Source organism: Dromaius novaehollandiae, chromosome 5, assembly GCF_036370855.1.
Source record: "Dromaius novaehollandiae isolate bDroNov1 chromosome 5, bDroNov1.hap1, whole genome shotgun sequence".
Taxonomy (NCBI): Eukaryota; Metazoa; Chordata; class Aves; order Casuariiformes; family Dromaiidae; genus Dromaius; species Dromaius novaehollandiae.
In genome coordinates this window covers 5,223,335-5,508,555 of record NC_088102.1, presented here as the reverse complement: position 1 = coordinate 5,508,555, position 285,221 = coordinate 5,223,335, and the positions used below count along the sequence as shown (strand labels likewise).

General features: G+C 46.6%; 7 protein-coding genes, 1 long non-coding RNA gene and 1 other non-coding gene across 27 annotated transcripts; 4 read left to right on the top strand and 5 right to left on the bottom strand.

The window, feature by feature from the left end:
- Positions 1-56,090: 56,090 nt before the first annotated feature.
- KTN1 (kinectin 1) lies at positions 56,091-134,311 on the bottom strand. 12 transcript variants are annotated; one of them, XM_064511870.1, is made up of 44 exons: positions 134,181-134,311; positions 111,617-112,179; positions 109,864-110,001; positions 107,201-107,368; positions 104,591-104,721; positions 102,043-102,159; positions 99,376-99,516; positions 97,254-97,360; positions 95,512-95,644; positions 94,362-94,449; positions 93,890-94,056; positions 93,196-93,264; positions 91,633-91,670; positions 90,944-91,034; positions 90,610-90,678; positions 89,819-89,856; positions 89,606-89,696; positions 86,769-86,837; positions 85,456-85,490; positions 85,232-85,322; positions 84,273-84,341; positions 83,177-83,214; positions 82,429-82,519; positions 82,200-82,268; positions 80,538-80,575; positions 79,733-79,823; positions 79,556-79,633; positions 78,672-78,709; positions 77,547-77,637; positions 77,363-77,431; positions 76,903-76,940; positions 75,907-75,997; positions 73,725-73,811; positions 71,831-71,920; positions 70,664-70,747; positions 70,127-70,216; positions 69,945-70,037; positions 68,524-68,595; positions 67,885-67,968; positions 67,603-67,686; positions 65,164-65,247; positions 63,219-63,311; positions 57,739-57,862; positions 56,091-56,603 (listed from the first exon to the last, which is right to left on the bottom strand). In XM_064511870.1, the coding sequence occupies exons 2-44, from the start codon at positions 112,137-112,139 to the stop codon at positions 56,599-56,601; spliced, it is 4,095 nt and encodes a 1,364-aa protein (XP_064367940.1). In that variant the 5' UTR covers positions 112,140-112,179; positions 134,181-134,311; the 3' UTR covers positions 56,091-56,598. The 12 variants fall into 12 exon arrangements, with proteins under 12 accessions (XP_064367940.1, XP_064367941.1, XP_064367948.1 ...); XM_064511871.1 differs by having other exon boundaries at positions 70,664-70,744; XM_064511878.1 differs by having other exon boundaries at positions 111,722-112,179.
- Positions 134,312-145,864: 11,553 nt separating this feature from the next.
- Positions 145,865-156,949, top strand: TBPL2 (TATA-box binding protein like 2). The gene is made up of 7 exons (XM_026100037.2): positions 145,865-145,954; positions 149,074-149,480; positions 150,510-150,597; positions 151,334-151,425; positions 152,693-152,860; positions 154,470-154,564; positions 156,429-156,949. Exons 1-7 carry the CDS (start codon positions 145,904-145,906, stop codon positions 156,527-156,529), a joined length of 1,002 nt encoding a protein of 333 aa, XP_025955822.1. The 5' UTR covers positions 145,865-145,903; the 3' UTR covers positions 156,530-156,949.
- Positions 146,014-146,085, bottom strand: TRNAG-UCC (transfer RNA glycine (anticodon UCC)). The gene has a single exon. It is a non-coding gene; the product is annotated as a tRNA-Gly (tRNA).
- Positions 156,950-159,130: 2,181 nt separating the features above from the next.
- ATG14 (autophagy related 14) lies at positions 159,131-179,580 on the top strand. The gene is made up of 10 exons (XM_026100040.2): positions 159,131-159,407; positions 165,364-165,426; positions 165,556-165,598; positions 166,000-166,081; positions 170,609-170,846; positions 171,244-171,473; positions 171,918-172,035; positions 173,210-173,300; positions 173,413-173,498; positions 176,442-179,580. The coding sequence occupies exons 1-10, from the start codon at positions 159,142-159,144 to the stop codon at positions 176,746-176,748; spliced, it is 1,524 nt and encodes a 507-aa protein (XP_025955825.2). The 5' UTR covers positions 159,131-159,141; the 3' UTR covers positions 176,749-179,580.
- Positions 179,581-182,987: 3,407 nt separating this feature from the next.
- FBXO34 (F-box protein 34) lies at positions 182,988-219,806 on the bottom strand. 5 transcript variants are annotated; one of them, XM_064511865.1, is made up of 4 exons: positions 219,665-219,806; positions 207,858-207,936; positions 194,532-194,727; positions 182,988-185,801 (listed from the first exon to the last, which is right to left on the bottom strand). In XM_064511865.1, the coding sequence occupies exons 3-4, from the start codon at positions 194,606-194,608 to the stop codon at positions 183,617-183,619; spliced, it is 2,262 nt and encodes a 753-aa protein (XP_064367935.1). In that variant the 5' UTR covers positions 194,609-194,727; positions 207,858-207,936; positions 219,665-219,806; the 3' UTR covers positions 182,988-183,616. The 5 variants fall into 5 exon arrangements, with proteins under 5 accessions (XP_064367935.1, XP_064367936.1, XP_064367938.1 ...); XM_064511866.1 differs by lacking the exon at positions 219,665-219,806 and adding an exon at positions 208,212-208,231; XM_064511868.1 differs by lacking the exon at positions 194,532-194,727.
- A 4,844-nt stretch (positions 219,807-224,650) lies between these two features.
- Positions 224,651-248,489, top strand: DLGAP5 (DLG associated protein 5). 4 transcript variants are annotated; one of them, XM_064511863.1, is made up of 19 exons: positions 224,651-224,785; positions 227,581-227,831; positions 229,119-229,327; positions 229,915-230,010; positions 230,475-230,559; positions 233,093-233,194; positions 234,373-234,443; positions 236,319-236,629; positions 237,061-237,182; positions 237,330-237,396; positions 237,796-237,881; positions 238,483-238,643; positions 240,284-240,376; positions 241,480-241,699; positions 242,814-243,048; positions 243,388-243,445; positions 245,448-245,619; positions 246,015-246,064; positions 247,178-248,489. In XM_064511863.1, the coding sequence occupies exons 2-19, from the start codon at positions 227,591-227,593 to the stop codon at positions 247,298-247,300; spliced, it is 2,502 nt and encodes an 833-aa protein (XP_064367933.1). In that variant the 5' UTR covers positions 224,651-224,785; positions 227,581-227,590; the 3' UTR covers positions 247,301-248,489. The 4 variants fall into 4 exon arrangements, with proteins under 4 accessions (XP_064367933.1, XP_025955792.2, XP_064367932.1 ...); XM_026100007.2 differs by having other exon boundaries at positions 237,267-237,396; XM_064511862.1 differs by having other exon boundaries at positions 224,744-224,817; positions 237,267-237,396.
- Positions 248,490-249,663: 1,174 nt separating this feature from the next.
- On the bottom strand, positions 249,664-252,250 carry LGALS3 (galectin 3). The gene is made up of 6 exons (XM_064511864.1): positions 252,149-252,250; positions 251,916-251,937; positions 251,468-251,758; positions 251,119-251,207; positions 250,847-251,015; positions 249,664-249,939 (listed from the first exon to the last, which is right to left on the bottom strand). The coding sequence occupies exons 2-6, from the start codon at positions 251,931-251,933 to the stop codon at positions 249,784-249,786; spliced, it is 723 nt and encodes a 240-aa protein (XP_064367934.1). The 5' UTR covers positions 251,934-251,937; positions 252,149-252,250; the 3' UTR covers positions 249,664-249,783.
- Positions 252,251-252,378: 128 nt separating this feature from the next.
- On the top strand, positions 252,379-254,241 carry LOC135328431 (uncharacterized). The gene is made up of 2 exons (XR_010389271.1): positions 252,379-253,171; positions 253,374-254,241. It is a non-coding gene; the product is annotated as an uncharacterized LOC135328431 (long non-coding RNA).
- A 5,109-nt stretch (positions 254,242-259,350) lies between these two features.
- MAPK1IP1L (mitogen-activated protein kinase 1 interacting protein 1 like) lies at positions 259,351-270,913 on the bottom strand. Its single transcript, XM_026100032.2, has 4 exons — positions 270,733-270,913; positions 263,886-263,913; positions 262,629-263,342; positions 259,351-262,163 (listed from the first exon to the last, which is right to left on the bottom strand). Exons 2-4 carry the CDS (start codon positions 263,907-263,909, stop codon positions 262,152-262,154), a joined length of 750 nt encoding a protein of 249 aa, XP_025955817.1. The 5' UTR covers positions 263,910-263,913; positions 270,733-270,913; the 3' UTR covers positions 259,351-262,151.
- Positions 270,914-285,221: the final 14,308 nt, after the last annotated feature.

The following is a 285,221-nucleotide window of genomic DNA, read 5'->3' as shown; positions in this document are numbered from 1 at the left end:
GCAGCGTTCCCACTCCGGTATAATCCTCTATTTAGCTGATGTGCTGGTGGCAACCTCGTCACCACCCTGTCTATGCACTGATATTGTTGCTAGCACAAATCCACGCTGATAGCAATATTTAGGATAGCATCACCGCCCTGGGTCAGCGCCTGCTGCTCCCTGGATATTCCCTGCTGCCTCGGGCCCTGCTCTGCCTCCACATCCCTCCCTATACAGCTAATAAAAATTACACCACTTGCTTCAAATTGGTCAAAAAGATGTAAAAGCCCGGGCTGATGCTCCCTTGGGTCTTGCTGGGTTGGGGTGGCTCATGTCAGAGAAAAGCCCCGGCCCACAAGAGAAGGCAGCTCTGGAGAAGAAATGTATTTTTGCTAGCTGTAGTTCAAGTTTCTATAGCTACCAGAAGCGAGCTGTGGCAGGCGGTGCTGCTGCACCCCTCCCCGCGCACCGTTTTCGAGTGGGAAAGAAGGAAATGTGACTCATCGGTGAGGCTTTCTGCATCCCCGTGTTTGAGCATCTCTCCCCCTCTCACCTCCGCGCCCCGTTTCTGGGTGGGACGAGCGCACGCTTGGCCGCGCTGGCGGTGCCTCTCAAAGCTCGGCGCTCAGATTGCGGGGCCAGCTGCAGCACGGCTTTCCTGCGGAGCTGCGAGTGGCTGTGGCCAACGGCCCTGAAACCAGCCACGAAGCGAGGTGACAGGCTGAGCGGGGGCTGCTGCCAGGCAAGAGTCAGTCCCCACCGCCTGGACATCTCCCATTCCCGGGTGCCAGCACCTAGCCCTGCCAAGGGTCCCCCTCGAAGGATCCTGCAGAAACACAGACCCTGCTCCGCTTATCCTCCCCTTCCCTGTCTCCTTCAGTCCTTCAGCGATGTAAAATGGCCTTGGAAATCATGACAGCAACCCTGCAACCACCACAGGACATGCAGCCTCCTGCTCCTTTGGCTTCTGACTATCCCCCAAGCTCTCAAGAGCTGATCCCTAGCAAGATACCTCCACACTTACCCCAAGCCACTGCCTGAACCCTCTGTGCTCGGCGGCTGGCTTGCGCTGGGCTGGATCCTCAGCAGTAACCAAAAACTTGGGCAGAAACAGGAATTCAGGCACCAAGCTCCAAGTGCCGTAACTTGCCTTTGAGGCTGCAATGTGGGGCATGTCATGAGCATCCCCAGCTGTGCTGGGGATACATTATCTACACATACATATATGTTTGTAGTGGATATACTTGAAATATCTCGCCTATCTCCTTTCTGATTTTGAGGAACTCCAGCCCTCAAAATGGGAGGAAAAGGAACAGCAGCTAGAGAAAAGATTCACCAAGATCCAGCTCTTCTTGTCTCCTCCCTGTGCTACCTAATTCCTCTTTCAACCCTCCAAAAGCAAAAAGCACTGCTCCAGGCCCATTTCTAGCACAGCCCTGCTTTTAACCACGAACCACCTCTGCATGTGGGTGCTTGCACCTACGGGGTGCTGCTATGACAGACTTCACCTTCCCTTTTCAAACGAAGAGCCAGTCTTTTGAACGTTTTGGGGAGTCATGCATGGCCTCTTATATGCTGTGCCTAAATTGGTTAAGGGGGACAGCGGGGTACTCGGACACAAGATGATAAATAGGGTGTAAGGACCATTTCCTCAAAGGAGTCCAAAAGTATCCGAGTCCTAGCAGTAGCAGAACGCATTTTGCTCCATCATGGAGATGTTTCTGGAGGCGTTATCTATATGCAAGGCGTTTCTTCTCCTTCTGCCAAGCGTTGGGACTCAGCAGGCCGGAGCAATGCACTCACATCATTGTTAGCTTACGCCTTCTTGCAACGATTCAGTCATCTTTCCACACAGCACACACATATGTGCATAGACGGCTGTTCCCTGAATGCATAATGAAACAGTGAGATGTGAGGCTCAGAAGGTCAGAGGTTGCGTTCATGCAAACATCCTGAAGTTCAAATATTTTCCCAAAGCTTGTCTGAACTTTATGTGACCTTCCTTGGTCTGGAAATGTGAGGCAGCCAGTGTTCCTTGAGCGATTACCAGCACTTCAGGAATCTAGCAAAGTCCACAGCATCACCAGCGGAAAACGCTTTTCCTAGACGATTTAGTCCTTGGCTTCAGCTGCTGACCAGGACTAATAGGGCTCGGCTGTGGGTCACGGTTAAATGCCAGACGATGCTTTGGACAGCTTCCAGACGGTCTCCAACGGTGTGGACGTGGCCTTCAGATGTTCCTCCACCCACTCCCTCCATGCTCCCTGCTCCAGCCCTTGAGACCCAAGACCCAGGAACTGGGGGGGGGGGGGGGGGGGGGGTTTCCCTCACTGAGCAAAAGCCGCCTCCTCTAAATTCAGAGTTGCCAGCTCTAAGGCAGGGACGACCATCACCACGATGCTGGAGGAACGCTTGGAAATGACAAATGCACACCATTACCTGTAACACTGTTATTCTGCAATTTCTGAGATGTCCTGCCCTGATTTAAGGCCCAATCTGCTAAATGCTGTGCACACATATAGTAAAGGACGGTGGCACACTCTTATCTTTATTATAAAATCTGTCTCCTTCCCGCAGCAGGGATATGAGTCAGATGCTGAGCCTGAACACAGAATTTTGCAGATATTCCCAGCATAACAAACTACCCAGAACCAATAATGAACACAGGGATCTTGGTAGACATTTTGCTATCTGCTCATTGAGATACAAGATATTGCATGAAACTAAAATCACTCTGCTTCTTTAACATATCTCAGAAACAACACAAAGCCATCTGAGGTCAGTGTTTTAGTTACAAGGTGCTTTACAACCCGCAATATTTCTGCTGTTGTTTCTAGCAACCAATTTGCTACTTTTGCCATTGTCTGAAATGTCCAAAGATTAACAGCCTCTCTCCTGGGTCTACAAAATCTCCTTTTACCACTGAAACTAATTATGCTGTTAACCACTAATGCTGCTGAAGGAGAGCTAATGAGTCGCTAGACAGTGGGCGTTTTATCTCCCATGTACAAAAAGCTACAGTAACACAATATGCAGGACCAACCGAAAACTTCCGCAGCAGCGGCAGGCTGCCTTGCAAGACAGAAAACCGAGGAGCAGGAAAAGTGACTGCTCCAAGGCGCTTCTCCCTGTCCCCATCACCTCCATTGCTCCGAAAAAAAACCATGGAGATGTAAACGAAAGGATGCCCCGTTACCTTTACACCCCCAGTGTGTTGTCAGCCTTAACGAGTTAATATTGTTAAATCCTTCAACAATCTTCAGCTGGGAAATAGCGTAAGAAAGGCGCTTTCAGAGACGGCCCTCCCAAGCCGGCATTTCGATATTCCCCTTTCCTCCGACCATCTGCTGGCTGTCCACGTTTCCCCAGGAGACGTGTCCTGCATCTTGCAACGCTGCCATTATTGCTGTTTTTATTACTACCATCATCACCATTTCTTAATATTAATATCACAGAAGTGCCTTGGAGCTCTGTCATGCTCCCTGACCCCTTCGTGTTTCATATTGCACAAACACGTCAGCAGAGAGATTCTGCACCGGCCATTGATCCTGTTGAGATCTGTCCTTGCCCCAGCCACCCTCTAGTACAAAGTGAGTGAATTCAGGCCTTGGTTCTATCCAAAAACATCTCTTTCTAAAGGACTCATGGGCTGAGCAACTACAACACACAGCAAACTAGACGAGAAGCAGAGCCTGGAAGAAGGGAGTATGCTGTGTCCTCCACGAGAATGAGACTGGGGACATCGAGGCTCCCTTTGAAGCAATCAAGAGAAAAAACACTCATAATTTGTTTCGTCCTGAAATGGATATCTCCAGTGGGCCAGGCCAGTTCACCCCATTGCAATGGTTGTCTGCGCTTTAGACACCTCTCGTGGGGTGAGAAGCCTCCTTCCGGGCCAAGGCCAGGTGATATGGCCTAGGATAGATGGTCAGAGCCAGAAAAATAGACAACTCCTAATGCTAAAATGATGCCTCCTCTCTGCTTGGAGAGGGATTATGAGGAAACAGGTGGAATTTTTTGAAATTTCTTCTCTCCTTTATATAAACATCGAGCCTGAAGAGACAGAAGAGCCAGCCCTTTTGGATGCACTTAATGAACAGCCATCATATTGCTCGTTACTCTGCTGCCCAGAGCCACAGTGGCCTCAGCTGACCTGAGAGCTCTGCCAGCTACAGCTCCTGCTGCCAGCGATAGCTCTTGCAAGGAGATACAGGAAAAAGCATTTGTTTCTGCATCCAGCATAAGGATCCTCAGTTTCTGCTTTGTGAGAAGTCAGCAGCAGCCTGTCCCTGCACTCCCAAATCGCACAGACTGGGGCTACTCACTTCTTCAGACAGCCAGGCCCTTTCCTTGACCAGAAACACTCCCTGCTGTGCTTCCACTACCAAAATGGCCTGGGTTTCTTACTCCCACCCCAGTGCACACCACGATCCAGAGAGAGACTGCACGGACATTGGCTGGAACAGGATCAAGCACAGCCCCAGAACTGGGTTTTCTTGAGTTACAGGACCTGATCCTTGATGGTACCAACCACAAGATGAGTCAGGACTCCCAGCTTTCTTTTCTTCCTCCAACCATAAATGACTCATCAGGGTCCTTGTTCATCATTTTGTCCGCAGGGATGCTAATGCTATCCATTATCATACGAATATTATAGGAATTAGGTTAACACTGCACAGTGGAGCTCAGCCATGAATAACAACCACAGGTATTGGCAACACTGCAGATATTGTCAATACATACATTTTATGTTGAACCTTCCTTCCCAAGGGGCAGATTCAAATTCCACCTCATCCCCACCAGCGAGCACACACTTCTGGGAGCAGACCCCGAGCTGGGGTATCCTGCCAAGGCACCCCGGCACAGCCACTTGCAGGGAGGGACACCTAAAACTCAGTGGAGGTGTCACCAATTGAGTCTGTGGTCACTACAGCAATGTGATGTTAATACTTAGGTCATGTCTCAGCTCATGGTCGCAATGGCTAGTGTCCACCTAGCAAGGTGGTGCCTCAAGGTCCCCTTCGTCTACAAGATAGAGAGGGGCTTCTTCCATGGGCACATCTTAAGGAGCACAGAGTCACCTACATAGCGCCCTAGGAAACAACCAGGCCTGAAACCAAGGGCAAAACGGGATCCCCATTGAATCCAATGGAAACAAATTTTCCGGGACCTCGGTGAAGCCAGGGTTTGGCCCTGGGATTAGGAGCCAAGGCGGTTGTGTCCTCGCGGTGGGCAAAGCGGACTGTGGGAGATGGCCAGACTCCGAAGGACGCACAAGCACGCAGGGATGCACGGACATGCCGGCAAGCTCTCGGGCTCCTTTTCCATTCGCAAGCATGCTGAATTTGCATTCACACCTACCGGTTATCCAGAATCCCGCCTGCCCAAAGCAGCAGGCAATTTTACTGCATATCACCAGTTTTCGACCTACATATTCATGGTGTAAATTACACTCAGCAAAAGCAGCATTGTCACCACCATTGTCACCATGAAACAGTCACCACTTGTCTGACTCCCTGCCCAGTTCACATAACTCCTTCCAATCCTCTGCGGCTAACTTTCTATACCATGCAGCCTTTCCTGGCTCTTCTTGTTTTGAGCGCAAGAATATTTTTATATTGCATTCTTTGATGTATCGTTCAAAGGCTTCAGCGACCGTGTTTCAGTTTTTGTAACCTTTCCTGAACACTGCGGACTGCTCTTGTTTACATCTGGGACTTGCAATTGCACAACGATTCCTTTATAAATGTGTTAGTTCCCCGCTCTGGTGCAGAATTCATGCCTTGAAACTGTGTCTCTCCACATATTAGTACACATTTTCTGTGCCTCCCATGGCCAGACAGCAGCTCTCGACTTCCCGGGGAGAAATTGCTGTCTTGAAAACATCCCTTGCATTGTTATGATCAGTTTTGAACAAAGAATGAAGTATATAATGCCACCAAGGCAGGAAAAAAGAGGTCAAAATGCTTCAGAAACCAGCACAACCCTGGAAAGCTTCTGCAGGTGGAATGGGGAGTGTGTGCGAGGGAGAGGAGACTTGAGGGGGAAGTGTTTTCCCCCTGTTTCTGCCTTCTCCCTTGACTTTCATGTGCACATAGTGTAACTGAAGGGTGCTTCATCTCGGGGATCATCCCATCGACACGGGATGATAAGAAGTGCCTGGGAGCCAGAGGTCAGAGCAGGCAGAGCCTAGGAGGGCTGGAGCCCAAAGCTGAACCTCAAGTTACATGTTTGGGAGATATTTTTGTGTGCAGACACAAGGCAAATCCAAGCACTTCAAGGAGTTCAGGAATAAGTACCATTACCCATGTAGACCTGCCAACCCCAAATGCACCTTTGGAGTTTCATACTTGCTACCTGAGGGCTCTAGTTTAGGTCATGCACCACTGCAGAGGTCTCTTGAGGTTCCTCAGCTTCCAAGAGGCTGTATCTGACCCAGGAGAAAGAAAATAGCTTTCCTGTATGAGGCAAGAGACCCCCTTATGGGCTGTTGTCTAATTCTCTTCCGTCCTCTCACCCTGGTCCTGAGCTATTAGGTTTCCATCTCCTTCATAGACCACAGGGATCCATATCTTCTAGGCAAGGTTTTGGTGCGGGCGTGACTCTCACGCTGCTGTGTCACCTGGGGCACTGGCAGCTCTGTGCTCCCGCAAAGCTCCAGCTCACGGAGTACGTCGATGCGCAGAGCAGACCCCGGGGCTGAGCTGCTCCCATCAGGACAGCAGCCGCAGAGAGGTCCTCGCACGGAAAGGGCGGGAGGAGGAGAAGGGGGAGACCAGGGGTTAAATATTCCGACAATTCATCTCCGACATCAAATCCCTTCCAGGATGAGAAGCCAAAAATCATTTCAAACCAGCAGCTGTAAAGGTCATGAGGGAAATTGCGGTGTTGAAATAATTTCTTAGGCGTAGCAGAGGAGCACACTCGGAGGAGCAGGTCAGCTGGCACGTCTTCACCCCCATCTGACCTAACAAGAACATCTCTCGCCGCGCTGGGGTCAAGGCCACCAGCTGCGACACCCTTGCACTTCGCACAGTTGTGCATCATCACCAGGAGCAAACTGGACATAATTCGAGTGCCAGGCTGGCGTTCGCAGCCAGCAGACTCTCGCTGCAACATTGCAGGGAGAAGCTGCCTCTCCTTTAAAGCATTTCCAAATGTGGTAGACTTTGATGCCTCCACGCAAATATTTTTCTGTTCAAACAACAGCAGCTGGAAAAGGGCTGCTTCTGAGAATTGGGACAATGTTATTTGTTAAGCCTGTTTGCTCTCCGTATCGTCTCTGTTTTCTACAGTGACAATAAATGCACAGGACCAGAGGTTCCTGACTGGATTCAGATTGCTTAAGAGTATATGGCTGGGGAGTAAACCCTTCATGCAGACCTGATCATGTAGGCCTTGCTCCAAAGCAATTGCAATTTGCTCTTTCCCTTTCCCCGTGCCTCTGTTTCTTTCTTTCCCAAGCCTCCGGAGCCAAGTTTTGGCCCTTCCCGTCTCTCGGGCTGGGTTCCTCCCTGTTGTATTGACTTTCCCATCGTATCTCACATTTAGCACATTCCTTCCAGGCCCGGCAGCTTGCTTGCAAGACGCAACATTTTTCAGACCACTACCACGCTCCATAAATCAGCCGTTATGGTGAATATTCGGTGGCCTCACACCTCCTCCAACTCCAGCCGGGCCGCTGGTTTGCAGGGGGAGTCTCCCAGAGGCCCAGGCGGGATGGCAGAGAGCATCCCCAGCGATTCGCCTGCATTTCTTATGCCCTGAATTCCTCTCCTGCACGCACGCTCTGGGATGTATCCCCGTGTCCCTCGCTCAGCCGGCGCTACAAGAGCAGTAAGACAGAGCCGTTGCTGCCAAACCCGTACTGAGGGCTGTGTGAGGAGGCCTTCCCAAAGAAGAGCAGCCCTCGGTCTTCCTTGACCTCCCTCCAAAGCGGTGCCTGCAACGTGCCGACAAAACCCAGCGCTGTGACTCCGAAGGGAAGAGACCCACCATAAGTCACTTCTTGGGGCTCCGCCGTGGCTGCGCTTGGCTGTCAGGTTGCCTGAGCCGGGGTCAGAAAATGCTCCTTTCTACAAATAAGTGTCTGTTTTCATCTCGTTGCCGCCGTGGCAAGCTCGAACTTCCCTAACGGAGGCATCACTGCCATTTCCGCTAGCAATGACCGCCCGGCTGCTGCCGCGCTTGGCTCACGCGGGGCCCCGCGCGCCGTGCGGGGAGGCAGCGCAGCAGCAAGGCAGCGGGGACTAACCCAGCAAAACCTGCTCGGGGGTCGGCAGGGGACAGGCGAGGGGGCAGAGGCGGGTGCCAGCCCGGGAGAGCCCCTTTTCAGCGGGAGCCGTGAATGCCGCCTGTGTCACGGCTCACGCGGGCGCCGTTAGCGCTGGGCTCGGCGTCCTCCCGGGACCGGCAGCTGCTGCAGCCGTGCAAAACGACTTACAGCCGTGCAAAACGGACACGCTCGGATTAATGAACTAACGTTCAAACAAATTGGTTTCAGCTACTTCTGGAAAATACTCTGAAGTTTTCTTATTACCACTTCAGGCCTGATGAATTACAGCCGCATTCCCCACTCAGCCGGCTATTAAGAATTTGGGCTGCTTTCCAAAGAAACAAGGTGCGTATGCGGCTGGGTCTCCCGCCTGTGTGTGTGTCTGTCAACCCACTGCAAGCGTATCTGACAGAGAGGAGGATGTCTCAAATTAATGGGGCATTAATCAGATGTAAATGCAGGTAAAAGGAATTTCCTATTCTTATTTGCACAACACATAATCTTTTTTCAGGACTTGGTCTCGAGCCCTGAGCAGTTGAGCATCTCACTTTAATTTATCAAATAAAAGAGTTCCCTACTTTTTCATTGCTGATGGCAGCAATATATTACTTTTCTACTTGTCCATGGAAGTGGGCAGAAGAGAAGACCCTCAGGTGGGATGAGCCTCGGCATGGGGACAGCTACAGCATCAGCTGCGTCTTGCCTGTGGTGGGACAGCACAAATCTCTGCAAGTGAAGGACATTCCTGCAGGGAAAGGCACATGCAGCATCTTTGCACCAGGAGACACTGGAGAACATGATCCAATTGACAGGGCAAAGTAATCCAGGCACTACAAGTTGATGGACTCACTTGGCTTTTGCTCCTGACATTTTAAACCAACAATTGGTTTGTGAGGGCACTGGAGAAACGAAGGGAGAGAAAGGCAATTTCCAAGTAGGCTGGGATCGTATAGGGGATTGCTGCTGCTGTTACTATTACTATTATTGTCCTCTTCCCTCTGAGACTTGGGCTTCGCCATTAGCCACCCTGCAAAGCAAGTGAGCCCCGTGCTGGAGGGTGACGGCAGCTGGGCACTTTGGATAATCTGCCGCTTGTTTAGGCACTTACACAAGAGCCGAAAGCTCCTGAAATGTCAGCGAGCACCAAGCACTTGAAAATTCGGCCCTGCAATGTCCTGGAAATCTTGCTGATTACATTAGACATTGTATGAACAAGGGAAACTACAGCCACCGTGGCCTCGGGCGACTCCCAGCCTTGTGCAACAGCAAGAAGCAAGCAGCAAAGCCGGGCAGGGTGGAGGGAAGCCGCGCAGGTGTAGGTGGGTGCCAAAGTGAGCAGTCTCCTTCATCATGTAAATAAGAAGCCAGCGCCTTCCCCACCAACACCACTCCTGCCAGACCGGAGTGATTTCCAGTGGCAGAACAGGGTTTCAGTAAGGGATGGAGAGGAAGAGAGCAGTGCTATGAACTTTGCTGAGAAGCCTTGTGTGGTGCAAGGTTAACCTTAGAGGTGGTCTGGGCACAGGAGCAAGGCTGGGATGGCTAAGCTGGGTTGCAGGTTCAACCTCAGAGTAGGGTCTTTCCACCAGAAGAGCAGGGAGGGGATGTTTGGAAAGAAGCAACTGATGGGTTTGTGCAGCATTTTGAGAGGCCAAGGGGAGCAGCACGAGGATGGGGTGGACAGGAGGGGAGCAGGACCGATACTGCCAGCAGGCTCCTGGCCGGCGAAGGGGAAGAGTCCAAAGAGGAGTGAGAAGAAGTCTCACCATATGTCCTGTCACCGGACAGGACATTGTGGAGCTGCTCCTCCATTGATAGCTACAGCGAAGAGCACTAGAAAGCAATTTGGATCCCAGTAACCAGCATGGGGGATACACAACTCTCTGCACAGTTGTTCTCCTCCAAGGTGGGATTGGAGGCAGCCGGCTTGTCCTTGAGGTCTGGTTGCCCATTTTGCACCAACGCTCACCAGTGACAATTTTGCAGCAGCATTTCACACCCCCTTTCCATGGGCTTAACCAGCAGCACGAGATGCAAGTCACTGCTGATCCCTTCCCTGGGTCACACTGGACAACTGAAGTCTCTGCTAAGACCAGAGCGGGAATTGAATTCGGGCCTGCCAAGTTCTTACTTCGTACCCTAACCGCTGCTTTTCCTCCTTGTTCCCCTTTCATCTGGCACCAGGATCAAACCACAGCTGGCTCCATGCGCTGACACAGTTTCAGGCCGAGCAGCGGAGCAGAGATCCCGCATGGGGTTTGTGGCCCTGCCCTGCTCCAGGCGTCTTCTCACTTTCCCCTTTTACCGTCTCCCACAAACAGTCACAGCTCCTACCCCGACCCTGAGTCTTACTGTTTGGGAAAACTGAAGCACAAGCAGAAACTCCTTGTATGCCGAAGATGCTGCAATCCAGCTGGCAAGTCCCACTTTCCCAGAGTTTCTTCGTGTGAGATGGAACTGAAGCCTCCCCACTGCAGAGAGGAAAATCCTCTGCCTTTTCTTTACAAAGAGAAAACTGGCATTTGCTGGATGAAAGCCCTTGGCAGTGCAGAGGTTGTTCCTGCTAGTCGGAAGAGCCACAACTTCTCAGTCCTCCAGTCATCGCTTTTCAAAGCTTTTCTGCTGAGCGGGCTGAGCTGGGGACACTGCACGCAGATTAGACTACAGCAGGTAGCAGGTACGGTTACAGTGCAGCATTTCAGCAGGATCGGCATCACGTTCCCCCAAGGGTTTCTGGTTTCCCTCTGCTCTTGTTGCACGGCATCCCTTGTTCAACCAGGCTCACGCCTGGTGTGGCTCTGCTAGGCCAAACTCATTGCCTGCCCTCCCAGCCGGCAGCAGGAAGGCAGGGACAGCTCACCATGTTTCCCAAGCAAAGGCCATCAAAATCGATGCATTCCAGTGTAGTAATTTTGATAAATGAACATTCTCCAATGTAACGCAGCCTTGAAAATTTATAAGTGGTCCTTCCCTTCTCCTTATTCCTGGGTCTCTTTCTTACCACTGTGTGAGCTCCTGTTTTCCTGTATCTTCAGATCAAGCTCCCATCTTAGGCAAAGGGAAGGGACCTCCCTATAGCTTCACCCACCAAGGACCAAGCATGCATCCTCGTCACTACCCGAATCTCTCCACCACACTTGTGTCATTAGAGATAAACAAGATAATCACCTGATTCCAGAGAAAAGCCATTTTTTTCCCCTGCTTTGCCACAAAAACCAAGAGGCTGCAGCTCCCGGAGCAGCCCCTGAACTTCTGGAACTGAGCAGAGGGGCTTCCCTAGCGGTAGCTCATGTTACATCCCAATGAACGGAAATGCCTGGGTCTGGTTTTTACATCGTAAAAGAGTGCAGAGGTATGTTCACGGAGCCAGTGCCAGCCCAGGAGAGCTTTTGGTTCAAACAGCCAAAGAGCAGAATGGGGAACAGAAGTGCTGGAAGGGAGATGGGCTCGTTCCAAGTCACCCCGCAGCTCGGTTCAGCTCAGCCTGGAGAAATGGAGCCAGGTCTCCCGACTCCCAGCCCAGAGGCTCGTTTCTGGTTAGTGCTTCTTCTGAATTTTCTCTCTTTGTGGGCTGCATGGCCAACGGCATAACTGTTGACTTCACCCCTCTGCAGGACACTGGCGATTTGAGTTCTGACACGCTTTCGGGACGGAGGTCCTCCCCAGGGCAGACACAGTGGGCTTGCTGTCTCTTGAAGAGTTATATTTGCTCTTTCTTTGCTGTTTTCCTTAACCTAAAATAAGTTGTCCCAGACTGAAAAAAGGGAGCATGTTTTGCTCCCGGTGTCTGGATAAACATATCACTTCCCAAGCCCTAAATAGAGCTGATGGGATGAGGCCACTGGGAGCTCATCAAGATGCCACGGTGTCAAAGGCTAACGAGAAAAGCAGAGGTGATGGGGCTCTATTTGTGTCCTTTGTCAGCCCTGCCAAAGCAACAAGAGAGGACCGCGTGGCCCTACCCCACGCTGCAGGGCTTGAAAAATCAACTTTCCATCTTGCTCTTGATCTCCCCCCGTGCTTCTCGTTACGAATGTGTGGCTGTAATTAGCGTAGAGCCCTCGCAGAGCCCCTCCTTGTGAACAGCTGCTGGCTGGAGCTGTCTATTTTTTCCCACCCCAAAACAGCATTCGTGTGGGAACCTGTCATTCGATGAGAGCTGAACTACATCGCGGTGAGGAGGCTCCATGCTCCTCCTGCCCCAGAAACCAGGGGGAGGTCCAGGAAGGTCAGTTTTTGCTCCAAATGGAAAGCAGTGATCTGTTTTGGCCTTCTGGGGGTGGAGGAGGTTAGTGCTTTTTGCTTGGTTAGGTTTTCTTCAACGTTAGGTTACCTCCCTCCAAAGCAAATGAAATCCTTGAATTTCAGCACAGCTAGTACTGAAATTACATCTTGCCTGGTTTTGGATCAGTTCGAGAATCAGAGAGAGAGAACAGGCTGGAAATCTCGCAGAGACCCTTCTAGAAACATCCAGAGGACGAGACCGGAGGAGGTGACCTCAATCAGCTCTCACGGGTGGGCAGGCAGAAGAGAAGCCCATTTGGCCTGGTTCAGCATCTCAGAAAAGGTGAAGAGGAGCCACCTGCACCATCCTCCGCAGGGGGACTGGCACCGCTACCGAGGCACATGTCTGCCCTGAGCGCGCTAGAGATGCTTCTTCGCTCGTACCCCGTCAGCTGGACGTGCTGCCCACCTTCTCCTAATGATACCGGCACTAACGAGGTGCGTCCCTCCGGTTTCTCCTATGCGCAAAGAGCCCTTTTCGCTTGTGCCAGGGAACAGTAGCAAAAGCACATTTCGCTCGGTCTGGGCAGCATGGCACATAGAGAGTCAGCTGAAATTTTGGCACAGGTCCTTCCTCAGCAGTGGGCGTCTCCAGGCATCCGAGCGGGATGGGAACATTTGCACACGCTGCTTGTTCTCAGCTGGGGAGCGCAGGAAAGATGCTCTCCTTGGGCTGCAGCCATCTCACAAAATGGATCAGCTCTTTTTTGTGAAATTCTGCATCCAGGTTTGCCTTTCCTTCCTTCTCCCTCCTCCAAAACGTGACACAGTGCATGGGTCCCTCTCTTCACTTCGCAAAGCTAGCCGTGCTCAACAGCAACAGCAGACCCGTCCACTATTTCGTTTACAATTTTGCTTGTGCAATCAACAATGTCGACGTAGCAAATACAGCTTCACCACCATGAACAACTTAGGGGGCAGAGCAGAAAGAAACCCTCCTCTGTGAATCAAGGTTTGATTCACCCATTAAACCGATCCTGCAATGTCTCACTTCTGTGCTCTTTCCAGGTAACTCTATATTTTGGTTGCTTTCTTATGCTTTTGGCCTCATATCAACATTGCATCATGCAAAACCAGGAAACGACGAGACCTTATCATGTATCACTTGAAAGTTTGCAGGATTCAAGGGACAATTTAGCAAACTGGAATATTTTGCACTTCAAAGCAAGGTTGTTTTCATCAAAAGATCAGAGCGTATTATACAAAGCAGTTCAATACATCATCCCTTCTCTCCAAATGTGAAAAGCGAGGCAAAAAAACCTGAGTCACTCACACAAGCAGCCTGTGGAGGAGCAGAGCAGAAAGGTCTCTCAAATCACGGTGTAACAGTCTAAGCGCTAGGCCAGGATACAGCCGCAAACTCAACCTTTTAATCACCATTTGTCTTCAGCTTACGTGAACAGCCGTCCTTCGCAGGCAAAAAAAGCACCTTTGCAAAATGCACAGAGCACAACACAACCAAAAAAGAAAAAGAAAAAAGAAAAAAAATCTGGTCTCCTCCTGCCTTTGTGAGCCCGATTTTGTCACCCCCACGCGCCCGCTGGGCTGGGGGGGCCGAGATGACCTGGCAGCCACCCGGAGACCTTGTGTCACCTTGCGGTGACAATTAATGACCAGGTGCCACCGAGGGGCTGAGCTGGCCGACAGGACAAGCCAGCGCCGGGCAGGAGAGCGGCCGTACGGACCCCAGAGCTGCCGCGGCTCCTCGTCCACGAGGAGAGGAGCTTTTTCTCTGTAACCTGACGATGAAAGAAGACAGCACGGATTGAATCGGGCAGGGGTTAAAGAGCCTGCCACGCTGCTGCTGAATTGCCGCTTATTTACTGTCAGGGTTTAAATAACTCATTTCGGGCTGGATGTGATGGATGCCAGAGTCTAACGCTGCGTAGCGCATAGGGACCCCAGGCTGCGATGGGGACTGGGGCAGCTCTGCTGCAGCCAGGACCAGAAACCGCTCTTCAGCTTGCAGCTGAGCCCACGCGTAACATCCACAGGCAGCAGGATCCTTCCCCAAAATGTCAAAGATATCTTCAGAGAGGGCAAAGTGACCCAGCCCAGCCTTGCTGGTGCTGCACCGGGGCAACAAGAAGGAGCCTGGGAGGAGGCACAGCCGGTGGCAGTGCCAAAAAGGACCCTGAGGAGAAGAAGTTGGGATGAAAGGAGATATATCCAGGAGAAATAGCACTGGGAGAGACACCAGAAAAGCAATGGGCCATGCCTCGGCCGCGCTGTCAGCTCACACAGCGATTCCTCCCCTTCCTCTCCTACCTCTCTCCCTTGGAGGAGCCATGTGAAATCCACAGCTTTTGCTACAGATACTGCAAAAACATCTGCAGTGCAACATCTGCGCTACACGATAAATCAGGTATCTGGTTGTCGCCACAGAAGTATCTAGAGGGCCATTAACTGGGCCCCAGCCACGCGAGGCACAAAGTGAGACTGGCCCCTGCGCTGAGGACCTTGCTGCAGAGGAGACGGAGGAAGGAAGGACCATGACCTCCATTTTCCAGATGGAAACCAGAGGGGCAGCAAGATTATGTGACCTTAATCACTCAATAGCAGAGATAGGAGCCCATGACGGATACAGGAATAACAGCAGCTGCTGCATCTTGGGTGAAGACCTGAATCACCCCACGTTCCTCTTTCCTGCTCTTCCCGCAGCCCTCTTCCATGGGGCACCGCGCGTTCTTGTGGTTGCTAAAGCCCCGTGATGCTGTCTGAAAACAAAGTGATCTTTTACTGGGGCATTTGCTTCTCACAGCTGCAGGTTTAAACTCCTGCTTTCGCATCCTTTGAAGGCAAGGCTGTACAAGCAGAGCGGTACGTCCGTGATCATTAATGAGTTTCCAAGAGGTGTTCTAATTTCTCCGCTTTGCTTTTCACAGCCTGGATGAGAAAAAGGCTTATGTGAGCAAATCTAAAATTAATCACCTGAGTGTCTTTCCAGGTAACAAGGGCAACCGCGAATCATTGTCTGTGCAAGACGCACAGACCCTCGGAGAGTGTACATCTCCTCGCTTCTGCTGCCCTTTCCCTGGGGTCATTGCTCCAGGACCAGAGCAATCCTCACTTTCTTATAGCAGATATTAGAGGCAGAAACTGGGCAGCTTCTCGCATGGATAGGCAGAAATATTGCAAATATTAATATAATTCTACCTCTGAAGCAGGTTTCGAATGGCAGAGCCATTCCCTCCACTCTGCTCTGTCCCCTTTCTTCCCTGCCCACTGCTCTGTCGTGAAGCAGTGACAATTCCCACCCAGCCCAGCTCTCCCCAAATGGTCCCAGAGCCAGAAGTGAGGAACAGGATCTGAACAGAAACGTGATTTTTAGATTACCACCAGGCCACCAAACATGGTTTCTGCAACCAGTTAGAAGGTTTAAACACGATAGACCTTGCTTTTTAGGGTGCACAAGGCTGGGATCTGACACAGAATGAAAATGCATATTCATAAGTGCCGCACACATTCAGACTGAGTCAAAAAGCTGAGCTCGGATGGCAAAGAAAATGAGACAGAGAAAAGTCAAGCATCCCTTAAAAGGCAAGCAGGCTGGCTGTCAGATGACTCTGACGGCGAGCTCAAAGCCAAAGATTTCGTCTATGGAGAAGACCATAGGTGGAAAGCAGCCTTGGTGTGAGAGCCCTGCCTTAGCCCCAGCTGACAGAGACTTGTCTTCTAGGTACTCTGCACCACTGATCCCTCTGGGAATGAGTGAGGAATAAAGGGGTGTAGTAATGGCTACATTTCACCCAGATACTGCCCTGAAAAACTGTAGAAAACCTGATCTACAGCCACATACCTGCAGCAATAGCAGGATTTGCCTGCCAAGAGCATGGTCCGAATCTGGGCAGGAATTCACAGTATCCTGGCTCCCACACTACTGAGCACCGGTCCAGGTTAACGTGCACTTTGACAAAAGGGGGAGAAGGTCCCTTTGCTACAACCTATGTCTTTTGTTGCTCTGAGGACACCTTTTCTGGAGGCTTCTTTCCTTTTCATCCAGCCCCTTCACACTGGCACTGTGTTTTCCTCCTGCCAAGTTTCCCAGAAATGCAAATCTGTGCAGCATGTTAACAGATCTTGCAAATCATCCTGCCCACTTCACCCCACATAACTAGAAGAAATCAGAGTTCGTTTTTTGCATATCACTAAAAGACACATTTGTGGGATAAGGGCAATCACCTTGCCATTCCTGGAGCTTCTTTCACCTGTCTCTGAGGCCCTACAGCCTTTTCGGCCCGCTTTGCAAAGTTTCCCTTGCCTTTCTTGCTTTGTTGCCATAAAACAGGCAAATCAGCTTTGCTCAGACTTCTCAGAGCAGCTCAACTCCAGGCTGAGAAAAACATCCATCAAATCCGGGCCCAAAATCCAAGGAGCTGACAGAGTTATAAGCAGAAGGGGAATACTCCTCCAAGTCCAACTATGTGCATATGTATGCACTCCGTGTAACGTGTGTGCCGTACTGGGGAATAACTTCACATTAACACTACTTCCATCTGGGAACAATGACGTGCTGCCCAGACGTCGGTTACGCCAGCCTGGCCAGGTCCCAGTTCCAACAGGAGCCACCGTCTCGCGGATCACAGAAACACCAGCAGGAGACGGAGCAGTTTGCATCAGGAGCATCAGGAGATGGAGCAGTTTGCATCAGGAGCATCAGGAGACGGAGCAGTTTGCATCAGGAGCATCAGGAGATGGAGCAGTTTGCATCAGGAGCATCGGGAGACAGAGCAGTTTGCATCAGGAGCATCAGGAGACGGAGCAGTTTGCATCAGGAGACGGAGCAGTTTGCATCAGGAGCATCAGGAGACGGAGCAGTTTGCCCATGATCACCTAAGAAGCATTTGCCAAAATCCACAATCTCTCCAGTGCCCCAGGCTTGTGCCGTAACCGCTTGCAATTCCCCCATCTGCAAAACGAGAGCCTGTAAGAGGTGCAGCAATGCCTCTGCAGACTGCATGGTTGATGAACTTTAGCTCATGTTATAGGATATTACTCTTCATTTGTTCTACATACGCCTTCAGCTCCAAGAGTTCACCACTCTTCTGCATGACATGGGCTATATGGGGTGCCATCACGCCTCGAGAGATGCTGCAGTCTGGACAAACAGGAGGAAATTCCTGGTGGCGGAGCACACCGAGCACGAATCCCCATCAGGGACAGGGTGAAGCCTCTGAGCCAGGCTCAGGCCCCAGCCGGGGCTCAGGGATGAGAAAGACCAAAGGCAGCTCCAGCGCCCACGTGCCGGCAGAGGCAGGCAGCCATGCAGCTGTGGGTGGCTGTTCTCACGGCTGCCCTGGGCCTCTCTCACTTCACGTCCCACCTTCTTAAATGACGCAGGAGACGCGCTGCGGGTAGCAGAGGATGGAGACATGGGTTTCCCACCCAGGCTCTCCGGTGCTTGATTTTCCCATGAGGAAACTTCCCCAGCTGAAGACTCCTTCCCATCCTCCCCCTTTCTGGGGTAGCTCGCTCTTTATTTCTGCAGCTCATATTCTCTACTCATAAACAAAACCACATGTTCGCCCTGGCTCGGGGCTGCCGTCTCCTTGTGTGGCAGTTGTCCACCCCACCGCGCACCCCGCTAGGAACATAGCGCTCGGTCCCCACGGGCGCCAGCAGCCGCCTGCAAGCACCGAGCAAAATTGCTTGGTGCTTCTAAGCCCATACTGATGTTTATATAATGGCTGCTCTTGTTTTAAAAAGGCAGCAGCGCAGAGCAGGTTCTGACTGAGCAGCACTGATCACACAGGAGATAGGCTCCGATGTCTAGCAGGCTCGATGATGTTTTCCTGGAAAAATAGCAAGATGCCATCCAATGAAATGCTTTTACTTGTTGATACAGTGACAGACACTAAGGTCAGGATCTGAGATCTCCTAAGTTTTGCTTTTGGGTCCTCCTCTGTGCTTCCAGATTGGTAGGTGTAGCATCTCCAGCCTGGCACCTCCCTGACATCTGTCCACCCTGTGCTGTCCCCAGCCTGATGACCAGTGGTACATTCTCCAGTAGACATGTCCCAAGGGCCAGAGCTGCTGCTTCTGCACCAGTCGCCCCTGGGGTATATCACCCATAACCCTCCTGGCAGGGACAGCAAGGTCTATGCAGTGGCTTCGTAAAGACTGCCTTGGTGCTGCACGCAGTGGGATTGAACACACATGGGTCTCCAGCAACCTGGCTTTTGCGCCTGCAGAGATTCATTTTCTCCCAGGATCAACCTCAGAGACCCTCCTGCCAGACATGTCCTCCTGGAGATGCTACTGCTGTGCCACATGGCAAGATTACCCCAGACGACAAGGCTATTCACACAGCCTGCTCTCACGCCCTTGCAATACGAGGCTTCACCCCTTCTAAGACCATCTCCCTGATCCCGTCTGTACTGCCTGGAGTGAGCTCTGTGAAGGCACCTTCCAGGCTTTCCAAGACTCCAGCCTCTCCTCCTGGCACATCCTCATCTGTTGCTGGAGGTGGGTCAGGCAGGGCTGGGCAGTTCCTGGTCACCTCCTGCCAGCGGCTGTTTTGAACCACTCCCTTAGCTCTCCATTAACCAGAGCCACTAATTGCTTTACAAACACTGTGGGAGCAACAAAAACACTACGGGAACAATGTCTGCTGCACCATCCACCCACTCTGTGGGACTCTCCTTGCACAGTCCTGCGGGGAGCATTTCACAGCGCACATTGGGGCTGTCACCACAGTTCTGCATTTGTCTTTTAGGAATGTTGTCCCCAGGACACCTCCTCCTCTCCAGCCCCAGTTGCACAGCACACACAACTGTCTGTTTAGACCGTCTTCACCAGCTATGAGCCGCGTCCATGCCTGGCATCCCGCTTTTCTATTCAATCCACTCTCAAATTCTCTCCTTTTTTCTGTTATCAGCTTACTCTCTATGAAGAGGTTGGAGGGGTTCCAGCCCAGATCGGGAAGGCTTTCTGAGGCCAGCAAACCAGTCCGAGGACTGCTGAATGGGGCTGGATGGGGCTGGTGTCCCTTTGCCTTTGGCATTCCCCCTTTTGTGGAGTTGAACAGAGATCAGCTTCCAAGCAGTGCCTCAAATGTCTCCATTAGAGGTTGCTTAAAGACCCAGCCTGGCCTTACGCGGCCCCTGCCAGCTACCCAAGCAAAGTCTGCCAGGAAGAGCACTGTGGATTCAGTTTGTTTTGTCTGAACCAATAAGTCGGAGAACAGAGAGATCAGATTAAAACATTCCATTTTTGAGGCCTATTTCTCATAAATGCTTAAAGCCCCTTTTCCTCCAGCCTAACCCAATCCAACACATTTGTTACTAGACTTAGATCCAGCAGAGAGTTTTATTTTCAGTGCCAACAGCAAATTTTTATGACCACAAAATAAACTTTGAAATACGATATGTTTAGATAAGCGATGGGAATGCTAAGAGACTCTCGGAGAATTGAATCAAGAGGTGTGAACAGTTCTGCTTAAAGGACATTCAAGAGTAATGACAACAGGGCTGTGCTGCAAGTTCCAGGAGGAAATATGCTGTAGGCAACAGTCAGCAGACCGTAATAGCGGTGGCTGAATTACAGCTCTGCAAAGCTGGGCTATAATGGAGCAAGAAGAGATGCATTATGCTCAGCGGAGCCCTGCATGAAGGACGAGGTCCCAAGGAGCTCAGGCCCCAAAGGCATGCCCCAAATTTGCCTCCCAAGGGCTTGCTCCAGAGGTGCCAAGTGATACAACCAGCTGCATCGTGGCTGCTTCCTGCCAAGGCAGGAGAGAAATCTTTTTCCCCTGCACAGCTGTGTCAAAGCAGCTTTACGGGGCCCGCTGCCCTTTTTTTTTTCTGAGTATTGCTCTAAAGTATTTCAGTGCTTCCAGAGGACGTGCTCAACCTACTGCCAGCATTCGACCTGCTCACCACTCCTGCCAGCGTCCGTACCACCAAGGTGCTCAGTGCTTGCGTAGGATCAGTTCTGGGTGAAGAACAGTTGTCTGAAGGTAAAAGCGAGGAACTGAGATGCTTTCTGTTCCTGGATGTCTACAGAGCACGTGCACCATGTGGCCAACGTGGAATAGATAAAATATATCTCAATTGGTGTCAACGGAGGGTACATGTGCAGAGCAGCTCTATCCATGGTCACTCTATCCAGGGCTCCTCAAAAGTCAAGCTGGCACCAGCCTCAAACTTCACCTCTATACGTGCTATGTAGCTTGATCATACCTGCTTTACAGTGACTGTGCTCACAGTCTCGAGACCCGTCCAGGACATACAGCAGCCCTTGGGGGAAGACGAGTTCTCACCACTAATACTGAGCACCACAAATACTAAAGATTATGGCTGTGCAGATAGAAATGCTCAAAATCTGCCAAGATAAGATTTCCGGGTGGAAACTGGAAGACAAACAGTTCCTATCATCCCAAGTCGGGAAATGGCCTGGCCCCGTGGTGACCTGGCCTCAGGCATACTTTCTGACTGCTCGTGGCTGAATTGCAGCCACAGGAGAGACCCAAGCCCAAGTCGTCCATTTGTAGGCCCCAGGGAGCAGAGGACGCTTCAGCTCGTGTCTTCAATCATGCCAGACCTGTCCGCCCCTCTCTGCGCTTTCTTCCCGTGGGGATTCAGGGTCACAGTCTTTATCTTTGAAACACGCCATGGTCTGGCTCCAGACCACCTGAGCAAGCCAGTAACGAGCTAAATTGGTTGCCGATGGCGTTTTCTGCAGGAGGGGCAGAGCTCAGCTGTGCATTAGCGCTGCTCTCTCCGGGGTGTCGTTGCAGAAGGGGAACGGGCTCCTCCAGGAGCCATCGCAGACCTCCCCATCGCGTGCAGAGGGCATTTCGCTTGCCGCGGGAGCACAAAACAACACGTTCTCAAATTAATGGAGACAAAGCAACGCAAGTGGCTGTTCGTCTTGCCTGGGAGGAGAGGATAACAAGGCGAACACCTAGCAGATGCTGGCCACCTGGCTCTGCTCACGGCTGGAAGGCGCTCAGATGCTGCGGCGAGCGGCTTTGGGCACCAGCCTGCAGAGGCATCAGCAAAACAAGACCTGGGCTTGGCAAAATTCCCACCGAATTCACAGAAGGACGTCCTGGTTATGCAGGGCTGGGCATGGTCCCTGCAGGGTGACCAACCCAAGCAAGACCGCATGCAAAAATCACGGTTAATACTTCAATTAAAGCCCCTGGTCCTGGAGTCAGGCGAAGAAGCTGGGGCCTCCACTCTTCATTTCACAGCCATTTCTAGCCCCTCGAGCCTGAGTTTAAGCCGGAGGCACAGTGTCTTACATATTTTAACAAGTCAATATTTGAAGTCAGCCCTGTGCTTCTGACTGCTTCCAGCTAGTCGTAATGTCTCCCCATGGGAGCAGAGCTGGTCGCCCGCCCGGGAAGAGGTTCAGCTCGGCTGCCCCATCTTCTCGCCCCGATGGTCTCCAGGTGCTTCGTAAGGCAGCTGTTATTTTTAGGTTAGTGCTATTTTTGATTGTGCGAGATTCCTTGAGAAGGAGCACGTGTGTGTGTGTTTGTGTGCGTGTGTGTTTGTGTGCCAGCACGTGGCACGGGGACAGAGCACCCATCCTGCTCCGGGAACGAGATCCCAATTTCCCGAGCCGTGTGTCAACTTTCGCTCCCAAGTTTCAAAGGAACAAACTTGAAGCCTGGGACTTCTCTCTATTTTTATCACGTTCCCTCACTCCCAGCAAGAACCAGACAAACAACCCCAAGAAACGCCTCAAAAAGTCTGGAGGACAAAAATAAATGCCCAGACTGTGGTTAGAGGGGCCGAGCTTGGCGAAGCCAGCTTGGGCTGGAAAACAAGCGTGCTGTTTGCTTTTAAAATAACTCCTCTGCCCAGGCAAGAAGCAGCGCTGGCCAGCGGGCCCCCAGCAGCGCGGCTCGGCGAGGCCGGGAGAGCAGGGCAGGTCTGAACAACCCCGGCCTCAGCGTGCCGGGCAGAGAAACTCCCTTGGCCCGGGGAGCCGCATGAAACAGCTCCTTCCTCCCCCTTTCTGCCTCTCCTCTGCCTCCGCCCTTCAGCCAAGCCTGCATCTGGATGCACCAGAAATAGTCGCGGAAATCCTGGTTTTGCCCAACTTCAGCCACCCATGGGCCGGGCTGGAGGGGGCAAAGCAGGACACGTGGCTTTGTGGTAACGTAACCCATAAGGCCTGGGTTTAGTCCACTGCCCCTCGCCACTGAGTTTCGGTGTAACCCTGGGCATGTCCCTTCACCCTCCCGAGCCTCGGCCCCGCTCCTGCAGCACGGAGAGCAGCACCATCCCTGTCCCTCGCTCTTTGCTCGTCTTCCTGGTTGTTAAAATTCTGTGGGACAAGAATGAATAAATGTAAACGAGCACTGAAATAACTAAAATGGAGGCCCCGGTGCGATGAAGTACCTGCCAAATCCTTCGCCAAACACGGGTTTGATCTAGAGCCGGTCTTCTGAGCTTGAAAGGGGCCTTGAATAGGGTCAGGGCCAGCTGTATCAGGGAAGTTGCTGCCTACCCTTATATATTATTTTGGCTAGGACCTGAGATCACGTAGAGATCTTCATAAGAGCGCCCAGAGGCCGCCTCTGGGTCCGTGTCACACCTCAGCGAGCTCTGGCAGCAGAGCAAAATCCACCTGCTCTTGGTCTCCTGCACGTAAATCAGCAGCCTGCCTAAACGCTTTTGTATTCCTGGCGGTTCTTAAGAAATTCATGCAACCCTTAGTAGTCAAAATAATGAGATTGTCTCCTAACGTGAGATTTCCTTTGCAGGATAAAGTACACCTAAGGGCTGCTGATGTAATTCTCCCGCGCTAAGCTGATTAAATGCTGAGGAGTTAGAGCCTTTCATAATTTTATTACATTAGAATCCAGAGATGAAGTGAACAGAAATGACCAGACACCGAAGGAGGCAGAAATTTGTGTCTGCAGATTTTAAAGCCCGTAAATCACATTCGGCCAATATAGCTAGGCGTCTGCGAGGACAAATCTAATATTAGTGTGTCCGTCTGTTGGACAATATGGATAAACTTTTGCTATCGGTGTTGTGCAACATGAAAGGAGAATCACAGCCAAGGCCACAAGTAAATGTCATCGTGTCCCAAAGATTCATGCCACCCTTTTGAGGAAGACCAGCAACCATAAGTCCTGCTTAACAGCTGCCCGCGGGCTGCTATTACCACTACTAATTATTTGTGTGGAGAGACGAAGGAGGATTCAGCGTAGCAAACCCATCACCCCTGCAAAATGAAGGAGAAACTAGCAGAAGGCTTCAGGGTGCAGGTACTGGTGCAGCTTTGACTCTGGGGCATCTGGATGAGTTTGGCCAAAAAAATCATCGGGTCTTCGTGCACGCCCTCAGTTCGTAATTTTGGCTACGTTGGCTAATTGCGGAGGCCACGGCAGGGTGATTTGTGCAGCCGCCAGCAAAGCGCCCGCTGTGCACGCCGCAACCTCGCGCGCGATGCGAAATCGGAGGGATATTCACCCACCGATGGGGGACATTTTTCTCTGGGCACTGCTGTCAGCGCAACGCTCGAATACTCAGAGGAGGGTCCTGCAAAGGTCAAATTGAAATTTGCCTGCCTGTCTGAACAAATATTTGGGAACGATTTTCCCCATTATTCTCGAAGCTTTGCATACGGCCCACGCGGTCGGAAACCGTGGTCATCTTAAAATGTCGGCGGGGACTGCAACTGCTTAAAAGCAGCCAGAGAGGAATAAAGAAGCTGTCTATTCAAATGCATTTTCTGCAAACAAAAGTTTATTTGCTATATATAGATAAATGCTGTCAGCGGGCTAATTTGGAGGCATTGTTGATTACCCATTGTAATGAGGCCTATTACATAATTAAAAGAGTTTTCTCCTAACTGCATTTTCCTGCTAATTAACATTTTATGCCATCTACAATGGACACTCTGGGCTGCATCAAAGACATTATTATGCAATTTTATCCTAAGAGCAGTCTATGAATTATTAATTAATATTAAATCTGTTGATTAAAGGGTAATTTGTAAGTAAGCCAGTCATAGCTTGGAACAGGCTTTGCCCATACGTATTCCCCTGAAATATGCTCCAAAATAACATGGACTAAACAAAAGGTAGAAGATTGCAAGGGTGAGACATAGGAGAGTGGGATGATTTATTTATGAGAACCTCTGATGTTTTTCCTGAAATTCCAGTTGTTGGCATTTTAATTAAATACCTTCTTCTAAAAGGCTCTGTCAAGTCCCAGCAGGATTCAGGAAGTGAAAGCAATATATTCCTGGTTCTTTGAGTAAAACAACAGAAATGTAGCATGCAAATTTACCACAACCTGGAAGTTCAGATCAAAAGAAAAATCCCGAGGCTGGGAATGACGTAGCCGAACCCAGCAGGTGCTGGCAGAGATCAGAGGATATTTAAAGAAGTGCCTTTGCTGGAGCATCACCCTAAAAAGGAAAAGGAAAAAAATAATCAAGAGCGATGTATGAACACGGGTGGCCCCGAGCACCCAAAAAAAGGACCAAAATAGAAAAATGGAGTGAGTCACCCTGAAAAGCCGAGCTCGGGGCTCCTGCTGGGACCAGGCACCGTGCAGGACGGGAGCGCCGCGCTGCCCAGCCACCGTGAAATCGGGACTCATTAATCACACGCGCCAGGACACGGCACCGTCACGGGTTTCCAAGGCGGACGCGCGGCCCGCTGCCCCCACGCCAGCCCCAGCATCTGCTGCAGCCCGTTTCTCCGAGGCAGCCGTGCTTCGATCGGCTGCAGCTCATCCCGGGGGCAGGAATATAATAATAGCAATAGCAATAGCAATAGTAATAGCAATAGCAATAATAGTAATAAAACAGCTTAATTACAGCAGGGGAAGGGGAGCGGGCAGCCCGTGGGGCCACGGCGTTTGCAGCGTGGCTCAGCCCCGATGCCTCGCCGGCGCTCGCGAGCTGTCTCACGCACAAAGTGAGCAGAGCGGCGCGCGGCTCGGATGAGAAAAATAGCCAAATAGGTCAAAAATAGAAAAATAGGTCAAACGAGCAGGCACATTGCAGGGCTGGTGCGCCGTGCTGACAAGGACAGCCGTGCACCGCGGGTGTGAATTCGTGATGCTCTAAGGGCCGTGGATGTTGTGGACAGATGTCCTGGCTGGAAAGGGGGTTTCTGAAGGATAACGGGGGATCCACGACATCCGTCTCGTGCAAGCGACTCGGCGCATCCCCACCCCACAGCGGTGCAAAGCTCCTGGGTGCTGGTTCAAGCAGGTCCTCCCGCCCCGGCGGTTGAGGTCTTCTCCTCCCTCGTTGCAACAACGCTGCTGGGACCAGCTCAGCCTCCGCAAGCCAGAGCGCGCGCCCAGCCCGGCTCGTTAACCCCTCTGTGCCATGGAGCAGTGACGAACCCACCGCCCAAGTAGTCATTGCCCTCCCTCCAAGAGAAGTACACAGAGAAAATAATAGCTGGAAATCATAAGCCCTTGGATACAGCAGTAATTAATGACAGCAGCTAACGACAGAGACTTGTAGGAAGGCACAGCTCTGTTTGCATTAGCCTTTTTCATAATGCTTTTCTCATTTTGACTTCTCCAATTATTCTGGAAGACATAATGAAGAGCAGTAATGCAGAAATTAAGGCAGACAGTTCCCTAAGCTTATGGCTTGTGCAGGATCTGCGAGGCTTTTCTTTACAAGGCTCCAGGCAATTTTGAAGGAGACGGACTAGAGCGAAGGGATGATAGCATCGTCGCTTTGCACCGTGCGTAGTTCTCTCACCTTTAGCAAGGCGTTTTGCACCTTGAGTTACCTGACAGGTCACTCCCACCTGTGAAAACCTCAGGGCAGAAGGTATCAGTGATGCCCGTTCCCCCAGGTCTGGATGGGTTTCTTTGGTCCCCAGCACCTGCAGTCCTGCTGTACCACAAAAACAAGCAGATGCTTCCCAAAACCGAAGGGGGATTCCTGTACGCTTCCCGAATGCCGCACCAATATCTGTGGTTTCTTCATGGGAACTGTGATATTTGGAGCTGTTCTCAAAGCCATGGCACCTGGAGTCACGTCAATATGCTATCTTCCTTTTTTAAGACACTTCTGGCCATCAGGAGTGCAGAGCAAAGCATGAAAACATGAGTTGAATCACCCAAAAGCTCCAACAGTAGAAAAAGAAGAGCACCTTGATTGCTATTTTTTTTTTAAGATTTTAAAAGCAGTTTCTCAACCGGCTATTTCTGCTCTATAACCACAAGAAAGTAGAAAGTACCGCGGTCGCCCATTCACCACTCGATGGAACTCCGGCCTCAGTATTTCCTCTCCTCTCTGTACTCGCAGTGAAACAACCCCATTTATTTTTAATGATACCAGCCATGAAAACGCAGATGACAGACTCCTCTCCCATCTTGGTAAGTTCTTGCAGTGGTTAAAAGTCATGCCGTATTTCCTGCTTCTGACAGACGATGCCGTGGACTTTTTGACCTGGGCCATTGGCAGAAAGCCAGACCATCATACAAACTACAGTATTTTTTTTTTAAGAATAAATGTTTCACATACGAAAGCCTATAAATATCCGAGCAATTTACTGGAGATTTACCACTCTCCATTTGTCTGCTCTCAGTGCTGGTGCTCAAAGTTCAGCCCAGAGCCAAATTAATACACAGCGGTAGCTTTGCATGTCAATTAGAGGGAGAAGGTTATTCTCTGGCCTGACCTCTGAGATCAAGTGCTAATGCACTACAGAAAAATGCAGTGATTTATCATCCAAACTCCGGCAAAGTCCACTTTTTCCTAGGAGGAGGGCTTGCAATAACTTACTCCATACTATCAGTCAATCACTTCTTGGCAGCCCTCTCAGGGGCTTTCGTGGTGATACGTCCAAGCGCTGCAGGACCAGGCAGAGCGTTCAGCCTCAGATGCTGAGTCAACACATGTTGTTATTCATTTTATTGTGGTGGCTTGGCATCCCGGGCGTGGAGCAAGCCCCAGCCATGGTAGGGGCTGTATGGAGCAGAAGACCTCGCCCCGGGGGCTTGGTGACTGGAGAATATGTTGGACTTCGATGATGGTACAATAAATGCTCCCATTCTTCCTACAGCTGGGTGGGCCAAGGAAGAGTGAACCGATGAAGAATTGCAGCTGCAAGTGGTCAAAAGGCAATTTTTTAAGCCATTTCCCTGCTTCGTGCCATGAGTATTGGAAATTGCAGTCTTTAATCTGTCTTTCTCAGGACACCACTGCTTCAGGAAGTCCTACATGCCCACCCCACAGGCAGGACCTCAGGCCCAAGCCTCATTGCGTTTGGACGGGAGGTGGTCCAGGTCTCAGGATGCATCATCACATGCCAGCCCCAGGACTCGAGCAGAGCTCGTGGTGCCCACAGGCCAAGGATCCCAAAAAACTTCTGTGTTGGGGCCCTCTGGATGATCTGGCGTAATGCTGAGGCACCAAGGTTAGACCTGAGCTCCAGCCACCGTGCCAGGCACTTCCACTCCCCTGGACCTCAGACCTGCCAGAACCAGGAATAGGACCCCAGAGAGTCCTCAGAGGATGCCACCAGTCCCAGTTCACCCAGGACCTGGTTACGATGCTGAGGGTATGGCAGCCAGGTTGAAATGCAGCCACTGCCCGAGCAGAGCCCTGCTCACCTCCTGGGGGTCCCAGCCAGGCTGGGTGAGACACAGGATGTCTCTGTCTGTCCGTGGGACATGTTCAGAGCATCCACCATCCTCATGGGAGGCAGCATCAAGTGATCCCCAGGGTCAATGAGATGGAGCTGTGTTCCCAGAAAATGAGCTACCCCGCAGGGGCATGAAAAGAAAGGAGAGGGGATCCGTCACCAGTGTCCCCTCCTCTTTGTCCCTCAGCACCAAACCCTGATCTAGCCCATTGCTAACTTTGCTTTGCTTTCCTGCTCTTTCCCTCCTTTCTTCCTCCTTTCCTAGAAGGACACTTCTAGGCCGGGAACAGAGGAAGAGCTAGAAGGCTCGAGAGCTTCACCTAGACTCAACAAACACCCACCACAGTGCCCAACACTGATAGCAGCACGGCATCCCATCTCCGTTGTAACGTGAGCTGGGAAAGAGGCCAAAAGCTTGGAAAATACTTTCAAATACCTGCCGCATGGTGCGGTCTGTGAATTCCCAGAGTAAAACAAATGTGCTCGTCAGCGAGGCTCTGCTGGAGTGCAGGGGTACGCGGTGGCAGGAGGCGATTTAACTGGGGGGGAAGGACCTTTTCCAAAGAGGGAGAGGGTCCCTAACGCTCCTGTAGCTGGTGGCCACACGCCCCTCCAAGTGCTGTGCCAGGGTGGCCCAGAGCCTTGTTTGCCTTTTTTCTCCAATTGCATATTCATCTGCTTAGTTTGTAAATCCCTGGGGCCTCGTTTGTCCAATTAGTGTTTGCTGAGTCTCTTGCTACTGGCAAATAATAGGCTCTTCCATGCACTATTGCATTACCCAAAAGAAAATTACTTGGCAGCTAAGAACTGAGGCTGCTTAGTGCCACGAGGAATTGGAAGGAGAAGACACATCTCCTGGGCTGTAACTGACCCTGACACAAGCCCTCCTGGGCCAGGAGTGCTCAAACCAGGTGGCCCCTGGGGGGGGACGCGAGGTCATTTCAGGGCTGGTTTGATGCTCTGGGGACTTGGATTTGAGAAAGACCTGTTCAATGCACCTGGATCCAACAGTTTCATGAAGAAGCTACTTTAATTTCACTCCACTTCACCATCCCACTGCAGAGCCTGTAACGTCCTTCAGTCCCTCAGCGGGATTTTTTCTTTGCTCCTCACTGCAAATCACTGTTGGTGGAAATTATTCTGGGCCCTCCCCTCCGGCCAGACCTTTTGCAGAAGAATAAATCATTTGAGTGGGTTCAAAAAGACTCCCAAGCATTCAAAGAATGAGGACATGTTCTTGGCAAAAAAAAAAAAAAAAAAGTTCTCTTTTTTTTCCCCTGCTCCTTCTACTGGGGCTGTTAATCACCCAGTGCGAAGGCTGTTACCAACAACAACAACCATTCCCTTCCAACCCACCCAAAACGCAGCTATTCCCTGCCCGCTGGCTGCAACATTAGCACAAGACAGGCAAAAATCAAATCACATCCCATGCGCTGCAACAGACTTGGAAAATTTGGCGTTCGGGCACCTAACGCAGCAGTGGGGCACCCACACCTTGTTGGAGACCCTGCATCTTTGTGGGTTAGGGGGGAAAAAGAGGGGGCAAAAATTCAGCATCCGGATAGAAGGGTAAAGAGAGTTTTATAACTGCTGAAATGACCCATGCTGTGATGCAGCAGGACCGCAGAGCTCAGGTTTTCTATTCTCCCCCAGTGGATTTTATGCCTGACATTTGGGCTAGACACATATATATTGCGTGACAGAGGTTTGCGAGCGATCTGACCTGTGCTAATTCCTTACCCCCAGCTGGGAGGGTGCTACCCACCAGAAATCAATCCATCTTGCCTCAATTTCTTATCTGGTTGCGTGCGGTTCCTTAGGAAAAGGCGAGCGTGTCCTTCCCTGATTTATCATACAACTTTAATAAGGGCGTTTTATATTTTAGGTCATATCCTTTCATGAGTCTCATTATTTTAGATGGTTTTATAGTAACAAAAACGTGCCGTAAAAGTGTCTTTCTCCAGTGGAGTCAATTAGCCCTTCAGTTTAAGCCCCCCTCATGACTTGGGAACAACGATTTTTGTTTGTCAGCGTTGAATAAGACACTAAGATGACAATCTAAGTGCCTTAAAAATGTGTCTAAAGTAATTGCAGCTGCATTTGGAGTCTATTGAGCGTGGCTGTAATGTCTGTCATCCCCCCAGGAGAGTTTCGGGTATGCCATCGATTTACAGCGTGCCAAACCGAGCCCGTGGAGAAGGCTTTGCGCCGTAATTCTGCTCTCCCCACTCGCTTCCCTTGGCCTGACTTCTGCTTTACACGAGGTAAAGGAGACCAGAATCAGGCCTGGTGCAGGACTATCCATCTCTGGTCCGGCTTAGGATCGGCAAATTCAGAGTTTCATCAAAGACTTCAAGGGGCCTCGGGCCTTAGTTCTTCTCCAGCTAATAGAGTCATTAGAACTGGAACTAAGCCAGAACCAGAAATATTTACCCATATTCCAAAATAACCTGAATCAGAACCAGGTTCCTAAAACCCAGAGTTCAAATTAAAGCAGAGATTAGTCCGAGTATAAACGCCGGGTTCAAACCCATCTATGGCTTAGGGACAGGTGGGCACAAGAGCTAACCTCTACGTTGTGGCACCCTGGTTGTATGAAATTAAGGCCTAAAGTCAAACCGTCTTTATTTGGCCTTTATAGAGGACCAAGGACTTCCTTTTTCCAGAATCACTCCCGTATCTGTCCTTCTCTAAACAGACCAGGCACTGCAGACTAAAAATAAAACAAAAATGAAATTCATGTCCCCACTGACCTAGGGGAAAAATCAGCAAATCCTTGACCTGTGCTGTTTGACAGAGTCCAGATATTAGGACTCAGCCTTTTACCTTTACTTATCTTCTGCTTAAAATCGTGCATCCCTGGTGTTTCTCTACCTGCATGAACGTGCAGGTGAGCAGCACTGAGTTTAGTAGACCTTACTGCCTCATCTTAAACTGGTTAAGTTTAAATCTCTGCTTCCAAATTTGGAGCTTCTTGTTACAAGAAGACTATTTAATGACTTGGAGAAAACACGGTTTTGATATGACAGAGGTGTTCTCCATCACATTTGCCTCCCCGCCACAGCACGGGATGAGCCCTGACTGCTGTTTCGTGCTGGTGGATCACTGAGCACGAGATATCTGACCCAATAGCTCTCAAAGTGGTTGGGACACTAATGAAGAGAGGGAAAAAAACCCACATCCTCCCTTGAAGGGAGCTGCCTTAGGGAGCACCGGAGGGGCTGGAGGACCCGGAGAGCCTCCAGAGAAGCAACCCAACCTGGGTGCACCCCGGGAGGAAGTCCATGGACAGAGGTCCCAGCCCAGCACCGAGCTGCGGTCCTTCCCGGGCACTCCAGCCAGGAGATTTCACCACTCGGACGGGATCAGAGGCTGGCCTTCGCCACGAGGAACCCACTTGCGAGCTCGTCTCCCTTTTTCCTTTTGTTTAACCCAGAAAGAAACAGAGACCCAGCTGCAAATGATATGTTTCCGCGACTGACTGGACCCCAGGCCGAGGCTGGGTGCACAAGGGTGGTTTGCATTTGCAACCCTTGCAGGAGGGTTAGCGTGGACACGATGAGCCCAGCGAAGATGGATCTCTCCCAGCTCAGAAATATTGGGTCTCCTCCATCCCACACATTCAAACATCCCCCTGAAAGTGGGAGATTAAGTCTGCAAGGAGATGCATTTGCTCCATCAAGTTTTAAGGTTCACATCTTGTCTCTCTCCCCTACAAGCACAAAGACTGGAAATCTGCGTTTCTTCTTGAAGAAACCAAATGAGGATACAGTCTCCCACTTTAATTTAAAAGCAGCCGAGCTGATAATAGAAATAATTTTTCCTCAGCTTGACACGACTTTCCCTGCCCTGGGTTGGAGCCCTCTACCCCAGGCTACATTAACCTCGGCAAGGTTACAGCTATCATCCTTTCTCCCAGTTGGGCTCTTTCCATCTTCGGCAACAGGGAACTGTAAAGCTGAGGTCAGAGAGGAGTTAAGCAGGGATTTATGGGCTGAATTTGCCTGCTAAAAAGGCAGCTGGAGGAGCATCAAGCATAAAAACTGTTTTAATGCACTTTTTTTAAAAAAACCCGGGGTATTTCATTGGGGGTCTCGGCACTGTGAGGGACCTGCCGTGTTTGCGCTGCGGGCACTGGGAGAAAAACCATCCTTGAGCTGGGGAAGCCATCAGAAACAGCCGGTTATCTGCATTTCTACCCTGCCTCTGTGGCATTGGTGTGCAGGGAGCCAGCGCTGCACAACGAGACTAAGGCAGCCCGCACCCGGCACTGGGAAATGCCCTGCTATTGCTTTTGCAGACAGAAAGGAAATATCACGGTTTATTCCTTTAGTTGCATTTTAGCGAAAATAGGCAATAAAATATCCCTCATACAAACATGCGGGGTGTGAATATATTCACTCACAAATACTCTCTCCAGCGAAAAGCAAGATGTTGCACATTCAGCATCGCACCGGCAATTATTCACCATGAGCCTAAGCGAGGCTCTTGTGAGTCACGACTCTATTGACGAGTCATTTTTTGCTATATTTTGCAAATATTTGCTCTCGAGCAATAATGCCACTTCTGTTGCGCCTCCAGCCCGGCTCCTTTGTGGCAAGAGTCTCTTTGTGAGCGGCGAGACATCTGCTAAATCGAGCCGCACAAAAGCCCTCGGCAAGCAGCGGCGCACGCAGGGCAGCCGCAGCGAGCGATGCTCCCGCCAGCCGCCCCCGTCCTCCGGAAGAGTTAAAAGCCGCAGCTTTTAATTAGGGGGGTTAAATGCCGTCGTCCTCCCAGACAGCGTTACGGCCAGGCTCGGCTTTTGAAAGCGAGCGGGCGGCTGAGCGGGTCCGTCCGAGCTGGGTCTAATTGCTGATTGACGTCACGAGCCTGTAATTTATTCCAGGCACAGCTCCCGGGGTGGCAGGCACCGTTTTAGCCCGAATCCACACCAAAAATGCCCGGGGAAGAAGCGGCGCCGTGCACTCGCCGGGCTTTTATGCATAATGCATGTTTCCGAATCGCGCTCTCGGCTCCGAGCTCGCCGGAGGATCGGCTGCAACGATGATTCACGGCTAAATCAGCTGTCAGCTCGCTGCTCCACGGGAAAGGCTGAGGGGTTTTTTTTTTTCCCTATGGACCGGGAAAATAGCAGCTCCCCCTTGCTGCCCACTTATCCTTCAGACCCAGAACCCATAAATGTGGGCCCTGACCCCAAATCAGGCCCAAATTGGACCTGTTTCTGCCGGCGCGGAGCCTCTCGCGGGGCCGGGGCCAGGTCCAGCACACGCCGGCACGTCCCCCCGTCTGTGGCAAATTGGGTTAAGAAGCAAAAATCACTTCATTTGTGCCAGGAACAGAGAGTGCCTGTTCCCAACGCCGCGTTAAAACGCTTAGCCTAATGCCGTAACAGGTTTTTCAAACATTTCTGGCTCCGGTCTAGTATTTTAATAACACAGATAATATTTATCATGTGGTTAGGGATGTTTGGGCTAGAACAAGCCATAACTCAAGCTGGCAGAAACCCCAGAAGCCGAATAACTCCTCTCATTTGCTCATTAGCCGACTTCCCCGCTCGCGCCAGCCGTTCCCGGCGAGGGGAAGCGGGAAGCGCTCTGCAACCGGCCGAGGCACCGCATGCCCCGTGAGGTCAAGGAGGCTGAAGGCCAGATTTTTTAAGCCATTTCGGGGCGTACGGCGTTAAATAGGTTCCCATGAGGATTTGCACCTTGCTGCAGGGAATTACACAGCAGGGAGGCAGGGGAAAGCGGCACCGAGCATCCCGGGGGATTAAGGGACGGCGCCGGGTTAGGAGAGGCCGCCGGCACGGAGCAGGGCTCTAGACCACTTACACTGCCGATATCTTGCCAAAAAGCCGTATATTCATCAATCCTTCATTAAGACAACTATTTCCGCTAGACAGCCCCGTACGAAACGTCAGGCAGCTCCGGTGCTTGTTTGCACACGCGGCTCGCGGAGGGGAAGGGACGGGGAAAGCGGCGTCTGCACAAACAGGACGTGCGCTCCGGGGGAGCACGTGCCTCCACCGCCCCGAGCGGCAGGAAAGGGGGGGTCCTGCCGCCCCGTATTTTCCACTCGGCGATAGAAATAGGTGGACAAAGCCGCAGGCTGCTCTTTTCCTGTTACGTGCACAAAGTTTTAGGTGGGTTTCTTTTTTTCCGTTTGTCTTGGATGTTCAAAGTCTAGTTGGTTGATTCGGGCTCTGAGTGTGCAAAACCTATTTGCTGCCTTTTTTTACACCGGTCTCAGTACGTGCAAAGTGTATAAACCTGCTTGTGCACGTGCACGAGCCCAGGAAGATTTTTGCACTGCTGGAAATGTGTGCGATGGTCAGAAAGGCTTCCCACCAACAAGATCAGCGTAGCTCCACGTGGCGAAGCAAATAAAATACAAAACCAGCAGCTAAAGACCTAGCTCGTATCAGCAACGACGTGCGCACCACTTTTTCTGTATCATTAGTTAGGGATTTACCCGCAGTGCTTAAGAGGCACCAAGCGGCTACGTGTAAAACCATTCACTCGGCTTCTTCACCCGCTCTTCAAAGCGCTGCCGGGGCCCTGAGCCTAAAGCAGAGACTAGAAGGAGCCCAGAGCCCCGCTAAGGCTGCAGATGAACCAGGGTGAGAGCTCAGGTCTCCTGCAGGTCTTGCAGCACCTCAGCCGTATCGGGCTGCTCAGGAGACCGGTGTTTCCATGCACGGCACAATTAAGCGATAAGGCAATAAGGAGAACGTGCTTATTAGCAGATAATCACACCCCGGGGACGCTGCCGGCTGTAGCCCACCCAGAGGGACCCAAATCCCTCCGGAAGGTGATTAACGGCTGATGAGGAGGCCTGCTGGCATTTCCCTTTTCGCGGGTAGAGACCTGAGCTAGGAGGGCACGGGGAGGGGATTTGGGGGGCTGAGCACTGACGGATTTGGTGTTTGACCTCCCGTTTCGCCACGTGCACGATGCACGGGAAATAACGTCGCCTCCCGGCACAGCACAAACACGCAGTGACCCCGTTGTTAAGCTCCTGCCTGTTTTATAAAAGCAGAGGCATTCCACAATGGATTATGGGGCTTTAATAAACATGTAGCCTACAGTGTCTAGGCTGGGATTTAATACCGCAGGAGAAGGAGGGGCAGGAGGTCGAATACCAAGAGGCAGAGCTGCAGCTACTGCAAAATTGGCTTTGGTGGAGCCGTGCTGATTTATCACAGTTGAAAATCTGGCCTGAGGTGGGAAGGAGCATCCAACGGAGAGGCAGGCGCTTGGATGGAAAACCTTCTTCACTAGAAGGTGGTGCAGCAGGGGCCCAGGGAGGCTGCGGTATCTCCCTCCCTTGAGGTTTTCAAGGTATGGCTGAGCTGAGCTAGTCCCAGCAAAAGTCCCATTTTGAGTAGCAGGTTGGATCGGGGACCCCCTTGGAAGTCCCTCCCCACCAGCTCTGGTACCTTCCATGATGGGAAGCCTGTGGTTCACTCTTGAAGGATACAAAGCCATGTGGCTTCCTCCTTGTTAGCTTGGACGTTCTCCAGAGGTCCCAGCACACCAGTGCAATGGGGTGGCCTTTGGGGCAGGGACCCCTCAGGAACTGTGACCGCCGATCCTTGAACCTACTGCAACACAAATTATCATTAATAACAAACCCAACAGCAAGCTGATGAAGAGCGCAACATGCATCAGTGGGTCTGGGGTCCCTTGGGCCAGGCAACCCCCAAGAGCAAGGCAGAGCCCAGAAGAGCTCGCTGCAGCCCGGGTTTGCAGGTGCTTCGCGTCTGCAGCTAGGGAACAGCTTCGGAAAAGCTCCTCGCTCAGCAGGGCCCAGTCCGGCTCCGCTGGCCCGTCTCACAGCAGCATTTCCCACCCTCTGGGCTGCGCGTTTTGGAAGGCTGCACTCTCGAGCGAGTGCCCAAGGCTGCAATATTGAAAGGAATCCGGAGCAGCTTTGAATTTCAATGGGATCTGAACCCCAGCTCCCTCAGGTGCCTTTCCAAACCCCCGTCCTGCACGGGAGCGGCACTGGCTGGGACACAAACAGCCCTAGGAGAAGAGCACCGCTGTCTCGCCAGCTCCACGCACGCCTCTTACGTAAGGGTGCTGGCTGCTCAGCTGCAGCAGCATCAAAGTCTCTCGCTCCCCGGACAGCCAGCTGGCAGCAGCGAGTGCCAGGATGCAAGCCAGGCAATCGGGAAGCTCAAAAATATCCGAGCACTCCCGCAATTCCCTAAGGTCCCAGGCCTTCTCCAAAACTCACGCTTCCGAGGTAGAGCAAAACAGTTGGTTTTCTAATAACAAGCGAGATGAGGAGGGCAAATCCCTAAGCGTGGCCTTGAACAGCAGGACAGACCTACCCACCCTTATGCCATGGATCAACGTACCCATGAATCAGTGACCTGCTACAGCTAATTACCGTTTGTTATTTGCACTTACCAAGAACCTCAAGGCCAGATGAGAAGGCTGCATATCGTACAGATACCAAGCACAGCCTGCCTGGAAGAGCTCATAAGCCTGTAACTAGAAGCAAAAGGAGGAGAGGGATAAGCAGGGCCAGGGGAAAGACCAGACACTGAGACAACTCAAGTCGAGTGGGCCGGCAAAGATCTCAGGAGCCAGGAGCCCACCACGACCAGGGAGCATGTGCAAGAGGAGACCTCCATGGGCCAGTTCTTGCATCATTAACCCAAACCCTTTAATCAGGAGCTTGTACGAAGCGTTTTCCACCCTTCAGAGAGGCCAGAGCTGACCCAAGGAGGGCACCAAGGATGACTACCGGCCCCTGCAAGGCTGACATCAGCTTTCTTGCAAAGATTTTCCTCTTTCCTCACTGCAAGCAACCTCCTGGATGACAGACACACATCACAACATGTCCCTGGCCTGTTCCCTTGCCCATGCTCACTTAGCCCAGCAGCCCCCGGGGAGGATGAATTTCCATCAGGGCTTTCAAGTCTTGCTGACGGTTATTGGTTACTGCCGTATCAGCCATCAAAGTTCCCATGAAAACAGTGAATAAGACACAAATTGCAAATTAGGCTTTAATTAGAAGCTGGCACCTGCTTTCTGACCAAGAAATACAATGAAGACGTCTATATGTTGCTATGGCAGTCCAGAAACATAGATTTCTGTTTCAGGACCCTTTGAAGACAAATTTACTCAACACTATAAACTTGTATGCCAAAGTGATTAACACTTTAATGCTAATATCAAGCCGGACCAGTTACACACATTTTATTCATTAGAAGGCATCATTTTTCAGCTGTGTCTTATCAGTATGCAAATGCGATTTTTGACTCGGTCCTTGTCTGCTCCCAAAAGCGCAGCCAAAGTGAATGCAATTAATACGATTTACATTCCAATGTGACACGCGAGGCTGTGCCGGGCTCGATAAGGCAACCCAGATGGGAGCCGGGCTCCCGGCGCGGCCTGCCGCCAGCCCTCTCCCTCCTCCCGGCCCCGCTCGCTCGCCGGCCGAGGCCTGAACAAAGATGCCGATGGGATCGAAGCGGTGCGGAGGGTGGAAAAAACAGGGAGACAGCTCAGGGTGCTTGGGCTAACCCCTCGCCCAGCACCACGGCAAGGTGATGTGCTTGAACTCTGGAGAAGTCATTTTAAATCCTTCTTTTTGCCCGGTGCCCAGGCAAAGCCCAGAGCGTGCTCGCAGCTCTTCCCCGGAGCTTAACGGCTTCCCCTTCCCGATCCGGCCCCTTCTGCAAGCCGCCGGCTGCGAGGGGTCACTGGTGCAAGGAGGGGAGCGGCCAAGAGGCTGAGTTTGGCCAGCGCAGCGGGCACCGGCATGCAGGTTGCACGCGGGGGGCAGAGCGGGTCTGTCCCATCTCGTCTCTGCGGGACCCCCTGGTGCAGCCCGGCCCCTCCAAGGAGGACACCAGGCCCCCAGGACTTGTCAGAGGAGGCATCTCTGCACGGACCTCGCGCCCAGTCCTTCCCCTGCAATGGCCTTTGCACAGGAGCTCCTGTCACCAGGAGTCAACACCTCAAAAATCCCTCCAGATTTTCCCTGATTTAGGCCTGAATCATGATCCTATTGACACTGGGGTCAGTCTGGAGGAAGCCTGCTGCTTTCGGCACGGACACTGCTCTGGGCACCATCCATGGACTTCAGCAGAGATGCTGCAGATCCCCCGTACCATCTCAGATGCTGCTCAGGTGGAGAAGGACACTTTTTCTGCCATCCTAAAGCTGCGCAGCAGCCCTGCACCCAGCCTTTTTATGCAGAAGCCTGATGTTTGCGGTATCACTTGGGGGGTTTTGGCTTTTTCTTTTTTTTTTTTTTAATTATTATTACAGGCCCATGCACACCAACTGCTCTTGACATCTGTGGCCAGAGCTGGCTTCAGAGCAGGGAACCACAGGCAATCCCTCCCCTAGCAGAGGGCTTGTTCACATTTTGTCAGTGCTCGGGCAAAATGAGAGTGGGATTTGGTCTCAGAGTCATCACAACACCCCTAAACTGGGCTCAGAACCTGCTCTTAAGACAACCCGTGATCATTCGCTCGAAGGAGCGAGCAATGTGTGGTGTACGCAGCAGCACATGCCTAAGAGCCTGGAGGAGAGAAAGAGCCTTTTCCCAAGGTGACTGAAAACCAAATAGTTTTTCCTGCCCCTGCTCTTGCCAGGACACTGCACAGATATTGCACGTCATGGATGTTCAGCCCTCCAAGCTCAGCCCAAGAGGGTCCAGGGACAAGGAAGCCGTGCCAGGCACCCACTTCTTGGAAGCAAACTCCTCGGAGCAAGCTGGGAAGCCTTCGGCTGGGTGGGAGGCCAAAAGCCACCATCCCCTTGCTCGTGAGTCCAATTTGTGCGCCGTGCAATAAATTCTCTGGCGAGGGAATGAGCCCGGGGTAATATTTCCAAAGCAGGCAGTATTTATGGCTTTGTTTATGCAACGCTGCTTGTATTCAGGTAAATCACCGATGTCTCCCCTGACCTTTGAAATAAATACGAGGGAGAGGTCTCCGTCTTTGGGACGGGCTATGCCAGCAGGAGCTGATTTACAGCCGGGCTGGGGCAGGAGTGCCGCAGGCCACGCACACCACCACCTGCCCCCAGAGACCCCCCGGCGTCCGCAGCGCTGCTTTTCCCCCCGCACACCTGGGGATGAGCTCGGAGCACTGAATTACCCCCAAATTTTGCCTCAGTCCTGTTGCCGGCCCGGAGATTTGCTCACCCAACGGGGATGCTGGTGCTGGAGCATCACCCCAACGCACGCCCCTGAAACAGCCAAGGAGGTGGGAGCTTCTAATGGCCTCACTATGCATCTGCTTTTTATCCCAAGCTGCAGGGAAATGGGTGCTTTTGCTGCAGCGTTTGAGCTCACGCCTAGTCGCCATTAGCCAACCTGCTCGTGCCTCCCCAAGGGCTTCCCCACCACCGAGGACTGATCTCGGCTCCATCCGATTCCCAGGCACGGATGCACGTCCGACGCAGCCCTGGAGCTGGGGCCCGCCGGCCCCAACGGGGAGCTGTCGGCAGCCTCGCGTGCCGCTCCGCAGCCAGCGAGCGGTTTATCATCACACCTGCAAGCCACGGCAACCTTTTTCTGCAAATAGAAACTTTCTGCAAAAATTATTCACCTTAACACTCCGGTTGCGGAGGGAAGCAAAGGGAGGAAAACATGTTTCTACAGCGAGCAGGAGATGAAATGCAAGAGGAGACGAACTCAGCCTGGCAGCGGTCCCCGAGACCCCAAACACAAAGTCAATTGTTGATAAAAATCTTCCTCTGTGAAGTTCAAAGAACAGGCACTAAGCTAAGCTCAAACTGTTGCCGGGCCTTAACGAAGCCCGGTTCAGCCTGAGCAGAACTGCCTGCTTATTCATGCAAATTCGCTGTAACCAGCTTACGCACATTATCCAGTGTAGGGACCTGAAAATAAACAAACCCGTTGCCTGTGGGAGATGAGGAGAGGAAACTCAGACCCTTGTATCAGCAGCTAAGGTGCTTCTAAAGATCAAGAGGGGAGAGCAGATAAATTATGACTGAATTAAGGCTCCTCTGCCGGTAGCCGTCCCCGAGACTCAAACACGACACGTAGACCAGCATCCGGAGGAGCGGCCCTAAACCGAGAGCATCCAGCACAGCATCGACCAGCCCCTTCCCGAGCCCTAATCAATACTGGCTGTTGCTATCTGGAAACGCTCGTTTATCTGCAACAGGCGGATAACAAGGGGGTTGTCTGGGCGGCTGGCTGAAAGAAACACCTCCTCGGGCCAGGGCGTTAACAGCCCCCGCGGTGCTGACATCCATGTGAATTTTCATTCCTCATTCCCGCACCACGGTGATTTTTAGGTACAAAAGGTCAACGGGTTGCGTTGTCTCGCGGAGGTGTTCATAAACCACCGCCGGCCAGAGCACGCAGGGGCACGACTGTCTCTCTTACAGATGAAGGGCTTGTTTTAAAGGTATTGGGTGACTTGGGTCCAATGACCCTCACCCAAGCGTCCCCCTAAACACAGGCTGCAGGACAGCACGACAGCAGCACGCTCGCCCTTTGGGGGCAGAAATGACCTCCCTGCTCCAGGGACATCCATAATTCTTACGTTTTCATTTTGACGATTGTCTCCGGAAAACAAGCTCCGCATTTTGGTTTGCTGGAAGCTCCAGGTCTCGCATGGAGACCCAGTTTGTCCCATAACCTGGGAGAAACCAGCCCGCAGGACACGGCGCTCGCGGGGCAGCATCTTTCCCCGACGTGATGAGCCGAACCCAGAGATCTACGCTGCAGCTTGCCGCGAGCGTCCTCCTCCGGCTGTTGGTGGCAGCAGGGCAGGAGATACCTGTGAGAGCAAATGGAGTCACACCAAGTGGCCCGTGCAAGACCCACGGGTTAGCTGGGTTTTCCATTACCACGGGGTAAATCCAGAATTACTCCGCGAAACCACAATGACAACAGTGTGCGTCTGCAATCTTATAACCACCGACAGAGTTTGGTGTCGCTGGCAAAACCACGGGAGGAAAGAGCAGCCCAAGGATCTGGCCAGGCATGGGGAAAGGACAGGAAGGGAGCGAGGGACAGGCCACGGTGGCCGGGCTACCTTCAGCTGGGGCAAGGAGAAGGAGCCAATTCAAAGACCGTCCCCACTTGATTTGTTCAGAGCAAATACACACCAGGCTCCGAAACCAGGGCCGGGGCGCTGCTGGAGCCCGCGGTGAGCCCGTTCGCCGGGATGCACCTCGGGGACGTGCCACGTTCGTGCAGATAGATGAGCAACATTAACTCCGGCGTAGGAGGAGGAGGAGAGGCCGCAAAAGTGATTATTTTGTAGCTTCAGGAAAGAGGAATACCTTTGGAAACGTATTATTTTTCCGTTTGTTATTTTCCTATTTAACAAGCCTACTGCAGGAACATAAATACCAACTTCCTTTCCCTTATCAGCTGGGGAAAAAAAAATAACACGCTTTTGACCCCAGTTAACTCCTTAGCGCAGCAGGGGCATTTCACGCGCGTTAACGGCCTCCCCATGGGGTCAGGCGGTTGCGGCTCTTCCCAGGGGTATCTATTTCAGACAAAAAAAAATCCCCGCTGTCACAAAACAACAGCCAAAAGAAAAAACGGGGATTGCTTTTAACTAAACGCGTTAAATTATTGGGTGCCGTGAAAGCACATAAAAGCTATATATCCTCCGGAGCAGCTTTGCGGCCCCAATAACTCAAAACCGGCTCGCTGCTCCAAGCGAAATTGTTCCAGCTCGTTGTGGCCAGGCGGATCAGCGCCTTCGGAGCCGGACGCGGCTCGCTGGAAAGGCTCGCGCAGAGCAGGGCTGCCAGAGACGTCTGCCTGGAAACGGGAGGCTTTGAGATCTCGGCCTCAGGCACAAAGCGAGTCCCCAAACCTTCTGCAAGGAGGGTTTTTCCCGGAGGATTTTTGTTCAGGTCGGAGCTCAGAGCCAAGCCAGGGATCCCTCCTGCACGGGTGGTCTCTGATGACCATCCCAATCCCTCCAGGGTCTGGATTTCGCTGGCTCCAGGGTTAGTTCGTTCCCTCCTTGAATGGAAAATCACAGGGTAGGACATAGCACAGAGCAAAGTACATCAGCGTCGCAGCTCCGTTTCTTTGGAGTTTTGGCAAAATGAGGGCATTAGTGCAAAACTCATGGTGCTTTAAAACGTCACGCCGATCCCTGGAGACTGTTTCATGGTATTTGTGCAGCCACTGTAGGCAACCAGGAGTGGGGACTGAAGGGTGGGAGCAGCACCGTGGAGTGACTTTTGGGCAGTCACCTGATCCCAGGAGCCAGAATTTTATGGGGGGGGGGGGGGAAGCCAACACCCTACCTTATATCAAAAGAGCAACACATCCGTCACAGCACTGACTTCAGTGCTCGTACCAGGTCACGGCTGCTGAATTGCACATCTGCTTCCATAAAATGTGAATGAGGGGGAAAAAAGTGCTTATGGAAAAGTGTCAGCTTGAAAAGGCTAATGTCTCACTGCGAGCGGTTTTATAACCAACACGGAGAGCGGAATAGGCAAGGAAAATCCTTGTTAGTGCCTTGTAAGAAAAAGCTAGAGACGTTATTATTCACTCGGGAATCTCTGCCATGAGGCCATCCACCACTTTCCTCTTGTTTCACGGACACTAGGAGCAATGGCAGTGTAGCACTGCCTACAGCTCGACCCAAATCCATTCCTGTCTGCCAGGCACCACAAAAACATCCTGAAAACTGCAGGACTGGGACTTCTGCTATCTAAAAACAGGAAGGGCTAAGGGTGACAGTGATAAGCTCGTGGAAGAGATCAGGCAGATCAGCAAGACAGCCAGGACTCAAACTGAGACCTTCCTTTGCGAGACGGTGGTACATCACTGGGGCAGGTTGCCCAGGGTGGTGGTGGGATCTTCTCCATCCATGGTGGCTTGAGGTTTTCAAGACTTCGTCGAACAGATCTGTGGATGACCTGAGCTAGCGCTGGTCACGGTCCCGCTCCAAGGTTGGACAAAACCTCCGGAGGTCTTTTCCAACCAACACTTCCATGGTCCCATGACAGAGAGTGCAGCCCCTCAACACTAAGCTACTCTGGAGCTTTTCTCCCCTGCCCTGGACGCTACTGCTGCATTTTATGATGCAGATCACAAGACAGCAACCAGGGTGAGCTTGGACTGCTTCACAGCCTCACCCCAAATCCTGTCATCCGCGGCTGCACCCAGACCCACAAGACAAGCCAGATCCTGAAGGGACCCAAGCAGGTCCCGCGAGGAATTTCTCACAGCCGTGGCCAGGCTCCAGCTCCTCTAACAGAAAGAAAGGACCGGCTGCAAAGTGTATCTGTGTGGATATAACCCTAGAAAGCCAGAGTTAATTAAGCCTCTCACTTAGCTAAGCTTTTAATTGCAGAGCGGCTCAACGCAGAAGAGTCACAGGTGGGAAACGCAGAGATTTCCCCAGCAACAACCCGCCGCCGCTCGATCCTCGCTCCCTGGCTTGCCCACGGCAGCACAGGAGCAGCCGGCCTGGCCAGCAGCTGGGGGATTTGCACATCGCTCCAGAAAGATTTAGCGTAATCGCACTGCCTAGACCCAAATCCCAGCCTGCTCACCAGAGAGCCCAAAGCAGCAAAGGCGGCAGCTTCTGTACAGCAGCCAAGCGGAGCTGGGCCCAGAACCCGGGTTTTGGACCCAGAACCCGGGTTTTGGACCCAGAACCCAACAAAACCACCTTCTCCAGCCCCCCAGCTCATGTGAAACCCTGCAATTGGCTTGCAACTCCGACTTCTTGCAGTGGTTCCTACTGGCCTCACTCAGGCAGGGGAAACCAAGGTCATGGGTGAGACCAAAGGTCTGTAGGCACAGATCCAACCTCTGCCAGTGCCCGAAAACTTGGCCCCAAAGGAAGAATGAGAAGCTAATGGCAATATTCCCCCAAACGCTTTCCCACCTGCACCACAAATCACTGCCCCACACTCTCTGCTGTGCCCAAATTCCCCATTTTTGCCCCCAGGCTGAGCTCCATGCTCCTTCCCGCCCCGGCAGGGATGCCGCACAGCGAGCGAGGGGCACGTGCTCCTCGGGCTGCGTCACGCTGAACGGAAACGCACGGGCCCGTCCTTCCACCCTCTCATTTCTAGGTGCCGGCTCGCGGTCCAACACTCTGCTGATAGACCAGCTCACAGCAGCGGGCTCCCGCCTCGCTTCTGGCTGAAACACCACTTGCAGAAAGGTCATTTTGACCTTCCCCCCTCCCTTCAACTTCCTTCCCTGCTTTCCATCCAGAAATAAAAACAACAGCAGCTCTCTTTAGTGGCAGAGAACAAAAGAGCTGTAAAATTAGGCGGCTGGCCTGAAAAGCGGCCGTCTGTGTCGCGGAGGAGCTCGGCGATGCCCCTGCTTCCCTTTGGGAGCGTTCTTGTAAAACCCCATCACTCCTCGCCCGGAGACACAAAACAACTGTGCTCAGGCCCCTGTTGAAGGAATAATATCTTTGCTGCCATGCGAGCACTTTGCCATTAATGCTTTATTGCCTTTAAAGCACTTTACAGCCTCCCTTTCTCCTCCTCTCTTTCATTTTGCAGCTTTGAAGCGCGCACACAAGAATGGGAGAGTTTTTGGCAAATCTGCCTTCCCCCCTCGGTCCCCCCAGCCCGGAGCTGCCGGAGGGCTGAGCCTTCGCGCCGGCTCGGCAGGAAAGGAGCCCGCTCAGCCCTGCACAGGACGAGGTCTTTAACAGATGAAAGCCAACTCCTGGAGAAACCGCTCCTCGGATGTGCAGCATTTCCCCGGTCGAATTCAGCCCTTCCAGCTGAAAAGTCGCAGCGTCCCCCCATTTTCTGAGAAGGCAATAAAATGCAAATATGCCTTAATTAAGCAATAACATCAACCAAGCAGACGGCTGTCATGGGCCAACGCCAACCCTGATGCTCCCTAAACACCGCAGAGAGGAGCAAGGTAGTTATTTCCAGAGGCAGAAGACATCAATCCTCTATCGCAATGCCATAATTTCTATTACACCTTGCGACTGGTGGAGATTTAATCATTTTGGGTGATGGATGGAGGTGCACAAGGGTGCCAATTGCATCAGTGACCCCCCGAAGCGGGGCTGCTCCACAGAGCACAAGCCGCGGTTTCCTTGGCCGACGAGAGACGGGACCGTCTCATCCGCACCGGCACGTTTTGACGGCACACGGGGAGCTCAGCAAGCCCGGCTCTGCCTGGAGAAAGGTTTCTCTTCACCGCAGTCGTTGACGGCGGCGGCACAACGCGCTCTCCGAACGGGGCAGGCACGGAAGCTGGAGACGAGCCGCTGGCCGCCCGCTCTTGCACAATGAAACCGTCTTAATGCCGAACAAGGGGCATCTCACACGCAGCCAGCTGCTGTCCGGCCTCCGACAGGGTTGAGCTCCCTCCACGCCGCCTTGCCCGAGGCGATGGAGAGCGGCGGGTCGGAGCCCGAGGGGACATCACATCCCGCGGCAGAGCCAGGTTCAAAAGCCCCATTAGATATCCGTCTAGAGGACACAGCACAACCAGCACATGGGGCTGCTCACCAAGCTTCCAGCTGGACAAAGTTAATGGCCAACTTCTCTTCTTTACCTCGTTAGAGAGGGGAAGGGCGTTGCACGCTTCGCAGGAGGGGCAGGAACACGCCAGTGCAGGAATCGGCTGCTGCAGAGCACTGTTAACGATCAAGTTTGGGAGCCGGGGGACAATCAAGCCCATTGAAAAGCCGACAGGGGTTTCAAAGCGTTTCCTACGACCCATGTGACGGGCAAATTGTTCGGAGCAGACTGCTCTTAATTCAGCTGCCCGTCGCCATGGTGACGGGATAACACCCCTCCTATTCAGGGAGGCCACACAAGCTGCCTACTATTCGCTACAATAGGCTTTTTAGCCCCAGCTACACTCCAGAAACAGGGAAAAAACCCAGGGAGGAATATCGAAGCCGACCTTCCCCAACGCAACGGAGCCGGAGGAAGAGCCGTGCTGCACGGACGGAGGGAGTCGTGGCGGGTGGATGGGAGCAGAGGCCCAACGGTGGAAGAAGGCAGCTCCACGGCACGTAACAGCTCCCCTAAAGGAAGGGCTTCAGAGCAAAGGTGGGAGGCGCTGGCCCACGTCCTGTGAACGTTTAGGATGTCCATGAGGAGGGACAAAACGGGAGAAAGGACGAGGCAGAAGCAGCCGAAGGGCCCTGTTACGGCAGGCACTGGGGACGCGACGCTGAGGACAGAAGAGAGAGTTTTGGCTAAGCGCCGAATGGAAAAAGCAACACAGAGGAGAAACGTCATCTTCCCGTGACATTTGGGGAAATTTCTAATGAACTTTCTCTGTACGTAACCAGGGTTACACCAAAGAAACACCTGAAAAAGTCATTGGTTCCTCCTGTATTCAATGCTACTTGTAGCACTGATCTGTTCATTCATGTCAAAGGAAAAACAGCAACCAAGAGCATCAGCTATTCTCCCTAAGCGAGGGAACAACTGGGCTCGCTGGAGCTGTGCGACTCGTGTTTCTCTCAAGCCACCAGTATTTCAGAGAATTCAGAGCACCTTGCAGGAAGGCAAACGTCCCTCTTCATTTGCTTTCCCAGTGTGCACGGATGGACAGAGACCCACCTCGTTTCCCTTCTCCAAGTCCAAAACAGTGTATGGCTACCTAAAGCTGCCAACAGCCTCTTCTTCTAGCTCATACCCTGCTCCAAACTCCCCCGTCCTCAGAGACTCTCCTTCTCCCCACAAAAACCTCGTATGAAAACCAGTTGTCCTGAAGACACGAGAGCAGAAGCTCGGCTTCTCCCAAAACCAAGCGCCATCAAACCAGAGGCAACGTCACACACCACGGAGCAGCTCTTTCCCTGCAAGTGGCTTTGGTGGCTCTTTAACAGCAACGAACACCAAGTCTGGTGACTTTTCATAAGCTTCACCCAAAACCTATCATCTCTGGGACCTCTGATCAAGAGAGGCTTACACAAGCCATGAGAAGATGGCCTACCTGATCTCTCAGATGGTCGCTATTCTGCGAGACTTTCCCCGGCCCTTGTGAGCAGAAAGCAGGCGAAACGGTTGCACTAAATCTGAACTAAGGTTTGTTTCCCGGAGCAGCTAAGCCAGGCCACACGTTTGTGGAACAAATGTTTGGGAATTTAAGTGCTTTGTCAGAGCTCAGCATTTGGGGTTACACACACAGGGCAGAAGGTTAGGTGGGATTTAAGGATAAATCCCTACAAACGCATCTCAACGGCAGGGTTTTAACGCGTGGAGCTCCTCGCCCCAGGACGCTGGAAGTCGCGCGGGCTCGAGGGGAGGCTGGATTCGCTCGTGCAAGGTCACTAAGCGCGCAGGAACCAGGCGTCTCCGAAAGCAGCTGGTGCTTTGAGCGGCAGGAGCAGATAACGCGCTTAGACAGCTTTATTGTTTCCCCGGAGAAGCGAGGAAGAAAACCACCTCCTTGCGTGGGAGCGGCGCCCGAGGGGGAGAAAGGACCTGCGAGACGGTGACTCATCCCCGTCGCCTCCTCCTCCTCCTCCAGCGCCCCGAGGACGAGGACGCCGGGAGAGGAGGCCACCCTTCCCGATCAGGCCCGGAGGAGGAGAACGGGAGACGCGGTCAGGGCCGGCGCGGGGATGGCAGCTGCAGAGGCCACGCACGGTGCCCCGACTGCTCCCGGCACGGCTTTTCCCCAAAACGCGATAGAAGCAGCCCTGAAGTCACTTAGGCCGGACCTAGACAGGCCTCTCAGGTGCGGGAGGCAGGAGGCTCTAGCAAAGGCAGCATCTCGCTCGCCGCCGCCTCCTCCGGTAGCTAAGCAACTTAAAGCCAGATATAAAGCAAAGCGAATCATGCAAACCCACTTAAACGGGCAGGACGGCGGCGATTGGCCCCGCCATCGCTCCGTGCAGCACGTAAATGCTTCAACCGCACAACAAAAATTAATTAAGAGGCTCTTTGCTCCGCGCCGGCCCCGCAGCTCCGGGAGAGAGTTTGCTCCGGGAACTCTTTCTTCTCTCCAGCAACAAACAATTTTTAAAGCCTTCCCCCCCCAGCACACCGCATCTTCACGAGGCAGCAGCAACAAGACGACTCACGGGCTTCACGTTAAAGGGGATTTTTTTTGTAGCATAAGAATGATGAAAGCGGGAGAAAATAAACAAGTGGGAAACACGAAATAAAACAGGGATGCAGCAGCTCAAAGCCTCCGCGGCTGCTGATCTCTGCAAGCTCAGCCGCTTTAATCCGACCCATCCTCTCGTTTTCGCAGCCTGCCCGTCGCCGCAGCCCCAACGCGCCGTATGTTCGTTGTGCAACCGGCGACCAAGTGGCAACGGGACGTTTTAATCAGATTTTAACAGATATTTTAGCCTATGCAACCAAGCGAGAGAGGAAACCGCAGAAAGGCAGGTTTGACGTCCCCCACTTCAGATTTACGACGCGAGCGAGCGGCGTTAGCTCTGCTCCGGCTTACCCGGCGAGGCGACGCCGGGCTCATCCAACGCGCCGGCTGGCTTGTAATGAGCGGATTAGCGCAGAATACACATGCGCCCCTCCAAAAGAGGGTATTTATTAAAAATACATCAATATATCCCTGTTGTCGCGCGCACGCAGCTTATTAACGAGATGCCCCCTCCGGAGGCGGCTTTTGTCGGCAGCGAGCCGGCAGAGCCGCAGCGATAAAAAGCAGCGCCCAGAATTAAAAGCGGCTCTTGCATTAACAGCGGTTGCTGCAAACGTTACGTGCTGCTGCCTGAGAGGCCCGGAGAGCCAAGACGACTGCAAACACCCATCCCAAAACATGCGTATCGGCAGCAAGAGATGAGCTGTGACACCCCTCTGCTTAAGCAAAGGACGAGAAAAAAATTGTACTGCGATTTACCCATCCCTGGGGCAAACGTTAACCTTAAATTAGGAACCTGATGTCACTTATGAGTTAATTTTTTTTATTATTTTTTTTTTTAAACCAGGTCAGAGCTGCAGTCAGAACAAGACGTGCTTAGGACATGGCAATGGGGGGACTCTGCTCCGGTTTCGGTCCTGTAGGACTCATGCTTTTACCCCGCTGCGAGGCTTGACGTGACTTCAGCTTCCAAAACCAGCTAGAGATCGTGGCTGTGCAGCTCCAGAAATGGAGGTTTTCCAAAAAACCTCAAATACGGCAAGATTTACGATAAACTTGCCACGACCAGCAACAACAGGAATCCAAGAGCAAAAACTTGGGGACTAGTTTTGCCTCCTCTTCCAGCCTTTACATCGTCTCCAGCTCCCCGAGTATCTGGCAGTAGCTAATGTATCTGCTTTTAAAATACACCTGGGTGCTACGAAGGTCTCCAGAGGACGTGTTTTGAGGCACGCGGGCAGAAAGCCAGGCTGGGGAGCACCTCCCCATGCAGTGCACGGCAGTGCCAAAGCCAAGCACCGGCCCCACCACCCCAAATTCTCCACCAAAATTACCCCCAAACCCAGCTTCCCTCGGCTGCTGGCCAGTTTCACCCCCATTTTACAGGTGGGGAAAGCTGAGGCCACCTCGCAGTGGGGAAAGGGACGCAGCTTGAGCAGAGGCGTTTGCTGGAGGTCCCTGTTCAATCATCGAACATGGTGGTGACCGATGGCTTGTCCAGGAGGTCGCCAGGATGCTCAGGAGCCTGCGCCTGGCCTTAATGAAGTGACATGGAGGGCCCCGGCACGCAGGACCTTGCAAGAGTGATTGCATAAAACCAGGACAACAAACTGCTTCCAGCCCTGTCTAGCGACTCCCTGAAGGCTGGTGGTCCCTGTAGGGCTCGCTCTGCTCCACGAGACCCAGCAAACCCACAGCTTTCTCCCAAATTCTCACTTCATGCAGAGAAAAGCATCTTTGGACCAACCATTTACAGAGAGCAGAAAGGAGAAGAATAAACACAGCAACCAAAATAGCAACCAGCAGCAGGATCGTGGCGTTTTCCCAGTTTGCAGCCAGAAAAAGGGCATCACTGGCAACCCTGGTGCAGCTCCCAGTGCTATTCACGGCTCCCCAGGTACAGAGGATCATGGCCAGCTTGTCACATCTGGAAACATGTCCCTCAAGCCCCCCTTCCCACCTCAAACTTGCACCTTTTCTTTTTTATGCACCACATTTATACTAGTTCCACAACTTGGGGAGCAGCAAAGTTTCCCGTCCTGCACAGATGGGATCTGCCGCTTGGGTTGAGCGGTGCGAAAGCAAGCAAATCCCCTGCAAAACATCTCGTGCAAATCCTCCGCAAAACCTCCCCGAGCGAGGCTGCGGGGGAGCGGCGCTGGTAATCGCACCCGTGCCACGTCCTGGGCCAGTTCACCACCACGTCCATTGAATTAATAATGCTCAGCCAGGACCGGCGCTGCTAATGTGAGCCCGCTCACTCAGCTCTTTAAATATTTATCCGTTTTAAAGAAGAATATGCAAACGCCTGGTGCGGCTCAGGTTGTTCTCAATGCGGTTGGATGAGGACGAGCCTATTTGCTCAAGCAAGAGATCAGATCTCCAAGGACATCCCTGGACGGCATTAATGTACAACAGAAAAATGGCTGGCTCTAATATACACGCCTTGAAAGGGTCTCTCACTATTGCTTTCCCTGCTCAAAAGCAAGGGGTTTTTACCCAAAAATCCCACTCAGGGCTGGGGGGGATGCTCAGGGCCCTGTCCCACAGCTTTGGGTACCACAGCAGGATAAACTGGAGCACAGCGATGTTTGACGGTCATTTGGTGACTACAGGTGCTGGGCAGCCTGCAAAGTGCCAGAGCCCAGCAGGTCCCCTCAGCCCATGCAAGCTGGATGCAAACTCTAGCAATTAATCAGATGCAACTTATTAATCTCACCCCCAACTCTGCAATCACTGCAAAAGAAGGGGTGGGGTGGGGGGAATTTGTGCCACGGCCTCAGCACCACAGCCCAGGCCCCGCTCCCCATGATTTAAATCAGCTCCCTCCAACGCCGCAGAGCTAGAGCTGGCTTCCCGGAGAGTCCCAAGATGTATTTTCAGGTGCAACTTCTCCAAAAACAGAGGAAGTTGCAAAGAGCCACCGAGGAGCCCCAAGGCCCCTGTGCAGATGGTGCTGGTGGTGCAAGAGCCGAAAGCTTGACCCGTAGCCCTTCTCGGGGCAGGGATGGTGGTGGACGGCTCCGGTGGTGGGGACGGCCCATTGCCACCCACCAGGACCACAATAACCAGCAGCTGCAGCCCCGTGATGGCTATTAGCAGGGGCACATCCATCATCTCAGCAAGTGCTGGAGAAGGAAAAAGAGAAATGAGAAAAATGCTCAGTGCTAATGGTTTGGGTTGTTGGGCAAAACTGTTTCTAAGCCATTATAAAGTGTCATTACGGATTTTTAGGAGGGGAGATATTTTAGTTTCTTTCTTAGAAAGAACATTAGACAGGAGGGAAAAATATATTTTTTTTTCTTCCTCCTCCAAGTGAAAGTTTGAAAAATAACCCTGCAAGAAAACCTAAATGACCTCCCAAACCCTTCATTTACGATTGCTTTCGGTTGACCTAAATGAGCAAGTAAAGGAGTCTAACCCTGATGTAAAAAACACAAGGGCAAGTCCTTCAGTCCTGGCTTTGGGAAGGACCTGGGCAGCCCAAGCCAAAAATCCACCTGGTTTAGTGCTATGGGCTTGAACCAGAGCCTCGCACCCCTTGGCCAGCTGGCTGCAAGCTCAGATGAATTATATCAACCCAAAAACCCAACAGCATCACAAACAACATGCCCAAGACAACCTGCACGTCAGCTGGCAAATCTATTCTTGGTCTCTCTCAGAGAGGTAGGAAACTCCTCGAGGCTTTCACTGACCCATTTGCTACGCTTGAGTTCGCAGAGGGCAACATTCAGGTGAAGCTTTGACTGGCCAAGGTGATCTTCCAGGTCTTTAGTCCTGCCACCACGACTGGCAGAGCTCTGGCCAAAAATAGCATGACTGATGCCTTCAGGAGGCAAGTCTGGGACAGAACATGCCCTACCTGGATCTCTTGAAAGACATTTGGCAAAACCGACATTGCTCCAGGAGCACGACAGAAGAGGCCACCTCTGAGACAAGGCATGGAGACGTGTGGACGCAGACCAGGGAGGAGAGGTGAGGAGCAACACGGTCTCGGCCCCCGCAGCAACAGCAATGTCGAGCCCTGTCCCAGACTGACTACGAAGAACGAGGCACTGGGGAAACCACAGCAGTGAGCAACGGCCCGTGACGGGAGGCATGGACACCTCTGGGACTGCCTGACTGCAGAGGCACTGGGAGGACATAGCAATTGCACTCAGAAGTAGTCCTCTCTACAAGCAAGTTTTCTACGCATCTATAAAAAAATGCGCTGAATATGAGCCATGAGATGGTGGTTTGGGTCTGTGGGTGACAACAGGACTGGGATGGGGGTGGTCATGCTCTTTTTCCCATCCCTCACTCACCACCTGAGCCTCAGATGACCATGTGAGCAGCCTTTGCCGATTGCTCCCCACCAGGGCCACCGGTCACCCTAGGATGCAACGGCAGAGCCGAGGAGGCACCAAGGGGAACCAGAGTGGGACCCACAGTACCTCCTCCAGCCCTGCTAAGCCAGAGCAAGAAAGGTTTCCAAAATAGGTTTTCAGAGGGAAGCACCAAGAGGTACCCAGATCTCTTCCACACCCTGCACACTGCCTTTTGGCAGATACAAACTCCACGGTCAAGCTGTCCATTTAACACGAGTTCCCTGTTCAGTCCAAGGGTGATACGACTTTTACAACAAATACAGACTTTCTCCTGCAAGACCTCCTCTTCCCTCTGGCCAGACCACAGGTGTGCTCTGCAGCTGCAGAGCAGAACGCACCAGAGAAAGATGTTCAACCAAACAAAGCTCAGTTGAGTAGACCAAAGGGTCCAGGCAGAGAAAAAAAAGCTCCTTCACAGCTCAGGCTGTCAGCACCTACCTTGGAGTTGAACTCCATCCCTGCCCTTGCATCCTGGGTAAGGTCAGCCAACGGGTTGAAGCCAAGCAGGCAGAAATGGCAATTCCTCATCTTTTGGATGCTCCCTTAGAGGCTCACAGCTGGCCAGTGGCAGCTTTCCCTGCTCACAGCTTCAACCAAGACGTGCAGAAGAGCCTTGAGAGACGCTGCCAGCAATGCTACGCCTGCACAAACTGACCGAGTCCCCACAGCACCCAAGGAGGAGGGCAGAGCCCTTCCAAAAACAGCTCACCTGTGCTGGAGCAAATAATACAAGGAAATTCATGGCTGACGAAACGGCACTGCGAGTGCAGCCAAAAAGGGCCAAGGTCACTCACTGAGTAAGGAGAACGAAGGGACTCCCCATGGCATGAACCACCACCGCTGCAGTACCCAGAGCAGCAGAGGCCATGGGAAGAACACACCAGTGTCACTACAAATGGTTTTTATAGCAAAACTGTTTGAACTGTTTGAGGTTGAATTAAAATTGCATGAGATAAATAATTACTGCAATTACCATTAAAAAAAAAAAAAAAAAAAAAAAGAGTGGTCACTAGCTCAGAAAACCCAACAGTAGCTACCGAAGATGAACAACTTTTGTAAAGCTTACTGCTAACGTCTGCTGGATACAGCTGAAAAAGTGTGTGTGGGGGGTCACGGTTAAGGATGGAGCAGCAGCAGTGTGACTTCTGGAAGCCACGAGAGTAAAAAGACAGCTCAAAAGCTTCCCATGCATTTCTCGTCTCCGTTTTTAGAGAGGCTGATTAAGGACAGTAAGAAAGGGATGTCATTTGTACATGAATTAAGCTCGGAAACACTTGATAGCCAGCACCAGGTTGGAAAATGTTTAGCACTGCAATGCATGCAGTGTACAGTGCACAGCTTCTTCTAGGGCAAATCGTTCTGGCGTTTCAATTAAAATCCATTGCTGGCATCCAAACATCCACATTTGGTTTTTTTCCAACAAAAGCTTCTCTGTATCCATTAGCTATTGTCTCCCTCTAGTGCGGGCACAGACTAAACACGGCGCTTCAGGGCCTGCAGCGTTTGCAGCACACCGAACCTCTGCTCCGCAGCTCCCCTCTCCACTGTCGGCAGCTCCTGGGGATGGATGGAGACAGACGGGCTGAAACACCAACTGCTGGGAACAGGGGCTTGCACCAGGCTGTGTAAGCATGACAAACATCAGCACTACCTTTGCATTATCCAGTTGAGGTTGGTTTTTTTTTTCCTTTTTGGTCATTGCATTTTACCTTAGAAGATGCCCAGAACAACACTGATTTCTTACTGATGAAATCACCAAGCTGAAGCTGTCCTAATTTGAGAGAGAATTACCATCAACTGCATTTTAATCCAAGGCTGGAGAGGACACTGAGACCATACATGAGCCAGCCTGCCCACAGGTCCTGGGGAACCATCCTAACCTTCCCTCACCCCTTCAGAAAGGGGAGCAGAGCTTGCTCAGTTGGTGTTTTGGGGGGATCTTCTTACAGCTGCCTTTAACACCTCTGAGAAGACAGCCAAATGTTTGCATCTCCTAAAGCAAACAAACAAAAAAACACCCTGCGCTGCACTGAGATTCAAAATAAAGGTCTCGTGCCCTCTCCTGGGAGGACTTCTGCCAAGAGAGAAGTGAATGACACTGCAGTTCTTAAGCCTTTAAACTAGGCACTGCAGCAGTACCTTCACCTCTGCTCTGCAGCTTTACTAAGTGAAACAGCTCTGAAGAGGAAGCTTCTCGCTGGGGCAGTCACAGGGACTCTCCAGACAGGCAGGACTGGAACCAGAGCAACACAACACCCAACCCACAGTGCCCAAACCAAGCTCGCCTAAGCATATGGAATAAACAGTTTCAAAACAATCAAAACCACATGTATCTATTGAGGTGTTACTCACCAAAACACAGACTTTTGCAGATGGCGTATCAGAGGACATGCATCCAACCATAACCTGGGCAAGCGTGGAGACCCTCCAGGGCTTGGGTTTTCTTGAGATCTAGTTGTAGGGGGTGTCCCTGGCACTAGAAACACCTGCTATTTCAAAGTACCTATAAAACACAGGCTAAAGTCATTTGAGTTTTACTCAGTGAAATAACATCTGCAAGGAATACAATAGTTTACTGACTACAGTTGAAGTCTCAGTAAAGTGTGGCTGTTGTAGAGAACCACAGGTTTTCTGTCCCTGTTCTCAGCTATTTCATAGTTTGCAACAGGACTGCCATCGTCCGGGAAACGACCAAGTCCACGCAAGGAAGAAATTTCTCAGACTTCTGTCTGGTCAAGGGGGCTGGGTGCTGAAAGCACAAAAAGTTCACAAAAAAAATCCCGCAAAGGCAGGAGCGTGAAAAGCTCAGACTGAGCAGTTTGAACCATTTCTAACCTCTACAATTAATTGTGGCCCCCAACTGTTTTGTTGCCTTCCTCTCAAACAACACTCGAGGATGTGATTATCAAGAACTCAGCAAGAACACCTCACTGAGCCAGAGATCCTCGCACAGAACTGGAGGACTCCAACACGCACACTTAAACCCAAAGCGGGGAAGGGCCAACACCTCTCCCTGCCTTGTCCCATCAGACACCTTGCCCAGGTTTGCTCCCAGCAAAGCACCTGGTACCAAGGGAGCATCCAAAATCCCCACACGCACCTTCCATTGCAGACTCCCATCCAGGAGGCAGGTCCAAGGGCAAGCAGAGATATCCCGCACACTGACAACAGCCAGGTGGGTTTAATCAGACACTTCCACCACAAGTGCTGGCTTAAAAACTTTGCAGACTGTATGGCAAACTGCTTTATACTCACTGATTTTGCCAAAGAAAATACACGATGCAGAACCACAAAGAGTTTGCACGATGGTTTGCTGCTGTTTTGTTTTCTTTTTAAACCTTAGCACCTTTTCTCTACAAACTTCAGAGCAAGACTTCCTTTGAAGCCCCACAGTTTGCCTCTTTTCAAGCTCACGCCTTCCCAGCCCCTGCCCAGAGGCACATACACTAAGCGAGGCTTGACACTTGTTTCAGGGAGGGGAAAGGTGGAAATCTCAGCTGAGGAGTCCTCACAAACTTCAATTAAAAGAACAGAGCGGAAACACTTTGAATAATAGCATCCCTTTATTTGCTGACACCATTACAAAAACTGATTACATTAGCAACAAAAAAAAAAAAAAAAAAAAAAAAAAAAGGAGTGTTTACTTGAGGTTGAAGTCAGAGGCAGCTAATCCCAAAATGTATTTAAGTAAAACAGTGTACAACATCAGTATTAAAATGTTATATTCCATTGGTGACTTTACCACATTGGAGTTTTCTGAACAAGTTTTATTGAGCAAAATAAAAGATTACATGTTTACTGTCTCTCCAGGAATGTAAAGGTCTAATTATCCAAACAGTTTTTTTTTTTTTTATTATAAAACTAAACTCTGGAGGTGTCTACAGAGTTGGTTTTTTCTTTAAATCAGTAGTCTAACAAGGATTAGAAAAGACAAAACTCTGTTCAGTGTTTCTGACGAAGTAGAAAGGGTGAAAACATAAATAAGGCTTTAATTTGGCAAAATATAATACAATGCCTTCTGCTATCCTCAAATTAATGATTCCCCCGTGACTTCATTCTGGAAGAGAAACACAAAACGCCACGTAAGCCGAGCGGTTTCGGAAGTTTTGTTCAAGCAAACCCGTCCGCAGCCAGCGCGCCGGTTCTGCGGCTCATCCCAGCAGCTTCGTTAGCGTCGGTGCCGGGACGAAGCCCAGAGGGACGAGCAGGGAGGCGGAGGTCTATCTGACCGGAGGCTAAAAGCCACAGCCTCCCCGAGGCAGAGGCCAAGACACGGCGGCCCCGTCCTCCCACGCGCACGACAGGCAGCACCAAGCCCTTCCCACGGGACCGGCCTCACCCCATGCTGGCCTGCAAGAGCCACACTGTGCTACAGAGGCAGGAGCATGAAAAATTTCTAAATTAGGGGGAAAAAAACCACAAGTATCCATCCCTACTACATAAGAGGGAGTTTTGGCACTTTTTGTAGCAGCACATTTGCTGCCAAGCCTTTGCTGCCTCTCATACCGAGCAGCTCATGACCCACCCTACGCTCGTCTAGGAGGGGCTCGCTCAGCGCACACCAGCTTTGTGGGAAAGTTCTGGTGTCTCAAGTTTTATCCAACTGCCGGTTAACTCTGGGTCATTCCAGAAGTTAACAGCATGAGGCAGTGAACCACAAAAGCCCGCATTTCAAAGTTGGCCGTATATTAAAATAAAAGCCTTGTTCGTGTGCCTGTAATTGGATCAAGAGCTCATGCCAGACTGATGCTTTAGATATTCATATCCCCGTGACCATGGCAAGCCGTCACGGCAAACTCGGTGAAAGCCCAGTGGGTTATTTTATACTCTCCATCCCAAAGCAACTGGAGCATGGAAGCACAGACATTTTGCCCGTGTAACTGGAAAGAGGGAAACAAGGCACAGGCACTATGAGAAGAAAATGTCAGGAGCCTTTTGAGTGAAGAGGCAAGCAGCAGGGATAAAGAGTTTTCTGTCCAGACAGACAGGGACACAGGGAAGGGAGATTAGTCCCAGCTAACCGAAGTAGGTATCCAGAGAGAAACATCTCCGGTGCCCACTAGAGGCTTTTGATCCATTCCACATAGGAAGTTTCAGATTTCAACAACTGACATGTTAAATCCAAACAGGGTCCCCCCCATCCCTCCTGACAAACCCACCCGCTCAGCTAGGCACCCAACGGCTGTTCCTACCTACTAGCTGGTAGTGTTCTCGTCCCTTTGACAGCATTTGGCTTACTGACACAAGCAGCTTCTTGAGATGACCTACATCCTGGTTAAGATTCACCGCCACATTTAGTCTTTTATCAGTCAATTCCTGGAAGGAGGAAAAAAAAAGTCATTAAAAACTCATTTACAATCTAATTATCAAGAAAGTCTATAATTAGATTCTCCATATAAAATTACAGCTTCTTGCACAGATGGGAACAATTCTTGTAAATCAGAGGGTTATAGTCACATTTAAAGAGAATGCTGTTCAAAGTCAAGAAGCCATTTCCTGCGCCAAGGAATTACCTGTGCCTGCTGAGCACCAGCAAGAGCATCACTGGCTCCGTCTCCCTGCCCAGGACTCCGCTTACCCACTGGTCCCAGGACTTGTGCTCCCAGCCGCAGCTCATCTGGCCTCAGCAGGTGGTTTCAAAGTGCTACCACGCATCCCCACAAGCCTTACTGAAAACCCACGCTGACCAGAGAGCATGCTTAATTTAACAGGCCTGCAAAGCACGGCAGTGGTGCGCCCCGGAGGTGGGATGACTTCTGACACCCCGCAGCTGCAACAACAAGGCTGCCGGACCACCAAAGACTTGGTCTGTACGAGGAGCTGTGCAGGACCCGACAGGCAGCTTGGAGGATAAGTGGATGTTATTTTTTGGGCAGATTTGCCAATACTACACACGTGCATCACTGGTTGAAATCAGCAGAAGAGATGGCTGGCTGGTGTCCATACGGATTTTCTGCCCCATGTCCTATCAAGCAGCTGGAAGCCTAACAAGGCACCGGTGCCTCTCTTAATAGGTTTGTTGCGCTCCATGGCATCAGGTCCTCAGCAGCACGTAGTGCTACACCCCAAGCATGAGGCAGCTCCAGCTGGGAATCCTGACAAAACCTCTCAGAAGCGCCTGAGAGCAGCAGCACTCGCCACCCACGCCGGCTCGGGGCACCTGCGTGCAGGCTGCTGCCTGCCAGCTCTCCCGAGGGTTCCTGCTCTCAGCCCCAGTAAAGTCCCCATTTCCCAAGCGTACGGTGACACATGGGCTTGCATAAAAAGACTTCAAAGTAGTTTAAGCACCAATCGACATTGGGAACTAGAGAAGGAAGCTAGGAAGAGTCAGAAAATTAGTTTCTTGCTCTGTGAACTCAAAACACTGATTTTTTTTTTATATATCTTAAACACAAAGTACTTTTTCAGGAGTTCAACAGTTCTGTAAGAATAGGGAAGTGCTACAACCCCAAATGGACTCTTCCCTGCCTTCCTCCCCCAAAGTCTGTCTTGCCGAAGTAACAGTGACATAATCCCCATTTTACTACCTTTATCAACTCCTTTACAGACGTACAAAGGGCTCCACATCTGAAGCAAGCATTACTATTCCTTATTCAATTCATAAGGCAGACATGCAGATATACCTAAGAGAACCTCCCCTGCAAGAATTCACCAGCTAAAAATAAGCAAGTTGACCTTGGTGGCCGCAATACAGAACTACTCAATTCTCCACGCGAACACCAAGAGGCATTTGCAAGCACCCGGCATCAGCCAACCCTGTCCAGCCGACATCAGTTTTTACAATTAACTTCTGTGGCAACAGAACTAGACTGATGCATCGCACTGTTGCAGATCTCTCCCTAGAGTTTAAGGAAAATTAGAGCAAGTTCAGCGAGGGCCACTTCCAGACCGCCCATTCGGCGAGCGTCGCGGCTAGACCTGCCTGTAACGCGGGGAGCGCAGTAAATCAAACTCAGCCACCTGCAGCAATACAGGAGCTATTCTGGGCTCAGGCAGGAGAACAAAGCAATACATGGCAAAGCTCTTACACGAGTGTGACTGGTAAACAATTTTTCTACTGTAAAAATCATTAGGTATCTGTATGGGAGTAGCTTTAACCTGTTTTACCCATATTAAAGTAGAGCATCAGGTCCAACTCTGTCAAGATGGAGAATTCACTTACAGATCTCAGGGGGACAGATGAAAGTAGAAAGGCAAATCCAGCGAGCATCCGAGCGAAGAAATGAATCGCAGCATTGACCAATGCCGCTGGAGACAGCGGTGCACGTGCATTGGTGCAAGAACCATCACGAGCAGAAGGAGCCTTTCAATTCACCCTCAGGCCTCCCATCCAGAAAGAGCTCTCCTCTCCTTTATTTAGCTCTCTGCTTCCTCCCCTGTATTTTATTTCAATATCAATCAGCGTTCACTTGTGAACTATAAACATACGCCCAACCCCACTGGGGCCAAATCCTGCCCAGCTCAGGATGGGTTTGGGCTCAAAACCACCCCACCCCAACCGCAGGCTCTCCGTGACTCAGGGAAGGGCACGTCTCAGGGACAGGTAGAGCCCGCGGCAGGGAGGGAGAGAGGGAGGATGACGAGCAGGAAACACCCTGCTAGCACAAGCCCCAGCAGCCAAGACTTTGGGGCCAGGGAAGCCACTTTTGCCCTCTGTGGTTAAGCTTCCAGAAGTTTAAGCACACTCCCTAAAAATCCCACGGACAACCAGAGCTGTGGGTACACCTGCAGTTCGGATCTCCCTCCCGACAAGCACTGAACCGCCACGTTCATCTCCAGCAGGCTTCACATGACGTAGGGCACTTGGTTTCCAGCGATGGAGTGTTTTACATAGGGATTTGGGGAAAAAAAAAAAAAGCATTAGACTGCATATAAACCTCAACATAAGTTTACTGCCTAGGAAAGCTGCTGAATATAAATGACTTCCTTAAAGCTCACTAAAAGGCACCTTCAGTATCATTTAGCTCCATAAGTGACAAGGAAGCTGATTAGAAAAACCAAAATGATCTATTTCTAAGTAGAGAGAAAAGCAGTCTAAGAAAATATCCAGAACGTGTCTGAGGGTTTTTGCAGGCATCATTCCTCAGTTTTGTGGGCTGGTTCCTGCACCCACAAGGACAAATATGCTCATTTTCAAGCAAGCATTTTCAGCTCCTTTTTAAAAAGGGAAGAGACTGTTGCTAGGTAAAAGTGGCTGAAAGACTTTCTTTTTTAGTCTGAGAGCTATTTTAAGCTGGGTTCTTAGGCTTCTGGGGAGACAGCTCTTTAAAAAAAAAAAAAAAAAAGAAAAAAGAGGAAGCGAGAAGGGAAGACGACAAAGACATGTTCTAATTTTAGTCTCTGGCAATGGATACCTATTTAGAGCAGTGTTTAGACGACTTCTACTAATGAAGATTTAATTACAGGTTTCTTGGGACTTTATTTTTCCCCATTCCTCTTAAGAGAAGAGGAACCGACGTTCTGGAGGAAGCCTGGTTGCTGTCCCAACATGCCCATGCAGCTACAGCAGAGCAATACCTACACCAGGGGGGTTGTGCAAGCTGTTACAGCTAAAGCAATTAAATCAGAGTAACATCCTTAGGCCACAGCAGGGCACATCTAAGGACACCTGGCTTAGGAGTGCTCACCAGGTGTTGCCAACCAGGAAGCGCCACAGCCGTCGGTACAGGAACAACTTTGATAAGCAACAGCCATCCAGCACAAGCAGGCAGCTCGTAGCACCACGCTCCTGCTATTTGCAACTACAGTAGTTGTTGCAGGCCAAAATTTCTACCCTGCACGTCTGCAGACACAGCCAGCGTGTTAATATAAGCCTGCACCGCTGTCACATTTGCAGAGCTTACGAGATGCATCCAGTGCATGTTTGCAAGTGACATTGATCCCAAGAGGCTGAGCAGTGCTCCAAGAGGAGGGCGCATGGGCAGGATGGGGGGTCTCCCAGGTCAGCTTGTACTACCAGCCCTGCACCAGGTCCAGTCGAGGTGGGAGAGCATCTCAAAGCCTCCTTAAGCCTGCCTTTCCTGCTCCCTGCTCGGTCCCTAGCATCAAGCCAAAACGGAGGTCAGCACAAGGGCATAGCAGAGGGCGAGCAGGTCAGCTTTGGCTTTAGGAGGGCTCTTGCTCTCCCATCTGCTGCAGGCAGGGACACGGAGCACCCAAGGGTCACTCACCATCACCAGCCAGTCTCCTGCCGGCAGCACAAGGGAGGGCTCGGCAAATCGAACGTCCTCTCCGGGAAACCAGCTCACAGAGCTGAAACATGAGTGGTCTCAGAGGCCCAGCTGCATCTCCAGCTCTTGGCATGGTCAGCCCACAACACAACAGCCAAACAGCATCCCTGACTGATCACTCCCCAGAAAAGCCATTTCATTTCTGCTAATGACTACAAAGGCAAAAGCTTTTCTACAGTGCTCCTTAGAGAACTCCAAGCCTCCTCTCGCAGCTGATGAAGCTACTTATTTTCAGCAGCTAAAAGGACTTGATATAAATTATTTGTCCTACAAGCAAGTGCTCCTCTCCCCCTCGGACTACAGCATTTCCTTCCACTCTATCCATCAGAAGAAAATGGGTAATGAGTTCCATTGACACCACTTAGCTGTATCAAATGTGCTGGGAAGACATCTGTTTTAGCCTTCTACTTCTCAACTGCTTTCTGGAAAGCTGTTTTGAAGCTGGTGTCAAAGCTCTTGTTTCCAGAGACAGGGAAGCCCAGTTTCTGAACCCAGGACTCAGCGGCTCATACAGGTGGTGCCTTGTTTTTTTTTTGTTTTGTTTTGTTTTTTTTTTTTAGGGCCCACACTCAAAGAACTGGCTACACAAGCAGTTCAGCAATCATCCACGCAAGCAGTAACCCACAGGCCCCAGAGGCGAGTTACCTGTGAAGGTGTAAGCAGACCATGCCAGACAGAGTCCACCCAACTCCAGACCCCACAAGTGCAACCCCTTTACTGGAGGATATCAAAAACACCCTTGGTCTGCAGAGTCAGCCACCCACAGGACGAGGCACTGCTCACATTTGTGGCTTGCTAAAGCTCAGACTAATAAGATTTTGCTGCTGGACCAGGTCAAGGTCAGCACAAATTCCTAGGAGCCAGGGCCAGCTGAAGCTGAATTCGAGCACCTACCTATGGCTAACAACAAGCTCTTGTCCTCACTGCAGAGGACCAGAAGGTTCACTATTTTGACAACAGACTGCATGGCCTACAATACCAAGGCACTCCGAGACAGCCATATTCCTCTGGCATTAGACATCAGCAAGTAAGCTCATTTAGTAATCAGCAGATTTATTTTTAGCCTCCTTTAATGAGCAAATAAGTCTGGGGCTCTTCCCCACTACTCTCCCCACTTTTGCCTAAACCAAACCAACAATCCTTTGGAAGCCCAGGTCTCGGGTACAGAATCTCTTCCCTTCCTTCTTGCAAACTTGAGACACGGGACAGAGGTCACGATGCAGATGACGGCAGAACTCCCAGTGCTTAGAAAGACATCCACATCCCCAGCATACAGCTCCAAAACATCACACTGATGAGCTGTGAACTAGGAAACTTCATCAAGCCTTAATTTACTGTCAACAGCACAAGTCCTGTTCCTTTGTTGGAGCTCACTTTCCGAAGTTCACAATTCGCATGAGATTTGCATTGCCCCCAGGGATGGACTCCGAGGAAATACTCACCGACTCTGTGCAAACATCACTGTTCTCAATAACATTGGCATCCCCAGCAGCTTTTCCAATTTCTCTCTCAAGAGATGCCAAAGACTCCTGGGCCTGTAGGGGGAACACAGAGAAGGCAACAACTAGCAAAGGCTGAAAAGCAAACCCCTGTCTCTCCATGAGCGCTAGAGACACAGGAAATCATTGTTCTGGAGGAAATCTGTTTTATGCCAGACTCACTCAGGGGACCAACACATTTTCGGAGATTGACATGTCTCCTTATAATCAGCATGTTGCATGTCAGCCTGCCTGTGTTTGAAAGCAATTCTAGGGGGATGCTTTAATAGTCTCACATCAAGTCATTAGGTAAAAATTGTGCAGCAATTTTTTTTTCATGTTAAGAGTGTAGCACAGGCAGGTCTCCAAAATCCTGATTGTAAATCTGCATTTATACAGATCTGCACGAACAAGGGACATCAGCACAGCTCACTTCAGAGCAGTTGAAGGTTGACATATGAGCAAAGTGTTGTAAATACCTTATCCCAACAGGTCTCCTTTCATCTCTTCACCCTCTCACAGTGTTTCTGTGGCCATTTGTCCCTGTCCCAGCACAAGGGCTGCCTCCTACCCCAGCCACAGCTCCCCCCAGCATCTGCTCTTTCCAGTCCTGCAGGAACCCAACCTGACCTCCTCCCCTCCCTTCTTTCTGCCATCTTTCCTTCCCGAGCCACATAGCTGAATTTCTGGCTCAGCTTCTGCTTTCGATGGAAGCAGTTCAGCCTTGGGGATCACCTCTCAGAAAGCACTGCAAGGTAGATTCCCTCCAGCTTGCAGTTTGGCCAGATCAACCCTTGCTTCGCCTCCATCCTCTGCCTCCAGTCACAAGCCATATGTTATTGCTTTCCAAGCCCTTTTCAGCTATTCTCGCCTTCCTTAAGGGGAGACTCACTGACCATCCTCCATCCCTTGCTTCGTGCCCTCTGCAAACCCCCAAACAAGCTTTGGGGCGTCTCACAACGATGCTTCGTTAAACCTCCTTCCTCCTGCGCTCTGACACAGGAGCCCAATCTTCACAAGCAGGCACATTGCCAGGGCACCAAGACCAGCACTGATCCAGTCACCCAGCCCATTCGTCCACCACTGACAGGTCTTACAGTAACCGAGAGACAGGCTAGCTCTAGAAGGTATCTAAGAGTTGCTGTTAAAACCAACGCACTAGCAACCCATCTTAGTAAAACTAACCCAACTAAACCCATTCTTTGCATGTTGCTTCCAAGCTTTATGCACTACACTCATGGCCAAGAAAACGGCATCACAGAAGGAACAAGGAGGCCAGGCCACAGCTAATCCACAGGTCATTCTTGTCTCCATTTTTCAACCCTCCCATGAGAGGTTTGTTTCACTGAGATCAGTCATACTTTAAATTTTCCCTTTAAGCAGCCACTGAGGAACAGCAGAGGTAACCCACCTGCCTGCCTCATCGAGGTTGTGCAGAGCTAACTGTAAAGATTTGCAGTGTCCCAGGTTATAGCCAGTTTGTAACCACTTGCAAGCAGGCTGACAGCTGGCAACCACTGATTCGAAACTGGATTTAAATGCAGTGGCATGGGGATTGTGGGATGCGTTTTTTTGTTCAGTTGGGTTTCTTTATTCAAAGAATGATCCATCAGCCCCAAGTCGTCACTTATTTCTATTGGCAGAAAATTATCACGAACAAGAGATGCTTTCAAGCAGGATAATTAAACAGAGCTGTTCGTTGTGTTTTATCATTTCAGCAGACACACAGGTATCTTGCATCAGCTCTTATATCCACAGTCCCAGGCACCTGGGGAACCAATAAGTGGAGCAAAAACCCCACAGGGCAGGCAGGCAGCTCAAACTGCTGGAACCACATTCTCCAGCACTGCTAAACTACAAATCGTGACAGCTTCTACAATATGTGACTGTTAAAAAAAACTGTGCTTACCTTGGGCAAGTCACCAGCTACCTTCTGCCTCTCATTTTGATCAATTTTGAGTTTTGATAGTGTTTCATTTAACTGTGTTTTCAGCTGCAAAATAGTAAAAAAGAAAATCAGTTCCCCCCCCCGGCTCTAATCCGTCTCCCTTGGGGATTAACCCAGTGCACACTGACTGCAGAGGGAGTACGATCACTAACAATTACACACACTGGATTAGTCAACATGTATGATGAGGTTTACAAGGACAGTCAAGGAAGAGAGACTCCATCTGTAAAGATAAACGTAAAGAATGGAAACTACAGAAAAAAAGACAGGGTTAGCACCAACTTGATTACAAGTGTTTTCAACTTTTAAATTATATTGCCAAAAAGAATATTAGCAATACTGAATACCCTTAAGCCTCTCTAGCATTCCTATAAGTCAGTCCAGATTTCAACTTAATTCACAACAAATATGCAAAAATGTAAACTGTCATCTTCCTAATTCAGGCTAAATAGTCACTTTACTGCTGAATAAACTAAAAACTCTACTTGTCATCTTAATAAAGCACCACTTATTACAACAGTGTTGACTTAACCAGTCTGTTAATATCACATCAAGGAATGAATCACTGACAGGGGTATATTAGATTGTCAATTGTGTTTAGACTCAATCCAAAAAGTGAAACTATTTCAGTCTAGAGGGATGAATCCTTTGTACTGGCTGCCCTTAAAATACAGCCTTCCACAGAAAGGATATAAACATTTTTTTAAGAATATTTCAATTGCTCTTCAACACAGCACACAGAATCGGCCACAGCACTTAAGGTTTGAGCCTCAAATAGGAGCACTAACAAGAAACTTGAGTGCCAATTTTGTTGGATTTGTGACTCTGAAGTGCGCTGTGCTAATGTTCACTATTCCTGCTGTCAATCTTCTTGGGAACCAGCAGGGGATTAAAGACGTGAACAATAGGCTACTCAGAGCCCTGAATTCTCACTAATTCCAAACCCCTGCATTATATTGGTCTCAGACTTGGAAGGTTTCCCCCTTTGCAGCACCTGGACCAGTGCATGCTGATTTTCTACAGTTCGGGGAAGCACTGTTGGGCTCCTCTGCAGCTTCATCTTCTCTCCCTGGTTCACCTTATAAATTAGTGGGAAATTTTGAAATCACATCATTTCTCTTCCTCAGCCTCCTGCCTATTACAAAAACACTCACATAAAGTGGACAGCATTCCCAAGCTGTCTGCATGAAGCTTGTTTACCACTTCCTCATGCTTCAGCCAGCACAGCATCATCAGATTGCAGAGTCAAGCTGCCCTGCTAGGGAGCTCAGCTTTTTAAGCTCTTGTTGTTACAGACATAATAGATTGTTGCCTCTTATATTCAAGAGGTTGGCGTTTGCTGATTAACTCTAAGATATGCGTTCAATTCCCATTTCCCTTGCTTTCAAAACAAGAGGCTTCAGTTGCTGAGGCAGGATGCTAATCAATGCTATACTAGGCTTGCCAAGCATACTGAAAAACAGTCACAATCTACTTAAGTTCAAATCAACTATTTTAATGCAGTTACACTAGTGGTGGTACCCTGGCGAGACCAGCAGTTCAGCCAGCAGTGACAAGCTGACCCATCAGCTACCCTAAAATCCACCAGCAAAGACGTGGTGGCAGGAAGAACTTTCCCCGATTCTGGCTCAAAAGCATGAAGAAAGCTCGACTCAATACAAGCAGAGGAAAGATCAGACTGCTGCTGCTGTGGCCTCAAGAAAACACGTTACTTTGGAAACAAATGAGAATTGAAAGGACTCAAACTGTAAAATCATGCATCTTTGGGGCTGGAGGTCTGGCATCACTTAATTCAACTCCTTCTTGAGAAACTTGCTTTAGGAACATTAAACGCTAAAGAGCATATCCAGCCAAAACACACCCTACATGGTGCATGCCACAACCCAGAACAGTTGTTCTGCCACATCAGGACACCAACTGCTCAGTGGCTGGATGCTCAGAAGAAACCTAACATTGTTTTGGCCAATTTCTGTACATACAAAGGAGCACGGAAGAGGGTCTCCACTGTCAGGCTTACATGGACACCACAGTTGCATCCTCGAAAGCTTTGGGAAGACAACCAGAGGATAATCCTCAAATTAAACTGATGAGAGCACAACTTCTATTGCTCCAAAAGACATTATATTTGCAGCTACACATCTACACTGTGTAAAACATTGATTCTCAAGAAGTTTCAGATATGAAAGTCCTAAAGACTTTGGACAAAGTCTCAAGAACCAGACATGCTATTGTTAGGAGCAGAGAGAGACAAATTGTAAAAGTCAGACTACATAAATGATTGCAATGGACAAAAATATCAAGCCGAAGAGGTTAGCAGAACAGACAGGATTCGGAATAAGTCTCCGCTTCGTAAGTATGCTGGGAGCCTAGTTTGTGCCCAGCGGAGAACAAGCTTCTTACCAAATTTAACTCTTCATTCTGTCTTACTGCTTCAGAATATGAATCATCAAGTTTTTTCTGCAATTCAGTCAACAGATCTTTGAGCTGAAATGAAGTTTAGAGTTTTAGGATTTGTCTCCTTAGGATGCCCACTTTTCTTCTGCTCAGTTATTAATGTGTCGCTCTACCCTAAGGTCACAAGCATACAAACTCCTCAGCCACAGAGGCTAAGCACTTGATTAGTTTGTCAGCTGACTGGTAACCAAACAAAAGAAAAAGGACAGTCTGGTCCATTATGTTTACCTCTCTGACTTCTGAAACATAAGTAGATCGTTCTATTTCTGCCTTTTCTAGTTCACTTTCCAAATGTTCTCTCTCTTTTTTAAGCTAGAAACAGAAAAACAGAGTTAAAACAGACATTTTCAGAGTCTCTACCTTACAGTATTGTTTCCTAATTTATTATTAGCTGCAAGTTTCTATCAAATACTCCATGACATTTAGAGAGCATTTCAAACCTGGCAATTGCACAACACAGATTTAAACTGTTACACTTCAAAAGTAACTTGATGATTTTTGAATATAAAAGAATCAAGCCCAAGATGATCAAAAAGCAGATGTGTCAAAGTAAACTGCTTGGCCTCCCAAACAAAAGGTCCCGCTTCCCAGAGCCTCAGCATCCAGTGGACAAGTAGTGAAGTGTTAAAAAGAAAAAAAAAAAAAAAAAAAAAAAAAAAAAAAAAAAGAAAAAACGTTAAAAAGGCGACACTTCTCAGGGCTCAACTTTATCCATCTTCTTCTTGAAAAATAGCAGCCAAAAAGTGCCAATTAAACTACAACACAAGCTGCACTACATGCAAGAGAGGGGTCCCAATAGGTTCAAATTTAGAACACAAGCTTAAACCATGCTTTAAAGTTTCAAAGGGAAGAATCGTCTGCACGTACAGTTTCAACTTCTTTGATTTCTTCCTTTAACCTCTCTACCTCGTGCTCCAAAGGAACGACCGAAGAGCGTAACTGCAGTTTTCAAGAAAGATAAATACATCATTTAATGAGATCGGTCTAAGGCAAACTCTCCGCATGCACATGTACCTGCTTCTATGGTTTAAAAACATTAAGGATGATGAAATCACAGTGACTGCAAATAAAACAAGACACTCAAGTAATTCAGTATATTGAGTCTCCATCATAACATATTTGCACCTTTTCTGTCTTTCCCCCAACATAAGGAGTCCTCTGACAGATATTTGGAGCTAGATGACAAGTATTTGGGATACAAGGACTAAGCTAGTTGTCTGTTATTCGCAGTAAGGGAAGTATCCTTCATAGTCACTTTATAGTGAAGATAGTCTGCGTTTATGAACTATACATAGCTAAACCCAGCATATTTAGCCACATTAGAGACTGCGTAAGTGCAGCAGATGGTAGCATATGTATAGTTCAGGAGCTGACAGCCTGTTATAAGCCCCTCAAAACAAAAGTTTTTTAATTCATCTACATGTTTGTTTCAGGCTCATACCCTGGCACTCAAATTTGCAAAGCAGAGGTAGCTAAGAAATTTCTTTCAAAAAAAAAAAAAAAAAAAAAAAAAAAAAAAATCAGTTTGACCTACTTTAACTCTAGATCAGGAAAGAAAGATAAAAGGCTTTTCTCCTGCCACCATCACTAACAGAGCCTTCCCAAAAAAAAAAAGCGCTGCAGGCGATTTCAAGTGTAATTAGTTGACCATAAAGTTGACCATAATGGATTTTAAGTGCTATTTTAACATCTTCAAAAAACTGCTTATGGTTATAGGATATTTAAACCTTAGTGCAAACAGTCTGTTTCTCTTCATAAACAGACTTTTTAAGAAAGAGGTGGCTAACAAATACAGTTTGAGCTGCCAGGATCAGAAACATTCATACTCCTGGGCACATTAATGGATCGTGCATATTTTCCCGGCTCTTGGGCTTCCTATTCCACCCGGCATTACTGTTACTATGCACTATTTCGTTCCTTCGCTTCCTGCATCACCTGCAAAGGAGTGGGCCAAGGCCTTAATAGACCAGTTAAAGACCTCACACCCATGCTGTTCGTTCTTGCTGCTCTGAAGATGGCAACTGGAATTACCCACAAATCCAAAGACACCAACAATTCCCCCACTTAGTCTTTTTAATAGAAAGATGTCTCTCAAAAGTAAATAAATAAATCACTGCGTAGTGTGAAACTAAGTGTCACAGCACTAGGAGTCCAACTGTCACAGAAAGGGATATTATACCCACTGCCGACTTCACCTTTCTCATCTGCTAGCCTTTGCAGCGCTCAAACACCCTCTGACTTCAAGTGAAATTGCCCGGCCACCCCAAAAGATAAATCTTCAGAAATACCTGCTTAAGTTCCTTTTGTGATTCTTCAACTTTTATTTTCCATTTACTCTCTTCCTCTTCCACGCTCCTCTGTAGCCTTTGTAAGATCCCCTCCTAAGAAGAGGGGGCAGTTTGAACACTTAGAGCACAGGAAAGGCAGCCTGCAACTTCACAAGGCACACGCGACCACGCATGCCGCTTACCGTCTCTGCCAGAACCGACTTGTACTTCTCACAGTCCAGTTGCAACAGCGCGTTCATCCCGTCAGCCTCCTTCAACTTCTGCTCCATAGCCTGCCAAAGGAGAAAAGACCAGCAAAGTCACATCTCAGCTGTCAGACTTGAGCTCTACTCTTTAGCTTTTTGTCACAAGCAAGCTGTTATGATTTACATTGGCAGGTCTTTCCATCCTGCACAAAGACACCAATATCAAGTGCAACTTTTCACTACCCAGTCGCAGCCGTCACGCAAGTTACTGTAGTAACTTGCCGAGTTGCCTGAAAACAAACCATTTACTTGGAAAGGGACCAGGGATTTTTGTTTCATTAACATTTTCGCAACTCCACAAGGTCCTTTGAGGAGTTTCAAAAACATTCCTTACTCACAACATGCAAATATTTATAAAACAGTTTTCTTATCGCCTGCTAACTCATTTGAGCCTCACAACAGAGAGCACGCTTTGCAAGATTTATAGCATGAAATACACCATGCACAAGGAAGCTCTCCACTGCTTGCGCTTACCTTGACCTCCTCGGATCCCGAGGCCCCTCGCAGATATTCTTTAGCCATCTTTTCAAACCCACATATCCATTCGCTATGACTCTGCTGAGAAATACACTGTTAGAGCTACAAGCAACCTCAATAAATTCATCTTCAGGACATCTGTCTCCCAACTGCAGGATTACGGAAGAGTGTTTCAGCACTCAAATTCCCACGAGCTATTGCACAGCCCGACAGGAGCTGTTCATCTAGTCCCGCGCACAGCCGAGCCAAGCTGACAGTCCACGGGCAGCAATCCAGGAATACAAAGTACAGGGGAGAGACAGCTCGGGGGGGCTCGGAGCTGCTGAAATACGACTGGGTCAGAGGTCTACCTGCAAGCGTCGGGGCTCTACAACAAGTATTTGAAGACTTAAATGTTTTCGAAATCCATGAATAGTTAAAGCGGACTCTTTCAAGGGGATTCTAGGGACTCCACTAGGAAGATAGACTGATAAACAAAAGTCATTTTTTAGAGACCTTCTGGTTCATCATGACACTAACTTCAGAACAGTGAGAGTATTTTTGAGCATTCAAAAACTCTTTATGGCACACATTGAGTCAACCACAGAGCTGGTTTTCTAGCCTCAGCTCACGTCATTCGCACAATCTAAACCAGGCAGACGCAGGTTTCCTTCGCAAGCACTGAAAGCCACCGAGAATACAAAACTGGATGTCAGTGATTTTCACAGAGACTTTGGGAACAAAATAAACACTTCTGAGTTATACTAATTGTCCTAGAGGCAGCACAGCCCCTCTAGAAAGGGCGTTCAGCAGTCTGGGAAGCTGGATTCCCATTGCACCTAGACAGTGAATAAACATGCAGTAGACTATCTGCTCTTGAAAGTTTACTGTCTTAGAGACAAGATAACACAGGCACATGAAACAGATGTTGGTGAGGAAAAAAAACAAGATAACGATAAGACGGTGGGGGGAGTTTCTTTGGTTTGCTTCAACACTTCTAAACGTAATTGTCTGTACTCAGAGCGAAGCTCTTTGCTGCCAGTAAGTACATTTAGCACCAGCAGAACGCAGTCATTTCCCACGGTAAATGCCGTGGGGCAAAAGGGACCGTGGTTTAGCGCTCAGGATTGCCTAGCACAAGAGGAGCGGAGCCCCTCCGTCAGCCCGGACAGCCGCTTCTCTTACCACGTTAGAAGGAAGAGACACTTTAGGGAAGAGCTTCTGGAGAAGTTCTCGCGTCTCCATCTCAGCAGCTTCCAGATGCTGCTGCCTCTCCTAAACCAAGAGAATGGCTCACATGAAACTGGGAAACTCACTCCCCAGACCTGGCAAAACCCTCTTCTAGGCCTGAAGTTTAACCCAGAAAAAATCATTTTTGAGTGAGAAAGGCTCCACAGTCTCTAAAATTACCAGTAACTTGCTTCAAAAATTGACATTAAATTGCTTCAGAATTTGGCCTTCACGTTTCTCATGCTTTTAAGCTATTATCCATGAAGCTCTCCTCCGCGCTAGCCTCTTCCTCCAGAATTTATACCATCATTCAATTGTTCATAACACAAACTAACCAGTGCTGCGTAACCGTAACCATAGATCACACCAACCCTTCCACTCAAATAATAAGCTGAGCAGTATCTCAAAAACAAGTAGCATGATTAGCATTTAAAGAATCCATACTTGTTCTAAACAACTTTATGGTGGAAAAAAAAATTCACTATAAATTAACATTAAAGTCGAAAGGAAAATTTGTGTCAATGCACATTTGAACCAGGCCAAGAAAGCAATACTGCATCTTCTAAATATTACTTTTAAGTACTTAACAGGGAGACCCTTACATCCTCCTTCCCCAAGCTTGGATGGAATGGGTGATAATTATTAGAGCTGTGTGACAATCTCCAGGTTTTCTTTGTTTAGTTTGTTCTGCAAACTAAAAAAATCCACAGAGCCAAGAGACACCACAGATCTCTAGTTACTTTGAAATTTATTTAGCATTAGAAGACAACCAGCCACAGGAGGTTTGCTTGCTGCGCTTGCGGCAGATAGGTTTATTTGGCTATACAACCCTCCTTACGCTCAGGCTCCCAGTTAAGTTTAAATATAGAAAGCTGGGACCCCTATGCATAAGGCAGCCTTCCCGATACATCCCTCACTAGTATGTGGTTTTCTTTTTATTTAATGCCAGTGTTATTGAGCCTTGCTGCTCTGAGTTCCTCTGCTGTAAGAGCGCGTGGTGGCATTAGTAGGTTGAGATCCAGAGACAGAAACAGACAGGAGACATCAGGCTGCGAAACTGTGCCAAGTGCGTTAGTTTTCGGCAATTCAGGACCCGCCAGCAAGCGGCCGTTTAATCAAAACCTTTAGACTGCAAGGGAGAGCAGACAAGCATTTAAGACACAGCAAAAGCAGTTGCACAAATTCTCCGAACGCCGGGCTGAGCCAAGAGCGGAGACGTCTCGGAAACACCGACACGTAATCCCAGAGCAGCGCTCGTCTGCTTCTGGCTACCTGACTTGTGTTTTACAGTTATTTTGATGCTTTTTGAATTCTGCACAACGGCAATTAACACCAGATCAGCCTCGTAACAGATACGGGCGCTTTGCGGAATAATTCACTCCCCGCATCATTTCAACCCCTGGGCTGACAGGCCCTGTCGAGCTTCAGATACTTCCAAGGAGGGAATTCACAGCTGCACTGAGAAGTTCCCAGGTTTTTAAATAATGATCTCCTCCCAATTCTTGATGGGTCCACTAAATTGATCCAGGCACAGAGAAAGCCCAGTAGAGGAAAGCAGGCTGCCCACCAGCACAGCTCTTTTCCTAGAGCTCCCCACAAAGAAAAGTGATTCACGACAGCTCTAACAATTATGCAAACAGAAATCAAATCAGCAGGCCCACAAATTAAGGAAAAATAAAAGAAACCTAAAGACGACAGGAAGAAGCAGAGGTGACAGTATATGAATGATCACTCAGAACAGACTATATTTAAATTGCAGTAAAAGTTAAATGCCTCCATTCGATTTAAAAAACCAGCTGCAGATCTGCTTCTAGCTTAACGCATCATTTCTAGCGGTTAACATTACAACCTTGGCAGTCTTGTTCACTTTGTCCTGCAGCAATTTTTCAGTTGATGCCAATGCTTCCATTGCTTTCCAGTTTTTCTCCCGAAGGTCCTAATCATTTTTAGAAAGAATGATTTCAGTTCAGCCAATATTCAAACTGTTTCCGCTTTTACTTCAGAGATATATTCTGCATTACATTCCATCATTTGCATTTAAATGCTGGTTACTGCAAGATGATTTTGCTGGGTAAGATGACGTACACTAGCAAAAACAAGTGTGATGCTCGAGAGTTCAAATGAAAGAGGGAAAGTGCCAATTTCTGCCCAACCGTCCCCCGTATCCAAAACCGATCCGAGCGTTACTGAACTGCAGAGCGTATCGTTACCGTGCTAGCAACCCCACACTTTGACTGCACTTGTAAGAAGAAAGAGGGAAGTGTTCAAAAGTAGTGAGGAACACAGACACCAAACCACAGATTACACAACAGAGTGTTAGGCATGTTGCATTGCAGAACCTAGAATGGACCCGAATACGCATGGAAGTGTACACATTTATGCCTCGATCCTGCAACTGGATCTAACCGGGTAGATCCTTATGCCTCAGCACAGACCTGCTAAGCCAGGGCTGACTGTGGAAATACAAAGTTCAAGGGCCTCGGTTTGCAGCGTTTACCCCGCGTTCACCGCGCCGGGATAAAGCGCTGGTCCCTCGGCAGCGCCCGCCTGGAAGGCTTTGGGATTGCACCAGTGACGAGCACGTCCCAGACGTGCGTGGGAGCGACGGAGGACCGTGCTGTGCTCCCGTGTCTTTCTTGGCAAGGTCATCAAACGTGTACGCCACAAGATGTCATCATGCAAGCTCACGGTCATTTGCCTGGGAGCCTTAAGGCTGAAAACTCTTTAAAAAAAAAAAGGAAATGCCCCACAGCTGTTATCTAGGAAGGGTGGCTGGACTTGTGCGGTGGAGATAACAGTACTTGGGACTTCGATTTTTTTTTCCCCCCTCTGACCCTCAGAGCAGTCAGCCTCAGTAAAGGACTACTTTTAAAAGGCTGCATCTTTTTTATTCACCGCACAAAGCATCCAAATCCAAGCATATACCTACACCAAGTTTTGCTTCATCACTTCTTTTTACCTGCCTAACCTATGAGCTATTCCACTGAATAGGAAAAAAAAAAAATGGATAAAAATCACCATGTGGAAAGCTGGGCTTTACAGGCATGTTCTGCCTTTAGCAGCAACCAGATTTCTGCCTGCGCGATGAAGGGCACTTAAACCTTGCAGTTCCCCAGGAAACGAGCCCATGGGAAGCACACATACATTCTGCCTTCCCAGCTCATCAATCTTCCGAGACTACATAGCCCCTTTCCCTCTACTTTACTTCGGCTCTTAAGCTACATTACTTGCTCAAAAGCCAAGAGCAACACACACAATATTTTCCTTCTGTGTTTCTTACACACCAGACCATTTTTTTTTTTTTAAATCAATATGGCTTATTGTGTGGTATTTGCTGGGTTTTGTAAGCTATCAAGAAGAGAAAAAAAATGAGCTAAAAAAACCCTGTATTTTAACAACCTTCTTTTAAATGATTTAAGGATGCCATTCTCTCGCCCAGCACAGGTAATGTATTCTGGGGAGGTAATTTCACAGCTCTGTGTCGGAAGATACATATTTTGCTCCCACCTGCACACAACCCATATTGCACTATCAGTGGCTGCCATAAAAGGAACATTTACTGTCCTCATCCCTTTCCTGAAAGGGCCTAATCCTGATTTTCATAATGCAAAGAGCCAGACCTGAGACCCTGGAATGTAACACCTCCTCCCATGCCTGCACACTGCGCATAACTGAGATCAAGCCCCTTTCATCCACCCACCCTCCCTCAAATCCCCCCTGCTTCCCTAGGGAAAGGACATGTTTCTGAGTGGGGCTAACAAGGCTGGATCTACGCCGCGAGGTGTATCCTCCAGCAAGTCTCCTCCCTCTCACCAGTTCAGCAACCAGTGAAAAAGCTGGTAAAACTTGGAGCAGTAAGTAGGGGATAGTTATTTACTCCCCAGGTAGAGAGCAGAGTGTTCAGGGCACACCATGTGTGGCAGGCAGTTGTCAGGTAAGTGTTTTCTTAGAAAAATGCTGTAGGCATCTAGCACTGCTGTGCATACAGAACTTGGGGTTTTTTTTTTTTTGGGGGGGGGGGGGGTCCTTACGTTGTTCTTTTTCCTCTGTTGCTCGAAAGCATTTCTCTGAGAGGCGAGCTCGCTTTGGAGACTGGTGATTTCTTTCTCCTTCCCTGCAATACTGAATTACCAAAAAGAATCACAAACAAATCAGGAGACATTTAGGACGTTACCGGAGAAGCAATAACACCCTCCCTTCACATTCGCTCACACGCTTTCTCTTCTAGCAATATACCCTGCTCGAAGAACTGCTCTCGCTGACCTGACAGTGCTGCTTGCTTCCCGCTGCTCTGAGCTGCGGGCTGCCAGAACGAAGCCTGTTGTAAACCCGCTGTTTGCTTACAACGGGCATCTGCACGCATTTATCGAGGCCATGGAAACGCACCGCATCCGATAAGTCAGCCAGTCCAAACTGGTATAAAGTCACAAGACGAGCACTGCTCACTGGATGAGAGCATTCCTTTTCTAGCACCTAGCCCACAATATGTAAGTCACTTTTAACTTAAAAATAGTTCAGTCAGCCAAAATGCATGACAGTGGCAATTTGTGTAGCACAGCGTAAGCTGCCATGGCATAAGCTTCCACGCAGTTCTTTAGAGCAGCTCAGCTCTGCGCTGTGCCCCACTTTGACTCCCAAGGCTTTCCCTGGGAAGAGATTTCCACCAGACGGTTTTGCGATATGCACAAAAATCCTCTGCTAGCCTGTGGTTCTAAGAAAAAAGCCTGTCAGTTTGGCTTGAAACCCTAACATCTTACTCTCCAGACAAACAGCCGAGCTGACATGCATCTAGAATTAAATCCCTCATGGCTTGCTTAGGCTGTGACTGCAACATACAGAGCAAGCACTGTTTGCAGAAGACCACAACTGAGGGTTATCAGCATGAGCAGAATCTCTATATTCAGGTTTTATTAGGTATCAAAGTTCTTTTTCTCCCCCCCCCTCCTTTTTTTAATTCATTTAAATTTTCCAAGCAATAAGTAAAATGAGGGGTTCATCTATCACATTCAACTTCTGGCACTACTTACACTTGCAGAAGCTCCTCGCTTTGGGCAGCCAGAGATGCCTACAAACAGATCGGAAACTCGTTAGGAGCACATCAGCAAAGAGCGATGCAGAGGCGTGAACTGCCTGGTTAGTCAGCCACTGCTGCAACCTTAAGTGCAGCACTCTTGCCCTTCCAGGGAATCCTGCCTAACCTCCTTTGGCCAGAAAACCCTGACTGCGATGCACTGACTCTAAAGATAGGGGTGCAAAGCCAGAGGGGAACACAACAAGCATAAGAAATAACATAAGGCTGCAAATCCACGCACTAAAGGGAAGCAGGAACAGATATCCAACAGTCAGGAAAGCTGCCTTAATGCAATTCAACCCTGAGGTTACTGCTGGATTTGCACAGGCAATACAACTACCGGTCTTCCAGGCATCCATAAAAGCTACTGCCAACCCTTTAACCTCACTCAGTCACACTGCAATTGGAAGCTGTACCTGTTTGCAGCTCTCCTGTTCTAATCCTTGAATTTGAACTTTAAATGATTCGTTTTCCTTTTCCAGGTCCTATTTAAAGAAAAGGGGCAATATGTTTATATATTATTAAAATATTTTTATTAAAAAGAACACATAACATGTACACTCCTACTTGCAACAGAAGACAATTCTATCGAAACTTTACCTGCAACCGTTTTACTTGGCTTGCAATTTCTCTCTCCTTTTCTTCTAATACAGCTTTCAACTTCTTCATTTGTTGTTCTTCCTCTTTCAACCTGCAGAATTAGTTTAGGAAATAGACAAAAATTAAAATAAGAATTGATGCTAAGAAAAGGGACAGATGCTCTAGCTGGCACAGAGTTTTCAGCAGCAGCAAGCAGCTAAACTTTGTATGGTGTATATACAATAATCAGCCACATGGAGAGCGCACACATTGGAAAAGCAGCCATCACGCTATGGCTCGAAACCAAGAAAACTAACCAAAATACGCGTCAGCTGCAGGAACATGTACTGCAAACACTTACCTGCTAAGAACTGGCCTGAGGCAAGCTAGGCATTTCACATCTCAGTTAGCAAAGGCCTTTAGCCATGACTGAGCTCAGCAGCATCCCAAGCAGAGGTGGGAGAGGAGCAACCGATCTCCTGAGCAAGTCCTCTAAACCAGCTTGCTCTGAAGCCCATGCCAGGGACACAATGTCCCAAAGGTGAGACTACCTGAGGTATCGCATACTGGCTATACAGGGCAGGCAGCATGTTACGATAGCTATGTTGGAGACAGAGCCCTTTTTGGCACAATCATATGCACCTTTCTCTGGTTTAGAGCAGTCAGATGCTCAGACAGAGCAGAGTCAAAACCAGAGGAAAGCATGGCAACACTTTGTCACAAAACGGGAGCCGGAGAACTGGCTATTGCGTCTCAGACTGAAAACAGCAAGCTGTGCCTGTTCATTGCTTTACCAACTCCACCATGCTGTATGTGCCCGGGGCACTCAAACCCACACTCTAAACAAGAAGGAGGAAATATCACTAAACACAAAAAGGAGCAGCAATTTCACTAGTTAGTGGAGTCCTGGGCAATTGTTTCCTCTCGCAAAGTGTACGAACGCTACTACGCAGCAAGCGCCAGACTGCAATTACACACAGCAGCAGACACGCTGGTTGGTATACGTCCATCAGCACTAACAGTTTACTTTAGCAAAGCCCATAAAATTCTTGAAACCAAAGTCATGCATTCCAATATAAGAAAAATGCCAGCACTGAACACATGTTATCAGCAGGCGTTTGAGAAACCGCAGCTAAGCGTACTCACAGGCTCTCCAGGTCCTGGACTTGGGATGCAGCAGGTACCTGACAAACAAAGAATTCCCAGCCTCACTTGATGGCACAGTAAAGCCGTCAAATTAACAACTCTTTGCATGATCAGGCATATCACACAGGTTGAAAGACAGCTTTCCAAAGAAAGACCAAAATTTTGGCATCACAAAATTCTGCATTGCTCCAAGAATATCTAAACGCATGACAGGTTTTAATATATGACTCACACTACGTATCCTAAACCTTGTGCCAGCCAGTCTCTCTCCCTCCCACCTTTCCCCAGGACATATACTTCCCTAGACATTCACTCAAAGTAAGAATGCAACTCTGCTTCTCCCCTCTTTCGTTGAGAGGATTCCTAGGTGAGCTAAAATACCACCCGATAGGAAAAATTCCTCCACAAAGTAACAAGCAACCGCAAGGATGTCCAGTTGCTTGTTTTCAAGTCCAGTGCAGAAAATCCAGAGCCAAAATATTCCAGGCAGTTGCAAATTTCTCAACAGGTCAAGGAAGGAATCATAGCAACAGCCTTGACCACACACAGGGAAGCAGCTATGCTCAGGACCAGCAGGAAGTCCCCCAGGGTCTATGGTCCTACAGGGACACGGCGGCAGTCTGGCATGGAGGTACCCAGGACACAGCTACGACTCTGTCTATGAGCTTCAAAGCTGTCAGGCCACTGAAGCCACTCATTAACGAGTTGAACTAATGGGCTCTTTGCCCTGTAAACTATTAGTCTAGTCAAGTAGGATTTAAAAATTGTGCTGGAGGTTGAAACCAATGCAATGCCTTTGAGAGGGCTGGGGGATAAATAAGTAACATCTTCCAGTTCAGTTAAGCAGCCCTATTTCCGAATCACATCTGCTCTGCAGGCCATACCTGTTGGAGCTGTTGCAGGTTCTGTTGTTCTAACTCCTGAACTTTACTGGTTAATTGTGCAATTGTATCTTGCTGACCCTTTGGATAAAAAAAGGGAGTTTAGGAGTGTAACCTTTCTGCATTCAGAAATACTGCAGCAGAACTTTTATTTCCCTTCAGAATAGCAAGGAAGTTTACCTGCAGCCATTCTCCTTTCTTGACAATCTCTTTTTCCTTCTCTTCCAATAAGGCCTCCATGGTTTTCACCTGCTTTTCCTTCCCCTTCAACCTGTACCATTACAAAGACATAGGACACACAGAATAAGCCCCACTCTTATCCATTTGAAAAAAAACAAAGAAAAAAAAAAACAGATCCTATGCTTCAGCACATGCAATAAACAAAAGCAGCCTGTGTGATCAAAGGCACAACCATAATTCACCTGCTAAAAATCAATGTGTGAACACTCCCACTTCAATCTGGGTTAGCAGGAGCCTGAAAGACCCCCCCCCCCCCTTAATCAGTGGTACTGCTCGTTAAATGAAAGCAGATGATTTCTGCTCCAACACATACTGCAGCAATTCCACACGCGTGTGCTCTCCTTAGCTAAAAATATTTCCTCTCCATTCTCCACGCAGGGACGATGGGGGACTGACAACCACGCTGACTCAATCCCCACTTATCTACCCAGCTACATTACAAAGTGATCTGCCCATCGTGCCTTGCCTACATGCTTCCATCCCGACTTGAATTCAATCCCTCATAGGTTGAGTGGGGCCCCTGAGGCCACGCAGCACTTAACCTTGTTTGCTGTCTCAAAAGACAGGACCAGAGGGGCGATGGTGTAGGTAGCAAGGATGTATGTCCACCAGGAAAACTGCTAATCACCTGGCTACTTGGCACAAACTAGAGACATCAGGCAGGAACATTTTAACCTGCAACAGACTGGAGCAGGGCAGGGAGGGGTCCACAGGGCAGATCAGACACGTTCACAACTGTACTTACAGCGTCTGAAGTTCTTTGACTTGGGAAGTGATTGACACCTAAAGAAAACAAGCAGTACTTCAGTTCGAGATCCATATCAATTCTAAGAACTGCTTTAGGGAAAAATAGAAAGAGAGGCAATTGGAGATTATGACAACAGGCACTATCTGCTACAGCAGTCTGAGCATAAACACCCATTTTTTGAGGGAAAGTTAATTATGCAGAAACGTATCTCCGCTGTTTACTCTCTCCCTCCATTTAAAACATTTCTTCCCCGGCAGGAAGGAGAACAAGACACGAGCATATGAGCAGAGCCACCGGAGCACCGCTCCGGCACGAGAGACGAAGTGAAAAGCGGAGACGAACGACAGCCACCTCGCGAGCCAAACGGAGCTCAGCTCAGAGACCATCTCTAGCCCTTGCACAAGGAACAGCTTTTTAGATGCTCTCTCTGCAATGGCAATGCTCCCTTTTAAGAAGGGACGTGAATGAGAGAAACAAGATTTAAAGGGGAACATTTCCTTTGAACTCTCTGTAAAAGCCTGACAGAAGCCACAGACGAGCTAGCTGCGATTACAGCAGATCTCAGCAGTGTAGACACTGGCTGTCCAGAACGGCTCTGTTAGTTTACTCTTGCTTCACAGCGTGGCAGGAACTTCAAACGTTCCCAATAGCCTCTAGTTTGCTCGCAGAAGACCAAGGAGCACATGCACACCACTTCTGGAGCAAGATGCAAGATCCCTCAAATGCAGCTTTTCAGAGACTGCAACTCCAAACTGCGTTTTGTTGCGAGCTCTGTGTCAGTTCCAGGGAAGGAAAATAAAATAAAACTAATTCCTCCAGTTCCTGGGAATCTGCTTTAGAGGAAAAGCCCAAGACAGAAACACATCCTCTGAAGCGCTGCCTAAAAAGGACAAAAGCTTTAACACTAAGGAGAGAAGAAAATCAGTGGCATGTTGGAACATAACTAGAAAAAAAGAAAAAAGTGCAGACAAAAAAGAAGAAAGAAAACCACACACACAAACAAGCAAGCAAGCTTCCTGACAGCACAGGGGATTAAGCTGCTCGCGCAATAGGCTCCCTCAGCAAATGTGGGGTCCCGCTGTTTCAGATGCTAGACAGTGGGCATGCTGCAAAACCCAGCACGCCTCCGCTCTGCATTCCTGACAGCTAGGGTAAAACCTCGCCCTGCCAAGACAGGCTTTCTTTGGACATGGGAGAGTGAACGGTCTTAGGTTTACCCGGAAACCGAATGCAATTTGAGCCAGTGGTATTGTTCTGGAAGAGAAACACCAACAAAAGGGGAAGCACCTTCAGCACTGGAGAGTTCGAAGGTGCCAGCCCCGCGGGATGCCCCAGGGTTTCCACGCTGACTACAGGGCACTATGCGATGTGCCCAGCCAGGGCCAATGCTGCAGCGCTTTAAGCGACAGCAATTCTTGCCAAGTCTTTCAAACTAAGAGTCCCAAACTTGGGCATCCAGGGGAAGGAGGTTTCTGAAGGACAGCAATAATTATACTACGTATTTGCAGTTTTATATCCAATTACAGTGTAGCTGTACTACTAAAAAGTTCCCTTATCCAAGGACATTCACCTGCAAAAAAAAACATACTAGAACAGAAACGAGTGAGCAGCGCAACCAAGGCAAGGCTGTTTCACGCTTCTGGCACTAAGTTATTTTACCTGTTTTTCCATCTCAAGCTGGGAATTTCCTACTTCTTCTTTCAGAGCCTCTATTTCCTGTGTCAAAGCCTTTTCAATGACAAAACAGACAGGATTGGACAATGGAAACAAAAACACCACAAAAATGGATGCTACAAATTTGTTATTATAGAATGCAGTGCAGTAACAAATAAATGGTAGTCAATGGCATAGACACGGAAAGGAAACAAGGTATTGCTCAGATGAGTACCTGAACAGTTTTCTCCTTGCTTGCAACTTTAAGGATTTCAGCTTGCAGGAGCTCTTCCACTGATTTTATTTTTCCATCCTTCTCATGGATTCTTAATAAGAGCAGAGGAACCTCATTAGCTGGCTGAACAAATGTGCTACCTAGGAGTTAATACACTAGCTTTGGTTCTGCTATCACCTGCAGGTTCCTCTGGGAACCACAGCAAGACTCCCATTACTGTAGGTACCATCACTCACTAATTCCAAGACCAGATGCAAAAAAAACAAGAGGAACATGCTAAGTAGATAACTTAATTTGTATTTTAAGACAGAAAAAGAAAAAAAAATAGTATCTGTGATCCCTGGAATGATATGCACTTAACTTCAGCCTTCACTAGGCATTCCAGCAAAATATGGATTATTAGCTTGAAATCTATACATACACACACAGAAATACAGTAAACAAGCTCACTTCTTTTACAGTGCCTACTGAAGAAAAAGAATTATCTGACAGTTCAGTGTGATTCCTTGTCTAGTCAAATTTGGGCTTATAAGCGTAATAGCTTGGCAGAAAAACCACTGGATTTTGAAAAGGTATTGATCTGACTTGATGCATTTCCAAAGAGCTGACTCTTCCTGTCTCTCACACACTTCATCCACTTAAAAGCAAATCATAAGTCATTTCAGGGAAGCAAAGCACCTGTAGGCATGGAATAAGGAGACAGGCAGAAGTAACAACAGTTAGAAATGAAATTAGTGCGGTAGCTTACACTTTCTGGAGTTCTTCCACCAGTGACTGGAAAGGAACCTGCACAAAAGAAATCTTTAACTTACAAAAACAGAAGACAGCACTACAAACAATTTACAAGTGTTAAGGGGCAAGGAATAGAGAGCTCAGGCTCTTTAGCGGTGGGTAAAGTCCATGTAGGAGACCCAAGATTTTACCTATTTGGCAGCTTATACAAAACTAGCTGGTGTCTCGAATTCCTGGCAAACCAACAGCACCGAGCCTGCAGCAAACTCCAGGAAAACAAACAAAAATCCATACCACCTTTATTGGGAGAGGCTGAGGTTCAAGGCCAGCATTCAATCAACTACCTTTACCACACAACAGGCTTGAAAGTGTTAACAGTCAGGTCGTCACAACCTTAGGGGCTATTCCCTTAATCTCTGAGAAAAAGTGAACTGAAGTTCTTGAACTATGAACCAGCTGGCCACTGCAAGTGGGTTTTCCCCCCCCTCTTTGAACGGGCTATAAAGACATTGAGATGGGCATTGCACACTTCTCCACTTCAGCCATTCTAAGAATATATATTTATACAGGTTCTCCTCTCCCAAAAATGGTTTTCTAGCAACTAAGTGCTCTCCTGAGCTGTCCAAGCAGAGCTGGGTGTCACACAAGGCACTTTAATAGACACAGAGCGCATGTCCAACAATAATACTGCGATAGTGTCACTGTAGACAGGGACACAAATAAAAGAGGGCCAAATCACACCTGCATGGCTATGAGGTAACATCAGAAAGCTCAAGGATGCACAGAAAGCTGATGTTGCATCAGCTTGAGTACCAGCCATGCTTGTTACTTCTGCAAAAAGGCAGCTCACAGCCATTTCAGTGTGTGGCAGGTTAAAGCCAACCCAGAATCTCAGCTGACCTGGAACCTTTAGATCCACCCCATTTGACAGCTATGCTAAGAAAGTAATTGACAGAAGTAGCAGCTTCTAGAGCAATGCTGGAAGAAAACGGGATGCTTTGCCAACAGGCTTCAAAGACATCTTCACCTTTTTCCCTCGACTTTTGCAACGGCAGCAAAATTCTTTTAGATGTAGTTTAGGTGTAATAAAAGTTTTAGATGAAAAATACTACCTGCTCTGATTGCTGAGTTTGCAGACTTTGAAGTTCTTTTCTCAAGGATGAATTTTCCGTTCGCAGTGCCTTTGAAAACAGACAGACAGATAATGAAAGACTCATTTATGGGCGTGGGGGAAGAAGTGTTAAGCTTGATAAAAAAAATCATTTCCCTTAGAACAAGTATTCAAAAGCCTGGAAATAAACACCCTCAGCAGCAGTTGGAGCCAAATTATTCAACAGAATAGTTATTCTAATGGAAGAGCTCTGACTATCCCTGCAGACACCTTGAAGTAGACTTGAATCTACAAGTAGCTGAAGTGCAGAGAAGCATCAGGCTGATGCGCTCACATCTGCGGCTCTCTAGCATCCAGGCTGCTGCATTTCCTGGCATTTTGCTAGTATACAACTTCTCTCCACCTTGCACACAGGGACATTAGGCAAAGAGCACTCTGCCTTGGCTACTTTCTGTTAGATGGGATGCAGCACTCTGGCAAAACTCAGATGAAAGCAGATAGGGATTTTTGTCACTAGTTTTCGAGATTTCTCATTGCTTCAAATAGATCATGGCTTCAAACAGAGCAAGAGAAAAACATCTGCACTAGTCCAGAAGTGTCACCAGTTTATAGTTCAGTTAACCCTTCAAATTACCAACCAAGCAGGAAGATGCCGAAGACCCATACTGCCAAGTTATCACACAACCTTTAGTAGCTTTATTTCAAGAGAAACCAGGTAAAAATCCTAGTAATATCTTCTCTAGACTAAGCAGACAGAAGCAGTGACTGGACACCATTAATGCTTATGCTTAGTCTATGTTACTGAAGTGTTTTTAATCTCATGTCCAGGACATGACTTTTCCTATTCAAAGGGAATGATCTCAGGTTGCACTAAGAGCGCCCAAAGACGCACTCTGCACAAGAATGCTTAATCTCCATTTCCCCATAAAAAATAAAATAAAATAATGTGAGAGATTTTACCTTCAACTCCTCCTCTTTATTAGCCACCTGTATGAGTCCTGTCTCAAGCAGCTCTTCAACCGTTTTGATTTTATCATCCTTCTCTCTCATGCTGAGGAATCAAAGGCAAATACAACAAAAAACTGAGTTAACATTTGAAGGCATTTCAGCTATCAACAGTAACCTTGCTGCCAGAGTCAGGTCTCTATTTTAGCCTCTATTTCAGAAAAAAAAAAGTTTCTTACCTTCTTTCCATCTGCTCTAACACGTCTTTGTTTGCCTGTTAAAAAATATATAAGTTGATCATTAACTGGTTTGGAATTTTAAGAGTAGGAAGGACAAGACAACATCTTCCCCAGAAGCTTAGTTACTTAATTACACTAACCCAGAAGGGAAAACAGAATAGAGAGAAAATGTTCTCAGAGCATGGGTCTCTAATACAGATCTTGGAAAAACGTGAATCCCTCAGGAGAGGCACAGATCCAGCCCAAATGCCTCTCCAATTCTGCACTGATGGACTACAGGAGTTGCTGTGGGACACAGGATCTCAGTGATCCTCAGCAGCGGTAAGAATGCCAAGCACTGTGCAGCATCTAATCCCTAGCAGCCAGTTCAAGAACTAAAAAATCTGCCTCCTTGGAGCATTTACTGTTTCAGACAGGAAGCCAAACATGCCAGACCCAGGGGAGTAAGGCTGCAAGTCTGGTTATCCACCAGAAGAAAGGGAGCTGCTCCAGACAGGGAGCTGCTCACTGGCAGGTAGCAGCACAAAACTGAAAATGAAACAATTTTCCTTGTCCTGCAAGTCTTCCCCCACCCAGAGAGCCAGGAGGTTTTCTCATTCCACAGTAGTATGAAGTCAGAGGTGTTCAAAGTTGTCCCAGGCAACACTTGCAAGGGAGATGGGGCAGAACAGCACAGCTGTGAGCCTGTAACATCCTGGGTGAATACCAGTCAGACTCGCTGCAGCACGCATACCACAGGGAAAACATGGAAGAGGAGAAGACACACATTGTAAATAGTCTTCCCATTTTATGGTTCTGTTCTTTGGCTCCCATCATTATTACCTACTGGGTTTGAGCACTCATCCTGGGATGGATGAAAACCAGCAAAATAAAGCTCTTACTCTGGTCTCCCCACACCTCACTAAGAGCCCTCTCCACTGGGAGAGCTGGCTGTTCATGGAGTCTTCTATTCAAAAACATTGCCATCAAAACTGAGAAGGATCCCAGAAAGAAGCTCTTGCTCTTAATAACCCAGCATTCATCCCTGGGCGGGGGGGAAATTCACATTTTGTTTGAACAGTCCTGGCCAGGTCTAGAAGGCAGCCACAACTGCCCGATTCAGACCTTCCATCTTCCACGGAAGAGAAACTGCCCTAAAACACAGTGAGCTCTGCACACCAGCTTTTTCTTAAGCCAGCCTCAGGACGAGCTGCTTTGAAAAGTACTTAAGAAAAAGGAAGGGAGGGAGGGAGGGAGGGAGGGAGGAAAAACACACCGCACTCCACACCCCACCATAAGATACTGCATAGGACCTCAGCAAACACTGGCTGTACCTGCTCAGACAGGAGAGACTGCAGCTTCTGAACTTCAGCTTGCAAAGTTCTGTTTTGATCCTTGAGAACCTGGAAGGGATTTAAGCATAATATCAGTTCAGAACTGCACACCCCAATTACCTAGTTGCCATTACGGAAAATGCTGTAATTAAATAGCAGAGAAATTGTTACAGTTAGTAGAAGGTGCAAGACTACAGAGAGTCCTTCCTCCTTCTTTCTTTCTTTTCAGTATTAATATCTTTGTCCTTATGTTCCCATGAGAAATTCAACTGTTACCATCTTCATGCCCTCGCAGAGGATCAGACAGTACCAAATGGAAGATGCAAGTGAAACCACATTTTCCTCCTAAAGCATCATCAGCATCATTTCAAGATTTGATAGTTACCTTTCACAAAGCCCCTATCCAGTGAAGCAAACGCTCTGGCATCACCTCACTACTTCTTCCCAGCTGCCTTAACATTTATGATGCACAGCAAGGAACCGGCACTTGCGCAGCAAAGAGGTTTTTACAGCCTCCTGCACGGTCCAGCCCACAGAGGCAGCTCAAGACGCCAAACTGCCGTATCACGGACCTTGCCTCCGCGCCAGCGCTGGCTCGCAGCACGACAGATGAAGCAGCACTTTAACAGAGAGGCTGCCGGGTTAGGGACATAATTGCTGCTCCTCGGAAAGGGGGTTTCCAGCGAACACAGCACTGCTTTTGCTGTTAACCCAGCTGACATCATACAACTGCAGTCATACCTGGTGCCGTGGAGCAGTGGCAGAAGGTGCTAAGGTGCCAGTGGGGAAAAAGGAGCCTCCACTACACAAAATACCCGAAGAGCACGTGCCGTTTAATACTATCAGTTCAGCGCTCAGATCAGGAACATTCCTGCCGACTCTGGAGCAGCTGCTTGCAAGGACAAATTTACCTTGGGTAAAACCCTCTCTCAAGAAAGGGGATGCTTTAAACAGAGGTTTGGCAATTATTAGCTTTAAAACTTTTAGATCCCTCTAGACATACTTGATCACGTCCTCGTTTTGGAGAGGGGAGGAATTGGGGAAATTCCTCATGTTGCCTTTCTGGCAAAGTAGGTTCCTCACATGTATTTTAAATCCTCTTCTATTGTACATTTTATTTTACAAGATCTTTTTGAAGAACTGCTAAATGGTTTATGAGAGTAAGAAGCAGAACATATGATCTATGCTGCGGCCCCCATGCCCGACAACACAAGCAGGAAGGAATAGCAAGGGAGAGGATTAAAGGAAGCAATCTGGTTTTTCCCTCTTTCATGTGTGTGGAAAGAAAGAAACACTTGTCCAGGTGGAAGCATTCAGTGCAGAGCTGGACTGGCTTATGTTTGCGATCAAAGACAGGAGGAGGAAGGGACTAGAAGTGCTCACAATAGTCAAGCTGTGAGTACACGATGAATTTCCACAGCATCACTACGACGACGATCTGTGTTCAGTTCCCTATTCGCTTCCTACGAACTCGTAGGATTGCCTCCAGCTGATTTTTTGGTCATTACTGAGCACTGAGTTGATTTCAGCATTTAACCATCCACAATAGCTCTGAGGTCTTTTTCCTAGGTAACCGCTACTACAGAGACCACCACTAAGGAATTTCAGATTATTCCTCCTCATATTCATTTTTCAACACTTCACCTGCCAGTTTAACGCACTCCACCTCGAAAACCCTGTGATCCTTAGGTTGCGAGCTTATCCAAGGCACTGAAGTGTGCCACTAATAAACCTGACACCTTTTCCCACTCCCCTTTCCAGATCATTTATGCACATTACCCTGCACACATCTCACTGAAGGTTCAGCTGATAGCTCCTTTGTGAAAACTGACCATTTAAAGTCCTACATTACTATTATTTAACCAGCAATTAACTGAGGAATCAATCTTCCTTCTTGTTTTGTATGACAGCTTAGAGGAAACAAAAGGGCCTTACAAGGGACCCTCATAAAAGCTTTCTGAAAGTGCAACTACAACACATGAACCAAGTGTCTCATCTGCTTGCTATCACCTTCAAAGAGCTCCAGGAAACTCATGAAGCATGATTTCCTCTACAAAAGCCATGTTGGCACTGCCCTAGCAGGTACCTACCATCTACCTGCTCGGTTCCTCTGTAGCAAACCTGCCAGCTTGACACTAGGGAGTTTGGACTTAGTAACCTCTCATCACAAAAACAGCACTACCCAACACAGCCTTTAAAGGAGTTAAGACAGAGGTAACACCTTTCTCAGGAAGTAGGTCTCCATTTCTAACTGCTAAAGCCCCGGGAGGCAGAGCAAAAGGAAGGGTTAGGTCACTCTGAGCGTGCCATTTAGAAACGAGTACCAGCTCTGCTGCACAGAGCCCAAGTGTCAGAACTAAAAGCTTCAGCAATTTAGCTGCTGCCTCATGACTGACAAATTGGAAGATGTCAGGAGAAAAGTAAGCATTTCTACACCTATTTTGACAAAATAAAATAAAAAGACTGAGACCTGACAGCATGATAAGCCGAGCAACAGCAGCTCGTATCAAGGCCTTGGAAGTTACATTACAAGGAGGAACATGGAAAAACCACAATAGCTTTTATTGAACAACCTCCCCTTCCAGATTTCAGAGACCTCAGTCTTCACAGCTGTAGACACTACATTTGACTTATCACATTCAGCTGCAGTCTGTTCCTACTCCTGCAACATCCCACATTGCTCTTGCTTTGTAAACAGAATACTTAAATATAACCTAACATCTGAAAGCCAGTTCTATTTCACAAATCACCGTTCAATTGCACGAACTGTTCCACAACCTCAGAAGTCTAGAAAGCTTACTGTAAACAAGCACAAGGATAGCCCATCCGTATCTTACCTTAAATTCTTCTTTTGTGTTTGAAATCTGAGCAAGTTCTTCTCGAAGCTGCTCTTCAAGAGTTCTTATTTTGTCATCTTTCATGTGAATGCTGAGACAGAGCAGAACAGTTAAACACACAGTCTCCTCCAAGTCTTACAAAAAGCATCAAGTCAGAAGAACATTAGTAGACTGACAGAAGTTGTTTATGAAACGCCAAAGCTATTTATTTACCTTTTCTGCATCCTTTCTAGCTCATGTGCAGCAGCAGCCTAGATATAAAGAGGATTAACACAGACTTAGGATACATCACGTGATTCAATCAACCTTTCATTCCACAATATTAAAAAGCTAGAACAAGTCATTTGGTCTCTCAGCACATGACTCACCAGCAAGAGTGAAAGGGCTAAGCTTGTCTTTACACACTTTCAAAACACCAGTATATACCAGCCAAGCAACTAAGAAGCGGGGAAGGGGCTTGCAGAGATGCATTTGACAACCAGGAATTTCCCTAAATACAGCATTTCCATTCTGTAACATGCAGGCCACACAGCGGTAACAAAGGAACTGCACTTTGTTTTGTTATAAAAGTATCTCTATGTCAGAGGGTTTTTCTGAGGGATGGCTATGGCCCCTGTATGCACATGCCATGACTGCATATTCAATCACAGTTGTGTTTGCTCCTGTGAAACGTTCTGCACTTTGCATGCCTGCATATCTAAATGAATCTGCACCAAAAAAGGCCCACTAAAAGAAAACAAAAATTTTGCTTCAGTAACTTGGGTAGCCAGTAAGAAACAGATTTAACTGGTGAGGAAGGTAAGAAATAGGCCTCAGGCCAGCTGTAAACTCTGTGGAATCACATACTAGCCTGGTTCTGCAACCTCACACCTCTGATGGGCTTAAGCACAGCTGAGTAAAACCAATGGACCTGCCCTTGTGTTTCAGACAAAGGTGCAGGGGGGTGGGGGCAGGAGAGAAAGAGTGCAATGAAGTCTTTAATGAATCAGAAACAAGCTTTTTACCTGTTCATTTGTCAGAGCCTGTAATTTCTGTACTTCTGATTTCAGGGATAAGTTCATATTCTGTAAGACCTGAAGAAGAAAGAAACACTTGTATTTTGCAGAGTCAGTACTTCAAGTCCATTCTTCAGTGTGAAGTATTTCACATCACCCTTTGCAAGAGTCTAGCGTTAACAGCAAGCAAAAGCCTCAAGCTTTCTTATCACCAGCTTTCCAGCATCAACCACAGGTCTTGCATAGAAGAGCCAAGTGAACAGACTCATAGCCAAAGGGACTGGTTCTGGATGCAGTGCACATCCAGTGTGCCTGTCCCTCTATCAGCTGCCTTTGATTATACCTTGAGCTCCTCCTCCTTGCTGGTTAAACTGGCATGTTCACTGCCTAATGAGTCCTCCATCTGCTTTATCTGTTTGTCCTTTTCTGCAATCCTGTACAAATGAAAAAAGATGACTATCAATACTAAAAGGTCTTGGATGAAATTTGTGTGTGAAGCATCAGGCTAAACATGACATACACGCCAGCCCTCAAATCCAGCTCCCTACTTGCAATCCTACTGACAGCACTCTTTGGTTCCTAAAGGCTTCCCATCCATTTTAAATGCTCTTTGCTTGCCAAGAATGTATGGGACATTCTCCAGCTCTGAAACAAAACTACCCCCTCTCCCAAAGGGAGAAGTCTCCTGGCACAGCGATACAGCCCAAAATACTAACATTCTTATGGCCATGCACATTCCTGCACACAGCACTGGTCCCTGCATATAGACAGGGGTGAACAAGAGAGGAGACACGGCTTTTGTGCAGAGCTGCACACAACGGACTCCAAATCTGAGGCCAGGCAAGGACGGGAAATCCGCAGGAAGCGGTTTCACAGCTCCTACAAGGATCTCATAATGGACAGTTAAAAGCATGGGCAACAGCATTTCCTTCGCAACTCCCTTCCGCCCGCACCGCAGAGGCGCTGAGCAAAGGTGGTACACACTGAAAGCCAGTAACACCTTCCCAAATACAAGGGGAAATGAATGCTCACACTTTGTGAAGTTCTTCTGCCAGGACTGAAGCTGAGGTCTGCAAGAGAAAAATAAATAAATTGCTGAAAGTAAAGCAAGTCAAAGAATCCCCTTCTACAGCAAGCAAATAGCATTTGTAAGATTTGTCTGAAGTTATTTTAAACCATTACAGGCGAATTCCAAGTATTTCCTGGCTAAGGAACATTGAAAGAATACAAGCACGTACTGATGCCCCTTCCCATTCAGCCTAAATCTACATGAAAGGAAAGATGAACCATCTTATTTGCCATTTTGCTTTCCACCAGATTCAAACAAGCAATTGGGTTCACCAGCACTAGTCTCCTATGGGCAAAATGCTCCAGGGGACATTCTGCTGTCAAACCGGAATGAATTTAAAAAAAAGAAAACCCTATACAGTGCGTCGGGGTCTAGGTTAGCGATAGTAACGGCAGCAGCAGACCAGGAAGCAGTACTTTCTCCCCCGGCAAAGCCTATTTCCATGTAGTCACCCACTAGCATTGATAGGCTCAGTGGTCTGGAGGAGAAGCGCCTTACACTGGGACCGCTCTCCAAAGACCTGGTACACTGGTTATCGAGGCATCAAGGAACCTCCACAGACAGTTTTACACCCAGTTTGGTAGCAGTGGTGGCAAGTTCCTTGAAGACTTATTTTCAAAGTCCTTTTAAAGGACTTTGGGTTTACATTATTTTCATTACCCCAAGTGCCTCTTCCCTCACTATTCTCCTCACCCAAAGGGTTAAAGCACCAAGCTCTTCAAACAAAGCCAAATGAAAGATTTTTACACTAGCTGGAATAAATTCAACACCAGACTAAAGTACATCAAGCATGTCCGTGAGTAGAAGAATTCAGCACCCAACTGCATATGAATAGGGAGTTCTTGAATTGTCTCCACTTGGGCCCACAGAAGTTACAGCCTTTCTGAGCTGGTTCCTGCCATTTAGCTCTACACAGAAGCAACTTCAGATGATACTCAGAAGCCAAGAAGCATTCTGAAACTTTATGCACAGTATTTACAACAGAAATAGTTTCTCAATGAAATTTAGTAAAACAAAAGTTTCAGAGATTAAAAGAAGAACTGAAAGTGGCATTATGCAGAATTTTTACTTTTCACAGTAGTCAACACTAGAACGAACAAGCAGCTTTATAAAGAAGCTACCACGAGACAGTGTTTCTCAACCCTGACGTGTAAGCGAAAGTCATTATAGAGCGGTTCATAGGAGGACTACAAAAAGTCCAAAGAACCACAGGAGATAGAATACCCACACACGCAAAGTGATGGGAAATAAATATTTAAGATGTGGTATTCTACCCTTTGGTTATAAATGAAAAATGAGTTAAAACTACAGGAAAACACAAGTGGATAGCCTCCCCCCCACCACAAAAAAGAAGATAGTAGAAACTTAGGTTTTAAATAAGGTTGAGAAATACTAGAAAAGAAGATGCTAACAAGTCTTCACTTTCAATATTACACATCTCATATTTGAGTTTAAAAAAGTCTTTTAAAGGAAGTTCACAGTTCAAGACTACAAAAGAAAGGGTAAAGTCTTAGAACACGCTGTACCTGCGCTGCCATTTGCGAATGAAACTTCTGAAGCTGAGCATTCAAAGCATCGTTCTGCTCTATCAGCTCCTTGTAAAAAGAGCACAAAGAAAAGCAGGCTGAAATCTGCAGCTGGTCAATATTTGCTAGTATGAGCTCTTAGCTGTGATTAAGTTAGTAAGGACAGCTTAGCAGTTACGTATCAGACATTTTTGAAGACATTGCTTTTCTCCCCACTAAGATCAACCCATCTGAACAGAAGCGTAACAACACACTCCGTATCAAAAGCAAACGCTCCCGGTCCTCAGGCCAGCTGGTTTCCCTGAAGCCCTCATGAGCTACGGCTGCACTGCCTGTAACCACTTGATGCCAAAAAGAGAGATCGCTCCAAAAGCGCTTACACAAATACCAAAAGGTGCATGCTGGCTCTTCCAGGGCGCTCCCCAGGACAACGCATCATTTCACAGCTTGGGTAATTGCCCGGCTCAGCACGTTTTCCTGACTTGCCTAGAGTGTTTCAAGGGTCTGAGATGGCCCCAGACCTCCTCGCAGCACTGCACTATCTCATAAGTTGCCAGATGATAGACTGGCAGTTTTCTTGCTCTTTCTTCAGCTGCAAAGCTTTGTTAGAGCAGCATTGCAAGATATTACTGGGTTTCCATAGGCACAAAGGGGAGAGAGAGGAAAAGAAAACTTAATGATACTTGAGCAATACCTGCACCTGCATTTGCATAGAGTCCTCTGCAGTCGCTCTCTTTTGCTCAGCCTCCATTAACTGCAATATCCTCTGCTCCAGCTGCTGTTTTGACACCATTGTATCAGTAAGTTTACTGTGCAAGCTCTGGATTTCATTGTCTTTGGCCACAAGCTTATTCTGCACATCTGTAGCAGAAATGTCAGGATTTTAATTCAGAAGTATTTGAACTTTGGGGGAATAACTTCTACTGTAAACAGGGAAGCTGATTAAAAGCCTCATTCTAGCAAGCTGAGGTTCAGCTCTCATATCAGCATTCAAAATAATTTATATAACACCACACTGTTTCCTCAGGGTGCTGAAGCAGTACCAACTTCATCTGAGCTTGAAGCCACTTACTCATTAAGTTTTTTTGTTTGTTTGTTTGTTAACAAAAGGGAACGGCCAGATCACTGCAGTTGAGTTATTAGAGAATTTCACATTTCATACATGCCTTGTTGTGCTGCCTCCTGTTCTGCTGTTCTTTTCCTGAGATACGCCTGGATTTCTTCCCATCTTCTCTCCGCTTCCTGCTGCTGGACCTTCATATTGAAGACAGTTGATGAAAAGAAGTCAAACCTTTAATTTATTTTTGAAATACTTAACAGAGTGCATCTCTTCAACACTATTCCCAAAACATATGGCAATGAAGCAAAATTGTTCCTTGTTTCCATTAGGGCACGTCAGAGACACCGAATGCCCTGTAATCCTCCTACAGTTCCTCCAGCAATTCAGCCTATTAATTTGAAAGGCAAATTGTGAACAGGATTTCATCACAGGCTCTTAGCAGGATAGTTTCTGTAATATGAAAATATAGCTTTTTTGCCCTGCAAGTTCAAAATTAACACTAGAAGCCAGACTAGCCATGTAGCACAAATCTGCATTCATTAAAGTGTGTCTCAGCCCTGGATAGCAACTCGCCATCTGCAATAGCTGGGGGCAGGGAGAACTTCTGGAAACCAGGATTTAATTACAAACAAGGAGGGAGGGAGGCAGGGAGGAAGGAAGGAAAAAAAATGAGAAAGTAATGAGCTCTGGATTGGCATCCTCACCTGAAAACAGTTTTTCTTTTGAAATGTATTTTAATACAGGAGATCTTTTCTTTCAAAGAGAAAGAAAGAGGTACATCCAGAAGTCACTAAGTTTTTAACCCTTAAAAAAAAATGCATGTTTTTTCTTTAATTCAAATATACACTGAAGCAAAAACATGTATTTGAAGAAAGAGTCACACAAGGACAACACCAACTGGGTAAATTACTGCAAAATATCAAATATAGCTGGAATTGCATGCTCACAGCAAACAAAGTTCAAATCATCAGTTAAGCTTTTGAAAAGGTATTTTCCTGGAACAATAAATTTTACCTCATAGGGAATTTGTTGTTACTGAAGATATGAAGTATTGAATCAGACATTAAATAAGCCCATAGGCTGGATCAGCAATTACCTGAAAATAGGTACTTGTGCAAATAGAAGAAACAGATTTAGTGGCCAGGGAAACAGCTAAAGGGATTCTCACATGCCTCACGCCCAGTTCTGCCCAACACAGAACTTGGCTCGGATAAAGCCTCAAGAGCAACTCAAGAGGCGGAGGAAACAGAAGTCACCTTCAGCTGAGCAACCGCCTGCTCCGCATTCTTCTTCTGGAGCTCCTCTTGCTGCAGTTTGCTGGTCTTTTCTCCCAGCTCATTCACCAGCCTCGCGTAGTCCTGGCGCAGTTTGTTCAGCTCAGCCGACTGCCTAAAAATAAAAGTTTTCACAGCTTCAGCTATGATTGCTTAAGTATAACAAGAAGAATAGGCAATAATAACAGTTACTCAACAGCACCACCAAGTCCTAGATTTGCAGCCAGAGGTCTATAGTGGGTTTTATTCACACTGTCTCATCCTAGGAAAGCGGTGAGGGTCAGGTACTCTGGCCATCACCACCGCAGAACAGCTACAGTTCACAGAGTCAGAAACACAGGCCAGCAACAAGCCAGGAGCATCGGTTCCATTTAAGTGTTTGTAAGCTAACAGGCATATCCTGGACAAGTTTCACAAGACTAAAGAGGTTCAGCACATGGAAGGGTTTCACACTTGAGATTCACATTCCATTCCTCTTCCCATTAACGGGTATCCATCCATCCATCGTTTACTCAAGACTCAATTCCTCCTGGACTACTAACTGCATGTGTCTGGACTCTAAGTTACCACCTGGACTTGACTCACCTACTAAGAGGTATATGATGCACTCTACCACTTAGAGAGAGAAGACACATTTGTATAGGAATATTGGAAGGCTCTGTGTTAACAAAAAACAAAAAACCACAACCACACACACACACACACACACACATTAGCTTAATTGCTATCTTAAATTTGCTTGAATTAAGGATTTTTTTTCCCCAAGATAATTGTCTAACATCAGGGTATTTCATTCCTAAAAACAAGGAAGCCTTTAAAACCAAGGTGTCGGTACCCTCTTCTACCACTTGTCATGTCAGCCTGTTCCCGCAGGAGACACACAGGTAGCAGAATGCACCTGCACTGGGTGGCACTGGCCAGTCCAGGAGCTGTTAGCAGAAAGGCCCATGGAGAAGCAGCATCTCTTCCTGAACAGCATAGCCAGAAGAGGAAGATACTGGTGCCCCTTACAAGTCCTGAAGGAATTTCTGACACTCTCGTGTCCAACAGTAACAAAGCTGCCTAGCATCTGAGAGCATACAGAGTTAGATTTTTGCTTTCTGTAGACAGAAACCCACTGACAGCAACACATCTGTCTGACTACACACCTTTGTGGGGCCCTCAGCTGTTACCACAACATACACAGTCCTCTTCCTTGGCTCAGGGACTTGCAAGAGATGAAACACTAAGATGCCTTTTTGTTCCTCTGAACATATGCAAAACCACCAGATAAATCCAACTGCCATCCCAGTGGTACTGTTAACTGCAGGCTGTTGACATTTTTTGCAGCCCTGATTTAAACGTTTAGAGCTGTTGGCCTCCCAAGAGGGCGGCACCTGCACCCCTCCTAAGGCCACATGAGAAAGGTGACACAGCCTGTGAAAACCCACCAACTTTGGTTGAGCACTTCTACACTTTTTGTGACACCTTCAGCACCCACTCTCAAGGGGGTGAGGGGACACACCAAAGCCAGCTTTCAAGATGATAAGAGACACTGAGCAGTTTTGAAAGACTTGGCTCAATGCAAATGCCAACATGTCCCTCCCTCCAGATAGCTGCACTCCTAGTATAACCACAAACTCAGAGACAGCCAAGGGAGATGGAAATGGAAGGAGCAGAGGCCAGAACAGCTCTTCAGGGAAAGTTTCACGCACACACACAGATCCAATCAGCTGCTAACATACTTGCTTTCCATTTGATTGGTAGAAGTACTGACAGCATCTCTCAGGATACCATTTTCCTGCTTCAGGTGGCTTATTTCAGCCTCCATCTGCTCACGGAGCTGCTGGAACTGACGGAGAGAAAACAAAAAAATCCCCAAAGGATTAAACCAGCAAGATGTAGAAGTCCCAATAACTGATGATATCACAATAGTTTAAGTAAGGAAACTGATCTGGATTTTTTGGGATGAGGACAACATCTTTACCTCCTTCCTCAACACTTCCCAATTAAAGTGCGTAACTCAGACCCTTTTGCTTGAATCAAAGCACTGGTTTCCTTTTATACCACTATATCGACCTGTGTACGAAGGCAATGGGTTTTTTAAATAGTACACAAGTATTACTTAAGATACTGATTACTCTCAACTGTATAATTTTAGGCAGTTACCTGTTGGTAACTGGATATCAATACATTACTTTTTCAACAGAAACTAAAATAAGTCCACGGGGAATTACAAGTCTAAAAAGCCTTCAAACAAAGCAGAAAGGTTTAACACTACTAACAACACACAGATTACAGGCTGTGAACTGCCAAAGTTTAGTTATCTAATATGCTACAGTCAAGACTACGAACTAGATCCCTCGTTTAACGATAACATGTTGCTGTTGCACTTCGGACACAGCTTGAACCTCTGGCAGAGAGAAGCCCTGGCAGCCCGGGGCTGCTTCAGAATAGTGCAAACAAGACCAGCAGGCTGGATTTGAAGGAAAAACAGGATGCTGCACATCCAGGTGACGGTGTAGCTGGCTCTTACAGTCCAACAGCCTGCTCTGAACAGTCCTGAAGCACACGCAACTCACAGGATTTCTTTTTCTCCACCAGCACCAGTTTGTGAATACAGCTGACACCATTTCCAAGACCTAGTTTCATCAAATGACTGACTCAATGAGAATTTTGTAGGTAAGAAAAGTCCAAACAAATGCTTGCCTGATAACTGCAGCAGAAGATAGCACCAGCTTCTAGGGCAACCACATACAGTTCAGGACCAACATATGGACCAAGCTGTTGTTTGGGTGTTTTTTTAATGTTTTGGTTTTTTAAAAAATGCAACACAGATATAAAAGTCCTGAGAGACAAGGGGATGCAAGCCCCAGGTAACTGGAAGTTTGAGTTAGGGTTTCAGCCCATCTGCAATGCTACAGCACATCAGCAGGGGGAGCAGAACCAGAGCCCTAGTTCCTCACAAAAGTCACCCATTCCTGCCCAAATCTGCTTCAACCTCCCCAGCCAGGACCCCTTCCTTATGCAGTTCCTGTATAGGTTCAAATAGGACAGTCTCTGCTCTGGAGAGTGTAGTTCTGCTCCAAACCCACAGAAACGGTCCTCGCTGAAGTGCCAAGACATAATACAAGATACAGCTTGAAAGTTCACATGCTAGGCTTGATGCTGTGATATCTATCTAGGAAAAAAGAGATTAGAACATCAAATTTAAGCACCAGCCAGTTGCTATAAGAGAAGCCATTTTTGGCAGAAAACTAGAAGTTAAACTTTTTAATCTGGTTAAACTAAAACTCTCCTGAGGTCACTCCAGTATAATGTGACTTAGAGAGAATAACAAGGGTCTAAAAAGCCTGAAGTGTCTGCCCTTCAAATATTTTCAGAGTACTTCTCCATTGAATGATCTTTCTTGTATCGTAAGATAACTATATTGCCTAATCACTTTGTACTATAATTTTAAATGAGATTTAGCTGCTGGTAAATAATCATCAGCGTTAGCGGCTTTCTGAAGTTGAGTATTTCAATTAGATTTTACACTTTAATTGCAAAATATTTCAGCAGAAGATCATGAAGAGGAAGTCACTAGATCAGAGGCAGGCTGCCTAACATTGGTCTTTCACAGACTTGGAAGCAGTCCCCTGTGAAAAGACTTTGTCTTTCCTTTAAGCTAGGAAATTGCCATAGAGTTTCCTATCTTCATGCAGATGTGTCAAATGCACTGCCTACCTCAAGGTTTGGGGTAACAGAAAAAGCCAATTACTACAGGGAAAAACCAAATGCTGCTCCCTTTGCTAAGGCAGATGTTGCCCAGCATTGATCTGCTTGCTCCCAAACTTCAATTCAAATAGTTTTGGTGAAGTGTTTTACCTTTATCTTCATCTGCTGGGATTCTTGGTAGCTAACATGTATTTTACTCTGAAAAGTGCCGTGCTCCTTTTCTAGTGCATTGATACGTTCTCTCATCTTCGCTGTAAGCAAGCTGTTTCTCTCCTTTTCTGCAACCAGCTCCTTGGGAAATCAAATGAAAAACAAAGAAAAGTCATCTACTGCACCCTTCTACAGTCTAATGGTCACATTGCTTTAAGATTACTAAAAATTGGATTTGCCAAATTAAACAGCAATCTTTTGTTGTCTCACTTTTATCGGGTTTGGCCAGATTACAAGAACTCCTAGCAGTTAAAGCCACAGATACTGCACAAGGCAGATTTTAGATTTTCCTCCCAAATGTAGCAAAAAGGAAGAACTCAGGTAAGGGACTGTGACAAGACTACAGAGCATTTTAGAGCAAATATCATTTCATAGGGGGTTGTAAAGCCAAGGTCAAGAACGATTTTGCAGTACCCAGCCAATAGCCAAACTGAGACAAGCCTTGAATCCCACTAGTATGACGCCGTATCATAGCTTCCAAATGAAAATACACATTTCTATTTGGTTGAATCATTTATTAGCCAGTAACTCAACCCAGACACTTGAGAAGTGCACAGAGCTGCTCCTCTGCAATATAAACGCATTTGCTGCAGGAAGCAAAAACTAAGTGCAGCTTTTGGCAAGCTCCTATCGCAGAATGAGACATTCGTACCAGCCGAGCTTCAGGTGCCTCCAGCTGCACAGCACCAGCTCCTTACATTGCCAGCAATTTCTCCAGAAGATATTCAAAAGCACCTACAGTAGGAATCAGCCTTTCTGACAGCACAAGGAGCCTTGACAGATAATTTAAGTGCTCTAAATTATTAGCCTGAATACCTTCCATCTCTTGATAGTTAATTATAGCGTTTTTCACATTTTATTTTAAATAAAAGCTATCCTCTCTTTTTAGATACAACTTATTACCTTCAGGAGGCTGTTCCCCCCAGAATGAGATTAAGTGACATGAGTTCCCCAGCCCATGCTCACAGAGCCATTTAGAAACTTAAGTCACACTGAAACCGTTAAGTCGCTTCTGAAAATAGAACGTAAATAGTTTTGACACAAACCTTCTCAAAGTTAGTATCATTATATATGCACCTTAGCTGCAACAAGAGCAAGGGCACTAGGACACCATTTTTTTATCCCCCCACCAGTTCTGCCGCAGTCCTCACTGCCCCACCTAAGCTCTGAAGGCAGTGCCAGAGCTCGGGGTAAGATTAACTTTCACTTAGCTTGTGTTCTGCTGAATACCTCAAAGGTCAGGCACCTCTTGCTCCCATTTATCCTCTCCAGTTATTACCTTTATCAACACCCTTCCAGGAACATCCCCACACCTTCCCCTCCCCTAAGGTTCCTCCATAGCTTTTAACAATATCTTCAGAGAAACACTTCAGTTACAAAATAAAAGCTTTTTGTCAGTCCAGCTAAGCTTGCTTGCTTTATCCTGATGATTTAGTACTACAGCGACTTACCTTTTACCCGTTTTCTCCCCCAGCTTATTCTTATTTCTCCTTCTCCCTTCCCTTCCTCAACCCAGATTGCAAAAGCCTCAAGACGACCCTGCTAGGCTGTAGGTCGTGCCTCGCCTCCACAAGCACCACTTTGCAGACAGTCTACTGCTACTGCACCAACTTCCCCCACACCCAGGCTCCTTCCAATGTTCCCTTTGCTTCTTCACCAGCAGATATCCTCCTTTCGTTATGCCATCCCCAGCCAGATGTTTTTCCCCTCTCTCCAAAGTCTCTTCTCCATACAACTATGTACTGACTACCCCAAATCTCTTGACTCCACCTGCAAGTATAACACCTACCTGCACCCTTCCAGCAGCTCACCCAATACCCACTTCCTTCTCATCTGCCAAGGCTCCCAATTCCCGGGTCCTGTGCCCTCTCTGCTCTCATTGCTAATCACCAGATTTCTGGCCACAGCCCATTTGTCCTGCAACACAACCATCCTGCTCCTAATGCCACTCTGCCTCTGGATTTCCCAAAACACAAGAAAAACAACTTCTCATCTACTGCAATAGCTGCATAATCATGTCTTCTACAAAAACTGCTTTCCTATGAAATCTCCACCAAAAGAGGAAAAAAAAAAAAAATCAAGTTTCATAAATTAGTCTTGACAATGACACATCAGCATGCCTTTAAGTCCAAAGCTACCAGGGCTGCAGCTCGAGGGGCTATGCAGGCCATCTAAGCTTTCAGTAGCTTTCTTCAAGAAGAAAACTGTTGATTATCACGCCTAGAAGCACACAAGCACGTGAATGCTAGAATATGTACCAAATTAGAACTGGGATGCAGAAGAGGCATTTAATATCTGCATCCACAAAACCATTCTATACTCATGAAAATGTTTGTTTTTAAACATGCTCTGCTGTGATAACCTTTTAAAATGAAAAAAGTCTCAGCTAAAAGAGTCTCAGTAAATGATCTGGAAAAACTACTGGGAAATAACTCGGCAAATATCACTAGTGCCATAAAAAACAAGCACATAGTGTCTTGCTAAGTTTTCAGCCTAAAAGATGCCCCTTCTAATTCACACTGGTCTCTGTAAGCCATCATTTGCCAGCTGCTAGTTCTAAAGCCCTTGCCCCTGCCCCGCTTTACGTATAAACTTGTGCGTATTTACCTGGGTTAGCTGCTTGCACTGCTCCTTCGTGACAGCTGCCTCCTCCTTCGTAGCAGCAAGCATTTTCTCCTTGTCCTGCAGCTGATGCATAGCTGCCGCCGACTCTGCCTTGCTGGCCTGCAGCAGAGGGACATTGAAAGGATCATACTCCCTGGAAATACTTGAATAATACACTAAGAGGCAGCAGAGCAAACTGGAGAAGAACACCACACCCCCACCTGCCCCCCATCATTTGGCCACGTGGCATAACATGGCACCACTAGTACCAAATTCGGCTAATGGATCTTCCAGGGCTGCTTTCATTAGACCAGGAAATGCATTTTTAAGTGCTCTGAAACCAATTAAGAGAATAAACGAGCCCTTAAGGTGCTTCTGCCTTCCAAGACAGTCAGTTTGGTGGCACTGGGGAAAAGAGAGAACTGCCATTAAGAGAAATAAAGGGAAAAGTTACAGATATGCTGAATCACTAAATAACTGAGGTTGGAAGGGACCTCCAAGATCAGCTGGTCCAACCCATGCTCAAAGGAGGTCCAATCTGGATTACAACAAACTTTTAACCTCCTGAAATACCTCGCTACAGAGACAAGGGGAAAGCTGATCTGGTGCCTGCCGATGCCGAGAGCACTTGCCAGAAGACCTTCAGTGGACATAACTGCGTTGCTGCTGGGGAGAACTGACACACGAGTTTAAGAGATGCTACAGGTAAGGGAACAAAAACCGAGCCAGAAGCGTTCCCCACGCTACTGCCACTTGTATACCTGTCCTCAAAGCAGGTAACTGTAATAAGGGGCCAGTCTTCTAAACGTTTGCCCTCCGACTTCACTAAATGAAGCCCAATCATGGAAGAAGCAAAGCCGACTGCCATTCCCATAATGCCATTCCCATAAGCCCACTCCACAACTGTTTAGAAGTTGTCATTTAATGGTATCATTTCTGCTGTGTGCTTGTGGCAGAGGGGAAAAAAAAGGTATCAGAAGTAAATATTAAGAAAGTTATTTTACCCAAGTCTAGTACACGAGCAAAGGAAATCTCTTCCTTGCTAAACAGGAAGAATTCTCAACTTCATTACAAATTCATTAGTTAACATTTCTTTCAAAGTCTGAGTGGTAAACTACTAACCCTGGAATTACCTGCAACGGCATACAGCAAAAGGTTTGTATACTGTATACACACACAAAACAGGCTGTCAGCATCACAAGATGTGCTACAAATAGGGCAGTATGCACATTTACACCTACAGAAAGGTTTCGTTCATTGGGTTTTACACAAACCCAGGAACCCATTTTGGTTCTAAAGGTCTAGTTTTAACATCAAACCCTTAAAAAATTCTTTTATATGTATATTTATATATATATATTTTATATATTTTTTTATATATTTAAACAGGCATACACACACAGAGCAAGCAAACAGGCTGCTGTTCTGAATAAAAGAGGGAGTAGAACTGCAAATGTACCACTGTAGGATTTTCAGATAAGCACTGAAACAGGGGCCCAGAAAGACTGTGAAGTCTCCATCCTTGGAGGTTTTCAAGACCCATCTGAACAAACCGCTGAGAGCAACATGGTCTGAATTCAGTGTTAACCCTGTTTTGAGCAGAAGGTTGGGCTGCATTACCTCCTGAAGTCCCTGAATTACTACACAATATGCTATTATATTGTATTAACTGAATCAACATATATTTCATTCTGCATTTCTGTTCTAGTATCATATCCTAGGAGAACAAAGTGCAAGATTTCAAGTGTGACCAACAAGATGCTTTAAGCACAAAGGGATGATCATAAGAAAGACTTATGGAAGGGAGGAGAGGGTATTTGTAAAAGATAGAGGAGAATGGTGACCACCAATAAGTGCAAAATAAGAATTAAAAAGAAAAAATAAAATAAAAAAGTCAAGCGTTGAGACAGGTTGCCCAGAAAGGCTGTGCAGTTTTCATCCTTGAAGGTTTGTAAGGCCCTGAGCAACCTGGCCTGACTTCAGAGCTGATCCTGTTTTGAGCAGGAGGTTGGACAACAGACCTCAAGGTCCCTTTCCACCTGAGTCACCCTGTGATCCTATAACAAATACCCAAAAAGTCAGAAGACCAGACTGCATAGACTTACAAGAGGGAAAGTCTTGCACAACGCAGAATTAGCTGGGAGAGTGCACTGCTACAGAAGTTTTTTTTCTCCATTTCTACAATACAGTTTGTTCTATTTACACATTTATGCAAGACCACTCCTGAAGAAGTCACCAGAGAGACCGACTGCTGCATGTTGGCACAGGGGAAGGCTACATATCATACCTTCACTCCACGGTTACATCTACTCCTTCCCAGCCAGTCAAAAGCCATCAGTCTGTCTAGCCAGCCCATGGGATGGCAGATGGCAGTGCACGGATATCTGACAACTGCTTTACGTATGCAAAGCAAGCACAAACCAGCTGGAAGAAGTCTTCCAAAGACATAATGCAGAAGTCGCAACACATAGCTATGGCTAATTTGACAGCGTCTCTTGCAATTTCTGCTTATTTAATACTCTTCTCTCCCCCCCCACCCACAGTCACTCACCTTTTGTAAGGCATCTTGAATCGCAGTGGACTTTTCCTTTAACACCTCCACTACACAACGGGCCTCATCATCAGTAAGGATCATATTCTTCATGGTCATTACAAAGTCTTTAAATTTTACTTCAGCATTTTCTGCAAAACAAAACAGAGGATTTTCAGACTGGAATGCAAACAGAATTATTTATTTTGCCTCAAAATAGCATGTGATAGCGTATCATTACATATAACATTTAATTTTAGTTTGAAATGCCAAGAAGCAAAAGGTCACGAACATTCAGTAAAAACAACATTATCTTAGATTTAAAGCTGATAACAATCTGTCAGCTGACAGTTTGGGGGAAAAAATCCCACCACTTTGTTTTTACAGTTGGTAACATTTATAATGTCACTAGCAAGACGACAAAGCATAACAGATTTTTTTTTTTTTTTTTTTTTTTTTTAAGAAAAAATAGCATGAATGTGAAAACTCACTAGGAAGGAATCAAGTTATGACAGTAAATTAAACTCAGCTCCCAATTCAAAGGGAAGCCTGGCTCCATAAGCAATATGCAAATGACAAGGGAAAGAATTTAAGTGACACATTGAAGATGATATATTGAAATCAGAAAAATACTCCAATCTAAGGTTGGAAATTAATTGCTGTAAAAGGAGTTCAGCAGTAGAAAAATAAATTAGTAAGATCCATCTTAACTGCAGACTCCATAAGTGTTTAAAAAGACAAACAGCTGAACACATCAGTTCAACTATCTGCTCTTACGGGAGCAAAAACCTAGTTAAGAAAAGCACAGCTGCACTTCTGCAAGTCATTAGGTGGCCCCCTAACTTAAGCAAATGGAAGCACAAGACTCTTGAGGCTCCCACTACCTCCGTGAAATACTCACCAGCACGCAAAAATATACCATGAGATTTTTTTTTTTTTTTTTTTTTTTTTTTTTTTTTTTTTTTACAAAAAAGTTAAGCATAACAGTGATGCTTGGTTCAGGTAAAAAAAGGTTTCCTGAAGGTCATGGAGAAGGGTCCAGCTTTCTCCCAACACATACTAAGCGGGTCATGGAAATCAAGTCACAAGTCAGACCCAAACCTCTCCGGAATTTGCAAAACAAATGAAGCACAGTTGGAAAAAAGAAATGCTGGTGTTATTAAACCCTTAAGAGAGACTATCTAGCATGAGGACAAGTCATTGAGTAACAGAGTCCAAGAAGGAGGGGGAAAGCACTGAGAAATTCCAGCACCATCTCCTGGTCCTAAATCCAAATGAGTCTTGGCCACAGACTTCGGACCAAGCCATCACTGCACTAACACCGTCAATGATGCAGTTACCAAGAAAACGCCAAAATCCTGACAGAGCAGATTCTGGTTAGCTGGAAGTGTCCAGGACCTTGACGTGGCGGAGTAACCTGCACTTTGTGCTCCCTGGACACGGGAAGAACCTTGCCCTTGCACCCAAGAAGCTTACAATTAGGACAGGGAAAGATTTCTATATCGGGAGGGCAAATCCCAGCTGATACAGAAGAATTAGGAGCTCACATAGAAGGTCACGGCTTGCAAAGGAAATGAGAAGGGACGGGTGCACGCAAGAGGCTTTGACGCCATAGGGCAGCAATATGCAGCCATCCGAGTTCAAAACACAAGGACGGCCTCAGGCAGGTGGGAATCCAGTCTAGGTACCACGCAGCATTGCCAGGAAGCTTTCAAGTGTGCATTTAAAAAAAAAAGCGCACACACAAGTCTAAGAACAGTGGAGTGAGCAGCCAGGCAGACAGCATTTGAGAACCAATGCTCTGCACTAGCCTGAACCTAAAAAACAAACAAACAAACAAACAAAAAAACAACCCCCCCCCCCCGAAATACAAAATCACTGCTTCAGTCAGTCACTTGGCCTCCTCACTACAGCTGCCACACATCTGAGGGTCTCGCCTCACGGCTCAGTAAGCCTGGCCCACTTTGAGCAAGTCAGTGGATTATATGCAATTTCAAAGCGAGACAACCCTCAGGAATCACTCTAGGCCTCCATATGCGAGCGTGAAGGAAGCTGCCATATCCCGACCAATTCCAACTGCGTTAAAAGGAACGTCAGAAGGCTTGGGGACTGCCAGAGCCCACGTCCATGGGCAACTGGCCGCAGGTATCCCTGTGCTGCATTCAGGGATATGCACCAGTTGGTCTGCCCAAGTGGCTGTCAGAGCTGCAACAGCACTAGAGATACCAGCTGCACGCCCCGTCTCAGACTCGTACAGCCCATGCCAAAAGCCCCTGCTTTGGAGCCCATCACTGTTACTGATGCCTGAATTCTCTACAATAAACTAGCCCGTGTTCATCTGCATGGTCTGCGATCACCCATTTGCTCGCCATGCGGACGCAAAAGCCTACAGTCAGTATTAAATGGATTCAGAAGGAGCAAAGCGCTTTTAATGGTGTCCATGACAAGGGAGAAACAAATCTGAGCACAGATGAGCAAGAACAGTGCCCTGCAGCCACAAATGTTTTCCCCATATCATTTATTCCTAGCCAACAAGAAAAGGATGCCCCTCCCCACACACAGAGTACGCTTTTGCTGTTCTGATTTCCAGGCACTCTGTGCCCAAGATAGATTACGCCAACCATCCGTTACCTTTATCAGTTTCATTCTTCAGTTTCTTGCTGCTGCTCTTCTGGATCCCCTCATTTATATTTTGTTTTGCTACTTCGACCACTTCTCTTTTTTCCAAAGCACTGGCATCAGAATTATCCATCAGAGGAATATAAGTAGTTGGTTGAATAAGAGGTTCATCCACCAAAGCTGTAACAGAAAGTCCATGGGATGGCTTAGAGCTATTTAATAATTAACCTCAGCATTTCAAAATGATGCATAATACATTAGAGTTGGATTAAAACATTCTAACCTCAATAGTTAGTTATTTATACTCTCCATTTCTATTATATTTCACAGCTTAATTCATTAAAGCTCTTCAGGTAAGTTCATTAAATAAAGGTCTCTAATGCATAGTAATTTAATAGCTTCAATTAAACTTACATTTTCAAAGCTGCCTTTTAGCATTTTAAAAAGTAACAGACAAGAACCTTTACATTTTGACTTTCATTTCACTTTAATGAAAAAGTGGCACGTAGCATCCACAAGACTGGTTTACTTGTGGCTGCATATGAAATACCTCCAGCATCCTGAAGAAGAAATACAGTACAGTCCCTTTCCACTGTGCTGGTAAATGCTGGTATCTTACTACCGGCACCCTCACCCAGGTTACATCACCAGTGAACTAAAGCATTTAGGCAGTCAAGTTTACTTCACATGCAGACTCAGCTGCACTTAATGAAGATATCTCATCTGTCAGAGCGGGCTTGAGGCATCATTAACATTCAGAGACACCCCCAGGGGTACTGACTGGCCCCGGGTCTCCATTCACGTAGCACTGTATAAACACTTAGTGAGAAACATCCCCTGCCCAAAGGGCTTTTCAGCCTGCACAGCTGAGACAAAAGCATGGGAGGGAAGAGGAAGAGCGCCAGACCAGGGATGACGGATACGGCCAGCAACGGAGCTGAGAAAGCCAGAGCTGCTGTCTGCTCGGTGCCCGAGCTGCTGGTCCACGCTGCCTGGCACACACGAGACGTTCTGCACAGGGCCTACCCACAGCGAGAAAGCTCACTGAGCCCCTCAGCCCAGTCTGAAAGGCCTGATGGAGAAAAGATGCCACAGGAGGAGGAAATGGGTGGCATACAACATTTCAGGGATGCATATTCACATTGCACTGGTGCCTGGCTCCAAAAGATCAGATTAGAAACCACTTTCATATTCTGGTTGCTTTTAAAGAGCAAAATAGGCCACACAGACCTTTGATGTCACCTGCTAGACACTCTCCTAAGCAGCTAGCAAGCAGCTGCTGTCACGTGGCAAGCGCAGAAGTACAGAGAATTCTGCTCTAGCCGAAGTTTCCTCCACCTCCTCCAGTTACCATCCCCACCTTTTTCCTTCCTCTCCCCATTACTTTCCCCTCCCTATTTTAACTTCCTCCAGTTTTTCCAAAACACACGTAACAACACTGAGAGCCTTCAGTGGTATCAGCAACATCTGGGACACCCAGAGCACCGCCCTTGGCTAATCCGGGTGCCCACCATAGCTAGTTTTTGCTCTGTCATTTTAGACAAGTGGCTTTAGAGCAAAACAGACTTCATTCAAATGAACTATGAGCTGTTCCTGTGCAGCACTGACAGCACAGCTTTAACGCTATATGGACGCTTGAGTTATCCACATACAGACAAGCTTGCGGTCCACAAAAAGGTCCCTCAAGAAGGGACACAGGAATATGCCACTGTCAAAGGCCAGCAACAGATGCATCAGGGAAAGCATAAGAACACCCACGAAAGACTGCTACATACTAGTTTCCCCATTACTAGTTTCTTCCTTGAACAATTTGGAAGTAAGGGTTTTTTCAGTTGTTACAGCATAGGACAACTTCACACGTGACTTGGAACCCCACTCTGGTCTGACCAGGGCCCAGAGCTGATCCAGGCCCTGACCATCAAAAGCCTAAAGGAAACAGCGACTGACACTGTGTACACGAGGAGCAGCCCAGCGACTGCCAACGTCCTCAGAGCCGTGCCAGCAAAGAAGAGTTTTGAGACGCTAACAAGGTGGCCTCACAGAGCTCCACGGCCATGCTCTTCCCAAACGCCCCGGGCACAACAGCCGTCATTGTGACGGGCAGAAACACAGGGGCAAACTGAGCCAAGAGGAGACGAGAAACAACATCTTGGCAGAGGACGAGGGATGACAAACAGTGAAGGCCTTGACAGCAAAGATGAGCAGTGTGTGTTGGGGCAACAGAGAGCGAACAAAAGGACAATAAGAGAAGAACGTGGTCAAAGCGACTGGCGAGGAAAGTGCAGCCTTGTTTTGAGCAGATTACTGCTACAGTGACAGACATGCCTCGCTCACAGCACGAGCTGAACGGGCTCTAAATCGCTCTAAGTCATAACAATAAATATTATTCCTTGATTCGAATGTGGCTGTTTGGATGCAAAGGCTCAGAAAGGTTCACGAGGTCATCCCATGTTCATAGGTACAAGAGTTTCACAAAATGAAAAACAGCATCTCGGGCTGCTCAGTCTTTTAGAGGGAAATTAAGATACCCCTCCTCCCTGAAATTCCTGCATTTTCACATTAAAAAGTTATTCTTATGACTTTTTTTCCAAAGAAAGAGGAAGTAAGGTACAGACAGCACAAAACTTTAACAGCAAGGTTTTTCTGAATTAATAAATCACCCTTGGGATTCTCACCATTATCAACTTTTTGTTTCTTTGCTGAAACTTTCTTCTTTCCTGATACATTTTCTTGCTTTATCTCTTGGTGGAGCAGCACCGGGTCTTGCTTTTTGGCAGGAGATGGAACAGAATCAGTCTTAGCATCTTGATCATCTGTAACAGAAAATTAAGACAACATGCTCTGCTGTATATTCTCATCAGCACTTTTAAATCAGTGAATTTGTAATAATCAGTGAAATCCACTCCCAGAGCAGAAAAGTCTCATGTATTTTAAATCAGAATGTAAAATTTTTACGTATGTACAAACATATACACACACAAACACATACACTTCCCACACCACATGACAGCCCAAAGCAATAGAAAAGTTTAGCAGAGTCAAGCAGATCAAGGGCCACTACAGCTAATGTTTTGACAGATGAGGAATTTTAGGTGCAGGCAGAACATATGGCAATGAAACTAGAGATTTAACAAATCCAACCCAGGTTTTACTGCAGAGTGGATAGCATGTGTCACACACATCAGTTTCTCATTTGCAGGACATATTTCCCCCCCACCATGAACACACTTGAACAGTTTACACACACCCCCAATAAATACTGGGACTGTGAGAAGCAGAAAATACGTGTTCCATATTAGGGAACTGTTCTTTTAAAAAGTTATCGTTACTAGCCAGAGATTTTTGATTTTTTTGGAGAGCATATGCCATGTAATATTCTTGTCAGAGCTGACCACACACAGCACAGGGTTATGGTACCGGCTCCTGTAATCCAAGGATAAAAGTTAGGTGTGGCTGCCCTCAGAACAGGGTTTGCAGGCCACATTTTAACCACGCCACAGAGATTTTTTAAGAGAACACCCACAACCATGATTTGACACTTTTTTGTTATTGGTGGGTGGGTCTTTCTCTCTTTTTAAGAAAAAAAAAAAATCCACCACATCGGGCAGCAATGTCTGTCTTTTTCCTCACTCCCTCTAGCAACTCTATGTCTGCACCTAAAAAGGAGCAATCTAAATACCCTGATTTTCACTTATTTCAAAAACTATTTTTTAAAAACTTGTCTCTGTTCTTGTCTGATTATGAATAGAGTATGTTCGCTTCTGCTGCGGATATGATGAAGACAGTCAAGTGACACTCTGACCATGATTCGCCATCTCTTCTAGGTTGGATCCTCTAGTTACAGTGGCTGCATCAGTTTTCTTTCAGCATTGGTTCTATTCGATTTTAAAGGTGTAATGGGTGGGAAGCAACCATAAGGGCTTCTTTCCACCGACTCAGCCACCAAACACCTCTTAGCACATTAAGCCTGCGCTCAAACAGTAATTTATTTTGCGCACAGTGGTATGGGGTTTTCTAGATGTCTTCCCTTATCAGAGCAATCATGCTCTTATGAGCTCCACTTTTTCATGGCTTGACATCAGAACGCACACAGCAAACATTTAATGACTTCTTTGAGGTAATCAAAATTTTGACAGCTTGAGAGCAAAGTAGACAAACCATAGAGCAAAGCAGAGATAAGAGCTAATCTCTTTCCCTCAACAGTCTCGGGTAGAAGAAAGCAAGCACGGGAGGAGGAAAAACAGAACAGTGCTGCCAGATGAAGACAGGAGAAAAAGCAAAAGCTCTTAAAAAGAAAAAAGTTAGAAGTGAGCTTTGCCCCATACAGCTCAGGTAGGACAGTTCTGAGAAAGAGACACTCTGTGGCCTTGCCAAAAGCAGAACACGGTTTTGGCGTTCTGTGCAAAAAGCGTATGCAACAGGAGATACCCATTCCATTTTTCTGCTTCTTCTGCCCAGGTTTCTTCTTAGGTGCTGCTGATTCAGCTGGTGGAGTGGGCTGTTTTGTAACAGGGACTGGTTCTACTTTCTTGCCTGAAGACTTGGATCCTTCCGACTCCTTCGTTACGTGATCATCTTGAACCGCCTTATGTTTCTTCTCCTTCTTCTTCCGCTCTCTAACGCCGCTAGATGCTTCGGCCACGCTCAAGGGAACGGGAACTATGTGTTCTTCATCCGTACTCAGGGCGTCGGAGAGCTTGAAGTCCCGAGGAGTACTTTCAGAATCAGATTCATGGATGTTCCCATTCTGAGCTTCTTTCTTCTTGTTCTTCTTCTTCTCTGTTTTCTTTTTATCAGTCTTGGCAGGTGGAAACTTTTGGTCCCTTTTCTGTTTCGCAAGGACTTCATCATATAATGTTTCTTTCATGAAAAGCCAGAAGAAGAGGAAGATGACTGTAATCACCACAGAAGGAATGAGGATGATAAAGTAGGTAGACTCGTAAAACTCCATTGTGCTTTTCCTTAACTAGGTTTAAAAAAAAAAAAAAAATCTATGGGGAAAAGAAAAACACAAGAATTAGTCTTCTGACCAGGTTTTCTTCCAGATTTCACACACACACACACACACACACACACACACACACACGCACTTACGATAACAAATGAAGCTCTGACATTACTGCTTTAGAAAAGCCTTAAAATAACTTTAACAAAATTACCAAACTATATCAACCAGGCAACAACTTCTGGAACCAGTTATCATTTGCTTCAAAGCTGTTAACCTGCATAGGAAGGAATTGCAATTTGTAAGACTGACGATCTTGCAGGAGGGCAGTTTCCCTCTCCTTCCTTACCTTCCCTGTCCTCATCATCCTTCCCTTCCCAGGGGAATTTCATAAAGTTACAGCTTTTGATATCACAAATACACCAGACAGCACTTTCAGAAGCTGTGAAATCGGGACCAGCACACGCAAAGCAACACAGCACCTTCTTTGCAATCATATCTTTTTGCCATAAATTAAACACTATGAGTTGAGATTTTTATCTTTGGCAAAGGGGAAAGTCAAACCTCAGCTTCCTTTTGCTCCCAGATTTATGACAGCTTCAGAAGTGACATGAAGGGAAGAAGAAGGGAGAGAGCCCTAAATTTTAGTCAGCCGTAAAGACTCAGTTATTTTCAAAAATGCTTGCTGAAGTCCAATACCCAGCTTTAAACTCCTGAAGATTTCATACATTTATAGGAAAACAGAAAGATCTGTTACCTATTTTGTGCATGTAACAGTATAACTTTCAGGGTACCAAGAGACTACATGACTCCAGGATAATTTGCTGAAACACTATGCTTAGAGCATTAGACAACAATAATAACAATTAATAAAAAAGCAGGGACCACAGAGTTAAAGAAAAATAGTCAGAATGGAGCTACAAACCCGATTTTGGGGCCAAGATTTGACAAACGTCCCCATTTCACAACTAACCACTGTGAACAGCCTTATCAGAAAAAACAAACAGACCTGAATGTTTGCAGAACGGATTCAGATCCTCTCCAGACTGTTTGTTCCAAGGAAAAATACACAAATCATTGTAAAACAACACCAAAATTCCAATTAAATAAGTGCAATTCAAGATCCTCAGAAGCAGAGCCTTCCACTGCCCAACCATGGCATCCCCCAACACCAATGATGTGCAGAAAGATCTCCAACAAGTTCCTTCACGACTTGTACCATCAGTGACTCCAGACACAGCTACACATCAATTTGCCCTTCTGCTTCTCCTCGAACAACTTTGAGACAAGAGCTTGGCACAGGCTTAGCCTAAGACGGATGACTCCAAAAAGAGTAGGGGGAACTGCCTCACAATTCAAAACAGCACCGCTTGGACTAGTCCCACCACAGCTCAACAGGAGAAACGCAGCACTTCGCTGGTCCCTCTTCATATCCTTCTGCTAGCCAGCCCACCAATTCTTCTCCGGCTGCACTTGAAGCAGGATAAAACAAAACTATCATTCCTGTAGTCGCCCCAACACAAGAAAATCCACTCCCGGGCCTCCACAAGAAGCAGAGTTCAGACCTCCTGAACCAAACGTGGCTACAGAGGGCCCAGGAACAGAAAGTCCACGCGGCCTAGGAGAAGTCCAGGCTCCCCATACCTCCGGGCAGGTGGAGGATTGCTCTCAAACACCCACTAGCATTACACCTGTGTGATTTTTACATCACCTCCAGGATGTGCTGGAACCCCTGTTACCAGAAACCGGCTTGTCATCCTGCCCAGCTCGAGCTCAAGGGGGAAACGCTGCTGTAGGCAACAGCTTCTGGCCAGGGATGAGTTACTGAAATAATATATTTGTACAGTGCATTGAGCAGGACCAAATGCAAGAAGTGAGAACTCTAAATTGGCTATTAAGCTATCAAAATAAGGACCAGCTCTTCAATACACAAATTATTCTGTTGTCTTAACACTAAGTCCCCTCCCAGTTTGCATTTATTTTCCACAAGTACACCGCTCACCACCACTTGCGTTGAGAACTAGATGCAGCACAAAGTTTTAGAGGAGCTGAAAAGAGAGAGAGCTTGTCTGTTTGGGAGAAAAGCTTCAACACTTCAAAATTGGAGCTTTCAAAGTGATTAATAACAGCTACTTGATAAACCCAACTTCCTGTACTACTAAATGATCTAGTATTAGCTATCACTTGAAGGAAGCAGATCTTGAAAAATTTGTCTCAGCCAAAGTCAATATTGAATGCTTAAGGGAGAAGCTAATCCCCAAAGTAAATATGTAATTAAGCAGATTTTTCACAAGTGTAATTAAGTTGATCGTTACAGTACATTACTGCAACAATTGCAATACCTAACCCACTACAAGAGCTCCACCAGAACATGCCCACCTCCGTCTCGCCAACACACACTCGCAGCTGGCCATGAACTCGTCAGGCCGTTTTGCTCAAGCCGCAGCAATCGCACCCCGTGGCCGTCCCCAGCACCAGACACCGGGCACTCAGGTTGAACCCAAGTCAGTGTGTTAGGCAAAACAAAAATAAAATTAAGAAAACCCTACAACGTGCATCGTAAAGGCCCGGGACATCAAGCATCAGGAGATGCAACAGCCACGGCTTGGCAGAGCTGCACCAACTGGAACAACACCGGGTGGAAAGGGAGCGGGGTCACGGCACGACGTGGATAACTAATAATTAGAGCAACTAGTAATTAGAGCAGTTAGTCCGAGGGGGGACACGTACGGGACTAGAAGAGCTCTTATCTCGGAGCTGGCAGAGCATCGCGAGTCTCTGCCGAGCGCCTCCATCCATCCCCTGGCTCGCCCTCCCGTGTCCCCTTCCCGCAGGGCCCGGCCTCCCCTCCCTGCACTTTCCTCCCCTTGTGCAACCACTCGTTTGCAATTCCCTGGCACTGGGAAAATAAAGTGTCACAAACGATTACAGCCCAACGGCTTGGCAAATTTGGGTCCCAGTTGCATAAGCCCTGAAAATCTCCCCTCACCATCACCCCTTTAAGAAGAGGGACACCACAATGCTTAACTGTCCTTAACTGTTTTAACCAGATCTCAAAATTTCCCTGGAAGTCAGAATTAAAACATCTGTTCCCAGAGAGCTTGCACTGTATTTGCCAAAGGGGCAGACATGAAAAAGATGGGGAAGCCTCAGATTTTTGAATATCTGAATACAAACATAGGGAAAAAGCTATATATATTTAGAGTTAGGGATTCAACTCCCAAAGGGAGCACTGGCTGTCTCAGGTGCAAGAGACAACAGATTTGTGACCTCCTGGTACGAAGCAGCACAGGCAGCATCCAGAGCCCAGCGCTGCAGCTTTTGGGTTCAAAACCTCACCAGACTCCGTTACTGCTCCTGTTCTTTGCTGGCTCAGAGCACGAGCAAAATCGATGCATCTACCCTGAACACCATCATCAGAGGGATGCAGAAGTGATCCCCGAAGTCCAAAAGGGAATTTCACATATACAAAGCCAGTCAGCCTCTTTCACGTGAAAACAAGGTTCAGAAAAATTAAGCAAAAGCCTCAAGATGTTTGCCATTTGCGGAGTGCACTTACTCAGTCCTGGTTACAAGAACGGCGATCCGATGGCAATACTCTAATTTCCCACCTCAGCCCTGCAGAAGCAAAGGCATTTTAAAATCTCTTCTGGAAGAAGGATCCCGCAGCTGGCTCGTAGGCAGAGTGATGAGCTGACAGCCTTTGCCATCAAGCCCTCGTCAAGCAGTCTCATCAAAAACGACATCCTTGCCACGGGGTAAATAGGCAGCGCTCTGCCTCGCACGAAGCCCGCAGTCGTCCTCTGACAACTTACAATTATTAAACAAATTTCAGTTCCCATTTATACTTCCCTATCGAGTTGACAAGGCATCTAGGAAAAAAAGGAAGCAACCGGGAGGGTGGTGCTTCTTTTATTAAACCAGAAAAGAGTGAATTAAAAACCTTCACATGCCAGCTTGAGTTCTCCTTAGCTTCCAGCTTTGCCGTTCCTCCCATTTGCATCAGCTACAGCAACGGGAGATGTCCTCAACACAGATAACGCTGCAACGGGGAGCTGCACCAGTCGCAGGACCCAACTCCTACCTCATCGTCCCCACTTGAAGACTTACTCATAGCCAGTTTCTAAACTCGAGAACCCAAAACATCCTTTTAGTCACTCGGGAAAAAGGGGAACAAGCCACGTCTGTCCCGGTCCGTGCACAGGCTCCGCTACTGTTCTCGTTCCACGTTTCACTGAAGAATTGCACTTTTGTTCCCCTATGCAGAGGCTGCGCCACAGAAAATAACTGTTTCTGAACTCAGACACTGAATTACTGCTTGCACCTCTCCTCCTCTGCTAGTTGCCACTGGATCTCACACCCCACCCGCAGCTTTTTGCGTTTAAAACTCAAGCTCCACTCCGCAGAGATACCGCCTTTCACTGGATATTCATTCAGTTTTTAGGTCCACGGAATTAACTGACTTGTAGACAGAAATAAATTATAGCTCCATCCGGCTAATGAGTCACACTTAGCTTAGCCCCAGCACGTTAGCAGCACGGCTTCTGCAAACACCTAGATGAAGACGCATGTAATCTCCACGGATTTGTGCCTCTAAAAATTAACATTAAAAGGGACAAAAAAATACATATAGCAAGGTGGTTTTTTTTTTTTGTTGTTGTTGTTGTTGTTGTACCCTAAGCAATTTAGGGGAGATGATTTAGCAAAGGCAACAGCCCCTTTAGGGAGGGTACTTCCCCTGGGATCTTCGCACGGCTGCTCGCAAGCCCTCTTACCCAGCAGCTCAGCGCCGAGCAGCACGGCAAGTCCCCCGGCAGCGATCGAAGGCAGGGAGCAGGGCCAGCAGGACATGCAACTGTCCCTAGGGACACAGCGAAACGTCTCAGAGGAGTATCCGTATTGAATAAATTCCTCAAACAGATAATACCTTTTTTTTCTTCCAAGTCTGCACACAATTAGCAACACACTCCGTATTCGCCAGCTGCAAAGACGACAACCTTGAAAACAGCTCCACTCCCAAACTTATCTTGCCGCGGAGCTCTTCAGGGAGGGGACGTCCAGCGAGTTGGGCTCTGGAAGAGGGAACCAAACCCACAACTGCCACAGGTGAAATCTAAAATTGAGCTGGAGCCTTGGCCGTGCCGGCTCATCGCCCGCGCGGCGGGGAGGACCAGCTCCCGACAACAGCTCAGCTGCTGCGGGGCTCGGGGCGTAGGAAGGAGGGCTGCTGTGAAACATACAGGCAGCTCCTTCTAAGTCAGTACTGCTACAATATTAGGAAAACCTGCAAAATCAGAATAACTTAGGCTTTAAGGAAAAAAAAAGCACAGCCTTATGGCGTTGCCAAGAGCAAGAGGTGCTCCTCAAGCCCCAGCTAAGACGAGACACCGAAGCCCGCAGAGCTCCCGCGAGGCGACACGATAAGCGGCAGAGAGTGAAAGCACAGCTGCCGGAGCACAACAGGATTTTAGCCGGGGTCAAAGCCGCTCCGAGTTTGCTAACACCTGGCTAACTGCGGCGGCTGATTAACGCCAGGGACAGAGGCGGCCCTCGCAACAACTGCATGCCCACGGCCTCGCCGTTACGGTGGGATGAACCCATTGGCCCGCGGACACCAGGGAGGAACAGGCTACACCTGAACGCTGTTTTTTAAGACAGAGATGAGAAGACAAGATGCTTCCCAGAAAACCTGCACCCAAATCGCAGCCAGGAAAAGCCCTGGATCTAAGCCAACCCGCTAGGCTCGACTGGAATGGTAGAGTTTAATCTACTTTTTCTGTATGCTCTTTAAACCTGACTTTTAAAGCTAAGTTTACACGCTCTGTTCATACAAGTCCTCTCAAAATCACATCTTAAAGAGAAGCATAATAAACAGCAGCTCAAATTCTGAGTTTTTCATTTAAATACTTGCCCCAACAGCACAATTTATACAGTAAGAAAGCTTTAAGCGTTTAAAGCTATAGATTGGACCATTCATATATTAAAGTCGCTCCTATCTGCAAGGGAGACCTGTTCAAGTGAAGCTGAACAGCGCCTAAAGCCCCCGCAAGCTGCTGAGAGCAGCGTCCGTGGGTCCCGGTGCTCCGCGCCCGACCGCGCTGGCAGAGCCGGCCCGTTGGCCCAGCGCGTCTCGGGGCTCCGCGTGCCCCCAGGTAAATGTTTCCCATTCCAAGCGTGCCGCCGCCGCTCAGCTGCTTCACGTTAGTTAACACACACGGGCTGTTCATTACATTCCAGAAAACAAGTAGTTTGGCTGCAGCAGAAGCCTTTACCTGCTTTAATACGTATTTTTGGAGGTGACACCTGCCAAAGCCGGAGTGCGGCTACGCAACCGCGCCGTCAACACCCCGCGAGCCCCCTGGCTTTTACGGGGCTGAGGAAGATGAGAGGCAGGGTGGTGGGTGTCGGGAGGGTGCACCAGGCCACCGTGGCCCGGCCTACAGGCCACCACTAGGCAAGGTAGGGCAGGGATCCACCACGCGGCAGCTGACACCCCAAAACTCCCCGGACCATGGGGGAAAGCCCAGACTTGGGATTAACCCATGCATCGGCAGGACGAGCAATCCCTTGTTCATCCAGGGGACGAAGAGGGCTAACGCGCCGTGAACCAGCCGCTGGCCTACTTCCCAGCCCATTGCCACCACCCAGGTACCCCGAAACCCCAGAAGCCCCCTCGCGACATCCCACCGGAGCACAAGACTCCTCGAACGATGGGTCTTTGTACCCAAAGACTTCCCACAGCAGGCACCAGGGGAAGTTATTTGGGATGAGCACATGCACCCCAACAGGCAGGGCCAACTTTTTGTTTCATACAGAAGGGGCAAAGCCACCAGGGCTGGAGGAAAACGCAGGTCTGGTGGGGCCAACGACAGCAACCGCAGCCTTCCCTTGAACCCACCAGCTTCTAAAACACAAGCCTTCCCTTTAAAGTCAGGAGGAGAAGACCGTAGTTATCTTCACGCTACCTTCTTCCAAGCTGCCTGCAGAGGATCAAGGGTTTCCTGCTTCCCCCAGAAGGGCTCGGTGGAGAAGACCCCACCAAGCGAGGGCTCCTGGAAGTCTTCAGCACACCTGCATCCACCCACCTCTCCCCCCTCCACAATTCCCAGGGAGTCCCTGAAACCACCCCAGCTCCCTCCTCCATGCCAGGGTGTAGATGGGCTCTGCTCACCCCAGCATCAACTGCTCGAGGGACATTTAAACAAGCCACGAGCAAGAGGTCTTTTCAGTAACTGCCTCCCCTTTCCTGTTCTCTTTGCAAGCAAAGAGTAAATCCATCATCTGCTCTTCAATCAGCACTATTTCTGTACAGGCAGTACTGGAAAATGATACTGCTCAAAATATGGAAAGAAATGTGCACTGGAACTTCTCACAGATTTTCGTAAATTGTCAGACAGGAATGACCAGCAGCAAAATTTAAAAAAAGATTCAATACAGATGCTGATATTCCCAGCCTGAGGTTTTGCTCACATCCCAAACCAGACAGTGATTTATAGAAACCAAGGTCACTAACACAGACATTGAAAGAGGCCAAAATATCCCCAGTCACATCTAAAGGCACAATTTGCCAACAAGCAGCTGCACAACTGACCATACATATGCAACAGCATTAGCAATTCTGCTGACGCCAAGGCAAAAGCGACTTCAGCACCTTGTTCTGAGCCACGTGGCCTCTGCAAGCCAGCGAGCACTGAGGTCCAGCTTCTCCAAAGCTGCCAGATCGAACAAATAACCTAGCAAGTAAGGCACCTTTGAGCCATAGTTTAGAAGAGAATTATGTTTACGTTTCTAATAGTCTCAATATGCCAATCCGAGTCAAAATAAGCCCCACTATTCTCACCACAGCACTGCCCAAGCGCTTCACAAAAGCTGCCTTTCGCACTGTCATCCAAGATGCGACAATAAGTTGCAATAATCCAAACATCAGGTTACTCATTAGTTTTCGCTTTGTAGCTCGTACTAAAACTTGCTTTTGGCTTCCCTCTCATGTCGGCACAGCACGCAAGGGCACATTAGAGCCTGAGCAGCAGTTTTGGACGTAATATGTTTTTCAAGCACCAAGGGGTCTCCTCCTGCACCAAACCGCGCGGCAGCGTGAGCCAGATACAAATTTAAGTCAGGACTCTCGGGTCAGAAAGTCAGAAGCATTAAACATGCACAACTGCACCTGAAATCTGTTTGTGCCGGGCCCAGGGACGGGAGGGAAGAGTCAGGCCATGCGCGTTTTGTTATTCTGATTAGCTGTCTGGAAAGTTAATAGAGGTTTGTATAAGCCAAGCTGATGCGACAGTCCATAGCAGCTCGGGTTTACTACGCACAAAAGCCATTTACACTAGTTTAAAGCCATTATTCACCGCAACAAAGGCTGCTCCACATCTGTTGTGCTCCAGCTATAAATACATATTCACAGCATAATCTTCACCGCAGACGCACGGAAAGCCTCCGAGCGCAGCTATCTTGCCCCTCAGTCGCGGGCAGATACGATAGCTAGGGCGCTGAGTGCTGCACGGCCGGGCTCAGCTTGCCCAAGGCTTCGAAACGTTTCCTTTACCTCGTACAGGACCAGTTTTTAGCCCTAACAGCCCAACCGCTTGCACATCCTTCAGCCGGGGTCACAGCACAGCTCACCGCCCATCCCATCCCCTCCTCGACCTGCTGACATAGCTCTGCACACCGTCGCTCTCTCAGCTTGCTGCTGCCAAGACGAGCCAGCTCAGCAGTCGCGGCTGCAAGGATATCGGGCTATCTTACTCCAAAGCAGCTTAATCCTTTTCTGACACAGGAATAAGTTGTCCTAGCATGAGTCTGTTTATTCTGGGACACCTGCACTAGCCTAGCTGGGCTCTACTCCTTCAACTCGATCAAAGCAAGCTCTGCAACACCCATCGCAATTACGCTGCTGACCATCCTCCGGTCACAAACCAGGCAGAGCCTCAAATCCCAAGCAAAAAATATTATGTCATCTTTTGAGAAATCTGGAGGCTGCTACGCCCCTTTCATCTCCTTGCACTCAATTCAGGCCCGGCGAGCCAGAGAGGAGAGCACAAAGCAGGTAGGAGCAGCAGCTTCCCAGCACTCAAACTCCACTCGTGCTTGCACTGCAATCTGCAGAGGGAAAAAGCTGTAATGAAACCTTTTTCCACTGTATACAGTAAATAAATATTGCATCTGTGCCTAAATATACATTCCTGTATTACATATTGTTGTTTGCATTTTAAAGATAAAAGTAAAGCAAGAGGAGACAAACAAAAGAGGAAAAGCACTACGGTCCAGGGTTTGGATGGGGGTTTTTTTGCCTTTGCAGATTGCTGTGAAAGCATGAATGGAATCTGAGCACAGAGAAGCTAATGCTCATTTAAAAAGAAAGAAAGAAAAAAAAGTGCTCAGCCCAGGTTTTTCTGTACAAGAGCTGCAAAGAGTCAAGGAAAAGACCCAAATGTATTATCTTAAGTTACCTCTGTGCTGCCTCACCGGAGCTGCTCCTCGCCAGGGAACGTGGCACGGAGCAGCATCACTCCCCGCAGCACCGCGCTCCAGGCGGGCACGGACCAAGTGCAGGGAAGAGAAACAGGGAAGCCCAAACGATTGCTAACGAGGAGGCCGTGGATAGTATTTTGTTTCAGGGGCCTATTTCTGAAGTTTCCGCACATCTAAGAAAAGTACCGCCACCTTTTAATTCGCTGCTCGGGTCTCAACGCTGCTGTTCAACTTGGCCCTTCCCCGTTCTGCTCAGGGGACGCTCTTCTCCTCCTCCTCGCTGCAGCTTCTCCAGCCAGACACGAACTACAGTCTGAAACGCAGCACTTAGCGCTGCAGGTCTCCAGACTGCCAGTACTGAAGACTCCTGCCAAATTCCTCATCAGCGTCGCAATGAGGAACGCCTGCAATAAGCCGCCGTGGCAGCGGAGGAGCAAAGCGCTGGCGGCCTCGCGGGGCCGGCGAGTTACTCAAGCAACCCCGAAGCAGGTGCACGTACCTGAGTTTGCTAACCTTTGTACCTACACACCCCGAACACACACACGCTGCCAAAACCATCCCACGAGCAAGCCCCGGGCAGCTCAGCGTCACACTCTTACTTTCACAGAGTTCCCGGCTGCTTTAAACAAGGTCTTGCACAAGCTTGGGGCAATAGAGCAGAGAGAAGACAATAAACCTCAAAATAAAGCAGCGACTTTGGACATTTTTCCACAACTATTCATTGCAGAAATTCTCCTGCAAGAATGCATATATTAAAGTCATAATAGGAGTATTAACCATGTTCATATTAGAATTTCTTTCAAAAAAGATATTCTTAGTACGAATACCATGAAAGCGACTTTATCCAGATTTACTTTCAAATGCATATTTAACAGTGAGAGCAGAAGTAGCCTTCTGCCCATAAAAGACAGGTATTAACTGAAGAGAACCTCTCTGCACACACAGTTAAGCAGCCCAACGCTGAAGATTTCACTTAAGCGCGTGCCTGCAGCCCTTCACCCTGCTGCAGAAGGACCAGAGGAAAAGGAAATGACTAATCAAAGCAACAGCACATTAATATATTTTGGGATGTGGAAAGGGAAAATTGTAGAGTGTATTTTTAACGTTCCCAACAGGAGAAGGCGCTTCCATACATACGCCAACCACCACGTAGCGTCGGCTCCGGAGGGGGCTCGTGGCAGGAGCAGGGGAGGGTTTCTCGGAAGCGCTGCTGTCGGCAGGCTCTGCCGCGGGCAGGAGCTTCCAGGATCCCGAGCAAGGGCCGAGGACGGGGATGGGAGCAGAAGGCTCTTCCCTGCCCCTGAACCAACAGCTGTAGTCGTTCGGCTCCCTGCAGCTCTCACGCTGCTAAATTGGGAGGAGCCGATGCTTCGCGTTCCCGCAAGGGCATCTGAAACCGGCCGTGCCGGAGGCCTGCGGCTCGGGCAGCTCTGGCCTGTTCTTGCAGCACGACAAGCCCGGTCATCCCAGCAACAAGATTTTCTATTATTTCTGTTCAGTCTGCTGTTCTGGACGACTACACAAAGGGACTGGACCACTGACAAAAAAAAAAGTGCTTCGTTAACCTTTCGGTGACTCAACGATCCTGTTGTTGGAACAACGGACAAAAGGACAGACGGACAGCAGAGGGACGCTCTCATCCCTTCGAGGTCCTAGAGAAGAGTCTGACCTACCTACCTAGGGGACAGGCAGCGATTTAGAGGAGAGCTGTTAACGCGCACAGGGAAATCACAACTCTTACGCGACTGCGCACTGGATCAGAAGATCCTTTCCTGCCCTTTTCTCTACCCACCTGAAGTTTTAAGATACTATTTACAGCACAGAATAAGTCCGAACCGAATGGAAAAAGCTTATACCATTAAGACAATCCAATTTTGCACAGTGGTAATAAATTTTAGAATATGCCAAGAGTTTAGCACTCACCAGGGACATATGGCTGTTTCTCAGATCCACATTTTTAAAAGGACAGCTTCAGTCCAGGCTAGAGTATGGGAGGACTGCAGGCTCGACATACAGTAGGCAAAGTGCCTTTAAGTTGACAGAGGCATCATAAATAGATATAACATCAACACGCATTGCATGGCTACCAAACTAGGAACTCGGGAGCGATGAGCATCGCAAGCTTTCCCCCCCGGCTGGAATTGCCCTCCCCTCCTTCCATGCAGCTCCAGACGCACAGGCACCGCATCCACAGGGCTATTTTGGCTTTTTTAGACTCGATGTTTAGAAAGGTCTCCATATGTTAACACTCCTGGCCATGCAGAAGACGACTCCGGTCCACAACTCCCACTGTTTAGCTACGGGGTGAACCAGAGCCCCCAGAGCGCAGGGAAGGTGGTTTGATACTAGAAGCCTCTACCAGTCTTACGTTAGTAGCAGTCGGTGGGTTTTAATCCCTATTGACATTGTCAAGAAAGACACCTGCAAAGGAGGCTTGGTTTTATTATGACTGTGCATTAAATTTAAAATGAATCACCAGATTAAAACGCTGCTCATGCTGTACTTACAAAAGCCTTTGAATACAGGGCTTTTGTAGAGGTATCACTCAGGACAGTATTTGGGCTGCAGAAGTTTCTGCTGATGACGGTGCATTGCCTACAGTGCTGATGTTTTGACCTTCTGATCCAGCATGAATTTGCAGCAGCTGAAGGCTGAGCAGATTCCCATCTCCAAGACATCCACATCAGACACAAGCTAGAGTGCGACCGCTCTGCAGCAAAGCCATCCTTTAAATTTATCCTAAAGCTTGTATTACGCACACACAAGATAGTACTCCCATATCCAAGCTAGGTGCCTCATGCCACAGAACACGGTAGAGTTGATGCTCATCAAAATATTAGTTAAAAGTTTCAGAAAGGTTGAGAAAATAGAACATTTTTCTTTAAAAGTAGTCCCCACATACACAAAGTTAGCAGCACACGAGGTACCCCAGCATATTTCAAAGTGTAAAATAAGCACTATAAGCCGGAACTTTTAACTCTTAATTCAGAAGCATAAAGTTCAAGAAATTGCTGAACCATGGCAGTCATTTCCCTGCCGAAACAGGTTAAGTGTTAAGGCGGCTCTCCATGCCCCTGCAAGACGTGGCTTGTAGTCCATTTACCAAGGGCAGCATTAAGGGCTCACGTCATCTTCTATCCAAAATGCCAGCAGCACTACTGCAGGGACCTCGTTGCCCGTAGCTCCACCAAAATACTGCCCTTTTGGTTTTCACCCAGGGGATGCCTGCTCCAAAGCAGGAGCATCTCTCACTCCTGCCCATGAAGTTTCTTTTCACAGAGTTAACCTCTCTCTGCTTTATTTTCCCATCTGCTAAAGGCTCTTGTACATAAGAGCGATACACTACTCCATGCCATCAGTGCAGGAACCCTTCAGGTTTGGGACAGGCACTTTAAGGAGGTCTTGTGCACTCAGCAATCAGCAAGGTATTTCTGCCAGCTCCAAGGAGAGACTCACATCTTAACTTCAACACCCAGCGCAGCAGGTTAAGTTCTCCTCCAGCATCTGGGAAGAGACTCCAGCTCCTCCAGACTTACTTAATGCACTTGAGCTGCACCTGAGCCATGCTGTGAAGAAGCTTTCTTTGACCACTTTCCTCCTGCGGCTGCTGGTCCCCAGGTGAACGATGCTGAGGCTTGCTGACGTTTCTTTGAGAAGCAGAAGCCCTTACCTAGGCTGGGCTCAGTTCGCTGCATAACCCCAAATACAGCACAACTCGGGAAGGGGAGGGGAGGAGGAGGCCCACGACAGGCTCGCACACAAAGCACCCCCAAAAAGTGCCTCTCTAAGGATTTCCTGCTTTTCTCCACCTTTGACCATAAGGACCAACCTTCTAGGAGTTTCTGAAAGGACTTCAAACATACATTTCACTGTTACCAGAATTTTAACTTGAATTCAAATCAATACCCCAACATCTTCGAGCTCATCCTCACCCCTCAAAAAATGGTCTGATAAAGCAAACACACAGATCTCCACAATAAGTCAGCTTTACTGATCAGCGCCCTCAAATCTGAGCTTCAGCTTTAAGATCTGAACTTGAGAACATGCCAGGTTATTAAAAAAAAAAACACTAAAAAATGCTCAGTAATAGAAATTCAAAGTAATTTAGGTCATTTCTTTCATGCTTCCCTGGGTTCTCACTCCCCTTGCTTCACTGTCCCACAATCTGCTGCTCCTTCAGCATGCGAAAATTTAACAAATACTTTGTTACAACTACACAGATCCAAACTTATTTGCCTCCAACTTTGGTTATACATTTAACTGTTTCTCCAGCAGTCTGGAGTGGGGATGGGGGTGGTTAAGAAATAACCCTAGAAATATGCACATCACACCTGAAACCAGGAAAATTCTTCTGTTGGCACAGAAGCCAAAAGCTTTAATAGCATGGAAGAAATGAAGAAACCGGGGTGGGGAGCATGGAAAGGCAGGCTGGTAATGGAAACATCTTACGGGGAATTTCTGCAAGTTTAAGTCCTTCGTAACACAACCCATTAGCTAACACGTTTCATACAGCTGAAACTGCAGACCGCATTATATAAGTTGTAATTGTACCTCCGCAACCCTCCCACTTGCAGCATTCTGCACCTTACTGAATCCACGTGTTGAAGCACATCAAGGTAGAAGAAAAAGGTACCTGTTCAGCCCATAAATCGGTCTGGGATACTACCAGCTGCACGCAGAAAGTCTAGCTTTGTCATGCATTTTGCACTAGGCTCTAACCCATTCAAAGCTACTTTTAAAAATCTGTTTTCACATACACACTAAGCTGTAAAGAGGTTTACTAAATTTAGCACGCAACCCAATCCTAGCAGGGTGTATCACAGGCTATAGATATGGAAGTGACCTTATGTGAAGATAGTGGGTGAGGACTGTAGGTACTTCCCCATCCAGCCCACTGCACCCAGTAAAGTCCTACCACGCCCTCCATAAATGCTCTGCAAGACTTGGTAGTTTCAAAGATCCGGAGATGTCACCTCTGCCTCTCTCCTTGACGATGCTTTTCACCGTTCACACAGGGGTGGACCCGCAAGGATACTTTCTCAGCAAACGTCGGGGCTAACGACAACCCCCCGGTCACACTTTGAACCTGGAGAAGCAAAGCTCTGCTGAACCTCCATGACCACCACCACCATCGCCGTAAAGGCAAAATGAGGCAGCAGAGGCCCAGGGAAGCAGCACAGCTCTTCATCAGTCCTTCGCAGCTGAAGCCGCACGCTCCCAAGAGGCGTTTATACAAGCAAAGGTTCGTAGATGTGAAGCGGGATACAGCATTCACCCACAAATCCCATTTTCGGCGAGCTTCTCAACAGCACACGTTGGGCAGAGAGGAGGTGCCCCGAGCCTGCCCAGAGCAAGGGGAGTTTGAGGGGGCAGGAAAGGCCCCTCCAGCCCGGGTGGAAAGGGCCCTTCCTGCCACAGCCTTGCTAAACTCAGTTTCTCAGATTCAAACGTGCCCTTTCAAAGCGGGGAGGAAGAAACATCGCTTCCCGGGACCAGGCTTGGCCTCCTACCCGCAACACAGCGGGGACCCTGAAAGCCAGACGGGGCAAGAATAGCTGCAGCCCCTGCAGAAGCAGCTCCCCAGCCACGAGGCAGCATTTGGCCAGGTCACAAACGGGACCGGCCACCGGTCTGCCGGTGACCTTTCGCATCGTACGTCACAGGCACTTGCCTCGACTTTTCCTCCTGTTCAACGGGGAGATAAGCGTCTGCGTCCTTCACACGTGCCCGGGCACGCAAACAGCGTTGGGCAAGACGCGGGCAGGGGCGCCAAGGCAGGCAGGAGGCAGCTGCCTATTAAAAGAAACGCTCTGGAAGGCGAGTGGTACTAGGGAATCCTGTGCGAGTGCAGCTGAGTCAGTGGCTTTAAATACTCCTGCCAGCGAGCGCGCAGCGCAAGGGGCATGGGAACCGCTCGCTTCCTCCGACGAGCTGGGCTGCTTCTGTTTGTTTGTTTTTCCTTATTGCATGCAGATTTTTCAACTGGAAACTCTACAACAAATGGGCTGAGAAAAAGCAGCTGTAGCCAGTGGCCAGAGATTAATCTGGCAATAATAAAAGTATCAGCTGACTGACATTATAGGCTCTCTTATCAGTCACTCACAAGGCAGCCCAATCCCGGCGCGCTCCCTGAAGACCTCCACCTTGTGCAAGAGCTTAGTCATCACCTTCCTTGACAGCTACGCACTTGCGAATAGATTACGAGTCCACTCAGATTTTCCTGTAAGCAGCACCATCTCTCCAACATACTACGAGGATGAATGCAAGGAGGAGAGAGGGGAGGAGAAAGCTATCTTCTATCGACTGGAAGGAGTTAGAAGAGGTATCGCTTTCATCTCTTGGACTCAAACTTCCTTCCTTCATGTTTGCAGACACCCAAAAGACACCTTTCCACATCGCACACAGGAACAAGATGCCCTGAAATGTCACACCCCTAAAATAAAATACCCTACTTACCACTTTAAGACCACACGGGCAAACGTAAATACTGGCAATGCAGAATTAAGCCAGCGCTCCTTGCACAGAAAACGCTAGGGAGGATGGGGAGGAGGGGGGAAAAGCTTTGGGGGAGCAGAAGAATAAGGAGCCCAAAATAATACTCTGCGCAGAGGCTCCGTTTATATTGCTCTGGTGGGTGACACAGCTGAGCGAGAAATTATGAATGCAGCGGCTCGCTGGAGTGACTGAGGTGCTTCCCCTCTGCAGGATATGAGAGCTGAATTGTTTTTGGAAGCGTCATGAATCACAGGCATAAATATACCGGGCCTTAAAAGCCTCCAACAGCCATGTAATTCCAAAGTCAAGCTTTATTTTCCCTGGGTCATTCAACAAGCACTCCGAGAGCCGGACACCAGTCGGATGGGTTGACAAGGTTGACTATTCAATTAATACGTATAATCCAAAACCAAAAAAAAAAACGTATTTTGCAGCACAACATTAAAGCCTCTCCTCTGACACCACAGAGGAAATAAAGAAACCTACCCAGTACTCGATTCATCATTAAACTACGACCTGAAGGAAATCGGAGGTTTTGCTCCATTTCCTCACTTTTTTACAGCATAAGAGGACGTCAGAGACTGTTTTCTACAAACAGGGAGCAGTCGGCAATGCGCGAGCTGCTCTCGAGCAGCGCTGACGATCTGCAGGGCTGCCTGGCCGGGAGCGGATGCAGACGGCGCAGCGCAGACAGCGGGATCAGCAGTCCGGCACGGGAGGCTGCCAGCCCCAGCCTCTCCTACCGAGGTGCGCGGATAACGCCGGCAGGAGAAAGGAGACCTCGCCTCGCCGAGCGATAAGATCGCTGCAGATGGGTGAACTTTGTAGCTGAGCGAGGCAGCGAGCTCCGCTTCCCACCGGTGGGAACGCACCGGCCTCCAGGCACCGGGAAATCACTGCATCCCACTCGCCGGGACCATCCTCAAAAGAGATTCCCAAATCCGCTATGTGGTTTTCACATTTGTTTTTTCCCCATAGGAGACAGACATCAGTACACACTCTTCACAAGATCTTGACCGTAAGTAATGCCCACAAGAAAGAAAAAAATAAGGAAAACAGGTCTAGACAAGATTTAAGACCCCTAACTACTCCCAGCAAGATCCAACGGGAAACGGTCACAACCTGCAAGCAGCAGCACTGCTCTGCCCCATTTACAACCTCCTTTACCAAACCGTAACAAAGGACCACCGAAAATCCTGTCAACGTGACAACGACGACAGGAGCTAGCCGTTAATGCTAACGGAGGACAACACTGTTTATAATAGGGATTACTACTGCAAGAAAATGAGTGGCTTGCCAGCATTACTAGTTTACAGATACTTTCTCCGGGCTGTAGTGCACCTCAGTGACCTCCACACAAAGATGAGATCTAGTTAGGAGGAAAAAGAAAAAAAAATAAAGTGCTGTTTTCATAGACAAATCTCCTCAGGGAGAAGGGAAGCAACTTCATCCACTTCTCCTGCTCAGTAATAGGAATTGAGAGCTGTCCCCTTTGATAAACAGGGTAGAGACAAGGAATTGAAGAAAAATAGAAGAAAAAAGTAGAGAACATTACAGAAAGAGAGGAATAGATCTGTATTCATGTTTAATAATTGCACTCCCGGTTCGCACAGAAGCCTTACAGTGCTGTCCCTCCTCTCCTTCCCATCCCCCACGCATTGCACAGCAAAATTAAAGGCTGAAGCTCCTAATCCACTTCTCCACACCCTATAGCTGCAGGAACAGCAGACCTTATTCTTCACATGTGTGCCAGAAATCCGTCAAAGCAGCAACTTTCCAGAGTTTTCATGAGCATACATACAACTGAAACCATTTCCTTCTCCCCATTCGCTGACTTATTAAAATTCACCTCCAGTTCGATGGGAAGCATTAAAAAGGATCATGAGATTTGCATGCTTTAGCACCTCAGATTATTACAGTTTCCGTACACATTATTCCCCCTTCCACATCCCATCAAGCTTCAATTAAAGAATGCCCATATTAGAGCTGGATTTGGGTGTTTCTTGCACTGAGCAGACGCTGGAGCATCCAGGCTGATAGCACAGCAAGGCAGGAGAATCCAGGCGTTCACAGGAGATCCTCGTTTAACTGTGTCGTACCGACAGATACTGCATCAAGCCTGCACTGTGCCTAATACCTGTATTTAGGGCCCACGTTGACCTGCGAGTGCCCCCATAAGCTCATTTATTAAGATTCACTTACTCATTCTCATATAATCTAATTAGACTGCAGCACTCCAGCACGCAGGCAGCGAGGCGACCACGAGAGCAGCAGTCCAAACCCGCGGAGCCTGGCGCGGGAGCGACTCTGGCTCCCTTGCGGGAAAGCTCGGGGGAATCGCACCGGTTGCAGATGCCTGCACGCTGCCTGGCTGTTTGATGCAAGAGCGGGAGCCACCCTGCCGCTACCCCTCACCAGCTAAAGGCCGGGTCTTAAATCTGCCCGTAGACCAAGGTGTTGCACATATCAGCTCCCCACTATTTGGGAATAAAAGCCCCAGCTAAGCGTCACGGCGGGGGAAGAGCCAAATTTCCCAAATCAGAGCGCACAGGCATCAACCTGGAAAAGCGGCATCGACAAGCCCCATATTTTACAGGGACACTTACAAAGGTTTCATTCTGGCAGAGAATGGGAAGTTTCCAAACTCGGCGGTACCCTCCTCTCCTCCATCCAGCTGGGTTTCAGACATGCTAACAGGAAGAAGCTTGCAAGTTCTTAAATATAAATAAATACTGGGTTTTTTTAAAGGCATTACATGTTTATTTCTTTTGGACATCTTGTATAACGATGGGAGAAGAAGCAGATTCCTAAGGCTCATGATCTGGTAATTCTCCAGTCCATCATCCCCAGAGTTTATGCACAGTCATTAACAAAAAGTGATCTATCTGCTCCGGGTGCTACTTAGCCCAGCAACTCGCTGTCTCGCTAGCCTAAAGCAATCACCCGATAGACATCGAAAAGGTTGAAAGTTTAGAGGTAGCAAAAGAGCAAGAAGAGCAAAGCAGTTGAGAGCTGGTGGGCCCTCAAAAGATACTCACTTTTTTAATAATAGCCTAATCTTATACATCAGAGAGGGGAAACAACCATTTAAACCAAGTGGCAACGCCAGAACAAAACCAAGTTGGACGAGCTGGCCATGAACAACCTGAGGGTGGAAATTCGGGGACTGCTCAGCGAGTCGGAGGCCCCGCGGCTCTAGAGCAGCTTCCCCGCAGGGACGGCGGCGAGGAGAAAACGATCACGTTTCACCTTAAAAGCGGTTGCGTTACGAAAGGCATTCGCAACACGGATGCTTGCTATAAACAGAGAAACCAAACTCGATCGGGGGCTCCCTTCCGGTCTCGGGTTCTCATAGAGCAGAACCGCAGGAGGGCAGGTTTCCATTCCTGCCATCGGCCCCCAAAATTGAGACAACAGTCTGATATCTCTTCCTGACCCCTCCAGGACACCACGGGGGACGGGATTCACACTACTTAGCAATGGCATATCATTTGGGTATGATCAGGGAACCAAATTTGGGAGCTGAAGCTCTCAAACGGTCAATGGAGAGAGGTAGGTGCCCTGGCAGCGGAGGAGGACGGGATTAGGAGCAACGAAGCTGGATGCTTAAAATAAAACAAGTGTCCTCTCCCCCCACGTCCTTACACTTAGCGATCTTGGCCAAAAACTTACTTAATCCATACCCACAGCTTCCAAAATCCAATAAAGAATTCTAGCTCCTGAGGAATTTTGCTAACCTGGTTTTATGGCACTGATGCTCAAGCAATGATTAGACAGTTTTGAGCCATAATCATCTAATCTCAAGCAGAAAGAGCAGATGATGCAGATGAAAGCTATTATACGGTTAACCAAATAATAACACAGCCCTATACAGGCTTGAACAAGCCCTTCCCTTTCCTTTCAGGGGTTTCGAGCACAGAGTAGCTGGCAGCCTAAGTGATCCGAAGCAGTTTTTAGTTCAGCCCTTTTCCCTCCACCACCAGAAAACCCTAATTGCACATTTCAGATCCTGCTACAACTGCTTGCTCCTTTTGAGGGCTGGAAGTACCTTCTGGACACTGACTACATAACTAACTCAGTTCACCTCTCTGCATAACAGCCCTAACAGGGCATTTGCATTTCTATCCAAGTCCAGCCTTTCCCTGCTGCAGTTACACGCACAAGTTATTTTAATCACAGCGTGCGGAAAGCAGCATCAGCATATGAGGCAAGAGGGGGGAAAAAACGTGGTAAAGCACGTTTTGCATGGCCTGTTCACGGACCGGTCACGGTGCAGTTATGGGAAAGAGGTCCAAAGGCAGAGATCCACTTCCAGCCCAAAGCAAACACAAGGACATTAAGAGATCCGCTTAGGAGGACTATGACAGGCAAGAAGAACAACTGAAGGAAGGACTTTTGCCTGAATTAGTTCCCTTTTTAACTTTCACAGCCATCAATCCAGACTTTCTAGTAAGAGATTTCTGTCCTGTCATACCTAACTGTCAAATTGGTTTAACACTTCTTCATGCCTACTAAATACCAAGGGTTTAGCTTGCACACACGTTGTTTGACAGAGGCAGCAACACAAAATTCTCTTAAAAAAAAATCTTAAACAGAAAACCACCACATCAGCTAGGGTATCAGCCAACAGGCATTCTCCACAAAGCAAGAAGCACTTTCATTAAAGTTTCTCTATTAGCAATCTCCAAATAAACCGCACAGCTCTTGTGGAAAGAAAGAGCTATACACTGACAAGCCTAAAACACAGATGCAGGTGCCCACTACTAGAAAGCAGCCCCTGGCATTGCTCAACGTAAAGCTACTATGCTACGCTACTCTTAACAGCTACCTACTTCATTAAAAGAGGGGCCGGTCATTATTAGTTGGCAGTTCTCATATAACACCACGCGTGGAGCATTCGTACAGTTTTACTCTATAACTTGACTGCGATGGATGGGATGGGTTTAAGTGCAGCAAACCATAACAAAACTGCCATTTAATCAGCTCAGACTAAGCGCTTGCTTACATGACATTACAAAGATGCAACTTCACAACCTTAGCTTTTTTGTGTCATCCAGGGCTCCTCTTTTCACGGCTACCCCATAAGATAAAGGGCAACGAAGGCGAGGTGGGCCAGGAAGACCTTGAGAGTGGCTACCACCTTCCAGAACCGACCGTCATGAATCACCGCGTCTCCTGGCAGATAACCCGCGCTGACACGGTTTTCCAGCGAGCGTCAGCCCTCCAAAGTACCTGCTCGGTAACCTGGCGGCGGGGGGAGGCAGGAGAGCAGAGGAGGAGAGGCAGGAGCAGAGGCAGGGGGTTAGGGACAGCTATAACGTAGCTGCATGTCACCCGCACAGCTACTACCCCAGCGGGTACGGGTAGCTTTAAAAAAATAGGAAAAAAAAAATACACAGAAACAAAGATAACCCATAACCACAGGAAAATTCAGCACCTTCTACTACATGCAGTTAACACCTCGCCAAGGATACAAAACCTGGCCAAATATAACATCGCATTAGGGTTTTCGAGTCCGCCGCAGTGCCGGGGCACTCTGTTAAGAGCAGCTTAACAGCAGCGGACAGACAGCGTTAAAAAGGAGGTTTAAAGCTACAGAAGGGTTTTTTCAAGCAGATTTTGAGGGCGAGCTCCCCCTCCGCGGCTTGTGCCGCTCGGGGCGGGCTGAGAGGCACCGGGGCTCCCGGGGGGGGCGTGGGCCGCGCAGGTGCCCCCCCCCCCCCCAAAAAAAAAAAAAACCCTGAATCACAGATTTCCTCAGAAACCCCGAAATAGCTATTTTAAAGCCCCCGGGTTTGGAGCCCCCCCCCCGCTGACCCCGGCCCGAGGCTCGGAGGAGCCGCGGATGGAGCATGAAACCCCCCCGGGGGGAGCCGCCCCCCCCCCCCCCCGGTCCTCCCCCCTCCGGGTGCGAGCGGCCCCGGCCGCCGCGCGCACCTGCGGGCGCCGCCCGGCCCCGCCGCGGCCTAGGCCCCGCCGCCGCCCCCGCCCGCGGCGCGGCCCCGCGCAGGCCCCGCGGCGCCCCGGCCCCGGCCCCGGCCCCGGCCCCGCCGCCGCCCCGCGGGCTGCACTCACCGGGCGGCGCGGCGCGGCCTGCGCGGGGCCCGGGCGCGGGGCGGCGCGGAGCGGGGCCGAGCGGAGGCAGAGCGCGGCGCGGGGAGCCGGTGGCTGCGCGGCGCCGCCTGGCAGGAAGGGAGGGAGCGGGGCGGGGCGGGGCGGGGCGGGGCGGCCGGGGGGCGGCACCGGCACGTCCGCGGCGTCTGCCTGCCCCCGGCCGCCGCCTCCCCCCGCGGGGGGAACCGGCCCGGCCCCCGCCCCGGGCCTCCCACGCGTGAGGTCGCCCCAGCCAAACCCCACCGAGGTGTGAGGATCCCCCACCCGCGGGGATCCCCCACCCCGAGCCCACCCACGCGTGGGGATCCCCCACCCAGACCCCGCTCATGCATGGGATCCCTCCACCCACCTACACGTGGCACCCCCCACCCAGACTGGCCACACCTGGGGGTCCCCCACCCAGACCTCCCACTCGTGGATCTCCCCACCCAGACCCGCCACACCTGGGGGTCCCCCACCCAGACCTCCCATTCATGGACCTCCCACGTGTGAGATCCCCCCACCCAGACCTGCCACACCTGGGTGTCCCCCACCCAGACCTCCCACTCGTGGACCTCCCACGTGTGAGATCTCCCCACCCAGACCTGCCACTCGTGGACCTCCCACGTGTGAGATTCCCCCCACCCAGACCTCCCACACCTGGGGGTCCCCCACCCAGACCTCCCACTCCCCGGGCCTCCCACGTGTGAGATCTCCCCACCCAGACCTGCCACACCTGGGGGTCCCCCACCCAGACCTCCCACACGTGAGATTCCCCACACCTGGGGGTCCCCCACCCAGACCTCCCACTCATGGACCTCCCACGTGTGAGATCTCCCCACCCAGACCTCCCACACCTGGGGGTCCCCCACCCCGACCTCCCACTCGTGGATCTCCCACGTGTGAGATTCCCCCCACCCAGACCTGCCACACCTGGGGGTCCCCCACCCAGACCTCCCATTCGTGGATCTCCCCACCCAGACCTGCCACACCTGGGGGTCCCCCACCCAGACCTCCCATTCATGGACCTCCCACGTGTGAGATCCCCCCACCCAGACCTCCCACTCGTGGACCTCCCACATGTGAGATCCCCCCACCCAGACCTCCCACACCTGGGGGTCCCCCACCCAGACCTCCCACACGTGAGATTCCCCACACCTGGGGGTCCCCCACCCAGACCTCCCACTCATGGACCTCCCACATGTGAGAACCCCCCACCCAGACCTCCCACGCCTGGGGGTCCCCACCCAGACCTCCCACTCATGGACCTCCCACGTGTGAGATCCCCCACACCTGGGGGTCCCCCAAGCAGACCTCCCACTCACAGACCTCCCCCATGTGTGATGCCCCCACCCAGCCCCCCCACATGCAGGGATCGCCCACCCAAACATGAGAACCTGCTACCCAGACCCCACCGCCACGTGGGGATCTCTCCCCCACACCTCCCACACACAGGGATCCCCCCACCCAGACCCACACGTACACCCATGACCCACTCATGGACCTCCCGTGCGTGAGATCCCCCACCTGGACCTCCCACGCGCATGGAGACCTCACACCACACGTGGCAGTCCCCCCTCTCCCATGTGTGGGGACACCCACCAGGACCCCAACCGCACATGGGGACACCCACCCCGACCTCCCCCCACACGTCTCCCCTCACCCTGCAGCCTTAACCAGATTGTCCATCCCCCCAAAATGGGGAGGAAAAGGAGACGCCGTAGGATGGACCCAGCCACCACGTGGGCTCCTGCTTCCCACCAGGCTGCTTTGGCCATGGCTCCTGGTGCAGACAGGCCAACGAGCCCCGCGCAAACGAGCTCACCAGCCCAGGCCCCCGCGAGGCCCAGCTCCGGGAACCGGCCGTGCTCCTCGATTTCCCCCAACGGCCTCAAAGCCATCGGGACCCGCAGCGCTCGATGTCCCCGCGCCAAGGCAGCCCTGCTTTCACGCTCGCTCGAGCACGCCCCGCCGGTCGGGTGCCACGGGCAGGTTGGGGAGATTTGCACCAGCCTTTCAGATTTTTCCTTCCCTCTCCCACGGGTGATTCCCAAGGCGTCCCCGGGACAGGTTTCTTGGGATTTCAGTAAAGCTGCGCCGCGGCATGCTGCAAGAGGGGCTTCTCCGTTCCCCGGCCAGCGAGCCTCAGGCAGCCTCGTCCGTGCAGGAAAACCCGCAGCCGGCACGGGCCGGGACGCGCAGTGCCGAGCGCAGCTGCTGCCAAAGGCAGTTCTCCCAGCAAAAACAAGACGCTGGTGCTACCCCTGGGCTTTGCACGCGTCCTGCCATCGTTTCTACGGACCTCAGCAAACAAGCGCCTGGTACGATTCCCCAGCCCTAAGCTAACGCTGTGTTTATTTGCCCCACCAAAGGCATCGCTGAGAAATCAACTGCTCCACGGCCTGGATGCGGACGGGGATACGTCCCCGAGGCAGCGCCTTCGAGTTTGAGACTCCCTCTTCGGCAGCGTCCCAGCTCCCTCCGCTCTCCCCAGAGCATCACGGCGGGACCTAGATTTCGTGGGCCGAGCACCCGGCTTGAAAAGCCCATGGGGGAGCTCCGGCTCTGCAGAGCGGCCAGCAAGGCTGATATCCCCCCCGCAGCGAGGAAATCACGCCAGCGGTCCCCGAAAGCCCGGACACGTTAGCCAGCCGCTCCCGGGGAAAGCGAAAAGGGTTTAAAACGCTGCAGGAGCCCCAGGTCGTTGGCTTAGTCTCGATTTTGCATTCTTGGGTCACAGGGAAAAAGTCTTCAGACCTGTGGCTCCGGAGAAGGCCTAAGAGAAGGACAAGCTATGCGTTTAGCCTGGCTATACGTCAGGGATGCTGATTATTAATTTGGCATTTTATATCTGAACATATGAGATCCCCATGAACGCCAGAAGCAACTGCCCTGCAAGTTTCAACACCTCCCTGACTCAGCCTCTCTTTATGGATAGGGGAAAAAAAAGGGGGGGGGAGGAAGAGAAACAAGTGCTGGGTTTTCTCCTCTGCCTCCTTTTATTTGCATCCAATTTTTTTACACTATCTACAAGCAGGAATTCCTACAGTTGGTAGGAAGTGAATATTAGTTAACAGATCATGCACACATGCACAAAACATTCAACTTCTGCTATAGAAGGTCACAAAAATTACTACAATTTGTTCTCGGAGCGGTAAAGCAGGAGAAACTGCAGTGAAGAGACTCGAATTACATGGGAAAAAACATTTGATTCAAACCAACTGTAAGGGAATAAAAATACATCTGTCCTAATCAGCATTTGCCAGAAGAAATGACTTTCGGAAACTCTCATAAGAAGAATAAAAGCTCATAATAAGAAACAACTGAACTAAAATAAGATGTTGTGCGTGACCCATATAGAAATCCATCAGGCTAATACAAGTATCCACATAATCCACATACTACCACGGCGTATATATATTTTTAATTCGGCTGAACCGATCAATGCCGCATTTTGTACTACTGAAAATCCAGCTAACAAAGGGAATTTTTAGAGGCTTTCAGAGCTCCCTGAAAAAACCGATTCTGTATATTTATGAACCATGTTCATTTTCCGTCTCCCACCGTACTGAAAAGCCGTTAGTCAGCCCAGCTCGTGCTCCCTGGCCTCCGGGAGCTTCCTCAGCCGCCCTAAATGCTCCCGTCACCCCACGCCGGAGCCCTGGGGCCCCTTTGCAGCACTAATACAAGCAGAGCAAAGCAACCATTTCAACCCAGCCAGATCTCGGTCCGCCGTCGGTCTTTGCTGAGCAATCTTTACCAATTTTTCAAGTCACTAATTATTCTTAGGTCGGCATTGCATGGCTTTAATTCACATTTTCCTCCCAAAGAGTGCGGTTTTGACTCAAATGCAACAGATTCAGCTGGAAGAGGTCGCCATGAAGGAAAGCACGTCTTCTAGGACTATGGTGGAATACCATTTTAAAGCAAGTTTAAGATTTCCCTGCTCTTTCTGCCTCTCCCATAGTGGCATCACAGCAGATGAACGTGGAAGAGCTGGGTATCATTAAGTAAAGCAAATGCAGAAATAACACAGAAAATACCATCTCCCATGAAACGCTTCTCGTGTTTTGCAGGATACACGTCACTGCATCACAGCGACAGTTCAAATCCTTCCTCCTATTCATCGTTTGTAACATCAAATTGTTATTTACGCTGTTCTAAATCGATCTATGGCAGCTTTTAAATTAATAGTCTCCTTCATCATTACCCAAGGAATGAAACTACTTTCCTTCGCAAAAGACATGTTTTGACCACAAAATAACTTGGCAACGCCCTGCCTAAGCGCAGAACCGTAACTCAGCCGAAATGCAGCAGGAGAGATGGCAAAGAGAAACAACATGCAGTGGAAGGAAGGAGGAAAAAAATACAGGCAAGTCAGGCAGACCCGCTCAACGAGGCCTTGCGGGGAAGGCACCCCGTGGTCGGAGACTTGGGAACACTTGCAGATGCTTTGGTCCGGCGAGATGTCCGGCACCAGGATCTCCAGCGACCCGGGAGATCTAGCAACAGTTCCCCGTGGTGCCACAGACTCACTGTACGTCACTGTGTGAGCTATTTCAGTTCCTCATGTATAAAATGAGCTAATATGTCTTCTCTTCACCTATATACCTTATCTATTTAGATAGCAAGAGACAAGTCTCTCCCTAGCGAACTCACCAGCTGCCCGTGCTGTGTCTAGACTCAGACCTCTGGGTGTTTCCACCATAGGATTAGCAGGTCCTGGAGGAAAGAAAGGGTTAAAAATCAACTCAGATTCCCTAGGGAAAACAGAAAGGCACAAGAAAAGAAGGCAATTCAACTGATTTTACCCAAAGGGACAAAAGAAGGTTTAGAAGGTCCTTTGTAAACACGAAGAAAAGCATTACCGTGCTACAGGGAAAAACATACTCATTAACAAATTAGGCGAGAGCAGAGCCAGACGTAAGACGTCTGGAATAGCTGCATTCCTAAATGCCTTGAAACGGTCCGTCTTCACACACTCCATTTATTTTGGATGGCAGCATTGCCCACTCCAATCCGGGGGTAATGGAGACTTGCACAAATACCTGGGGATAAATGTGAGTACTTTTTAATGCAAATACGCAAAAGCCAGTGGACCTGAGTGACATGTTTTTGGTTTAGAAAATAGCCAGCTTAAGAGCCTCCCCAATACACACCCATCTGGTTTCCTAATTTTCTTAGAAGCACAGCTGAATATCCCATAGCAACTTTACCTGAGCCCTGTCAAACGTACCGAGTGGAAAGAGATCTCAGCGGAGCTACTCTTGTGTTAATGTGCTGGGTGAACGCCCATGGAAAGGAGGCCAAAATAATCAGACCACTCAGTTATTTCCGACAAGCCACAGATAACCGGGCTTCAGGAAAAAAAGGCAAAACCAATACCTTCATAACGAGGGGTACAGTGGCTAGTCGGCTATTTTGACAGCATGCAACCACCCTCCTCCCGAAAATATGGTAAACTATTAAGGGCTCCTGTAATTACACTTATCTGGGAGTATACGGGGAAAAATTAACTCATATTCCACTTCTTTATGCCAAACATAAAAACTAAGGTCTAACAGCCTTAATGCCACAACCTAATCAACGTTACGCTTCCGAACAACAGAAACTGCAGAGGCAGCAGGAAATGCAAGCAGGGATCTGCGGGATCCAAAGGAGAGACGAGGCTGAAGCAAAAGCGATTTCAGACTGGATTCCTGCTTGCGTGGAGCAAGCACGGAAACTCAACGGGCTGCAGAAGCACGTGACCGCAGACCTAGGCACGTCCTCCTTCGTTACTGCTAAGCTGACGACGGTTATTGGCAGGCTACTTGCAAGGGCTAGAGTGACAGAAATATGACTGCATTAAAAGTTAATTATGTGCGTTAAAAGTACAAAGAGACCAAAGCCGGGGGGGGGGGGGGGGAACGGGACCAGAGCATCTCCCGATGTCTGCCAGCATTTTGGGGAGGTCTAGTTTCTCCTGAGGTCCTCATTGACTCAGCTGCTGATTTGCTTACAGTTAATTGGAGGAAGTGGTAACGAGAGCTGACTAATCACCTAGCTGTGCACCCTGCGGACTCCTTCTGTGTCAGTCACTATATCCCGCTGATCATTCGGACAAAACTAAGTTTTCCTGGGAGCTCGGAGGCCGGTCGGCACCCTTCCTTTGCTCTTAGTATTTGCACAATATTCCTCTCCCTTTGTCTATACCATAAACTAGTAAAGCCACCTGTGCTGATGTGACTCGGCTGACATGCAACAACAGCTCAGTAAAGACGGTCAAGAAATCACAATATATGCTCTGTTTCCCGGTGCACTTGCCTTGAGGGTCCTAGAGTGCACCAACATCATTGCTCGTGTCTTTAACGCTACTGCGACCCCTGCAAACAAAATTAATAGAGGTCTGTTAGCTCCTGCCACGTGCACACCTCTCTGCTTTTCTGTGCAAACATGCTTGAGTGCCATTACTACATTGTTTTTTCCAGATAAGACTTAAAGGATCAGTATTTAATTGCAGGTGTAAGTTCAAAGTATGAGAGACGGTGTTTGTATTAGAGCAATTTGTCACAAAACTTGGAGGGCAACATTGGGGGTCAGATGATCCCTTGCACGCTCACCTCATTTAAATGCAATTCAATTTAGACAGACCATTTGGCAGAAAAACTAGAAAGATGACTTAACAAAAAGCCTGGAAGGATTCTTCTGAAACCAGGTGTCGAGGACCCTTGTGTGCGACATTCACGGAGGAGCTGTCCAAGAAAGCCCGTAGCCATTAATTGCGAGGTAGCAATTAAGGCATCAGTCAATGTTTAAAGCTCTTTTTTTCCGGCCCTGTTTTAAAGGCAACACATAACAAAAAACAAGAATAGACTGATGTGCTCCCCGACACAACCGAGTCCAACGCTGAACTTTGCAGATCGTGACTGGGCCAGGACGAGTAGGGTGTGAGGTAAACCGCATGCAGAAGGCCTTCATTTAATCAGTTTGTCGCTTTTTGCAAACAAGAAAATTAAATGAAGTTAACTGCATAAGTCTGAAAGTCACCATTCAGCCTTGCCGTAGAGACAGATGGCTTTCACTTATATTGCTTCATCTGGCATTCAGTGGAGCATTTGGCAATGCTTTCTGAGGCTGATCTCAGCAATTCTCTGACATTGGGGCAGTTAGTATCCTTCCTTCCACGTAATACTTCTGTAGCAGCCACAAAATACGGCTCTTTTCTAGGCAGTTCACCATTTTTTCATTCAACAGAAATAGCATGCGTCGTCTCCTAGAGCAAGAAAGATGCCTAAGTTGACCTCACGCTGGTAGCTACCAGCAAACGTGGAAAACACGCATTCGCTGACAAGAGCTGAGAGTAAATTAATGTTTGCAAAGAGTCCCAAGATCCCCCATCATTGACATTTTCAGGGAGTGGGAGAGCCCCTGTTTAACCGGGACGAAGAAGAGGCAGCCTGGCCACGCGACCTGGGCTGCATCGTCGGCGCGGGGATGGACACACGGCACGAGGTGGGAAACGGGGAGCTGCTGCCCTCCTCCCCATCGCCCAATAAGCCTGCGTTACGAGGCCGGGAATATTAAACTGGAGTCTGACCCCCGCCCAATTTCAAACCATGGCATCCTCCCTAACGTAGGAGGATCACTCCCCATTTACGCAAAGACAAGTTAGAACCAAATACCAAGTCTCATGGACCCCGTTCTGTTCTTATTTATGCCAGCATAACTTAATAATTACTCATAGTTAATAGTTAAATTACTCACTATTACTCAGTTAATAGTCATGGTGGTTTATTTCCTTCCCTGGCAATATATCCAAAAGCTGCTGGTGCTGACAAGCATCGATCAGGCGTAGGATGGAGCGCTCTGGAATGGATCGGTGCGAGAGGGCGAGACGTCCACGGTGACACTTGGCGGGGACCGAAGGCACTCTGCCACCCACCCCCGGTGAAGCTGCTCCGGCTGTGTCTGCCGTTGATACAAAACCTAGAGCAATAGGGCAATTGGAAGATGCTGCTTTTGGAGGTAACCTGGGCACACTGTATTGCTCTTTTCTTCAAGCGCAGTCCTGCTCTCAGTTGCTCTTCTGTCTCCTCCAGAGACATGGCTTTAATGCCACCGGGGCACCAGGAGACACAAGCGCCACCTGAGACAAGCTCCGCTCTTTGGAGACAATTACAGCTATAAGAACTTTGCATAAAGCTCAGGAGAGCAGAAAGCAGAATGCTGTCAGTCACGGGCTCTCAATTCCCAAACTGGCTCCTGAGAAAGATAAGATAAGATAAAGCCAAACGAGATTAAGCAACTTCAAGGCAAGCAGCAAGGCGTTCATGGGCTGCTAGAGCTAGAAGAAGGCTGTTGAGAGTATTAATGAGTAAAGCAGGTGGAGCTTCCTTAGGGATTTGCTCCTTGTCCCTTCCAGGTTTGGGAAGTCTCCTGTGATTAGTGCCATCCCAGGACCAGATTACAGCAGATATTAGGTAACGCAGGGACGTGCGCTACAGACATAGCCAAGAGGCTGATTCAGGAACGCCAGGAGCAGCTCTGTGGAACAGCCTTCTGCAATGAGGCACCCGAGGAAGGAGAAGGCCATTGAACGCCTCTTCGAAGGACGCACAAAGCTCCTATGGTCGTTCTGCTCATCAACTTTCCCAGGTAAAATTAACCAACCTGCTAATTAAGAACTCCTGACGGTGCATCCGTACAGGAACTAGGCACGTCGGACGATTCGTGAGCCCCATAACCGGCTCACGCCGTTCGGGGCTGTGCGTAACGGCGAGCTCCTCCGCGCCCCGAGCAGCCCGTCGCTGCTCCCGAGTCACCTTGGCGCGCTCGCCAGGCTGCCGAGGCTCCCCAAACACAAGAGAGGCGGCAGCTTGAGACAGAATATATCTTTTAAGCTAAAACAGGGACAATAGTTGCCCTTTCTAATATTATTTGACCTGGACGATCAGAAACGGAGTAGATAACAAGTCTCACGGGTCCTGAGCTATACATTTTGAATTAACATCTGTCCAAATCACGACAGAGGTCAGAACCTTCTGCTGAAGGCGGCAGCATGCTATCTCACAGCAGAGGGAAGATGATGCCTCTGATGATTTCGGCTGCGAGAAGCAGACAAGCCCTAACGACACACTGATGTGTGCCATCTCTCAAGCAGCATCCAGAAGACCTGTCCACTAAACCAAACTAAGCCTGAAGGGTTTAATTACCCAGACAATGCAATTTTAAATTCCTCCGAGAATCATACAGCCTTCCACATGTTTTCCTTTCAGCTCACCCTTGAAATAGATAAGTGATATTAAACCCATTTGACAGACAAGGCACCAACAAACTACACGACTTACCCAAAATCACGCGGGGTCTGCAACAGGTCTCACTGCCTGCTGTGAGCGCGACAGAGCAGTGCCCTTGCTTCGGACCAGCCTCCTCCCGCGGATCAGGGACCCAGAGCTTGCGATGCCGCCGGCGGGGCGGCACGGCACGGCAGGTACCAGCCCTGCTCACCACCGTCCCGCGAGCCACCTCCCAGCCGAGGGCACCGTTGCGTGGACGGGACGAGGGGCATTCGGCAGGGGAAAGCCGCGCCGGATGAGAGCTGAGAAGCTCAGGTTTTCGCTTCGGCCGCAGACCGCGCTGCTCGCGCGCGGGGCAGGAACGCCTCCCGAGCTCCCTTCTGGCAATGAGCTTCCGAAGGAAGAGACGCCAGAGCCTCAGCGTTGGCAAACACGACCGAGCAAGTAGGGCAGTTTGGAGACACGCGTGTTTGATGCTGAGCTCACTGGAGGCCCCAGGATGAATTCTGCCTATCACTGCTGTGAATCACGTACAAATCAATGCTCAAAGCACTTCTAGGCGTGATTTTGATTTACTCCTGTCGTAGGCAGTGCTATCAGAGGCGCTGACCCAGCAATCCTTTCTTGTGCAGTCTTTCCATCCTCTCAACCCGGATCCTCCATACGAAGTGCCCACACCAGATCTGCAGGCTGTCCTTATCCAGGGCAAGAAAAAATAGCTGTAGCAAGAGACTTGTATTTTGTGTTCACCTCTTCGTGGCCTCTCTGTCACTTTAAGAGCGACTTCTCCCCCTCAGTTTTGCAAAATGCAGACAGAGGACCAGGGTTCAGGAGCTTCAGGGTGAACGTATCTCATCTCCAGAGGGTCCTGCAGGCTGCTTATACACGGCTGGTGTTAGCCTTGCGTTAAAGGATTAACTAGACCAAGGAAACTCAAACTACTATAGCTGCAATCGCATAGGTTGGGCCACGCAAGGGGAACAACAAGCCCTAGAAGTACCACAAAACCAGCCCAGCAGCCCGTGCTCAGGAGGGACGGATGCTCGTAAGCCACACACGCCAAAAAGCAAAGGTCTCCCTAGCAGGGCATCGGGTTTATTTAAGGTAGCAGCCAGCGCAGGCACCAGCCAGGACAGGGAGAAGGGTGTCTCCCCTCCCGAGCTTTCGTGCAAACCCGTCGCTCACCGGGCAGCGACAGGACAAGGAGGGAGGGAGCGGGTCAGGCGGCAGACGCTGGCACCGAGTCAAGCGGCGCCTGAGCCTTATCGGCGGCGCGGGACGCCCCGGGCACCAATTAGCGCTGCCAGACACAACGCAGACACCCACCCGGGAGCGCGGCGGAGGGCTCGCCCCGATCCCCCTCGCACCTGCTGAGCCGCTCGCAGAAGGGAACGGGGCGCAACGCGTCGCGCCGAGCGCCGGCCTCAGCGCCGGGGGAAAAGCAGATAGATACCAAGGGGGAAAACAACTCCGAGGCAAGGACGGCAGCGGTCACAAGGAACACTTGCTTCCTCCCCTCTCAGTGGTGTTAGCAGCACTAACCCAGCTCAGACCAGGGCATTTCATTGCAATGCCGTGAGTTTGGGGGGTTTGATCTCAGAGGGAGCTTGTTAAAGGGAAGCCACCTCGTCCCATGGGCCAGGTGTGACCTGTTGCACTTAACGAGGCAGGTGGGAGAAATTAAGGGCACGTTGCACTTGCTCTCTAAACATAAAGCTTGATCTGTGCCAGGTCTAAGTTGCAGCCCTGACTCCTCTCTCATCCTCAGTCCCACGGTGGCGAGGGGGGGTCGGCAGGGGAAAGGGGAGCTTGCGAGCAGGCCGCGTTCGTGGGCTCACCCACAGCATGGGAGACGGCCCTGCTGCCCCTAGGGCTTCCCCGAGAGCGAGCAAGCCTTGGTGGCAGCTCCACCGAGGGCAGGCCGAAGGTGTCCAGCTCAAAGGCAGTCCTGGGCTGTCTGAGAGGGGTAAAAATCACAGCCGCGAGGGACCGTGCTGGCCCCCATGCAGCTCTGTGAATTCGGTTCCGCTTCACATTCACAAAGCGGAGCGTTCAGGCTGGATTCTGCCGAGATAACCGAGCGCCAGAAGAGGTTTCCTGGGAGGAACATCCCGTAGGGGCTTCCCAGAGAGCCACCCCCGGCCTGTCCCCAAAAGCTCCCCTGCTGCCCACCTGCACCAGGCCCAGGGGCTGCGACGGGCGGGGGGAAACCGGGGGCCAGGGACAGCGGGGGGTGTTTGCCCACGATGTGGACCCGGTGTAACCCACGCACCCCCGCGGGTCGCCGCCCCGCTCCCACGGCCCCGGATGAGCCGCACGTGCCCCGGCCCCGGGGAGGGGTGGGGGCGCAGCCGCTGCGGGGCCGCCCCTCGCTTAAAGGCGGCGGCTGCGGGCGGTGGGGCAGCCCCTGCGCGGGCGGTTGCGCCCATGGACGGCGCGTCCCCGCTGGAGCGGTACCTGGAGCGCTGCGCCGGGCAGGTAGGGAAGGGAAAAAAGCAAAAAAGTGGGGAAATAAGGTGGGAAAAAAAAACGAGGGTTGCGTTGGCCGGGAATCGAACCCGGGTCAACTGCTTGGAAGGCAGCTATGCTCACCACTATACCACCAACGCCGCGCCGAGCGCCGCTCCCCGCCCGCGCCACAAGTGCGTCACCCCTGATCCCGCTCTGCGGCCCTGGCAATGGGCGCCCCAGGGCTCGGCCCCGCGCAGGGCACCGCCGCGTCGCGCAGCCCGAGCTCCCCCGGCTGCCCCGTGCGCCACGGTGCCCTAGCGCTGGGGGGGGGGGGGCGGTTCTTTCCAAAAATCTCCATTTTCTCTGTTTAAAATGGCCCGTCCGGTCTGGGGCGGCTGCCTGGTGGAGGGGCTGCGGCCCGCAGCCGAGCCCTGTGCCCGCTCTGCAGCGCGGCGCTTCCCCTGCACGTCCTTGTGCTTTTCACGCATGCGATGCATCCCCTTTTAAGCTGTTTTTCAGCTCAGGAAAAGGGTTTAGCCAGGCTCTTTAAATCCCCAGACCTCCCAGCAGCAGTGGGTCAAGCCCTCTGAATACAGCCCTGTAAGGTGTCTAGTGGGGTGGGTCATAACCCAGATTTTGCAAATGCTACCGACGTTTGCATTTCAGGCTTGCTGGGTTACTACTTGCAGCAGCTGTGTGGGGTATCAGCCTGGAGAGAGGAGGGAAAAGAAAGAGAGAAACCCAGTCTGTTGCTTAAAACAGCTGGCTTTGATTTACATCTACCAGGCTTGCCTGGACTCCTGCAATGGGACTGAAAATGGTTGTTTCCCTCAAGTTACCCCAGCTCGGTGCTCTCAGGCAGGGTTTATGTCTGAGACCTCCTTCATGGAGCCGCGGGGAGATCCCCGAAGCTATGCAGCTGATGGGGCCTTCGGTGAAGTTAATTAACCTAGAGTCTGTAGTAATAACCCTTGGCGGGCAGCCCAGCCTAAACATGGTCTTGTGCCCCCCTTTCACAGCCTCTGAGCATCTGCCTAACGAGAAGCCAGTCTTCCGCAGGGCTTAACCCTGTGAGGTCTCTTCCAAAGACATTATCTGGAAACCTGAGGAGAAGGGAAGACTTGCTTTCTCTCTCTCTCTACTTTATGTAGTTTACTTTCTATTGCTTTTTTATTTTGCTTTTGTTTTTCAGCTATCTAATGCTTGTGGCTTCATATATCACTCTTCTCCATCAACTTCTTTCTTCAAATTATGCCACAAACTATTTGTTTACATCTGTTTCTTGACTCTGTTATATTTCTTATGTTCTCTGATGCCCCGAGTGTGATGTGTGAACAGTCCAGCAGCCTCACTGATGAGGTGGTTTTTCTGTTATTTTATTATTATTATTATTATTGTACTGTCTTCTGCATGTCACTCAGTTTGTGGAAATTTTTCCTAGTCAGCTCCTCTACAGCTAAATCTCAGTGTACTGGGGGACTTGCAGTGACTGTGTTTTCCTTCCCCTGTTGCTAACGTGGAAAATATTTAAATAAAAATAGTGGTTTAGAAACACTTTTAAACAAGATGTATTTTAGCTATTCTGTAGCATATTCTCTCTTTGTTTATTCCTTTAAAATACACTTATGTCTGACTTGCTGATTCTGAGTGCTCTTGGGCCCTCTTTTCCAGAGAGCGAAGGGGTTAAGGAGTGTGTAGATTTATTCAGGATCAGTCCACCCCCAAATGGCCTCATATGGGGCTCTGTACCTAGGAAAAACAGCTTCGAATCTAGGTATTCATGACGCTTTTGTAATGAGACCTGATTGCATCTGTATTCAAGCTAGTGAAGGCTCTTGGAGCAGGTTTTGTCACTTAAGAATTTTCCCAGTGTCTGCAGAAAAATATGCACCTCGGAGCAGAGCTCTCCTTGGGCAGCGCGTACACGGCCGCGCTGCTAAGCGAGCTGATCAGCACCGAGCACACGGCAATAGCCGCTGCGGGCTGCTGAGCGTTGATCTGGAAACTCTGCTCCCTCCGGAGATCAGGCAGGCGCTGCCAGCTCAGGGGCCTCTGTCTTGTGCTCCAACGTGTGCTTGGATTTCTGAGTCCTTTTCAATCCTGAAAATACCTAAATAAACGCACGACGGCTTGTATGGATCATCTAGTCCAGGCTGTCACCCGCTGGGAAGCTGCTGAGATCACCCTCCCAGAAGCAGCTTCCCACTAACGTGAGGATTGTACCCAGATGAATAAGGGAACACATCCTTTCTTAAGCACTCGCCTTCTCAGTATTCCAGGGCCTTTTAAATGTTAAAAAAAAAAAAATAAACAGATGATGTTGACAGAGGAGGACACTAGCATGCAAAAATTTGCTTGCAGATATGTTGCATGCCTTAATCGCTTGATCTGGGAAAGGACGCGGGCTTTGCAAGTGGTGTCTTGCTTAAATTAGTCTGGTAACCTCCAGCAGCTGCATGCCCAAGTTGCTCGTGGTTCTGTGAACTGCTGCCCTCTGTTGCACAGATCCGACGTGACACTGATACTGTCCCCTGCGAGCAGGGGGAGGAAATCGCAATATACTGAGGGTTAGGGCCAGCCAGAAAATGCCAGCTGTCTTCCATGACAAAACTCATGAGCAATTGTGTTTCCTATAACTGAGGCACAACAGAGGCTGCGAAGGGCAAAATGCCAACATTGTTCCTCCAGTCACCGCTGAAGATCTATAATATTTCTCAATTTGTGGCATGATGTGGTCCGGGCCGCCTGCAAAATGCGGTGGGAACATGCACATCTTTGCTACAGAAAGGCCACCGTTTCTTGCATCTTTTCATACCTTCCATCTTTGACTCTTCAGGAAGTTGGAGCTGGGGGGTTTGGGCCATCACCCGCAACTTGCGGGCTGCTGTTCAGTTTGCTAGTCTGACCCTTGAGCTATGAAAATAAACCTGTGCTGGGGGGGAAATCATCTTGATTTTTATGTGCCAATAGACAGTCAGGCAACGCCCCTGAAATCTTAAAAGTATTCTTTGCTATAATGTCTATGTGGGGGAAGGAAAAATATTGAAACTACCTCATTGAATAGAAGATGTATTTTAATTCAGCCTCCCAGTTGAAGGAAATATTTTAATACAAAAATCTTAATGACGCTTTTTTCTTAATTCAAGGATGACCTCTCAGCTAGTCCTCAGCTGTTTACTCCCATGAGCCCTTATGACGTAGACCTTCCAATTCAGACAACTCCAGATGCATCATTCAGTTCTCAATTTAATCAGCCCAAAGAGCTTCCTCCAGACTTCTCTTCTGTGGATCTCAGCTTTCTTCCAGATATTAGCCAAGATGACAGAGAACAAAATCCATCAGAAGATGGTCAGGAAAGGCAAAAAGAGCTTGATGGGTCAGTATCAAGAAATGAGGACAGCGGTATCTTCATGGATGAAAGCAGTCTGTCGTATCCAGATGCAACCCAGCCATCCTCCGAAACATCTGGTGTCTGTCCTCCTCTGACACCAATGACACCTATGACCCCAGTAACACCTGCATCAGAAAGCTCTGGCATAGTTCCTCAGTTACAGTAAGTAAATTTGTATAACATGCATAAAAGTTTTGGGGACAGCGCTGTGTTTGCTGAAGCAAATCTCCTTGAGGACTAGGTGTGTTTTGCTTGAAGTGCCCTGACTTTCTACTTATTAGAGAATGTAGGAAGCATGGGCTGGTCTTAGATAAGCCCACCCAGAACACTGTGTGAGGGTATTATTATTATTATTATTTTTATTTGAGAGGTGGAACAAATGAACAGACAATACAGGACGACAACCGGATACTATGCCAATGAATTCAGTACAGAAATGGAAATGGCACAGAACCATACACAGCTTAGAAAAATGGGGGAGAGTGGACTTGATAAACGTGCTGGTTGAGCGAGTGTCTGCAATGCCCCTGGCTTTCTAAGGGAAATATACTCTCCTGGGAAACAGGAGATGGAGAATCTCCATGGGAGAACTGTTTGGTAGAAGTGATTTACTATATAGTATATACTGCTAGTAAAAAGACTAAAAAGAAAACCCCACTTGAAAAGGAGGCCTTTTTAGTGACCCCAGAGGTGTAAAGATGTAAATCTGCTCCTCTTTGAGAGCAGAAAGGCAGTCTTCACTGAGCAAGCGAAGGGGATAAGAGGCCCTTGTTACAGGTCCTGTTTTGTCTACATTAGAGCAACTATGGAGTAGTTTATACTCGCAGAGAATAAGATACCCTTATCTACCTTAAGAGTGCTGCAGTAACTCTGTAAACTCTTAGTAATAGTGCAATTTAAAGCTGTAAAAGACTTCACTGATGTATTTATTGGAAGACACACCAGCTTAGTATGTAGGGACTAATAATTTAGAACTCTGTTATATCTTCTGCTGTGAGAAACCTTAATTTTGGTATTGAATTACTTAAGTTTTGCCAAAAGTAGCTTAGTGTTGGAGTGGGAAAGAGGCAGGCAGGAAATTAGTAGATGGCAATTAATTGGACTGTGACTTCACACTAAGCTAATAATGTTGGGGTTTGGCTCTGTAAAGGCTTGCTTTTGCAGTAAGAAAATTCCTCTCTTGTTCCTCAGGAATATAGTGTCGACTGTAAACTTGGCTTGTAAACTAGATCTGAAGAACATAGCTCTGCATGCCAGAAATGCAGAGTATAACCCAAAGGTAAATCTTAAGGAATTTAAGCTTTACCCCCACTTCCCTTTCCTAGTGCTGCTGAATTAAAACATACAGATCCAGCATGAGCTTTGTCCTTTTCTTATAGCCCTGTCCCGATCCATAGGGGAGAGTCACAAAAGTTCTGCAACTTGGATCTGTTAAATTGAGGAGAGAGGAAAAAAAAAAAAAAAACACCTCATTATGGTCCCATGTATCTTTTGTTTTTCTTTGAATAAAACACATAGTGGTCTTGCAATGAGATGTTCCCAAGCCTTTTAGGAAAGGAGGTGACCTCTCCCACCTGTGGTCTGCTACCCCCAGCTGAAGTGGCTCAAGCAGCCCTCATCTGGGGGAGGAAAGACCTGCCCCAAAACTCTTGGGTGAAAGAAAGGGAATTACGGGAGTCAGACTGGCTTTTGAGGAAGCCTGTGGTATGAGGTGACACTTCCAGCAAGTGGCCTGGACTGTAGAAACTTGCTGAGAGTGGATGGGGTGACTGTAAGTGGCTCCAGGCTGCTAAACAAAATGTAAGGAAACAGGCAGTGGCCTTGTGCCTGTGTCCTTAACCCCCCATGTCTTTGAAGAATCTTATTTGAAGGCAGTAAATAAACACTTACTCTTACAAAGAGAGTTTGTGCTGTGTTGAGCTTCTTGAAGGCAATAATTTCTGAAAAAATGAACTGAAATACAGTACCAGCTAAATCCCCCGGACTGATCGTGAGGTATTACTTTGAATTTCTAGAGGTTTGCTGCTGTGATCATGAGAATCAGGGAACCACGAACAACAGCCCTTATTTTCAGTTCAGGAAAAATGGTCTGCACAGGAGCAAAAAGGTAGGCATATGCCCCTGGGCCTGGGTCTTGTAGCTGTAGCAGTATTCTGACAGAAAACCTTGATTAAAGTATCTGCCAAAGAGCTTGCAGTAATTGTGAGGAAAAGATGAAGCACTTGTGTTGAAAATGTTTAGCTTTCTTCATGGTGGGAGTTCAGTAATTACGGAACTGCGTGCTTCTGCTCCCAGTTATAGATTGAGCTGAGCAGACATTAGCAGAAAAGCTGCTAAAATGCCTAGGAATTGTTAAGGGGTTATTTGCATTTCTCACTGACTTTAAAGTGAGTCAGGACATAACCTGTGTCTGTCAAGTCTTTCTTCAGTGTGCATTCACTAGTCCGACAGATCTGCCTCCAGAGAAAATAGGAATTAGAGAAAAGCAAAGATTATTTCTGTACTTTGAAGCTCTTGTCCTCAAGCTCAGCAGCTTCCTTGATTAATGGCCTTAAATGTCAATGGGATAATACATTAACTTGCAGTTTGAGACCCCTTCTCCTTAAGCTCATTCTTGTCAGTCTAAACTTCCACGCTGAAGGCTGGGCTTTACCTCAAAACTAGCAGAGCTGTTTGCATGTTCCTGCTAGCCCCTGGCTTCTTGGTGCAATATGGTTGCTCCAGAGCAAGCACGTGGCAGACAAAATTACCTAAATAGAGAAGTTGGGGCGTGTAGGAAAAGACAGTACTTTCTTGGCAGACCAACCACAGGACACACAAGGCTAAGTGCGAAAGAAGCAGAAACCTTCAGGCTACGTTTTGGAATTGGACCAGTTAAGCCAACTGAGAGTTGACTAAATTAGACAATCTGAAAGACAGAGGTGGTCTCGCTTGTGTGAGATGTGGAAGTTAAGAGGAAGAAGGAAGGTAATCACCTCTGGAGCATTGAGACTTTAACTTGAGTAGGGGTATGAAGAGAATTTTCATGTGCCATATATTTGTCTTGGTGACGCTTAGTATCGAATAATCAATATACAGTACTTAGTCCCCAGCTTGTCTTTGAAGGTGTATTTTTGGATCTTTCTTGATCTGGACAGAGTCTCATGGTGCTTTTAAAAAGAAACAGCCAAAAACTCTAGCTGTTTACCATGAACAGCAACCTCAAGGTCAAAGTCACCTCTATTTTCTGAAGAAACCCAACTTTTCCTATCCCAAGCTTGGGTGTTGATTTACAGCAAAAAGGTGTTAATGCCATCCCATGCAGACTGAATTTCAGGTTCAAAACAGAAGAAACCACTAATCAAAGTTTATTTCCCCCTCTGCTCTTCCTTCAGTGAAGAGCAATCACGGCTTGCAGCAAGGAAGTACGCACGTGTGGTGCAGAAGCTCGGGTTCCCTGCCAAGTTTCTGGACTTCAAGATACAGAATATGGTTGGGAGCTGTGACGTGAGGTTCCCCATCCGGCTGGAAGGGCTGGTTCTCACGCACCAGCAGTTCAGCAGGTATGTGGCAGTGAGAGCTGCAACACCGTGTAGCCTGAAGCAGTGTCTTTGTAAACGGTAAACAGACTCAAACTGTGAGGCTGTACAAAGCTGGCAAAAGAGTAATTAATTGGATACCAAATACACAGTGCGTCGTCTTCTCACCAGAACTGGTTCAGCAAGCGTGAAGTGGCTATGGGTGGCATGTGTTGCAATAAGGATAGCAGGGTTTCTCTCTTGCAGTAACTCCTGTTTCTAGCGGGGCATAGGCCAAAACGACTCTCTGATAAATTGCCACGATGATGTGCAGCAACTCGCAGTAAAGCTCTCGGCTCATGGAACAGTGACTGGCACAATGCAGCAGCGAAGGGCCCTTCTAAATTGTTCTCCTGGGTGTTTTCACTGCTCTCTCCTGGCAGGGACACTATAAGCACCAGCTTTAGAGTCCTTGTAACTGGGAGCATATTATGCAACTGTTGAATCACTTCTAGGGTAAACTGGATGCATGTTAGATCTGGTTAAGATGAAAGACTGGAGACTTGCAGGAAGCTCATAGTTACTCTGCTCAGTTGCTTAAAAAAGAGGCTTTTTTGGCCTTGATTGTGAATGTTTCTATTTGACACAATCCCCAGTGCTGCTGCATACCAGCTATGCACAAAGAAATGTGTACCAGAGGCTTTTATTAATCTGAGCAGTGTTAGTAATCAGAATTTTACTAGACTAGCTATGTGTAATGTCTAACCTTAGTGGGTGCTTTTTTTTTTCATTGCAGACCATGTCAACAGGAAAATAACAAGTCTTGATTAAACAATTCAGATTTAATTAAAGTAGTTCTTAAGCTACTTGGAGGAGGGGCACAGACCAGGTTCTCACTGTAAATCTTTAGCTAAGCTGGCCTCTGACATAACTCCCATCAAACTACATGTCTATCTGCAAAGATAAGGTTTTTAAACTTCAGGGATGAAGCCAGACTCTCGTTGCAGAATACAGAACTGAGAATATGGTGTGTTTCTGGGATATCACTTTGATTCTTACTTGATTGGATGTTCACTACCCATTAATTCAAAGCAAACCTGTGTTTGAGCGATGGACGTGCTGTGCCTTCTTCAGGATGGGTTTATTCAAAGCTAGTTACTGCCATCAAGAAGGCAAAGGGTGAAGATTTCAACACTGGGGGGGGGGAACCCTGCATGGGTTTTTTAGCGCTACATGTAACATTTCGCATTTAATTTTGGGCTGCTTTGGCTGAAAGACTAAATATATATATTAAAGATGCACTTGGCAGTCTTCCTTTCTTAGTTGCACAAGGCACTTCACAACAAGGGCTCTTTGCAGTCTAAGAAGGGTTTGAGTGCTGTTTGAAGGTTACATTAATAGTTACAGCACTACAGAAAAGCAGACTCAGAAGCAGCTCAGAAGCCTTTAAAAGTAAGCATGGAGAATGCCTACTAGCTGTGGCAGGGTTTGCCAGGTTTCCCTTCAGGATGCCTAAAACCTAGGCTCCAATTCTATGGGTAGCTAGCTTAAGATTTGTAATTACATTGTTGTTAATGTAATCTAAGAGCACGTCATGCAGACAACACTGAAGCATGCTTATGTTTTACTAATCTTACTTGTTTGCTTTAAACAGCTATGAACCTGAACTGTTTCCTGGACTTATTTATAGGATGGTCAAACCAAGGATAGTGCTGCTCATCTTTGTGTCTGGAAAAGTTGTACTGACTGGTAAGTGGTCTGCCTCTGCACAGCTGTGACTAAGTGCTACCATATGTTCTAAGGAAGTGCTTAACTGAACGTTAGCTAAACTGATATCCTGCCACAGTAAAGCCACTTGGCAAGCTTATTTATGCCTACTGATGCCTTTCTATACTTATCTGTGTTTTCTGCAGGTAAAAATCAGCACTGTTGCACTAGAATCTTGTATTGCTTCATACAGTGTCTCAGATTTCCATGTCATTAAATTGGAGTATCTCTGACACATATGGCATTATGCTCTGCATAATGTACCAAATCCCAGCAGGATGCTGACATGCTAGTAACTATTCAGCTGCTTAAGTACGGATACCATAATAACAGCAGTTTAAAATTGTTTGGACAGGAAGCAAACTTCTTAAAACACTTCACTGACAACATTTACTAGAAATTATTAGAGGAAAGGGTGGAGATGTAGGAACCCATTCCAGACTGTTTGGCAAAGCACTCGTAAGTGAAAGCCTTACTGAATAAGCGTGCTCAGCAGATATCTGTACTTCGGATCCCTTGTGAACAAGTTAAATTCCTGAGTGGGTGTCCATAAACATTCTTTTGTAAAACTCATGAAAATGCTTTTATTTGGATGTACTAAAAGGTAAATAGTACTACTTCTTCCCAGAAGAACTGAATGCTGCATGTATATTGACACCAGAGCTTTGTGGTATGTGAAAGACAAATGAGAAAGGGCCAGAGATTCTCACAGTCATAAATCATGAATGAGCTCAACTAATTGAACTGTGGGGCACTCAGGACAAAGCTTAAATGCCTCCTCCTCCAATTTCCCCCCACCTTTTTAGGTCCAGCGAAATCATATTGGTCAGCTCCACTCTGCTGATATTTGCAGAATGCATTTTGGGTACACTAATTTGCAACATGCTCTGGAGTGTGTAGCAGGCCCAGAAGGACTAAGGCAAGGGAAGGACTAAGTCCTTATTTCTGAACACGGGGTCCAACTGTAATGAGAAAAAGAAAAAAAAAAAGAAAAAAAAAAAAAAGAATTTGCCGATCTGCAATTTTTTTTGTTTGTTTTCCTCCCGATCAAGAAAGGTTCTTGTGGTAACTCAAATGAATTAGTCATGACCAAGTGTGTTGTGGCATACTCTTGTGGAAAGGAAAAGGTTTAGAAGTCCATCCTGAGTGCCACTTAGTCCAGCTATTTAGCTCATTTAAATGCAGTCTGCTAGTAGCTAATGTTTTTTATGCAAGTATGTTAAAGTACTGCCACTGGCCAGGAATGTTCTTGTCTACTGCAGTACAGTTAATGTGCAATGCTTTGTATTAAAGATTTGCTTGTGGTAACATGGATAAGGCTGGCTTAGAAATTGCAGATGACCTAAAACTCTAAAACAAACAAAACTCCGCAGTTCCTCAGAACTCTTCCTCCCCAGTTCTGAAATCAGCTGTGGATCAACTTCCAGTGCTGGAAAAATGCCCTTCATTTCTTATCTCCAGCTTTTCACTTAACCTATCCATAGGCAGAGCTGTTACTGTTAAACAGATAATGCTGTGGTTCTTCTGAGCTGCTATTTTTCTTTTTTTTTCTTTCTTTCTTTTGCCCACATTTTGCACCTGCGAGGAGTAGCCAACTGCTGCCTTTGTGCTGCAGATTAAACAAATCTAGTCTCATCTTAAAGCAAAGCAAAATAGAAATTCTGTTCTTTGTGAGGTGGCAGAAGTATCACGATACAAATCCTGCTTTTAAAAACTAATCTTTGACAATGCTTCTTAAAGTGACTTTTAAACTCCTGTGTTTTGTAATCTTATCATCAGCTTTAAACTGCATTCAGTTATTCTCAACACTTAATTCTTAATCTGTTTTTCCTACATATCTTTACAGGAGCAAAAGAGCGTTCTGAAATCTATGAGGCATTTGAGAACATCTATCCCATCCTAAAAGGTTTCAAGAAAGCATCAGAACATGGCCCACAAAGCAACTAAGAATAGTACACGGGTTTGTATTGCTGTGCATGGTATTCCTGTACCCAGCTATAAACCTGTGAATTATTAAGCAAATTATGCTATTCTGAACACTAAAAAAGCTGATGTCTTTCTGTAGTTTATGAAAGGGTTTTTTGCTTGGACATTTGCTGTCTGTAATCCACTTGAATTCAAACAATTTGTATCAAGCTGAAAATTTAGCCAAATGAATGCACTTGCAATAGAAATGTACGTTAAGGTTTCACTTATGTATTTTGTAATAGAAGCATGTGTCTCCTTCCTGTTAAGACAGGCGAATCAACACTGCACTTAAAACTAGCTTTGTCAATATCCTCGGAGCAGTTCTAGTTCCTACAATGTTGTATTTTCATGTTTATTGTAGACAAAAATACAGTTTGAGTTTATAGTTTAAAAAATCCAGCACGACTCAATTTCAATGTTTTGAAGACAGTGATTGTAGAGGACATTTACCAAGTCCCCCCTCTGACCCCCCTGGTTGGATAAACTGTTGTGTAATGGTGTTGGTGCTCCCTTTACAGCCAAGACATTCAAGGCCGCTGGTAGTGCTGGAACATAGCCAGAAGGGTGGGGGGAACTAAGCAAACTCTCGAGAATGTCATGACACCAGTTTCGGTGTGTGTGTGTGGGGGGGGGGGGGGGAGTTGTTTGTTTTGTTTTTAAACAAATTGTTACCCACTTGTATTACTGAAGTCCTCTCAGAAAATGGGAGTTGGATGTCGTTTGGCCCAAAGAAGCATGCAGGTTAGGAAATGGCTTTAAAATAGACTCTAGGAGAATCGAAAAGTCTTAATGTTCAAGGTTTAATCATCTGGATTACTGAGCCAGAATTCAGACAATGGCACTACATCCAGTCATTTGATAACTTCACAGCTAAAACACAGTAGGGTTCTTGTGCTTTCCCTTTTGTGTTTTACCTCCAAGTGAATTCAAGGCTTTCTTTGAAAAGGTGTCATGCTCAGACTGGTGAAGTGACTACTAACAGTATAAAGACTATTTCTTGACTGTGGCAGTACCTCCTACGAGTCTCTGAAAACAAGGTTGCCCCCTGCCTCTCCTCCCCAAAATAGGGCTTTAGTGTCCCTGGGATTTGCCTTGTGTTTTCCCCTTGTTTCCTGCTGAAGATGGATCTAACAGGGAATGAGCTCTTCCTGAGCCACTAGAGGTTGCTGTTAGATGACTTTAATGTAACCCAGGCTAAAACCTGCTTCTCTCCTTTCTGCAATACAAATATACCATATGGGTAATGGCTCAATACAGAACAGGGTGTCACAGTCTTACTGGGCTTAGTTTTGCTGTTTTGAGTTTACTTCCAGTCAGCAAGGATGAGAGTTCAACTTCTGTTTCTGCAGTATGTCTCAAAAGTGCTTTCTGTAACTATTTCTGTGCTCTTCTGGGAAAAAAAAGCTTGAAAAACTTCATGCACTTCCTTGTGATAAACTGGTCTTAACTGTTATCAGTTGCTTTGTCATAGTCAAACTGTGGATTTCCACATTCAAATCTATTCTAAACAAAGGCTTACTTTTCTGTTTGTTTTTAATGCTGCAGACTTTCCACAGCTATGGGCTGAACTTTTATTTGCACTATAGCTGTAAAAGCTGATAAGCTCGAGTTACAAGGATCCCTGTAAGTGAAAAGCAACAACCTATTTCTAGTGGGGTGTTTGGAAAAGGTTTATCTAAGATGAGCCTCTTTCAGAAATAGAACTGTACTTTCATTAAGAGCTTGTCATACAATTTAACCAGTAAAGTTAATGCTCTTTGAAAATATGGATAATACCATAAAGATAAGAACCGGCCTCTGTGCCTTTTCATTAAGCTCCTGATAATGTTTGCTGTGGTAACTCTTGTCTAAAAAAACAAGCATCTTGGTTCTACCCATGTAGTGCTGTTTAAGTGTTACAAAACATTAGTACAAACACAGTGGGAAGGGGAAGCAATATGCTGTGGGGTGGGTGGGTGGCTTTTTTTTTTCTTTCTTTCTTTCTTTCTTCCTCCTGGTTTGTGTAGACTGCCTGTCTTCTAGTTTCCTATTGTATTCTGACAGGGAACTGGCTGTTTCATACCCATTTAACTCCTGGCTCCATGACTTCAATCATGGGACTGGATAAGGAAACATATTGGCCTGTCACTTCCAAGGATGTGCATCAATAGTTGCTTTTTTTTTTTTTTTTTTTTTTTAAAACAAATCTTTTGTTCTTAACATCATTGTCAGTACTTGCCCAAGGGGTTATTTTCATTGGTATACGTAGTCCTTGTGGTGGCTGGCTATAGTGCAAATAGCCCCTTGGGCCTGCGATGATGGTGACTGCAGATGGAGCCACAACGCTGTGCTGCTGCTGTCCTGTCCCACCCTGGGGAGAGAGGACACCATCCCTGTTGGGGTGTGACACAGGAGAGGCGCGGTGGGACCCAAACGCCCCTCAGCCCAGGAAGCGAGACACAAAACCAATTAACGCAGACTGCATCGGGCAAGACGACAGATCTGCGAAGAGCCGCTGCGGCCTGCTCCAGGCTTCTCGCTCGGGCTCTGGGGGCAGCGGGGCGGCAGGGGAGGGCCGCGGCCTCGGCGGCGGCCGGGCGCCGCTACCCACAATGCCCCTGCTGGAAAACAAAGTCCCACGTGACCCGCGGCGCCGCGAGCCCATCATGGCGTCTCCCAGCGGCAGCCGGCCGCAGCCCGGCGGGCAGGGCGGCGGCGGCGGGGCCGCGGCGCTGCGGGGCGCGGAGGAGGACGCCGAGGGGCTGTACGTGGCGGTGGAGCGCTGCCCGCTCTGCAACACCACGCGCCGCCGCCTCACCTGCGCCAAGTGCGTCCAGAGCGGCGACTTCGTCTTCTTCGACGGCCGCGACTCCGAGAGGTACCTGGGCGAGGGGGGGGACGCGCCCCTCCCCCCACCCCGCGCCCCTCCCGCCCTCCCCCGCGCGCAGCGCCGCGAGGGGCGCGGAGGTCACGCGGCGGTTGGCGGCCGTTGGGCTGCCCCTCCCCCGCTCCCCTCAGGGGCGGCGGGAGCCCCCGTCGCCTCCGCCCTCGCCGCGGGCAGAGCGCTGCCGCCGCCCCGCTGCGGGGCGACCCGGGGCCGGCTCGGTCGGTCGGTCGGCGCGGCGCCGGGGCTGTGGAGAGCCCCGAAGTTTATCGAGTTGCCGCTTTGTTTGAGCGCGGGTGCGCCGGAGGCAGCCCGGCTGCTCAGCCTCGCCGGAATAGGCAGAGAAATAACCTAAAAATACACATATAGTTAATGCCCGCCGCATCCCCCGCTGGCGGGGACGGTGGAGGAGGTGGCAGGAACTGGGGCCGGCGGGGTTGTTCCGCGCACACGCTGTACAAAACCTTTAAAAACGGCCCTCGGGAAGAGGCGTGATTCTTCACGCTAATCCTCCTCCCTTAGGCAGATCCAGGGTTTTACGCTGCCCTAGGTTGGTGCGAGGAGGTCAGAGACAGGCTGGGGATCACGTGCGGTCTTCATCAGCGTAGCTCTGACTCACCCAGTGAGGGATAAAAACGTGTTACTTAATAATAACCGGAAAAAAAAAAGTTTGGATCCTGCAGTCCCCCATGTCTCGCTTAATCAGGTGCTGTTGTCAGCAGGCTGGTCTGTTTTGGTGTAATCAACAAACTGGGGACAGCTTCAGACAGTTAGGGGCAAAAAAAAAAAAAAAAAAGAAAAAAGAAAAAAAGCCCTGTAGTAGGATACTTAAAAAGCACATGCGTTTTCAGCAGCATATGGTGAACCAGTAGGCTTTTAAGTCATTAAACAAAATCAGGAAAGCATGTGAGAAAGTACCACCTTTCTTTTCTATCCGTATAAGTAAGTGTGGCCTGTATCCTTATACGGATAATTCGTATCTGTATATGTGTGGCCTGTTTAGAATTACGAAAATATTCCACTTCAGTTAATCACACACTTTCTTGCTCTTTTTTGCAAGGACTTAGCTCCATAGGAGGGCTGCTAAATAAGAAATATGCCAATAAACAAATGTTCTCATTATATGATTCAGATGCTGATCACCTCTCTGTAGCTCACTTTCGACTGCGAGGCTGGCTCACGTTTACAGCACGTCCATCTGAGATGCACAGTACTGTCTCAAGAATAGCTCTGATTTTTGGCTGATATATCTCTGCCGTGTTTATGGTCCTTTATTTGCAGCTTCATTAACAGCTGTTGAGAGTGATTTTTCAAACTGTTTTGGGAAGGTGGTAAACAGTGTGTTGTATGTTAGGGTCCTTACAACAAACACACTTAGCATCCTTGTGCCAAATATAATAGCCGAGGAAGCAACTGTTCCTTTCTTACTGCCTTGGTTTCCTGCAACAGATTCAGGCAATTACTTGCTAAGTTACTGAAGGTATTTTCCTACCATGAACTTTTTCTTTGGGTGTACAGAATGTGTATGATTGGACAGTGATGTGTGGTCTCACATTTAAATAAGTTTGACTTTTTTAAGCATAACCAAAACATAGAATGTCTGCTCATGTCGTGATCTGTAAACTAGTTCATGTGAGTGGGCCCTAAAGCCTTGCTGAATTTTATTAAAGTCAGTGGGACTTTGTGTGGGCATAAGGGGTCAGCCGGTATGAGTCAGCTTGTAAAACTGCAGCCTTAGTCTGCCACTTTATGGGTTTTCTTTTTTTACATGAAGGACTGTCTCAGAGCCACAAACTGTATTTTAGTCTTTTTAAAATAGAAGGAAAATTTGTGTTTGTGTAAGATGGCTTGGGGTTATCTGCAGCTTCCATGAAAAAAAATGTGTTTAGAATTTAGAACATGAACCCAAGTATTTTTGCCTACTCTTTTCTTAACATTAAGATTTTGGACACACATCAGGCTTTTAATTACAGAAATTCAGTTGTAGTCCTCATTATAGTGGAACCACGGCCATTTTGTATTAACCAACTGTTATGAAATTTCCCTACCCATTAGAAAAAAGCAACCATAAGGTGCTTTAACTGCCCCATTCCTCTTGGGCTTGAAAATGGACAGGACATTTAAGTTGTGTTTCTCTTTCTTTTTTTTTTTTTTTTTTCTCTCTGGTCTCTGGTTGCCATCTATGAGGATCACTCCGCTATTCTGTTCTTCTACCAGCCTCCATTCTGGGGAGCCACCCTGTTCTCAAAATTTCTCAAAGCCTTCCCGAGCAAGCAGTACAGTTCTTTGAAAACAGAACCACCATGTAGCAACTTCATGTTCATGAGTTAAAATAGCGTTAACATAAATGTGCTCACTTGCAGCAGGAAAGCGCAGTGCATGGACAAAGCTGCGTAAATCTTGGATTTCTTGTAGGTGCTCTTCTTTCAAAGATAATGGCATGATTTGTTTTTGAAACTGTGTTTGAAATGTTTTATCTGCATTGTATAATTAATACTTGCAATGACTGACATTAAGGTGAGAGAGAAATAGTCTTTCTTTGGGCATCTCCATGCATTTCTGAGGTCAGTTTTCTTTTTTTCCTCATTGTAGGCAACTAGTGGTGAGTTCCTATGAACCTTTCTTGTAATGTGAGCGTAGAGATGGACAAATTCTTTAAACTGTGACCACATACTATGGCAGAGTCATTTAGGGACAGCTGCAGTAAGCTGGCTTAGATTTCAGGTTGTGTTTACTGTCACCATTATTTATTTGTTTACTTTATGCCTTTTAGTAGTACCTAGGTTAATTTTATATCAGCGTGATGGTTAGTACTGCCCAAGGCCAAGAGGATCATTGCAAGGGCTTTTCTGTATATGTTGGTTATCAGCATGGTGTGAGAAATTCAGCTTCAGAATGGGGAAGCGTATAGGGACGCCTGTGCCTCCCATTTGTCTTTTTGATGTGTTACAGGGTTGGGGGGGTTATCTGTCTCTTGTGAAAAGTAAAGAAAGAGAGCATAACCAGTTGTATCCAGTGGTGTGTTATTTTTAGAATTTCCTTGTGACTTTTCCTTCTAGGAAGATAAACATATGTTCTAGCAGTAAGAATTATTTCAGATTTCTTTTCGGTGGACTGTTTTACATGCTAATTGTTAAAAAAAACTACAGTGAGATTCAAGTTATGCTCATGTCTGACAAAAATCACAGCCCATATCTGTGAGGGGGGGGGAAGGGGAAAGACTGAGGAGCTGTTAAGATTAATTATTGAAATACAGCTACAATTAAGCATGAGTATTCCGGAAGTCCTCCAGTAAAGTAATCACCACTATGCTTTTCATTAGCGATACGTTGTATGTTCAGATTCAGGCCAGCTTCTTGATGTTAGTTTCAGCGTGGAGACTACTTTTTTTTTCCTCCCCGGAAGTTTAGTTGCCTCTCAAATGCATAAATTCTCGGAGTATGTTTGTAACATATGCATTGCTTCACTTTATATGTTTGCAGATGGTAAAAGTCAAAGACAATGTGATTGTGATATCTAAGCCTGTCTGATTTCTGTGTGTTATGGTTTATGGTTAGGAACAGGGACTTTTTGTGGCGTGGGGTTTTACTATAGGCAATAGATACAGTAATGGATTCAGCTGTTTCTATCCTCGGCTCTTTCAGCATTAATCAGTTTCTGTAGATTAGGAAGTGCTTCTTCCTGGTTACTTCTCTCTAATTATGAACACGCCAGGTGACCACAGAAAATCTAAGGTTAATGTAATAAGATTGAGGATGAAGAAATATTCAGTGGCTAATTTGAGATACTAAATTCTCTGCTTCTCTCAGTTTACATTTTAGGGGCATATCGTTAATAGTTCATCCAAAGCCACATTTGTTTCTTGCTAAATTGAAAGGCTGAAGATATATATAGAAAAATTAGTTACATGATGCAATGCAATTAAAACTAGAGCTATATAAAGAAATGGAAATGTTTGCTTCAGAGAAACCTGCTGAAGAAGTTTGTAAGAGCTGTTTGATATAGTTGCCGAAGTGGTGTGGTGAGTTGTAATTTTTGCAGGCTTTCACAAATATTGTTATCTTCCCTCACTGGTAAGAACTTAATTTAGTCCCAAAGATTTGACACATCATTCAACTTTTCCCTAATATGGTGGACATGATTTGGGTAATTGGGTTTAGTCAGACTCCATGCCTATTAATCCAGCTTTAAAAACAAGAATTGCCAAATTACCACAGCTCTCCTTGTGTGACTACTGCTGAGCGTCGTGTTTCTTGGCCAAGTTATTTTTGGTTGTAGCCGAAGGTCAGAGGTACAGTAGGTGTGCATTGCCCCGTGGTAAACACGGGTCTCGTACAACGCGTTGGTGTCATTTCCACGATGACTGGTGGAGTGAGGACACATGGGAAGAATGAACGGGCTGGGTTGAGCAGCTGGACTCCAGTTGCACCACATTCCTCAGGCTCACGCGTTGCCTCTGGCTTTTGTACCGGCACCTGCACTGGTATTGTGTTATGTTTCGGAAGGAAGGCAGGTATTTTTGGTTGACTAAGAAGGCAGCAACCAGAAGTTTTGTTGTCATTTTAGTGCTGTTGTCATCTTGGAAGGGTGATTACTCACTTTATAAACCCAAAGTTAGTCTCCAAGCTTTCAGATTTCAGCACTTTGGGGAAAGAAATGAATCATTTTGGTGTTTTACCTGAAATCAAACCCAGAGAGTTGAACATAGAAAGAGGTCCCGGATGCCATCCTGTCAAGGCTTACTGTATAATTCTTTACAAAGAATAGCTTAAATATCTGTGAAATAAAGGAGTTGGTTGTATGTGAAACGTTAGATCTCTGCTAAGATGCAAATGTGGATTCTACATGTTCCAGGGGGACATATAATGAATTCTTTTTTCATACCTGGACTAACCCCTAGACACACTTCTGAGGTGTGGGTCAGGATGGTATTGTAACATGGCAGGCATGAAGGAAAGTTGAGAGGCCGTATCCTGTCAGAACACAAAGTACATTTGCTATTTTTTTATATTGTCTAACACTCTTGGCTGTCTCTCTTGCTATTTACCTCTTACAGTTAGCTTTGTGATTTTATGCTTCACTGTAATTCTGTGCTACGTTGTGCATACGTACGTTGTTTGTACCTATTTTCTTTAAGTGTGTTTCTCAATGTGTGCTGGAACGTGGAGGTGAGCAGAGCACGGCTGTTCCATAGTCAAAGGATGACAACACAGGATGATGAATGTAAAAAATTTCCCTTCTGATCGGTTCTTTGCAGTTCCCATACCCCAGACATCCAATGAAGCAGAACTGAAGCTGGCGTTTGGGTCGTGGATTTGTGCCTAGTAGACATAAGTAGCAGACAGTACAACTTATTACTGTTTCTGATATAAGCAAGATTTGGATGTCATGTAAAATTAGTGAGAGATTATTGTCCAGTTTGGAACCAATACCAAATAAAGTGCCAGACCCTACCAGGCTGGCAGGGAGAAAATACAGGGCATAGTGTGTGAATACCTGCATTTCTCACTACTGGAGTGGATTCAATTAATACTGGCAGAGCCTGTGAAATGACACGATTCAGACTGTGCAATATAATGACACAGTATTGTTAATGTCTCCAGTGACTACAGGCTTTTTAATGTATGTTTTGCTTAACACTATGAAATATTAGTATTGCTAAGCTATAAATCTTTTAGAAATAGCAAGTAGTTAAGGATAATGTTAATGAGTTTTGATAATACAACAAGCTGATATTTCCTCAGTTTAGAGGTTTCGTTGCTATTCTGGTGAGAGGGAGAGAGAGATGCTCTAGAATTCTGCAAGGGTTTTATACATTTAACCATTACTTCCAAAGATTAAGACAAATATTTGAGATTTAGAGAATCCCACAAGCTTCGGTCTTTTTACTGTTTTAGTAACACTGCAGTATTGTACAAAATAATCAAGGCAAACATTTAATTTTTTCCAGGTTTTCAGAGAAGAAAGAAAGGCTGATGCATCTTAAAACCAAACAGAGAGAATTCCAAAAACAGTAAGTCGAGTCAATAAATGAAAATAAACTATAAGAATTCTCAAAAAAAAAAAAAATCCAATGCACTGTGCTTGGACATATATGTAATCCAGATAGTCAGATAACTTTCAGTTATGTTTCCTTCTCTAGTGTTTTGAAGGCCATGGAAGGGAAGGAGATAACTGATCAGCTGGTGAGTTATTCAAAGTGCTCCATAGTTTTTAAACTCTCTGAATTCCTAGATATCATAGATTAAAGTTACATTTTACCTTGGGGGTGTTGTAGTGCTTTACCAGAAAGCCTGTTGTAGGGAAAACTGAAATTGATTCTACAAGCAGAGTGCTCCAAACCACCAGTATGTTTCACTTATTAGGTATTTTTTCAATAACTTTTTATATTAACTCACTTTGTAGTAAGCATTCAGTGTATTTGTGGCGTTCATCTATGCGCAGAACAGTACGTGAAATATTTTTGTCTGATCCAATTAAGAACATCCTGCTACTTTTGCATTATAGCTGCTGGCTTTGCTGTTAATCATTAGTCAGTGTGTTTGAAATCGTTTGTACCCTAGAATTGCTGAACATTCTTTTTCAGAGATGGAAAATAATGTCTTGCAAGATGAGGATTGAACAGCTGAAACAGACCATTTGCAAAGAAAATGATGAAATGACAAGACGTGAGTAATGCCTGTGCTTTTGTGACATGTAAAACCTCTGTGCCTTGAAGAGTGAAATGTCAATTGATGTGAATTTGAATGTTAGTTTTTAAAATGGTGAATTTCCAAACTCTGATTCCTTAAGTCAGTTTGCAGGCCAATCAGTGAGTGTTTTTAGTCATGTTATGCTTGGGTTCTAATTAACAAATGGTATACATATTATTCAGCTGAATGGGGATTGTTTTGCAACAGCTTAGAAAGTAAATGCTTAGCAGCCTATGACTTCAGCTTTGTTTCTGTAGTTGCTTTTCTTCAGTGTGGTGTTTCTAATCACTTCCTTTCGATAAAGTGGAGTAAACAGCTCTGCAACTAATATGAATTTCATGTAACTGATTAATTTTAACCCATGACTTTTTAGAAATCCTCAAACCCTACTTCAGCAAGACTGTCACTGAAATATGGCATAGGCTGGTGCATTGCTATCAGCAGCTTCAGTTTTGAGAATCATTAAATATTTTACACAAGAGATTTGTAGTGTCATCTTTCAGAAGAGAATATGCATCACTCCTTACAATCTGCACACAAAGGAAAGATAGGAAGCACATTAAGGTACATATTGACTGAATCAGGAGCATTGTAATGACTTGAAATTCGGGAGGAGCCATACAGTAAGTGGAAGCACAGACATATAACTGAGAATGCCTATAAAGGAATAGCACAAGCTTGCAGCTATAACCTCAGAAAGGTTGAGGTGCAAAGTGGCTTTCAATTAAGGAGGAACATGGATAGTAACAATAAGAAATATGTAATAAGAACAAGATGAAGGAGCGAGTGAGCCTGCTAGTTAACAGGAAAGACAGTAAATAACAGTTAAGGCAGAGAAGTCCAAAATACTCAGTGCCTTCTTTGCTTCATCTTCTAACAAAGAAAATGTGATCAGGTGCTTAGCCAGATTAAATTTTACATGATGAGAGGACTGCAGGCCAAGGAAGGAAAACAGCCAGTTCAATATAATTTTGATTATGTCAGCAGGACCTTATGAGATTAACCTTAGAGTACTTAAGGAGCAAGCTGAAGTAGTCTGTAGAACACTTGATCTCATGAGGGAGAGAGGCTATCCCAGGAAACAGTGTGAAAACAGCATCTCTTTTCAAAGGGTGGAGGAAGAAACAACCTTAAACCGATGGCTCAGTCATCCTAATAAAAACCTCTGATCACCCTGCAGGTATCTAGAAAATAATGTAATTAATAATAGATGTCACTCTTTGTTAAGAATAGGTCTTGTCCCCTTCTCTTGGGGGGTCAAGTGGTCTAGTGAAGGAGGAAGCAGAAGGTGCAACATACATTGCCTTTGGAGATTCCCCAAAACTGTCTCACAGGCAAGCAAAGAAATATGCTCTGCATGTAATCACTGCAAGGTTGACACAAACGTCTAGAAAGGCCACAGTCAAACAGTGGTGATACTTGTCAAACTGAAGAGGTGAGGAAGGTGGAGCTCGGTAGGAACCTCTCCTTGGCTCCCAGCTTCGTTCAGTGTTTTCCATAATAGCTTGCGTGGTGGAATAGAAAGTGGAATGGTTGAAGCCAAGGTGGATGATGATACAATTTCTGTGGAAAACAGGGTCAAATTCAGAATCATGCAGATAAATTGACAGAATCATCTGAAAACAACAAAGTTCAGGTGCAGATTGTTTCGGAAAGAAACATATATAAACACAAAGTGGGGAAAGCTGGTAGAGTTTAACAGGAAAGGATCTGAGAAGTCACAAACAAAATATAAATTACCAATCTAACACTGCTACAGAAAAGTTCAGACCTCATTCTGAGTTATACTAACACAAGCATTGCATCCAAAATAGAAGCACTTATCCTGCCATGCCTGGCATTGGTGATGCTTCAGTGGGAGTCTGTAATCCAGTTTGAGCAATTTAAGAAAGATACAAGTCAACTGGAGAAAGTCCAGAAGAAAACGTTAGGAATAAAAAACAGAGAATGAATAAGAAAATTGATGCTTGTTTGGTTTAGAAAAGAGGAAGCTGAAGAAAAGCAGCTTTTCAATGAGTAGAAGATTATTACAAAGGGGATAATAATTGCCTGGTCTCTTTAGCCACTGAAGGAAGGACAAGAGGAAATCAGTGTGACTTTGAGTGAGGAATTTAATCACCTTTTCCCAAAATCCAGCTCTGACAGAGGAAAAACGGTGGGACCAACTGTGTAGTGATGTTGTGGAGTTCCCTCACTGGAGGTTTCTAAAGGGCTGGACAAGTGTATTGTGAATGATGAAGATGTATTTGAGCTTCTGCAGGGGAGGGAAGGGGGAGGGGAGTTCCTATACATTTCTGTTATTCTGTGAAATGTATTAATACACAAATGCTTTTAATCTTCAGCTGCTTTTACTCATCATCTGGTTTGCAGAGAACCTGCTTAGATTTAACCCATGAATTGACATAGCTATTGCCTCACCAAACTGTCGTCTCATTAGCTCAGTTACTCGAAAACTGCTCTTGCAGATAGACCCTAAATGAACTCTTGCAACAAGTAGTCAGCAGGTCAGGAATCCAGTGTGGTTCTCTTAGGAGAGAGACCATATTAGACAATATGAATAGGTTGTTTCTTTTCTTTTGAATATGGCACAGTTTAGTTTTCTGAAGTAAAAACATTTCTAGAATGTTGGGCTCCTGCTTATGCCTTTGACCCTCTTGGATACCTCAGTAATTGGTGCATCTTAAAATAAGGTTTTAAAATGTGTGTGACTGCCTTCTATCTGCAGGGAACAATTCAGGGAGAGAATTCTGCAAACATCTGGCGTAGCTCTATAGTGGGCACAGAGGAGCATGCATGTGCTCGCATTTATCAGGCAATGTAAATGTGTGGAGCATAGTGGTACCTAAAATACTGCTGTGGACAATTTTTTAATCAAAGCAGCAGCATGTTTGGTGTGTTCTCCCCTGCTTTTCATTGCTGTTGGCCCTGCAGAAAAGGGAGTTGCATTCGGCAGAAAAAAAGTAGCCTTCCAAGTGCAGCATGAATGTGGAAATTGAATAAATTGACATTTTTCTTCTTTGTCTACTATTCTTTATGCAAAGGGAGAGTTTGGGATATATGGATGCAATTATTAATTTTAATGGGCCACAACAGATCAGGTAAAGCAGTAGAAACAATTTCTCATGTTCAGAGAAAGTGCCCTTTGTGTCTGTGGGGGCAGGTGCACGCTGCAGGGTACCCCGCAGTCCTGGTCTCCCACATTTCCGGACCAGGGACGAGCCGGAGTGCTGTGCAGTTCCACTTCTGCCAGTGAAAACCAGGGCTAGCTGGCAGAATGTGGCTGGGCACGTACCTGGGGATGGGAATCACTCTTGGATCCCATTCTTCAGATGCAGCCGTTATGTTTTGTTCTCTCACTTTGTGAAATGCAGCTGTCTAAATATGTTGGTTAGGGCAGCTGTCTTTCCTTAGATATTTTCTCAGTTTTCTTTTTAATAGTATAAAATGTAGCTTCTTTCAGTAGCAGATGCCATGGAGAATCCCTGTTGTAGCTCTGGTCTCATATGTGCCTTGCAATCAAAATTTATCAGCAAAACAATGTCTGGGCTTAGTGCTTCCCTTCTGTGCAAGGGACAGTTATCCCACTGCTTGATTACAGGAAAGTGAATAGTCTGTCTTTGTGTAATGGAACCTGACTAACACTGTTCAGTAATAAGAACTGAAACTGGGTGGCTAGTAGATTGGGACTCTCATTCAAGCTAGAGTACATAAAGATTTCTAGACATGTGTTTGGAGGCAGTGTATAAGAATTATTTTTCTGTGCTTTTGAAAGACTGAGATGGTTAACCACTCTATCCAGTACCCTGTGTTTGTGGAAGCTTTACTGCAGTGACTTATTTAATAGGCAGATCAGCAGATGCTCTTGAAGGGTATTTTTCCAAGCCTTAGTTTGCCTAATGCGTGGAGTAAATTCAGGCAGTTGCTGTCAGTGAGACTTTCAGTGCAGGAGTGCATTTGTCGTTTTGTGACTGGGAATGGAGGTGGCTGGTATTCCCTTGTGGTAATAAGAAGATGCACTGTTGGGATCCAAGTGCTTTAAGAGCACATACATGACTGCAAAGCCCAAGTAACATACAATAAAAGAAGCAGTGGTGCCAGAAATTGTGGATCGAGATGTTATCTGCATTGATTTTGGCTGCAAGCAACGCATGCCTTTTTGGCCAAGACCACGCAGAGATGTACATTCAAGTTATTTCTGTCATGACGACTACCCTAGAAGTTTAATTAAACTATGAAATCTTGGCTTCTCTGTTTCAAATCCAAAAACAGCTGCATAGAAGATATGGAAAAACTAATCCCAATTTCAGTCTCTTTGTAGATCTTCAGAAAAGATTAAAAAGTTGTATCATTTAGCAGTTGGAAACTGTTAATAGTGAAACAGGGTCTTTTTTTAAGCTGCTATAGATCTCATTTTCTGTAAATGTTAGTAAAGCTTTTCTCAAGCTTATCACAAGCACATTACAGCTCCTTTTCCAAGGCTAACATCTGCTGTTGTTTTCACAGACACAGAGGGTCTTCTGAGAATTAAAGAGGAGAACCAGAAGCATTATCGCAGGGCTCAGCGGCATCAGGAGAAGAAAGAGAAGATCCAGCGGCATAACCGCAGGTGGGAAGACTTGGTAGAGAAAAAAACCTATGACTTGAAAACCCAGCATGAACATCTGGCAAATCTTCGCCGGACACACATCCTGGAGCTAACGTCAGTCATATTTCCCATTGAAGAAGTAAAGACAAGCATGAGGTACAGAAGACTTATTCTTTTGGACTCATTTTGCTTAGCTTTAGACACTCAGAAGTGAGTCACGTAAGTCTAAGCTAGGTTCTCTGGCTCCCTTAGCGTCTCTGGAGAGGAGGAGGTGTTTCCCAAAGGCATCCTTCCCAAAGAATGAGGTCCAGGATAGAAGGATCTGGAGGTACTAGTATCTCCCCACTGAGAGATCTGAGGCATGTGTCCAACATTAAGCTCTCTTAAAATAGGTAATTAATCTCAGAACAAAGTAAAACAGTTTTGGTAAGGAGGAGTTTTGCAGGAGTGTTTATACAAGCATTTCAATCTCTGTGAAGTCTAGCCAAGTACGTTACTGATTATATTTTAAAAACTTCTTTTAAAACCCTCTGTTATTCTTTGGGTGCTACAGAGATCCTGCAGATGTGTCTACTGAGAGTGACAATGCTATGACCTCTAGCACTGTGAGCAAGCTCGCGGAAGCCAGGAGAACCACTTATCTCTCTGGAAGATGGGTGTGTGATGACCATAATGGGGACACCAGCATTGGTATCACAGGGCCTTGGATAACCCTTCCTAATAATGGAGACTATTCAGCATATTACAATTGGGTGGAAGAGAAGAAAACTACACAAGGACCAGGTAAGAATTAAGGTCTCATTAGGCATCTGGGATATTCCAGAAGATGTAGAACTTGTAGCCTTGGATGCCAGCAGAAGGCACTGGGGACTGATAGCTCAATCCATTCGTTCTCAGCTGGATGAACCTAAGTTAGAAATAAAGAAAAGGGATCAGTCCATTGAAAACCTCTCTTGCAGGAAATGCTTATTGGGGCAATGTCACAGAGAAATAAAGTCAATTATGCACAGCTTTGACATGGTTCACATGCCATAGATTTAACAGGAATTCCAAGAATTACTATTTTCTGCTGGCTTCTGACAGACTTAACTGTAAATGATTACTGGATTCAGGCAGTTCTCAATACTGACAAATGACATTTTCCAGAGCAGACTTCAGTAACACATTAACACACCCACTGAGGCTTCATATAAAATGAGACTTTTGTGATGCTTTTATTTCTTTTAGATATGGAACATAATAACCCTGCTTATACCATCAGTGCTGCATTGTGCTATGCAACTCAGCTCGTTAACACTTTATCTCTCATACTTGATGTAAATCTTCCGAAGAAGCTCTGTAACAGGCAAGTAATTGCAAGCCTCAAAGATGATGAATCAGTGACCAGTTTTGACTGATCTTGATTTGATTTGGTTTTGTGAACATGTCATTACTTGAAACAGCTTTTATGGTAATGGTTGATGGCTCATGGCTTTCTGTGCTGTTTAATTTTGGGGGGAGGGCTGGTAGAATTTTAGATCACAATTAATAGTCCCTCCCTCCTTTTTACCTCCTGAGAGCCTAGAGCAACCATCATCATTCAGAATGATAACGTATTACTAGACATAATCAGCCTCCTCAAATTGATAGCTTATTACTAGACATAATCAGCCTCCTCAAACTGGGAATGAAATATGACAGTGCATGAATAGCACTTTTCATTTTATGAGACCCTACTGTGCTTTACAAAATCCCAGCCCAGTTCAGCAACTCTTAGTCATCTTGAATAGCTCCACTACATATATGATCTAATAGTAATGATTAAGAGCTGTAGAACAAGGCTTTATAATATAACAGCAATGTAATTCTCTTTGGGATAGAACACCAGTGGGGAACATAGCTGCCTGCCAGACGTCTGGGAGTGTATCCTGTAAACTCCAGCTGTGATGAAAAAAAATTAGGTTTTTAATGTCTATGTAGAGCAGATGGGATCTGTACAGAAGTACTGAGGAAGCTGTGGACTTGGTCAGTCTTTCAGGGGTCTCAGCTCTGCTGTTGAGATTCTTCAAGTGTTTAGAACAACAGTTGCCCAAGCGAGGGCGCAAAAGTTGTACGGGATCACGGTAGATTTTTATCTTATGATTTGGGTGCTCAGTCTCCTCAGAAGGAAAGGATTTGGAACAGGATATGAACTGAGATTTAAAAGGAGAGCCAAAATAGTTTGGCTGCAACAGACCTTTCTGAGTCTGCATGCTGTTCAGATCACTTGCCCTGTAGAAATCAGCGAGACTAGGGCAAGCAGGGCTTGTTGGGGAAATGCTAACAATCCTACAAGGTGAAAAACACTCATCTCCTGAGCACGCTAAAACTGGCTGTACAATTTAAACAAGTGCTCACTACAAGAATGTTTACTCCATGGTATGTTAAGAAGCCAGGCTGCAAAATGCTGATGTCTTCAGTCAGTGCATTTTCATAGTGTTTTGCTCTGTGTGTGTGTATGTGCACACGTGTGTGTGTGTGTGCATGCGGTCTTTCAACAGCGAGTTCTGTGGAGAGAATCTCAGCAGACACAGGTTCATGCGGGCAGTGAAGAAGCTGAATGCTAATATCCTTCACCTTTGTTTCTCTCAGGTAGGATGAATGTACATTTGGATTCTTTAAATAGCTTTTAAAATATGAACTGTGACTGCAGGTTTCCTCCAGTAACTGATGATGTCTTTTTTTCTTGCCTTCCCCTTGGTAGCATGTAAATTTAGATCTGTTGCACCCACTGCATACGCTCAGGAACCTTATGTACCTGGTCAGCCCAGACACTGAGAACTTGGGCAGGTAAGAAGAGCAGTATTGATGCCCCTGTGACTGAATTGCTTTTGGAGTTATGCATTTGCCTTGTTATTTATGTGGGAAATCCTCCCCTTTTGCTGCACCTATGGATGAGTCCTCCCCAGCACATCAGAAATCAGGGTGGTTGCAAGAAGACAGGAGAGGGCAGAAAATAGGATCTTAGTGAGAAATTAGATTTCAGAGATCTCTGTACACTGTACTTCTGCATACGGCAGGCTCAGCTGGAGAATTTGTGACTAACTTTATGGACTTGATGTTTGCTCTGGGCCCAGAAACAGGAACTCCTTTCCTCTGGATGACAGCAACACACGCCCCAGGCAGTCTCTTTGTGTGCCAGATACGACTGTAATCACATCTTGCCAATGTATAAATATCTAAGAGCATCCAGTAGTATAAACCCTAAAACTAATACTGGGTAAGGCTTGCACAAAATACCTCTGATCAGTGAGCCCCATAGGCCAAAGTCCGCTCTTCCAATAATACTAATTTTTATGTAAATTAAGATTAAAGACAACTTTTCAGTTAATTTAGTAGGCAATGTAAAGAACACCCGTTACTGCAGGCTGCATGCACCAGGTCTAATATTCATTTTATTACAGCTTAGGTATAAAAAAAGCTAGCAGCATTGATTTCCTCTCGTGATAGTCCAGTCACAAGTGACTTGTGCCTGGGACAGTCTCTAGATATTAGTTAGATCTGAGGACTGCTTTATCCCCCTCAAACACGTACGTGTTCTGACATTTACTTTTTGACCTTGTTCTTGCTTTTATTTAAAAGCCTGCAGTGCCACTAAGATGAACTGAATTCATGTCTCTCAGAACTTAGTTGTGTTCTTTGGTTATATCCCGACTGGTTTGAACCAAAGGCAAGGGGAGGCAAATCCCTCTCACACAGCTCAGTTTGGAAAAAGAGGTGCTTGCTGCTGCTTGTCTGAAAGCAAGGGAATTGCAGGAAATACCTGGCGAATGAAAAACTATGTTCTAGAAAGTAGTTACTGTAAAGGATCCAAGTGCCACAGTCTACTCACTTCTCTGTGTGACTGTTACCAAGCTTCACAGGCATCTACAGGGTCCACATAGCAAAAGAAGAGGTTATGGGAAAGAGTAAAAAGATCCCTGGAGAAAATACCTGCCAGGGAGGGAAAGTTTAAACTTTTAAAAACTCTTTTAGCTCATTAAAGATGAGATTGAGAGATGACTTGATTTCCACACCTTCATGGGGAAGAAAATGGAGGCTACTGAATGGCATCTTAGTCCTGCAGAGAGGAGCGTAAACACCATTGGAGGCAGAGTCTGAGCTAAATTGAAATGAGGCATATGCTTTTAACACAGATTAATTATCTGCAAGAGTGAAGGTGGAGATTCTCCATTTCCTGATGTTTCCCAGTCAAGGCTCAATGAGTTTCTGGAATAGATGCTTTCATCCATTTCATCAAGTTACTGGGCTCAGGACAGGGGGAACTGGATGGAATTTAACGGCTGTTGTTATATAGGAGGTCACAGTAGATGATATTATGGTCCCTTCTGGCCTTAAACCTGATGACTCTCTTCTGATGTTCCCTTGTTAAGCAAAATGCTTTGCCAGAAAGCAGCGCTCCTGTTCCTTTTTACATTATGAAAGAGGAGTGTTTAATTTCTCAACTGCCTGCAAAGTTTGCAGCAACCAGCTGTCTTTATTTTGCTTTAGGTATCTAGGTTTGTAGTTGCCTGATAGTTTCCTCTATAAGCTCCTGTTTTCAGATGTGTGTAATATTACCAAGCTTTTATCGTTTAGATTAAAATTTTCTATCCTAAATGATTGTTTCAGGCTTCTCCAAACAAGGCTGGAGAAACACTCTTTCATCCATGCTCAATTCTTGCTCCTGTTTCACTGAGGATCTGTAGGAGCTTTGTGCTTTGGAATGAAATTTGACAGAGGCTCTGCTTGCTGTAGGAGATAAACCTTTCACTGACTGTGAAAATCCGATTGTGGGTTATGGACTGCTGAAACTGTTTGCAGATGCTCGGCGAAGACTTCTTAGATGTTGACTCCAGGGTCCCTGTGTTTTAGTGCAAGGCTGTGGGACTGGGCAGGATGCAATTGCTTCTCCTACCAGGCAGCGGCAGCAGAGAACTCGCACAGTCACAGGACAGCTGAGGTTGGCAGGGGCCTCTGGAGCTCGTTTAGTCCAAGTTCCCTCTCAGAGCAGGTTATTCAGGATCATGCCCTGACAAGTTTTGAATATCTCAAGTGATGGAGACTCCACAACCTCACTGGGCAACTTTTTCCAGTGTTTGACCACCCTCACAGTAAAAAAAAGATTTTTTCTTTGCACTTAAGTGCTTTCAGTTCTCCCATACTGGCACTTGGGCAGCCTGTGGTGTCAAGGGCAGAAAGCCCTAAGTGCTGGTTGAAGGTAGGTTCCACTAGCAGGTTTGCCTGGTCCTGCTTACAGGGAAGTGCTGCTGTGGGTAGTCTCCACTAGTGGATTCTGCCAGCCCAGCTCTGTAAGTTGTGAACTGCACCCTCCCCCTTGCTGACAGAGCTGCAGCAGTCTTGGCATGGCCAGAGCTCGTTTTAAAAATAAAAGCTGTTCTACATCAAGCTGAGATTTCCACTCGTGGAATTGTGAGTTATTATCAATAGCTCGTGTGTGTGACTATCCACTGCCAAAGTAAAACAGCTCTTCCGCCGTTCCTGCTCAGTGGATTGGAACCCAGCTATCGCTTCCTTGGCCAACTGTTTTCATTCTACCATTGTCATAATACAGTTATCTCTGCAGCCAGTGAATTTCTCCTTGCCAACTGATAAACACAGAGGTTTTAATTACTATAGGCATGACACACACACCAGGCTGCTTTGGCATGCCTGGGACTCATACCAGTGAGGTGACGTTCCCTCTCTCGCGTTGTACTGGAAGGACTGACAGCATTGTGTCCGTGTTCGCAGGTCTGGGCCTTTTGAAATTAGTGCTGATCTTGAAGACTCCATGGAGTTTGTGGATCCCAGTGCCACTGGTGAAACAGATGAGAGCGGAGACGAGCACGTCAGTGATGAAGAGACGGATCTAGGGACAGACTGGGAGAACCTGCCGAGCCCTAGGTTCTGCGATATCCCCTCGCAGCAGGTGGAGATGCTCCAGAGTCAGAGTACGCAGGTATCTCAGCCCATCGCCAGCAGCAGCGCTGGTGGAATGATCTCTTCTGCTGCTGCGTCGGTGACCTCATGGTTTAAGGCGTACACTGGACATCGTTAATGAGCATGGGAAAAGGATCATAGGATTTGTGGAAGGAATCCCTCCCTGACAATACTGTAGTAAACCTTACATATTCAGTTAAGTAGTGCCTGGAACAAAGAAAAGGTCAGACTTTGATTTTGTAAACCAGAAAAACCTTTTTATTTACCCAAGATGACTGTGACAGTACCATTTTGTAAATTAGCTAGCTACGTACTTCTGACTGATTCTGTGACGGCACTTTGTGTCTTGGTTCTGTCTGCATTGTTGAGTATTGAAGAAAAAGGACCCAGCAGCCGCCTGCTTTACCTTCTAAAGAAGAAACGGATTTTGGAGTATTTGGATTAGAATGAGTACAGGAAGAAGGCTGCTCAATATTCAGTCTGGACAGTGGTGCAAATGCAGTTCACATTTTCTTAACTCCTTACAGGGTTTTTGTTTGTGTGTTTTAAATCTGTCTTGCATAATGCAAAAATGCATATTTCTAAATTTTTTTCATTCAGGACATGACAATTATGCATTTTTAACATGTTTTCTAATCTCTGTTGCCATATTTTTAATACAAAGAATCAGCATGGACAGGAATTCACACAGCAAATTGCTCTTGTTTTAATTTGGTTGTGGATCTTTACCCAGTTTTGCAGTGGAAAACTGGTTCGTTTCATGCTGTTTCCAGTGATCGGTAGTCTAGAAGTTTCATGTTGTGCTGTCCAAAGCACACACAGGCTCTTTACTCTTAATATCATACACCAAAGAAACACTGGACATTTTCTTAGCTAGACCCACATTTGACGCCGATACAGAAGGATTGCGTTGCTGCAATAATATTTGTCAGTCAGAACACCACGTTGCCACTTCTTATTATAAAACCTCATTTCAAGCTAGTTTAATGAAGTCACTTGTTCTCCACACTATATGCATTTTAAACCCTATTCTATTTTATGTTTATGGTGGGGTTTTTTTCTTGTTTACCTAATGCCAAGAAGTTGATTTCATTTCACTGCAGAAATGCTCACAGCGCAGTTGGCTTGCTTGTAAAACTGCAGGAGGTGTGATCCTGACAGATGCGTTCATTAACAAGTGCTCCTCCACTTCCTCTGCCTTTGGGTATGTATTACTTAAAGATGGGTTTGCTCAGTGAGGCTTCCAATGTATGGTTTACATTTTATAGTTGGAACATTTTACTTCTCCGTGGGGTAAACTAATGTAAAAGCAGCCTCCCATCCCTCCAAGATGGAAGACTTCTGCCTCTCTTCCCTGTAATTTTCCCATGGCGACACGGCTCGTAACGTGGAGCGCTGCGAGGCTGCACTGAGTGATGCATGAGCCGCATCCCTGGCGTCGGGCAGCGCCCTGGTGCGTGTTTCAGATACCGGCTCTGGGCCAGCTTAGCCTGCTGCCTTGTTCAGTGCTGAGTGGTTTGCGGTGGTTTTGCTCTGGCCAGCAAAAGGAGACGTGTGCTTCCTACAGGGCCCATCAGCGCTGCCTCCTGTCTCCACTGAGGAGGGGTTGAGAAAGCAATTTGCATACTAATGCTTGTGTGCGCCAGGGTGCCGCTCAATACTGCGTCTCCCAGCCCCCCAGTCTCATGTGGCAGCTCTTTCTCTTCGGCCTTGGGGACGGGGATTTGGTGTCGGTAGATTTTTTTTCTTTTCTTTTTTCTTTTTTTCTTTCTTTTCTTTTCTTTTTTTTTTAAACCAAAGACCCTTAACTCCATACTAACAGCGCATATGTTGTTAGATGAAGACATCCTCAGTCCTACAACTGTTTTGGTCTAAATCCAATAGTTAGGTTTGTTTTGGGAAACAAGACAGTTAAGAGAATAGCTAAGACTCCTCGACTACTGTAGTCTGAACTGGGACTATGCCCCCCGTCCCTGAACCGCCAGGGCTCTCTCCGGGGACGGGGACTGTCGGCTTTGGTTACCGTTCAGTTAACGGCACTTTACTTAGTTGCAGCTATCGGATTCTTTGCAGTTCTGAGCAACCAGCACATACTCATGAGTACTGTATATTGGGCTCTTAGCGTCTTACAACCCTTTCTGTTTCCCCAGTTATTTTGCACTGGACTCCACCATCTAAATTTTTTTTTAAGCACATTTCAGTTGCTCTTTCATTGCTGCCTTTGTGCTACTTAAAACCCCTAGAGGCCAGGCCATGATTCAGCTTTGTATGCTTTCATTTTCTTACTTTACAAAACTAACAGACACCTTTTTAAGCCATATTAACTTCACAACCATCATGTTTTCCAAATAATTTATTTGCAACCATGTAATATTCTGAAAGTGCACAAAGGCATTGCAAGGATGTTAAAATGCATTGGGATAGGTCCTTTCGAGAAATGTTTTTGTAACAGAATACAGGTTGTGTTTTTTTAAAAGTGTTTTTGCACATGTGTAGCTAAGGAAAAAAATGTGTGTGTCCAAAACTTGAGTGCAATTGACAGGATTTGTTTTATAGGTTGTTTTTTGGGGGAGGGGGGAGGGAGGGAAAGAACATCCGTAATTACAGATATTTGAAGACAGCCAGCTGAGAGTTTACAAAACAATTTGCGTAGCATGAATGCAGGAATTTCAACTTAGGCCGTGACTTTTGTCCGTGACCAGTGATCTGGTGTGGCAAATTTGAGCTGCCAAGGAAGGGCCTGATTTTGAGAGCCCATCCCTCTGTTGAAAATCAGGTGCCTTTGAAGGGTCACAGATGGGGTATCTAACGGTTGCTAGTCACCTGCAAAAACTCTGGGCCTCTCTCTCTGCAACTTCCGAACTAGATGTAACTAAACACAAATGGTTTTTTTTCTAAATTTTATTGTATTATTGCAATAAATCTTTAACAGAAATTTTTTAAAGTTGTATATTTATAATTGTTACTTCTGTGTGGTTTGTTTTTTAAACCTGCTGGGGAAAGTATACAAGAATTTCCAGCCTTCAAAATGTCCCAGGCATCCAACCCTGTCACAGTTAACTTACAGTGTGGTCATGAAGTGGTAAAATATGCAATACTGATTTTAAAAAACTCTTACATAAAATACCTGCATTGACACACACATGTACGTATATGTAAACTGGCAGATTTCTCATGTAGGCCAGCTGTGGACTATATGCTGTTGGGTGACTTTTTCTCACCTTGCCAGATGCAGCTAATGGATGTGAATTACTTTTGCATGCAAGGGAACACCCTCCTGTTTACAAGGTCACTTCAAAAGGACGTGAGCATGTGTTGTTGTATGAGGCAGGTAACTTGAAGTGAAATATTCTGTGTCTAAGCAAGGCAAAGAGCGCTGTTTGTTGGCAGAAAAACAGGCTCTGCCCACTAGAGCTGGGTGGCCTTAGCGGACCGAGGCTCGGTCATGCCCCCAGACCTGTCCTTACGCCAGGGTTCAAGCACAGACCTGCCAAACGCAGGATGGGGAAGACAAACGGCTCAGGGTGAGTTTTCAGCTCCATTTTCACCTTGCATGAAGTATGATTCACAGAGAAGCTCAGACCCTTCTCTGCAGTTTTGCAGCAGATCTCAGCAGGGGATTGTGGGGAAAGGACAGTGCTGGAGGCTGGCGGCGGGGGGAAGATGCTGCAGAAAACGAATCGGGGTCAGTAAGAGGGAGCTGAAATCAGAGACAGCATTTAGCAGCCTCTCTTTAGGGGGAGCAGAGAGGCAAGGAACAGGAGGGCATGCTGCAGTGAAGGTGGGACTGCAGGAGAGCCTGGCCCAGCATGGGTGACTTTTTCAGGGGTGTTCATGACAGCAGCGCATGGAGTTTAATGAAAACTGGAAACTTGGGAACAATGGAAATGTTTTTACAGTTTCTTCAGAGGCATATCTGGAAATTCAGTCCAGGCTCCGGCCCCTCCCAGGCAGGGAATCCAAGCACACAGCCCCAGCTTTATTTCTCATTTCTACTAAAAGCTGAATTTCCAAAATCCAACTCTGACTATTAAATATATATATATATATATATATATACACACACACACACACACACACACACACACACACACACACACACATATATATAGCCTTCTTGAGAAAAATAAGTGTATGGTCATTAACCTTGGCTTCTCCCTAAACAAGCTTTTGAAGAAACAAATCTGCACCTGAATTTGGTGCTTAAAAAAAAAAGACAAGACAGTGCAGGGAGCTCAGTTTAGCTACATTCAAAACAGACCAATTCTGGATGCAAAAGATTGTTCTGTAAACCAATTTTTAACACTAATGATATGCAAGAGGGATAGTTGCTGTTAATTGCATAATAAGTGATATATAAAACATCCCACTATACAGCTGGGGGTGGGGAGGGACAGGCTGTTCAGGGTAGAAAGCAATCAACCTCTTGCTATTTAGGCTGCCTTTGCCTCTAAGGAACAAAAAGATCCCAGCGATATTTTAAGTCTCATTTTTCCCCTCTGGTAGCCTTATTCAACAGAGGTGACCAGAATCTCACACCCTGTTCCAAAAAAAATGACCTCACTAGCCCCTTATCTAGTTGCAAAATATTTTCCTCTGCTGCTTCTATTTCAGCTTCGCAGGGACTTTCCTTGCTGCTGTCACCGAGGAGCGGTTTATCTCAAGTTTTCCAGAGTCTTGGGTGGGGGGCAGGAAAGCCGTTTCTTCGTCCTCTTCCTTAATTTAAATTCAGCTGAAGGCTTTTGCTCCTGATGGCTTTGGCAAGACAACTTCTACAGCAAGTTGTTTTGCGGCTCGGCTCACCCGGCCAGGCAGCACATCCCGGCAAAGCCTGTGCCCCGCTAGGGAATGAAGTCACACGTTAACGAGGGATCCTGCCTCGCTGCTCCCTCTCCGCGGCTGATTACGAGGCAGCCGCACCCTCCTTTCGATTCCTAATTTCATTCCTCCTGGTTGTCATAACGTCTGCTGCATTGCAGAGGTGGCTGAGCAGCCCCGGGGAGCGCTGCCCGGCACCCAGGACGGCGGGTGCTAGGTGCAGCAGGGACCGGGAAACGTGTCCCTTTTACATCTAGAGCAAACATCAATTTTACCAAAAGCCAATCTGGGGCAGTCAACGGCTCGTTTTTTTTTTTTTTTTTTTTTTCCCCTTCTCCCACAGACCTGCATCGTTGAGGGGGAGAATAAAAGCACGTGTCTTCAAAAGCATTCTGTCCTCACAGCCGCTTTAAAATAAAGTGACTTACTCCATGCAAAGCCACCCTGTTTTTAGGTGAAGCACAGGGACGTGGGGTGTTCAGACTGGCCACAGCCGTCAGCAGCTTTCCTCGCTCCTCCTCATGTTGCACCGAAGGTTGGCAAACAGGCAGAGCCGGCTACACGGCTGTCCATCCGCAGGCTGGGCCTTCTCCTGCGCGAAAGAGGGCTCCCCGCTTCCCACACGCTGCCTTTGAGTTTGCACGTCAGCGACGGGCCCGGGGTGAACCCCGTGGGAAGGTGGCACCAGCTCTTCCTGCACAAGGCGGAGACTGCGTTTGCTCCGGCCACAGTGATTTACAGGAGCCCGTCCTTGTTCTGAGAAGAGGCAGCCGAACAGCCACAGCACCACGTCGAGCCCAAACACTGCAGGAGCACAACTGCCACCCCTCCCTTGGCTCTTCTGCTCTGCAAAAGAGCTGCTGCTCCAGTTACTGCAATCACAGGAACATAACATGGCTGCTCTTTTGTCTGGGGTACCTTTCCAGACGCCAAAACTGTTTGCCAGGCACGAGGCAGGCTGTAACCAGAGGCTGAAGTCTGGCGCATGGTGCTGGAGGAGAGGAGAACGTCTCTGTGCTCTCAGCTCCCATTAGCGTTGCAGGAATTACCCTTCCTCTGCACCTCTGGCGGGATGAAGCGGTGCAAGGATCCCTCTTGCAAAGAAATTCCACGTACAGAAGACAGCAAAACTTCAGGCGAGTAAAACAGGTAAGTGTTGGTCACGGAGCCAAGGTAGCTCAGCTTCCATCCCTCCAGACACCAGCTCCAACCCCGAGCTTTCAGCGCACGAGGGAGCAGCCTCAAGCAGGACTCGCTGCTTCGGGCAGGTTTACACAAAACTCACGCTACGGTTGAGAAGCGGGACTGAAACCAGACAATCCCCGTTTCTGCAAACCTCGCACACCGCCGGCAGCAAGCCCAGCACCGGCCTTCAGAGCCACACGAGGCTTCGTCTAGCCTCTGCTGTACCCGAGGCTAACGGGAGGGAAAGGAAAAGCTGGCGTTTGTGAGTGTTACAGCAGGGAGCTTTCCAAGTCACTTTTTTAATATAAAGGCTAGATTTCTCTCTGCAAGATTGAACTACATCACAGCACCAAATTTATGCCTCATTTTACAGTATTTTTATTTTGGGGCAAAAAATGTTTTACAAGAAAGTCAGATAAGGCAGATCTAGAATGCACATTTTATTACAGTAAAAAAAAAATAACCAGACAACATGGATAAGGAAGACAAGAACTTTTTATATTCTGACTATACAATAATATTCCTCTCTTTTTATCCACTGCTGCACTACTATAATGTATCTGTTCTAGTCTAATTTTAAGGTTGTCCAGTTAAATTGTTTGAAGATTCTTTAAACAAGTTGACCTTTACCTATTTAGAGTTTCTTCTCAGAAACATTCATATATTATACAGGATATACAGATTTTTGAAACAAGACACTTAAAAACACGCACAACTATAGCCGCAACACTATCATAGCTGCATTGTAGTGATTACATTGCTCAGCCAGCTGTAGACTCTGTATGTACAATTAGTTTTTATAGTGTTATTTACATAGATGGACTAAAAGCTATCTTTAATCTAAAAGGTAAAGGCTCTTGTGTTTAAGTATGTGCAGTTTCATAGCCCTGTGAAAAACACGACAATTATATACACTGTAAACAGCACAAGGCATGAGAATTTCTTCCTACCCCAAACAATCTTGCAGGAAAAGTGTATGTGCACTAGTATTCCTCTTCCGCTTCAGCTCCCGCTCCTCTGGCTTTCTTATGAATAGCGCGGTTGAAGCTGTGGCAGGCAGGAACCCAATGATTGTCATGAAGACCTAGCTTACAGCCGGGGATGCCCTTCTGAGACCTGTGACAGCACATCCAGTACCCAGGCCCATACGGTAAAGCTTGACAGTATGGTTTAGGATGCCACCGGCACAGCGATACATCCCCTTTCACGTACTTCTTCTTGCACTGTTTGCAAGGATCCTCTCGGTAGCGGGGATCGCGGACCCAGCGGGAATCTGCCGGCCTTATGTTGTAGTATTCAATGATAAATTTGAAGTAGTAGCAAGTACATTTTAGAGCAACCAGACTCCTAGTAGGAAGCAATCCAAAGATCTTCACTATGATGTGGTGAGGCAGGAAGGCCATATACTGCTGAGGCTCCAAAAGCTGCTGGATTTTAAACCTGGTCTCCAAAAAGTCATGCGAGACCTGCCTTTTTAAGCAGGAAGCATCAAGTACTTGCAAAGCACCTTCTGTGGGAGGAACAGAAAGAGCAAATGGCTCTGCAGAGACACTGTTCCTGACACAGGATTTCTCAGATTCCAGAGCATCCTCATTTGGGGCTACTTCTCCTGGCTTTTCTTGGGTACTTTCCCTTAGTGGCTGTTGCTCTTGAGCAGCAGACTGGTCGGACTGGAGAAAAAACAACCTCCCCGGGAGTGGATCTTCACCAGAACTGGAGTTCAAAAGCTTATCTTTCCTGCACCCCTTCTCAGTCTTGGTGACTGATATACTGATGCATAAGGACTCCTTCCTAGCAGGATGCAGGTGCTGCTTGGGAAGAGTCACAGGCTCATTCGATGCACAATCAACGGTCGCGTTCTTGCTCTGCAAGGAACCCGGCGGCAACCTGGCAGCAGCCAGGCACGCAGACGGGAGAGCGCGAGGAGGCTCGATTCGCATTTCTGAATCGCTCCTGCCAGCGGTTATCGCCAACACGGCGTGAGCAAGTCCCGAATTCCCATTCCCCACATGAGTATCCAGCCCAGAAGGAAAAGGCTGCCGAGCAGAGGCGGCGCCTTCCCATAGCTCAGCGTCACCCAAAGGGCCACACTTCCCTCTGTACCCAGCCTCTGCTACCCCGGCATCTTCCAAACTTTCGCCCGGACCAAGGGCCTCAGAAGACTCCTTCCCAACCTCGCTCTCGGCCTGGGTGCCGTTGGCCAGCAGCACCCGGCCGACGTTTCTGCGGAAGCTGTTGTTCCGCGAGAGGCTCCCGGCCTCGCGCTCGCTCTGGCGCCGCAGGCACTCCGACTCCAGCTTGGCCACCATGTCCAGCACGCGCACGGGCTCGCTCTGCTGCTGCTCGCTGCTGCCGCAAGTCCCTTTCTCAGGGTGGACCTCGCACGCCCCCCCCAAAGAGAAGGGGTCCGAGCTGGGAAGCGCGCCTTTCAGCTGAGCGCTCGGCCTCGTGGTAGAAGCGGACGGGCAGGTTTTAGCGCAGTCCACCAGTAAAGCGTTTGCTCGCTGCTCCAGAAACGCCACCATCTCGATGACGGAGAGCGATCGGCCCGGGAACACGCCCTCGCCGTTGTCGTTAACGCAATGCACGGAGCAGTGCTCAATGCCGCAGGCGAACGGCTCCGGCGGGGAGCACCTCGCATTCGCCTCCCTCATTCTTTCCAACTGAATCCTGGCTTTTTTAAGATCTACCGATTTTTTCCTTCGCTTAGCTGCTCTTCCGTCGATATCCCACGTGCTTTTAATTTTCATGGAGCCTAACCGGCTGCTGCTGCCGCACTGCTGGGCTGCAAAGAAAGCAATTTTCTCCTTGGTATTGCCAGGCTTCACTACAGCCCAGACATCCAGAGGGCCTTCCCCTTCTTCTCCCTGGTGGATCGTTGCAGACAGGGCGTTCTTCTTTTCCCTTGCACTCAGACCATCTGCCGGAGCTTTCCCATTCATATTGCACATAGTATTCGGATAAATAATTCCCAGAGGCTTTCGAGATGGAGTCACGAGGGAGGGTTTTGGGAAAACGCTCAGTTTTGTGCAGTTGTTAGTATATTTTTCTTCTTGTGTTGCTCGTTGATGGCTCATAGGTGGACCTCGCAGGGAATCCTGGCTTATTTCTGGAGATCGCTCTTTCTTCTGTAACTTGAGATATGGCTTTAAGTGCATACCAGAAACCCTAGAAAAACAGAAAGGGAAGAAATTATAGCTGCAAAATATGCCTGCCTGGAATTAGAGAACAAGGCCCAGAGTAGGCACCGTCGTACCTCCCACTCCATGTCAAGCAGCCCACACCTCAAAAGGAACCACGGGAAAAGGGAAAAGCAGCAACCAGGCTGCAGCGTTCCCCCTTGGAGGACTTGTACTCACATCCTGCAATACAATTACAACCTTATGGATAGCAGAGATCTTCCCATTAGAGAAATCTGTTTCCATGGAGTTCCAAGGAAAACCCTCCTTTTTTTTTTTTTTTTTTTTTTTAAAGTTATATCCATTGTGCAACTATAGCTACTAGTTCATTCTAGAGTTAGAGCAATCCTTTGGTCCATTCACTTCTTAATCCAGCTGGCACACGTGGGTCAAAGGGTTTTTCTTGACAGTAGCTACCAGTTATATAAACTCTTTTCAACAGACAGAGAATGGTTAAAGCTGAAAAGGGAAGTTAGCAATTGCAATCGTATTGATCAACAGCAATCCCATAAAATATTCAGTCTCCTAATACCTCCCAAAATGAAATCTGTCCTTTAGTATGATGGTAAATTTGGTGTACTTTCCCATAAGGGTAACTGTGTTATATAAGACAGCTGCAAAAAGGAGAGGGGTTAAAAAAAAAAAAAAAAAAAAAAAAAAAAGGAAAAAAAGCAACAGAAGCATCAACTGTGGCTGAAGAGATCCACTTTCAAGTAAGTACTTTTATGCTTAAGGATTTAACAGCTGTGAAAGAGACACTTGGACACTGCTGACACTATAGCAGTAACAGCACTCGCACAGTGGTCCCAGGCACTCGATTCCTCCTTTCTAGTATACCAGGGGAGTAATTTTCAACTCAAAGCTCGAAAATGCAAAAGGTCAGGGCACTGCCACACAGGATCCAATTATCAGGAGACTTCAGGCTCTTCTCCCAGGACTATCGCATAAGCATATTACAGAACTATCTATAGATTACGTTTCCATGGTAATCTTTGAATTGCTACGATAAAAAGCCTCCTTTCTGAAACTGGAATAATCCACGCTTGTTAGTTTAAAAACAGCAAGTTCAATGCCACATTCATCCCAATGATACAGATACCGACACACTCAGGCACTGAACAGGGTTTCCCCTTAGCCCCCACCAGAACAGTTCTGTTGCTTTCTGTATTTCTAGTCTAAAAACTGCTTTGAATTCAAAACGTCAAACCGTAACGTCTATAAAGCTGGACAGGTTTATGGTTATAATCTCTGCAGTTAACACAGAAGGTGAGTCTTTACCTAGATGGACGCAGCCAAGAGTCCAGCTGGACTCTTCCCATCACGGCGCGATGGGACCAGGACACCCAGCTCCCAAGGGATGCCCTCTCCGACGCCCCACGGGTGACCCCGGGGCTGACACCCGCTCACCCAGCCCTCGGAGCAGACCCACAGATGGGCACGCGATGGCTGCAAGAGGGAAGTCGCTGGTGGCAGACGCGGAAATGCCGCACGAGCAACCCCGAGTACAGCGTACAGACCAGCTGGCTTTTAAGTAGATCTCCCCACCTATTAGCCAGGACTGTGGAGACTTGGGGTTTAGGGTCAGAGCAACCCATGGCAGGAAGGAGAGCTGAGCCAGAGAGTGCCACAGTCAGCAGAAGGAAGGCTGCAAAAGTAAGATGCTCCGTTTTCAACGCTGGCATAATACACACTAGTACGCAAAGGCAACAACTCAGCCAGGTATCCTCCAAGCCTGCCCAGGCAGAGGAAGCCTCTTGCACTAGAGCAGATGGATTACTTCATCTTCGTACTTCAAGCCTTCCCTTGAAGGTTTGGTTTCTTCTTCTGGCCCTAGTGATAAATGGAGGATGGACAGTAAGTCTGAGCAGAGAGGTTTTGGGGAGGTACATCAAAATGTTGGGCTTAGTTCACCTTTCCACAAGTGTGCATAAAACCTACAGGTTCCCCTTGGTCCTGTGCAGCACTTTGAAGGCCAGAAGGCAGAGACAGCAGATGATGCTGTGTTCTCTCCCCTCCCCATTTTGTACTGAGGGCACCACCTTGCTCTTTACAACCAGAGTGCTACAGCCACCTTCACTTCATCTACAGACAGGGGCAATAAGACAGCTCCCACGGCTGCAGATACGCCTACCTAGTCCCTGGGTTAATTCTCCATGCGTGTGTTAATTCCAGCTCTTGCTGGAATTGGGTCACCTCCTGCTTTAGCCTGCTTTCCAAAATGCAACTGAGCTATTTTGCTTTCCTTCGGAGCTGCATCTTAAGACCGCAATGATCTGATAAAATAGACCTTTGGATGCTGAAATAGATGCTTCAGCCTAATTTTCTAGAGGATCTGCCTCATCTCAGTTACACTTTCTAGCTCATCAGGGTCAGGCCACCAATGTGCTCAGGCAAGAGAGCAATCCAGAAGAGAAGCAGGCGAATCGCTGCAACAGCAGCTGCAGGGAACGGCGCCTGCAGTCCTCCCTCCTCCATCCAGAAGGGCCTCGTGGAGAGAAGCTTTTGGGCTTCCCAGACTACAGACACAAAAGCTTCGACGGCTGCTCACCACACTACCCTGGGGAGAAGAGGGGAACACAATTAAATACACAACTTCACATGTTGAAACCCCACAAGCTAGGAACAGAAGATCAAATTTCATCTGCGAGTTTTCACGTCGGGGTGCTTGAAAGATGAGCTGCGTATGTTTCTAAAAGGCTTTCTTCAAGCGATTTTCAGGAATCCAGCAGGACAATCGGTTCAACACCCTTCATTAAGAGGGACTGCAGATGGAGGTGAGACCAGGTATTAAATGAATAAGAACAGGACTAAACTGGTTGCTCCAACATGCTTAGAGGACATGTTCAGCCAGCAAAGTTGGTTCAGCTGCTCAAAGCTATTTCTGGTCCATGGAGAAAGACAAAAGGGTAGAGTTATGCCTCACCTCTTACGGATTTCTCTGTTAAGGTTGTATTTCCTCCTGTGTTTCGGTTAGTCCCTGGCTAAGCCAACAATACTATTTAAGGTTGAAAAGTTATAATTTACATAACAAAATTATGCCTTAGTCAGAAGTTTTACTGCCAGAATAATTGCCTCATTTGAATTCAGCATTCAGTTCATTGCACCGTTTTAACGGATCCAGAATTAAAGAAAGCCTCCATTTAATGGCTTCGGACAGCTACAAAGCAGCACTGCTAAGTCCCTCTGACCAACGGCATCGTGGTCCCACCTGTCTCCAAGTTTTTGGGCAGCAGCGAGGAGAACTTCTTTTTAAAAGGAGTTTTAGCAATGGGCCTTACCTGAAAGTGTTGCTTGGAAAAACAAGTTCCCTCCCTGACACACTTTGCTGTGAACATGAACAAGTAAAAGTTTTCAGACAGCTAACTCGGCTTCTCCCCTGCACCACGTCAGCAGCAGGTTTCATTTCTAGCTGCTAGGATGAGAACAGAAATTGCTTTGAACATGAACGGGAGCCCAGTCCCCACCCGCAGCCTACCTTCCTTCTGCAGCGTTTCAGCGCCCGCAAACTGAGAATCGTGGCAGCTGCGGCAAGGTTTTAAATATTTAAAAACACTAAAAATAGTTAAAAAAGGTAAAGTCAGTGACAATTCCCTGTGATACTTAACACCAGAATAACTCTGTTTGCTTTCCTCCACCCTTTAGGTTATCAAGCTAATTTTATCTTTAGAGACAACGACTTTTTAGAAGTCTGTGGAGTAAGCACGGGCAGCGTTCAATCCCAAAAGCGCAGCTTTGAATTGCTGATAAGAGACAATTCTGCCAAGAATCATCAGCAGGGAAACAACGAGCAGCGCTGTCTGTTCAACAGTTATTCCATCGTTAAGCCAGTGAAATAAAAGGGATGGTTTTCCCAGTACTAATGAACCATGTCTTGGGCACGCAGGAAAAACAGAATACTTAAACTTCTAGAACGAGCTTGCTGTTTGCACAAGTTGACAGATATAAAATAGATGCATTCAGAGCTCTTTTCCCTACCGAAGGAAAAGCCCATAAACTGCGGTCCCAAGTGGACCAGAACCCTTCTGCATCCTTTTGCATTTACATATCTTTACAATCACAATGGCCTAAACATAACAGATTTGCTTCAGTGGAAATCCCAGTGCTGGAGAGGAAAATCTAGCAGAAAAGATGCGGTTTTCACTACTCTTTTCCAGGGTCCAGAGATCGCCTACACGTCCCATCGTGCACCTCGGGCAGGGATTCCCACAATGCCCTGTGAAACGCAGAGATTTCCTCTGGCCAGCAAGAACAAACAAGCAAACAAACAAACAAAGCACCATAAATGTGAATAGCACATCCACACTGCAAGTTTTCTGGGCAAAGCACCGGAAGGTTTTATTAAGACCAAACTTTCAATCAAAAGCCCAAAGTTTCCTGGGGATTTCTTTCTGTAAACACTAGCTCCAGCCTGCAAAAGCGGCTGGCGCTGCCGATTGCACGGGCAGTGCCAACTAGAGCGCTGCACAGACCCTCAGGACATCCTAACGAAAGGCCTAAGCCAAAAGGAAAAAACAACAATAATAACCTCTGGCGAGGCGTCTCTCTTCCCTGGCATCCATTTCTCCATGTAGAAAACTTAGCTCCTCCATAAGGGATACAGGCATTTATGGAAATCAGAGCACTGTGCAACAGTTAACTGTGGTCAACGGCGTGTTATTTCTGGAAGGACTCGGAGGGTCCTTCAGGCCACGTCCAGCCCCGTGCACCGCCGGGGCAAGGCGAGGCAGCCCACACGCTGCTTCAAAGGCATTCCCGGGATTCTGCCGGGCGGGAAAGCCCCGGCCGAGCAGATGGGGTGGACGGCGCGCTGCTACTCGCTGCACTTTGCTCCGGTGCGTGGCAAGCGTCCAAGCTCGGAGAAGCTCCAGACCAAGGGGTGGTTCAGCTTCTGAGCCGCAGAGGAATCCGATTTTCAGAAATGCCGCTCCTCTGCGGCGCTGACTTTGTACCAAAGCAACTGCTTCTGCCCCCCCGGCGCCTGCCGAATGCATTTACCGGGAAGCGGGGAGGATTTTCGCCGTGGCAGACCGTGCAGGTGAAGCCAAAGGTAAGTGACTGCCGAAGCAGCGCTTCTCCAGGGAGGGACCTGGAGCAAACCTGACGCACGGGGGCCACCGCTTTGGTCAAGTGACCGCAAGGGGAAAGAGCGGCTGGGAGAAGCTGTGTCCCGTCACCTGGAATAAAGGCTAGGTATGCAGAAAGAGCTTAGGAGCCAAAATGCAACGTAGCTGCCTAAAACTTAACGTTGGATGCCCCACAGCCCACCCAACCACGTCAAGACGTTCAACCTGACCTGGGAGGGCTAAGGGGGGAACAACACACAAATACAGCTACACCCAGGAGCTAAAAGCCATGCCTAGATCCTAAGGCCTTCACCAAGCTGAGAGTTTTCAGTGACAGATTGCACAGCCAAGCTTTACGCACAGACTAGATACCCACGTGCTCGCGTTTGAGGGCTCCCACCCATTAATGTGCTTTAAACACATTTTAAGCAAACGCACACCCATATGCCCTGCAGCATAAGCCACGGTTGCCTCAGCCATCTTCTAAATTTTACACGGGGAAAGCAGAGCGGCGTCCCTTTGCCAGGCTTTTGTACAAGAGCACATACCATGAAGCGGATGACGTTGAAACCATTCTTTGCTCAGCCTGAGGAAGCTCAAACCCACGTTCCCTCCTTCCCAATCGTACTACGGATGACGCAGGGATGAAATAACGCAGAGGGGAAGAGCATCAACAGAAAAATTGGGTATTCGAGGTTATGAGCTGCCCCCAAAACACTTTGCTCAAAGATGATGGGACAGCATGCATGCCTGGCACACAGCAGACTACGGGATGAGAGGGAACCACGTGTACAAATCTTCTCAAGGAAACACTGAGGAGAAGGACAGCAAGAAAAAAAGTGGTGGGTTTATAGGGCTTCTGCTCAGAGTTGATCAAAGCTACAGAGAGTCCTGATATTACAGAAACAGAAAATTTTTCCTTTCGAAAACATTACCTTCCTTGACTTAACATTCATTCTCCAATTTGTTAACTGCAACAGGGCCAAGATCATCTTGGACACCACGGCCAACACATGAAACAGCTAACGAACCAGCACAAAGTGACGCTATTTAGTCTTCAGCTTTGTACGTACATAATGAGAACATATGAAAGGCTGCAGAAATTAACCTTGGATTGCACTAATTACGAGGAGACTCAAACTTAAAAAGAAAGACTAAGCAAAAACAGGTCTGCAGGCAAACCATCAGTTTGTTCTTTCAAAACTCAAGACCTAAGGGAACCGGTTCACAAAGTCAGCTGGACTGAGGTATAGAGGATTTCACTGCAGACAACTCGACCCAGGAGGCCTCCTCCGGGAGTCAAAAGGCATTTCCATTACGCAGAACACATCCCGAAGCAGAGCAGAAGAAATTCCCACTGAACATGCCACTACCTTGCAAAGGGTTTAGGAAGCACGCACAGGTTTCAAATCACCTGGAAAGTTTTATCTTAGAGATCAAAAAGCCTAGGAATAAGTGTGAGAACTGGTGAAGTGTTAGTGCCTATAAAGATATTAAAAATAAAGAAACAGTAAAAGTCAGTTTGTGAGAAAGGATGGGACAAATGGAGCTGTAAGCAAGGTCGGGGCAGAGATAGGACCACTCTAGGTAGACCCCCAAATAGTCAATTTTTGAGTTTGCTTTGGTTTTGAAGAGGGGTGATAAGGTTGAGCAGGAGGGCAAAAGGCCAGGGTTTAATTTGAACAAGAATGGGGAAGCAACCAAGAGAAGCAGAGGGACCTCAAGAAGCTTCATGAAAATTGGAAGGAGTGGCTCATTTCAATTTCAGCATCCAAAATAGTTAAGATTCACAAATTACAGGCCAAGCAGCAGGAATTTTTAACCTCTTGAGAGGCAACCATATTTTAATGGGTTAGGCAAACGTGTTGCACATATTGCAGGTGACACTGCAAGGGAGAAAAAGAAGAGAGAGAGCTCTCGGCCTTGACAGGCCTGCTAGCCTGACTTGAACGTAAAAGGCATTTTGCAAGCAGAGAGGATGACAAAGACACAGAGAGAAGAGGGGAGAGGAAAGAGTTCGATATGCTGGACTAACCTGAGGGCTCTCAAAGAAAATAATCTTTCTAGACAAAGGACACATACAACATCTCACCCGCATGGACTTCAGGAGTTAAGAACAACCGCAGCACAAATACCGCAGGTGCACTGGTAGGAAGGAAAGGCATTACCAATGCAGAGGAGGAACAAAACACCAAGTAACATAAACGGGACAGCATTCTAAAGTGCCGATGGTGAGGCTGGATACCGAGAAGTTTTGGAGGCACCTAAGAAGGGCGGATTAGCTCCCACCATCTCCGCGACGCAGAGGCAAACGGAGGCAATCCCACGATAACACACCTCCGGCACCGCAGCAAGCCCCTCCTGCAAGATCTCCCCGGCACTCGGCACGCGCTTCTGGCCGCGGCTTGGAGGAGATGCGCCCAGGTCGAGAACGACGACGACAGTCAGTATTTACGACGCTACTAGAAAACGCTGGGGCTGTTTAGCGCAGCAAAACCGTGGCGGAGGGAATACAACTGCTGTTTGCAGAGTACAGCGAAAGGGTAAACCACAGAGACAAAGCACTCCCTAACAAAAAACAGCAACATAAGCATGGGCTCCAAGGAACACAGGCTGGCCCCAGCACTCAGCCTAGGAATCCGAAGAAGTTTCTAACCGTACAGTTAGATCTGCCACATTCAGCAACGGCTTGATCTAGGGGAGGAGGGAGCAAAATGTAGTTGTTTTTAGGCTAGACTCCTAAGTTTACAAAACTGGATTATGTGAGATACTGCCTGGGAAAGCAAGGGGCTGGGTGACCCAGTAAGTCTCTTCCAGCGCTAAATTACTATGAGACCAACGCCGCGAGTGCGCGCTGTCTACCCAACCACAGGGAGCAAAGGTTAACATCTGCTTTAAACCCACACAGCTTTGGGAAACCAGAAAGTTGGCTCTCATCCTCCAGATTGAGGAAGCTTAAGAGCCTTAATTTCAGAAAAAGGAAAAAAAAAATCCTTTTTTTTTTTTTTTTTTTTTTTGAGTAGCTTGAACTCAAACTGGCGTGTTCCCGCATTTGCATAAGGACAAGTTGTTCTGCGCGGTGTTCCTATAACGAGATGCAGTGAGAGGCGTTCACTTAATTGTCACATAAGCACAAGTGCTCGAAAGCAATCGTGCATTTCTTATTAAGAGGCGGCGCAGGAGAGCAAGCAATACAGAATATAAGCTTAAACTAATCTAATTACTTAACTCCGCAGTGAGGCAGACCGCTACAATGATTGCCAGTACTTCACTTGCTTTAAGCTGACTGCCTGTGTTAAAGCCTACTATGGCAAGCCATTCTCCAGCTCAGTTTTACTTCAAAGCCATATTCCCAAATTAATTTACAGCTGTTGCTAAAAAGAAAAAAAAAAAGAATTAAAAAAAAAAAAAATCAAAGGTTTCTCCAAGTACTGTACCAGCTGCAGCGGATCTGTAGTTGTCGTTATCAAATAAAAATGTCAAAGCACATTTCTGCCCTTGAGGCATTACAACATTTCACTTAGAAACAAAGACTAGCCCAAAGCAAGACTTCGGTCCAAATACGCGAGCGGCACACCGGAGAGCAGCAAAGCAAGGCGAAGGCCCGCTCGGCCCTGGGTGTTTAACCAGCGACGGCCCGGCCGGTCGGCTCGTACCGTTTGACTTGGAGGAAGGGCGAAGCCGTGGCGCCGAGCGGTTCCCTGTGGAGGCCAGCTCTGCAGGAACTCCTCATCGTCACCAGCGCTCCCGCTAAGGCACGCCGTCACTGCCGGTCCATGCCGCCGCGGGCCCGAGGCGCCCTCATCGGCTCGCCGTGCCCCGGAGCGCCGCCGGGGCTCTGCCGCCTAGGAACTGAAGAGACGAGAGGGAAACAAGGGCATCGCGTGAGACAGCAGCAGTGACTGAGGCACAGGTCTCCTTCCAGAAGCACAAAGAGGGGAATATATATATATAAAAACATACGCACGCACACAAGCCGTGACGCCGCCCGGGAGTTACGTTCGCGCGCTAATCAGAGCGGCGCACGGGCTCAAGGGAGGGACGCGAAGCGAGCGGGGCAGCCGGCGAGGGCTGCCCTGCCTCTGCGTCACGCGCGGATAAGGCGGCGGAGCCACCGGGACAAGGCCGTCCCGCCGTATCTCTGCCGCGCGCGCGGGGGCTGCCTTCGACGCCTCGGCCTTGGGGGAGAGGCTATCGCCGCCAAATCCACGCGCTTCGACGGTGAGGGACCAGCAGCCTTCGAGCTGGGACGTAAGAGGGAAAAGCGACATGGCGAAAGAGCCCTGGAAACACTCAAATGGTCCAGCTCAGATAGCCTTAAAGATAGTCTGCTTCCCCCGGAGAGGGCCGTGCGTAACGCAGGGATGCCATTCGACCACGCTAACTGCAGAGCCGTGACCCTGCGGTATCGGTGATTTAGTGTAGCAGGTTGCTCCGCCCTTCTCGGCAGCTTTGCCCAGTGCTCGGGCCACTGCCCTGTCCCTACAGTGGTCCCATCATCATCGTGGTGTACAACTCAACACTGCCACTAAGCGCTTCTCCTAGCCTGGGAAGTCCACTCCAGCCTGGCAGCCACGCTCCCGAGAAACGGATTTTGGGATGACTTTCCAGGCAGAGAAGCAGAAGGTGGTTTAGATCCAGCTGACTTGGTGGGTCAGCTATAGCCACTTCGCAGCTCCTCGAGTGGTGGGGAAGGAGAGGTTAACCGTTTGCCTACGTTTGAGTAAGCGGGAGCCTAAAATAATATATAAAATATTATATAAACACATTCCAATCTTCATGAAATATGTGCTGAACTCTACACAACATAGAAACGTGTTGGACCGAGAAGACCGAGGCATTACGCTGGTAAAGCTGGAGGACCATAGCGTGCCCTCTATTCCACTAAGTCACAAAAGCCAGGCCTGACATTGCCCTCAGCAGCAGCAACCAGAGCTTTCTAGTTAAACATCATCTTCATTACACTAAGCACAGCCTCTAACAAGACCACCTGCAAGGCTGAAACAGAGGCAACAAAATCAGCAACATAATCAAAATCCCTTTAGTTTTGGGCGCTGTAAAATATACATCCACAAGCATGACGCAAAATATACATGCACAAATGCACGGGGAAAGCATGTGCCTAGTGGTTTATGAAAATTAAAAGTTAAACACAAAATCATTACTTTCCCATGAACCATCAGCAAGAGGCACTGAAACTCTGACTTTTATCCAAGCTTTTGTCTGGCTTCTGGCTGTACTGACACCAGCGTTTCAGACTCAGCAGGAACTGTATCACAGAAACACGATTATATCCACACCCAAATAAATGCAACCACACCATTTTTAAGAAGACCAGTCACTTTTTCACTAGCTAAAACTCTTCCCCTTTTTGCACACACGAACGGTTCCCTATGCAATGTGCAGTAAGTACACTGCAAGAGAAATGCACTGCAAAAAAAGTCAATATATACTGCTGGTGAGCAACAGTAGATGCTTTGCCCTAGTCCTACTCCTTCGCAGAGCATAATGGAAAACAATAATTTGAAATCAAAAAAAGAATAAAAAATTGAAATAAAAAAATCTCATTTGCAGGAAAAAGTTAGCTCGAGAAGCAAAGCCACCAGAAAAATTTGTTCGGGCTGGGGCAGGTGTAACCCCAGTCCCTGCAGAGGCGGCCGCGCTGTCACATCACAGCAGGTCACACGTTCGCGAGGGGACCGACACCTACTAGAAGAAAGCGGAAGGTGACAGAGCAGACACAGGCAAGTGCACACGGGCGCTGCAGCCCAGATCACAACACAGCTCCGTGCAAAGCATGCTGCTTCCCCTCCTCTCGCTGCCGGTCCACAGAAAAGAGCCGAAATAGCCTATTAATGTCAGCAAGCTGCTGGCAAATTCCTACTGGGCAAGTAGTAAAACGCTGTGCTTGTGAGCCCAGACCTCAGCACCTAAGCTAGCACAGAGGTACTCACTGCCTTTTTACAACCACTGCGTACTCCGTAACCGGGGTCGTTCCTTATCGGAAGGCACATCGGCTGACGGGTTAGCTGTGCAGAGCCGAGCGCAGCTTGAAAACTGAAACACGGATGCACAAATAAACAAAACAGAAGAGGAAACCAAAAGGCCGGTCTTGTTGTTTTTCTTTTTTGCAACCACACCCAAGCATATGCCTCTATGCACAAGATGTGGGAAGGAGTCAGATGTTGGCAGCGTGAAGCATCATGTTTGCTAAGAAACGGACAGCAGCTCCCTGGACGGTCCTGCAAAACTGCCCATCTTACTGTCACTTCCGAGCTGCTGCTGCAGTTTAGGAAAACAACTATATTAGCTCACACAGGAGGTGGGGGAAGGTCTCCTCACCTATGGAGCGATGCACTATGGCCTGTGACAGTTTTAGGTGTGGTGGTAGCTAAAGCTTTTTTTTTTTGCAATGAACACGTATGCTTTAACCAGCAGCAGCATTAACTTATAAGCAAAAGAGCTCAAAGGATGGGCCCATCCTGGCAGAAAACTTGCTTTTTTAGCAAGGAGGCAGCAGCCTAGGGTCTGGTTCTGAACAGAAATCGCACTGTTAGCAAAAGCAATATAGCCTCTGCCGGTTGCGTTTTCATTCCGAGTTACTGCCTTTAGTGCCAAATATTAACAAATCAGGCGCAAGGGTCTAAACCAAGAGTGTCCAAACCCAAAGGGTCCCCCTACAATCACGCACCCGACCCACGGGCTCGCTTTAGGGTGCTCCCCGGCTCCGCACGGCCACAGCACTGTGTCAGCCGGGCAAAGACCATTGACATGCTCAGGACGCAGAAGAGAGCAACAGCAAGTATTTCAAAAGGGAACTCAGACAGAAGACTTGATACCAAAAAACATTCACTACGATGGATATTTAATCTTTCAAACAGCAACCAGTGCTGAGGCCTTACAATAGAGATCGCTATGGGTTAGTTTGTTTTCTTGCAAGAATACAGTTGCACATCCCTTCTCCCCGCTCAGCTCCACTTTGGGTTGTTACATTATCCCCCACTCCGAAAGCATGTTCCACCAGACAGGCAATTCTGCCGTTTTCCAGCCTAGCCATCCCTTAAGGCCTCCCCACCTCCCCCAATACCCCACCTGGAGCCCTTATCAAGGCATTAGGCTCTCCCAAGGGAGGCAGGCTTTAGCAGAAAGCCACTGCCCACTTTGTCTAGGCTCGGCACTCAGGTTTCACGATAACTAGCAAGCCCCAGAAGCTGCCAGACCGGATTAGACGTGAGATCATACAGCTGGTCCCCGCACTCCATCTCTTAGTTAGAGACCTATAGAAAGATGCAGCTCTGGACAGGATCGTGCGCGCGCACCAAACAGGCTGCCGCAGCCCTAGCAGCTCGACTGCTTTGCGTTCTCGTCAAACATAGCGAGGATTTGAGTTTTTGCAACATGGACTTAAATTTGTATTTATTTTTCTTAAAACATTTTTTTTCAAATCACATTTTGTTTTTAAAGGAGACTCAACCTGAGGTTACTGCAATGCATTGCAGCTCTTAATTTTACCACCTGTTTAAACCTAGCCTAAGTATCCGAGCAGTACGTGTCCGCTGTCAAAGCCCGAGACAAGTTAAGCCACAGAGCCAGCGGCAGCCAGGAGCTACGCGCCTGAACGAGGGCTCAGCCAAAGGGCTCTTCCAGCAGGTGCAGAAGGAACGATTTTTGCCTTTCACCTTATTCAAGCAGTTCCTTTCATAGACTGGCTCATTCCAAGCTCAAAAACAAAAACACGCCACAGCAAGGACCCGAAAAGAGCAAGGAAACTTGGAGGAAAACCACACAAAAAACAGTTAAGAGAAAGGCTAATAGCTACGTTTTAAACACTGTGAAGAACTACTTTTCCACACTCGGTTCATCAGCTACAGAAGCAAAATAAGAGAAAACAAGCATGTTTTAACTAAAACTGTCTTACAAAGAGTTTTAGAGTGAGTTTACCTGTAGATTTCCATCCACCTGCAGAGGGTAACAAACTGTCACATGAAACTAGGTATCTCGTAGAGAAACTGTATCCACCTTCTAACCACGAAGAGATGTACAGATTAATACCTGCAATCAGGTTAGAGTCTTTAAGTCACGTTGAGCTTTGCAGAGCTGCTTTTTAACTTCTAACCGGAAAGTTGAAAGGAGCCACCCTAAACACGGTTGCCATGGAAGAACGCTAGTCCTTGCCGAACACCATGTGGTCCTCTCTGATGAGCCTCCTCCCTCACGTTCAGCAGGTCTAACTTTGTGCAGATCTTGCGTTATCTAATGCGATAATGATTGCTGCCACATGGGCTCCAACTGAAATAAGAAGACACAGCTTCCCGTGCCTGTGGATGCCATAAAACCTGCTGCCATTGGGTCTTCTTGTTGTTGGGAATCCAAGCAGACTACGCGGCATGCAGCTGACCTTGGCACTGTCTCCTCCAGCTCGCTTCCCAATCAAATTCACTCCAGTCCTCCTCGAAGCTCCCTTGAGTGTCATCTGTGTCCCACTCCCCAGACAATACAGCAGTTAAGTAACTACTTACTCGAAAGTCGGGAAGACACTGGAGATCTCTACGTAAATTCGAGCTTGGAGATCCATGGCAGCATGGAGGGTGCGTGGGTCCAGAATCACCGTGCGGCCCCACAGCTGGGTCAGTAGTTGTAACTCGTACGGTGGTGAGGTCTCACCCCCCTCTGCCGTCCAACGCGCTCTCGCTCTATCCCTTGTATCAGCACCCGTACTAGTCTGATCTTCTCATCTGAACCAGTTCAAGGAGCTGAACTGGGAGAAGCCCAGTCCAGAAGAGGAGGGATCCCTGACCCCGTCCACCACAGGACCTGGCAGACACCAGCACGGCACAACGCGTAGCAGACAAGGCCTGCTGCAGCTCCAGCTCAGATCAGCTCCTACCGTCCTGACCCCCCACCTTTAGTCATGCCAGGAAAGACATCTGCCACAAAGCATTTTTCAGATTCTTCCAAGGCGATGGAAAACAAACGCTTCTGAGCACACAAGACGTGGCATTTCGGAAGAGGGGAACGAGCACGTGGGGTTCGCAGATGACGTTTGACTGCTCACTGCCATCAAACAGCGCTGCTTGCTTATGAAACACTTATTCTAATGAAGCACTACAGGGAGAAGCTGTTTTCCCTTCCAAGATCATGTCAATAAAGAACAAAAGGCTTCAAATTTGTAGCTCTCATGTCTTTTCTCCTTTAGGTGTGGTTAGTATTGGAATGATTTAAGAAGTCCTCTCCCCTTCAAAAAAAAAAAAAAAAGAAAAAGAAAAAGAAAAAGAAATCTCAAAAGGGAAAAAGAAAAGATAAGCTCTGCTGCACCTTGTTAACCCTGTCTTTTAATGCGGGAATTAATCACAAAATGTTTCCTTTGTTCAACAATTCCTGAAAGGTTTCAGCTGTCTTGCGCAATTTGGTTAAGGACATCATCTGTTGCTCAACTGCGAAGCAGCAAAGAACTGGCTCAGTCGATTTGTTCTGCTTTATCCAAGCGGGGAACAAAAACAGCACGTCGGATATTTGCCAACGCTGCTGCAGCGCTGGTGACAAACGTGCACGGACCACACATTACTTCACTTTCTAGAAAGCTACCACCTACTTTGGCGCTCGCTGTCACTGCGTGAGCTATCGCGTGCCCAGGATGATAAATCGGAGGTGGCTCAACACCACCCGGCCGGGCTACAGCTGCTGCTTTCTTGGCTTTCTAGGTATGGGTAAAGACACTCACTGCAACGCTTTGCATTTAAGGCCACATGATCGATGAGCCACGTCTGAATTATTTAGCACCTAAAACTCGATTGGTTTTGCTAGGCAGATTCTGCACTGACGAAAGCTCAGCTGCAAGGCTACTTTCTCCGGGCGAGGGGAAAGAGAAAGCTTCCAGAAACCTTCCTATTATAGGAGCAATAGAATCAGCTCCAAAAATAGTAGACAAGTACTCCGGGAGCTCTGGAGACTTTGTGCCCTCGTTTTATAAGGCCCAAGTCTCACTGGGTTGCTCCTGTACGTGCAAAGAACGTCAGAAGCCGCAGCAGGATGCGCAAGCGACATTAAACTGGAGTTTTAGGACAAGCACCAGAGATGCACAAATCCAGACAGTCTGGATGAAAACGAGATCAACCTGCATACCGACAGGGAGCCAACCCACCCCACTTCAGAGAAACGCGGCCAGTTAGAAATCAGAAACAGCAGGAACCCTATCTTTCTCGAGAACGCAACGTTAGCTTGCTCAAGGAGATTCTCGTTACCGGCACAATGACGTGGCAGATTAAGATTGTCAACAGTCATTTCATCACCCCGTTTTGCTTTTGGATGCTAGGGCTCCTGGCTGGAGAGGTCCACTTGACTCATTTTGGCATGCACTGGGAGAGTCGCTTTTGCTGCTGCAGCTAATAAACTGACCATCGCACGGTCTGCTGACGGGAACTGCTCACTAGTCAGCCAGCAAGAGCTCGCGAGGGATCCAGCAGCACGGCACACCTACCCACCAAAAATCTCACACTTAGCACTATATAAGCGAGAAGTCTCCCTGCACCGCAGCACACAGCACATAAGGATAATTGCTCCTATACATCTTTCCTATGGGTGTCAAACTGCTTCTCCAGTAGAACACCAAATCCGCAGCTAATTTCTAATCCTATCGATCCAGTTCCTTCTTCCTTTTTTTAGGACTTTGTTAATAAGGAAAGCGCCACAGCAGGTAAATTCAGTGCCCAACGCTAGATCACCACCTTGGATATTTAATTCAGTGAATTAAATACGGCCGTAGGTGCTTTATGCAAGCCCAGCCTTAGGGAGGACGCATCGCAGAGTTGGGAGGCTACAACCTTCACCACACATCTCAAAGGCATCCAATTTTTCCTAAGGGTCTCCAAAACCAAATTGAACAGTTGGAAGCTTTGCTAAGCAACACAAACACTGGATTAAAAGATAACAGTAGTCAGGCAAAAAGCTTTTAAAAGTAACCGTGCCAAAAGTTAACCGTATTTCTGTAATTCAACATGCCCAGATTTTTCTATTGTACACCTGATCCACCCTGTTTTCACATACTAATGTCTTTCACAATACTTTGCACCAATATTTCCCATGATTTGTCAAGAAATCTTAAATCTTTTCAAAGTCTTGCTTAAGATACACGACTGCCAATTCCCCAACTTCATGCTTTCATAATAAAAAACTGTCTTTCATCTTGCAAGAATAATGTGCAACAGCCCAACTCCGAAATTGCAAACTCACATGTCAGCAGCTTGCAAAAAGTTTACACTCTACAAACTTAGGGAGACTGTTATACTACATATACCCAACTTTGGGACAGATTACACGTAATAGGGAGGTCTGATTATTTTGCCTATAATGTTTTGCAAAGCAAGGCATGACTACTCCTGCTGAGGATAACAAAAAAAATCTGGCTAATTGTAAAGGAAGCAGCCCATTAGCTCCTCAAACAGAAGAGATTCATTATGAACATCTTTTTAAAAATACATACATACATACATATATATATATATATATATATGGTTTGGATACTATATATATATATAGTTTTGGATTCACTGTTCTTCCCATTGCTATCTTATTAAAATACAGAGAAGAGGCTACTGCCTACCTAGGCAAAAAGGGAATTCTTTAGTGTCACGTTCCAGCACGGTCTACGCAGCCATTAAACAGGAACGAAAACGCTTTACTGATATGTAAATGGGTTCAGAAGTACAGCCGGTCACGTGATGCAAAACATACGCCGGAAAACGTAGAAGGGCTGTACAAAAGCAACGTTAATGACGGACGAAGCCTGGGCTACGCATCAGCAGCGACCTGCGATACCGCATTCAACGCCTGCATCCACATGCAAGCAACAGGTCAGAAACAGCAGACAGCCCAAACTTCGGAAAGAAAGGTTTCACAGTGTTTTTTATAGTTAATCCTGCCCCACCTCTCCCCAAAACCTTCATACTGGGTTTCACTTACGAATTCAGACTGCCTCAACTCAGAGTAACCTGAGAAACCACAGATCTGTAGTGAAAATACCTCCGCATTGCTGTTCCCAGCCGCTAAGCCGCCCTGCAGCTTGCGAAGCACCAAGACGGTTCGGGAGGTCGGCAAAGGCTCTGGGATACTCAAGAGCGCAGGCGGACAACCAGTGACATCTTAAGGCTAAACTGCTTCAGATGGAGATGGAAGGCAGGCGATAGCATCTGCTAAAACCTTTCCCAGCCCAAGTATCTGCTTGTTTTTATACTTTTTTTTTTTTTTTTTTTTTTTTTTTTTTTTTTAAGAACACCACGCACAGAACATCTTCTGCTGAACAAACTCAGCCGCAGATAAGGTTGGGTTTCTGGCTGGTAAACGGCAGCAGAGACCGACATTAAATGCAGCATCTTTTTGCACGAGTGTTTCAAAAGATCGTTGTAAAATCTAAGCTAACTTTGAACCTGTGGATCTTTCAAAATGTAGCCAGAGAAAGATCTAAAGATATTTTTCCATTAATAATTCTAAAAGTTGCTTGAAACAAAGCAGTCTAGTATTTTTAGAGCTTTGTAGTTAAAGATATGCCTAGCAACTAACACAGTTAAAGTTTCAGAAGTTCAAACCATAGCACAAATTTTGCCGTAACTCATTCTTCAAAGAAAAAAGCAAAGGCTGAAAAAGCAGCGTTTAAATTTGAGTAAGGTCTGACTCTGCATGCTCAAGGACTTGGTTCACTGTGTATTTTGCTCAAAATCTTTCCCATTCCCCATTTAATCTCCAAATTTTAGTAACATGCACCCCTACGAGAATACACCAAAAATCCTTCTGTTGTAATTCTTAATAGGTCAGGACCATTTTAGAAGCATCGACTTTTAGAAAAAAGCCTGTCTGAAAAAAAAATCAGATCTGTTTTTCTTTCACACAGCTTTTTAGACTTAGCAATGGAAAAACAGCTTTATAAGCAAGACAGTTAAGGAAAAGCATACATTTTATTATCTAATTCAGTATCCCACCCCCAATACAATTAATATCCTTTTTTCAGGGTTTCCTCCTCTGCAACAAAGCAGTAAAAACACAAATGAAAAAAAGCCCCAAGTAGCAGGAAACTAAGCAGAGCACAGAGTACCCCAAACTACTTTTTAAGAAGGATGGTTTAAATGAACTAGATTTCGAGCTAGGGATTGTTACTTTACCGTGAAAATACTCTGCACGCGTAGCTTTCCCCGCGGCGCAGGCAGCGTGAGCACGCCGTACGGGGAGGACCAAGCTCAACCCGCCACCTCCGCCGTCCCTGCTCGGCATCCCAGCTTTTGACAACAGATTGCTACTAAAGCCCCTTCCCGAAAGCCAGCTCAAATTTGCCAGCCCGAAAGCTAAATTACTAAAGTGATAATCAAGCCGCACCGGCCTCATCTCTCGCCATTTAACATCGCTTGCTAATATTCTGCACGCTCGCAGGAAACGGTTTCGAACAGCTCCCCCAAGAAAACAAGTTGCAGGCCTTCGTTTTTCCACTCGGAGCCATCTCTGCACTGCCTCATAGCTCTGATAATTGTACTACTGACTAACCTCCAACTGGGAATAACTGTTTTTATCATCACTATTAAAAACAGTCCCTCACACTGTTAGGAATCTGGAAACTCGCTGCAGCCACCTCCCACCCCGCAGCCTCTCAAAGCACTACAGAGCGACGAAACTATGCGCTGAGACCAGAGCGATCCCCGTGCCCAGCAACTCCTGCAATTTGGGGGTAATTACAACTGCTTCCTAAAAGATAGGCGACCACCGCGGTGTGAGCATGAATTTTGGAGGTGCAAGCGACACGGTATCTTAGAAAGCCAAAGTGCACTTTGAAGTCTCGCTTTTTCCCAGTCCTGTATGGAAAACCAAATTATTTTTAGAAATGTAGCAGCAACGCATGTTAAAAAGCCTCATGTATTCACCTAGTTTTGTAAAAAGCCTCATGTATTCACCTAGTTTTGTAGTTGTTTTTTTTGTTTGTTTTTTTTTTTTTAAAGTAGAGACACCCATCTGCAGTTTCCATTTCCTAACCTTACATTATCTCGGTTTTTGCACATTAGCCGGAAGAGCAATCGACTGCCCTCCGAGAAGCAGCGAGATGCAAAAAAATAAACAGAGGAAAGAAGAATAGTGGGTTAAAAAAAATAAATAAGCCAGATCTTAATCATCTAAAGGTGCAGTTGCCAAATAGACAGCAAAGAGGCTGTGCATCATAACGAGGGAAAAATTCCCCCAGGTTTTTTCACAGTCAATTACAGTGGATTAACCTATTATTAGTAAGAGCAAAGCAGGGGGTTTTTTGGGATGCAAGTTTCAACAACCTGAAATGTCACTGCCCTCCCTACTTCGATACACATGATCGGTATTATCCGGCTTCCAGTCATCGCAATTCATAAACACACCCCGCAAACAACCTCTCCCTCTTCCTTACGCGTTTTCTGCCGTCGTTCCCTCCTCGGAGAACGGCATCCCTCTCCGAGTATCACTTTATACAGCCATTAAGATCGCCTTTTTTTAATTGCTCTTAAGGGGAGCATCAAATACTTCTAAATTTTTTTACACACATAAGCACCTGCGAGTTTGCACAAAGATATTATTCACTTCTGCCTCAGTGAGATGTCACCAAACAAGGGATCTGTCATGGAGAAACACATCGCAGTACCGAAAGCGGCTTCCCAGGACGCCTGTGCTGAATGCCGGGTGTGCCGACTCTTGCTTGGTACCCAGTTCCCTCCACTGCAAGAGCAAACTACACCGAGAGCAAAGTTTTCCCCCCTCCAAAACCATCTGCTGCTTCTCCTAGGTTCTCCGGGCTCCCTTCAGCGTATCCCAAAGCCGCTCCTTTCAGCGAGGCCGACTTCTTGACAGGCCTTCCCCGCTATCTTGGCTGCTCGCTGCAGAGCAGAGGGCATCACTAAATCTTGCAGAGCCCTTTCAGCTTCAGACCCGGCACCGAATTCAAGCCTCCTGATTTAGTGGGAGGGTCACTAGCCTCCCTCCCTGCCTCTTTTTTAATCGTCTACGGCTTCCTGTCCGGGGAGGCAACCAAACTTCCGTGAGAAGCGCCAGCTTTTGTTAAATATCCTCAATTCCTGGGACGCTAACCATTATAAAACAATTGCGTTGCTTCAAACCTTGCACTTCAGCAGGCTTTATGCCACAGCGCGCGGAGATGAGCGACAATTACTTCAGCACGAAGGAGCTTTGGTTGGTTGCTGAATCCCTCTGCATTTCAAGTTAACATTCAGCCTCGGTGCAGCCAACCGTCCGCTCAAACACACAGCACAATGTCACCCCTCAAAACCCCACTGGTAAACCTAAAGGCACCTTTTTTTTCTTTTAAGGGTGCGCCAGCTGCTAACTGGAAGTGGCAACGCTTCATTTAGCGCGTGCACTTGTTAAACTGCTCACAGCAGGCAAAGAAAACCCTGCATTGTCCAGAAGTCATTCAGCCTCCCCATCCCTAGATATGGGCGATGGAACCGTGTCCAGGAAGGAGAAACTTGGGACAACATGCAAATGCTTCAGTCCCTGACTCCCAATATTCACAAGCTACACTAAAGCCCGTATCACCGTCATGCAGGTCACGCTGAGGGGTGACCACGTGGAGAATCTGTTGTACGTGATGGGTGGGAAAACTACCACTATCTGTCTTGCCCCAGTACTGCACCCTTTTATTTGTAGTTATTGCTGCAAACGGCCTTTTTTTTTTTTCTCCTGACAATGGTTGTGTTATTATAGGTACCTTCATGCCGTGCCAAAGCACATACACACAACAATTCAGAACAATCAGCCTTGTTTTCGTGGGAGCAAAGGTTGCAGCCAAACGAAATGGGTGGAGAGCACATTAAACAATCTTGGAATCTGCTAATAGGATATAGGAAAATGTGACCATAATGCAGATGCAGAGCTCCCCTTTCACCTTCCAATGTTATGGATAAAATAAAAGCTTTGGAAAACCAATTAAATGGTTTGAACAACATTAAGCCAGTAGAAGGGCTCTCAGTATGCACACAGGACTACTGAGTTCTTAAAATAATAACAACAAAGAAGCAACGTTTCAAAGGTCTGAAGCCGAAGAGGGAGTTTCCCCACCCCAGAACACCACCTGTTTAAAAGATACAGGATACCTGCAAGATGTCTGCTTATCCACTGTAAGGGGAAGCTCAGCTCGCAGAAGGGTCCTGCCTTAAAGCCGTGAGCAGATCCACCTCTGCCTCTCTGAGAGGGCAACTGTCCTACTGAAGCACCTTGCTTGGTCAGCTGTAACCCGCGTTTCCCTCGCTCGCTTTTGCGACGTGCATTAGTCAGCTTTCTCCTTCAGGAACCTGATCGTGCCTCCGCATGATCGTACACGGAAGTCATGTCCTTGAGTCTGTGACATCAGTCTGTTGCCATAGCAATGCACAGGGCAGTCCAAAATTCAGTATTATGGCATCACTGCAGGATCAGGCAGCAGAGCAAGCCAACACCCGAAAGCTGGTTAACCCAGCACAAACGGTTAAGGCATATTTCAATCTAAACTTTGAAGTGTAACCGCAGCCTATCATGATATTCCTCATAAATACGCCTAGAAGCTTCTTGTCAAGAAAGACAATCCAAAAGCTCATTAACTTAAGACAAATGGACAAGTCATGGTGAACCACTAAAAACAAGGGCAGGACATTTCCAGAGATGGCCACTAAGGACGAAGAAAGCTTAGTTCAGCTCTCTGAATAGAAACTACCATCTGTTCCTGAGGAAGCACCAGACCTGCCGTCAGAGACCCTTCACGGAGAAGCAGGGATGGCCCCCTTGGCACCCCAATCGCATGCTGGGCTGCACACAGATTTTCTGGAAAGCAGCAACGGCAGTGTCACAAGGCTGTCACTCCGTGTTTCAGAAAACATGGCATTACATCAGACATGGCGCTTCAACTTGAAGCTTTGCACGTGAAGCAGAGACCGGTGCATTATTAACCCATCCTATAACAAAGTTATGTATTAGTTAAAAAAGGGTGGTACCTTCCAAGAGTTGTTACTCCATGTAGGGTTAGACATTACAGTTCTGCAGGTTTCTTGCACACTCACGAGAACGGCATTTCTGAAGAGCAAAAGGGAAGAAAAAAGGAAATTAGTTACAAGTTAATGGTGTTACAACCACTAACCAGCTCTTAAAACCAAAGAGATTTACCAGTCTAATGCTCGAGACAGGCGGGCAGGAGCAGAGAACGTGCTCACGCTGCTCCCACCTCTCCGAGCACCCATGGTGGGCTGCAGCAAAAGCAGCTCCCTGGGCTGACCTACCCACACACGGACTAAGCCAGGTGAGGACAGACAGGCACGTCCCACCATCCCTCCCAGCATGTGCCAAAATACCTGGCCAAGTCTTGCTCTGTTAAGGCTGGACGTACTGAAGAACGATCTCTTAACCGTGCCCCGGCCGAGCAAGCAACGCTTGGCGCGGACGCAGCCCTCGCCCTCTCCTCACCCCTCCGCCCAGCTCCTCGGTTGTAACCATCCCGGGCCGCGTTATCTAACGCCGAACACGAGCCTCGGGGCTGGGAACCGCTGCTGGGTTGTCTCTGCCCTGCCACACACCCCCTTGGTGTCGTACAAATAAATTCCACAACCTGTTGGAGCCTGAAGAGCTTGGCCTCGGTTCAGGCGCGAGCTACACCAGTTTCTAGACGACTGGTACAACCACCTTCGCCGGCTCGCTCCCGTCGGCGTGAGCGAGACCCAGCTTACACAATCGGCCACCGCAGGCAGCTCCAACGCCAAATCGCGCTACGGCTCATCGGTGTTCCCAGCACGCCGGCTCCTGATCTGCAAGCTCCACAAACCAATGCCACCTCTGAGCCACCACGGCTCCCCTCCGTTGTCCACCCTCGAACGCCCAGCGTTACCCAGTTATGACCCCGCAGGAGCCGAGATTCTGGGGGCAACTTGAAGCCAAGTGTTTTCATATCAAAATAAAGCCAGTATGTTCCACCTTGTGGAGCTCCTGCAACGTAACGGAGGCTGAATAAGTCATCCAGGGCACAGGTCTCTCGTTAGCTACCTAGTATATTCACATTAAAGTGGAGTAGTATATTCACATCAAGTGGGATGAGCTTTCTCCGCTCCCTCTGGATAAGGATCAGATGCTATCCAGCACGGGGGTTTCAATCCAGCCTCTGCAAGCAGGAGAGCTCGCTCACATCGATATGACACCACACAATTTAGGGAATTGTGGCCCCCCACATACTCCTTAAAATTTTGCACCCCAAAAAACCCAGTACTAGATACTTTGCCTCCAATTCCTCTCCTATGGTCAAGGTGGACCGCAATGAAGCACCACGTGCTGAAGTGCCCGACGAGCCCCACCACCCCCAGCCCAGCCTGCAAACACCAACTGCAAAAAGCCGCAGACAGTCGCGTCTCCCGGTTCAATCCACCACGCGCTGCTTCCTACCTGTGCGGCCCAGGGGCAACCAATACCCGAGCCAAGCACAAGAGGAAGAGAGTGGAAGTACCGAGGGGGGACTTCAACCTCTGAGACCTAGAGGAAGGCCAGAAAAGGCCCACGGCAGGATCGCTGCCAGTGGAAGCTGGTAAACCACATCAAGAGGAGATGTGGAGCACGGGGAAGGCCACGACAGTCTTGTCCACTTCCAGAGGCACCAGGGCAAATCCAAAGTCAAGCACAGTGCTGGGCAGGCAAACACACCTCTCTGAGAAGCAGAATTAGCTTTTCTAACGGAGAAAGGTAATGCAATCACACCATAATCATCTAGCAGCTAACGAAGCCGAATCTAGCTCTGTGGCTCCTTTGAGACTTCCACGAAAGACACTGCTTTACCAGCCACCAGCCCGTCTCAGCATGAAAGACATCAAGGTGTTGCTTTAAGCAGCGTTTACCTTCACCGTAGGCATACACGCTAAAGAGCTGACCCCCATAGCAGGAAGGGTCTGTACTTTGGAGACGCCCCCTCACCGCCCCGCTGAGCCTCCCGTGCACGGGCAAGTCCCCTTCTGCCTCTACTGCCCTCAGAGCAGCCTTTTCCCAAAGATACCGCAGGAAACAGCTGGGTCAACTGTCCAAGCTGGCCACAGGTCAGACATCCCCTGGCTCCACATATTTTTCCCCCATAAAAGAAATAAATATTTCTTTAACAAACTAGATCACTTTTTTAATTAAAGAGAACCCACATTGTTTTCCATCAAATCTGCTCCACCATGCCATGTACAAGCCAGTTTGCAAAGCACGTTTGGATATCTCTGTCTTAAAGCCATTCGATAAATACAAGACTTGATAGGGGACCTCTCAGTCTTCAATTCTCTGCAATTCACCATCACTTCACCTTAAGTTATTCCAGGAGCTCAGTGCTGCAGCTGGACCCATACTGAGCTGTTCTACATGACCAGCCCTGTTGGCCACATTATAACCAATTTAACCAAGCCCAAACTTGCTAAAAGTACCAACGTAAAAAAAACCCAAAAAACTATTTCATTTTCTTTCCCAAAACACTTTGCTCATCAAACATCTGTGTGAATGCATTCCCGTCCTCCCACCACCCTGACTTGACCGCACGCACAGTCAGGCGTATTCTTAGGCATATGTGAGAGCGATCCAACCGTCCCATGCCCGTCCAAGAAAAAGCCATCCTGACAAGAGTTTCAGTATTTGTCACTACTGGACTATGCAAAATGCGAGCGCTTGTCCGTGGTGCTCTCTCACAGGCTTACGCAGCTACCTCAAAATCATCATCCCTCAGAAACATCAGCTCCAAGAACAATATTTTATCAGGGCTCAGACTGATGCACAAACGCACTTTCATTCTCTTTCAGAGATGGACAGAAATCCTCTCTGAAGTTGTGCCCAAAAATTCGCGTTCGCATCATCTGTTGCATCTAAGGCTGTTTCCACACTACAGAACCAAAATTATGCAATTCAAGCACAAGCACCTCAACGTGACCACGTTAACCACGGCGACATCCGCTCTCGAGCAGCGGACTTGGTGGTGGAGGTCTAGTTGGGCTGCTCTAATCACCTATGCAGGACCTAATGCAGACAGCAGAGAACCTAATTAACATGCAGCTCTATGGAAAACAGAGTCTTAACACTAACCAGTTTTATCTAAATCCTTCGGGACATTGTGTTTGCAGCACTTAATGTTAAAGCTAAACACATCTTCACCTGGCAAATAGCTTGAAGAACCTTCGACAGAAGCTGCTAAGGGAATACAGTATTTTAGGATATTTTTGCCAGATGCACCAGGGACACACTTCTAGCGTGCACAAAGCCCAAAGCAGCACGACAAGAAACCTTCTCCTGGCTGACATCCAGGTAATGAAATTAGTTTCACTGCAGGAAAAGAGGAAAGGGCACTTAAGTTTTGCTTCAAGTGCTGCAAGCCACACCGCTTATCTGCTATCAGAGCAGACTGCAGGGCCGCTCCGGCGATAATGCAGGAGCTGGAACGGGAAGGTACGCAATTAGTCCCATCTCCTCCTCCTCCTCCTCCTCCCCCCCAACGAAAAAAGCACAGACGTTATCACATCTCCCTCCAGCTCTGCTACCCCCATCACTTAAAATACCTACAAAGCAAAGCAGAGCTGTCGCTTGCAAGCTGCTAACAAGTCTGGCTTGGCCCCGGCTGGGAGACTGTGGAAGGTATTCTCAGCATCTCCCCAGAAGAAAGTCACTGCCTTATTTAACGGGATGTTTTCTCAGGTACCCACACGCATGCATATATTAAGGTTAACATGCCTGCATTTAGCTACCCCAGAAAAAGCATACCAGCTTTTTGCTCTTTCTATTAGCTTCTACCGAAACTTAAAGCATCTCTAAATCCTCCTAGGCCTGATCACAGAGAACTAAACATGTTAAACACACGGGTCTTACCTTATGCTGGCACTTGGTCTACCTTTAGCAACCCAGCTTTGAGGATGCTGGCTCGTTTTATCTAAGCAATTCGCACCCCATCTTCCCTTAAAGAGCTGTACCTTCTGCTTGTAAAGTGGTATATATGGCTATTTCCATAACCAAGGCTTATGCCTGGAGAGACTGCAAGCCAAACTGCAACTCAGAATAACCGCCTGCCTCCAAACTGCGACTGCGAGATGTGCTGCGAGCTACGCACGCTGCAAAGCGCATCGGTCCTCCCCCAGCTGCTCCGCTCGCCCTCATTAGAGACACGACCTCCCCAGCAGCCTCTGCCTCCCTGATGCCCCCAGCAAAGTTGCTGCAGCTGTGATCACCGACTTCTACATTTACCTTTTTTTTCTTCTTCAATCTCTAAGCTTTTTCAAATGCAAAGCAACCTGATAGACTTCTCTATCCAACCCTTTAGTTTTCTTTTTTTTTCCTGGACAGCCACCTGAGGAAAACTGAGTCTGTTCTGCTTTGCTCTGACATAACACAAGTGGGGAGGCCTGCAAGTCCCCCACCTCTGGAGGGAAGAAAAGGGGGGAAAAAAAACCCCACGAGTTACCGTCACTATTAATGCCACTAGCAACCTCCCTGAGCTTGCTTTGTGCAGCTCCCCTAGGGATGCAACAGCCTCACACTGGGATTAACTTCTTCCCAGTTAAGCTCTTTCCAAGTTCTCAAAAACACTTTCCCCGAAACAAACGTGCCATTTCAGCAGGGCACTCCGCGGTGCCGTCCCTTCCGTCCTTTCCTCCAGGCCAGCAACCAAGCTGCAGTAGTTTCATAAAATTAACTTTCCTTGACGACTGTATCTTGGGATACAAAAGAAAACAGGAAAAAAACCCACCCGCCTTTCGGCGTAAGGAGAGCTGCGAGCTCTGCAGGCAGGCGGGACAGAGGGCTCGGAGCTGCTCCCATTTATCTCGGCAGCCACCCCGAAGCCTATAGCTGCGCCTATAGCCGACATACCAGTGGGTACTGGTTTACACTCACGTAAGCTGTTAAAGCACAACATAGCAAATGATTAGCAAAACCGGTTTAGTCTCCGTCAAGCGACACCCGCCGCATCAGGAGCGGCGAGAGCTCGGTTTACCGGACGTGCTGTAATTCAGCATTACAAGACAATTCCCAGTAACTCACAGCAAAACCACATCCGCAGCTTTGTGGAGAGTCCTATTTGACACAGGTCATATACATTTTACCAGGACTACACCTGAAATCCTGCCGCACCTAAGAGAAACGTGGCATTTTTTTCTCTAATGTCACGACAGATGCATTCATCGTGAGCAGCAATTCCCCAACAGGCAGGATTTCCAAAGCGGCACCAGATGTACTTAGGCTGCAGATGCATAAGCAAGCACGCTTTGCATCTTTTAATTCACGTGTTTATTAAAACAGAGGTTACCTCATATAAAGAAATGACAGTAGGGTGTCATCCACCCTGAAAAAATAAAGAAATTAAAAGAAAAAAAGGAAAGCGTCTCTCTCCCGCATCCCGAGCGCTCGGCAGCGGGGCTGCCCCAAGGGCACACGCGGGCGCTCCGGGGAGGAGAGGAAGGAGCAGGCCCCGGGCAGCACGGTGGGCAGCGGCCCCCGAGCCACGCGCTGCCAGCAGGCACCGGGGAAACACAGCCGGTTCAACGCTAGCCACTGTCCCTTGATGCAAACCGTGTCCTGCTTGAACCCGCGGTGTCCCAACTCCTTTAAATACAGCCGCAAGCACGGCACGTCGCAGAAAGCCAAACCACAGGCGCGAGCCTGCATAAGTCTCCGAAGTTCAGACGCAACCGGAAATTATTTCACCTACCTAGATGCAGAGGGAAAGCTGCCTTCCAAATCGCCTTTGACGCTACGAGAAATCGTGGAAGCAATGAAATGCCCAAGGAGGCCCTGAAGTGGCAACACCCAAGCCTACATGCACTCACACAGGCATGACTACACACAGCCTAAACTTAAAGAAAAAAATATATATATATATATATATATCAGTGTTTTTAGCATGCAAGCAAAACAAAATAATAGCATGTACACAGAAATCTCTAGAGTGACTTAGGAAGAAGATTTCACGCTCGGCATGCTGCCAATTAGAGGGAGGAATTAGAGAGCTGAGCAATATAACCTGGTTCATCCCGAGGAAGAAACTGCATTCTTAAGCGATCGACAAACTAAAGGGGAGGAGGCAGGAGGACCCAGGACTGCAAATTTCACACGGCAAAACAGGAATGCTACGAAGACAGAAAGCAGGCTAACACCACAACGCAGGACATAATTACAATTTAAATGAACCCAGGCCATCGCATCCAAAAGAAGGTTAGCCAGTGCATAACTGCATTCCAATAAAGTGGACAGCGGTTTTTACTACAAAATTTCAAACATTTTAATGTTTTACAGATTACAGCCCTCTCTTGATCGGCAACTAGAAAGCGGTGCAAGGAGGAGGTCACAAGAACAAAAGCAAACCAAGTGGAAAAGGCACCGCCAGACACCTTGAGAAGTTGGAAAATGTGCCAGAAACTGCCTTTTAGTAAGAGAGAACATTTAGTGGCTATCTTTAATGATGACTTTATAACCCAACTCTTTGGAGCTTAAGAATTCACATCATGAGCCTAGATGCCCCTGAAGCTTTCAGCAGAATCACGACCAGACTCGACATGCCCCAGTTTCCCCAAGGTTTCTCTTTTAAAACCATTTACACTCAAAATATCAAATGCTTTCTTCCCACACAGCAGAGAGTGACTGAAACCTAGGTTTTAATTTTACCGTGCTAGCATGCATTTTAAGAGAGTCTGTTTTCAACACTTTTTCATTTGAATGACAGTAGGAATTTCTGCATGTTCAGTTCCAGGCTGAAAGTTACTGGAAAAGGCAGCAAGCTTCTGTTTAATTATGTAAGTCACTGCAAGGAGGAGAAAGAAAAAAAAAAAAACTACTGAACTTTGCTAAATCAAAGCTTGCAAAATACTGACGCACAAATCACAAAATGAGCTAGAAGTAGCTTAGAGATGTTGGGAATGTCTGAAGTTAAAAAATTCTAAATTAAATGGCTGCCATTGAGGTTTGCCAAAAAAATATGCTAATTCTCCAAGTTCACGCATAGTAATTAGCACAGCTATAAGCAGGTCCCCAATAAAGCAGCAAAGTTAGTCTCCCTTTTATTCTTCCAGCAGGCAAAATTAGCTGAGTATGAAGTTATTTTTGCAATCAGAGATAAAACATTATCCTGAATATCAATTCTTCAAGTACAGCATCCGATAACGCAGATATGGTATTAAGCACAAGCCAAAAACAATCTGGATATTTCTCTTCCCTCATTCTAGGCAGGATACTAAAGGCAGGGAGGGGCTGCATACTTAAGACTTCATTTTTTGAAATCAATTGACTATCTACCAACAATTCAGCTGAAACAAGTTCTCTCTACATTACTGTTCACAGCCCAGACAGGTTTCTTCAAAGAAAAATGTCTGCCTCCGCTAAAAATAAATCTTCTTGATGTGCTAATCGGCAGAACGCGTGTGAGAAGCCACCCAAACTGCAAGTTTCAAGAGCGTGCTTAAACTGAAAGTCTCCAGTTTCCGCCCATTGCTCCTCCAAAACCAGGTTCACAGGTGCATCTATCACACATCGCCAACGCACAAAGCCAGCTTTTCCGTTCTTATTATGGATCTGCCACTTACTTCATGCTTAAAAGATGCAGCCTTCTCCTAAGCCCCGTAACGCCCGACAGCTCGTCCGCAGCACCACACTGAACGATGGCTGGATCATCCATGCCCTTGACCAAGATACTCAACCTCGTTCTATGTCCTGAACGTACCTTCTCGAAGCGCACAAGCCCACCGCTGCCCCAGGAGAGCCGATTACTCTCAAAGACGTTGAGAAAGACCCAGCAACCTTTCTCAGGTGTAGGTCTTCCTTAACCTCGGTATTTCTATCGGGCTTATACCAGTACAAGTCCATAAAGATGTACAGCGACACGCAACAACCATGTCACGGGGCATCCACCTAGCAACAACCAACCTCGTACCTCCAGCGTGAGCAGACAAGCCTCAAGAAAGTGCAGGCAGGTCAAGCAAAAACACAGTTAGTGCACTCAAGGCGAAGGAGAACATCAGCTTCTTGTCTTGCAGCAGAGGCACCAGCTTCCAAACGCAAAAAAAAGGAAGGTGGTAAAGGAAGTGAAAAAACAAGGTACAAAACTTGACATATCAAGCCTGTTTTGTAGCTCCACGCAGCCCAGGAAAGGTTTCCAGAACCTCCATGAGCTTCAAAAGGGCCCAAAACCACCAAGTATTTAAAGGAACATAGCAGGGGAAGGGCAAGGGTAAGTTGCTAAGTGTTTACAAACCGAGGGACACAGTAGATTGAACAGCTGTTTACCAAAACTCTGCAATGTTAAAAGTAAATGGACTGAAAGCACAAGAAATCCTGCCCGAAACAAAGCGAGACTTCTCATAAAAAAAAAAAAAACCTTTTGTGGCCAAATGAAATGCTGAGTTCAAGTAAGAACGCAAAACTTGGTACCTATCATGCTCCTCCCCCACACACACTTGGGGAAATTTCATTCATCTCAAAGCAATCAAAAGAAATCGCTTAGAAATCAAAGTGAGAAAGGCTGCAGAAATGAAAGCCTGGCATGAACAAATAATATCCGAGAAATAAAAAGGAGATTCTCCAAGTTAGGGAAAGGATGAAAACAGTTCTGAATAATTTACTTTGCATAGCCCAGTTCCTGCCAAAACAGTTCTATAAATCCCATGGTAGTTCAGATAATTTCCATTCTTAGAACCAAAAAAGCTAGATTGAACATTAGCAACATTAATTGTGTGATATGACCTGAATGATGCAAGAACAAGTAGTTAAGTGAACCACAACATCTGCTGAATTTTTAATCATTAGTTGTTTTGCTGCAAGCCAGCAGAACATTGCACATTAGCTTCCAAGCACTGTGCAGAATGGCATATTAGGACAGCAAGATTTTTAACTGGCAGAAATTCAGCTTCAGTGTTACCTAAATGCATTGCTTTGCTCTGAACTGCAGGCACTGCAGCTTCTAAAGCAGTTTTTTTTTAATCCTGTGAAAAAGAGCACTATTTTCTGCACCCCAAGATACCAAGCAACCATTTCTAAGTGATTAAAAAAAATAAAACTGGCATTTTCTTAACAGCCACGTATGTGTACCTCCGCAGTGTATTTTTACCCTTAAAACAGTATGAAGTAGTCACGGGGCTCCTATGGAAGAGATGGTTGAGCCCCAGATGTACAGGAAAGGGATCTACATAAACATTATCATTGCTGTACTGCAACGGCACTGCAACGCATTTAGACATACTTGAACTATATTTAATCCATCTACCCTAGATACTCGTTGCAATGACACTGCAGAAACCTTGATTTTTACCAGGAACTAGCTGCCCAAATGAGCACCACTGATGCCACTCGCAGAAGCCCACCCTACACCAAAGCCAGGCCTGCTGCCCAAAATAACTGGATTAAAACTACCTACCATAGCCACACCAGCAAATACACCTCCACTTCTGCTACGGGCATAAGACCGAGACAGTAGGATTAACAGGTGATACAGTAGATACTCCCCACCCACAACAGGAAGAAAAAAGGACAATTTATTTGGGAACAAGCACATACTAATTTCACGTCTGCGCCCAGAATCTGCACTAAGGGCAGTTATCCCGATTCAGTCCTTATATTGTTCTACACGGCAATATTCACACATTAAAAACAAATTTTAAAGCCTGCCATGCTAACTTGAATACATGCTAACTTTACTTAACAGGTTAACAGAGTCAACATAGCTTAAAGAAACAGAATCATTAAAATATGGTACAAAAGAACAAAAAAAAAAGCCCTAAACCGCCACACATACCAAACCTACATTCCTGTGCCCTCTCCGCTGCAGGGCTGACGACACTGCCCAGTCGGTTTCTCAGCTTCCCCTAAACTACGATCTCCTTCAAAAGCTTAAATCTAAGGAGAGGAACGCCTAGCAATAAGTCCACTGACCAAAAAGTCCACACGACAGCCAAGAAAAGCAATCAGCAGGAACAAGAGCTCCGCACGCTTCCAAGGCTGAACTATCTTCTCATCAGAGGCTTGGGCCCAGTCCTACTTTTTTTTCCTTACAGATCGAACTACCGGTTGCAAGAAAAGCTGTTATCTGCACTGGAAGCAGGTATCAAACCCGCCTGTTAGGTGTTCGAGGTGGCCGGGGTCTGGCCAGCGCCACGCTGGGGTCCAGCTCTGCCGCGCGCTGCGGGATGGGCTCCCTGTTTTAAGGGACACATAAAGACGCTTCGTACACCTACAAGGAAATTACTTGCAGCTCGACAAGGCATTCACGTATGCGCACGATCCTGGTCTAAATAGGGGGAAAAAAAGAAGAGTTTTAAAGAGCATTTAGCAAAACATGAAGCGTTCCCTTCAACCTTTGCCTGGCTCTCCAATTAAATACGAAAGAAATGACTTAGTCATATCGAGCTTGCAAGAAGATTTTAAGACACTGGTATTAAATCAAATCCCACAACTTTTCACACCTATTAAAATGGGACCCTGTCACTCAGAGGGGAAATTTCAATATGTGTCGTGCAATTAACAGGCACCGTCTTTGTGAGCAGGCGGCTCCCTGACATTCCACTTCTTCCCCTCCAAGGCCCCGCGCCGGGGCGAATTTATGGGTTTACCACCTAAAAGGAGGAGCCGGGCACGTTACCTTCGCCGCGAGTCAATGAGGCTCTTTCAGCCGGGCCATGGGGAGGGAAGGCAATGCCAGGCGCTCCCTTTCCCTCCCCGCAGGACCCAAACCACCGCGCAGCACGCTCCCATCCCCTGCAGCAAGGCATTGGCCAGTTATTTAAATAAAATTAAAAATAAGAAAGGAATGAAAACACTGGAAAAAGCTTCAGGTTAGGATTTCAAGGGCAAAAACGCAACTTTGGTGCAATCGAAGCGGAGCTGCACGGGGAATTCTTCCGGTCCCTGAAGGCCAAGTCGCTCGGGCACAAGCAGGATTTCAGGGCTGCACTGTTGAAATCTGCTCAAATCGCTCAAAAACAGCGGAGAACTAGAGCAGTTTTTTCCTTCTTGGTAGTCAAGCAGTCACTGTGCTGCCACCGCGTTAAGCAGCAGCAACGTTAACCACCTCCAAGCATTTATGGGTTTAGACTTTGGACTTCCAAGACAACCGCCTGCCTCCAGGGTTGCGGATTTTCCCTTTTTTCTCCCCCCTGCAGACGGGGCAGCGCGCGGCGAAGAGCAACGCGGGGCGACACTGGGCATCGTGCCCAGCACGCGTGGCCCCGCCGGGCGCCCTAGGCCACGAGGCCGTGCCCACAACCGGCTCCGGCTAAGGGCGACGCTCGCCATCGCCCAGGGAGCCTCGGAGCGGGCGCTTTTGGGGGGCAGCAGCCCCCTTCCTTCACCCTCTTCCTCGCCGCCCGTCCTTCATCCTCCTCCTCGCCGCCCGGGCTGGACGCTGCCTTCCCCGAAGGAGGGAACCGGAGGCGCCGAGCGCGGAGAGACGCCGCAGCGAGGTGACAGCGCTTTTAACACCCCAAGATTCGGGCAACGACTTTTTTTTTTTTGATTTTTTCTTTTTTTTTTGGTAATTTCCTTCTTTTTTTCGGAAGGGGCCTCGGGCGCTCGCCCGGAGGCCCGCGAGGAGACGGCGGCGGGCGGAGGGGGGCCTCGGCGCCCCGCAGCGCGGCGCCCCCCTCCCCACCCCGCTCCGGGCCGCGGCCGGCTGCGCCCGCGCGGAGGCCCCGCGCTCGCGGAGGAGCCCCGCGGGCGGCCCGCCGCGAGCAGGCCCGACCACCGCCGCCATGGCCCGCGGGGCCCGCTCGCCGCCCCGCTGCCCTCCGCCGCCGCCGCCCCCAGCCCCGGCCCCGGCGCGCCGCGAGCTGCCTACCCGGTGCGGCGCGGAGGCGGCGTCCCGGCGGCGCGGAGCTGCGCGGAGCCGCCTGCGCGGGCTCGGCGGCGCGGCCGGATCCCCCCCCCTGCGCCGAGCGGCGGCGGCGGCGGCGGGAGGGGCCGCGGCGGCCGCGCCAATCCGCGCCCGGGGCGGGACGGGACGGCGCCGGGGCCGGGCCGCGCCGCGCCGCCCTGGGGGCCGCGGCCGCTCCCGCGCGTGGCCGCCCCGCCGCGTCGCGCAACGCCCTGCTGACGGGTGGGAGGCCGCTCTTCAGCCCGGCCCGACCCCCCCCCCCCCCCGGGCTGGGGGTTACTGGTTGCACTGGGAGCAGGAGCGAAACGCAGAGAAAACGCGCGGGGAAACGGGGAACAACGCGTTGGTGGCCTGAGCCTAGGAGTTTGGGTGGGCTGGGGCCTCCCCCCTCCCCGAAAGAGGGTTGGGGGACCCGGGGTGGCCACCGAGGAGCCACGGTGGCAGCAGCAGGGCTCTGTGGCAGACGGAGGTGGCCGGTTGCTGTGGCACGCGGCAGGGCGGCCGCGGGGAGAGTGCCTGCTCCGCTTGACGTGAGGCCACGAGACCATCTCGAGGCCCTGCTGAGGCCGAAAAGCAGGGTAACTGCATCAGCGCAGCACCGCGCCGCGGTGTTTAGTCCAGGGCCGATTAGCCAAGGCCCGGGGTCGCGTTAACGTGGCAGCTCAGATGGCCGAGACGAATTGCCCAGAGCCTCTAGAGTCCTCGACTGTGGCCACCACATACAGAGAGGACAGGAGGGAAGATGGAGGTGAAACAACTTCCAAAGGTCAAATACCGGCTCAGTGACAGGACTGAAAGCAGAACCTAGGGCTCCTCATCTCTGCCGTGTTTCCTCTGGACGGTAGCAGAACCCCAGGAGAACGAAGGGATTTTGCTATCGATGACCCAGGAGGCTGTTGCGTTCAAGGGGAAAGATCGTACAGGCACACTGCTATACAATTGCAGTGATTTTTTTGTACACGTAGAAAAGAATTTCTTTTTACTAGCGCTGCATCACAGCTCAGTGACTGTTACACGCAAGGACAAGATATCACCAGCTGACTTAAAGGCAAATGAAATACGTGTCCTGTAATACTAAAGCCCCCACAGCTCTATGGCCCCAATCTTTTGTTTTACGTTGATAAAGACAGCTGAATGTCATTTGCTGCTAAGTGACTTCTAATGATTAAATAACCTTTCTCTCTCCCCTCCCCTCCCAGGACATTTGGTGATAATATAAGGAAGATTTTGTATATTGTTTAGCTTACAGGGCCATCTGGCACTTTTGCATTTCAGTAGCCTTGAACATTGAAAAAACAATAGATAAAGAAAAACTGTCCTATCTTATCAGCAACCTGGAGAAGTTTAACTCTGTCAGAAGTACATAGGATTAGCCAAGTCACTATAACTCTTTTATAGTTTCCATCTTCGTTAATGGTCATATTCCTCAAAGCTTTCCATTGTTGTGCTCGCAACCAGGCTGTTCCTTATCTCCTTTGCATTTGTTTTAGCTGTGAAACAACTCCAGCGATCACATCCAGCCTCCATACCAGAAGTGCTGCTTCTGGGCAATGGAGACACAAGAGAGACATGCTGAGAAAAGATGTGTACTGTTTTAACCCAAAATAAAAACTAAAATTACTGCAAGTCTTGTCTAAGCTAGGGAAAAGGATGCTCTTTTCAAATAAAAACTCGAAGGTCCTGGCCTAACTCAACTACTAGCCCGCTTGACACTGATGAGATACAGTCTAATACCACTGTACTAAGCAGCTTCTTCATCTGCTTTTGCTAAAGGGGATGAAAATATAACTTACCTAATGCACCCACTCCAAACAATTCTTAGAAAAAACCAGAAAGCGGGTCTCAATTCAAAAATGGCTTATGGGTGCTTAAAAATGTGATGCAGTAGCATCTAAGTGTTCGGTATCAGGCTGCCAGAGTGGAAGGTAATACCCGGGCTCAGGTACCTTGCTTCTCCATTTAAAGCCTGGAGAGCGTTAGACACCTCACAAGGGCAAGTGAAAAATCCCACATGGTCAACAGAGACCTGGTTGCAGGAAACATCAGAAAGGGGGATCTGTGCGGCCTGCTCCGCAGAGCCAGAATCTGGGTGTTTCCGTCAGCTTGGAGTCCCAGGGCTGCACACACGGGTTTAGGAGTCTACCGGTGCTCTTTGAAAGAGCAGAGCCAGGTTACTGTTTTCTTTTTAACACTGTGAGCTGCAGAGATTACATTTGATGCAGTTTCTTGCATGCACTAATCTGGATGTTGGAGCAAATACCCAAGAAAGGGAAGGTTTTCTCCATGCTCTCTTTCTCCCGGTGAGAGTCCAAATGTGTGTCTCCCACACGTGTGGGCCCAGCCTACAGATGAGGCCGAGACACCAGGGTAGGGGTGAGCGATTGTCCCATGCTCATATTAAAAACGTGCTACCGTTCAGAATGAACCCCCCCAAAAAACAGAGCAAGAAAACGCAACGGAAGGCATAACTGGGCTTCCTAGTTGTTAGAGGATAGTGATTTAGCCTCTGTTTTCTGCTCCTAGAATTTGTTGTGTTTTTTTAAACTAGTGAGCGGTGCTGTAATGGTTTTGCTGCGCAGCCCTCAATCAAGAGGCTATCGGAGGAGGAGGAGGAGGAGGAGGGCTACCTTGTACCCTCTGCAGCAACAAGCAGTGCTCCACGTGCAGTCGCTTGCTTACAGCAGCCTTCCTCCAACACTTGGAAAGCAGCAAGCACGCGACGCTGTGGGCTACAGCTTTACAATTCCATTTGCCTGAAATTTCACCAAAAATGTATTCAGAAATGCTAATTATTTCAGAGCGCAGTTCGGGGACAGTTTCCCCTACACACTCTGTATTGCTCCCCAATAGGGTGCCTTTATGCAGGGATAAGGAGAATTACCCTTAAAATGAACAATATCCCACGTGAAAGAATAAAAGAGTAGGAAGACCAAATGAGCAGATTTCCACATAACGTATCTTCTTGGTACAAAATGTATCTGGGAATGACAGTTATAATGTCAAGAAACAGAAAATTCAGATGGGTTCTCAAAGCTCCAGTGGCTAAGATAAAAGCCTAATATCATATTATTATTATATCATATTATCATCAGGAGTGTATGGAAATGACACAGTCTTTCAGGCATGTATAACATCTGTAAGGGATAATGCCTTTATACATTCATGTTGCCTGTTTATCTATATTAAATGCTAATATATCCATTCCTCTTAACAGTAGAATCGGTAGCAATCATAAACTGGGCTGCAAAAATACCATTGCTGCGTTTTATTTCAAAGTGACATTGGAACACTGCAAAATCAGGGCATTATTCAAATACACCGGGACCCTTGCGGCGACCTAGATAGAGTTACTGGAAGGTGTAATTGCAGGACGTTAAGTACACCCATTCTGGCTTTAACCTAGCTAGCTCAGGTAACGCCGCTAGTGAAGATGCATGGCAGAGTCTCGGCTCGCCAGCCCACGGCCGGGCGCTCAGGTTACTAGCGGGCGCTGAAGCCTGTCCTGCTGTGTTATCACTGATGTTGTTATATGAGCTGGTTAGATTAAAGCCTAGGCATTACGGCAGTCTCACTTCCTAAATGCAGCGTCATCGTCCACACAAGTGGAAATCAGCCCAGCAAATGGCTCAGGCTACGCACTCGGAGGAGCAAACGAGTATTTTTTCAATATATAGGAATTTTTCAGGTTCAGGCACAGAATAAGTAAGAACAAAGGATTTTTGGTTCGAAAGGCACTCCCAAACTCACTCTTTTCTGAAACTAGCAGTTCAGCACGACCCAAATCACTGGACTATATCCTGATATCCTAAGGCAGAACTGTTGAATGCCCTCAAATTCCACTGATTCGGGGAAAAAAGGAGAGTAACGAAAAGCAGCAAACCCTCACAACCTCATTGTGTTGGACTAAGCGGGCAGATTCTCTACAAACTACCGTTGCTCTGTTGTTTAATTGGACTTTTTTTATGCCACCGGGGAATCTGGCCCAATGGCATTCAATCAATAGCTCCAAACTAATCTTTTGTTATCATATAATAAGTTAACGATTTCAGCATGAGTCAGGATTTTCCGAGTTTCCAAATCTTTGCTGACCCCCCCCCAGCAGTCAATACAGGGAAACGGAGGGCGACATTTCTTTGACTGCTCCATTCTGTGCTGCACGGAGCCAATCTTAAATGATGCTGTCTTTTTCTTCTTTCTTTTTTGCTTTCTTCGTTCACTGTAATCGTGTTCTTACAAAAACACACAGACATTTTAGAGATTAACGGCACATCCCTCCTGACAGCTTCGTAGCGTGCTGCCCTGCTTTGACCGCTGGCATTTCAAAGCGCGGTGCAACGCTGCACGCAGCTTGCATTTGCACGCCGCTTGCAAGGCCAGCTTGCCCTCTGCTCCTCCTTCCTTTACGATTATGCCTAGTGCTTAGCAGTTTCCTGTTTGGCAATAGCCTTTTTTCTTTTTTTTTTCCTTTTTTTTTGACACGCTGTCTACATTTTTGCAGTGCCCCCAAGCGGCTGGCTTTTGCAGTAACATTTTCATTTTGATTTTTTTGCATTTTTCATAAAAAAACAATCAATCTTCCTGCGCATGAGAATCACAGGAGTCGCAAGTCACCCCTGCAAAGCGGAGAGTCGCTATAATGCAGGTACGGCAGGAACTAAGGGGTGCGAGCGCCTGTGCACATAAGGTGTCAGATTAAAAGCGGAGGATATACATATATATATATACACACACACACACTATATGCTGCAAGCGGCACCCAAGGCTTTTTGACCCCGTCGCGCCACCGTACAGCGGGGAGCAGCGCCCCTGCGGAAGGCCAGGATGCACCGCCCATAGGCCCCCCTCCCCGCGCGCCCAATGAGCGGCAAGCGGGAGGAGGCGGGTTTCTCAGAGCAGCCAATGGGAATCAAGGGCGGCGATGACGCTGACCAGTAAGCAACCCGCTCCGGGGTTGCCAATCAACGGTCGGCTGGGAGCGGCCCAATGAGAGCCCGCGGGCCGGCCGGGGCTGTCCAATGAGCTTCGCCAGGTGAGATTTGAAAGTGAGCCGTGGCGGGCGGCGCCGAGGGGCGGACGGCGGCTGAGGTGAGCGGGAGCGGAGGGGGGGGCCGGCGCAGGTATGGCGGGGCCCCGGCGGGGGGGCGGCGGGGAGCGGCCCGCGGAGGGGGCCTGCGCTGCGGGTCGGCACCAACGGTTCCCCGAAATCGCCTCAAAATAAGGTGCGAAGGGCCAAATCCTGCGGAGGCCCTTTAGGGCAGCCCCGAGAAGAGGGAAATGGCGGGGGAGGGGGGGGCTCAGCTTGTCCCGGAGGATCCTGTGGCGAGCGCCGGGTCCTCTCCCAGCGCGAGCAGCTGCTTCGCCAAAGTCCGTCCCTAAACTGCCCAGTTCTTCCCTTAAAGCCCCCGGGCTGTCTGCTGCTCTGCTCTAGGTCGTGGCAGTTCTGGCTAGAATGGTGACTATTCACCTAAATGGTCTTTGCGCGCAAATTATTCCTTTGGCTCTTGTGGCGTCACTGGTCCTAAGTGGTTCTTTTCCCTCATTTTTTTTTTTTCTTAATAAATCCTATAAATTTTAAGCTCCAATTTTCCTTGCATATGCCAGCCATTTCTAAGTCTTTCCTATAAGCCGTTTGTCCCGTTCACGCTACCAATCTTTGCTTGTGCTTGTTCCCGTTTAAATTTAATTCTCTGGACTCCTTTCTGGGGGCAAGGTGCTGCTCAGAAACCATCGCCTGAAGAGAAAAGGTCCCAAATACCGAAAAATGTTTAGAGTAAGAGCTTTTAGTTTTGAACGTGTCGTTTGTTTTTAATAAGCCCAGAGAGACCAGGGTAATCTCTTGTGTGATATTACTTTTGTTGACTTGGGATGTGAGTCGATGATGCGTATCATAAAAAAAGTGGGAAACTCTCTGTACCTCTGCTTATTATATTTGCCTTTCTCTTCAAGTTTCAGTTGAATTCTTCTGGAGAATTACTTTCTGTGAAAGGCAGATCGCTTGCTCTTGAGGATTATAAGGGGCAGAAGGGCTTAGGTGGGCTTTTACTATAATAGCTAAGAAAATATCATGGAACACATTTAATACCTCGGGGGGGAGGGGAAGCATCCTGTAAATGTGTTAAAATACTTATCAAAATTTAAGGTAAATACAGCTTTCTGTAAGCTTTTCTGGTAGAAAGCCGGGTATATTCAGTGAATATAGGTTACATTACCTTCCTCCAAGGCAATGATTTGGAAAACTGTGCAAGCACTCTGAAAGGACCTTTGCTGTGCTTAGAACATGTTCAAGGAGTCCCAGACAGGGGATTTATCCTGCGAGTCCGTCAAGGATGAGTGTTGGGACTTGATGCCAGTTGCTGCTTTTGGGAGTGATTTTCTTCCAGGACGCAAAAATCCTGCTGCTTCTAGGGGGTAGATAGTATGGTTTTCTTAATGACTTTCTAATTATTTTCATAATGAATTTCCATAACACTGTTGGAACTACTACTAAGGTCAGTCCAAAGATTATAGTTGGAGTTCCTCATGAATTAACCTTCCTTTATCACCTGTATGTAAAGCAGGGCAAGTATGACCTATCAACTGGAGTCCAGATAGTCTGATCATTTGCAGTCATTATTAATTAGCTGTCATTAGTGAATTGCTGAATGTGTTAATGGATGGAATATAAGATGTTTGACATTTGCAAATCAGGTGGCACTGACATGCACCTGCTCCTCCAGAACTGCAGCAGTGGTGTCTAAACAGCCTTGGTCTGTATCCCTTTGTGGGGTAGCTCAGATTCTGTCCTTCCTAGCTGCTTCTATGAATATATGCAGCTTAAGAATATGTTGTTGTTTATTTCTGTATGCTTTATGTTTATTCTGGTACTCTTTTCCTCCCTCCCCTCCCCCAGCATTTTCAGTATTTGATGTTCAGCTAGATCTCTGGTCTTTTTCTTAGCTTGAGATGGGGGGTGTTGACCAGTAGCAGATAGTGGGGTTTTGGACTTTAAGAAATCCTGTGCATCCATATTCAAGGCTGATCTCCTCAACCTAGTTATTTTCACTGATTCCTTCAGTTTGATCAAAACTTGCTGTCTTGAAATTAAGAATCTCAATAACTCTAGCTGGCTGTTTAGTTTAGCTGTATCACTATTACTTATTCTAAAGCTGTTTTCTATAAGTAATGGAAGGTGAGATTTCAGAAAGACCCTGGTTGAAGTGACAGACAAGGTAACATCAACAATGAGAATGGAGTACTGATCCTGTCCTCTCTATCCAGGAAGAAAGCATGAACCCCCTTGACAAGGCAGGCTTCAGTGGGATGCAGCAGATGGAGCTTTATACGTGGCTGTTAGCACAACAGCGTGTACAGGCCAACTAATGTTCACATTGATTATTCCGCAGGTTAAAAAAGTAGGGAGAAATCCTATGTGAAATAAACATGATTGTATTGCAGTTGCATCCTGGAAGCTCAGTTAGGAGACAGTGCCAAGTACTCTGCATGACAAGAATGTCCTGCCATCAGATAGGTTGTAAACTAAATGCTCGGCGGCCGTGCTGCTTCCAAGTATTGTCCTACAGCCTTGTCATCTACTTGCTTGTCTCCTTGACATGAAAAACATGTGTTGAAAACAGGCCAGGCAGCCAATCCCAGGCAGTGGCAAAGCCTGCCCTACTAATTCTGTGCCAGACTTGTGGACCATTTAACTAACCAGCCTCTTAGATATATAAAATGAGGAAAAATAATGAAGAATTACTGCTAAAATTGTGATTTGTGTTCTCTGGTGTACATACAGAAATGTAGAACTGAAGGCTTTCTCTGTTAATAAATGCAAACTCTATTGAAAATAACAAAACCAGAACATGACAGCTTTTTTCCTAATCATTTTGATTTTTGTGCAGGATAAACAAGATGGCGGCTACTTCCCAGTTTGCCAGTCGATACAAAAAGGACTTAAGTACGGAAACCCTCAGAACAAAAGTTGCACGCAGGAAATCAGTGCTTCAGAAGGAGAACAGACATAAGTTGTTTGAAAAGAGCAGACAGTTTGGATTGGCAGATGTCAATATTCAGCTGTCAAAAGACAGGGGAATTTCTCAACTAAATGAGACAAGTGAAATGTGCTCTCAGGAGAACAGCAGTGTAAAGCAGAGTGAGTAAAGGGTTGTTTTCAAGCTTTTTTAAATTGTTACAAATTTAATTAAACAGATTTGGTAATATAATCACAAGAACCTAACTGTGGTTAGTATTTTAATTTGAAGAAGTGTTTCAACATTTAAAAAGCAATAACTACCAATTCTGCTAACTGAAGTGAACGAAGAAAATAAAGTCTAATACAGCTTTATCCTCTTTCACTACTTCAGTTGTGTGGATGAGGCTTTGCTATGATTTGACTGGAGCAGTCAAAGAATGAATGTGTTTTGCTATTGACATTCAACAGAAAGGGTCTTAATGATGTCTTTGTTCAGGAAGTGAATAATCCTGATCTATAATCTCTTCTCATATATGACTGATACCTGTCATATCCTTAAAGTATGCTTAGAAATGATTAGTGAATGTCATACTTTAAGGGTTAACAGTTCTTGCTACGTTCTGTTTCCTCCCAGAAAACAGGACCTGCACAAACTGAGTTTTGCCTCTCCAGCTTGTCTGGGTACTTACGGCCTAAGGAATTAAGTTAATCTTTAAACAGACTATTAACAGATTTCTTCAGAAATATTTTCACCTGTGGTATTTTGAAAGAAGAAAATCACTGGAGGAAAGAATGTAATCACTATGTAATTGTGTCAAATACAAAATTAATAGAAATTACAAATGGGTTATCTTCAATAAATTTTAACTTAGAGTAGATTTTTCAGGTGGATGTGTAATTCAAGTTGATGTCATTTCAAGGATTTATTCTTTCTCATAACTTTTGCCTTATTTGTTCTCCTCAACTTGAGGCAGATTTTACTCTTTGGGGTCTAAAGCTGACCCAAACTTCAGCTTTCAATGGTATTAGAAGTGTTTTAATAGAGAAACTTGTACAAGTAACTAATTAAGTATGCTTAAAGCATTAACTTTAATGCTATAACCTCGCAGGTGCAGTGTTTACACTGTAAAATAGATCTGAGCTTACAGTATCCCTGATCCAGATTTAGGGAGGTATATTTGCAAGTTGAATTTTATCTTTCAACGCCTTTCTTCCAGTGAGAAGCTTTAACACAATGCAGAGCATTTAAGGTTTTGGCAAGCTGATAGAGCACATGTATTTGTATTATAAGAGTTTAACTGAAATTTGTAAGCACAGACTCTAGTCAGTGAGTCTTACACTTTTTGACTTGGTATGTTACTTCTGTATCTTGGAAAAATTCTTTGCAGTTTTCTGACTTGTTCGTTATTGTTTGCTAAAAGATATCTTCAAGATTGTGTAAAATGTCTCTCTTCACCCTTGCTGCAGAACAGCCCACAAATGCAGCCATGAAGAGGAATATTGAACGTAAGGAAATGCTCCAACGCTATAAGGAGGAAAAGGAACTTAGAAAACTTAAAGAACAAAGAGAGAAAGCAAAAAAGGGCGTATTTAAAGTTGGATTATATAGACCTACTGCACCTGGTTTTCTTTCACTCGTACCCCAAGATCCTGTGACAATCAAACCAAAAGAGAAGGTAATAAGTGTAATAATTAGATATTTAAAATGGAGTATATGAAATATGTTATATTAACACACAATTTTTATGTAAATAAATGTTATATGAAATTAATTAAAACATTTCTACAGTAAATGCTTTATAAATAATTTTATATTAGTTTAGTAAGGAAGATACTATGTTAATCTGATTTAAGGTAAAGACATTGGACTTGGTTAATTATGGGACAACTTATTGTCACTAAGGGAATTATTTGGTTTGTTTAAAATACAGAGTAGAAGAGGAAATTGCACTGTGATATGTTAATTTTTGTCTTTGTCTTTGCATATACATGTTCTCAGTTCAAAAACTATAGTAGTTCATCCACAAATGAAACAGTTGAGTTATGTTAGAACTGGTAACTTGTTCCAGTTTAGCTTATATGACTTTGAAAGTCTTTCAAATTACTCTACTCTTTACTTTACTCTTCACTTTATCCATTTTAACTTTCATGTGCAGTGCAGAGCCATGTTGCTTCTCATACTTGAGTCTTCTTGTCCACTCTAACAGTGATGGATGGGGCACAAGGAATATGTTAACTCTTGTTTCTTTGGGAATGTTCCCAGGCAGCTCCTGCTTTCTCTGGGAGGATTACTCGATCAAAGGCCAAGAATCAAGCAGAAAAAACAATGACATCATCAGCTGCATCTAAGCATTCTACGGTTTGTCTCTTATATACTCCAGTGAATGAATTGGGAGTAAAGGGTGTAATTTTCCTTCAGACCACAGCTCGGGGTTGTATGCTTGCATGTCGAGTGCTCTCTCTGAGCAGGCTCTTCTGCTGAGAAAGGACAGTAAGGCTTTCAGTGAGCCAATAGATCTTATTGTGCTGAATTGAGCTACAGAGTTTAATAATGTCAGTACAAATAGAGAAGAGTTTACTGATCTTCCGGACCACTTTTCCCATACGAAGTATTGTAGTCAGCAAGGATTGCAACTAAAAGTAGAGGTAGGGGTGAGACTGAAGTTATGTACTTTGTTTGAGATGCCATTATTTTTGGCTTGAAGCTCAAGAGCAGAGTTGCTGGCACCAGATCCAACCAGGCCTATTGAATAATCAGAAAGAAATGAGGCTAATTTATTTTTGGTAATCTGACACTTCATAAAATGCAAACTTTTCTTGTAGGTTTGTGCCAACGGGCTTAGTGCTTGCCCTACACAAGGAGGACGTAAACAGATGGGTACAGACAAAGCGGCTGAAAAAGAGAAAGGTATGAATATAGAATGATCCCTACATCTGAGTCTGAAAGGATGCTCTAATGTTTGGTTCTTCTGAGTCTAGTAGCTGTCAGATTAGGGGAGGGATGCAAGGAACAAGCAAGGATTTTTAGCATGACCCCATTTCTACCAAGGGCAGCAGCTGGCAAGACTATAAATTGTGCTGTTCTAGCTATTGCATAAACTTGTTGCCTCTTTAGGCTTTGGGAAATGGAACTTGCAGGATGCTTTATGCAGTACTGGTTACTGGTTATGCACGGGAGGAGAGGGAAAAGAAAAAAGGTCAGTAGCCAGGATTGCGTGATTGCTAACTGCCTCAGCAGCCGGAGCTGTGCAGAGCTTCCTGTCTGTTATCTCTGAGAAGAGCATCACATGTAGTAGCTGCTGCTATTACAGAAGAGCAACTTTACCTGGAAAGCTTCAGGGGTACTGATACAAATAAAATATCAATTCTCCTTGGCATTGTGAGCAGCCCGACAAACAGGAAATTGATTGAATGAAGTGTAAATGCATTCAGTAAAGTCTTTCTTCTATCTCTCCAGCAAAGCTGCTATTGTCAAGCATTAGCCATTGTCTAATTCACAGGAAGCACTCAGCCTACAAATCTCTCACCATTATTACCTTGACATCTTTCTCTTTGGTCACTTCTTGAGATATTTCCAATTGAGACTTCTTTAAACTTGATAGTCTCAAAATAGTGTGTGAAAATTGGTATTATTAGAGCTCTTCCCTTTGTTGTGGCTTCCTAAGATTATGTGTTGTTTTCATTGTCTTGGAACAGAATTTAAAGTCCTCCTCATGGCTATCCTGCATAAAAGTTCTCTCATGTTCATTCCTGTGTGTTATTCGTCTATCTCCAGAGTATGCTGGAAGTGAAAAAGTGATAGGTTCTGCCTAAGAAATGTTTAAATCAAGATTGTGCGGGTGCACGTTGAGTAACCAAAAATAAAACTGCTGGATAATGACAATTAAGTATAGAAAAGCTTTAAAGGTTCAGTCTGAATTGATTTTTGGTCTCTAAATGAAACTCCTTGTGTAACTTGACATTGAAAAGAGTTTGTAAAAGAAGAGGTTAAACAGCCAACTGATAGAGCACATCAGCATATAATGCAGGAGACAAGAGTCCGGACTTCTGATACACACTAATGTAACTGGGTAAATGTGACTGCATTTGGTATTGGCTGCTTTGATAAATGACGGATACAGTCATCTGTTTTCACATTAAAAACAGCCCCTTCTGTGTCTGTCTAATCACTGGACTTTATGTGATGATTTCATACACTTTTTAAACCAACAACCCATGCCACATTTGTTAAAGGAGGAGAATATCTTTGATCAGAACTTCTTTCTGATAGCACAGTCATGTACATGTCTAAGTTGTGTGGAATACTCATGCCAACATAAGATATTTAGTAATTTAGTGTGAAATGACTTTCACACTGCTAACTTAATTAAATCAGCAAGCAATCAGCAATCCTTTATTTAAATAAATTTCAGTCATGCCTTCAGTGAATACTGGAAAGATCTGTTATCAGTGTTTGCTATAGCAATTAAAACACTTCATTTACAGAAAAAATTATCTGCTAGACTTTGTAATGTTTTTGCTGAATCAAGAATATGCGTTTATATGCATTTAAATTCAAGATGAAAATGTTAGAAGTGAATGTGTGAATAAATCAAATGTTAGTTATTTATGTAGTACTTTTTTCCCAGCTTGTCAAGCTGCATTTCCATGGAGGCTAGAATTACAATAAAAACAGAAATAGCATTTAACAGTAAGCAAGTGGGGCTACTAGATTTCATGTAGGTATAGAAAGGGAGGGTATGAAATCAGGAGCTTCTGTTAATTTTTTCTGTGCAACAAATGCCATCATTCTTGAAGGAAATTAGAAACAGCAGTAGAATACAAAGATGAAAATGATTAAGGTAGGTAATACAGCGCATGAACTTGAGTCATATTTTATAAAATGTATCAGGGATAATTCATCTTAAATTTAAAAATATGTTATTAAATTACATTAAAATCAGACCTTAGAATACATTCATATTATGACCATGGTGTCACTTTGTTACCTAGATGTTCTGTTTAAATTTCCAGCTGTGCAAATAACTGACAATTTACTACTCTAGAAAAGCTTCATCTGTAAAATAGGAATAATACTGACTCTGTCTAAGACTGCAGAGAGTACTGAGAAGAGTTCCTTATACTGTGTACATGACATCTAGTACAGTGGTATCGTGATCTCCTCAGGGTCCTGGTGGTACTGTTGTACAGCAAAAACAATCTTCAGTCAAGATCCATCCAAGCACTGCCTTGATGCCAAGGCTGAGCTGTGCTGTCTGTGTTTAGCACTGTTTGCACTGAGCTGACAGAAAACACCCTCACTATTGATTCCTGCAAACTAATGCAACTGATAAATGCTAATGTTCTCTTCTGATTTCTACAAAACCTAAACTTTCAGTGATATTATTTGAATGCTGCTCCTTAGCAAGCTTTGAAATCTCTGGAATTAATATTTCTTACAGTGTTACAGTCTGCAGTCCAGGCAGCGGCAAATGTAAGAATCACCAGAGCAGCCGCCTCTGCAGCTAGACAGATGCTGAAAACAACTGCTGCCACTGCTACTGGTAAGTGAGGTAGTAACTGTACTTCTGCTTGTGTAGCTCTGTCTTGATGAGTACTACTCAGCATAGTGTGCTGTAAAGTCCATACCCTGGCTAGGACTGTAAGCAAGCACTGAGAACAACATATGTACATTTGTGCTGCAGTTAGACTCATTATCAGATGATATACTAAGACAGCTCTGCCTTCAGGGTCTTGCTTGCATCTCAGGCACTCTTTTGTGATGTAGAGATATATATCAGCTTGTTCTGAAATGTCTTAGCACACTGCATTGTGCTGTGTACTTATCTGCTTGGAATAGTTAAAGACTGCGTGTAAATCATGCCAAATTGTCATGTAAGAAAATGACTAGATGCTCTATCAGTAACAATCTCATCTGGAATCTCTACTGCAATGTTTAAATCAAGATGTTGAAACCAACATTGGACAGTTCCCCAGAAAATCCCTCAGTGTGGAGCATCAATATCCATATGGTAATTACAGCCTGAAAGAACAGAAACAGAACTGAGTAAAGATTTGCCAATTTGGTGCATCACTGTTTGAGGACAAATGATTAATAAGTCTGTGATCAGAAACAGATGTCTCTGGAAGACATGAGAGCCTGCGCTCTTTGGGTCATGAATTTCTTTTCATGCATGTTTTTCTATTTACCAGAACAGGGGAACTTAATGGTTACTGAAAAGGAAATCTTTAGTATAGGTTCTTGTCCTCTAGAGATTCTCCAGAATTTTTTGCAATGTCCTTTATATTATATGTGACAAAAGTAAAAACTGATTTGACAGTATGTCTTCAGCCTGTAAGGGAAGTAAGAGACTTTTTATTCTTAAGATTTCTGTGATGTACACCTTAAAATAGAGCTATATGATTCTCTGTATTTGTGTGTTTAGCTTCTCATACAGGTATAATGTGATTATATGACAACTTCTAATAACTAATGACTTAGTGAATCTGATTTCCTTTCTTGGTTAGATATCATTTAATGTGCCGTTTAAATCCTAGGACAGGTTTTCTTTTGTATGAACTTCTCCAGTTAGGTGTCTGCCCTCTAGCTGTCTCCCACTCAAAAAAACCCTCACAGTTGCTCCCTGTCTTTAATCACTAGCCTTTTTTTATGGCAGTTTTGTTGTGAGAGATTGCTTTAATTAGATGCCTTTTTGACCTTCTGGAGTTTCATTCATTCTAGGAAACCAGCCTCAACGAAAGACGGCTAATGTAGGAAAGCAGAAGAAGGCAGTCAAACCTGACATCATGGAGGTAGGAAGTTTCGTTTGACATGGAAAAACAATAAAGCAGATTTAACAATGAATAACAAACTGTAGTATGTTGATGCTGCATCTAAAGTAGATTATGTTGTTTGGAGTAATTTAGCTGTTGGATTGCTTTTTTTGTTTGTTTTCATGTTGATATTATTACCTCTTAGAGATGAAGACCTCTGGTTCCAGTCAAACTCTAAAAGCCAAATGCAGGCAATGTCATTCTCATAGCAATACTTAACATCAGTTATTGCTGCTTGATCAGAAGGTGCTTCATTAATACAAGCAAGTTCTTGAGTTGTCCAGGTAAAAAGGAAGGTTGTACAGTATTTTTTATGTGAAGAAAATATGCAAAATTGCATACCTTATAGGGATGACTTAGTTACTGATCGTCAAGTTTTGGCTGATTTAAATGAGAGAAGATCTTACCTGAAATATCTCATATAAGTCTGGTGTTTAAAATAGTAAGCAACTGGCATGTACAGTTTGCTGTTTTTAACTAGTGTTTGTAAATTTTGTGCAATTCACTCCTCTTTGAAGACATCTCTGAATGTATCATTTTTATGCTTAGGTAATTGTATGGGACCTTAGAAGCAGAAAAATAAATGCATTTTTAGGTTTTGAACCACCAAAAAAATCCAGTTGGAAATATTTTATCCTGCAAAGTAAATATGATTTACAGTAATTGAAGGCACTCATTCTGGTTCCCAGAATGGAGTTGATTGCTTTAACAATCCTTTTCTACATCAACATAGAGATTGCAGTATGAGAACTCATGGTAGTCCTCCAATGCAGATATCCAAAAAGCTTGTGTGTATATATAGGTTGACAGCCCTGTGTAATAAGCATCAACATGTTTTCTTGTTCCTTACATTCCACTGTTTCTTCTCACCTAGTGTCTCCCCCCACCTCCCATCTCTACTCCTGTTTCAAAAACTGCAACTATTCTCCAATTTTATCCTAAGCTGTAGTGTAGGTGCACACCAACACTGACAGGTTAACTGCTGAAGTGCAGGCACTTATGTCTTGGCTCAGGTAAAGACCTCTTCGCAGGCAGCAATTACTTTGTATTGCCAGTTGGTGAACACTTGCTGTAACCTCAGTCATCTAGTCATGAGAAGTGTATTAAAATTTGAATTCAAAGCTCACGTGCCAAGCAAGGATATCTAAAATATTACAAGATTTCCAATGGATTGAAGATGCGTATGTTCTTGAAAGACGGTCTAAACTGTTTTGACTGATTCAAACTAATGATATCTCAATATCGACATCTTAAAAATGCATTCTGTATGACTGCCTATTCACTCATCTCACAGGAATGTGGACTCAACTTATTAACTTTCTCTCCTCTTTGAACTAAGTTCTGTTGTTCTAACTGCACTTGTGCTCTCCTTGTCTTGAGCTGCATTCCTCAACTATCAGCTTATTTTAGCTTGTTCTTCAGTCTTTGGTTTGCAATATGTGTGTAAACTGTGTTTATTCAATAGGCCTGGCTGGATTTGGTGCCAGCTACTCTGCTCTTGAGCCTATCACCCAAAGCATTTTGTCTCCAATATTGACAAAAATTATTTACTTCGTTTTAATCACTGCTTTGGTAGGCCAGGTGTTCTGCTACTTCAGCCCCTTTGGCAGAGTGTTACATTCCTCACAGTCAAGTGCTACCCCTGCTGCTAGAGTGATTTGCAAGTGTCAAATCCAGTTGGGCCTATTGATAAATCAAGACTTCTGTACGTGTATTTTGTTGTTCTACTTTCTAGAAATTGTTCCCTTTGTGATACCTTTCTAACAGTCATATTAGAATTCAGCCCATGCCTGTAGTAGACATCAGAGTCACTTGATAATGTGGTGTTTGCTTTGTCTTTTTTGTGCTGTTTAGGTACTTCCTTTTAAACATGAAGTAGATCAAAATGCTCAGCTGGATCCAGCGATGGAAGATTCTGTAGCTGATTCTAAACATTCAGCATCTGTAGAACTTCAACAGGAACAGACCTCAGTGGAAAAGAAAAATGTTTCGCTGGCAAATAATTCTTCTCCAGGGAGGCCCAGAACACGTTCTTTTGCACCTCAGAACTTTGTGTTTCAGCCATTAAATGGATTAGCAACCTACAGAGTCACACCCATGACTCCTTCTAGGGCAAACGCATTTTTGACACCTGGTGCCTTCTGGGATTTTTCAGAAACTTCAGTGTAAGATTCTTTCTTCTAATGACCTAAAACACAAGGAAACCTTTCTGTGATGCTGCAGAAAATATCTGTAGGGGATTCCATGTGTAACAAATTGTTCTGATGTTGAAACGTGATGATTGCTGTCTTTGCTCAATCAAATATAGATATAACAGCAAAGAAAGCTGTAATCCATAGCGCTGTCTATGCCATAGAAGTAGAGCAGAGCAGCTCAAGATAGCATATATCAAAGACTGTGCAATATATAAATACACATGTACACACTGACATACTCCTCTTAAAAGGAATATCTTGAACTGTCTGGTGTTGAATGTAAGATGAATGTAATGAATGTAAGATAAGAGAATTCAAAACTCTTAACTGCGATTTTGTGTAATGTTGGCCATATCTGGTATCAGTTTCTCAGTGTGTCTTAACATATATTCTCATTCCAGTAACACAGCTGAAAAATCCAGAGAAATTAAAGCACAAGAACCTGATTTTAAAAGTCAAGTTGTACTTGCTGGTAAAAGCATTCAAGAACAGCAAATCACTACAGGTTTGAAAGCAGAAAAAGGTATAAAGCTTGTATTTAGTTTATCATTCTATCTTTTTAGTTTTTACCAGATTCTGAATAAATATATATCTGTTCTTTTTTCAGCATGTGAATTAGATGAGAACAGTTCCATTCAGAGATCAAATGAAACAATCTCTGTTTCTACAGATACAACAGCACTTGGAACAAAGTCAGATGTTTTAAGAGAGCAGGAGCATGATGTGCCCTATTTCAGGTTTGTGTTGATTTATTTCACTTTCTTGCCCTCTGTTTTAAAGTCCTTAATGTGACTAATAGGACATCATGTAAAGATTAGCTTATAATAATTGATGTCTGTCAGGAGTGATCTGGATAGGCACTCATTCCTGTCTTCCCTTTGGAATTGTTAGTGCAAGTAAAGAATATAAATTTCTGGAGAATAGCACCTTATCCTAAGGAAAACAAGCCTGAAAATAATAATATGGAAATTGCATCTCAGCCAGCCTGCGAACTTAAGCAATTTAATGGCATTTACTCAAAGATAGTGTACCTTCTCTGAAAGCAAAAGGACAGCAATCAATACTGACAGTTACAAGTGGTGACAGCAGTTAGAATAATCTCCAAATTTTTTTTTCCACTATCCCTTTATTTTTAGAAACATTCTTCAGTCTGAGACTGAGAGGCTGATGTCTCACTGCCTCCAGTGGGATGGAAAATTGGAGTTGGACATTCCAGAGGATGGTAAGACTAACCTTGCAATAGGCACTAGAAGGGGTTTCATGGCAACGGAAGGTGACAGAGGAAAGTATAACTATCTGATTATGTTTACCAAATGGCATTGTCTAGAGCACTTAGTAAAAGTTGTATTAAATAGGGTGTAGAGTTGTATCTGCCCAAATATTAAGGTTTGCTTCATCTCCTGATACTAAAACTTACATATAGTATTTGACATGATGGTAGCTGACCATCACGTGATGGTCAGCCAGTGAAATGAATGGAGTACCTATCAAACTAGTTTTTCTGTTGTCAGTTCTAAGTGTATTTAAGTGCACAAGTTTTAACCAAGCTATAAGATTTTTAAATAAGCATAGAATAAGTATTCATGTCTGGGAAAATGAGGAAGACTAATGCTTTATCTTAAAAGCTTACAGAGATAGTAAATTGTTTTGGAAGAGGCAAGTATAGAAGGGTTCAGTTAATAGGTATGCTCCATATGTGTTGTATTGCAGGTTTGAAGTTGGTTCAAGCAATAAGCAAATTCCAGACTCTTCAAATATTTACATCAATTGTGAATTGATGGATTATTCCAAGATTTACTTTATTGTTTTCTTCTTACCGTCAGCTAAAGATCTCATTCGCACAACAATTGGTCAGACAAGACTGCTCATAGCAGAAAGGTTTAAGCAGTTTGAAGGACTGGTGGATAACTGTGAATTTAAACGGGGTGAAAAAGAAACAACATGTACAGACTTGGATGGATTTTGGGATATGGTTAATTTTCAGGTATGTACTTGCATGTTAACCTATAGAATAAAGAATGTCTGAAATAGTATTATTTACATGCAATGGATTGAAACTGTTTTTCACTTGAATATGCTGCTGATCCTGATATTTTCTATATAAAAAATTTAGGTCTTTGTTTAACACTTCCTAATAGAGGATAGTACTACCTGGTATACTATGATTGCTATTTAGTGGACCAGGTCATCTCTTGTGCCTTCTCATGGTTTGTGCGCCTTGGTTTTCTTTGGAATGAAGGTGCAAGTGAATGGTGTGCAGCTAGAGCTCATTCTGTTTTGGAGTGAGGATATGGTCAGTGTCCACTTGGACCAAAAGATGGGAAATATTCCTGACTCTCACCTGAAAAGCAGGAGTTCCATGCCTTTGGTATGAGAATAAAGCAGAAACTGCAATAACATCACTTAGAGTGATCACCCCCAGGTGATGGGAAACCTTTGTCTCCTCTTCTCAGTAGATGCTTCCATTGGCTTCAGAATGAATTATAATATTTTAAATGATCAAAAAGGCTCTCCTTAATAGTATTTGTGCATAAGCATTCAACAAAGGAAGTTGTAACTGGTTAAATCAAAGGCAGAGATGCATTTAATGTCGATTAAGGTCCTATTCATAAGTCTTGAATTCCTTCAAGAAAGCAGGTGGGTTTGGTCTGTTTCTGAAACATCAGATGTTTGTGGGGAACTTTACTAGAACCAGTAATTTGAAAAGCATGGCTTAACTATGCTTATGATATTGTTGCAGGCAATTAAAGTTTCTCCTGAGCATCTCCATCTTTTCCCTTAGATAAATTCAGAGCAATGGAATTGCTAACTCTTGTCCGGTTTGTTGTCCATTGTTTATTTGCATCCTCTGAATTTTGGGGAAGATGTAAAGGGCTTGTTGCTTCAGCGACTAGTCTGTTATGAACAAGCTTTTCTATGTTCTTATTAGTAAATGAGACAATTGTCTTCATTATAAAGCTGAAGGAGAAAAAGGCTGTCACACTGAGTAGCAGTCAGGGAACAGGTAATGCTGCAGAGCTAGCTTGCATGCCTATCCACAGGGTGTCACGAACAAGCAAAGAGTGCATCAAGAAGCTATTCAGGACAGAAGTTTAAAAGAGGGGGAAAAAAAAAAAGTTGTTGTGATGTGTTTCCTATGTAATGGAAACCTCGTGCTTGGTTGGTATAAAAACTACTAAGCAATGTGTTCTTTTCCATTCCTTAAATACAACCATTATCAATTTTTTGACTGTAAGTTCAGCGCAAGAAGAGGTCGCAAACCAGCTCCCTAATTACAGATGTTAGATTTTGTTGAATGATTCTGTGCTTCCGCTGTTAACCTTTAAACTAGAGAAATGAGACCAGTCTGATCTTGTCATCTAACCTGAAGCTTGTGTATGTTAACGCATAGCTTTATGTCAGCTGTATGAGAACATTAGTTTGTATTGGCTGGTGGTTTGGTCTGCTTCTGTACTTAAAGAAAAAGTACGTAAATGCATAACTATGCTTAAACTTTATCATAATGTAACATGCTTAAACTTAATGCTTAAACTTAAGTCATCTGATTTTATAAAATGCTATTCTATTGTGAATCTGGTATAAGGCTCACATATTAAACCTGGACTTTTCTGGGATTTCCAATAGATTGAAGATGTGAACAAAAAATTTGATAATCTGAAAAAGCTTCAAGATAATGAGTGGCAACCACTTGATATCCCAAGCAAAGGAATTATCAAGGTAATAGAGAAGTTTCTGCTAAAGCCCTACTCATCTGGCATTCTTTAGATGTTAATGAAAATGTTTAAAAATTCAATGAAAATGCTTTCAGGGTGCATCCTTCTCCCTTGCACTTACATTAGTTGGTGGTTGTGATGTTAGCTGCCTCTTTCTGCTGGGAAAATTTGGACTAAGAATTTACAGTGACTCCCTTGGGAATACTTGAGTAAGGCCAGTCTGTTATATTTAGACTAGAAATTTACTCTTAAGAAGTAAAAAAAACTTCCTATGATCCACTGGTGTTGGTACTGACTTAACTGAAAAAGCAACCCTAAACAGGAATTTAACAGTAACTGACACTTTTAAGCAATGAGTGCTGAACTAATTGATGCCCCATTAGGGCACTAGTACCACAGGTAGCATTAAACATCTAATTCTCTAAGCATGCGTGGGTCTAACACTATCCAAAATAAGCTATTGCTTATTGCAAAATAAGCTATAATGTAAGCTATTTTATCCACTCTTTGACTTGGAATATATAATTATTTCTAATGACTGAACATAATCATATTTGCATGACTTAAACCTTGTCCAGTTCCTTGAGACTGCTCAGCTAATCATAAAAACCATATGAGGGTTTTTAAGGACCTCTAGGCAGAGGAAATGGTGGAATGTAGTCCATGTCAACTGACCCTAAATATCAGAACCTACACATGGTGCAAAACATGACACTTTTGGAAAAATTGGTTTCCAGGAGAAAAGTCCATCCTGCAGTTACTCTATCTTCCTGCCACTAGGAGTCCCTGTATCCCACTGTTTTTAGGGCTATCAAATAAGAATATTAACTGGCGTTGTTAGAAAAACAGTTGCACTGAGTATTTCTGAACTGCAGACTTCCCATGGAAATTCCTTAGTGTTGTCATCACAAACTGGCCTTTCTAGCTGAATGGCAGTACAAAATATTCTGGAAATAAACAGAGATCTTGTCTCCAGCGTGTCTGTTGCCTGTTGCTGTCCTTGTGCATGGTGGGCAACTGCAGTAGCCAGCAGCTGCATGGATGTTTCGGTGTAATTGCCCCTGACTGAAACTTCCAGATGTGACTTAGACTTTCTTACAATTTCAGAAAAAGACTGTTCCAAATGGGGTATCCAAACCAAAGTTGGGAGCGGCTGGAAGAACTGCTGCCCGAAACCGGCTTGCTGCTATAAAAGCAGCTATGAGGGATAAAATGAAGCATGAGGGAGCTGCTGATTGTACACACCAGGAGAAGCCGCCAGAAATAGAAAAAGTGGTTTTTGAAGGAGGGTTTTTTAGAGTTGAAAGCCCTGTGAAATCCTTTCCAGGTGGGTGAGGCTTAATTGTGATTTCTGTGACCTGAAACTACTGAAGAGATTTGAATAGGCTCATCGGGGGAGGAAGTATGCTGTTTATACTGGATACTATTGTTTCCCTCTGGTATTGGGCAGAATTAATGTTTCAAGTCAAGGTTAACTATGTCAGGGATCCAAGTAAACTGTTCTACCTGGATGTACTAATTTGAGTATGGCAATGTGATTTATCAGCTTAGAAATGTGAAAACAGCTGATACGTGGTGGTTCAGCATGTGGTTAGCTATAAAGTTTTAATCTGAGTATTCCCAGACTTTGCTGGCAACCTGTTCATCAAGATCAATGTAGATTAATGTCCTTTATTTAATCTCTTGCGGTACTGTCTTCAAAGCTGCAAATAAAATATGCTGGTCTTCATGTTCATCAAGATTGTAACATTTCAGTCTGCTAGAAAAGCTGTTTAACAGCTTTCTTGAGCACACACTCAAAATGTAACTTTATTTTCAGCATCTTATTGCAATCAATATGAAGCCAGTATTTTCAGTAATCCTTGATTCTTTGAGAGTCATTCCGCTTCCTTCCCGTTTCTGGTTCTTAATCTGATTTTGAATTTCCCAGTCTGATTTTTTAATATAATTTTTTTTCTGTATCACAAGACTAGCAAGCTTTTAAATACACCTATCATTTGTACAAAAGAGCTGCTGAAAAGGTTCAAGCAACATTGGCTTTAAGCGCTGTTAGACAACTTTTCATAAGAAGCAATTATGTATCCCTGTCTCTTTTATTCTATTAATATTTTCTAATGTGAAGGACTGAAATTAATACAGACAACTTTCACTGTATGGACTTCTTAATAAGAACAGCAAATCTCACTATTTCAGTTTTTTTCTGAAGGAATAGTCATTACTAAATTGCTTATTCTGAGTTAACGTAGTTTTGTAACATACTGATCTACTCTTGTCATTTTTATTCAATTTTGCTGGCAGTGTGTGTACGATTTCAGGTTATCATTTGTATACAATACTTCTACTAGAAGAAACTAGGCAATGTTTCTAGCTAGAACTCTAACAAACAATTAATTTCACATTCTATAAACTGCTGTAATAATGAAACATTAAACACTTTTCAGGCTTGCTTTCAAAGACACCTTGTAGATCTTCCCAGCGGACTTCTGAAAAACTAGCAACTCCGAGATCATCCAGCAGAGCTTTGCTTCTGAACAATCCTTCTGCTCTGCATGACCCTGAGGATACAACTGCAAAACAAATGACGCCAGTACTCAGAGACTTCCATGCAACACAAAATTTGAAAATGCACCAACTTCCCACTAGAAAAGCTCTCCCGAGTGGTTTTCTTGAACAAAGGTAGACATGTTAAGGCAGCTTTTAATTAACTTTTTTCTACAAATAAAATTATAGCTTTAATTGATAGAATTATTAATGCCTGTTACCTTCCAATCTAGTAGGGATAAAGATTGCTAATTTTCGTTTCTTTTCCTTCCCTCAAGGAAATGTTAGAACCTCGCTTCTCAAATGTGATTTCAATGCTGGAGTAGAAGTTTATTTTTTGCCGAGAAAATCTGATAGGGCTGCCTAGTGCCAAGCAGCGAAGCATAACTGCAGAACAGATTATGAAATCAGTTGGCCTAAGTCAAAACCTGTAGATAATTAAGAACAGTGAAAACACTTCTGTTTCTCTTTCAGCATTTCCCTAGTTGCAGAAGAACGTTGTCCTGTAGCTGGCACAGCAGAGGGAACTAGTGTAAGTCATGTATAGTTCATGTATGTGCTTTAAATATCTATTTCTACTACTAACAAAAAACAAATATTCACCTCTTAAGTGGTACATGTCTTAGATGTTGATTATCTATGCAAACTTGAGTGTGAGCTACTGCATGTCACAAGTGGCACTGCAAAAACACTTTCTATTGTCAGCAGCAGTGTCTTTACATAATACTTCACATCTTACTGCAGCAGTTCTACACACCTGAGAAGACCTGCTGAGACGAAACCCCCTTGGAGCTTATCTCAGGTCATTTGGCTGCACTGTTCAGAGTTTGTAAAATAAATTTAATTTCCTACTTGGCATGCAAACATGGGAATACCAGCAGCTTGGAGTTCCTCTCTTGCACTGAGCTGAACTCTTGTCAGGAAATAGGCTTCAAACTTTTTTGCCCATTCCTTCAGGATAAGGGTGCCCAATCCAGGTTTCTGGTTTAACAGTTCTTTTTATTAGACCCAGACACTTGAATTTCTGATCAGGTCCTCATCAAGATATCTCTGTGTTCCTCAGCCTGGTGCTTTTGCTTCTTCAGAATGAACATAGACAGGGACTGGCTCCTGCGCTGCAGTTTTTGGCCCTCCTCTAGCCCTTTGGGAGCTATCTTTTGGAGCTCCTGTTGGCTGCTGTATGACGCTTGTCACTTGGGCAAGCAATGCTCCTTTAAGTCCACTACCTATTTTGCTGGTGTGGGATTTTTTTTTAATGCTTTGGCACTGGGGACCATCGCTGAAAGCAGTAGCAGCAGCACCTAGGTCTCAGGGTCCTCATGTTGTCATAGGTGGGCTTTGGGCTGTTAGACTGTTTAACGTTATAGGAAGAGTATTGTTAGTAATACAAGTACCAGAGTTCAGAAATCCATGCCCTGAAATGTCAGGACTTCACGATATGCCTATTTTTGAGGTCTTGTAGCCCTTAGAAATGGGAATGTGGACTCCATAGTTCAGATGATCCTGTGCTAGTCAGTGAAAGCCAGTGTTTTGGAGTTCAATAATCATCCTTTAGTACCTTTTGTTAGAAATGTAGCATCTTAATTTTTATTCGCTACTGCTTGGACCCGTGCAACACTGCAGCAGCCTTTGTGGGGCCTGCTAGCATCCCAGCAGCTGCCATATTTCTGCTATTCACTGCCAAATCTATTGTATTGATTTTCCTTTTCATCTACTCTATTTAGAAACAGGCAGATATCTTATTAGTTTGTATCAGCGTCATATACATAAATGTCTCTGAATAACATTCTCTTCCTTGGCATCTAACTCAGCTATACTGAGGCTCATCTTTATTCAGTATCTAATATACAAAACATCTTACTCAACTGATTTGCTCTTTATTCCTTTTACTTCATTCTTTCCCTGTCGCGTGAGAAGTTTGTTGTTGGATGACCCTCTCTGGGGAATACTGTGAGAATCTTTAACATTCAGTATTACCCATAGACTTTTCTTGAGGTAAAGTCTCTTTAGGAGAACACTTACCATCCTCAGTATCTTTTAAGCATCTCAGTTAAGTTCAAAATCTTCTTTGAGGTGGAAGAACTTCCTTTATACTCTTTTTAAGAGATTATCAAGCTTAAGAAGGTATCTGGGAAAAGTTTATACGAAGTAGATCAAAGCTCTGTCCTGCCTGTCCTTTGTACAGTGTCCTGTGTTGAATTGCCATCTCTCCTGAGTTGTCCATGAAAACTGTAAATGAGATGTGTGGACTTGGTTTGACCTAGCTGGTGACATGCTGGTTTCTACAAGCTCACATCTCTTGAATGCCCCAGCTACCTTTTCAACTTTGTGCTTCTGCATCAATAGCTGACAAACTTTCTTTCATTGCAAACAAAACAGAAAATAAGAAAGCTTCCTGGTGTCTTATGTCCTGCCTAATGTCCTTCTTATTTCACTAATGCTTTTCTTTTTACTCTCTGGGAAACAAATATAGCTGCTGCTGACATCTTTAGCCTTACAAAGAGTTAGGAACAGTTCAAATTCCTGTTTTTCAGGTGCTGGAAAATCGTGACAGTGAATTAAAAGTAATGGATGGCATGGAAGAGATGGAAACATCTGCTGCAGAACAAGGACAAGATATTGTCATGCACAGTCCAGAGAAGGACATCTGCACAGAGACTAGCTCGGCTCAGTCTGGAGAGCCGCAAATACCAGACCCTAAACCAGGTGTGTATCTTAAAGCTGTTTAGTGTAGTATATGTGGTATTGCTGGGGCCTCGTGTTTATTTTCAAGTGTTATGGTACTCTAGGTATTAATGCTTGAAAGCATTGTCGTTGTGTAGCTTTGTTAATCTAGGTATGTTGTAGGCAGCGCACAGCCTACTTAGCATTAGCTAGCATGACTTACATATGCTGTGCACATTAGCAAACAGTTCCGCTCATATATTTTTTCTATGTAGTTTCCCTTCTATATGTGAAGTAGAAAGCTGGTATAAAAGGCTTGAATTAAAGTAAATACAGTTAAGCTTTTCTTCAGTAACTGCAGAAAACTATATGGCTTTTTCCAGCATTAGTAGCAACAGACTAACTTTTTAAAATATTGAAATATTCTTATTTTTCAGATGCTTTGTGTAGTGACTTGATGTGCACTGGTAGAAATCCTTTCGATATGGTAAGCTGCCCATTGTGTTTATTTGACTACAGCAATCCATTTGTTTGTAGTACTGTTAACCTTTCCTACAAAATTAGTCATTACATGGAGAAAATCAAACTCTGTGAGATGTTATCAAGCCAATTCATACAACTTATTCTAACAAACACAGGCCATGAGTCCTGTCTCCCTGCACTGGCTCAGACTGCTGTTCCTTATTGCACATGTTGAGTGTAGGATGAATTGAGACATTTGTAACAAAAGAATATGTCTGATTCTCGTCAGATTGAGCCTTTAAATTATATTCCTTGTGGATTTCCTTGTAAATATTTACTAACACAATCTAGTTGTTTGAACTGGCTGGTCTTTTACATCCACTTTCTTATTGGAGTTTTCCAGGTCTGTGGCATCTCTTGATTTTATAGCTTTATCTTTGAGAGCTGGAAGTAAGATTCAACAGGAAAAAGCAGGTGTACAAAGGCTTTCAAAACTGTTTAAAGAATTTGGGTATCCAATTTCCTCAGTCTCGTGTGAAAAGTCCTTTCTAAAATATGGGTTACTGCTTTATGCATTAAGTGTCTTCAGAATGCACCACCTATTCATTTCTTATTTTATGTCTGGAAATAAGCTTGTAACATTTCTGGTAGGAAGTCATGGTACTGATGGTGGGTGTATGGTTTTGAACTGTGTCTTTTGCTTTGGAAAAGGGTTACAATTGTCACACATAAGCAAGCACATCTTAGTATTTTTACATCTACTAAGCTGCTGAAGGTTTAAGGAACATTTTCAGATTGCCTGACAACATTGCACTTTGCCTTAATCTTGCTTATTCTAAAACCATCATGTGTCCAAAGTATTGAATAAGATGCAATAGAATTGCTTGCTTCTCCTGTTGCTTTGTCAAAAGCATTTTCCGCTATTTTTATCCTGTGATTTCTACGTGGCCTCTGAAGTATACAGACATCTAACATGCATAAGCAGTGGCCTGACAGTAATTACTATTGGTTTGGTGTTTATACAGATAGCATTAGAAAAAGGAGAATTTGCCATTAGCTTATCTTGTGTTCCTGCAGTGCTGTGTTCTGTAGAGCAGATAACTTGAACACTTACTTCACGCTTTAATTCCCCCCACAGCCAGCGGTGGATGGTAAGCTTCCCTTCACTCCAATCAAGAACAAAGCCCAGAAGTTTGCAGCAGCTGAAACATTCAGTGACCTAATCGTATTTTCTCCCCTTTCTCCCTCTGGGGAAAAATGAAGAGTGACTTGAAATTCAAAATGTGTAAATACTATTAATGAAAAAACATAGAGGATATCGGGGATACAGTCTGCTACGCCTGAACTGTGTTCTGAGTGAATATCTGTAGTATTTTATAGTGGAACTTATTAAAATATTTTGTAACATTTTATAGTGCAGACATTATGCACTGTGATTACTGCTGTATAGAAACAGCAGTGTTTTTGCTGGTTATACTGCTGTATCCAATGACTGCATACTCTGACTCCAACCTGTAATATTTTTATTTTTGTATAGTTTCATGTAATTCCTATCTACGTCAAGTTGTAAAATTACTCATCTTTAGGCTTTTCTCTCTCCTGACCTTTCTTACCTCATGAATTATTTTCTTAAGCGGTGGCTGCTGGGATAACCGTACCTGTGCCCTCTTTCTGATGGGGGTAAGAGCTGCCCAGTACCTACCCCGAAGTGCCGTTCCCTGTTCTACCGCCGTTACCAGGGTAGCGTTACACCCTTGGGCTCTAGTATGCGGTGCATTAACTGTGCGTAATCCGCAGATCTGACAAGGTTTGGTGCATGTGATACTTTCCTGTTACAAAGTGCATACAACCGCTTGTTCTGTAACAGTGGAAGCAATTTCAGGAAAAGGATTTCAAAGTCAGATAATCTTTTCCCTGCAATCTATTAAATAGGGTGTGTGGATGTGGTTTTGTTTTGTTTTTATTTCTGGTTTTCAACAAGTACCTGTGTCCGTAAGTACCTTCAAACCAACCCCCCATTTGCTCTCTCCTCTTTTTTTTTCATGTGAAGATCTCAACCTCTTTCTCTGAATGCTTGACATGTTATTGTCAGCCTCTTCTTGCATCTTATTCCTTATGCATTCTCTTATCTGGACTAATATATTCATGTATAGTGAACATGCAAATTACTAACTAAATATAAAGACTAAGCTATCAGAGTACCCTCAGCTGTCATATTTTTAAGAAATACCTGACTGGGCTTCTTCTTGCAATGATGATCTTAGTGTAATGCACATTCTTCCCCCTAGCCTTTATTTTAAACCAAGCGAAGGTAATGCAGATCCCTCAGTCTGTAACCTTTTACAGTAGAAAGCATTGCCACTGCAGCTGAGGGAGCTTGTCTAAGTTATGATTTAACCTGGAAGTTGTGTATGTATTACACTGAAATAAAATAGAGGAAGCTGACCTGACTTGGTGTTACTGTGCTGGAATCAACTTTCTTCAATAGTAAATCCAGTTTTATGGGTAGTTTCCAAAAGCTAGCTCTCACTGACTTGTTTTTCCTGTTCAGTCTTCAACACTGCGCAACGAGTAGTGGTAAGGAGGGGTTTCTGACATCTGACACACACACACATGCCAGCACTAGCAGCGTGCTGGTCTAGGCTTGTGCATCCACTGGAAATGTGAACACTGAGCTTGTTGTAATGTGACGGTTCCAAGTATAAATGGAGTGACTGTTATATAAAGGGGTGAGACGTGTCAAAGATCCTTGGAAACTTCAGCAGTGGCTTATTGCACTACTCTTGTTTTGCAGACGAGACTAGATCAACAGTGAAGGGAACATACTTTAATTGCCAGTCTGACTCATGGGCTGAACTTGCCAGTAAACCTCCTCCCCACCCTCAAACCAGCCTTGACTGATGTGGAAGCAATGAGGCAGAGGAAGCACGAGGCTTGTGGCTTGTTAAGGGGGAATGGAGCGCTCCGCACAAAGCGGATATTCTGGGAGGAAAGTGCATTCAGGGCGTGCTGGTCTGGGCCACCCCACACAGCTCTGGTGGCAGAATGCCTCCTTTGAAACCAGGGAGACGGTAACTTTCCTAGCCGTGATCGAGAGAGGAGATTTTTGCTCTTCAGTTCCTGAACCTAATCCTGAAGCACCTCACTCTGGTCAGGATCAGAGGCTGCTCTAGTTTTCCCTGTTTTCAGCATTTCCTAGTGGACAACTTTAGTGAGGTGACACTTCTCTGAACCACGCACAACCCCTTCACAGCCTGGGCATGCAACTCCTGCTGCTGTGCTCCCCTAGGGACTGAGCTGATGTCCTTTCCTTCTCCCATTCCTTCAATGGAAAGGGAACAACAGTGCTCTACATAGCAGAGGAATTGAAGCTAAAAATATCAGCTACTGCCCGGTACCAGGTATGGTTCAGGATTTCTTCTCTGCCCCTCATAGGACCAATAGCCATATGACACAGACTGCTTTCCCAAGTTCTTCTCTCCTTGCAAATCAGAAATAGCTCTTATTCATTACCCTTTGGCAAGGAGCATCTCTCAGTCTCTACCGCAAAAATTCAGAGTCTTCCACATTTGAACTTTGAACTTGCTGGAGGAGATTGTCTTTTGACATCTTACAGAAAACAAATTTTACTGCCAGAGTATATTTTAATTAAAGGTAGTAAAAGTATTCATGCAAGAAGGCACTTCTGTTACAGCACTTGTTAAAAGCACTAAGTTTGTGCTGAAAGTAATGAGAACACCGTGGCTATATCATGGTAGGCATCACGCTGGTGAGAGAGATGTCCCCACTAATGCAGAGTTTGGTGACTTCGTTCAGTTTCTTCTCACGGTAGTGGTACTGCAGCAAGTGAGCATCGTTGACCGCTACCTTGAAGTGATCCACCTCGCAGAGGATCTGGAGCTGAAATAAAGGCACCAAATTAGTCAAAAGATAAATACTGGATTTGTTGTAGTAGGAAGTTTTAAGTCATAAGATCGGACTGGAAGCAAGCAGATGTGGCACCTGGTGAAGGGCTGCTGCCAGCTGAGTCCAGCCTGGTGGTGTGTAGGAGTATGAGCTGGTACAGCAACTGTCATTTGCAAAACCATTGGTGGTCTTTGCCTTCCCAGAAGCCCTCATCTACTTTTTCTCCTTGGCAGTTTAGCTAAGCATTTCCTCGTGACTACCGCGGTGTTTTCAGGTTGCAGTACCCTACGTTTCGCGCGGTGAGAGCTGCGTTCTCGCCATGCGTGAACCCATTCTGCAGGAGAAGCAGTTTGTGAAGGGTTGTTGGCTGCTTTCTCTGCAGGCCCCCTGGACACCTAACTGATCTGGAGATGACTTATCCTAACAGGAGGAAAAAATGCCTTATGGAAACCTGTTTAACAGCTGCTGGAGCATGGCAGCATAAATGGGGAGAATTTAATAATAAAGGGTGAGAACATAAATTACAGAAATTACAGCTCCAGCATCTTCCTTCTAAGCAGGAACGGATTCATGTGAGAGAGCATCAAGGTCCTTAGAGTTAGTCCTCGTCTCGTTACACAGCCCTGACGAAACAACCCTGCCAGCAGGGTTGTCCAAGAGGCCCAGCTCTGCCGGCCACGTGAGATCAAGTCCCAGCCTGGTGGCCCAATGCTGGGGCCAGGTATCGGCTGGGCAAAGAGATGCAAAGCCTAACGCTGGGCAACGACAGCGTTGGGTCAAATGAACTGGACTGCATTTTTCAGTCAAGTTAAGGGGTGTGAGTGCATCTGTCTCTGTGTTGCGTACCAAACGAGTTGGCCCTTCGGGCATGGTTAAGGAGTTTGGGGGGGTTTCTGGTTACCTTGAAGGGTTTTCCAGCTTCAAAGGGAAATCGAGGAGCTGTTCTATCCTCCTTTCCCCACTTGTTGTGGAACATGGAGTTGCAGACGATGACTTTTCTGCTAGCCTCGTTGAAGCGGGGATTGAAGTGGAAGGCAACATCGTGCCCTTTCTTGAAATCCAGGGCAAACCTGCAAAGGCAGTAACGGTTTAGCCGCTTTTGCTACGAAAGCCCTGATGCGCGAAGTGGCACCGCGCCACAGGGCTGCTGCCGGCTGCTCGGCGCCCCGGTACCTGTCTGGTCTCGCGTTCACCGTCCCCGTGATGGTTATGAGCATCCGCGGCATGAGGCCCGCCTGCAGCGGCAGTTCGAAGGGGACTTTCTGGGGAAGAGCAGGGAGTTGTCGTTAGCGGGGATGCACGGTGACGCGCAGCAAGAGCCGAAGGCTCGGGCAGGGGCTCGGGGCAAAGCAGGAGGCCGCAGCTTTGCGTCTCCACCCACCGCTCCCGTGTCCCCGCAGAGCCACCCCGCCAGGGACGGGGGACACGCTGGTCACCCTCCGGACCCCGTGAGCCCGCGGAGGTGCTTGGCCCGAGCCCGGATCCGTGGCCAAGCACAGCCGAAACACGACGGAGCCGTTACCATCAGTGCAGCCGGTCCCCCTTGCGGAGGAGGGGGCCCAAATCCAGGGTGGCCGGGGGGATGATGGTGTCCTGGTCCTCCTGGCCCTCCAGGGAAGGCTCCAGGTCCTCCGGGAAACGGTCCTGGTCCTGGCGGTGGTCCCGGATGCGGCCCCGGGGCTCCCGGATAATGCCCCGGGTACCCCGGGAAGGGGCCGGGGCCCGGCGGGGGGTGGCCCCAGGCGGCGGGCCAGCCTTGGCCCGGGGGAGCGCCGGGGTTCGGGCTGTTGCCGCCGGGCAAAGCGTCGGAGAGCTGCAGGGACACGGGGGAAGGGAGGGTCAGCACGGGAGGGGGGGAGGTACGGAGGGGGGAGCGCGGCCGGGAAAGGGGAGCCGGCTTTACCGGCACGGCCGGGGGCAGCGAGAGCCGGATGGGATACGGCTGCTGTAAAAAAAAAATCAGTACTTACAGAGAAACCGTCTGCCATTTCCCTGGGGAAAAAAAAAGGCAAAGGGCAGTCAGTCGCTTTGCACATGGGCAATTTGCAGAACGCGGCTCCGAAAGCCGCAGCGGCGCCCTCGGAGGGGGCTCCGGCCCGCAGCCGCCCCCCGCGATCAGACCTGACCGACCGCCCGCGGCGACCCGCCGCCCCCGGCCCCGGCCCCGGCCCCGGCCCCGGCCCCGGCCCCGGCGCCGCCTCACCTGCGCGCTGCGGGCGGCTGCGCTGGGCTCCGCGCGGCCCCGGCGGCTCCTGCTCGTGTCCCCGCCCGCAGCGGGGTGACGCGGCCCGGCCCGGCCCCCGGCACCGCCCCCGGCCCGGCGCCAGCCCCGGCGGCGGCTCCTCACCTGCCTGCCCCTAACCCGCATAGTGACCCTGCCCCTGACTCTGATAATAACCCATCACCTAACTCTGATGATAACCCATCACCTAACTCTGATACCCACCCAGCCCTTAACGCTGATGATAACCCGTCCCTTAGCCTTGGTAGTAACCCATCCCTTAACTCTGACATCCACCCTTCCCTTAACCCTGATATTCGCCCTTCTCTTAACTCTGGTATTAACCCATCGCTTAACTCTGGTATTAACCCTTCACCTGAGTCCGACGCTACCTCCTCACCCAGCCCTGATGGTCATCCATCGTCCACCTCTGATGGGCACCCACCACCCAGCTCTGATGGTCACCCACCCCCCGAACTTGGCTCAGCACCGCTGCGGTGTTGCCCAGCACTGACATTAGCCTTTCCTCCGGCTCCGGCTCCTCGCCCAGCTCCTGCCCCAGCGCCTGGCCGGGACCCCAGCGTCAACCTGCGTGGGACCCCGGCGTCACCCTGCTGCCTTTCGCCTGCAGCCCCGGGCGCACTCGGCCCCAGCGCCAGCCCTCCGGGTCCCTCACCCCGACACAGCACCAGGCCCAGCTCCCCATAGCTGCACCGCAAAGCACGAGCTCCTCATCCCATTTTCCTCCCCAAGTTATCAAAATAGGGTAACGAGGCCCCAGCAGGCCAAACCCCCGGAGAGGGGGGAGAAATCGGAGCTTGCAAACGTGGTGGCCGGGCTGCCGGGCGATGGGCAGCACCTGGCAGGGCTGGGCCGCCCTCACCCAACGCTGCATTTCTGCAGGCGCCTTTTGCCGCAGGCCGAGGCTGAGTCACCTCCCGCTTGCGCAACGGGCTCCACGGCGAGGGAGCAGCCTGCTCAGAGCAATAAAATAAGGAAAAAAGGGTGAGTTTGCATGCTGAAAACCCGGTCTGCTGTGCAACGCTCTGGATGGCAGTGAACTCCGAGGAATAATAGTTTAAGGCGGCAGCTGAGCTAAATAACTTAGCTGATATTGGAGCTGATAACAGGGGGAGGGAAAAAAAAAATAATACCCATTTCTCACACAAACGGGTGTGTCTGTTTGTTGGGGTGTTTTTTTTTCCAGCCCTCCTAGGCACGAACCGCCGCGCTCCCCAGCAACAACCTTTGGCAGCGGGATGGCTGCGCCGCGTTTCCGGAGCGCTGTTTATGGCGGGCGTTGCGTGCGATGCTCCGCGGGGACCTTTGCCGCATGACTGCCACGGGTTAATGAGTCACATTACAGCTCGGTTTAACGAAGGAGCAGGAGGGTGGAGGAGCTTTTACGCTGGAGACTGACGGTGCGAGGACAAGCGGGTAGAAACTTGGCCCCGAGTCACGGGGCTCTTTGCAGACACCAGATGCAAAGCGAAAAGCAGCTTAAAAACACGGCAGGAGTCGATGCCTTTTCCACCCGGAGCGACCACCTGCGAGTTACCTCTCACGGGAGGGAGCTGCAGGCACCAGCCCCGCAGGAGACGCAGGGGGTCGGGACACAGCCCCCAGCTTCGTAACCAAGCTGGGGAAACGCGGCCTCACCTGGCTGCCAGCGCTCCAGCCCTTGGCTTTTGCAGTATTTAGTGCATTTACTGAAATCTCTAGATTGCATCTGCAAAAAATGTTCAGCTTCTACTTAAGAAATGAGTAATAAATCCCCGCAGAAATAAGTAACAAGCCGCCCGCAGTCCTGGACCAGCACCAGCTGCAGCGCCCCGCTTCTCCCTCCCGCCGGACAGATCCCACCCAATACACGATGCCTTCGCTTAATCCCTGGGCACTTAAGTAGAGGCCACAGCAGAAGCGGAAGCGGAGCGGAGTGATTAATTTGGTGATTAATTAGCTAACTGGTGGCAATCCCACCCCAGCGGCTTCGCCCGGCTGCTGCAGAGGAGCCGCAGCATGGGGCAATTTGAAGCTTTCGTGTTATTAAAGATGAATAAACAAGAAGCAGTTTGTCCTTGACGTGCCAGGAGCTAAATAACGGGATGACGAAGCCCCACAGTGATCCCCAGGGCCTGCGCGGATGCTTGCTGGGGGGAGACACCACGCACACGCAAAGTGCAGGTGCCGCTGTGACCAAGCTCGTTGCCACCAAGGAGCTCCTGGTACCTCCCCTGGCCGTGCTCTGGGCTCACCCGAGCACGCAGGGCACCAGCTCAGCCTTGCAGGAAGCTGATCCAGCCAAAAACCGGGGAGGAGGAGCGCTCTGCTGCACGGACGGGTTGAATCACTCTTCCCTACCACAAAAGCAGCACCGAAAAGAGGGTGCGACTCCCTGGGTGCAGTCAGACGAGGAGAAGAAGACAGGGGAAGGACTTGCTCCCGATCACACGGCTGGCCTGGCCCAGAGGGCTTCTTGCCTCCAGCTGGCCGCTGCTCTCTGCGCGAGGCCCGGTACAAAGCTGCTTTTACCTTAGCTCAGGAAATCAGAAGAGATGGGAAGAGTTTTGAAAGAGCTGCTGGCAGGATAGCAGAGTTTGCTCCTTCCCTGCACTGCTGCGGACGCTAGATTTTTTGTGGAGCAGAGAAGTAACTCTTGCATGAAAGCTTAAATCTGAGCCAGGTTTAGGGTGCGGCATACTTGCCTTCAGCCTGTAGAAGTCAAACTAAATGCAGTCTAGGGCAGCAAAGATGCAGAATTACAGCGCTGTCTCACACCCCGGACCGAAGGAGGGTGCTACGCAACGGCGGCCGCATCCAGGATCTGCCACAACGTCCAGCTCCTGCCGCCCACTCCGGGAGAGCAGCCAGGGTCTCTCCCCGACCACCACCAAACAGCGCTGTGAGTCGGTAAAATGCTTTTCCTAATTTATCAAGTGTGCAACTTTAGCATCAAAATAATAAAACCTGGATACAGACTTCTCCGTCGGGAAAGGTTTGAGGAGAAGAGACGGTGCGGGAGGGCTACCAGCGCAGCGGCAGTGCCCTCTGCTGCCCACGGCGGGCCGGGACGCGCGGCTACCAGCTCCTCGGGCGCGAAAACCAGCGCTCTGCCTACGACCAGTCCTAACCACAAGAGCAAAACTAGAGAAGACGAGGTTTCACTTTTGCACAAGAGCCACTAGCTCGTTTATTCAGTATTCAGCTTTCATTTAGAGCAAACTTGTGGGGAGAGAGCAGCTTTTGCTCTCTCTTCTTAGCAAACGTGTACCCTGATGGCTTGCGCAGACACCCAGAGGACATCGCGAAGAGGAGCATCACGCAGGCAGCTACGACGATGAACCTGCCAATCCAGTAGTGGACATGCTCCAAGTTACGCTAGATATCTCACGCGATGGCGCTTGGCTTTCCAAGTGGTAAAATGCAGAGAGCATCAGGTTTGAAACCCAAACACGAAAGTACAAAGCAGAAGCTGCTGAGACCCAGGAATGCCTATATTTAAAAAGCTTTCAAGATGATCAACCCCGACAGCCTCTCCTTGAGGACAGCCAACAAACTTGAGTCTTACGCAGTGTTGCACCCCGTGAGAATAAGCACTGGGATGTTAATGCATTAATTCTTCCCACTTCTAAGCAAACCTAAAATAGGATATTCTACCACCTTCTCTGCACCGGAGGGTATCACCCTATAGCTGAAGAAAATTCAGAGAAATAACCTACCAGAAAGCACAGGACTCAAAACCACAACCAGACATGCAGAACAATTTCTTTTGTTCAAAGCATTATATAAAGCTTTGCACATAATGTAAATTAGGCCCATTCTTGGGAAAAGACACAATAATACGGTTTTATTTTTCATGATCTGTTAACAGCTTAGTAAAGTGGAGCCTCCTGATAGCACATGCTGTGCTCCTAACAACTCCACCAGAAGCCATAAACCTACCGCAGAATAACACTGCATTAATTAGCCAGAGTAAGCGCAGCAAGTTGCAAACGAAATTAGCAGTCGTTTGCCACCTTCTGGCTTAGTTTTGAGAGAGGATGAACCCCATGTTTGTTTTTTAATAAAATGTAGGACACAATTTCTGAGAAACACAGGATAATTGAGGTGGGAAGGGAGCTCAGGAGGTCTCTAGTCCAACCTCCTGCTCAGGACAGGCTCAGCTCTGAGGTCAGACCAGGTTGCTCAGGGTCCAGGCTGGCCTAGAAAACCTCCAAGGATGGAGGCTGCACAACCACACTGGGCAACCCGCTCCAATGCTTCACTGCCCTCACAGTGAAAGAGCTTCTCCTTAGATCCAGCCTAAATCCCTTTTTTCAGTTCATGCCCTTGTTCAGTTTTACAGCAACTACTGTCAGCTTTGCTGGTGCTTGGTTCAGAGCATGTTCACTAAGACATCCCTGCAGCCTAATACCAACTGGAATAGCAGTCTCTCTTTAAACCTAGGTAATTCCCACCATTTCACACTGGGAATCCCAGCTCTCGCCCAAGAGTCACTAGAAAACAGGTAGGGACAGGAGAAAGCACAGTACTTCCACCCAGCCTCCCCCCCAGATAAAACGTTTAATAATTTGTGTGGCTTATCCTCCCTGGGACCCCTCTGTGGTCAGTGGAAAAGTAGTTTCCTCTGGGGAACATTTTCTAGATGAGCTTCTTCCCCCTGACCAGGACTAACCCAAGAGCAGTCTCCTAACCAAGTTCATGGTCTGATTTGCATTTCTCTCGGCAGCAGCTCTGCCTCCTTCAGTAGAGTGCTGTGTTGGTCTACATCGAATTATATTAGAGAAGTTCTCTGGCTTAAAAATAACTGGGGAAGTGGGTGGGGGAGACACTATTTGAGCCAGCATTACCAATACAGGAAACAAATTGAGTGGCTGACAGCACAGCTTGATGCGAAAATTTAAGGGTTAGGTGCTATTTAAAAAACAAAACAAGAAACTCCCCTAATCTGTACCACAGAAAGATGCACTTGCAGAGCAGGTAAGATTCTGCAAAGACAACAGAATTAGTACCCAAAATTAAATCCATGAGCGTATTAGAAAGGGGACAGAAATTCAGGTATTTCTATTTACCTCTGAAATAGCTCATTTAACTAGCATGTAGCCTTTTAAAAGTGATACCACATAACTGACCTTGTTTGTATTATTACAGACTATCCCTTTTCACTTAATCTAGATATAATTTATGAGCCCCTGCACAATGAGATACAAAGTCTTCATGCTTCTGTTTTCATTATTATAAAATGTGTCAAACTGAACTATCACAGCCCTCAGAAACAACATACCTGCTTCTAACATCCCACTGCCTTCAGGCACAGGACTTCAGCATTGCCTGGGCTATTCAGAAAGGCCGCAACGACCCAAAGAGAAAAATCTTCACCCGCTGTTAGCAGCCTAACATGGAGGGTGCAGATAGGTGAGGGGGGTGGTTTAAGTATTTTTAGATCAAGTTAACTCAAGTTCGACTGAATTGCAAGGGCAGAGGAAGATTTAAAGTTATTTCCTCTGCTATACCTACCTTAGAAAAGTAATTGGGAAAACTGGAGTCAAGACAGATGTCGAAATATTTCATTTCCTATCTAGCCCTTATTCTTCAGACCAGGAACTTCAGTAATGCGAGCTCTCCTAACGCACAATGAGGGCATAGACCAAGGTATCAGCTACTCTTGGGTTAGGCCCACAAAGCAAGCTCATTGCTCTGCTCTCAGCCTCACCAGTACCTACCCGCACCCACAGCAGGGCAGTCCTGGATCCGAGCCCACCCGTACTCTTTCTCCAGATGTCTTGGGACTAAGCACTAACCACGTTTGTTTATTATTGCCACAGTTAATCTTGCAGGATGTACTAATTTATTGGAAGTGTATATTAAAAGTTGAAATTAGCATATCTTGATTTGCTAGATCATAGTTAACATACTCATCTATTATTTGCCTGGGTAAAAAATGGCTGTTTGACATCTACAGATAACATGAACTGTATCCTAATGACTGGCATTTTGTGCTTCATTTCTGAAATAGGAGAGGAAAGCTACTATTATGAAAAAGGCAGAGTTTTGCCCTTGTTTAGATACCTGTGACCTCTTGCTATGCAGAGACTAAGGACAACCCTCCTATCAATACCCTGCTCTTTGGAGAGTCCTGATGCTCCTCTGTACAGGCAGGTCAGTGAACCCAACCTGTGCTGAGAAGGATCTCGGCTTGCCTGGGTACACGTCTTCACAGGAGTCAACCAGAACATGCCTGTGTCATGGATCCAAGTAATACACAAGGACACATGTAGCTTTGTAAATCCTCTGCATTATTTTTTTCAAAAGCAAATACTTCCTTAAGAATTATGTAGATAAATACAACCTGTCAGAGCAAAAAGATTGGTTAAAGTTATTCAGGTCTGCAGGGAAGCAAGCAATTAACACTCTTGGATCAACACATCCAAGTCTTCACCTCTGCAAGAGGAAAAAAGTTGCCTGTCTGGTAAGGACAAGTGACCGCTCATCTCAGGCAGTCTAGAGGTGTGGACAATCCCACAGCTAAGCACTGTCCAGACAAGGTACTGGTCATGCATTACACTATTAACAGGCCTTAGAACTGTGTTTTGGGTCCACGGTCTAAAAAAGTTTGTTTTCTACAGCTTGAAGTTGATAAAGATTTTTCTGTTTCCCAATTATACTGGTCACTACTGCAATTTTTACCTTCCTGAAAGGGTGAAGGCGTGAAGAGAGGTGAGCAGTGCTGGCCAGCTCAATGCATATCTTTCTGCGAGCCACAATATACAGAATATAGATACCCAGATTAGTGGTGTTCACACTTCAGAGTTCAGACCACTGTCAAGCCTAGTTTCTCACAAACTATTATCCACCCTTTCCCATCAAGCTTTTAATTGGAATAACCATATAAAAACATTGATTTGCAAGTCACTTACCATATCCTCGTGGATCAATCTAGCACAGGAATTGTCCAGAGCCCAGGGAGAAGAGGGGAACAAAACACCCACCCTCCCATTTAAAAATAAGCCCCATTCCTCCTCTAATATAAGCAAGAACAGATCTTATTTTCCTTCACAAACAAGGTGGTGTGTGAACAGGTAGTATCTCAGGCTAACGTGCTACAGTATCGCAATGGTCGCATCCATACTTAATACGCCTTATGCGGAGGCACACAAAAGGAACAGGAAAAACACTCACAGCAGTCAAATAATTCTGGTTTTATATTCAGTCTTTGCAAGTCAAGGATGTCCTACTTTTACTATTCATTCAAGGCAAAAAATCTACACAAGCATGTCAAAAGCAGTAATTGAAAAACAGTAAACACAAGTCTTGAAAATACGTTTAATGTCTAATCTTATACAAAAGTGACAGCATTTTCAAAAAAATATCAAATCCTGTATTTATAGCTTCTCACTATCATACAGCAATATTTGTTTCATCTAAAGAAAATACAGCAGCAGGTGATAATCTATACTTTAAAGATGTGATTGCTTATATTTCATATTGTAAACAAATGCGGTATGTCGATCTCAAAGCACAAGTCAAAACAAACTTCTCAGCAATTTAACTCAAATGATGCATAGAAATGTACAAATTCCATTGCAAAAGCTTCAGGCCAGAAGTTGCTCACACTTGACATAACATGTGATAAAGTTACTACACGGTATATAGTGACAACTTGAGTTTTTACACAATAGATTAACAGGTATATCCTTTTCACTGCTATGCAAAGAACTTTGCTCACAAAAACAAAGGGGTTATGAAACAGTTTTTCATGACCTCAAGAAATACGAATATACATTGAAAAAACATCCCATATATACTGAATTTTAGCCTAACCATTCCAGTAATAAATCCTATTTCAGGAAGAACCTAGAAGTCTAGTTACTTTTACAAATCCCCTTTCCAAAATTCATTATTTGCTATGTTCACTCTATCCTTTTCTACCTCTTCCCATTCCCTGCAAAAACAACGACCAGTGCAATTTCAAACTGGAGTGCTGCTACTACATGATCCATTCATTTGAAATAAATGTTTTTCCATTACACTGATTTATCAACTAAGGCTGCAGGTATCAAAAAGCACTTGAGCAGATGTGGGGTCAGTGGTCTATCACATTTACTCTTATCAGTCTTGCCAAGATCTAAGCAAAGTCTGTTGTTGGGAGGAGGGAAGCTTGTTTAAGGTTAATGAAGACTTCTGCACATTTTTCAGGTTCTGGTTTCTAGGGGCACAGACACTAGGATTTAAGCTGAGATGTTAAGTATTCTTTGTTCAGCTCTGCTATTGTCTTCTTAATATATATTTAAAAAGTACCTTTGCTATTAGTTTTCATGACAATAGATTAAAACAGCCACAGCTAAGCTGAACTGCTTTCTGCTGCAAAAATATTGCAGGACTTTGCCATAAAGGCAAAGACAAGCATCACCACCAGGTCACCCCACTTGTTTTAAGGAGTCCGTTATACACACACAGGAAGCCATGATAAGGTATGGGAAGAGAATTAACTTGCTTTCACAGTTCCATGATACAAAGATTTCCTAATGAGATACCATGTTAAGTGAAATTTCTAATTCTACCTACAGAGGCTAAGTTAGGATATCCTCAGCTGAGGATAAAATAAGCTTTCCATGGTCAAAGTCTAGGCTATGAAGTACCACGAGGAACTCCAGAACTCCTCACTGACACACGGGTGTATGTCTCGGTAATGCTAAACTAGCATTGCAATAAACCCCTGACATGCTCTTTGCACGGATATGGCAAGAATATGAAAACTTACTGCAGTGCCCCTTCAGAAGAGGGACAGCTGCACAGCAGTGCACAGGCTTCTACACATTCAATTACTCCCAAATTAAGCTCACTCGGTGAGGTATGCAGACACCTAGCTGAGAAAAGAGGACTTCTCCACATTACTGTATCCAGTGGAGTCTCAGTGAGACTGGCTTATTCTCAACTGTGGCAATAACGACGATACAAAGGATCTTTGTAGCCGATAGAACTAAATGCAAATACCAGGAGCTGCGGGGAAGGGAACTGACAGACTTAATTTTTTTTTTTTTCTTTTAAATATCTTTTAAGCTCAAGTTCAGTTTCCAGGGACTCTGAAAATCTGCTGAGTTTACACAGCCCAGCAGCAAAGTCAAATTTTCAATGACTAGAATCCAGGTCAGAAATAGGAAAGTACCTTACTTAAGTGGGAATCAGTTTCTCTTTACATAGACCAAGCCAAACTTCCAACCACCACAGAATGAGAACTCGCAAAATTATGTCCTCATTTGCATGCATAAAACTCACATTTGTTGATTCAAAGTTAACTGCACATCCAGGTATTTTATTTGCACATAAATGCCTGTTTGTGAATGCGAACAGTGTGCAGACAAGTCAGACCAAGTATTTCAATGCGCATCTTCTCTGCTGTAGTCCCAGCTTGAGCAATTGTTTTGAGTATATACAAAATGCTGAGAAAACCTTCAAGTTCACATGCTCTGTCTCCTTAGTTTGAATTACTGTAGCATGTTCAAAAAATTACATTTCTTGACAAGAATCTTGAAATACACTTTTTATTGACATTTTTCAATAACCTGAAAGTAGACAAAATATGACTATCCATCCATTCAGTGACCAGCACAAGTCTGGCAACAAAACTTAAAGCATTCATGGAAATTTAAGAATTAACAATTTGTATGTCCTTGGGCCTGATTTTTTTTTTTTTTAAATAATCCTTACTTGGCAATTCTCATATTTCCAAGGAGAATACTTGCCAAAGTAAGAACCACAGGTTTAATTGTATTTCTGCTCTTCATAATTCACTTTATTAAACCAAACAACTATGCCAGCATATGAGCAAGTTAAATTTATGCAGATTGCTCCTTCATACCTCAAATGCACATACAAGAGGCAAGTGTTCTTCATAGCCCCAAACATTACGGAAACAAAAACTGTAAAAATCTCTAAGTAGTGGATGAAGGTGGAAAGCTACAGTACTTTGTTGCCCAGAATGTATTCAACGGTAAGGCTGCAAGAGACAATAATTCACAGTCAATAGTGGGTTTACACAAAGCAGTTAATTTGCAGTTATAAACATTCTTAATTAAAACTAATTCATCTTTACAATGCATTACTCCCTCCCTGTGCCCTAGAGGGGAACTCTCTATACTGCAGAGACAAGAATACTTTCTATTTTCTATTTCAGAAATTACTAGAAGCCCTTTCCACCCCCTTTTTTTGCCTTTCAGAGATGGCTTTCAAACTAGTGGGAGGCTGCTATAGTGTGATGTTTGGACACACTCAAATTTGATATAACTTGATCATTCTGGTATATTTAGCATTCAGTTAGAAAAATTCCCATCATACCACTGACTACACAAATCAGACAGATGTGCTGGAAGTTCTTACCTGCTTTAATAGGTGTTATGCTACCAAATTTCCACACTTAAACACATAACATTTTAGAAAAATTTGGAACAAGCTAAATACTCACATGGGGACCACCAGGCATTGATGGAGCACCAGCAGGACCAGATGGCACTTGAAAAGGATTAGGGGGCGTAGGATATAGTCCTGGAGCTGGATATGATCCTGTGGGTGGAGGAAATGGACCTGGTGGTGAAGGTCCCCATGTTCCAGGCGGGACTGTACCCCATGGTACTGTTGGCGCAGCCCCTGGAGTCTGGGTAGGAGTGGAATATGGCCCTGGGGGTGGATATGGCATGCTAGGTGCAGGATACTGCCCTCCCATTGTTGGTCCCCATGCTCCAGAGGGCATGGATCCCCATGGCCCAACAGGAGCAGGAGGTGCAGCTGGCTCTGTTGGACCACCGTAAGGTCTTGGAAGCTCTGGAAAGGGCATATTTGGCGGAGGATATTGCCCTGGTGGGACAGGACCTGGCACAGTTGGGGGTGGATACGGACCACCAGGAGGAGGGCAAGAGGGTCCAGTAGGAGGAGGAGGAAATGGAGCAGGCGGTCCAGGGGGCATTGAAGGATACATTCCTGTTGGCGGAGGTCCGAATGGCACACTGGAAGCGGAGGTGTTCGGCGGCAATCCGGACGGCCCAGTAGGAGGAGCGCTCGGGTTGTTCCAAGGATTTGAAGCTGGCCACCCCTGTGGCGGCTGACCAGGCTGCTGACCAGGCTTCGTACTGCTCACTTTAGAGGTTTTAGCAGGTGACTGATCTGGTAAAGCATCTGCCAACTAGAAGACAAAGTGTCGGTGAGAATGTAAGCTGCCTACTGGACTTGCAGCTGCACACACTCATCCACTGCATATATGTTACCGTTACCAAATTGGGAGAAAAAACCTAATTGTTACTGCACAGAAAGATGATTACGTTCATTTTTGTGCAGCTTCTATCATTAGGATACAAGAGATTCTGACATGCTGCAGTTACCAAGCCAAAGATAAAAGGTGACCTACGACACAGAGCTATAAGAAATTTCAGTGCAAATCCAAAGAGAAAAGATTTCTCTAAGTTTCCATTACAGCTATTCTGATATGATTAAAATACAGCTCCTATGCTCTGTTAATATCATAGCAGAAAAGAACCCTCAGGGCTCCCTGCAGCTTCATATACGCAGCCCACAGATTGTTATATCTGCCCAAAAGAAAAACACCACAACTGCACCAGCAAGAAAACAACTTCTCAACTTTAAGCTCCACTTCTTGAAAAAGTATGTCAACTTTTAGAATGAAATAACACAGCTAGCTGATCTTCAGGAAAGCAAAATTACTACTTACCGAGAAATCATCAGTTCCAGACATTTTGCTGAAAAACAAGGTAAAATAAAGTGAAACTCACTGAAAGTAATTGACTTATTTCAAGCAAGCGCTCCTAAGACAAATTCTACATTTGTTTCATTCAAACCGTAACAAATGTCTAACTGGGGCACCTCTCAGCAATGATTGTCTCAATGACTCAGGCCCACACAGATATGGACTACCCAAATACTTTGATACAGGTGTTACAGAAAGGCAAAACTTCAGCCTCTCCCTGTCTCACCTTAGACAGCACCAACACATAATGTAAGTGGGTCACAAAGCAAAGAAAAAAGAAATTCAAATACTCATACCAAGTAGGCAGCCCACCCCAACAGTGATGGCTCTAAAGCATTCAAGGTCTTCCTTAACTGGGACTCAGGAAGGTTAAGGCAGACTGCTTGCAGGTGATGCTAATGCACCTAAGATAAAACATGGTTAAACCCTCATGCAGATGCTCTTTCAGAAGTAAAAGAGCCATGGTTTGCTGAAGCTTCATTCTCCAGGGGATTTAACACACTTTAAAGATGGTAGATACTCTTATATGTTGTTTACTTGCACTGACTTCAGCTAAGCTGACCTTAACTCTGAGCGACATGGCTAAGATCTTATTAACGAGTACCTAATTTCCAATGACTCAACATTTAAATGCTCAAAACAAGGACAAATGAGCCAGGTGCTATCTTTTCATGAAGCCAAGTACCACATCCACGGTACCTGGAGCTTTCCGAAGCTTTGGCAGGATGAAAACTGACTGGTCTTGTCAGTCTTTATTGGCCGCATAAAAGGGCAGTGTCACTAACCTGAAGTTACATTCAGTGTCACTAAGGAGCAGACTGACAAGGAGTACTGACTAAAGATGAAGAACTCTTGAAAAGATGACCAAGAGCAAGTAAAATAGGTACAGATGCCCCTATGCAGCCAGAAGATTTTAGGGGAGACAGAAGATTAATATAAACATCAGAAGAGGGAAAAAAAATGTAAGATGCAAGCCAAGACTACAAATACTACTGCCCAGCTGAACCCAAGGAAAACTTCCCTTCTCAATAATCTAAAGATGGGGAAGACTACTTTTAAATCAACAGTGACCAGTTGGGAAGAACGAGAACATGGCACCTAATATTCACTTGCCCTAATATTCGAGCTACTCTAAGCTTAGAGACTTCCTAAGCGGCAGGCAGTTTCTATGTATTTAATAACTCTCAATTGATTTATTTCCCACAAAGATGTCATTTTCCTCTTGCACCCACATCCTTTGGCGAGGAACTCCATAGGGCTGTTATTTGCTACACCAAAGCAGCACCTCCTTTTTTGCTCTAAACTGAGATCTTACTAGTTTCATTTGATGCTCCTTTATTCTTGTATTTGAGGAAAACAGTCAATCTATTCTTATCTACCTGCCCATGCTGCTCATTATTCAGTAGATTTTTAACATACTATCTTTTAGCTGCGTCTTCTCCAGGCTGAGATCTAGTTTACTTCATTGGCCCTTGTGCAGATACTATTCCACACCTTCGATCATTTTCATTGCCTTTTTGAGGCTTTTCCAATTCTACTAAATCATTCAAGATGAATGGACAAGAAAGAGCTACATAGAAAATTCAAGATGCAGGAGAACCACTGATTTATACAGTTTCATAATTATGTTCTGGTTTGTCCTCTATTTCCTTTCTAATACTTCTTAATGTTTAATCTGCTTTTTGATCACTACTGAACTGACTTTTGTGGAAATATTTCATTCCTTAGTGTAAAGGTCAGCCTATCATTTTATATATGAAATTATATGCATCACTTTACATTTATCTACTCTGAATTACATCCCATTTATCTACACTGAATTATATCTGCTATTTTATTACCTAATCTGTATTTTCCTGAGTAGCTTCATACGAGCAAGACATTGCATATCTATCTCATCTACCCAGTTATTTATGACTACACTGAATAGCCCTGATCCCTGTGGAAACCCACTGAATTTCCAAAACTATACTTATAATTTAGATAAACCTTTTAAGAAACACGTATCTACTCCCAAAGGTCAGACAAAATTACTGCCATGGCAGAGCTCAATGCATAAAACCAAAGGCTTGTTAAAGCTCCCTCATCAGCTTGTAACATCAGTAGTTCCTTCAAATAAGCATAGATATTTGAGTCTTTGTATTTTATCAGTTCACATCAACGGCCATTTGTTTGAAGTTGAGAAAGCAACCAAACTAGAGCAAGAAAGCCTGTTTTCTGCTCTTATCAGGAAGAGCTCCGCTGTTTGCAGCATGCATCTGTTTGCAGCATGCATCTACCAGGAAGAAAAAGCTCAATTTCTCTTCAACAAATAACCACTTATGTTAAAACAGTTCATTGGTTTCTGAAATGAACCATGCTCAATATTGATCAGAAGTTGAGTCCTTGCTTTTTAGTGGCATTGTAGTTCAATTCACTTATACAAACACAGAAGCTATTTGATATAAACCAAAAAATATAGGAATCATTAATATAGAGACAATTCTAAAAAAATTTTACATAAACGCGCATGTAGATTTATTCTCATGCAAAAAAAGGGTCAGCAAAAAGCAACACCAAAACAGGCAAAGAGAATCATCCTTTCTTTATGCAGAAGGAGATGAAGAGAAGGCATGGGTAAGACCAAACAAGAAAAACAGATCTATAGAAGACTGAAAGACGCCCATAGAAGTTAAAACATATGCTGCAAGGGAGAGAAAGAAGAAAGAAACAAATCTAAAGGAGAGCTCAGAAGAAAAATCCCATGATCCATCACAGAAGTGAGAGAGTAGTAAATTCAGGTCAAAGTGGTGGATAATACGGTTTAAACAGGCCTGCTTACAAAACATCGACAAATATCCCTGATATTTGTCAACAGATAAGTTCAAAATATTTCTTCGCCATCAAAATTATGGAAACAATTCTGTTGCATGACAATATTGGGGAAAAAAGTGTAGCTAAGCATAGCCTGTAATGAGGTTTAGTTCCTTTTCAATTTGGCAAGCAGACTAGAGCAACATTTGGCATAACTGAGTCAATGCCAAGCATGTCAAGGATCCTCTAACAGATAGGATAGCCTACTTCGAGGACATTTTTTAACATACATTTAACATTTAATCTATGCACTGCCATCTTCATTTCATAAGAAAATTTAATGTACTGTTAGATGCATTAAGGCACCAGAACAACTAATTTGTACTTAAATCTAAAATCCATATGCCATTCAAATTGCTAAGCACTGATATAAAGAATTTCAACCAAAATCCTACAAAAATATCACACACGAGTACTGTCCAGGCATTTACATGCCCTGAGACTCACTGGGGATACTGTCAGATAAAAGACCTCCAAATAACTCTACTTTAAAGCCCCCCAGTCATGCAGGGGCTCAAAAATCACAGGACAATGCAGCCAATGGTGTGTTAACTCTGTCTTCTCTAAAAAATAAAAATAAAAAATAAAGTTAATATAAATAGATTTTCATTTTCTCTTTAATTTTTCCTGTACACTCTTCTTGAAGAAGATCTCAAAGGCACTAATATGTGCAGAGAACAGCCAATTCATGTAACCTTACATTGCTACATCCAAATTCTATTTCAAATTATTCTTTCCTGGAGATTGGGAGTGGCAGTGGTGAAGAGCGGTGAGTGGAAAAAGGGTACAGGAGCTTAAACAACTCAGCAGGGAATTGAAAGGTTACAATACTGGCAGCCTTAAAACTGAAGTCCTGCTTCCATCCACTTTGCTGCAAGATAAGATTTCCTTTGTTTTCTGAAGGCCTGGAAACATCCTCCGCTTTCCAGAAGCGCAGAGCCTGCCAGCTCCGGAGCAGCTGTTCAAGGCCACCATTCCTCAGCCACCTCTGAGAACACGTATAGCCAGAAAAGTCAAGCTGAAGTGAGATAGAGAGAGATGGCCAATGTTTTTGGGAAAAAAAAGCATCTAGGAGCAAAATCTTTCTCATCCATTATCTTGAAGAGCGATGAGAGGGCTAACGCACAGACTTCTACTGTATCTACCTAGAACCAATATATAGCACAAACTTTGGACAAGAGTCCATCAACTCCTGGATACCTGGGATCTTCTCATGAGAATTAATTAACAACACGTAGCTAAGACAAGTAAGCCTGTTGGGATCCACACTGCAGAAAGGTTGAGAAGCCCTGCTATATAGAACTGATGATCTCCAATTCTACCAACAGCATTCAAGGCCAACTGAAATACATGGTGATTTCCAGAGAGGTCTGTGAAAACCCTGTTTCTGGAAGCGTGGTGCTACATGCAGCAGGCTAAACCCTTCAGTTTCCAAAATAAAACAGTTCAATGCTTTTTAGGCTATAAGCATTTCTCTGATCATGTCCAACCCAACAAAAACTGATGGATGTAGTAACATTTTCTCCATGCTCATGCCCTCCCTGGCTTTTATTCATCATCAAGCTCTAGCAACCACAGTTAAAATGAACCACTTAAAACTTTTGTTTTTCCTAAAGATACCCAAAACTACGCATCAACTGCTTTCATGGTTTTTTGAATTGCATGACATTTTTTGAACACTTGATGTGCCAGATTTAGTTCCTGTCTACAAGATCATCTTTCAAGTACAGGAAAATGCTTTCTAAATGCAACAGCTCCGCTGATATAAGCTGCATTTCCACTGGGTGGCATGCCACTATCAGAGAAAAGGTTCTTTTGTTACTGTAACATGACTAATTCCCCACCAGCATAACCTCATCTACAACAAGATTTCTGCCCACATAAATATAACTACCAACATAGCTATACTGATAAAATGGAAAAGAGACCAAATCTTTGACAGCTTCTAAGTGTTTTCCAAAATATGCAAATTTCTGCAGCTTCTGTCTACAGTCATTAAGCACCAACATGTTTTCGCTGTCCTTCCCTATCTTTAATGCCTTCTTGGAAGCCAGGTTGACGCTCTTGTGCACTGCATGATCATTTAGTCTGGCCTGCACAGTTATTCATCTGGAGAATAAAAGCAACTGATACACAGATGGGAAATAAAAAGCAGTCATTAGATCATTAGTAGCTATTTTAGGTGTGATGATCTTTTTGCCCCTTCACACACCTACTTTGACTGAAAGAAGGGCAGGAGTAGGTTTCAGTTTTCATATCATTTTCAAGACAGACTTAATTAAGAATGACAACAGAGAGTGATGCATGTCAGTGCATTCGCTACAGATTATCAACTACAAGAAAAAAAACTCTTCAAAACAGAGGTCTTAAATGGTTAAGAGCTGCAAAATTTAAAGCCAGAAGGAATTATAATCTGTTTCAGTTTTTCATGCATGACAGGCCACTCAGTTTCACAGCTACTTCCCAAACTGGACCTAATCACTTCAAATGGGCCATCTGTTTGTGATGTGGTGACCCAAAACTGTGAAATATGCATCACTTCTGAGGTTGCTTGCTTGTCCACCAGCTGTGGTACAAAACCAATGGAGACCAGCGAGTTTCCACCATCAAACCTTTCTCCTGTCCACACCACTCCCACACTGCGAGTCTTGCAAAAGACACGTAGCCCACAATAGCAGCCCACAATAATTAAGATGTCTTCCATATAACTGCATCTAAACTTCCTTTCAAAGCCACAGAGTCCATTTTCATGTTATCCTCATTTTTAAAAGTGTGCCTTATTTCTAATTTCTAGCTTTAGCTTCCCATTACTAAACCTTCAGAAGCCTTCCTGAACTAGCTGCAAGAGCTATTTAAAGAATACCTATGTTGTCCTCCAACAGAAGCTACATACTCAGCAGTTAAAAGCTTAATTTTTGAGGGGGGGGGTGGACAAACTAGGCAAACTGACCCTGAGGGCAACAATTTCACAGCCTCTCCAACTGTGCCTTTTAAAAACATAACAGCGCCAAAATTGCATGCCAGATTCCAGTCCTAGTCTCAACAGTGACAAACAAGAACAGGCACCCTTTCTACTCCTTTATAGAGCTCCTTCGCCAGGATAACTGTTTTTCAGGATATCAGCCACCTCTACGGAGGGAGGCTGTACCTTTTCCATCTTGCTTTGGCACTGTTAAGATGCACTTTGTTTGAATGAACTTAATGCTTTCCAGGATTGGCCTGATATTTACCACATATCTTGGCATCATCCACAGTTCTTGGGATTGTAGTTTTTTGGTTTTTTAAGTTGCAACACTCTTTTTTCTTATATCCACTGAAAATAAGGTTGAATAGCATCTGATCAATGCTGCTTTCCACAAAGATCCACTAGAAACAATGAGTTCTCTCACAGACAAAACCTGTCTGTTAAACAGTTCCCCCACCTTGCAACATGTTCTTTGGCACAGCTTACATATCCTGCATTTCATAAAATAAATGTGTCATGAACGATGGAAAGTGCCTTGACCAAGATCTTCTCCAGCAAGGAGGATTACATCATGCACGTACACTCAGGTAGTCATTTATAGATGTACCACAAACGAGAGTTAGCACATTTTACCCAGTGACGACACAGCCAACACCACCATTACACAGTAAATCGGAAACCTCTTCAGGGGCATTTGTCCTCCCATCCCCGCACAACCGCCAAGCCCCGGCGGCCACCAGCAGCCGGCTGCGCCCCGCTGCGCCACGAAACCCCGCGGGGGAGGAGAGCCCGGCCGGCGCCGCTGCCGCGAAGCCACTTCCCCCCGGCCGCCCCCTCCCCGCGCCGCCGGGCAGGGCCCGAGGGCCGCGGCGGCGCGGCACCGCCCGCCCTCCCTCCCTGGGGATGCGGCGGGGCGGGAGCCGCAGGGATGGAGCCCCCCCTCCCCGCGCGCTCAGGGCCGCGGCCGGGCCCGGCGGGAGGCGCCGCCGCTACCTGTGAGGGACGGACAGAGGGAGGAGCGCGGCGGGGACGCAGGCCCGCAGCAGCCGGCCCGGCAGCAGCACCGCCACCCCGACGCCCAGGCGGAAGCGGAACTGCGTCACGCACCCCACTACCCAACCCGCACCCTCCCTTCCCCCTGCCGGAAGGTCACGTATGCCCTTAGCCCCACCCCGCTCAGGGGGCGCCACCGCCCCCTCCCCGCCCGCGCCGCCGGAGGTCACGTGACGACGCGCCCCTCCCCCCGCCTCAGCGAGGCGCCGCTGTCACGTGGCGCCTTCCGGCCACCCCGCGGCGACCTCTAGCGAGAGGGGACCGTTAGCGCTGCGGGGAGCGGCCCCGCCCCGCCCCCAACGGCCGCCGCCCCCAACGGCCGCCGCCCCCAACGGCCGCCGCCCCCAGGCTCTGCCTCAGAATACCGAGAATCGGGAAAACCTCACAAAACCGATTTCTGCCTCCCGCCAGGGGTGCTTCCACTTAGAGGAGAGTGACTCCTCTCTCTCCGCACTCTTAGCGATCTGATCTTCCCCTCAGCAGGCGCAGAATCCCACTTAATGTTATTCGGAGTTACATGGCGGGGTTCCCCAAAATGCCCAATTTTAGCGTTGACCATTTGGACCTGAAGGATGGTTTGCGCAGCTGAAAACTCGGCAGGTTTTCAGGTTTTCTAATAAAATCTGCTACCTCTCCCTCCCTACCTTTCTCCTCCCCTGACCGTCGTGGTAATGACGACTCATATACCCTCATTTTCCTGCCCTGCCCCTCCGAACTATGACACGCTTTTCAGCATCGTTATCCTGCCTGCTTTGGAAGGGAAAAACCGTGAGCAGCAGCAGGCCCCAAGCGTTACGGACGCCATGACAGGCAGGAAAACACAAATATTTTTACTGATGCGATTTATCTGCGTAAATCATACTGCCTAAACAATTTGCTACAGACCCAGTCCCGTGATGGTGTGAATCCACTCACTCAGAATCCAGTTAATCCACTCACTCAGAATATAATTAAATCCTGTGGAAAATTCGGGCTGACTTCACAGCTCTTTCGCAATCGTCTTTTCAAGTACGCAGCCAGTATGGCGATCACTGACGGTCCTTGTAGAAACACCGCTGCTAGCTTGGCCTTGCTTGGAAAAAAAAGCAAATAACAGCAAAATCCATCTTCTGCCCATCCCGGATGGCTGCTGCAGGGCCCTCGACTGCCATTGCACCGCAGCGGCAGCAGGTGCCCCCGATGCTGCTTCCTCCTGCACGGTCCGGTCATTAGACGTCTTAATTAACAAGCAGACATGCAGCTGAGGCAGGTTATGATGCCTCACCTCACATATCATGCGGGGACGTTGATAGCACTTTTAATCAATAACCTTGCCAGCCAACCTTGCTGTTAAGATTATCTGACCCGTAATAAATGTATTTCCCTTTCTGCCAATACAGAAAGGGTTGTGCCCTTTCATACAAATATTTGTTTGTGTATGCAGATTTCTGCTTGCTTGGGCAAATGTGCTGCTTATCTCCATGCATATATACACCAAAGGGTGTGAAAAGAGCTGCAAATGCAGCTTCATGTGATTTGTGTGCAGTTGATCCAGTCAGTGCAAGCCGAAGAATTCGGGGGTCCTAGCACCTGGCCCTGGACACATGCTGTTGGAAAACACTTCTTCATTCTCAATACGTAATGGAAAAACAGGGTTGAAATAGCAGATTTAGAGCTGGCATGCAGCTCTCAAGGAAGTCAATGGAAACTGCGTGGAAGCAACTTGGCTCCCAATTAGTAAGAGGCATTATTTTCCATGCCTCCATGATACGACCTGTGATGATGCTATTTAAGTTACTCAGAAAGGCGGTTACATGTAATAATAAACAAGGCAGTTGTTTATCACAAGTCCACACTGCAGGACATTGCAAGTATATGCAACTTTTGTTTTTCTTTAGAGTCATATAAATATTTGGGTTGGAAAGGACCTCTGGTCCAATCTCCCGCTCCGAACAGGGCTAGCTTTGAACCTTGTCCAGTTGAATTTTGAGTATCTCCAAAGATGGAGATTTCACAACATCTCTGGATGAGCAGCCCAGTACTTCAATACTATCTTTGTGAAGCATTTATTCCTTGCATCTAGTCAGACTTCCCTGCTGTAGCTTGTGACTGTTGCTGCCTGTTCTTTTGCTGTGTCCCTCTGAGAAGCATCTGTGCGCTTTACAACACCCTCTAGGCAGCTGGAAACAGCAATTAGATCCATCCTCCCCTTCTCTTCTCCTAGCTAAAAAAACCAAACTCCTCAGCCTCTTTTCGTATGTCATGTGCTCACATCAGTGGCCCTCCTCGGAGCTCCCTGTAGTTTGTTGACATCTCTCCTGTCTTTTAACAGCAAAACCGGCTATAAATGTCTGCCTTAGCCTTTCTGAATCTGGGAGGAAAAGACCAATAGCCAACACTTAAAGTAGGCTTTGAATTACGTATTCTAAGCAATATCATGACCATACAAGAGCACACTGTTGAAGGATATACCTTAATGTTGCTGGGAATATAGGAGCATAATTTGTATCATTCCTATTGGATTTTCAGTTATATTTCATTGTATTTCAGTTCCTGGCTTCCCAAAAAGACATATTTAGTGCTTTTCAGGGATAATAATGGAGCTCTTGAAATGTGACAAACATCAGAGTCAGGGAACTTTATCACACCCAGAAGGCTGTGCATACCACAAACAAGATATCCAGAGGAACAATAACAGTATGGGTTTTGTACCTCCTGCTTTTACATCAGCTGGTCAGGATGAGGAAATGCAAAACATAGCGGAGGCATCCCTTTTATAATGAACGAGGCCAGAAAATAAAAAGGATTCGTTTTATTTTTTTTAACAAGATTCAAGTTATGGAATGCAAAATCAGCTTTAGTTAAGGAAATGCCAGCCTTTGATGGTGGGCTAGACCGGTAAGTTACAAAATAAGAAGTTACAGTTACAATGCTGTTTCTTACTGGGTTATGTCACTCCACTTTTATATTCATGCTTCACTGTGCACTGTGAACATCATGCACTCTGACGAATTAGCTGAGCCACCCTGAAGCTAGATTTTAAAGGCTACCAGATGGTATGTTCAATGCATGTGGTAAGCTTTTATATGCTTTTCCCCTATGGCCAATCACCGACTGATAATTTATTTCAAAACCCTCATAAAATAAATCACTTTGAAAATGACGCTGTCTCTAGTTAATAAGTGCTCTTTGTCAAGGCAGAGGCTTGTTGCCATGAAGATAAAATCATAAAACTGGTTCAAAGTGCATTGGGATGGCAAATGTACCCTACTGAGAAGATGAGATAAACTAGATTTAGCTGGAAAGGAAGCATCGCTATCTGCTTGTTGTGCAATTACGAACAGGTGAACTGTCATTAAAGACACTTTGACAGTCACTTAGGTACTAACGCACAGGTTTTTCTGTGACGAGTGAATTTTTTTGGTATATTTTCTTTTCACAGTGGTGGATATGTAGAGCCTTGATTATGTGTCAAGCTACTGCATGAGTTTGTTTTCAGATTTTTGAGCTAGTGATTATATCTGGCAGCAGTAACGATAGCTTTTTCCCACTTTTTGGTGTTCTTTAGTGAATAAAAATTAGGAAATTCCTCCCTGTGTGACACCAATGAAACCCACCTATCTGGCTTGTTATCTTCCATTTCCTAAAAGGAATTTTTAAAAAAGTACTAAAAAATTAAAGTGCGACTAGAAAAGAGCTTTAGCAAATGATTTTCACTCTCGTGTGAACGCCCCACTTCATCCCTTTGAGTTGCCTGTAGCTCCTGTCGCTTTGGCCTCCTGCACACACCACCATACAGCACTGGTAGCCGCGGGACTTTAAGCACATTTGCTCTTAGTTGTGTGTCCTCCCAGAGAAGTGCCCACCTTCTCCCAAAGTCCCAAAGAGAGACCCGCAGTTCCCCTGCCTTCCTTAGGGATCCGAACCTCTATCAGTCCTCCCTTGAGTCTTCCCTTCCCCCTTCCTCTGCCTGTCCAGACAATCACAGACTTTGGTTCCTGGTCTAGTGTTGCAATCCTCACAGTCTCTCAATGAGTTTTGTGACATTTACTGTTTGGCTTACAGCCACAGCTTCTACAGTCAGATGACAATATGAAATTATAGCCCTTAATTCTCTAAGGGATCGCATTTTCAAGTGCTCACTGCTGTGGAGACAGGCTTGAAAATTTCTTTTTCTAAATGCTCAAAAAACAAAAGGAAAATAAAAGGCCCGCTCCCCCCATTTTATTTTATTCCAATCTTGCAATTATAAATCAAGCTTTTTTTGGAAAGGAGAAGGGAGAGGTAAGCAGTAACTGAATCTTAAAAGCTTTGGCCTAGCACTAAGGGTAGAGTCAACTTTTCCCATAGCCCTGATTCTCTAATGGATATAGACACATGCACGTGCCTATACATACACAAACACACATTCCTGGTGGAAAAGCCTGGAGTAGTCATAGTGGGACAGATCAGAGGTCCAGCTAGCCTAGTGTCCCATCCAACTGCGGGCAACATGAGCTACTTAGGAAAAGAAGGGAGAAGGGAAATATAGAACATTCCTCCCCCCGCAGAGTCTCCTATCCTCAGTTGGCAATCTGGGGTTTTCCTGGACACAACATTACATCTGTATATGATACAGATCATCTTCAATAGCTAGAAACCCATAGAAGACAAGGCCAGTCCTATTTGAAGGTATCATATATGCTAGAGGATGTTTGCTGGTTATTTTTATGGCCATATGAGCAGCTCGGAGCAGGAGGAATGTGCATGGATTGTTAAATCTCCATCAGTTGGTTTTTCATCGTTTCCCTGTGACTCCATTTGTGGCCATAGTTTTGTGCCTCGTTTTATCTTTTTGTGCAAAGTAGTTGGGATCTATTTGTTCATCCACAACACCTGAGTACAGAGAGCCTCTGCACTCAGGCACCTTTTCTCTCTATCAGGCAAGCTATATTTCCTCTACAAACCCTCTGAGGGCCTTTGAGATCTCTACTTTGCACAGCCACTGATGTATGCATTTTTACGTGTGAAATTAATTGCTCAATACCAAGTTGCTCATGTCTCTACTTCAGATGTATATTGATGGTGTAGCCATCCTGTTAAGGTCAATGATCCACTGATTGGTGCCAGAGAACACATTTGCAGTCAAACGGCTTGCAGTAATTCAGGGGACGATGCATATAAGGATCATTTGAGCTTGTGAAGGATCTGTAAGTTACTGCTACAACAAAGGTGCTACTGAAAGTCGCGTGATGAATTATTAACATGAGTATTCAGTATAAAGTGGTGTGTGGAAAGGGTTGCACCTACCTCCGATCCAGGTTTTGGACAAAGCAGTCTGTCTTGGCCAGGCAGTGTGGATTAAGCTTCATTTTTTGCTTCGGTGAGGTTTAGTAGAGAAGCTGGCTCTGGTGGGCACTTGCTTACTGACGTATCTGTGAGGTTCCTTTGTGTTTCATAGCCCCTGAACAGGAGCCAACCATCTGACCCAGTGTCCTCCAGACGTAGACCATATTGATGTTCATCTATTAATTTCAGTAGTTTTAGTAATCTCTCAGGGTTGAGGTATTTTCCCCATCGTTTCTACACTCAACCAGGATGGACATTTACCAGGTACGTGGTTCAGCTGAGGGAGCGTAGTCCGTTCTTGCTCTCCATTAGTACTGCTCATCACAGCAGGGATATGCTAGGCCCATGACAGGGAAGTGGCCCCTCCACTGTCATATCATGTCTACCAAGAAAGCTATCCTGGTAAAAGTTGTTTTGCCCTGCTTTGGTTTTTTAGCTTTTTCCAACAGTCACCTGAACATGTGCCTGATGGCAGTGGACTAGAGAGAAAGGAATAAGCGATTTACCAAGAAAAATGCACAGGATGGAGTTAGGAGGAAAAAAGTGGTGTAGAAAAAGGACTAAGGTTTTGAATCCTATCTTTTCCTTCCCTGTTTAAGGCAGGAACTTGATGGCTGCAATTGCATTGTCAGTTTTGAACTACCTAAAATGCCATCAAAAGAGCACAAACTGCATCCTCTGCAACTGCAGTAAGGTAAAATCTTGTCACATCAGCTAATATTCACCGAGTGTTTTGAGAAAATCTGTGGGAATAACACCCATGTCATTCCTCCTCCTCTTCAGCTTTCAGGCCCTGATTCAGCAAATAGTTTAAGTGCTTTGTTGAATTGGTGTCTTTTAGTTGCTAATGCCATGAGAATAAAGCAGTTTTCATGACCGCTGTTAAGAATCCACTTCCTTCTTTGGGTCTTATTTTTCCATCAGCCTACTGGAAGAGTACAGCCGGAAAACAGATTAGCCTGGGAGAGAATTCTTAACTAACAAACATACCACAAATACACTTCTTCAGTGATATTTTAGGTCAAATGCATTTGCCAAGTCAATAGTCACCAAAGTATGAATGAATCCTATAAATAAATAAGGCAGACTTAAATATTTTTTATGTCCTTTAAAGTGGTACAATTAACTGAAGTCAGGATCATTTCAAGTAAGAGTCATTAAAAAAAGAAAAAAAACACAAACATTTGAATATTTTAACCTTGGGGTGTTTTCTAGTCACATTCTCAGCAATGATAATAAATTCAGAAAATTCCATGAAAATCTCTATTCTTTGGACTTTTGAGACAATTAGTATAATGTTCACCTTTCTTCTCTTTTATGAAAATAGGAAGAAATTATGCAGAGTGGTAGCTTTTTGAATACTAGAAAGTCTGGGGAGAATTACAGACATTTCAGTGATAAATTGGAAGTACGGTAACGGAAGGTTTGGAGTAAACCTGATCCAAAGTTTCCTCATTCATTTCTGGGCTTTTTATATTAGGTTTGAGATGAGAAGGTATCAGCCCAGCTGAGTCTGGATGACAGCTTTGTCTTATAAACTATGCTTATAAACTATGCTTCCCCTTGAAGCAGGAGCTCAAGGCAAAAATAGCAAAAAATTGTTAATCCAGCACTGGATTTTCTTCTTGAAAGTCAAACATCTGAACCACTAAATACGCTCCTCACCTTAATGGGTGAGCAGGCGGTACTGCTTAATTCATATGCCTCACTGTTCAGTACATTAATCTTCACCATTGTATCGATCTACTTCTCCAAAGATCTTAAAATTCTGCCCAAGGTGTTCAGTCGTGGTTTAGCGAAGCCAGGCTTTCATAGTTTGCCTAGTAGTCCAGCTGGCTGGTTTGAAAGTCCAGAGAAAGCAAGCGACCTCCCTACAGCCACAAAAGCTCAGAGCGGATTTGAATCCAGCATCCTCATAGCAGCCAGGCTGCTGTTCCCACTGCTGGACGGGAATCTTACAGCTACGGGCTGTATCTGTGAACATTATATGCTATCTCAGTTCTCTCTGCCTGGGGTAAGAGTTACTCCTCCCTGTAAGTGTTTGTAATATTGTCTGAAAAGACAGATTTAGAATTGCCAGGGTAAGCTTTTTTCCCCACCCAGGGGTGAATACATTCTAATTAATTAGCAGAAATATTCCTGATGTACAGTCATTTTAGAAAGGAAAGGAACTGACTATTGTGACAAAGTACATTGCAAAACATTCTGGGCTTGACTCTAACAATATCACAGGAATCCGAGGACATAATTGCCTTGTTATTTCGTGCTCCCCAGGGCTGTGCCAGAGGCAGTTTAGCAGAATGGGCACATAAAAACTGCCTCCAGCAAACTCCACTCCTTGATGCAGCTGCCTGCTTTCCCAGATCCCGTGTTGCCTTTGCTCAGCTTGGCAGGAGCTCTTTCTCCTCCTCCGGGAAATTCCCATCCTTTGACTCCACATCCCATGATTGCTGCCCCAGACTTGGTTGATACAAGCACTGCAGAATCCCCTTCCCCCTCTTCGTTACACTAACATATTGTTTTCCGTTTTATGCTTAGATTTGAAATTCTTCAGGACAAGGAGCATCTCCTTGTTTTAGTTTTGAGTGGCTCAAAGAATGAGATAGCAGCGCCGAGCTACTGTTGCAATACAAATAACGAATATGAATAACACTTCCTCAGTCATATTTCAGCCCAGAGCCGCAGAGTCCAGGCCGGTTGCCGACCTGAGAAAACCAGTCTCGTTCGGGAACATGTCACACTCCCTTCCTCAGCACTACTTTAGCTAAACACACTCTGAAAAAACAACAAAATGTGCTGCCAAAATAGCAGAAAGAACCAACTCCCTAAACAGGAGGCCTTCCCCTAACTCCACTATTTGAAGCTCAGGTTTAATGAAAGGCGGTAAGAAAACAAGCACAATGCTATTTAAACATATGAATAGCTCCTAATCACACAAATCATTTCAAAGAACAAATAGGTCGTGAGGATTCCAGGATCAGGCTCCAAAACCATTCTGCCGAAGTGCAGTAAAAACGAATGGACTCTTTCCTTTCCCTCTCAGCCAGCATCATAGCTGTGTCTCATACTGCTGGAAATTACTCTTCTTTTAGACAAAATATGCTTTACATGCCTGCTAAAATGTATTTTCTTCAAGAATTAATAATAAACGGTAATGGACAAATTAATTAAGTATATATTTGTAGAGATCTAATCTTTCTTATTCATCCACCGACTTGCAAGGTCAATCGTTTGCAGTGGATCTCCCTACTCTTAGAAACTGAGAAATGCTGTCATATTTAGACTGTAAAAACATCAGCATACAGCCATTTAGCACGTCATTCAGAAAAGCTTTATAAAGTTATCATTATTAATAATGTTTATTTTGATTTAAAAAACCAGTGAAGTACACAGTGCTCAGCTGGGCTGGCCACTGTCTGAGCTCACGCTTCCTTAAGCATTTATTGCAGCCGCTGTTGGAGATGGTACTTGCCTAGATGGACTTTTGGCCGAGTCTGGTGTGGCCATACTCATGTTCTGCTTTTTTGGATCATAAAGGGTTACATGAATTTATCTGGCATAATTTATGCCCTAGCCTGGCCAAACACCAATAAATGGAGTTCCAAACTGTGCTTTCTAGAATGCTATTTGGTTACAGTGTGTAGGAGTTGAAGAAATTCAGAATACAGCTGCGGGAGGAATGACAGTACATTAAAGAGCAAGGGCACAACTATTGGCTTGGAAACAGGTGACTCAGGTCCCCCGGTCTCCCTGCCTTCCCCTTGCTTCCCTTTAGGTCTTCTCCATCCTTCTCTTTCCCTTCCCTGTGAAAACTCCTGTCTGCCTGGAATCAAAATAAAGGAGCACAGCAGATCTAGCAAGGGATTATCCACTTCCTGCTTTTGCTCTTAAATGAAGAACAATATCAAAGTATTAAGCGCACCCCCATGGCTCATGTAAAAGAAAGGATCCTTTTATTCCTTGGCTAGTCTTTTGTCTAGCTGAGAATCTGCCACCCACTCAGGTAATGTGTGCCGAGCTCTTACCTGTGCTGGTAGAAGACCCTGTCGGGAGGGAATATCCAGCAGAAGGGAAGCATTGCTCATGTCAGAGGGTTTGAAGGGAAGGGCATGAGAGCTGATTTTTTTTTTTCTGGTCTTGCTTGGAGAAGAGGAGGACTAAGGAAGAGGCATTTGCTTAAAAAGCTAATGGCTTTTTGGCTTACGTTAATCAATGGATGTGTTCTTAGTAAATCAACAGACAAAGACTTAAAAGAGACTAAAGGCTAGTGCTGAGTTTCCCTGGATCAGTAAGGAAGCCAGCTACCTTAGCAAGAGCTGATGGCTAGTCCCTCCTCTAACTGGCCTATTTAAATTCACCCACTCCCACTCAGTGCCACCATTGAAAGCGCCTTGCCCACTAAAATATTCTGATATTTCCCCTTCACATTTGCTCTCTCTTTGGGCTCGGGACCAAGATTACCCATGTACGAGGATACTGAAGCAGCAGCATCACACCAAGATATAAAAACATGTATAAAAATGAGTATAAAAATGAAGGAGCATAAAAATGACAGAAGAACGTCCCACTCATCAACCCTATGTCATCTTGGTGGCAGCTAGATCTCAGCCAGCCTCTAGTCTAATGCCAGCATTTTTGCTGTAAGGATATGGAAAAGAAAAGCCTGGCCCTTGGCCTTCAGCCTGCCAGGTTGAAAGCTTGCTGAAAGGTGAGGAATTGCTGTGAAGGCTGGAGAGTTACACAGCAATATTCCTTGCCAAGAACATGGGGGTGGAGATTTCCCGTCCTTACTGAAGAGCAGTCACACTCAGCCACACAGAGGAAAGTCCCTGTTGTGCCCTGGAACGGGATTCCTGCCTCTGTTCAGCTGTCACCCCAAATTCCCCCTGTTGCTGCAATTTGCTGTGGAGGTTATGGTTTGTATTCCTGCACAGGCACCCTTCCCTTTGGGCTGAAGGCACCCGTCGCTTCTCTGAAGGATCAGCTGCCTCTGGAATCAACGCTGAATTCCTGATAACATAAAGAAGCTAAGTTTTTTGAGCTAGTCTTGTATAATTTGCTAAAATAATCAGAAAAATATCCACAAACCTGAAAGTATCTAGTTCTGCAACAGTACTGGTGGAGACAAATATTATACCAAATTTAGCAGAGCTATTCCCTCCTCTCCCTGCCCCCTGCAGAGACATATTTTCTAGGGACTTCTCCTTCTCCCTTAAGTTAGAGACATGAAGTTTTGGATGGCTCTGAACAAGTTGTATAGTAGTGCAGTCAGTGCTCAGATTGATTTTTCCTAACTAAATTTGCTTGATCAATTTTTTCAGGCTTTGAATATCAATTAAAGGAACACTACTCTTTTGTCTTGTGTGTTGCTCCCCTACAAAATAATGAACTGTTTAATACACTAGAGGCAATTTCAAATTATCTAGTTTAATGAGGAAGGTTGTGACAGAAGATTTATTGCCCTTTCTGATCTGCTAATGTATTTTCCCAACCATCCCAGCAGAACCAATCACCGTATTTTCATTGTACACTCTATTTTCAGGGGTTCATTAGTTGTAGACTAAAAATAACACTGAAGGTCTCAGCCTAAGAGCTAATCCGTTTTTTTTAATTGGAACCAAAATTTGATAAGACAACTTTCTATTCATAACAGCATCAAGCCCCTTACTGGGTGTTTTGTCCAACTTGTAACCTCATGTGACTACACATAAAGACCTGACCTAGAAATACAACCACATAACTGCTACAAAGGACAAAATCCAGCCTCTTGAAAAGTACCCCAGGTTAGCACAAGCAATGGATTGTGGTGTATTCCATCTGGCACGCATGAAAAAAAGGCTTGGCAATGAACCTGCTCCACTGAAACAAACTCAGAGATTTTCTTCACTAGTGTCCGAAGATAAGACTTAAGAAGCGACTAAGAATTCCAACCCCCAAAAGGAATTAAAAAGAGAGAAAGGAAGGAAAACAAGATGGAACAGGTCCCAGGTAGCCCATAAGGCCTTCTACCTCTGGGCTGGATTCAAATCCTTCTCCAGTTGGTACTTCCCAGCAACGGCTTCATGCTGGTGCATTACAGTAGGTAACACGAGCCCGGAGTTTTTCCTGCAGCATCATTTTGATATAAAAGAGCCACGCAAGCATAAGGAAGAAGACAAGGAGCCAAAGGTCTGCTGATTTTAAAAGGCATCCTCTTTGCAAGAGGGCAGCATCGCCGCAGTGGGAAAGCTGAGATGGTGCTGCCTGGACGGCAGCTGCCCTGGAAGACCACCACCTTCACGTCTCGGTGCTGGTGGCGTGGGGGCAGAGGCAGGGGTGTTCGCTAGGGCCAGCCTTAGCAGAGGGAGTTTAGTTTTGCTAGGCTGCCCCTATAGCCCGTACAGAGAGGGATTCTTGCTCAAAAGGGCAATTCACAGTACTTACATTTTAGCCAATGCCTCTGAATCACCCTCCAGAGGTCCCGTGCTCTTGTGATATTGAGAAATCCTTGACATCAGCCTATGTCAAGGATCAGCCTATGGGAGGGAGAAGCTGCTTTGTTAAAAAAAAAAAAAAAAAAAAAAAAAAAAAAAAAAAAAAAAAGGAGAGAAATTAGATTTAAAGTACTTGATTCTGCTTCTTTTAAAGGCAAAGATGCTGCACATTGCTAAACATGCCTTTGGCCCTCTACAGTGGCCAGACTTCCTCAGCGGGCTAATAAACCTGCTATGATTTTTAATTATAGTGCCGATATGTAATGGCAACAACAGGAACTATGCTTTTTGATCCAGGTGTCCCTCTGACTAGTCCCAACCACAGACCACTCAAGAGATCCTCCCCAGTAATAAAATAATGTGAATATTCGTGCAAGGAAGTTCTTGGGATCCCCGCACGAAGGGATTCACAGTGACCAGCCTGTGGGGAGGCTGGGTTGAGGACGTGGCTTGGTCAGATACTGTATCACACCCCCACACCCAGGGGATTATTAAAATGGGTATAGGGAGTGGGGAAGTTATTGCAACTTGCTCCATCCACATACTATAGATTTTATATGTATAAATTATATATTTACGTTCAAAACTCTATTATTCATAAAGTTGAGTAAACAAGTATTGATTTTTACACTGTAGCATGGATGAACATTTCTAATGATCTAGAGGCTCTTCTTACAGCCTTGGTAACTCTGACCTCATCTGCGCTTCCGGAGCCTCGTATTTAACATGGGCAATCAAGTTTAAAAACCAGTTAGCTGCCACTGTTTCAAATGGAAATCGATGCACATTTATTTCTGAATGGACGACTGCTCCACCCACGCCACGTCATGTGCATCTCGTCCTACAACTGCGGATCCCGATTTTAGACGCTGGACCAAGCGGACGGATGCAGATGGAAAGCAAGCATGGAAATGGCATGCGAAACAACGTTCGCTTGTACAGAACATCATCACCGCTCCCACCTTATGGGAAGGGGCAAAAACATACCAGAAGTGTGCGGGTAGCAAGCTTCAGTATATAAAAAAGGTGATACCACTGCAGAGCTCATAATAAAACATTTCAGAAAGCCCTTACCATTAATATGTGAGCTCATGTCAAAATTACTCTCTACTAAACTTGATATTGCTGTGCACACATTTAGGGCTGGGGAAAACATCTTTTATCGGCATTTTCTAGTACTACATATTTCAGAGGTCAACAAAAATCACTTACTTCATAGCTAACTTTGCTATATTGAATCAAGGTACAAGTTCCTTATTGGATTTTTATTACAGATAAAACTGACAGAGAAAATCACTAGGATATACTTAAAAATGGGAAGGAAATGTACGTTTACAATAAAAAGGTCTCTGAAGGTCTCTTGTTTCATAGGAAGGAAACTGTCTTTATATTACATGAACTATAAAAAATGATTAAAACTGAAGAGAGACAGGAAGCTGATAATTTGATTTATCATCTTAATGGCTATGATTCATGAATAAATAATATAATGGTTTATGTCTTTCTTGTAAAAGAAGTAGAGATGAGCAATTTGTCTAATAAATGACTTCAAAAATTACAGCTGAGTCTTGTTTGCCACATTTGTTCTATTTAAAAAGAATGAGCGAGTATCTTATTTCTTATTACTTATTAGGACATTTGTTGTATTATTTATAAGAGTCAAAAACCTTAACTAAAAGCCACTCATCTCTGACCACAGTCTCCCATTAGCTTTAAATTCAGGAAAGAAAATGGGATTGATCACTAGATCAATAAATCTAACCTTAGAGCTGACTAAAAGCTTCCTCTAACCTCCTTCCTACTGCATCCTTTTTCAAAATTAAAGTATCCCCCTTTTAAATTATTTAAGAGCATGTCAATTTTACAGCAAGGCCATGTATGACTGCATCATGCAAGGATTTCTTTTTTATATTGGAAACACAGCAGCATCTTTAAAAGGAAAGCATTTAAACCACGATCTCTAGTTTATTGTTTTCAAGTTAGATGTACTACTAAAGATACACGTATCGTGTTACAAATGTGCCCTGGATTTCATTAAGATGACTGCTAAGCATAGGAAGATCAAGAAGAAATATATACTCCGAATTATTGGATGCACGAACTACCCCAAACCCATCAATGATTCTGATGGAGCTGGAGCTGCTCTGCATCGATGCCATTAGCCCTATAACTCGCATTATCACAGAGTCGTGTAAAGTCACTTCAGGTAGAAGCAAACTCCAGAGAACATAATTAATGTAAAGACTGTTTAAATTGTTTCAAAACTACCCTGTAGAAATAGCTTGCATCTGAAGTTTGTCCTACGTGCCCCAACAGCCTTTTTCTTTCCCTATGAAAATATTGCATCAGAAACGGAGCCTTCTTCTTACCTGATGAATGATTTACGAGCAGAAGCTGCTCACACTGGTGGCAATACGCTAACCACATTTCCACTATCCCCCTAAAGAACCTCCTTCAAAGCAACACACACCACTTCTTCACATGGACGACTCCCGATGCAATGCTGGCGGGGCAGCTCAGCACACGGGGCCGTTGCCAGGACCACGTCGGCACGGGATTACGTCCTCGGCTCAGCCGCTGACCTGCTGTACAGTCTTGAGCACTTGTTTTTCCTTCACAGCTCTGCACCTTCCCTTGCACCACGCTTAA

Excerpts from the sequence above, each read along its gene's own strand:
- KTN1 (XM_064511870.1), bottom strand. The coding sequence starts at position 112,139 with ATGGAGTTTTACGAGTCTACCTACTTTATCATCCTCATTCCTTCTGTG. Across the intron at positions 91,671-93,195 it reads ATTCGCAAATGGCAGCGCAG|ACCTCAGCTTCAGTCCTGGC; the intron begins GTACAGCGTGTT and ends TTTCTCTTGCAG. Across the intron at positions 65,248-67,602 it reads AGAATGAAGAGTTAAATTTG|CTGAAAACACAGTTAAATGA; the intron begins GTAAGAAGCTTG and ends ACTATTTTGCAG.
- TBPL2 (XM_026100037.2), top strand. The coding sequence starts at position 145,904 with ATGGACGGCGCGTCCCCGCTGGAGCGGTACCTGGAGCGCTGCGCCGGG. Across the intron at positions 151,426-152,692 it reads GTCTGCACAGGAGCAAAAAG|TGAAGAGCAATCACGGCTTG; the intron begins GTAGGCATATGC and ends CTCTTCCTTCAG. Across the intron at positions 154,565-156,428 it reads TGGAAAAGTTGTACTGACTG|GAGCAAAAGAGCGTTCTGAA; the intron begins GTAAGTGGTCTG and ends ATATCTTTACAG.
- ATG14 (XM_026100040.2), top strand. The coding sequence starts at position 159,142 with ATGCCCCTGCTGGAAAACAAAGTCCCACGTGACCCGCGGCGCCGCGAG. Across the intron at positions 159,408-165,363 it reads GACGGCCGCGACTCCGAGAG|GTTTTCAGAGAAGAAAGAAA; the intron begins GTACCTGGGCGA and ends AATTTTTTCCAG. Across the intron at positions 165,599-165,999 it reads AGGAGATAACTGATCAGCTG|AGATGGAAAATAATGTCTTG; the intron begins GTGAGTTATTCA and ends ATTCTTTTTCAG.
- FBXO34 (XM_064511865.1), bottom strand. The coding sequence starts at position 194,608 with ATGAGGAGTTCCTGCAGAGCTGGCCTCCACAGGGAACCGCTCGGCGCC. Across the intron at positions 185,802-194,531 it reads CCCTTCCTCCAAGTCAAACG|GGTTTCTGGTATGCACTTAA; the intron begins GTACGAGCCGAC and ends CTGTTTTTCTAG.
- DLGAP5 (XM_026100007.2), top strand. The coding sequence starts at position 227,591 with ATGGCGGCTACTTCCCAGTTTGCCAGTCGATACAAAAAGGACTTAAGT. Across the intron at positions 234,444-236,318 it reads TCAAACCTGACATCATGGAG|GTACTTCCTTTTAAACATGA; the intron begins GTAGGAAGTTTC and ends TGTGCTGTTTAG. Across the intron at positions 243,049-243,387 it reads AGTGGTTTTCTTGAACAAAG|CATTTCCCTAGTTGCAGAAG; the intron begins GTAGACATGTTA and ends TTTCTCTTTCAG.
- LGALS3 (XM_064511864.1), bottom strand. Across the intron at positions 251,208-251,467 it reads GGGGACCGGCTGCACTGATG|AAAGTCCCCTTCGAACTGCC; the intron begins GTAACGGCTCCG and ends GCTCTTCCCCAG. Across the intron at positions 251,016-251,118 it reads GTGAACGCGAGACCAGACAG|GTTTGCCCTGGATTTCAAGA; the intron begins GTACCGGGGCGC and ends CTGCCTTTGCAG.
- MAPK1IP1L (XM_026100032.2), bottom strand. The coding sequence starts at position 263,909 with ATGTCTGGAACTGATGATTTCTCG. Across the intron at positions 263,343-263,885 it reads CTGGAACTGATGATTTCTCG|TTGGCAGATGCTTTACCAGA; the intron begins GTAAGTAGTAAT and ends TTTGTCTTCTAG.